The sequence below is a fragment of the Fundulus heteroclitus genome, chromosome 12 (assembly GCF_011125445.2).
Source record: "Fundulus heteroclitus isolate FHET01 chromosome 12, MU-UCD_Fhet_4.1, whole genome shotgun sequence".
NCBI lineage: Eukaryota > Metazoa > Chordata > Actinopteri > Cyprinodontiformes > Fundulidae > Fundulus > Fundulus heteroclitus.
Window position 1 is genome coordinate 20,628,125 of NC_046372.1, and position 206,119 is coordinate 20,834,243.

General features: G+C 43.0%; 10 protein-coding genes and 1 long non-coding RNA gene across 17 annotated transcripts; 8 read left to right on the top strand and 3 right to left on the bottom strand.

The window, feature by feature from the left end:
- Positions 1 to 12,207: 12,207 nt before the first annotated feature.
- LOC105916627 lies at positions 12,208 to 13,059 on the top strand. The gene is made up of 3 exons (XR_004932191.1): positions 12,208 to 12,425; positions 12,536 to 12,618; positions 12,945 to 13,059. It is a non-coding gene; the product is annotated as an uncharacterized LOC105916627 (long non-coding RNA).
- A 54,933-nt stretch (positions 13,060 to 67,992) lies between these two features.
- On the top strand, positions 67,993 to 72,239 carry LOC105923225. Its single transcript, XM_036143582.1, has 6 exons — positions 67,993 to 68,057; positions 68,160 to 68,252; positions 68,361 to 68,442; positions 68,828 to 68,864; positions 71,068 to 72,135; positions 72,204 to 72,239. Exons 2-6 carry the CDS (start codon positions 68,174 to 68,176, stop codon positions 72,237 to 72,239), a joined length of 1,302 nt encoding a protein of 433 aa, XP_035999475.1. The 5' UTR covers positions 67,993 to 68,057; positions 68,160 to 68,173.
- Positions 72,240 to 80,197: 7,958 nt separating this feature from the next.
- On the bottom strand, positions 80,198 to 91,001 carry LOC105920961. 2 transcript variants are annotated; one of them, XM_036144771.1, is made up of 5 exons: positions 90,163 to 91,001; positions 89,114 to 89,187; positions 88,487 to 88,601; positions 86,277 to 86,349; positions 80,198 to 82,187 (listed from the first exon to the last, which is right to left on the bottom strand). In XM_036144771.1, the coding sequence occupies exons 1-5, from the start codon at positions 90,180 to 90,182 to the stop codon at positions 80,334 to 80,336; spliced, it is 2,136 nt and encodes a 711-aa protein (XP_036000664.1). In that variant the 5' UTR covers positions 90,183 to 91,001; the 3' UTR covers positions 80,198 to 80,333. The 2 variants fall into 2 exon arrangements, with proteins under 2 accessions (XP_036000664.1, XP_036000665.1); XM_036144772.1 differs by having other exon boundaries at positions 80,672 to 80,758.
- Positions 91,002 to 103,971: 12,970 nt separating this feature from the next.
- On the top strand, positions 103,972 to 110,111 carry LOC105920960. Its single transcript, XM_036143583.1, has 7 exons — positions 103,972 to 104,162; positions 104,265 to 104,357; positions 104,466 to 104,547; positions 104,933 to 104,969; positions 106,438 to 106,608; positions 106,765 to 108,017; positions 110,036 to 110,111. The coding sequence occupies exons 2-7, from the start codon at positions 104,279 to 104,281 to the stop codon at positions 110,109 to 110,111; spliced, it is 1,698 nt and encodes a 565-aa protein (XP_035999476.1). The 5' UTR covers positions 103,972 to 104,162; positions 104,265 to 104,278.
- A 437-nt stretch (positions 110,112 to 110,548) lies between these two features.
- srp19 (signal recognition particle 19) lies at positions 110,549 to 117,037 on the bottom strand. Its single transcript, XM_012856619.3, has 5 exons — positions 116,836 to 117,037; positions 115,325 to 115,400; positions 114,439 to 114,510; positions 114,258 to 114,366; positions 110,549 to 110,968 (listed from the first exon to the last, which is right to left on the bottom strand). The coding sequence occupies exons 1-5, from the start codon at positions 116,871 to 116,873 to the stop codon at positions 110,838 to 110,840; spliced, it is 426 nt and encodes a 141-aa protein (XP_012712073.1). The 5' UTR covers positions 116,874 to 117,037; the 3' UTR covers positions 110,549 to 110,837.
- A 1,164-nt stretch (positions 117,038 to 118,201) lies between these two features.
- Positions 118,202 to 126,436, top strand: LOC105920955 (serine/threonine-protein phosphatase 2A catalytic subunit beta isoform). The gene is made up of 8 exons (XM_012856617.3): positions 118,202 to 118,593; positions 121,571 to 121,609; positions 124,036 to 124,206; positions 124,513 to 124,686; positions 124,767 to 124,856; positions 124,945 to 125,106; positions 125,339 to 125,457; positions 125,715 to 126,436. Exons 1-8 carry the CDS (start codon positions 118,492 to 118,494, stop codon positions 125,785 to 125,787), a joined length of 930 nt encoding a protein of 309 aa, XP_012712071.1. The 5' UTR covers positions 118,202 to 118,491; the 3' UTR covers positions 125,788 to 126,436.
- A 432-nt stretch (positions 126,437 to 126,868) lies between these two features.
- zgc:101664 (uncharacterized protein LOC450064 homolog) lies at positions 126,869 to 133,341 on the top strand. 2 transcript variants are annotated; one of them, XM_021312963.2, is made up of 3 exons: positions 126,869 to 127,312; positions 128,497 to 129,111; positions 130,859 to 133,341. In XM_021312963.2, exons 2-3 carry the CDS (start codon positions 128,566 to 128,568, stop codon positions 131,060 to 131,062), a joined length of 750 nt encoding a protein of 249 aa, XP_021168638.2. In that variant the 5' UTR covers positions 126,869 to 127,312; positions 128,497 to 128,565; the 3' UTR covers positions 131,063 to 133,341. The 2 variants fall into 2 exon arrangements, with proteins under 2 accessions (XP_021168638.2, XP_012712070.2); XM_012856616.3 differs by having other exon boundaries at positions 126,870 to 127,312; positions 128,478 to 129,111.
- A 3,754-nt stretch (positions 133,342 to 137,095) lies between these two features.
- On the top strand, positions 137,096 to 160,065 carry LOC105920951 (phosphatidylinositol 3-kinase regulatory subunit alpha). 2 transcript variants are annotated; one of them, XM_036144767.1, is made up of 17 exons: positions 137,096 to 137,214; positions 139,293 to 139,767; positions 143,516 to 143,645; positions 145,254 to 145,346; positions 145,620 to 145,691; positions 145,772 to 145,888; positions 146,079 to 146,277; positions 147,063 to 147,145; positions 151,455 to 151,557; positions 151,631 to 151,729; positions 154,105 to 154,285; positions 154,378 to 154,503; positions 154,592 to 154,734; positions 156,273 to 156,449; positions 156,533 to 156,607; positions 156,729 to 156,899; positions 158,221 to 160,062. In XM_036144767.1, the coding sequence occupies exons 2-17, from the start codon at positions 139,576 to 139,578 to the stop codon at positions 158,408 to 158,410; spliced, it is 2,151 nt and encodes a 716-aa protein (XP_036000660.1). In that variant the 5' UTR covers positions 137,096 to 137,214; positions 139,293 to 139,575; the 3' UTR covers positions 158,411 to 160,062. The 2 variants fall into 2 exon arrangements, with proteins under 2 accessions (XP_036000660.1, XP_036000661.1); XM_036144768.1 differs by lacking the exons at positions 137,096 to 137,214; positions 139,293 to 139,767; positions 143,516 to 143,645; ... (3 more) ...; positions 146,079 to 146,277; positions 147,063 to 147,145 and adding an exon at positions 149,267 to 149,514 and having other exon boundaries at positions 158,221 to 160,065.
- Positions 160,066 to 161,314: 1,249 nt separating this feature from the next.
- LOC118565099 lies at positions 161,315 to 164,173 on the top strand. 2 transcript variants are annotated; one of them, XM_036144765.1, is made up of 2 exons: positions 161,315 to 162,528; positions 162,658 to 164,173. In XM_036144765.1, exons 1-2 carry the CDS (start codon positions 161,374 to 161,376, stop codon positions 163,867 to 163,869), a joined length of 2,367 nt encoding a protein of 788 aa, XP_036000658.1. In that variant the 5' UTR covers positions 161,315 to 161,373; the 3' UTR covers positions 163,870 to 164,173. The 2 variants fall into 2 exon arrangements, with proteins under 2 accessions (XP_036000658.1, XP_036000659.1); XM_036144766.1 differs by having other exon boundaries at positions 161,315 to 162,399; positions 162,529 to 164,173.
- A 3,103-nt stretch (positions 164,174 to 167,276) lies between these two features.
- On the top strand, positions 167,277 to 190,307 carry LOC118565094 (coiled-coil domain-containing protein 180-like). 2 transcript variants are annotated; one of them, XM_036144737.1, is made up of 37 exons: positions 167,284 to 167,521; positions 170,386 to 170,477; positions 170,554 to 170,648; positions 177,984 to 178,093; positions 178,437 to 178,556; positions 178,719 to 178,829; positions 178,981 to 179,076; positions 179,156 to 179,319; positions 179,521 to 179,631; positions 179,719 to 179,798; positions 180,629 to 180,717; positions 180,891 to 181,010; positions 181,097 to 181,270; positions 181,347 to 181,462; positions 181,536 to 181,662; positions 181,740 to 181,800; positions 181,877 to 181,971; positions 182,050 to 182,234; positions 182,306 to 182,466; positions 183,254 to 183,479; positions 183,556 to 183,702; positions 183,778 to 183,922; positions 183,999 to 184,115; positions 184,198 to 184,275; positions 184,369 to 184,452; positions 185,555 to 185,664; positions 185,757 to 185,809; positions 187,379 to 187,433; positions 187,735 to 187,842; positions 188,099 to 188,165; positions 188,240 to 188,375; positions 188,951 to 189,111; positions 189,184 to 189,309; positions 189,378 to 189,474; positions 189,547 to 189,646; positions 189,735 to 189,879; positions 190,003 to 190,307. In XM_036144737.1, exons 1-37 carry the CDS (start codon positions 167,462 to 167,464, stop codon positions 190,162 to 190,164), a joined length of 4,284 nt encoding a protein of 1,427 aa, XP_036000630.1. In that variant the 5' UTR covers positions 167,284 to 167,461; the 3' UTR covers positions 190,165 to 190,307. The 2 variants fall into 2 exon arrangements, with proteins under 2 accessions (XP_036000631.1, XP_036000630.1); XM_036144738.1 differs by lacking the exon at positions 190,003 to 190,307 and having other exon boundaries at positions 167,277 to 167,521; positions 189,547 to 189,658; positions 189,735 to 189,861.
- A 79-nt stretch (positions 190,308 to 190,386) lies between these two features.
- On the bottom strand, positions 190,387 to 202,207 carry LOC105920958 (caspase recruitment domain family, member 9). 2 transcript variants are annotated; one of them, XM_036144774.1, is made up of 14 exons: positions 202,150 to 202,207; positions 200,913 to 201,035; positions 200,703 to 200,772; positions 199,025 to 199,162; positions 198,829 to 198,947; positions 197,727 to 197,933; positions 197,574 to 197,657; positions 194,773 to 195,018; positions 193,702 to 193,827; positions 193,429 to 193,617; positions 193,295 to 193,361; positions 191,255 to 191,385; positions 190,964 to 191,022; positions 190,387 to 190,885 (listed from the first exon to the last, which is right to left on the bottom strand). In XM_036144774.1, the coding sequence occupies exons 2-14, from the start codon at positions 201,024 to 201,026 to the stop codon at positions 190,792 to 190,794; spliced, it is 1,644 nt and encodes a 547-aa protein (XP_036000667.1). In that variant the 5' UTR covers positions 201,027 to 201,035; positions 202,150 to 202,207; the 3' UTR covers positions 190,387 to 190,791. The 2 variants fall into 2 exon arrangements, with proteins under 2 accessions (XP_036000667.1, XP_036000666.1); XM_036144773.1 differs by having other exon boundaries at positions 193,295 to 193,364.
- Positions 202,208 to 206,119: the final 3,912 nt, after the last annotated feature.

Here is a 206,119-nt window from a genome sequence, read left to right on the forward strand (position 1 = left end):
ACCCTGACCAGACATTATTGCCCTGTATTAGAGCAGCACGCCTCTAAGTGCGTAATTACGCCGAAGGCTGGGTTTGGAGTTATTCTCCGAGCAGAAACAATTCTTTTCAGTTCTGCACTGAATGCAAGAGATAAACATGATGGGGAAAATGCATAAGACTAGGGCTGGAAGATAATTCAATAACAATATATGTTACGATCTATTGAAAAAAAAAGGCTTAATAAAAAGTTCAATAGAAAAACAGCTTTCCTTCTTAATGCATTCTAGCCATGTAGGTTAATGTTACACCATCACATCCTCCCAGCCAATCACAAACAGACCCTGGAAAGTTCTGTCCCCTACAGAGAGTTCAGAGAGCACACGTTCATTTTACTTTTTTAAAACGTTTTCGTAAAAAGTTGGTTGAATAAAGGGTTGAGTTTGAATTCAGTGTTTGTGTGTCTCTGTATCTAAAAATAGCAAATCTCAGTAAATAAAAATAGCTTATTACAGTCCCATGACTGTTAGGAGGATTTCTCTCTGTGCAGCTGGTTTACTGGGAGCTAGAACATGAAGCTGCTGTTTTCATGTTTGGGACAAGCAGAATCTAAATATTATTCTGCTTCATTTTATGTTATGATGATTTTTATGATGAATTTAAGTGAAACCCCTTAAAAACTTTCAAAGGAAAGTCACCTCATTGGGTGGTCCCTGATACAAAGTGGGTGCCCACTCAGGCCCACCCATAGCTACGCCCCTGTTCTCTGGTCTCATGCAGAGCTTTTAAACTAAAAGTTGGTGCAGAGAAATTTCTAAAATTGCAGCGGAATAAATAAATAAATCAGATGTATAAATCTATGCATATACTGGTGACCACACACATTTCCTTTATACATCTTAATTTGTTCCCAACACAACTATAATGATGAGAATAATTATAATTAATATGAAAAGGATCATAGCATCATGGCTCTGATTACATTTGGAAACAAGCTCCTCACAGCAAATCAGAGCCCCAGTTCAGCGGACTTTTATTTTTCTGAACAACATGAATGAGGTCGTTCAACACCGAAGCCTTGAAACATCTCAGGGATGACCCGACCTTTCAATCAGCTCCCTCTTATAAACGCTCTGGTTACAAAGAACGAAGTGAAGTTTGAACCCGAAATGGCGCCAGTGACACGCATTTCCTCCCAGTGTTCTTCTCTGCTGGGTCCAGTTCAACAATAACAGCCCGGGGCAATCAGAACCTGCTAATAAGCCCCTCTTTATCATGTTCCAGCAGAATCTCTGAAAACACGCTCCAATCACGTTCTCAGCCATGTCCCTCCTCCGCCAATAAGAGGGGGCTTTGTGCACAATGGATGGTCATTTTTTTTTTTTGTTAGGTGGTGCGAGACAGAAGGACAGGAAAGAAAATAACATCACTGATGGACAACGTCTCCCCCTCCATCCATGGAGCTGCTGCAGAGCTGCAGAGCTCCTTCACTGACAGACTAATGCATCCCAGATGCTCTAAGCAAGGCAAGGCAAATTTATCTATATAGCACAATTCATTACAGGGACAATGCAAAGTGCTTTACATGATTAAAATATAGCAAATTAAAACAGAATAAAAGCAAGTAGGAATAAAATGTAGATAGAAATTAGAACAAAAAAGTGGTGATTCAGTTAACTAGAACAGGTAAAGGCAATCCTAAACAAATGTGTTTTTAATCTTGATTTAAAGGAACTCAGGCTTTCCGCACTTTTACAGTTTTCTGGAAGTTTGTTCCAGTTCATTGGAGCATAGGAACTAAATGCTGCTTCTCCATGTCTGGTTCTGGTTCTGCAGAGCAGGCTGGAGCCAGAAGACCTGAGTGGTCTGGAGGGTTGATGCCCTGATAACAAGTCTGTGATGGATTTAGGTGCTAATTCAGGGATTTATAGACTAACAGAAGGATTTTAAAGTCTATTCTCTGAGATCCAGGGAGCCATGGAAGGACTTTAGAACCGGGTCCATGTTCTGTACGTTCTTAGTCTTAGTGAGGACTTCAGAACCGGGTCCATGTTCTCTATGTTCTTAGTCTTAAGAAAGTAGAGCTGAAACGCTCTAAGCAGCGTTTCAGCAGATTGTTCCTCCCGGCTGCAGTCAGACTTTATAATCTTAGCTGCTCCCAACAAACGTAATAACTGTTTACATCACACTGATGGTTGCACTGGTTCTGATGCAGCCAGTAATTGTTTGCACTGTTCCCAGATGCAAAGGTAACTTGCACATGCCTCAGCTGGGATGCTGCTGCACTACCGTACACATTGTATAATGTTATTATAAGCTTCTTACGTTATGGAAAAATTTGCATACTCTGTTACGGTGTGTTGGGTAAATAGGCTGGATTTATTCCCACTATCCAATTTTTTTCTTCGTTAGGTCAATATTTACTCTGGTATTTAACATCACCTTTCAGTCTTTGTCAGGAACTGATCTAGTGAACCTGATTTCAGCCACGTTTAAGAGTTTTATTGAGAGGTGATGGGTTGTGGAGGATGAAAACCAGAGAGCTGTACCGGACTGGAGCAGGTAGATGATGACAGCAGGAGCAGCAGGACTGTGGGTGCTGCGCTGCGGAGCCGGGTAGGCGAAGGGAGCCAGGAAGCCTCCTGGGCAGGCGAGTGAGCGCTGGGGGGTCGCAGGGAAGTGGCAGCTCAGCAGTGAGAGTTCCCAGGCTGGCCATGAAGAGCGAGGCAGGCGTGAAGCGAGGGAGACGGCGAGGAAGGCGATGAGGGAAGAAGGATGTTCCGGCAGGGATGAGCAGACTGAGGAGGTTTTAAGTAGGCTGGTTGACAGATGGACTGAGTTTCACCTAATTAGAGGCGGCAGGTGGCAGTGAGCTGCAGAGGAGTGATGACTGGAGAAAACTGGGCTGGATGAGAGGTGGAAAAGTCTAGAAAATGTCCAAACAAAGGTGCACCATGAAACTCTTAGTGTTTCTATGGATCTAACTTTAGATTAGAGCGGTTTGTTCTTTTCTTCTACTCCGTTTTTTTCCCTTACTGCTAATAATTGTGCGTAACTGTCTGTGTGTTTGACACTGTCACATCTATATATGCATATTTGCATCGTTACAAAAATGTGTTGTTCTTTACGTTAATCAGTGTGAAGCTACAATCAGCTCAATGCAGCAGCCAGACCAATTTGTATATGAATGTTTAAACATTGTAGAACTCAAGGCTATAAGCAGACAAACTTTATTTTTAGCAAGTTTCTATAATGAATCGCTGATGTCACTCAATGCTGCTGCTTTGCTGTCTCTCTATTGCCATGGTTATTAGTCCATTTGGTGGCCTTCTGGGTATTTTTATTGGATGTTGTAGTAATCACAGTTTTTGACTTTGTTTTATTCTTTCCTGTCTCAGCTTTCTATACGGTGGCCCTGTTCTCTAATTACTGGCACCTGTTATTGGCGCTATTCAAGCTTGCCATCCTCAGCAAGCTGGTGCCAGCTTCTCAAAAGCCTCGTGTTAGTAGATCTTCATTTCCTAGCCTGCCTGTGTTCGACCTTTGAGTGTTTTCTGGATTCCTGCCTGTGCTGCCTTGTCCTTCTCGGTCTCTTCACCGGTTCTCAGTTTCTGGACAACAACCTGTGCCGGTCTCTCCACCCTGCCTCTCTGCTCTGTCCTCTCTGTACCTCTGCTTGTTGGAAATTGGATTTCGGACTCTGGAAACGGACTCGGACTGGATCTGTTGGATTTCTCCTGTTGTGCCTTCGCCCTCTCTCGATTCTCCATCCATGACTCTGGACTGCCTCTGTCTTTTCCCATATCACCTGCCCCCTTCAAGAGAAAGGACCCGGCTTTGGATTCAACGCCCTTTACGGATCCATTTAAGGTTAGTGGCTTTTCTTGTGTACCTTTAAGTTTCCCCTGCAAGCTCACAGCCACTAACCCGTCTCTCTTCTTTGCAGAGCAACCAATCCTGTTTCCTGAGGTTTGCCTTTTAAGCTACACCATTACTTTTAATAAAGTAATTTTAATGAACTCGAGGTGTTGTGTGAATTACTGAGTCCAGCTCCTAAGGTCCATTACAGATATATCAAGCCAATGTGTGTGGAGACGCATCTATGAACGTTTTTATACATCTGAAGGTTTTTGTGAGTCGCAAGTTTAAACTTTTATTATGAAAGCTGCAACTCTTTTATTCTTGAAGCCCCAGGCTGGTATTTCTGGTCTCTTTTGCAGAATCCCAGATTTTTTCCACCTATAAGAATTGATGGAAAAAGGCAGAATATTGTTATTGTGTGTGTCCACTTCAGATTTTGTAAATTGATAAAAAAAAAACAATTTATATTTTTGAAAGCATTCATAATTAGCAGCATTTTTCATACCTACCTAAAACTTTATATATTTACTGTATATATGGACTGAAATGCAACTTCTCTACATCATAGGCAGTATCTGTCATGCTCCTCATTCTTTTTCTAAATTGTGTTATATATTATATGTTTAATTTATCATGTTCCTGTCTGAATTCTTTTTTTACAAACATTTTGATCAGTTTGTGCTAAAAGTTTTAGAATTACTTGTTAATAACCACGTGATTTCTGGACCTGAGGAGGGAATCATTAAAGGTTTTCACTGAGGTTTTTCTTTTAAGCGTTTAGCCACCTGGAAATGAATAAAAATAAATTTTTATTTCATTTGTAGCAACATTTTGACCCTAGAAATAAAATTCAGAACTTAGTTTGTGTTGTGTTGGTTCTTACATTTGACAGAACTTCTTCATGAATCTGTTGAATTTTTAGAAAATTTGATTTCTAAAAATAGTTAAATGAAATTTCATGTTTGTGCAAAACCTAGACAACGTTAATGCATAAACTGAAGTTTAACAATAAATTGTATTGACACTAAACCTCATGTCCCACCTTTACCACCCTAACAGAAACTCTGAGGCTGCCATGGCCAGTTTATTGCTACAGTAAACAAACAACACAAAAAAGCTAAACACGAAACAAGTGAACTTCATTTCTGTGCTAAATTTATAAATATCAGTCAGGATATAATACAAAAAGAGTATTATTCCTTTTCATCTAGAGAATCTCTGGTGTTCCTTTTTGCAAAGAAAAAACAAGTAAAATCTCATATTTTTAGTTAAACTATGTGTAAGTTCTTATTACACACAGAGACAAGTTTGTATTTCTAAACTAAAATAAAATCCCACTGCTTATCCAAACAATTCGCATTAGGGCCAGGCTTTGGTCCCCATAAGGTCCATCGGTCCCCAGAAGTTAAAATACCAAAAAAGGTTGTTTTAAATACCTTTCGAGGACGCTTCCATTAATTTTCAACCCTTTTATGGCCTAAACTTGAGCCTTAATTTAAACCTAACCATTACTAGTATATAACTAACCCTAACCTAAACCTAATCCCTGCCCCCCCCCCCAATCAGTAAGGACCAAAAAAATTTCCTCACTTTATATTACCTCACTTTATATCAAAGTCCTCATTTTGGTGGTAAAATATGAGAACTGTGTTCTCATTCAGCTGCAAGTAGACGCGCACACACACACACACACACACACACACACACACACACACACACACACACACACACACACACACACACACACACACACACACACACACACACACACACACACACACATTCTCAGAAACCAGCCTCCTGCTCCAGAAGGTTATCTGTGACATAGGATCTCCACGTCAGGGGACCAACAGCAGCTGGTGTTCACTTCCTGGGGAAACTGGACCTCAGATATGGTCAGAACGTTGCACCACACCTTAGCGGTGCTTCTTTAGAAATGTTTTTATCTGATAGAGATAGTTGCGGGAGCAAATTTTGAGGTTTCACTGTGAAAAACAAAGGGACTCCACGCAGCTGGTCATAATGTTCTTGTTCTGCATCTGTTTTGGGTTTACTTATTTTTTTAAGAATAAAATGATGGAGTCTGACTCAGTCACACTCATACCGTATAACTGGGCCCAGGCTAGAAAAACTCATCGTCTTTCCCTACCCATCCTTGGAGTTTCATGGGGGGCTGGTGTCTTTCTCCAGCAGCCATTGGGTGAAAGGCAGGGTCCAACCTGGACAGGCCTCCAGTTCAACACAGGACAGAGAACCAAGCTTTCATCTATTCACACCTAGGACAAATTTAAAGTCATGGTTTTGGATCATAGACAGAATCCAGATAACCCAACCCAGAGAGGTTATTTCTGCAAAGCTGCACTAAGAACCACTTGCTCGTTCTGCAGCCATGTTTAAATGGTTCTGCCTGAAATGCACAAATAAGTCACAACATTATGACCACTGAGAAGTGGTGTGTTTTGGATCTGATTCTGTTTCCATCGTGCCACCTGGTGCTGGGTGGGACATATTGGACAGGTGAACATTTTTTCCTCAAAGGCGACGAAGCAGAAGCAGAAGCAGAAAAATGGTGAGTGTGAGGGTCTGAGTTTAACAACAGAGGCTTGGAAGAATGGAGAACAATCAGGTGAAGCAGAAAGTTCAACAGATTCAACTGTTTGGGACTTGCAATGAAGACGGACCAGCAGGGACTTGAAGGCAGTCAGTCTGACACAAAACAGTCTCCTTGTTATTGAATCTGGTGTCCTGATGGCCAGCCTTGGAGGATGGTTTGTCTCAAATTCTCCTGATTTTTATGCAAAGAAGACGCTCTAACCCCGCTCATGACACCTGTGACCTCAAACAGGGCCCTTCTTGAACTGCTGATAATATACCAATAATATACTAAGACTAAGGCTGGAGGGGAGTTATGGGAGAATCATGGGCTCATAATGACAAACAGACACGAACATGGGAATAAATACACCCCTCTGTTCCTCACCGTCTCTGTTGTTCCTGATTGTTTCCCCCCCGGGACAGGAACCTAGGTTGGATTCAAGCTTTGCGCTGCTCATTTGGGGTACAGGACTTGGATGCCCTCCATCCGAAAACCCTCTCACCTGAAGTGTGTCTGCTCTGTTTGCTTTTTGTGCTGAGGGTTTTTTGTTGCATTACTCCCACTGTCAGAGAGGCAGTGACAGTAATGCACTTTTTCCCCCTCAACCATCCTATTGTAACCCTTTCTGCACTCTGCAAGAAGGCGCCGCCTGGCAAGGCAGCGGCTGCAGTCTCCCATCTACGCATGTCTGTTGTTCTCTTGATGGGCTGTACTGAAATTAAATAAAATAGAATAAATAAACAAATAAAGAAATTCAAATTAATTCAATTCAATTTATTCAGATTGTTGTAAACAAACCTTGCCTGAGCGATTCTGGTGAATCTATAAATGTTCCTCCTGTCTTTGCTCAGGGCTTCATTACGTTTAGGGCGGGGGCTGCAACTGAGGTATAATATAATGATTCCAGGTGAGGGCGCTGAGATGATTTTAAAGTAAAGGTCACACTTGGTGACGTGTGACAGTTATATTAATGTTCTGTGTTTTGTTCTTTGGTCCTCTACTATTTAGCAACAAGTCAGATGATGTAAAACAAAGATGTTAAACAAGCAGATCCCACAGTCTTACTGTCTCACAGCTCTAACTCAACAAAGCTAGTAAATCACTTAGTTCATGAAAATGAGTTTAAAATTATTTAAGGTGATCATTTCTTTACTAAACAGAAACTTCTGTGTAAACCTACAGTTTTTCAGAATCAACTTGGTCATATTGCTAAAGACCTTGTTCAAGTTTATCATCAAAGTCAATCATCAACGTTTCACCATGAAGGACAAACAAGCTGTTTCTAATCAGAAAGATAGTCGTTGTGGTTTTTAGTAAAGGAGAACCAAAGATAGGTAGAAATGAGTGTTTTGAATATTCCCTGGAATAGATTAGAATATACTATAATGGTAATAGAATAAATAGTAGATATATAATTTTTCCCCACACTGGAGCAATTCAGCAGAACATGAAGAAAAGTGAAGTGCAAATTGAAGCCTGTGGATACCCACAGACACAGAGGTGAAAGCCGTTTTTTAACAACGACTTTCTTCTCGCCACTCTTTCATAAAGGCATTTGTGCAGAAGCACGACTGATAGTTGTGCTGTGGACAGATTTCTCCACCTGAGCTGTGGATCTCTGCAGTTCTTCCAGAGACACCATGGGCCTCTTGATCTCTGATTAACGTTCTCCTTGTTGGACTGTAAATTCTGGTGGACGGCCTCGTCCTGGTGGAGTTTACAGGTGTTTCTCTTTCCTTCTCCAGATGAAGGAGTGAGCAGTGATCTGGGAGATGTTCAAAGCTTGGGAAATAATTTTATAGCCTGAGCTGCTTTAAACTTCTCCACAACGTTATCCTGACCTTCTGCTGTGTTCCCTGGTCTTCGTGTATAAAGTTCTTTCTACTTCGCAATTGAAAAATTCTTTGTGTTGGTCTTTCAGATAAAAATCCAATAAAATATACTTCTATTTTTGTGGTTGTGACGTGACAAAATGCCGAAAAGTTCAAGGGGATTGAAGAATTTTGCAAGCCAGAGTACACAAGTTCACTCTCACCAACACCTACAGGTGATCCAGGTACTTACAGACTCACTTCTATCCATAAACCTCTGTTATAATCTTCAGCTGTCACTTTCGACATGTTGTGTTAATTAATCCTGTATATTCTTCAGTGATGGTATCAGGGTGTTGGTTGTTTGTACCTGTAATACTTTATCAGCTGCTTCTGCTGTTCTTTTTATATCCCTCTTTGCAGGTGTAGAAGCAGACTCAGAGGATGTTATATTGTTCTCTCCTTTTCCTCTCCTCTACTGTTTTACCTCTTCTTGTCTTATTTGTTTTTACTTGTTTTCTGTCTCTTCTACCTTTCCGTTTTTCTGCCCACTGAATTTGAAATGATCTCAAAATAAAATCTGATTAGGCTTTTTGGGTAAATATCAAGCACTACGGCAAAAGCAGTCAAGCTCCATTTGTGAAAGTAAAATCTGTTGAGCTCTTTTTTGGCATTAAGACAACAATTCTTATTGCTACCATGGAGAAATGCTGCATTAGTAACACGTGAAAGAAAACTTTGTCACAGGGCTGAACGTAAAACTTGACTTCACGTTTATTATGAAAATTAGAAAGAGGCTAATAAGCTATCACCCATCACTAAAACATGCAAGAGAAACGTTCATTGCTGAAATCATAAATAAAAACATCAACAATGCTTTGTTCGCCACAGTTGAAAAACTCATAAACCCTCCTGTTATTGTTCCACCAGAGCTCCACTCTACCAGGGCCTATATGAATTTGCCAACTTTATAGAAAAAATTAAACAAAATTAGAGAGTTAATCTGCACATCCACACCAAGTCCAGAACCAATATTATACTAAAACATAAATGCAGAAAAAATTACTATATTAGACTATAAAGATTAGGGTCAGCAGCAGATTCAGTTATTACAGCTACAAACTACAGATCAGGCCCGGAATCTGGGTTTAGTGATGGACTCAGAAACTGAGTGTAAGGGCCTGGTGGATGATACAAAACAACAAACAGAAGAGGTTTTATTGCTTTACAGTTTGGATGAGGGAAACTGAGGGTTAAATGTTCAACAGAACTGTAGTTATTAATTGGCCTGGGACTAATTAATAAATCAGACTGAAAGATGGTTGCTACTCCTCCTCCTCGTCCCACAGATCTGGGAATGTGGAAATTTAAATAATTGGGGGGAGTTGACTCATTTATACTAACGTAGTCCTCTTGTTGCCAGGCTACTGTGAGACAAAATAAATCAATCTGATTATTAGAAATCAATTCATTAACTAACAAAGTCTTTGGAGGGAGAGACCTTATATTTAATAAACCACATTTAATTTAGTTTTATTTTTTGTTCAACTGGAATCATATTCATTTTTGGAGAGTTTCATGATTTGCTGCTTTTAGATCAGCTTTGAATCTATTTGATTTTGTCTGTGTCGAGACATCGTCTCAATGGGGTGTCTGAGTGAGTTGGTCTGGTATTTTCCATCTATAGTTTCCTGTGTCACCAGCCTAAGAGCGGTCACAATGCCTGAGAATGCTCTCAGCTCTTCTCCTGCTGTGCTGCATGAAGACGGTCCCTGATGGACTACAGTGTAGCCTCAGCTTTGGGGTCCTCAGGATTTCATAAAGAGCTAGACAAATAAAGGCCATTTACCATTTGTTTCTTCACCACAATGGTCAGGACTCCTTTTTGACTCAGACATTTAAATCTATCGGACACTAAGGGCTATTTTCACGCTTTTAGCTACTCAGGAAGCGTCGTTGCATTCAACTATTTGAACATCATGTCTATTTTGTTTCTCTGTGTGAACTCTGAGCCGCTGTCCCACCAACATTTCATTATGGTTGCATAGCCACAATAAACATTGATTTCTTGTTAGAGACTGGATGTTGGAGAAGAATGTGTTAGGGGCAGCTAGTCATCCTCAGCTAGCCATCTGGTGAAATCTGCATTCAGCGCCTACCTGCTTTCCCTGCTGACGTATCAGCCTTCAGGCGCCAGGAGATCGGCCTGCTGAGGACTTCCCTCTAACGTGAAGCTTTGTGTCCGAATGTCTCCTGGTGCTCAGTTGTCCCAGTAGAAAAACAGTCTCTGTAATGCACCTGATGCTAATGCAGTGCTCATGAAAAGACAAAAATGAAACTAAACTAAAACAAAAACGAAGTAAATCATGACTCAGAGAGCTGCATCACTCACAGGGGAGCGCCTTCATGTTATAACTGTGGTCCTGGCATAATCCTCTCTGTCTATTAGTAAATCATCTTTAAACAGTGATGTCTGAGGTCAGAAAGCCCCCCCCCCCCGTTGTTAGTTTATTGATCCAAAGCTGAAAAGGTTAAGGAATAGTTTATTGCTAAATAAAGTATGTGTAAGGAACTCCACAGGGTTCTGTTCTTGGACCTCTCATTAACATGGTTTCATCCATGCATTTTCCGTCATGCTTATCCCTGCTGGGGTCACGAGGGGTGCTGGTGCTTATCTCCAGCTGTCAACAAGCGAGAGGCGGGGTAGAACGTGGACAGGTCGCCAGTCCGTCAACATGGTTTCTGTAATGAATCAGAGGCAGGGGACCCAGAATTCAGCCAGACCAGCAGAGGTTCAGATCAGGTTCTTTTATTAGCAAAAAGCAAAACAGGGAAAAAAACAAAAACACAGTCAAACCAAAAGACGGCACAAAAATAAACAGACTAACTGGGCAGGTAAGGCAGGAACAGACAGAACGGGACGGCTCAGGTTTCTGGAGACAAGGGGGTCAAAAATCCAAACGCAAACCATACAGAAACTTGCTGGAGGAGACTCACCCATGCTCAACAAGACGACCTGGCACTGATGTCTGGTGTCAACAGTTTATATGGAGGAGGAAGCAGGTGAAACCGGTCAGAGATGATTGCAACAGGGGTGGAGTAAGGCAGGTGTGCAGAGTGGGTAATTAGACCAGACATCAGTGCAGAGGATCAAAACAAGAAATAAATCAAAAACCAAAGCTAAAAAGCTGACAGGACAAGTGGACAGAAACTACACCAAACTTACTAAGAAACAAAATCACTCTAAAGTAAAAACCTAAAACAGAAAATAAAGCTTAGACTAAAACAAATGACAAAACCGGATAAACTAACAGTAAATAAAAACCCAGACAGGACAAAAACTCAAAGCAAGCAGAGAACCTAAAGCAGGAGAGGAAAATGACTCCAAAATAAAACCGACACCAGAATATTACAGGTTTCATCTTTTCCAACCAATGCAACTCAGCATAGAGGCTAAATAGGTAGATCTACAAATCTTATGGGGCCTTCAACCAATGAATTAACTAAACCAAATTACTTCTAACTGAACAACAATTATTGATTTTCAATTAAAAGAAAGAAGGTTAAATATTGTGTCTGGTGCTGTTTGTTTCTCCAGAGACATAAAAGTCTAGTTTAAACCAGGTTTTATTCAAAGGATGAATACAGATCTGATGACCCTAACCCTCCCTGAGCAAACCACCTCACGTTTGGTCAGAATAATTTTGGACTATGCTGAGGCAAAAAGTTAAAGTTTTCATCAGATGGAGACGTTGCACATTTGAATCTTGACTTTTCACCATGAAATGCAACTTTCTCCACTTGGTGCCAACCACCATGGTTAGAGTGACACAACATGGATCCCTATCTTCTAACGTCTTGCTTACAGATGCAAAACATCAGTGACATAACTGAATGTAATATAAGTAAGGACTTTAGAGGGTAAATATTAAAAATAGACCACAAAAGTCAGCATATTTCATTGAGAGTCATGGAGATTATTTGGGAAAGGTTTGGATAAGAACAGCTCTTCCTGTCTCCTAACATCATTTCTGGATCTTCTCTGATGACTCCACCTCCATGGGAGGATCTAATCTGTCTGATATAAACCAAACTCACAGCGAAGAGCTTCAGACACTTCACCTTCATCCTTCATCATCATCAGCTCCAGTCAAACTCTCACCAGGACAGTTTTTCTCAGGTTAGTAAAGTAAATAAATCAGCTCCTCTGTGTTTTATAGACATGTAACCTCCAGCGGGTGATCACTTTCTGTCCTGGTCTCTGAGTTCTTCACCATCTTGTCGTTGCAGCCTGATGGCAGCGTGGAGGCAGAGATGGAAACCTCTGCAGCTCCTCATCATCTTCAGCCTCCTCTTCCTCACAAACCAGTTCGGTACGAGACTTTTTAATGTAACTTTCTAACAGATCAGTGATTCACCAGGACTAAAAGTAGCCAGCAGGAATCAGAGCATGCTGCAGTTTACTCTGATGCAGAGTTCACTTAAGGAAAAGCTCAAAATCTGCCAACATCTTTATTTTAAAGACACTAGAAACAAAGGAGAAGCTGTCAGTTTCACACATGGACCAAATGATTTTACTTTGCAGCTTCCAGCTGTTCTCTTCTTGGTGTTTCACGCAGTTTGTGTCTCTAAACAATATAAGCAGGATAAAAAGTCCTGGAGCTCTAAATTGAGACTTTAACCTGTTTGAACGTTTCAGAGGTGAGAGGAGATGTTGTGGAGAAGCTGAGCTGGGACATGGCTGCAGAGCTTCATACCAGAGGAACGTCTGAGATTCAGGAACTGCTGAAGATCTCCTCCAGCAGGTAGATGATTCAAAGTTATTTTCTATTATTCATCCAGTCCAATATAAGCTAAACTCTTAGAAATAATCTCTATCAGAGTTATTTCAGTCTGACCAGGAGTCATTATCAGTCACGTTCTGTAAATCCTCTGACCCAAAAGGAAAGCAGAACCACAACCAACGGGAAGAGAGTGTTATATAAAACGTACAAAAAGATAGTTTATTGAAACTACTAATTTTTAATAAAATAGATAGTTTCTTGCTCCATTGTTTATATTGCTCTTAATATTTTAACTGCTCCAGGTTATATTTTCTTCATGAATTAACATCTTTTCACCTTTTCCTACTTTGGCACCTTCTTCTGACTTTTGAATATTGAGCCGATGGGACAAGTGAATTTCTCCAACATGAGATCAATAAAGCCTATCTCTTATCTTATGTGCAGCTGTATATCAGATGAGATTCTTTTCACAATATATTTTATGTCATGTGCATTTTATGCTACGTTATATGTAATGCAGCTAGGGCATTTTCATTTGACATGTGCTTTATTACATGACTTTAGATCATTGTAGAACAAAATTAGTCTAATTTATCTTTAACATTCTCTCACTGCTAAACTAGCTGCTCTATTACAAGGACACTTCCGGCTGGAAATATCAAAATAAAAGCACTTCCTGTTCTAGTCATTCAGAAGTTTAATACTCATCAATGTACTTTTTACACTTTGTCTCATTAATTATGTTGGAATTTATGCCTTGTATTTAAATATATTTACTATTTGTATGTGAAAAAGGTTTAAAATGTGACTTTAGAAAATTATTTCCAGATATTATTTCAACTTCTTCAGCTGAGAGTGAGGAGAAAAGCGTCTAAACCAGATTTAGTGCAACAACCATAACCAAAAATTCAGCATTAATTTTATACAATTTTGCTTGGAGCATAAAAGCTTATTTTGTTACATGTATTTGTAATGGGGTAAATTTTACATTTAAATTTTCAATCAATTTTCAAAACAATTTAAAGCAAAATTTGGCTCCCGAATTTAATGTTAAATAATTAAATGTTAACTGTTGATAATGATTACAATATTGAAAGATAATTATTAAATGTTAATGTATAGGTTTAGGCCAGAAGGCAAACAGTACAGGTGAGGATTCCTGTCTCCAATGATGCAGAGTTAGAGGTGACCTGGTTGTTGGGGGTTTGTGTGAGAAAATGTTCAAAGGTTTGACTTGAAAACATCTCTGGCTAAAACCTTCTGACCACAGACCTGCAAACCTTTTGTTATTAAATGTTAAATGTATAAATGTGAGATCAAAGATAGTTTTATAGTTTTCCATTCTAAAAGGCAGATATTCTTTTATTAGTTGTAATAATTTAATAATGAATGAATTATATTTATTTATTTTGTTTTATATTTTCCTTCCAGTTTGATCAACAAACATCTCCTGCTGCAAAACCAGAAGGTAAAGTCAATCAATCAATCAATCAATCAATCAATCAATCAATCAATCAATCAATCAATCAATCAATCAATCAATCAATCATTCAGACTTACTGCGCCGCTCAATTTTCATACACAGATTGATTAAAAACAAAATGTTTCCTAAATTGCAAAAAGAGAGAAACAGGAAAATAAAGTGATGATCCCAAAATAAAATAAAAAATCACTAAAAACAGAAATTAAAACGTATATTAAATAACAGTCTGGGAAATCTGAATTAATTATTTAATTTACCATTTTAAAGTCACACCAGAGGAAGTTTAGTTCTCATAAGAGTTTTTAAATCTAATACTACAGATTCATTCTCAGAGTTGGAAGTTAAAAAAACACAATAATAAAATAAAAATAGTCACACGACAGTAAAACAAGTTGATTTTAGAAATGATATTAACATATAGATAACATTTATATAATAAATATGAAAATACTATAAAGACCAGTTTCTTAAAACATCCACAGCTTCAGTAAATCAGGTGAACATGTTCTGGTCCGGTTCTGTTCTCCGGTCCCGGTCAGCAATTCTCAGATGAATTCAGTTCAGCTCTGCTGTTAACGAGCAGCTCCGCTCATTATGTTTGTGTTTCTGCATCAAACTGAGTAAAAGATGACAAACATCTTCAATGTTCTTCAGATAAAACTCACTGCAGGTTTATTATGCAGCCTCAATTCACAACAAATGTCATTTCAAGGACTTTAGGAAATAAAATACATTGTAACCATTCAGCCTGTGATATATTTTAACCTGCTGTAATCCTAATTTACTCCAGTTTAGTTCAGTAAAACATAGAGGTGGTAAAAGGACGGCTTGTGATGGACTGTCCAGGGCGACTCCATCGCTGTGAATATTTCTGCTGTTTCTCCTGATGATATTTAGAAAGTGACGGGACCTAAAACCGAGCCCTGGACTGTCAGGATGAAGAAGTTTAAAAGCTCATAAAAACTTTTCTGTCTGAACCTCAGAAAATGATACCAGTAAAAATTAATGATCAACCAGAAACACCAGAAATGTTGATGATTTTTTTCTCTCTAAACACCCTTAAAAAGCAGAAGACTGTTAAAAGCCTGAAGGTCTAAAAATCATTTTAAAAATGTCTGGGAGAATATTTAATTGATTTCCTTTAATAGAAAGAAAGAAAATCTATGGAAGAAATTGGTGATTTGTTATAATTATTAATTTATTATACTGTAAATATCAAATATTGCTTATTTAAACATATCTTTATTAATCTTCTCTTTAATTTAAATTCATTTTTAGATTTAGTTTCTTTTGCACTTTGCAGCATTTTAATCAATTGTTAACCGAGTTCTGAATGTTTGATTTTCTGCAGACATTTTTAATTGTCTGGTGGTTCTGGTCCACAGACGGAATAAAATTCATAATTTTCTATAATTTGAAGGGTCCAGTTTTAATTAAATCTGAAATTAATGAAATTAAAATAATCCTAATGAATCTGATTTAAATAAATGAAATGCTAAACCAAATAGCTGAGAAGCATTATGGTTTATCACAGCTAGAACTAAACCAGAACTTCTTTGTGTTCTGACCCAAGCTTCTCTTCTATTTTCAGGATCTTGACGCCTTCTTGGTTGATTTCAACAAAGAGACGATGGAGGATTGGTGGCAAAGTGTTTCAGAGATCTCTGCCAGCGTTAGACAGAAAGTTCTGGTTCTGACAGGCAGCACCGACCCATCAGAGGGGAAAATGAGGCAGGAAAACAGCTTAGATCCTCAGAAACGTGTCCCAGTCAGCCTGAAGTTCCTAAACAATCAGTCCTGTGTGTCAGAGTTAGACGGTATCACTGAAGGAGAAATACTGGTCCAGAACCGACAATCTGGATCTGGGGGTTCTGGTTCCCCACCTGAAAATCTGACCCTGATACTAGAACCTGAAGCAGCAGCAGATTTCTCTCTCCATGGAAACACAACCCTGAATTCTGGAGGTCACCTCCCCAAAGCTGCTTTGGTCCATGGTCCAGAAGAACCGAACCAAGAGAATCCTCCAGTTTATAAGGTAACCAATGAGTCTGACCCGGTTTGCAGCTCCAGAACCACTCAGAGAGCAGATGAGCCCATCGTAGAGTTTGACCAGCAGCAGATCCTGATGTTAGAAGATGATGAGGTGGTGAGAAGAGCTGCAGCTTCTCTTTATGACAAACATCCAACAGTTAGTTCAGTTCAGCTTGTTGGTCCCCAGCAGAGGCTTCAACAGGTCAAAGGTCAAGCCCTGGTTCTGTCAGAACACAGCAGCCTGGTTCTGGTGGGCCATGGAGCCAGAGACCATTCAGGGGAGATGAGAGTATCAGGCTACAGCTACCAAGATGTGGCCAGGATCATCCAAAGCATCTCCAGGACCAGTGAGAAGATCCAGACTACTACAGTTCTGGCCTGTGACGCCGGATCGGACCGCCGGTTCAGAGAAGCTCTGCTGAAGAAGCTCCATGAAGCCGGCATTGAGACGGAGTTACACCTGTGGACCGCTGTGGTCCAGGTCACAGAGACAGGAGAGGTCATCAGTCAGGACGTCTCTGTAGGTGGAGCCCAGTGGAGATCTGAAGATCAGACCAAGAAGGTGGTTCTGACTGTTGGCAGGAAGGGAGAGATACGGAGGAAGGAGTCGGACCGCACCGGACGCCAGGTTCTAACCAATCACACCAGATTCTTAGGTGGTTCTAATGACGACCCAAAACTCTACAGAAAACATTGGCCAACAGGACCAGCAACCTTCATTGATCCAGACGTTTATAAGAAAGTTGATCAAAACAACATTAAACAAGTAGAACAGGATTTCAGGATACTTGAAAGTCTGACTTGGGCACTATTTCATCAGGAACAACCAGAACCACGGAAATTTAGTGACCACGAACTAAGCAATCAAGACCTAGAAAACTATTTAATAGGAGTAAGAGATGAAAAAGGGATAATTAAATGGATAAAAGAACCAATCGATAATTCATTTAAAAAAAACGTTTTAAAAAATTGTCATGTGATTGAATACGGAAGAGACATCAGAAACATCATTCGTCACTATGGCAAGAATGGAGAAGATAAAGATTCATTCCTTCTGATCAATGAATGGATCTTCCAGGTTAAATTTAATGATCTGTATGTTTACCCAGTTGGAAAAAGGTTTAAAAATGGAGAAGACAAAAAAAACTTACAGGAATTCATAATGAACCTGATTAATGAACAACACCAACAAAATAATGAAATGTATCCCGAAATTACAAGGAATATTCAGGAGACTGAGAGAGAGATGTTTGTCAGTAATTTGAAAAACATTTTTCGGGGTGAAGATGTCTACTTAGAAATGAAACCTGCTCTGTTTACAACCTGGTATTTCACAGCTTCAGTTATCGCTGAATCTGCCAGAAATTTTCGTACTTTCCCTCTGACCCTCATGGCTCTGAGTATGAATGATAATAGATTCTGGTTTGATAAACAGTTCATTACCATGGCTGATGGAGGAAGCTGGATCAACAAACCTCTGCGAGGATTCAGCGGCGCTGTGATTGAGAAAGAAGAAAAGAAAAAAGAAAAGAAAGAAGAAAAGAAAGAAACGGATGCCTCTCAGGAATCCAAACTTGTTAGACTTCTCCAAAGAGAGAATCGTGTGTTTACAAATTGGAAAGATGGTGTAGGCCTACTGGAAAATATTTTTGAAATTGCCACTGATTATTGTGTGTTTGAGAAGTGCGGTTTTATAGCAGATTTCTCTGCATTCAAGAACGACGCAAAGTTTCAAAAAGTTTCAATCCCTGTTGAAGACGCTTCTACCAGCAAAAACAAGGGGGGTTAAGTTGGGCCAGGATCATCTTTACTTTCCAACAACGCTTCCATAACTCAAAGCAACATGCTTTGGGTCTGTTGTTTTCTGCTGTTGGATTTTTCTATTATGAAATAAAAGCTTTGATTCATTCAGAATGGTCTGTGTTGTGATGTTGGACCTTCAGGAATCTCTGTGCACATCTAGTTAGTTGCAGACGGCCTTCATCAGTAGACTGAAGGATGGAGGTCCTGAGGCAGTCAGACTATGGACTGTTGGGGACCGTCGTGTTAACGCCGTTAGTTTTCACCTCAATAAATATCAGAATCAGAATCAGAATCAGACATACTTTAATAATCCCAGAGGGAAATTGCTGTTTCAGTGCCATCACCATAACATAATTCAATTCAATTCAATTCAATTTTATTTATATAGCGCCAAATCATGAAACATGTCATCTCAAGGCACTTTACAAAGTCAAGTTCAATCATATTATACAGATTGGGTCAGATTATACAGATTGGTCAAAAATGTCCTATATAAGGAAACCAGTTGATTGCATCAAAGTCCCGACAAGCAGCATTCACTCCTGGGGAACCGTAGAGCCACAGGAAGAGTCATCTGCATTGTACATGGCTTTGCTGCAATCCCTCATACTGAGCAAGCATGAAGCGACAGTGGGAAGAAAAACCACCCATTAACGGGAAAAAAAACCTCCGGCAGAACCGGGCTCAGTATAAACGGTCATCTGCCTCGACCGACTGGGGTTACAGAAGACAGAACAGAGACACAACAAGAGAAACAAAAAGCACAGAAGCACACATTGATCTAGTAATCTGTTCTACATTAGATGGTAGTAGCGGGTGAGCCGTCTTCTCTGGATGATGTCACAGTTAACAGAACGCCAGACCAGGTGTACCTACTATGAAGAGAAAAGAGAGAGAACAGAAAGTTAAAGCAGAAATGACAACACATAATGCATAATTGAAGAACAGTAGAACTCAATATGGTGAGAAAATTAGATCCTGATATACTCCAGTAACCTAAGCCTATAGCAGTAAAACTATAAAGGTAGCTGAGAGTAACATGAGTCACTAGTTATAATTTTTGTCAAAAAGAAAAGTTTTAAGCCTAGTCTTAAAAGTAGACAGGGTGTCTGCCTCACGGACCAAAACTGGGAGTTGGTTCCACAGGAGAGGAGCCTGATAGCTAAAGGATCTGCCTCCCATTCTACTTTTAGAGACTCTAGGAACCACCAGCAGACCTGCGGTCTGAGAGCGAAGTGCTCTGTTAGGAACATACGGGGTAATCAGAGCTCTGATATATGATGGAGTTTGATTATGAAGGGCTTTATACGTTAGAAGAAGAATTTTAAATTCTATTCTTGATTTAACAGGAAGCCAATGAAGGGAAGCTAAAATTGGAGAAATATGATCCCTCTTGTTGATTTTCATCAGAACTCTTGCTGCAGCATTTTGGATCAGCTGAAGGCTTTGAACTGCATTTTGTGGAATTCCTGATAGTAAAGAATTACAATAGTCCAGCCTTGAAGTAACAAATGCATGGACCAGTTTTTCAGCATCACTCCTGGACAGAATGTTTCTAATTTTGGCGATATTCCGGAGGTGAAAAAAGGAAACTCTGGAAACCTGTTTAATATGGGATTTAAATGACATGTCTTGGTCAAAAATAACACCAAGATTTTTTACTTTATTACCAGAGGCCAGTTTAATGCCACCCAGATTAAGTGATTGGTTAAGAAGTTTATTTTTTGAGGACTCTGGCCCAAAGATTAAAACTTCGGTCTTGTCAGAATTTAGATGCAGGAAATTTAAAGTCATCCAGCTTTTGATGTCATCAAGACATGACTGCAGTCGAATTAATTGATTGGATTCATCAGGATTTATGGATAAATATAGCTGAGTATCATCAGCATAACAGTGGAAATTAATCCCATGCTGTCTGATAATTTTGCCTATCGGAAGCATATATAGTAAAGAGAATTGGTCCAAGGACTGAACCCTGTGGTACTCCACAGGTGACCCTAGAGTTTGAGGAAGATTTATTATTAACATGAACAAATTGGAATCTGTCTGACAGATAAGATTTAAACCAGCCTAATGCTTTCCCCTTAATCCCTACAGTATGTTCAAGTCTTTGTAGGAGAATATTGTGATCAACTGTATCAAACGCAGCACTGAGATCTAACAGGACAAGTATAGACACAAGTCCATTATCTGAGGCCATGAGAATATCATTAGTGACCTTCACCAGAGCTGTTTCAGTGCTATGATGAGCTCTGAAGCCTGACTGAAACTCCTCAAGTAGGTCATTACTTTGTAAATGTTCACAAAGTTGATTAGCAACTACTTTCTCAAGAATTTTTGATAAGAAAAGAAGATTAGATATAGGTCTGTAATTTACTAACTCATCTTGATCAAGAGAAGGTTTCTTAAGTAAAGGTTTAATAACAGCTACTTTCAAAACCTGTGGTACATATCCATTTACTAAGGATAGATTAATCATGTCTAAAATAGTGCCACTGATCAAAGGGAATATGTCCTTAAACAACTTGGTTGGGATTGGGTCTAACATACAGGTAGAAGGTTTAGATGAAGCTAAAATTTTAGATAGCTCAGAAAGCTCTACTGCTTCTAAACAGTTCAAACACTGCGCAGATTCTAAAGATTCCTCCAATGCTGCCTCACTTACTGAGGACGAGGTAATCATGTTTGGGAGGATGCCAATTATTTTATTTTTAATGGCATCAATTTTATTTATGAAGAATCCCATAAAATCATTACTACTGAGAGCTAAGGGAATGGATGGATCAACAGAGCTGTGGCTCTGGGTAAGTTTGGCAACTGTACTAAAGAGAAATCTAGGATTATTTTTATTCTCTTCAATTAATGATGAAAAATATGCTGCTCTAACTCTGCGGAGGGTCTTGTTATACAACAATAGTCTGTCCCTCCAGATTAAGTAGGATTCCTCTTGGTGTGTAGAGCGCCATTTTCTCTCCAGTTTCCTAACATTGCGCTTCAAGGAACGCAGCTCTGAATTAAACCAAGGAGCCAGCTTCCTGTGAATAATCACCTTCTTTTTCAAGGGAGCTACATTGTCTAATGCAGAACGCAATGAGGAAGTCACATTGTTAGCAAAGGTATCGATTTGTGAATGGGAAGAAACAGCAATGCTGCCATCTACAGGGCATTTCTGCAATACTGAGGATATTAAGAAGGGGACAGACTCTTTAAGTTTTGATACAGCATTATCCGATAAAAATCTACTATAATGGAACCCTCTTTTGGGGGTGGAGAATTCAGTTAGATTAAACTCAAATGTTATTAAAAAATGATCAGACAGGACAGGGTTGTGAGGAAATACTGTTAATTCTTCACAATCAATGCCATATGTCAGCACAAGGTCTAAAGTATGGAGCCGAGAGTGCGTCGGTTCATGCACATTTTGAGCAAAACCAATTGAATCTAGGATAGTTTTAAAGGCTACACTAAGGTTATCACATTCAGTGTCAACATGGATGTTAAAATCACCCACTATAATAACCTTATCAGTATTTAACACCAAATCAGATAACATCACAAACATTTCAGGGGGGAGACGGTTCACTGGGGCCGTGCAGCCAAGGACAAAAACTGTCCACAAGGCGCTGCCCTTATCTGTTGAAGGAAGATTACAACAACATCGGGGAAAAGGGGAGGGAGAAAAAAAAATATCAATGAACTCATCAGTTTTTCTAAGTCTTTCTAAGCAAAGAGCAGAAATGAAGCTTTTAATCTGGTTTCAGCGTCTGAGACCTTGAGGCGGACCTCTGCTTCCACCTGGTGATTTCTCAGCCAGGCTCGGCTCTGTTGTGAAAACGTGAAGCAGCTTTTGTCAAAGTAGAGTCTGTTTTCTAAACGTCCGTCTAGGAGGCGCAGTAACCTCTTTGAACACCTGATGGCGCTGTTCTCTCCCTCCCCTGAAACATAACGGAAAATGAATTACTTCTCTCTGCGACGTTCAGCTTTGCCTTCAACAGAAGAGCTGAAGGGTCTGGAGCATAGACATCATATACGTAGACGCGTCGTTGGGCGCAGGTTCGCACATCAGCATCACCGCCATATTGTATGTGGCAGAAAAAAGTTAAGTTCTGTTGTAGTGAACGTGGATCAGAGAAGATGCCTCATTCCTGTGCTGCATGGAAATGTATTCAGGCTGATTTTACTACTTTTATCTGACTTCTATAAACTAAGGCTGCACCATGTTGCAAAACTGGACACATTAAAGCTGCAGAGTGGCAACACTAGAAAAAAGCTGTGCAAGACCATTCTTTTTCAAGGTTTTTAGCTTGCATACAGTACAGACTATTGTAGACATAGATGTGCATATATAGATTTTCAAGTATTATAAATAAGCCAAATAAATAGCTGTGTGATTTTATATGTGAAACTATAGGAACAGACTTTTTGGGGGAGTATTAAAGAGGTAAAATTACTAATATGAGAAAAAGGACCTAGGACATTAAAGTAAAAAAAACCCCCAAAAAAACATAAAAGTGGCAATGTTATGAGAAAAACTTCATATTATGAGAATTAAGAGGGAACATTTCTAGAATAGTCACAGTTTGAAGAATTATTTCACTCCTGGTCCAGGAGTGTTGGCAGTTTCTATTAAGATGGATAAGGTCAATACAAGACATTCACAATTTTTGAAATCATATTATTTTGCTATATCATTTTGCCTGTTATGCCAATTAGACTGTGTATCTCTATGTATAACTTTGTAAGAGAGTCAAACAGTATGTCAAATGTTTTTCGAAAGCCACTCCCCAATATGAAAAGTGAGTTAGCACTCTGATTATTAGGCTAATTGTTGAATTACTGTTAGAAGAAATTACATAATTTTGTGTCAGTGTTATGCTAATACAGCTGTGTCTGTCAACCAGACAATCAAATAACTGTGGAACTGACTGCATCCTTATGTAAAAAAACAACAACAGTGACAACACGTTTTGTTGTGCCAGGTTAAGAAAGCATCCCAACAAGAGGAGAGTGGTAGTGTGGGAGAGGAGAGAGTTCACAAGAAAGAAGTCAGGGAGGGAGAGGAGAGAGTTGGCGAGACTGAGGAGAGACATGGCGAGAGAGATGAGGGCAGAGAGCAGGAGGAAATTGATTACTTTGCCCGTCCTGATCCTTGTCTGTTACAAAACTTTTTGAATCACTACCCACAACAAAGCACAAAAAATCCAGTTGTGCAAAAGGTTTTCACCACTAAAAATGCTACCAACAGGAGGTGGCTCACATATTGTGAGAAACATCATGCTTTATTTTGTTTTGTATGTATTGCATTTGGAAAGACTACTGACACAAGCTCATTTATTACTGGGATGTCTGATTGGAGGCATGTGCACCAGCGCACAGAAGAGCTTGAGAAGAGTAGCGCACATCGGATGTGTTCTGAGGCTTTGTTACTAAGGTGATCAGAAGCAGATATCAGCAGTAGGTTTGCTGGTCATCAGCTGTCCGCTAGCAGGGAACAGGTCAGAAAGAGACACTGGGTTTTAGAGCGCGTGGTGGATGTGGTCAAAGTGTTGGGGAAGAGGGGGGTGAGCTATAGGCATGAAGAGAATGAGTCGGCCTACACACTAGGTGATGACACCATTGACCATGGGAACTTTTTGGAGCTGATCATCCTTTTAGGAAAATATGATGTCTGCCTCAAAGAGAACATTGACCAATGTATTGAAAAAAGTAAGCAGCAACATCAATCCAGTGGAACAAGAGGTCGAGGGTCTCTCATCACACTTCTCTCTAAAACCACTGTGAATACAGTCATTGATACAATTGGCCACCTAATTCAAGATTGCATTTCAACAGATGTAGAGAAAGCTGGAATGTTCTTTATTCAGCTGGACACAACACAAGACATCGCCTCTCAGGATCAGTGTTCAATAATTTTAAGATACGTCACTGACGCCTTACTCACGCCTCACACCTCACTATTGCCCTAGTGAGGTGTGAGGTGTCCACAGGACAGTACTTTGTGAAGTTGGTATCCGATGTCTTGGACCATCTGAGGCTGAACAAAGACATGTGTATAGGAAATTCCATAGATGGGGCATCAAATATGCAAGGCACATACAAAGGATTTTCAGCACTGATGACATCTCAGTCACCAGCTCATGTCCATGTATGGTGCTATGCACATGTGCTCAATCTTGTGCTTTCTGACACTACGCAAACTGTCATTGAAAGTGGATCATTGTTCAGTCTGGACAGCTAGTAGGAAGTGGCTTTTGTTAAGCTGTTCATCCACCTTTGGTATTTTCAATTATTTTGGGCCCATTTTGAATTAGTTGTGCCTCCTAGTTTGGTTAAACACATAGCAATTTAATTTACATTAAGCACTGTTAAGATTATCAGACCTTTATTTTGTGTTAAACTGGGTTGTATTGTTTTGTGTTTGTTAAAACCCATTCTTTTTGTAATAAATCACCTTTTTATTATACTCATTTCTCTGGACACATTTTTATGTTGCCGCCCCTGAACCCCTAGACCTTGGGGGCGTAACATAAGTGGGGGCTCGTCCGGGATCAGCCTCGTTAAGAGGATCCCTTTGTCCAGAGTTAAAGGAGGAACATTTTGGGTTGTCTGTATCCAACAACCATGTCAGTTTCATTTAGTCTGGAGCACTTTGTAGCCGACCCCTCTCTTGAGCATATTGATAGCTGCCGCAAGAGTGACTTGCTGCAAATTGTGGAGCATTTTAAGATGCAGGTCCCAAAACAGGTCCTTAAAGGTGACCTAAGGGCTCTAGTAGTGGAGAAGTTGGTGGACATTGGTGTGATCAAAGAGCCTGATCTGCCTGAGGCTACTGTAGTGCCAGGCCAAAAGGCCTTGTCTGTGGAGGACCTCAAAGATGGTCCTAGTGTGGAGGCAGCAGTGAGTGACCGGGGGAAGACACCCCGCACACTCCCTTGCTATGACCCATTGTCTTCTGTGAGTTCTGAAGGACAAGATGGAGCTCGTTTGAAGGTGAGGCTGGCACGTCTACAGATGGAGGCTGAGGAAAAAGCCCAGGACAGAAGAGCTCAGCTGGAGCTTGAGATCAGGAGGCTGGAAATAGAGGCTGATAAAGCTGTAAAGCTGCGCAAACTTGAGCTGGAGGCCCAGACTTGAGCACCTTCTGCCTCTATTACACCTAGTTCCACCACCATGTCTGCTATGCCATTTGACGTCAGTAAGTGTATTTCTTTAGTACCTGTTTTCAAATAATCTGAAGTTGATTCATATTTTGCAGCATTTAAACACCTTGCTGGTGCTTTGAAATGGCCTAGAGAAACCTGGCCTAGTTTATTGCAATGCAAAGTTTTGTGATAAAGCTCAAGAGGGGTTGGCAGCTTCGTTTTAGAGCAGCTTGCCACGCTGCCAGGTGTGTTTTGTTTGTTGTGATGTTTTTTTGCTGTAACACTCTGTTAACCAGATAATGGCAGGTTGTGTCACTCGTTTGGTGTTTTGCCGTGACACTCGGTTTAAACCTAGCCATTGCTGGTTGTGTTACTCATTTTCTGTTTTCCGTAACACTCGATTAATCAGACAATATCAGGTTGTGTCACTCGTATGGTGTTTTGCCGTGGCACTCGGTTTAAACCTGTTCATTTCTGGTTGTGTTGTTTCCTGTTTTCCGTAACACTCGATTGAACCTGACAATTGCAGGATGTGTCACTAGTTTGTTGTCTTGCTATGACACTCGGTCTAAACCTGCCAATTGCTGGTTGTGTTACTCATTTTCTGTTTTGTGTGTGACAATGTATTTACAAAATTTTGTTTTGTAATTTAAGGGGGGGAGTGTTACGGCCCCTGGCCTCTTGAGGCTGTTCAGGCTCGTCTTTGTTTTTCGTCATGCAGGTTCAGCTGTGCCAGAACACCTTTACTGACTGGCAGCCGGGAGGCTGCAGGAGAGCAGCCACTCCATTGGACCAGCAAAGCCAATCAGACGCTGATGAGGCTCACCTGTGCCGTATAAAAGGCCTTAAAGTCATTCCTTCAGGGGGACAGCTAGTAGGAAGAGGTTCTGTAAAGCTGTTCCCCAATCTTTTGTTTGCTACTGCTTTGTGGTCCTTCTTGGAACTTTTGTGTGGTCTGCTAAAGCAGTTTGACTGTGTTTGTTTTTGCTAGCTCTAAGCTTGTGCTAGGGAGGTTTGGTGCTCCCTGTTGTCTTTTGATTTGGATTGATTTGAGTTACCTTCTGACTGACTTGCTTGAACTTTTGTAACTTAATTTGCACTGCACCTTCTTAAGTTTGTTAGTCATTTTCTTCCGTTTTAATTGGGTTAAGTTGTATTGTGTCTGGGTTCTGTGAAACCCCTCCCCCTTTTCCCTGTAATAAACCACCTTTTTAACGACCCCTTCTTCTCTGGACATTTTTTATGTTACCTCCCCTGGACCCCTAGACCTTGGGGGCGTAACTTGGGGGTTGAACGAAATTGCGGTCTTCATCAAGGACTCCTATCAAAGAGTCAATGTGTGGGAGAACCAAGCCCAAGACAGAACCCTTAGACGCCTCTCTCCAATTGGGGAGACAAGATGGTGGTCAAAACATAATGCTCTAAAAAAAGTGTTTGGACATTTTGGGAAACCCCAAAATTGTTTGTTTGCAGATGCAGTCCTGACTCTGGTATCCATAGAAAACATAGCTCACGAAAAAGCATCAGTACGAGCCAAAGCACGAGGGTTGAAAGAGAGCCTCTTGAAATACGAAACTATATTAACTGCTCAGATATTTCTGCGAATATTTGAACAAACAACACCCCTGTCTAAATACCTCCAGACAGAAGGCATGGATATCCTCTCAGCCCATCGTATGGTGATTACAACACAAGAGGCCCTGAAAAGCATTGCTAGAGATTTTTCAGGTATGAAAGCTGCAGCAGACACTTTTGTGCAATGGACAAATGAGAATATTGAAAAAAGAGAGGATGAAACAGACATTGAAATTGAAAGTGCATTGCCTCAGAAACGAGAAAAACTACAGCAGGAGAAATGGCTCAAGATGAGCCTCCAACTGATGCTGAGAAAGCATTTGAACTAAGGCTATGTTCACACTGCAGCCTGAAGTGACCCAATTCCGATTTTTTTTGCACATATGCGACCTGTATCTGATCTTTTTATGACAGTCTGAACAACACAGATCGGATTTTTTCAAATGCGACCCAGGTCGCTTGGTTATGTGGTCCTGAATCCGATACGTATCTGATCTTTTCAAATGCGACCTGTGTCTGTACGGCTGGGTCGCATTTATCCGACCTGTACGTTACCGATACTCGACAAACGTCACTATTCTGCGTCCTGCTATGCAGAAGCGGGAAGAAAGACGACACACATAGCGGACAAGAAAGAGGAGAGCAGTCAATGGAGGGAAAGCTCCGGTTAGAAAAGAAATTAAAGACCGCAAAATGCGCGCCAGCATTATAATCCATGTTTACTTCCGCAAACACTGAGGACGCTTGCTACATGTGACGTCATCGCATCCTCGAGTGTGCATGCGGGGCACTTAGGTTGAACGCATTCAGTTCACACAGGAGATCACATACAAGTCGCATTTATTTGGAAATGAAATATAAAAAATCAGAATTGAGCATTAAGACCTGCAGTGTGAATGTAGCTTAAATGTCCACAACAGAATTCTGGACACTGCTCTTGAGGCTATTCATAGAAGGTTTATGACACATGGCACCAGTGTTGGGCGCGTTACTTTGAAAAAGTAATTATAGTTACTAGTTACTTCTCCGAAAAAGTAACTGAGTTACTAACTGAGTTACTCCACTATAAAAGTAAGTAGTTACCAGTAAAAGTAACTATTGCGTTACTTTTTCGTTTCTGGCTTTTTTATTTATTTTTTTACAACTTTTTTGCTGCCATGTCCTTTCAATGCACCCCCCCCCCCCCCCCCACACACACACACACATACTCCCCCTTTTGTGTTGAACAGTGAAGTGTGGTGAAAACAGCTTTAATTCTCCATCACATAACTTTCATATCGCGCATGCATTGACTTTTTCAACAATTCTCTCTGGCGGTTTTCAGCAGCAACAGCGTTGTTTCTTATGGTTTAATATTGTCCATATGCCTTCTTTAAAGATTTCTAATTCTACTGGCAGGACATGCGCACTTCCCTGGCATTGCCATGGTGAATCACGTTATTTGCGTTCCAGTGATCGGGCTTTTTTTCATGTTCACGCTCAATGGTTGATCGAGCGCTGTGTTTAGTTACCTGACTGATATCATCTGTTCTGAAATCGGACATGCTGAGAATGACAAAGGGAGGAAGAACTACTCAGAGTAGCAGCTTTCTACTCAGTGTAGATCAGCCGTTTTTTCTGAAACAACGCTCAGAACAATGACGCACAGCGCAACCTGCCCAACCATAAAGGCGTCTGCCCAACCCATCAATCAGCGGTGCGCTCCGATCAGCACCTGGCGCTCATAGAGCCAGCCGTGGTACACCATCACACCAGAGTTGCAAAATGGTTAAAAAAAAACTTGGTTTATTATTATTTTGTTTACAGTTCAGCTTGGATTTTATTTACTGCACAGCATAGCTTTGCTGTGCGCGCTGAATCCAGATGCTGTGCGTGAATGCACACGCGCGCAGTTTAGAAGGAACATAAACAGTTTGGCGCGTCAGTCAGTTCGAAACAGTTCCTGTATCGGTCACGTAGCGCATACGCGCATTGACACAGGTTTTGCTCTACGAGCTCGACGCATGCACCGACGCATCGGTGTTGCCGGACCCATCACTACTGAGAGGTTATCTCAACCTCCCTTCTCTCATGACAACATGCGCACGAGTCCTATCATGAAGTGAAAAAAAAAAGTTCATTGTGCGACTTCAGTAACGTGCAGTAACGGGGTGTCAGCAATGATAACGGCGTTATAGTGACAGTCAAAGTAATTAGTTAGATTACTCGTTGCTGAAAAAAGTAACGGCGTTAGTAACGCCGTTTATTTCAACGCCGTTATTCCCATCACTGCATGGCACTCTTTTCGCCGATTTAGCATGGCTGGATCCCAGGAACTTTGAACAGCTCCGGACCACTACTCTGCCCAACAATGCTCTGGAAGTTTTGAGTAGATGTCTGATGAAATTCAGCACTAGTGCAACAGTGGACAATCTCCAATCAGAGCTGAAATGTTTAGCAGGACAGTGGGACAGACTGAAAGCATCCCATCTTGAAGATTACATGACTTGAACAGTAGAAGATGGAGCTGAAGGACAAGAAGAGGAAACGGATATAGTGGGTAAAACCTGTGCCTCCTGTAAAAATTGCCAACTGTGCTGCTACCAGATTCTACAGTGGCTTAACATGTTCTCAGATGCTTAACATCTCCTTGGGCTTGCTTATAAGTTCTTGCTGACCCTTTCCCTTACCCAAAAGGCCTGTGAAAGAACCTTCTCTACGCTCAAGTTCATCAAGTCCAGACTTAGGAGCAAGCTGTCTGCAAGCAAGCTGGAGGCATTTATGTTGATGGCCACTGAAAAAGACATCCTCATGGCACTGGACACAGACACAGTGATAGATAAGGTGGCTGAGAAGAGTGGGTTGCTGACAAAGCTGCTCTTGTAAATTAGTAAGTGTCAGGGTTTGTTTATCGATGAACTCAGGACGCACACACGGAACTAAAAGTTTGAGTCTTTATTGAAGGAAGTATGCTGGGTGGTGAGTGATGAAGACCGGAGGTTCAGGATTGCAGAAGGTCAGGGATGTAGATGATGGCAGGAGCTGACGACCCGAAGTGAAAGAGAGTCACGACTATCCAGGCAGCCGGGAATGCTCAGAACTGCTCGGCTAGCAGGCCCCGTAGCCACAGCAGGTTAGCAGTTCGTTGGAGACACCAGGGCACAGAGCTGAGCTTCTCCAGGGCGGCTAGTCAGGTTAGCAGAACTTGAGAGACACCAGGGCACAGAGCTGAGCCTTTCCAGGATGGCTAGTCCTGTTAGCAGTTCTCTGGAGACACCAGGACACAGAGCAGAACTTCTCCAGGGACAAACAGCAAAGTATGAGTCTATAGCAAACTGGCAGGACTAACCTTAAACAAGAAAAACAAAGCTTCCAAGGCAAAAACGGGGACTGGCATGGAGAGGTGTGGAATGATGACGGCCCAGTGCTGAACTGAAGGCAGAGGCAGGTTTAAATAGAACACTTCACAGGTGGAACCAGGGTCTGGCTAATTGACTGGTAAATGATTATCAGGTGTGACTGACTGCTGAGGAGGTGAAGTGAAAATTGACAGAAAATAACTGATGACTGAAAACTAACAATAAACCTAACCCAAAAGAGATGAAAAAATGAAAATAACAGAAAAACAAAGCCAAACCAAAACTCAACCATGACAGTAAGGTGAGAGGAACTTCTTAAATTTATTATTAATGATAATAATACTATTCTGTGCAACATTTGTCTAATCTTTATTCCTTCTCATCCTCTCTGACAGGATTTCTACACGTTTTAAATGGTTCATTTTGTCATTGGCATCCCTTTTTACACAGTGAGTGCACAGTAGTCCAATGTTACCCTACAATATCTGGAAGACTGAACAGATCTGATGAGCTACTTACAATAACTTCTTATGATGATGTAATGTGATAATATGTGTGATTGACTGAGACTTTCTCTCTCTCTCTCTCTCTCTCTCTCTCTCTCTCTCTCTCTCTCTCTCTCTCTCTCTCTCTCTCTCTCTCTCTCTCTCTCTCTCTCTCTCTCTCCCTGATCTAAGAATTGTTGCTGTTCTGTGGTGGAGTTTACATTTTACAGTGTTAATAAATTAAGATTTTGGAAGTATTTTAAGTGTCCACTGTCACTAATTACCATTAACCTGGCCTCAGGGTATTGCACAGTTGGTATTGCACAGTTGGTATACACATTAAGTACACAAAATAAATGTGGTGGGCCAGTCTTCCAAAATGCCAGGGCCGATTTTTTGTCCCAGTCCACCCCTGCTCCTGGAGTAATAGGGCCAGTTTAGATTATTTTAATTATTTTTATTCTTTACGAGAATAAATTCAGGAGAATGAAGCTAAAGGGATACGAAAATAAACTTGCAATATTACAAAAATAAAAGTATTACAAATACAAAGTATATTCTGAGATTAAAGTCCCTCTGATACTGTTTAAGTGACTGAGTAACTGCAGATTTGCCACATTTAAGATGGCGGACGCTCTGACGCATCGCAGCATTGGCAGAACCGACCCAACGACGCGTCTACGTATATGATATCTATGGTCTGGAGGCCTTTCTGGCTCATAAAGATGGAGGACCGGATCCGGCCCGCGAATTAATTACCTAAGACCCCCCTGGATGATATTTAATTACTAGTAGAACGGGCCCACAGGCCACGGCCGCCCGCTGGCGTTTTGCACTTGTGACCAATATGGCCCCATACTCGGTCTTTGACACAAGGGGGAGCAAGCAACTCAAACACCCAAACAGGGATCAAGTCCAAGATGTTTTATTTCAACAAAAGCTGCCGTAATAGTGGCACGATAAAACACTCCCTATCCCGATTTTTAAAAGTTCAAGGTTATTCCAATAATTCCAATTACAATTATTCCAACAATTGTCCTTAAAAGTCACCAATTAGAGACCAGAAGTTGGGCTCCACTTATTATGCTGCTTCTGGTGAAGGCGATCGGTCTACAGAGCACCCTCTTGCCGATCCAAGCTGATTCTGTGGCGCTCCAGCACTGTTCCATTCTTCTGCGTGCCACACCGCTTTTCAGACCAATCTAGCTAAAAGAAAGAAGCAGGAAAACTCCAGCATCCCCGGACCAAGACTCCGTCGGAATAGTATTTCCTGCCGATACTCTCTGATCGAGACGGAGCGCTATTTACAGGCGCCCTCGGTACTGGGCCGTCTGTTCACCTCCCGGTATTCTGTGTCTGGCGTGCGGATCCCACCTGCCCCTCGCTCGGTCGCGTGTCTGTCTCTGTCACCTGCAGGGTCAGCTCCCCTCTCCTTCCATCCAGGCTATTTTTTTTTATTTTGGCTTCAATCAGCCTCTGCTGACACCTGCGCGCAGCAGTTGCGGAGCGCAATAATTGCGCTCCGCCTCCTTAGACAATCGACTTCAGCCCGGTGTGCTTGGATTGTTAAAACAAAAACAATCCAAACATGCAAAGCACAACAAAAACGTTTCATCCCCGACACAAGGGACGTTCTAAAACGCTTAACGTGAGAAAAAGCTTAACGTGGCTTAAGGTAGGAAAACAACGAGGAATCATCACCAAATTTCGCATGGCCATATCTTGTCATGAAGACTTAAGCCTGTCAAAAAAAAAATAAACCAAAATCCAACGATTATAGAAGATATCTCACATTAACGTTTTCTTCTTCATTGGCGCCTATGGCGAGAAAAAGGCTTAACGTGGTTTAATGTACCTAATCAACGATCAATGATCACCAGATTTCTCTTTCATATTGCTCCTAATAAGCACATAAAACTGTCAAAATGTTAAGCGTTTTAGAATGTCCCCCGACACAATGCCCCAGTTGCGCATCCAAGCTGCTTGGACGCTCTCTCGGTTTGGCAGCACATACCTGTGTGAACAACTTTTCTCTAATCAAAACATCACACAGGAGCCGTCTTACTGATAATCACCTTCACTCATGCCTAATAGGTTGGAAATAAGGCGGAGTTACTTCGGTAAAGTTAGAAAGATATTCACAGATTCGGCTTTTCCGGATCAATAACTCATCGGCGGATGATTTATTCTACAAAACAGACACCTCTCTGTAACCACAGCAAGGCAGACAGTCAGCAACAACCGTAGTTTCCTCAAAACGAGTCTCCCACCGCGCTGGGAGAATTACATTGGTCTCTATGCAGAGCTCGCTCCTCCAGATACTATAGGGACCAAGTTGCTACCCCAGAAACATAATCATAGAAAAATATTCAACAGCGTCACCAAGGAGAGGTGGATTATTATCAAATTAATTTCATATGTTTCTGATCTCATGTATATCATACCACATTTATTAGATTTGAAAATAATACATTTTGTGAGGAATTTCCCAAAGCCTGAATGGCAAATGGCACCTATTTTATTATTAGACTAAGTATAAAATGAGCAATGATTACACCTTATATCATCGTAGTGCTACCAAACTTGTAAAATACATAGTTCACTTAATCTAGTTCATACTACAACTCTTACTTTGGGAAAATGTGCTTAACTTTATTTTTTGATATTTTATTATTGTTATTACAAACATATAATAGCCAATAAGTACAGTATAGATTATTGTAGTGCTACCAAACTCATCATACACATAGATAACCTCATATAGTTCATACTACAACTCTTACTTTGGGAAAATACGCTAAACTTTATTTTTTTGACATTTTGTATTGTTATTACATGTATATAACAGGCAATAAGTACAGTATAGATCATTGTAGTGCCACCAAACTTGTAGTATACATTGATAACCTCATCTAGTTCATACTACAACTCTTACTTTGGGAAGATGGGCCACAGATATTTCTAATATTCTCCATGTAACATTAAGGGCAGAAACTATTATCCATCCATCCGTCCATCCATTTTCTGACCCGCTTTATCCCTCATGGGGTCGTGGGGGGTGCTTGTGCCTGTCTCCAGCATTCACTGGGCGAGAGGCGGGGTACACCCTGGACAGGTCGCCAGTCTGTCGCAGATAAAGTATTACCATCATCCACAAAGTAACTTTTATAAGTTGTAGGGTGACAAAAATCACATCTACACCTTATCAGATTTATTTACACAGCAACACTTGGCTTGTGAATTTTGACTCTCAATTCTGAGGAATAATTTCACATAAAAAATAATACAAATCTTTCTCCATCATTTTTAGTAGCAGTACTCAGTTTGAACTGCAGGAATCTCGAAGCCAACACTCTTGCCCTGGAAACCATTTTCACCATTCTTTTTTCTTTACAGGTATAACATTAACTAAAAGTCAACATGGAGTCTAAAAACATGACATTTTCATGTGTTGTCATTGATTTTTACTTTATTTAAAAAATGTTTGAGGTTTGGTTAGTTATTTCATTTATTTGATTAAATGTGCTGGTATTGAGTTTTTACCTCATGGCTGCCTCATGGCCACTGCCGTGCAACCACACCACCAGACACAATCAGACCAATTAGATGCTTAGTGTAATGAAGTCCCAGCCAATCATGATCAGCCATCAATTAAGGTCAGTAGAGCAATAATCTTTTACAGTTTAGCGGAAAAAGAGATTATGAGGAAGTTGAAATATGAACAGAATATCCACGGTAAGTCAAACCATTTTTCTTTTCCTTGTCATTTTGATAGTTGTAATGAATGATACATGTTTAGATGCCAGGTTAAATTCAGTTTTGATTGTGAGCTGAAGCTTTTGACCTGATTCAATGCTACATTAATTTAACCTCTCTTTAGCTACATATGTAAATGTTGGCCATGTTAGACATTTTAGATTTAGACTTCAACAAGCTCGTTTTCGTTTCACTTGTATTTGGATAATATTTTTAGTAATATATATTTAGTAAAATATTTAAGTACTTTATAGTCTTTGATATCGTACAACGTTCTTGTAGGGCCTCAGCTTTGCATTTTACTTTCCTTATGTTACAAGCTTTTAAGACAATGGGTAGGTTAAAAAAAAGGTAAGACTGCTGTCAGGAAAAATTTATGTCTCTACAAATTTCTTTATGTCCAAAGTTTTACAGTGACACACATGTTTATCCCGATGCTGTAGATACAGTGTGAAACTTGTGGATGATGGTTCCACACTGAATGCACTGAAATGATACCCGCACAGATTCCAATCAAAGACACCCCTTGATACTGTGTGTTGTGCACCAACAAGAGAATCTCAGAGTAACTATTGCTGACTGTTACTGAGCGTGTTGTAGTGATGTGGACCTTGCAGCTCTGTTGACCTCACAGCAGGCAATTCCCACGGAAGTCTCCCTCAATATCATGCCGGAAACAAGACATAAAGCGATATTCAGTAAACTATGTATTCTACAAGTTTGGTGGTACTACAATGATCTATAGTGTACCTATTGGCTATTATATGCTTATAAGTAAATAGTAAGTATTCTCCCCAGCACCCGAGCCTTGGTTCTGTGTAAATATTATCCGGTTAAACTGGGTTCTCCAGTGGTTAACACCTCAGTGTGGGGACATGCTTGCACCAGTCGGAGAGCTGAAATCTGGGATTTTTGCTGTCTGAGCTCTAAGGGTCATGCATATGTCCGCCTGTTTTGGAGCAATTTATGTTTTATTACATATTTGATAAAAGCAGAAAATCCCTTCTGGCAGATGATTCCATACACTTTAGTGTGAATAATAATCTGCATGCTTTTCCACTAAAGCTACTTTGCAATAACATCCCAGACTTTAAGATGCCATTTTTTTAGTATGTTTGGTTTTTAATGACTAACATTTTGTTTCCATTTTGACAGTTGACTGGAGCAAAAAGCAAAACTTTTTAAATTATTGCATTAAAAAGCTCTCTGTCTCTCTCCGAGGTCGGTCGTGTCTTTTCTCTCCCTGCAGCTTTTACCCCCCCCCCCCCCATCCCCCTCTCCTGCTTCTGCTGCTATGTCTTGTCCTTCTGAGCACTTTCTTCAGATCAACCGAACTCTGAAAAACATGGATCTGGTAAGCTGGTCTCTCAATACTATTGATAAATTTTTTTCGACGGGTAGGCAATGGAAGGGGGGCCCGTCCGGTCCTGATTTGACTTATTTTGTGAGATACACCCTAAATTCCTGGAGGAAAACGGTGTGTCTTTCGACCTTGTCATTCCTGGACGTTTGAAATTTTCACATTGGATTAAGGATACTGGGATCTCTATTTATTGGTTTTTGTGGATTTTTGAAGTATCGGCAAATACAGCGGATGTCGGAGCCATTTGGCCTTGATCAGGCTGCCGGCTGCATGAAGCGCTCACTATGGCTGTGAACGGACAAACCTGGCAGGTGAATGGAGTGAAGCCGAAAAGCTGCCTGTGTTGGAACGCAGACTGACTTTGGTGGTTGAACTCAAGGGGAGATGGAATAAAATCTGGAAGTGAAGCGCGAAAAAGCCCAATAATTTGGAAAATTGGATTTACTGAAAATTGGAGCCAGCAAGTGCAGCTTGTCTCATAACAAATAACATATTTGGATTCCCTCCCTATCTCTACTCCTGGATTGTTATGGCGGAGAATGCTCAGAAAAATTCCCGGCTACCCCCCTCCCCCGCTGACACCTGTGGATGCTTCTCTGAACTGTGGGCCGGCTGATAACATCAAGGACAATGGCTTCTGGAGAGTGTTCACAGAGATAAAACACTTTCGCCCAAACACACACGCATAACTGATACTCATAAAACTGATGAATTACGCTAAGGTGACCAGATTTCTGAAATCAAATCTGGGGACATTTCTTGCTCGTACATAAAAAACAATACATCTCATCAAGACGAAATTAGGAAACGGGGACAGTAATGGTTTCATTTATTTTTACATATTTATTAATATTTAAACAACAAAAATCAAGTGTGAAAGCCAGGAATGTGCCTCTCCACACTTTTAGTATATCCTAAGATTAATAAAATTAATAAATAGTGTTAATAGAAAACTAGAACTGTGTCTTTGGGTTGGGGTGGGAGTGGAGGGGTCTAAGGTGGTTAGCAGGGTTTTTCAATTTTGTGTAGCCCAAAGAGCTCTGCCACCTCCTAAGGGGAGAGTGACATGAGGAAAAGAAAAACCAGAAAATACAAACATTTAGCCTGTGGCTCTCTGTGAAGACAGAGTTCCTCAACCTTTTAAAAAAGGTGCAACAAATACTTATTCTGCTCATGTCTACATACCTATGAGCAATAGGTTTTTTGCATTAACATAAAAAAGAAGTAGAGGTCAAGCCCGCACGTAAAGGGTGATACATGTTTCTTACTGTCACCTGGCCACAGCAGGGGCCTGTGCATCTCAAATAAGCAGATTAATTTCTTTCCATAATGGGCTATAAGCACAGCTCCACTACTTCCTGAACCTCAGCAGCTCTTTTGTTTCCTTTCTTTCTTTACTGGACAGACTGATTAATCCAGATGTGTCTGGCTGGTTACTGAAGTCAGACACACCTGGATTAATCAGGAGCTGCTGAGCTTCAGGAAGAAGTGGAGCTGTGCATAGAGCCCGTTTGGGACAAGAAAATGGGTTTTGGTGATGTGAGGTGAAACAAAGGCACAGACTTGGAGACCCCTTGGATCAGTGTGCAGCATGAGCATGTATAAACTTACACAAAGTGTGTATAACTACATTATGTGTATGGTAGTAGTTGATGTGCCAGTATATTGTTTGCTCCTATAAGGTGAGTTAACTCCGGTCAGTGAGTCAGATAACATGAGATCATCTCCGGTTTCTTCAAGGCGTTCTGTGTCTGAAGAGCCATCAGCCCCGGTATCCAGAGGTCTGGATAAAATAAGGAGAAGAGAATGTATTATGTGCAGAACTGACATTTTTAAGACACAAGAAAAAGATACAACTAATCTGCCTCTTCTTTCTGCCACAGCTAGGGAAGAGCAGTGAAACTCATGTTCAGTGCAGAGACTCAGGAAGAGGTTATATCCTCAGACAAGTAGGCTTCTCAACTCAAACCTGAGTCACTCTGTTTTACATAGCAAACTTCACACACTACATTACTCAATACGTTACTTTATCACTTAAATCATGTCAACGCTTTATCACTTGAACTTTAATAATAATCTAAGTAAAATTTTATCTCTTCTCATCAAGTGTTCTTTCCATCAGTGTTCCTATTTTCCTCCACCCATTTAATCTCCTTTCTGACTTCCTATCCTCTTCTTCTCTCCTATTGTATCAATCTTACATTATTCTAAAACAGACATATAATTAAAATTAGTTCCAAAAACATTAGAATGTACAACATGAAAACTTCCAATTATTGTTATTTTTATATCATCTAATTAAATACTACAAATCTAATGACCACAATATTTGGAGCTACAAGCAAAAACAACATAATAAATGGACATTAAACAGGTGGTTATCTCTTCCTCCATCATTCTCAGATCATGTAGATCTTTTCTCATTTAGTTCTCCTGTTACTGACTCCTATTTTTTCATAAGGAACTTTCATATATCCAAAGTGAGCAGTAGAAAAGCTAAACCTAAGCCTGGAAGTCTATGCTCATAAATCAGCAAAACATCTAGTAATAACTCTACTTCCAACTATCTGAAATATAAACTAAAGATTTCCAATCAGTTCTAAAACATCTTTAGAGGAACCCTTGTTGATCCCTGGAGAACCAGCGTACCAGTTTAGCGCCTTACAAGGAGTTTTCAATTATTCTGTTACATTTTATCCAAGTGTCTTTTACTGATGTGAGCAGCAACTCGTGGTCTTGTCTTACTTTTTATTGATAATTTTTAACCTGGACAAAAACCAAACATTTATCACAGGATCAGCCCGATCCAAATACTTACCATGACACAGGGCAGCTCCCCTTGTAACAACGAAGTTCCACTTCTTCTTCTTCTGTTTTAAAAGTGGTGCGTTCTTCTTCTTCTTCTTCTTCTTCTTCGTGTGGGAGGAGTGTGAGTGAAGGAGCGGAAGAGAGAGCGAGTGAAAAACTCTGTTTGAGTGGTTTTTCTTACTTTTTTCTGTCCTTTTTCACTGGGTGAGTGTAAATATTGTTTATATAGTTGTTTTACTTTGGTTTTTAGGTTTTTTTTGGTGGGGTTTGTGGGGTTTGGTGGCCGTCGGGTTTTGCCCGGCGGCAGGTCGGCGTCTTGAACGCCATGGTGGTGGGTGGTGGTTCTGGCGTCTTCTCCGCGCTGACACTGAGGAACGGCATCAAGGTGGGTGCCGGGTCTCCATGCAGCGTGGAGGACGTTTGTTTGGCGGTGGGTGAGGTGATTGGACATGGTTCCATCAAGTCTGCGGCTCGAATGAACGGAGCCGCGGTGTTGTTTGTTGAGCGGGTTGAGCAGGCGAACCTGTTGGTCGAGTCGGGCATTTCTGTGAACGGCTCGTTCCTTCAGGTGTCGCCGCTCACGCAGCCCGCTACCAGGGTGATTTTATCAAATGTCCCTCCCTTCATCAGCGACGAGTTCCTCGTTAAAGAGCTCTCTCGTCACGGAAAGGTGGTTTCCCCCGTTAAAAAGATTCTGTCGGGGTGTAAATCACCTCTGCTGAAGCATGTTGTCTCCCACCGGAGACAACTCTTCATGATCCTCAACAAACGTGACGAGGAGCTAAACCTGCGTTTCCGGGTGAGAGTGGACGAATTTGACTACGTCTTGTTCGCCACCTCATCCGGCATGAAGTGCTTCGGCTGTGGACAGGAGGGACATTTGATAAAATCGTGCCCAAACAGAGCCGGGGCGGCTCCGTCGAGCTCCGCGGAGCAGCAGCCTGCGGCAGCCGGGGAGCAGGTGGGTGTGTCCGGCGAGGCTGGAGCTCCTGCCGCGGTGGAGGAGTCTGGCGCTGCGGGGAACTCCAGCGTAACCGCGGAGGAAGCCGTGGCGTCGGCTCCGGTCGCTGGAGACCGGCAGGAGAGTTTAGTGGAGGAGAAAAATGTGGATGAAACATCTGATCCACAAAGGAGTGATTGTGTGGTGAGTGAGGGCAGCACGGTGGTGTGTGGTGGTGGGGAAACTTGTGTGACTGGTGAGGAAGTGGAGAATCAGGGTGAGATGGAGCAGGATGGCGTTTGTGAAGAGCAGGAGGGTGTGACTGGTGTGTGTGGAGAGCAGGGAGGGAAAGGTGAGGCGGTGGCAGGTGGAGGGGAGGTGAGTGTGGAGGAGTCTGTGGTGGCTCCTATGGTGGAGTCTGTGGTGGCTCCTGTGGGGGAGCCTGTGGTGGTTCCTGTGGAGGAGAAAGGCGAGGGGGCGCAGTTGATGGAGCAAGAGGTTCCAATGAATTTAAAAAGGCGCAGTAAAAGGAAAAATGTGATGACTGCTGTTCAGAGCAGTAAGCAGGTCAGCAAGCTGGCCACAGAGAGAAAAGATGTGTCAGACAGCAGCGACAGTGAGGGTGAGCTGTCTGACAGCAGTGAGGTGTCTCTGTCACAGGGTAGCAGTGCAGAGGCACGTTATCCAGTTGAATCTTTTAATCATTTTCTCCAGGAAACAAAAGGATTAAGAGGGATAAAAGTAGAAAAATATTTTCCCAATTTAAAAATATTTTATTTTTCTGCGAGATATTATATTAGAAGAAAAGAAGAGTCTGGGTTTTCTGATCAGGAGGTTTTTAGACTGAAAGAAAATTATGGGAAAAGTGAGAAAACAATTTTGAATAGAATGATGAGCACTAACTTCTTATTATTTTTATTGTGCAGTATTTTATTGTGGTGTTGTTTTTAGCCTTTTACCCAACATGGATAATTTTAAAATAGCTTCTTTAAACTGTTAACTGGAGCTAGGGAGGCTGTTAAACGCACCATGATTTATGAAATAGCAAAACAGAAAAGAATTAGTGTTTTATTTTTACAAGAGACGCACAGTGATCTTAACAATGAAGCAGACTGGCGCAAGGAATGGAAGGGAGAAGCTTTTTTTAGCCACGGCACCTCCCAGAGTTCTGGGGTGGGCCTCCTCTTTTCCTCAGCTTTCACCCCAAACTCTTTTAATGTAGAAAGTATCGTCCAGGGAAGGTGTCTTTTAGTAAAAGCTCAGTTTGATCATTTTAACGTAGTTTTTATCAATATTTATGCTCCTAACGTCGGTGCAGAGAGGAAGCGTTTTTTAGAGAAAATTGGGGAGAGGTTGGGAGATTGCGGGTTTGATGATTTATGTTTTTTTAGGTGGGGATTTTAATTGTACAGAAAACGAATTGTTAGACCGGAATCATAAAGAGCCTCACCAAGCTTCCCAGCAAGCCATGCAGAAGCTTGTCTCGTCTCACGGCCTGGTGGACGTGTGGAGGAGGATGCACACAGGCTCCAGACAGTACACTTGGTCCCACAGTAAAGAAAACCGCCTCTCGTTAGCACGTATTGACCGTTTTTATTGTTTTAAATATCATTTTAATGTGTTTAAAGCATGTCAGATTTTACCAGTAGCTTTTACAGACCACTCTTTGCTTTTAGGGAATGTTTTTATAACAAACATTTTACCTAAAAGCGCCTACTGGCATTTTAATCTGGCTTTAACTCATGATTGTAGTTTTAGAGAAGCTTTAAGTTATTTTTGGGACTGTTTTTAGACAAAGAAAGGGTGATTTTACTTGTCTAAGGCAGTGGTGGGACCATGGAAAAGTTCAAATAAAACAACTTTGTCAACAGCATACTCTTAATGTCACTCGTGACGTCACCAGATCTATCAGAGATCTGGAGATGAATATAGTGGAACTAGAACATTTAAGTGAGTCCACAGGAAATCGAGAGCATATTGAAGCTCTCAAATCCAAAAGGCTAGTCTTAGCCAACCTGCTGGAGTCTAAAGTCCAAGGCGTGTTGGTCAGGTCTCGGGTTCAGAACATCACAGAGATGGATGCTCCCTCTAGCTTCTTCTTCAGCTTGGAGAGGAAACGCGGGCAGAGGAAGATGATCCATTCCTTACTATCTGACACAGGGCAGCAGGTGAGTGAACCGGGCCAGATTAGGAGGAGGGCTGTTGAGTTTTACTCCTCTCTGTTTGAGAGTGAGTATAAGGAGAATGAGGAGCTGTTTGGGGAGTTCTGTGGTGGGCTGCCCCAGGTCTCTGAGGAGACCAATGTACAGCTGGAGCGCCCCCTGGGGGTACAAGAGCTCCATACAGCCCTCCTGAATATGCAGGGCCAGAAGGCCCCAGGCATCGATGGTCTTACAGTAGAGTTTTTCAAAGCCTACTGGGACATCCTGGCGGAAGACCTACTGGATGTCTATAATGAGAGTTTGGCCACTGGTTCACTCCCGCTTTCATGCCGCAGGGCAGTCATCACCCTCCTGCCCAAGAAAGGGAACCTGCAGGACATTAAGAACTGGCGCCCTGTGTCTCTCCTCTGCACCGACTACAAGATCCTCTCCAAAGCCTTGGCAACGCGGCTGAGAGAAGCTATGGAGCAGGTCATCCACCGGGACCAGACCTACTGCGTCCCCGGCAGGTCCATGGTAGATAACGTCTACCTAATTCGGGATGTTTTGGAGGTCTCCGGTTCATTGGGTTTAAGAACGGGCTTGATCGCATTAGATCAAGAAAAGGCGTTTGATCGCGTCGAACACGGCTTCCTGTGGAAAACTATGGAGAGGTTTGGGTTCGCCGCTGGTCTGATCGCCAAGATCAAGGTGATGTACAGTGGCATTGAGAGTATGCTAAAGATTAACGGTGGTCTGTGTGCTCCTTTTAGGGTGCGTAGAGGTGTTCGCCAAGGCTGCGCCATGTCCGGGATGCTCTACGCGCTCTCCCTGGAACCCCTGCTTCAAAAGATACGTTCTACTGTTCATGGTTTGGTTTTACCTGGTTTTAATAGTAGAGTGGTTTTATCTGCCTATGCTGATGACGTTGTTGTTTTTACTAAAAACCAGCAAGTTGTCGACGTACTGAACGAGATAACAACTAAGTTCTCTGTTTTATCTTCTGCTAGGGTGAACTGGGGAAAAAGTGAAGCCCTGGCAGTGGGCGAATGGCGTGAAGGGCTCCCGGTTCTCCCTCAGGGACTTTTATGGAAAAAAGATGGTTTTAAATATCTCGGTCTGTTTTTAAGCAATGAAAACATTGAAAAAAAGAACTGGGAAAACATGGAACAGAAAATAGAATGTAAATTAGAAAAGTGGAGATGGCTACACTTCCACATGTCATACAGGGGAAGGGTTTTGGTTTTAAATAACCTTGTAGCATCTCAGCTGTGGCACAAACTTTCCTGTTTAGACCCACCGTCTGGTTTGTTGGCCAACATACAAGCAAAAATGGTCAACTTTTTTTGGAACGGGTTTCATTGGGTGCCACAGTCTGTGTTGTCCAGAGAAGAGGGGGGCCAGGGCCTTGTCCACTTAGCCGGGAGAACAGTGGCTTTTAGATTACGTTTTGTACAGAAATACCTGGCAGGGCCCTCTGACTTAGTGTGGAGGGACGTGGCCAGCTGCATTTTTAGAGGTGTAAATAACCTGGGGCTGGATGCGGCTCTGTTTTTAACTGATTTAAATCTTTTAAAGTTAAGGGGATTACCGAGGTTTTATCAGGGTGTTTTTAAATCATGTACCCTGTTCAATTTAAAGCCATCCCAAACGACTAACTCTCTGCACTGGCTTTTACAGGAGCCTTTAATCTGTGGGTCCAGGCTGGACGTGTGTGACGGCGCTGGACCAGGGCTGTCGGAGGCGCTGCGCCGGTCAAAGATAACAACCGTGAAACAGCTGGTGGAGACTGCAGGACCGTCCCTCTCCAACGTCGAGGCCATGGGTTCCGTGATGGGGGTACGGTCTGCCAGGCTGGTGCGGCGCTTCCTGGACCTCCTGAGGGGAAAGATGTCGGCCAAGGAGAGGAGCCTCCTCCGTGCTTACTGTGAGAGACAGAGCCAGCCAGACCCGATGGACTCCTTTCCTGGCCTGATCCTGGATCCTGGGTTCCCGGAGAGAAGTGGACCTCTGCTCTCCAGCCTGGACCCACAGAAGATGGTTTTATTCACTATGGACCAGAAAACTGTTTATAGAGTCTGCTCCAAAGCGATAAATCGAAGACACTTCGAGAACCGCGCAGTCTGTGTATGGACTGATAGACTTGCTGGTAGAGCACCCCAGTGGAGGACTTTATATAAGCCTCCAATTAAAAAGAGAACTGGTGATCTCCAATGGAGGATTTTACACGGTGCAATCGCCACAAACTCTTTTTTATCCGTTATTAATTGGGCTGTTTTAAATGAGTGTCCTTTCTGCAGTCTGTCTGAGAACGTTTTTCATGTTTTTATGGACTGTAACAGACTAAAGACCATTTTTAGCCTTTTAACAAATGTTTTTAGTCTTTTTGGCACTGTTTTTACTACTTCTTTATTTATTGGAGGAGTGTGCCAAAATAAAAGTAATAAGGCAAAGGCCAGACTTTTAAACTTTTTAATCAGTGAGGCGAAGATGGCTATTTATTTGTCCCGTAGAGACAGACTGCAGGGAGGACCTCACCTTGATGCTGTGGCTCTGTGGAAGTGCAACGTTAAAGCCAGAATTAGGCTGGAGTTTCACTTCCACAGAGCCACGCAGAACATGGAGGATTTTATGCAGTTGTGGGGTTTTAAAAAGATTTTATGTGAAGTGTCTGAAGGAAAAGAACTTCAATTTAACAAGCTTCTTATGTAAGAATTTTATGTAAATGACACTTGGTTTTAACTCAATTGTTTAATTGTTTGGCCTTTTGTAATTAAAGTTTTGTTAAAAGTCAAAAAAAAGTCTTCTTCTTCTTCTTCTTCTTCTTCTTCGTGTTTTAATGGCATCTGACATCCAAAAGGATCATTACCGCCATCTAGTGGTGCGCTTAGCGCACCCAGTTACTGCAACACTTATTCCCCCTCTGTAAAATCAGGGACATTTCCGGGGACAGCTTTAGCCGGGGACAGGTGGTCCAAAACGGGGACAGTCCCCAGAAATCGGGGCATCTGGTCACCCTACCATATGCACAGTTTTCTTCTTTGCTTTTTTCACCCGCAGTTGTGTGCTAATGGCATGTTCTTATGTGTTTAATAGTTCTGTGCTTTTAACATGAGAGAGTTTGAGATTTGGGCTTGTTTTTTTCTTTTAAGCTGGGCAAGTTTTATGCTGGTTTGGGTTACTGGAAACTAACAGTGACATAGGGTAACCTGTAACGCTGTGTCTTCACTGAAAAGTCCAGCATAAGCTACACGCTAATAAACATAGCTCTCAACTCTCACGCATTGACCGTGTGACACACGCATTTCATCAATTGCACACGCTCACACGCATTACTTTGAAAATCTCAATCTTACAATGAAAATCTCACTCTTGAAACGCACGCGTACGGACGCTTCACGTAATGGCGGAACCAATTTGCGGTGCAATGGTTTCCGCACGTCCAGTAGTAGCGGTAACACAGCTGCAAGGACCGGCGCCGGGCAAACAAGGTTCCCTCATCCAAAGAGAAACACTTCTACGGTCCGTGTTGTGTGCTAATTAAATGGTAAGTCGGCATGTGTTATTAAAGTCCGTGTAAAATAGTGACCGTCTCGAATCGAACAACAGCACCCCCCCCCCCCCCCCCCGTTGGCCCGTCTTCAATCGAACAACAGCACCCCCCCCCCCCCCCCCCCCCCCCCCCCCCCGTCAACAATCTCACTCTCAACAATCGTCAAAAGTTGAGAGGTATGCTAATAAACATGAGCGCTGGTGTCAGGCTGAACACTGACTGAAGTAAAAATTCATACTAGCAGAGGTTCTGTAATTACAGCAGCTATGACAACAAGGAGCAGAACAAAGCAGAGTTCCCTTCTGCCTGAAATAACTCAGGTCTCTTCAGTTTGGCAGTTTTACTGCCTTGTTCTGTTCCTTGTGCTGCTAGCTGTCCTAGCTAACCCTCCTAGCTGTCCTAGCTAGGCCTCCTAGCTGTGTAGCTAACCCTGCTAGCGAGAATGTTTACTCCAGTTTAGACTTCAGTGCTGACATTTCAAACAGAAATTAATAGCGCTCCTTCCAGCTCGCTCTCTGCTTCGTTATCACTTCTTGTAATTGTTTGGTAATCAGACCAAATTTCCATCCCGCTCTACCGACACCAACGGTGACCACAGCCGAACCACGCCGGTGACTGAAGGCTATGACTCGGTGTCCCGCTCCACTCAAGCTGTGATTGGCTAGCATTTGCCTTCAGTCATTGATTTGATTGGTTAAATTGTTTGAGTGACACATCAAAGATAGTACTAAAAGGACGATGGCCACTCCGAGGTTAAAAAAAAAAAAAAAAAAAGACATCTTCCAGTCCAGGGCGGGCACGGCCCCCCAATGCCCGCCCATGCGGCCGCGTCTGGGAGAACCAGAGTCTCTACCACAACGGAACAGGTGGAAGGCGAATGCAGGAGCCGGAGGACTGGAGGTGCTGAAGGACCGGAGGACGCTGGAGTGCTGCAGGTGCTGTGTGCTGCCGGGACCGGGTAGCCTCCAGAGCAGGTGAGAGAGTTCTCGGGACACAGAGGCTGCAGTTGGACCAGGAATGCAGCGAGAGAGAGAGTTCAAGAAGCGCAGGGACTGCAGTAGATTCAGCAAAGAGCTAACTTGGAGCACTGGGGTAGCAGGGGATCCAGCAGAAGCAGGCCAGAAGTGGAAAAATGTCTGGCTGCAAAACTAGGGACCGTTGACTACGGACCGGCGGTGAGAAGCTGACAGGACTCAGGAGTGAGTTTATATAGGGAGGATTGCAGTTGGATGCCCTGCGACAGACTGGCGACCTGTCCAGGGTGTACCCCGCCTCTCGCCCAGTGAATGCTGGAGATAGGCACCAGCAACCCCCGTGACCCCATGAGGGATAAAGCGGTTTGGAAAATGGATGGATGGATGGATTGCAGGTGGAAGCAATTCAGGATGATTAGCGGCTGACAGGTGTGGATGATTAGGCTGAGTAGAGTCAGACAGGAGGAGGAAGGCGTTGGAAAGTTCCAGAGACAGGGATAGGGAGCATCTCCTAATCATTTCTGGGTCTTGACTGAAAATCTCCATGTATATGGGGGATCAAATCTGGGTCTCTGTCATGGGTTGTGGATTTGGTGGAGGACTGAAGCACAGATAGAAGCGTGGGAGGAACATAGTGAGGATTTATTGATAACAATGGAAAACCTAGAAGAGAGCACAAGGAGAACCAGACGAAGAACTAGAGCAGAGAAGACAGCTATGGAGACGAGCGTGGCAGCAGGAAGTTTACCTGGAGGATCCAGCTGAGAACATTGACCCACAGAGGATCAACCAGACAACTACAGCTGATCCAGAACGCTGCTGCTCGTTTTCTCACTAAAACCAGGAAGATAGAGAACATCAACCTTGTTCTAAAATCTTCCACTGGCTCCCTGTAACTCAGAGAATAGACTTTAAAATACTTCTGTTAGTCTATAAGTCTCTGAAGGGCTTAGTAATGTTGTGCAATCAAGACATGAGGAAAAATCAGACTAAAGAAATTTAGCATAGCGCTATTAGCTTCCCGGATAACATTAGTGCTACCACCGAGTCAATGCAACCACGGTTCATTTTAAACATAATGCTTTATTTAAAAGCTCCACCATCGTTCAATAGTGCTATGAGAGTTATTACAGCATTAATATGGAAGATTAATGTCTATTCAACTGTGCTTGTGTAACGTTAGGATTAAACTCAAGCTAAGGTAAACGTTGCCCACAGGAAGTTCCCCAACACGTCATTTCTGGTCGATGGCATTAACTTGGTTGTTTACCCCTGAATTAACTTAATGATTGCCCAGAGAAATATTTGCATCAATAAAACCAAGTGTCCTAAAGGCATTGATTTTCACTGAGCATTTTATTCTTTAAAATGTTAATTTCTCAAATAATGTTTTGTTTAACTCAGGATTTGCATTGTAAAACATATTAAATGTTGTTCTAAATTGGTTAAGCTAATTTGATCTAATGCCATGTTCTTTAAGTTGAACTTTCTGTCCTTTTTGTTTCTTTCACTGGGAGCCTCTGAAGAACACCTGAGACCACTGGGAACCTCTAACAGGACTCCAATGGTGAACCCCAGAAGACGCCTATGATCTGTCATACTGGGGTCCTCTGGGGCCAAGACAGGAGCCTCACAGAGCTTGGGTTCAGCAGCACTAGGCATGTCTACTTGGACATCCTTGTTGGAGAACTCGGGGCTTGGGACCTAAGGTGGTTGCAGTTTGAGGTGAGGAGGAGGCTCAGGGTAACCTGACTCCGTCAGATGGATTTGCTCCGCATATCCATCTGGAAACCTTCCGTTGAAGTAATTTTGGGAAGGGGCGAAAATACTGGTTAGCTGATTGGCCTATGTTGGTGATAGACAGGCCAAATAAACCAATTAGATCAACGAAGCATATGACGTATTCGTCAACATGCTTCGTCGTCGCTCGTAACAGAGCAACGACGAAAACACAACCACAAGCCAAGCTGCTCTTGCTGCTGCAGGTAAAGGCTCGTTAGCTCAGCAAAGAAATACTCTGTAATTCCGATAAAACTTGCTCGATAGCCACGCTAACGCTAGTTTCATCGGCTGAAGCCGCCATGTTCTTTAGACTGAACTGTCGCGCTTCTCGTTGCGTCACACCTCAACCCGCCTCAAAGCCAACGCTGATTGGACGTTCGTTTGGTGAACGGCTCCAAATTTTCTTTAACGGAGAGTAACCAGACTGATCTGCGAGTGAAACCTTGAAAGCTCGCGAGATCAGGATGGTCTCACGAGGCTAGGCTCAGGGGCCATCAGGCATCTCAGAGCCGAAATCACTGCCGTCGGGCTGCTTTGAGCAGCGGGAGCAGGGGTCGATGGCTGACGCTCGCCAAAAAGCGTACGCGGCATCAGCCCTGGTTGCCGAGGAATTTCTTCCCCTTCACTGGCCGCTGTGCCGGGACCTTCTGCCCTGCCGTGGTGGAGAAGAGCCATAACACCGGGGACCGGTACCAGGAATAGGGATGGCTAACATTGAGTCCCAACTTAACGATAACTACTCTTCCACCAAATCTGACTGGTGCATGTTCTTCTCAGCCTGCCGACTGAAGCAGGAGCAAAGCGGCAGCAAGAGGCCAGCAGAAAGATATGCATGAATGGAGGCAACTTTCTGAATACACTAACAGTAACCAAAATAGGGCACGAAAACAAGGGAAAACAGGACAACGCAAAGACAGAGGAACAAAAACTTAAATACAATGAGGAATCAACTAATAAAGTGCTCAACTTAGGTCAGAGATTAGCAAATAAACACAAACATCCCAGAATCATAACTGCACTTTTTAATTATTTGTTCCTTCATAATCTACATGAAAGTGATGATGTAACCATGCACTGCAAGGAAAATAACTTTTCCATGGAGGAGACGTGCAGATATGCTCAGTTTGTTTGGAACACTCATTTGCATTTAGACAAAAAAAAGCAACCTTAGAGTCCTAAACCTTCAAAGAGGAAACAAGCCAAAAAAAAAAAAAGCCCAGATTCAGTTCTCCAGTGATCCAGCAGACTGAAAGGGTGAAGACAGGCTGCCACCAAAGCCTAAGCAGCCCGATAAAAATTAACCTTATCACAATGTAAAACCAAAAGGTGACATTGGTAAAAGATGCAGTCATTCCCAAAGAATGATCACAAAGGAAAACTTTCGGTGTGTCTGCACAGATTTTCTTACTGAGTTTTCGCGTGTTTCACCAAATTAAACAGCGAGCTGATTGAATCCAAAAGCGATCCCTAAACTTATCACGCACCAGCTTATGATAAGGCTGGATATAATTTCTAACAGAGTTTATGTTTTAAACCTTTCTTATTGTTTTGGGACGCAAGAATGATGAAAGTTAAACAGTTTTACGATGGTGTTTAGAAATTTGGAGTTTGAACTTTTGTGTGCATGTCTATATACTTTGATTAGGGTCAGTTGTCTGCCAGACCTGCCTCAGTCCTACCAGAGGAACCTTCCAACTATAATGAATTCTTTCCAGAAAAAGTAAAAAACAAAGCAACTGGACTTGTTTTCCATAGTTGAAGACGTTTCGCTTCCTCTCCAGGACGCTTTCTCAATTCAAAAAGTCTGGAGTAATGATGAGTACCAAGCTATATACCCCTGCCCAAACAAAGACCTTGCAATGGCTTAGATAACATGCAAATTCAACAGAAACAGGTCCACCACTTAGTAATGGGCGGTTGTTAAAGCGAATAAGGCAGCAGATTGAACCGAAGCTGGTCCACTCCTCTGTAACGAGGAGTCGTTAGGGTTGATCACCCTCATTCGGGTGATCAAAACATTGTTCCTGCAAGCCAGGCCAATAACAACCCTAATGACTCCTCGTTGGTTATATTCTGCCAGCTAAAGGTGTGACTGGTCTGACTCTGCAGGAACCATCCATGAAGACAGTTGGAGAAAGCTGACAGTTTGTAGCTGATAGCAGAGGAGAATTTGCATGATGTTCTGACCTCTGCTTACAGAAGGTCTCATGGCTTCAGGGATCAGAAACCCATTTGCATCGTCATCCTCCTCCAGAACTCAGTATATCAGCAGTTCTTCGTTATCCAACATACTTTAGAATTTAACTGAATAATTCCTGCTGAGGCTTCACTGCAACTTCATGCAGTAAAACATAGTTTAAAACATAAGTTTTGTTTTTGTTTTGCTCCAACATCATTCAACAGTGCTATGAGCGCTAATACCGCATTAATATGGAAGATTAATGTCGATTTAATGATGTTTCTGTATAACTTTAGGATTAGCCCATTTAGTGACCGATCACTACAGTGACTCCTATAGCTTCCCAGAGGAAGCATTAATAAAATCAAGTGTCCTAAAGTTTCAGATTTTACTGAACAAATCATTCTTTAAAGTGTTGTTTCATCAAATAATGTTTTGTTTAACTCAGGATTTGCATTGTGAATGGGTTGTTTATGACACGGTTGCTGATGAACTTTGCAGCTTCTCTATCTGTGGACCTCTTTAACATGTCCATGGTTATATTCTGCCAGCTAAAGGTGTGACTGGTCTGACTCTGCAGGAACCATCCATGAAGACAGTTGGAGAAAGCTGACAGTTTGCAGCTGATAGCAGAGGAGGATTTCCATGATGTTCTGACCTCTGCTTACAGAAGGTCTCATGGCTTCAGGGATCAGAAACCCATTTGCATCGTGATCAGCCTCCATAACCCAGTATAACAGCCCTCTATCAGCAGTTCTTTATCTGACAGACTTTAGACTTTAACTGAATAATTCCTGCTGAGGCTTCACTGCAGCTTCATGCTGTAAAACATTGTTTAAAACAAGATGTTATCCTGATCCAGCCTGAGAGCAGCTCATTGTCTGAAGTTCTTGTTAATTGGTAAATAAACGGCCGTCCTTCATGTCTTCTCCAAACTGTGTAGAGTTCTGAGGGACAACCTGCACCAACCTCAGAAACATCTAAACATGCAGCATGTTACCTTCAGAGCCATGCAGCGTCTGCACAGGAAATCCTGCTGGCAGCAGCATGGAGACATCTTTTAGCTGGTAGCTGCATCTGGATGTGGTCCAGGAGGGTCCTGGCAGGTGGAAGCCCAGGGAGGGGAGCCATCATGGGGGAAGGGTGGAGCATCATGGTGGCTGGTGTTTAGTGATGGAGGAAAGCTCAGCAGGACCATGACTGTCTAAGTACTGACAGTTTATGTCTTCAAACCTGCTTCCATCTTCCAGATTCTAATTAGTTCTGATTCTCCTGCAGAGAAAACATGTCTTTTAGCTTAAAAGTCACTAATAGCATTTTATAAAACATCTTCCTGGCTTCAGTTTCCTTTGTAATAATGATGAATTTCTATCATTGTCAGTTAGAGAAGGTCTCTGGAACCAGCTGTAGTCGCACTCCGAATGCAAATTTAGGGAAATTAGCAGCTGTTTTTCCCATTGAACCGTAATTCTGGATGAAACAAAGAGAACTTTATCTGCTGCTCTAATTTTAAAATAAGATTATATTAAATTATTATAATATTCAAATAAGCTTATCTTCCAGCTGGGCTGGTAGTTAAACACCAGGATTTCACCGCTTGCTTCTCATTCTGCCATGGCTCTTCGAGACTCTGGGTGAGTTCAACAGTTTAAAGAGTATTTATTTTAATATCTTATATTGTTCTTTGCTGTTACATTTTTCTGTGTCTGTAATGCATGAAGTATTTAATTTCAAACCAACTGTCTAATAGAAAGTTGTTCTTCTGCACAGCTGATGACGAGTCAGCGTTAATCAGTCATTAAAACAGAATCTCAAATTAGTAAGACCTGAGAATCTTAGGCTAAACATCGACTTATATTTATATTTTTATATTTTTCTCTCTCCTGACAGATCTGTGAATGAGGTTTACAGATGATCAAACATATTTGTTTGAGGAGGAACTTTTCTCAGCCTTTTTTCAGGCGTCTAAAAACCGATGTTTGAATGAAAGATTATTGTGTTTTAAGAGGTTATAGGATCAGCCTGAAGCTTCTCAACATCAACAAGGTTTAAAATGATTGTCTTTTTGAAAATGCATCAAAGTAAAAGAATGATGCCTCTGATTCTGCAAATCAGAATGATTGCAGTGAAATCCTGCTGGATCAGAACCGTTTCACAGGAGTTTCCCACTGAAAGCTCGTTCCTCTGACCTTCATTCACATGTAGTCCTGGTCCGAGGTAGAGATGATCGATGCTCAGACAGAACGGCTTTTATTTCTCTTTCAAACATCAAGCTGGACTCGTAGCTGATGTTCATCACATAAACTGGTTACTTTAGCTTCATTAGAACTTCCTTTTATTTATCCGTTCATTTCTGACCTCATCTGAACTTATTTTTACCACATGTCCGTTTATTTGCATAGAAATACAATAAATAAATACTTTTTAAAACTCAAACACAAAAGTCCCTCCTCAGGTTCAGGTTAACCAAATTAATGGGAGAAAAACTGATGTACTGATAAGGAGAGAACGTCGTGTGAAACATATTTCTAGAGATTCAGTAAAAGCTGAACTGAGGTTTAATGTTGGAAAAGATGTTTTCTTGCTTAACACCCATCAGTTAGTCTGTTTCTGATCATTTCCAGGAGGAAGAAGGACAAAATGAAAACTCTGCAGCTGTTGATCATCTTCAGCCTCTTCATCCTCACCAAGGAGTTTGGTAAGAAATCATCTTTAAATCATAAAAACATTTTAACATGATGGTTCTGTTTGCAGTATCTCATTAAAAGGAAGAATAAATATAGAAAAAGGGCAAATATGTGAAAAAATTACTATCACTATAATGATTGTGTCATCAAAAGTTATGCTTCTTTTTAGATTTTATACTTTGATATCAGCTTGACTGTGTTTCAGGTTGGAAACCAGCTTCCTGCAGGCATCACTGCTGTGAAGAGCCATGACCTTTAGCAGCTAAATGAGTTTTTATCAAACGTGCCGATCTGAATTTTGAATAAAATGATAAACCTAAAACATGAGATGAGTCCTTTTAGAGACCTTCTGCAGTTATGATCACTGTTGGAGTCTGACAGAGTTCCAGCTGTGGTTTCTCCTCATGTCTGATTGGCATAAAATACCAGAAATAGCAGATTGTTCCTGTACCATCATCCATCCTTATGATCTTTATGTTATTCAGAGTAATCCCTGTGTGGTAAATGGCTTTTTTTCTTTGCAGAGGTGAAGACAGATTATCTGGAGAACTTGAGTCTAGATGTTGGTGGATTTCATCTGTTCAGAGGCTTGACTGATCTCCGCTCCAGTGAACATCTTCTCCTCTCCTCAGGAACCAGGTACCTCAGCTAGGGCTGCCAACCCGGCATCTATAGAATATGGCCGGGGTTCCCAAACTTTTCATCCTGCACCTCCCAAAATAACCAGAGACTGGAGAGCCCTTGCAGGGCTGGGAGTCTGTTTCTGTTTTTGCGTCAGAATCCTGTGTCGTCAGGACTTTGAAGCAATTGTCCAAACAACTGTCTGACTTTATTCTCATAATTTCCAGGAAGAAAATCAAATTTGGGTCTTTGTAGGTCAAAGAAAATAAATTATTGGCCAGGGAGGAGTAAATTTCTACAGAAACTCAAAACGATTTTTAGTTTAATTTCACGTGTCTGTGTGAAAAACTGACATTTTCTCTGATGTCAAAAATGTTACATTTCTGATGATAAAATCATAATTTTCACGCTAAGTCATACATTTGCTATATTACGAACAGGGAATTGTCTAACAATGCAAAGTTAGAAATCTGAAGGGCATTCCAGGGAATAAATCTTAATCCGTCAGAGACGCAAAGCTGGACTTTGTTTCGATGCGACTTCCTTCTGTAGGTCCAGGAAAGTAAAGGCGCCATCTAGTGTCAGTTTATACTAATTACAGGCTGCAGTCACAATGCGGACAAAGAGGGTCAGAGACGAGACACTTCAATGTGGCTCAAATGGTGGCGCCTCCAGAAATATTTTGTAGGGGTGGCCAGATGGAGCCACTTAAACTCTTGGGGTGGCACTGAAACTAAAAGCCATAATTTCAGGATTTTATTCTACTGCTGTGATAAAGCTGCCTGTAGAAAACTATCAGAAAGACTGATGTAAACGCCTATTAATATCTTTTGGTTTATAACGTTTCGTTTTGGATTATTAATGTTCCTAATGATCTAATGTGCATAGACTAATAACAGTACAGTTAACATTTTGAGTTGAACAACAGTTTCTTTTTATTGTGTAATTATATTTAGAGTAAGGCGCACATTTATTCATATATAGGAAAACAAAGCAGTTACTAGGGGAAAGTAGATACTGGCAGATACAAATAAAAGTGCGATAGAAGCTCAGGAAGAGTGACTGCCTACAATTTACACTGGCCAGTGGGGTGGCCAAGACATGGCATGGGGGGGGATGGCCACCACTGGCCACCCCCTGGTGGCGCCACTGGGCTCAAAGCTTCCCAGCTAAAACGGGACAGTTTGTGACCCTGAATAAATGTACAGGGGCAATAATCTGCAGGATCTGGACCTGAGCTTTGACCTGGTTCTGTTTCAGGTTCTGTAACAAGACTGGTTCTGTTCAGAAGAATGAGCTGAAGCTTTAGTTTGGAGCTGGACCTGTAGAGAGAGGCGGTTCTACAGAGTTCTGACTCAGGGGAGGAGAATACAAACGCACTGAACACTTTATTCTATCGACGTGACATGTTTGTGAAAAAAGATTAAAAAACAAGAAATATTTTCCTCATCAAAAAGTAGTTTTGACGTCTGTCTGGAGGAACGCTGCTGAGATGTTGGAGAGCAGGTCTCTAACGAAGGTCTATGGCCCCTTCATCAACTTTGGTGCTGCCTGTCAAGCATTGGTGACTAGTCCATCATCTGTCCACATCTCCCTCCTTCTCCAACGGATCATCTCCTTGGCTCATCTTCTCCCCGCTACGAGGGCTCACCCATGCTCTCTTAGGGAAATGGGTGAAGAGTCTCTTGGTCCCTCCCAGGATCTTACATTACGACTGCAATGATGCCAAAGTTTCTATCTGAAGGTACATTTGAGGTCTATATAGATCTGCATGGGTCTACAGCAGTAGCGGAGTTAGGGAGATCGTCCTGCAATTGATGGGTTGCCAGTTCGAGCCCTCGCTCTTACCCATCTGAGTAGTTGTGTCCTTGGGCAAGAGACTTCACCTGAACTGTCTGCTGGTGGTGGTCAGAGGGTCTGGTGGCACCGATGTCTGGCAGCCTCGCCTCTGTCGGTCTGCCAACATAGCTCACCACCGTCAGGGTGGGAATGACTGTAGTGTAAAGCACTTTGGGGTCGTCGGACTAGTTAAACCGCCGTACAAGCCATTTACCATTTACTTTAATTCAAGTGAGATTGATCCCTGCAGCATTGACCTCCCAGAAAAGCTTCCCTGGTGGAGGAAGAAGGTCAGGAGGAAAACACCTAGTTGTTTCTCCTCAACTTTCATCAGCCTTGTAAAAGTGGTTGTATTTTACTCACTGATCCTGACTCTGACCAAGTATCACGCTGACATTTGCTAAGGGTCTATACTGGACCGCCCTCGCTGTACACAAACCATTTACCCAGTCATCAGCAGCTTGAGTGAATCACATCCTCGTTTAAAATGTTAGACCTGCTTGACTAGATGTTCCAGAGCCAGACCGGACGCAGAACCTACCATCATGACCAGGAGACCGTCCCGTCTCTGCTGGGGTCCCTCTCCTCCACATCTTCATCTCCAGAAGTCTTTACCCTGTTTTCTGCTTTCTGGGAGGTTCTGGTCCAAAGCATAACAGCATCATTAATAATCCATATGTGGCCTGAAGATTGACCCTGTAGTTAATGTCAGAGCCCCCCCACAGTCACTGACTGATGACAGACACCTGAACTGACGACATTTTAAATTAGGGTGAACCTCATGACTACAATATGAACCCATTCATTGACAGTATTCTGCTAGATGACCTCACAAACATACACAACAGCTATTTTATTTTATTTAATGTTTTTCAGCAGATTTAACATTGTTCTTTACTCAGATAGTTATTAACTTACCACCTACGTCACTAATTTCATCAGACAACCACCATCCACACCTGGCAAACATGTTTATAATAAAATCTTGTCTCTCCATCAGTTTGGACCAGAATCCTTTGAGTTTACATGATGGGTGTGGAAACTTCTCTGCTTGGGTCACCAGCAATAAGCAGGTTGGTAAATTCTGTTTATAGACCCCCCCCCCCCCCCCCCGCTTGGCTCCATCTGGCTGCAGTTATGAAACAGTTATTTTATAGAGATGTTGTGCCAGTTCAGACGTGACGACTGCATTAATTCGGGACATGACAAACTCCGTTTCCCATGATGCAATGTGGTCAAAATGGCCACCAACTCCCATCATGCAACGCGGCCCAAAATGGCCGCCGTCCTAGCAACCGATAACGTTGCTAGGCAAAGTTGATAAAACTCGTTCACGCAGGACAATCCTTCTTCTTCCCTGGCGCGCTGCCAACCCGAGAAGACACACAGCTGTTTCACTTCGTTGGGGCAACCCCACGCCACGTGCTCGATAACTCTTTGCTGGTTCGAAGATTAACTATTCCCTGTGCGGACACAGGAGGTCGACTTAAAAAGGTACTCTTTAATTCCTCTGATCAAATACTGGAAGGCGCCTTATCTCCCAGAGATCGAAAGAGGGCTACGCTTTTGCTGGGCCGAGCAAAGCGACTGTGAGCCCAGAGGAAGAAACGAAGGAGCTTCTCCCCCCCGTCCCGCTGCAGCCTGCGGACAACTGCGTTCGCCAAGACGCATTGAGGACGCCGCGGCATTCGGAGCGCTCACGGACCCCGCCGGGACAGCCCTGATCCACTAGTAACGGGGTTCTCCCCTTTTATTTCTGTCTCACCAACAGGGTGTTTAGAAGTGCCTGGGCAGACGTAGGAACTTGTAGGTGTAGGTTAATGCTTTTTATTTCAAGGAGTTGTTTATTTTGCTGAATATTTTCCTTGTATGTGCATGCGTTTGTGAAAGCGATTTATTTGCTGTGTTGATTTGTGGTTTATCAATAACCCCGCCGTGGGTCACTGCTTCAGTTCTTTTCCATCTGCTTCCATGCTTTTCCCCCCTCTCTTTCGCTTCTTCTTATCAGTGAATTTGATCGCTTTGTTGAATCTTAGTTCGCGGTTTTTCTTTGAACCAGAGCGTAAACCACTCCCTCTCGGAGCGAGGTACCACCTCACATTAGCGTAACACGGTGACATCATTAGGACCTCCCCTCACGCATCACGCAAATTTGCAGAGCATACGTCATCATAGTCGCCATCTTGGGAGGGTGTCGGATGACTGGACTGTAGGTAGCTTAGCTGATAGCTTTGTAAGACATCAAAGCGTCCGGTGGGACTCTCAAAGCTGTTCTGTCTGTCAATGCTGCTACGTCAAATGCTGATGTTCTGAGTGTGGTTTAAACAACCGTGAGCTGAACTGAGATTTGCTACCTCTCATTTTAATCCATTTGTTTTTTTTTTGTTTTTGTTTGTTTTGTTTGTTCTTTTATTTCCACATATATTTTGCATGTTTATTTTTAGTAGCGAGTAAGATTTCCAAGGTGGTTGAATCAGAGAATTACTGTAACAGGGAATTGCTTTTGGTTCAATAAAAAAACAACTGCGGAATAGAAATTGTTTTGTGTTCAATCTAATTCACAGTTGCAGGGCTATTCAGAATTCAGAGCTAACCTCCTTTCAGACTTAACATTTGATATTAATACAGAGACATATCATTGGATGGTGATAAGGAATAAGGATTTAAACTCTAATTGCAGTTATATTGGGGTTCTCACAGTCTGCCGGATAAACCTCGTTGGTTAAAATCCGACCTGATCATTTATTCCAGCATAAATGAGTTCATAACAGCTAGTTAATTAATGCATTAGTAGTATAAATCATTACAAGCTTCTAGCTAACATCACCACCATTTGAACTATATTTGTTATAGCTAAATTTCGAGTTGAATGACTTATTATTTAAATTATAATACCAAATTATAATTAATTATAATAATAAGCATATTCAAACTGCTTCTGGCATAACAGAGATTAATGACAGTAAATATTTTAAGCTTTACTTCTTTCTAGTTTTGATGATTATGGCTACAGGTTAAGAAAACTCAACATTCAGTGTCTCAGAAAATTAGGCTATCCCTTTAGACGGATCAAAAAAAGATGTTTTAAGGACAGAGTTCTGGCTGCTGAACAGAAGGTCCATTTCTCTGCATGAATACCTGGTTGGTCTCATCTTGTACGGTCATTGGACCAGCTGGTGGTAGCTTTGGCAGTGTGTTTCTGCATGTTCTCCCTGTGCATCTGTGGGTTCTCTCTGGGAACTCCTGCTTCCTCTCACAGTCCTAAACCATGACTGCCAGGTTAATTGAGGTTAATGGATGTAAAGAACGAACGGAGCTCACATCATGTGTTTTATTTTTCAGAACTTCGTCACCTTCTGGGCCAAAATCAAGGAAAACCAGACAGACAATGGGCTGCTAACTTCTGCTGAGACCTTAGAGAGCTGCAGACAAAACTTTAGGATTTTGTCTGATAATGAAAGTAACAATGGAAGATTTGGGAAAAACAACCCGGTTTGCAGCTCCAGAACCTCTGAGAGAGCAGATGAGCCCATCGTAGAGTTTGACCAGCAGCAGATCCTGATGTTAGAAGATGATGAGGTGGTGAGAAGAGCTGCAGCTTCTCTTTATGACAAACATCCAACAGTTAGTTCAGTTCAGCTTGTTGGTCCCCAGCAGAGGCTTCAACAGGTCAAAGGTCAAGCCCTGGTTCTGTCAGAACACAGCAGCCTGGTTCTGGTGGGCCATGGAGCCAGAGACCATTCAGGAGAGATGAGAGTATCAGGCTACAGCTACCAAGATGTGGCCAGGATCATCCAAAGCATCTCCAGGACCAGTGAGAAGATCCAGACTACTACAGTTCTGGCCTGTGACGCCGGATCGGACCGCCGGTTCAGAGAAGCTCTGCTGAAGAAGCTCCATGAAGCCGGCATTGAGACGGAGTTACACCTGTGGACCGCTGTGGTCCAGGTCACAGAGACAGGAGAGGTCATCAGTCAGGACGTCTCTGCAGGTGGAGCCCAGTGGAGATCTGAAGATCAGACCAAGAAGGTGGTTCTGACTGTTGGCAGGAAGGGAGAGATACGGACGAAGGAGTCGGACCGCACCGGACGCCAGGTTCTAACCAATCACACCAGGTTCTTAGCTGGTAAAAAACATAATGAAAAAAGTTCAAAGAAATCTGCAGGTAAAGGAAATGATGAAATTGATCTGAACAAACTCTACAGGAAACATTGGCCAACAAAACCAACAACCTTCATTGATCCAGAGGTTTATAAGAAAGTTGATCAAAACCATGTTGAACAAGTAAAAGAAAATTTCAGGATACTTGAAAGTCTGACATGGGCACTGTTTCATCCACAACAACCAGAACCACTAAGGAGGATCAATGACCTAAACCCAACAAATTATTTAATCGTTAGACGAGAAGAAATGGATAACAATACGGATCCTCTGATAACGGAGATAAATGATGATAATGAGAAACAAGAAGTTCTACAGCGATGTTATGTGATTGAAAATGGAAGAGACGTCAGAAACATCATTCGTCACTATGGCAAGGATGGAGAAGATGAAGATTCATTCCTTCTGATCAACGAATGGATCTTCCTGGTTAAACCTGATAGTCTGTATGTTCACCCAGTTGGAAAAAGGCTTAAAGATGGGAATGACAGAGAAGGAGAAAAATTTCAGAAAAACATAATGGATCTGTTTAAAGTTCAAAACAAGCGAGTAAACGAACGGTATTCCAATATTAGAAGCAATATTCAGGAGGCTCAGAGAATTAGCTTTGTCCCTAATTTGATAAACATTTTTAAGGGTGAAGATGTCTACTTAGCCATGGAACCTTCTCTGTTTACAACCTGGTATTTCTCAGCTTCAGTTATCGCTGAATCTGCCAGAAATTTTCGTACTTTTCCTCTGACCCTCATGGCTCTGAAGATGAATGATAATAGGTTCTGGTTTGATGACAACTTCATCACCATGGCTGATGGAGGAAGCTGGTCAAACAAACCTCTGCGAGGATTCAAGGGCGCTGTGAGCGAGAGAAAGAAAGAAGAAAACAAAGAAACGAATGCCTCTCAGGAATCCAAACTTGTTAGAGTTCTCAAAAGAGAGAATCATGTGTTTGGTGAATGGAATGCAAACCGTGAAGGTGATGTACTGGAGGAAATGGTTAGAAATGCCACTGAGTATCGCGTGTTGAACCAAGATGAGAATAATGGTTTTAGAACAGATTATGATGCATTCATGGACAGCGCACAATTTGAAAAAGTTGAACTCTCCCTCAAAGAACCCTCTGCCAGCAAAGGAGCTTCTACCAGTGGAGGAGCTTCTACCAGCAAAAAGAACGGGGGTTAAGTCGGGCCAGGATCATCTTCACTTTCCAACAACGCTTCCATAACTCAAAGCAACATGTTCTGAGTCTGTTGTTTTCTGCTGTTGGATTTTTTCCATCATGAAATAAAAGCTTTGATTCATTCAGAGTCGTCTGTGTTGTGATGTTGGACCTTCAGGAATCTCTGTGCCCGTCTAGTTAGTTGCAGACGGCCTTCATCAGTAGACTGAAAGATGGAGGTCCTGAGGCGGTCAGACTATGGACTGTTGGGGACCGTCATGTTAACGCTGTTAGTTTTCACCTCTATAAATATCAATGAACTCATCAGTTTTTCTAAGTTTTTCTAAGCAAACAGCAGAAATTAATCTGGTTTCAGCGTCTGAGACCTTGAGGCGGACCTCTGCTTCCACCTGGTGATTTCTCACCCAGGCTCGGCTCTGTTGTGAAAACGGGAAGCAGCTTCTGTCAAAGTAGAGTCTGTTTTCTAAACGTCCGTCTAGGGAGGCGCAGTAACCTCTTTGAACACCTGATGGCGCTGTTTCTCCCCTGAAACATGACGATAAATGAATGACTTCTCTCTGTGACGTTCAGCTTTGCCTTCAGCAGAAGAGCTGAAGGGTCTGGAGGCCTTTCTGGCTCAGAGTAGATAAAGATGGAGGGAAAAGTCTCATTTACTCACATTTATGGAGATGTTTTTCTCACTGACAGAGACTTTAGCCCATAGAACCGTTCCTGCTAGGAGGACCTGAACGCAGCAGAGCAGTAATCAGGCTGTTGAAGAACGTCTCTGCTTTGGACTGAGACAGAAACAATCAGACTGGTGATAAAATAAATACTTTGATACATTTAAACGTCAGAAAAGAGCAAGAAGTTTGACCAGATCCCAAGAGTTTGTTGTCTCTGAGCTGAACTTCTGCCTCTGAAAGTCTGGAGCCAATAACTAAAACTTCTGTTTTAATGCAACATGAACCATGAAAAGAAGCTCCAGAGAAACTGGAGTCCTTCAGTATCTTATAAAACATGAATTTTAATCCAGCTGCTGCTTTTATTCTCCTTCTCTCTGTTCCTCCTGTTTTAAATCCTGATTACAAACATAAATCCTTCATTTAATGCAAATCTAATTTATTTCCCACATTTTTCATGACTCAGTTCTTAAAACATCTTTTTTAATTTCTGTCTATGTAGCATGATTAATTAAACTCCTAATTAGTGAATCTTTAAGGTTTAACAATAATTATTTTAGGTTTTAGCTCAGCTTAAAGTTTTTGTTCAGGTTTTTCCTGGGGTTAAAATTAATGGCAGAGACCGGCCCATTTTCTCAAAGATGAAGCTGATATTAATCATGTAATATTATGTAATAATATTTATTGTAGTACTGGAGATAATAATAAAAATAATAATGATTTGAATAAAGATTAGACGCGTCATAGGGCGCAGGTTCGCACGTCAACGTCACCGCCATATTGTGGCAGAAAAAAGTTCTGTTATTGTGAACGTGAATCAGAAAAGATGCCTCATTCCTGTGCTGCATGGAAATGTATTCTGACTGATTTCACTACTTGTATCTGCCTTCTATATATATATATATAGAGAAGGCAGATACAATAATATATATATATATATATATATATATATATATATATATATATATATATATATATATATATATATATATATATATATATATATTAGGGCTGGGCAAGTTAACGCGTTAATTTCGCGTTAATTCATTAGACTATTAACGGCGATATTTATTTTATCGCGCATTAACGCATGTTGCTCACATGCTTTCAGTCAGTGTCAGTCAGCAGGCGCATGGCAGCACTCTCCCACTCCCCCTCCCCTCTCGTACATGGCTCAGCGGCGCCAGCCAATCAGCACGCAGGCTCAGCCTGGCCCGCCCACTCAGCTCTCACACAAACTTAATACACAAACAGCTGAGAGAGACCGCAGCAGCGAAAAAACATGAACAGGGGAAGTAGCACCGTTCGGCTTATTTTAATACCGTAAATGAAATCAAGCTGTATGTTTTGTAAAAAGCCGGTTCATTTCAGTGGAAACACAACAAATTTATCTAAGCACGTGAAAAAACATGAAAACGTCGAGCCCCAGAAACGGAGAGAGGAGACGAAACTTCTCTCACTGCCCCGACAGACCCACAGACTGACGTCACTGACTGAGGCGTTTCAGTCCTCCATGGAACATCCAGGTAGATCAGTGGATGGATGGATGGATGGATGGATGGATGGATGTTACTGGAGCCCACACATAACATGTAATTAAGACCTTGAAAGAACCCAGTACATATATTAAAAAGTGTTATTTAAGATAAGATAACATTAGCTAATCCTTTTTTTATCCCACGACGGGGAAATTTATAGGATTAAAGCAACAGACAGGTGCACATAACACAGACAAAATTACATAAGGATTGAAATATATAAGAGGTGGATTAGCGAAAAAACACTGAACATAACATTATTATTATTATTATTATTATTATTATTATTATTATTATTATTATTTAATTGTAATAATAAAATAAAAACCACAAAACCCAAAATGTCAACAGTTTCATGATACATCAAGCTTAGGGACTGGCTAATATACAGCAGGTCAAAAAAGGCCATATTTTGGCTGCAGTGCTTGCTGTTCTCTTATGAAGAAAAGATCAACTAGTGCACTAAATTCAATAGATGGGTTGAAAATATCCAGTATAAAATAAGTGCTACAAATGTTACAACACTTTTGTTCATATGGCAGCAGAACATTAAAATAAAGTGCTCTTTACACTACTTTTGAATTCATTCTTGGAGTTTGTAAATACAATGCGATTAATCGCGATTAATCGCGATTAAATATTTTAATTGTTGCCCAGCCCTAATATATATATATATATATATATATATATATATATATATATATATATATATATATATATATATATATATATATATATGTATATATATATATATGTGTGTGTGTGTGTGTGTGTGTGTGTGTGTGTGTTATGAATATAAGGATCAATTTGTTAAATCTAAACATTGTGGTCTTCATTATTTCATAAAACCGTGTCACATGTGAACCTTTAGGAGCAGACTTTTTGGTAAAATTATTAATAAGAGAAAAAAAGTCCTAGGTCAATAAAGTAAAAAAAAAAAACACAAAAGTGATAATGTTATGAGAAAAACGTCATATTATGAGAATTAAGAGGGAACAGAATTTCCAGAATAGTCACAGTTTGCAGAATTATTTCACTCCTGGAGTAATAGGGCCAGGTTAGATTATGTTAAATATTTTTATTCCTTAGGAGAATAAATTCAGGAGAATGAAGCTAAAGGGATACGAAAATAAACTTGTAATATTGCAAAAACAAAAATACTACAAATACAAAGTATATTCAGAGATTATAGTCCCTCTGATACTGTTTAAGTGACTGAGTAACTGCAGATTTGCCACATTTAAGATGGCGGACGCTCTGACGCAAGGGTGTCAAACTCATTTCTATATGGGGCCACTTTGGCATCATGAAGTCATTAAAAGGGCCGGTTGCATGTGTAGAGACGATACTTTCCATTTCATAATTTCATTCTAGTTCACATAGTAGTATAAAAAATGCACAGTAACATAAAAGTAGCACCCTTAGGCACCATTTATATAGTTTATCTGCAAAAAAAAGTTGATATTGGGTGAGTTAGACTTACAGGAGGCACAGTTTTAGCCACTTTATACACTTTAAAAGGATATATACCTCTACTTTATGACATGATATGACTTTTTTTTTTGGCTTGAGGGCCGGATAATTTTTCTTGACGGGCCGGATTCGGCCCGCGGGCCTTGAGTTTGACACCTGTGCTCTGACGCATGGCAGCATAGGCAGGACCCGCCCAACGACGCGTCTACTCTTATATTATGTCTATGGAGCAGCAGCTGAGAAGAAGCAGCTGATAAACTGATCAGGAGGACCGGTTCTGACCCGAGACGTCCTCTGGACCCAGAGACAGAAGGACTGGAGGACAAATAACATCAGTGATGGATCCACGTGTTTACATCCAACCAGAACTTTTTTTACTTCTTGTAAATATTTTTTTTTTATTACAAGCAAAAATGCATGTAATGTTAGAAATATTTGCAGATTTCATTTGATCTGATGATGCTATTTAATAACTGTACAGTTCTCTCTCTGATTTTCTGTTTTTATATTTCTGCTGTCCTGAATATCACCACTGAGGGACATTAAAGAATATTTCTGCTCCGATATTTCTAACTCCAGAAATCATTGCTTGTCTCTATAAACTCAGTGAATGAGTCGGTGCTGTGCTGACAGCTTTCAGCAGAAAACTGGAGGAGTTCAATATTATCCACTGTCGCTTCATGCATGCTCAGTATGAGGGATTGCTGCAAAGTCAACATCTCAACACCAGCAACTGTCCTCTGTGGCTCCATGTTGCTCCAGGAGGAGTGAAAGCTGCAGGTTGATGACTGGATGCAACCTGCAGGGATCCTGAGAGAAACTCTGAACCAACCTGACTGGAGGATCTGATGGGACTGACTTTATAAAGAGCCTTTAAATGACGTGTTGACAATTAGTGCTTTATAAATAAATAATCTGATTTACGACAGGTCTCCTCTAGATTTTTCCTTTTTCTTTAAGACTTATTTTGGCTGCTTTTCACCATCTGCTGACCTAAACTAGGATAAACCAATTAAAGCCTCTTATCAGGACACAATGGTTGATGAAGAGAAAGTCTGGCAGCTCAGAACTTTTCTTCTTTATCTTATTCATTTTATCTCAGTAGATCTAAACCTCTTTGTATATAATTATCTTTCCCTGTATCTGGATTTAAAGCATAAAGAAAAAGATGTCTCCTCTGCACCAGCCTGTCTTTGAGGAGGAAGCTGGAGAACTTTCCTCCTGCAGTGACAGCAGGGAAGCTTTCCTCCAGCTGCTAGCAGCCCAGGCTGCAGCTGCTGCAGATGTTAGCTTCAAGCTTCAGCTTCCTGCTGGAGCCTGTTTCCTCTGCAGAGGTCTGGCTTCACGCTGGAGGAGCTCTTTGCTTCACTTCTCCATTTCATGGCCGCCTAACGTTTCTGCTGCTGTCACGATGGAAAAACCTCTGAGACCTCTGAGAACTCATCTGCTGCCGTGTTGACGCTCATCCTGAAGATCTGAACTTCTAGATGGTGTAATTTTGACTTTCCTGTCTGAACAGCTGCGCTCTTTCATTTTTTCAACAAATGTATATATTTAATTTCTAACAACTTTGTCTGCTTCTGGTTCTGGTTTATTTAGCTGCATTCAGGCCAATGTTCTCCAGAAACATCCTCATGTTGCAGATCCATGGTGGTCAGGCTCAGGAGAACCTGCAGTTGGACCCTGCTTGGAGAATCTCTGTGATGGAAAATGTTCTCCTCCGTTTTCTCAGGAATAATTTCCCCCTGACTTCATGATCAAAGCTTTAAAGTGAGTCTTAACGTCTCTGAGGAGCACAGAACTGAATGGAAGAACCTGAACTTTCTGACACCTAAGAATTATGGGATGGCCTCCTATGGTGATAGATGTGCTGCTGAAGCAGGTGGACCATAGATGCTGAGAGCAGGATGGTAAAGTCATAATGAAGGTGAAGATGTCCTGAACTTCCAAAACAAAAACCAGGAGAGGAAACGCCTGGAACGACCAGGGAGACACGGAGGGACAGCAGGAAGACCAGATCCACTGATCTCCTTCATGATGGATCCACTGTGAATCCAAGACGAGTCCATGAAGGTTCCTGTTGTCCTCCTCATCATCTGCAGGGCTTCTGAGAGGAAACGCCTCCAGTTTTATCCTGTTAACTGTCGTTTGTTGGTGAACACACAGAGATGGTTTTTGTCTGGCTTTTTGAAAATCACACATTTGATTCTTAAACAGAAGAGAAAGATCAACGTGTCGTTTCAGCCGCTTCAGCCAGACCTCCAGACGTGACCTGGAGTCAGGCGTCAGACTGCTGCCCTGATCACGTCTGTGACACAAGAAGCATTTGCAGAAGTAAAATGTGTCATTTCATGATGAAACAGAGAGCTGGTCCACGTTCACAGACTCTCAGACGCTCCCAGAATCACGTAAACGTCCATTTTCCTCTGCTGTCACGGTGAAAGCAGCAAAAGCAGGACAAGAAGATCGATCTGCTGATCATTTCCACATGGCTGATCTGATCATGGTGGAGTTTTGGTGGTGAAAGCGATGATTCAGCAGATCTGAACGGCTGAACTCTTATTTAATAGCTGTTATTTATGTAGATCTTGAATAAATAAAAATAAATTATGTTTCTTTTTCTTTGTTCTTCATCAGGTTTTACATCAATGACACTTTCTGTTGCTCCTCAGCTCTGCAGGTTTAAAGATGGCAGATATTTTCTTTCCATGGATAAACTCAGTTTTCCTGACAAAGCATCAGAGCTGCACAGTGTAGCATTAGAAATACCCTGGCCCTGTAGCCAGGAGGTTGTGGGTTTAAATCCTGGCCTGGCCTCTTTCTACTGGACTTTACACGTTCTCCCTGTGCAGCTGTGGGTTCTCCAGGTTCTCTCTGGGTTCCCCGTCTTCCTACTACAGTCCAAAACCACGACTTTTGGGTCGACTGGTCTTTCTCTAAATCACTCTTAGGTTCTGTCACAGTTGTTTGTCCTGTGATGGAGCAGCGAGACCAGGTGGACCCCCCCCCCCCCCATGCTGCAAGGATAAGTGGGTTTAGATGATGGATAGATGGGTTTATTTCTATGAACAAGCAGAAATATTTGTATTCCAAGTCTCTTATTTTGTGTCTCAAAAGTAGAAAACTTTACAAACCTTATTTTTTGGAGACAAGAACAAGCAAACATGGAGTTCTGCAGGGTTGAGGTCTTGGATCTCTTCTATTCAATGTCTCTGCATCTTTAGATTAAATCAATGATCAGTAATATACAGATCTGGTGGAGAGGTTCTCATGCAGAAATATTTATTGACAATAGTGGATTTTAAGGTTTTATTTGAAATGTTTCTTTTCTGGTAGGCTGGGGTTAACTCTTCATTCATCTTGATTTTTAAAGATTTTTTATTACAGGATCTAATCTCTGTAATAAAACCAAACTCACAGCAAAGTAGCTCATTCTGGACAGCATCTTCATCATCATCATCATCATCTTCATCATCGTCTGAGTGCAGCTTCTCTCTCAGAAACTGAAGGTTTTCAGGTGAGTCCAGCAAACAGCAGCTCTTTGGTCTGTGAACAAACATGATGTTCAGCAGGTTCACCTTTTATTCCAACATGGTTCCACCGTTCATGGTTTCATCAGGTTGTTGCAGAGTGATGGCAGGACGCAGGCAGAGATGGAAGCCTCTGCAGCTGCTGGTCATCTTCAGCCTCCTCATCTTCACCAACCACATCCGTACGCCACTTTATAACCTTTAATAAAGTCACAGACAGGATTTAAATCCTGGATTATTGACTCTTAGCCCATCGTGTCGAGGTTTTAACCTGTGCTGTAATGTTGCAGAGGTGAGAGGAGACGTCCAGGAGAAGCTGAGCCGTGACGTCGGTGCTGAACATCTCCTCCAAGGAGCGTCTGAATCCAGCAGGTAGCTGTTAGACCTTCTCACTACAGGCCTGCAGAGGTCCATGCAGATCCAGAGTCTGCAGAAGACTGCTTCTGTTTAACTGCAATATTCACATTTAGCTGGAATCAGATGAAAGAGTGAAACGGTCCAAACGGACCTGACAACCAGAAGAACCCTTGATTTGTTTTAAATGACAGAAAACTGCAGATCCTGAATTGTTGCTGAAATCTGACAATTTTAGTCAGATAGGAGGAAAAACTTTTTAAAACTTAAAATAGTTTAAACTTAGATCTGAGTTTCAGCAATAGCTCTACGATCTCTGTCATGTTCAGTTTGTAGTTTTCTGTTGATCATTTTCAGATAAAATGGAAATCCAGGTTCATTTTTGTTGTTTTTTTCCTTCCAGACTGATCCCAGATCAGCTGCTGCTGCACAATGACAAGGTAAAGATTTTATCCCTATATCACAAACACTATGAACATCATCATTTACTATAAATGGAGAGAAAGCAAAGCAAATAAAATCTGAGAATTAAATGTTTCTAAATCATTGATCCTTGGAATCATTTCACATAAAAAAAACAAAATATAAATAATATAACTACAGTAAGTAGTAAACAAAACTACTTCAAAGTCAAGTAAAAGTTGAGCTTAAACAGTAAATAAAGCAACAAATGGAAGAAATTTAAGATTACATGAGGTTTTAATGAGATTAATACCTAACATTATCAACAAAGATTAGAAAGATCAGTTTTTAAATTTTAAAGATTTTGAAACTGATTAAATCTATTTTTTATTATTTATATAGCCCAATTCACAACACACATCATCTCAAGGCTCTTTCCAAAGCCAATTAATGTAAATCCTCCAGACGGATTGATTAACAGTTTTCTCTCTAAGGAAACCCAGCAGGTTGTATCCAGTCATTGACCTGCAGCTTTCACTCCTCCTGGATCAGCCATTTACAAAAGTCCCGCCTTAAAGCAGCAAATCCCTGGACTAGTTTTTTAGCTTCACACCCAGACACAATAATTTCTGATTTTAGCAACATCACATTAAGTCATTGATTAGGAAGTTTCCTATTAAAGGACTCTGGTCCATAGATGACAACTTCTGTCATGTTGAGAGCTTTTCTATTACTAAGGATCAGAAGAAGAAAATTACATATATGTATGAGTTTTAATTATTACTATGGATGTTAAAACTACTTATTGTAAGTAATAAGTGTTTCTTAATGCTGCAAAGGTAAATTAGAGTCTCTGCAGCAGACTGGGATGGAATAATAGTAGAGAAAAGAAGAACACATCCTTGACATCAGACTAGATGAAGTTTAAATCCTAAACTGAGTCAAATATGAACCCAGAGTTTTCATTCTCAGTTGGTGTTTTACTCTGAGCTTCACTTGTGGAATTAAATGGCTGTTAGTTTTGTCCTGACTGAGCTGAAGAGAATTATTTTTAAGTTGTCCATAACGTCATGTATCAAATAGAGTTAAAAATATCCATCAGTGTCAGGAGCTAACACTGCAATGTAAAGCGGTGTGTCATCAGCATAGCAGTTAACTTTAATGTTCTGATCCTGTTTCTCTGAGGGCGAAGTTTAGGAATTAAAAAGTGTGAGGCCTAAATCTGAGCCTTGTTGAACACCAAATCTAAATTTCCACTGTTCAGATGAAAAGTTGAGTCCCTGTTGGTCTGATTCTGCAGGAAGTTGTATTTCCCTGCTCTCTGGTCCAGAAATAAGAGTAACTAACGTTGTTCAGATCCATACGGACGGCTGAGGACAAAAGAACCTTTGGTGCCGTCTTGGTTTGATGACTGGACCTAAAACTGCGTTTTTCAAAAATGAAAAAACAAAAATTAGTTTATTAAAAATTAGTTTTAAAAAGCTCTTTTTATCATTCTCTCCCTTTTATCTCCTCTTTCTTTCACCTCTTCTCTTTCTTTTTTTCTCTTCTTGTTCTTCCTTTACTCTCCTACTTTCCCATTGTAGTGTCCATATAATTTGAAATTCTCCTTGCAGGAATCACAATAAAGCTATTTACATGCATAAATCAAGCGGAGCACTTTGGCGAAAGCTGTTTGCTCCACTTGTGAAAGCAAAATCTGTCGAGCTCTATTTGGCATTAAGACATCAATTTTTATTGCCACATTGTTAGACAGGACACTGGGAAAAAAAAAAAAAAGCTCTTCTAGAAATTTCAACAAAAATGAGGGGCTCTTTTTTAAATATTAAAGGTATGATAAAAAGTTAATGAAATTTGTTCTTTTTAAAAAACCTGCTTGGATTTCATGAGGCCTAAACATTAACACTAATGGGCATAAGACATTAATTTACAGTAGGAACATAAAAATATGATTGTTACTCATATAAAAATGAATCAAAGTAATTACTGGACCCAGACTTTAGAAATAAATCTAAACTTGTTGAAGATAAAAACATTTTAATTTTTATATCATTCAACATTTCCTTTGGAATCAGATTAATTTTTTGTTTTTAGTCATGAAGGAAATCAAAAATACCAAAAACCGCTGCTTTGAGAATAATTGATCAGCAGGAGTATTAATAGGAACATTATGGTTTATCACAGCTAGAATAGAACCAGAACTTCTTTGTGTTCTGACCCAAGCTTGTCTTCTATTTTCAGGATCTTGATGTCTTCTTGGTTGATTTCAACAAAGAGATGATGGAGGATTGGTGGCAAAGTGTTTCAGAGATCTCTGCCAGCGTCAGACAGAAAGTTCTGGTTCTGACAGGCAGCACTGACCCATCAGAGGGGAAAATGAGGCAGGAAAACAGCTTAGATCCTCAGAAACGTGTCCCAGTCAGCCTGAAGTTCCTAAACAATCAGTCCTGTGTGTCAGAGTTAGACGGCATCACTGAAGGAGAAATACTGGTCCAGAACCGACAATCTGGATCTGGGGGTTCTGGTTCCCTACCTGAAAATCTGACCCTGAAACTAGAACCTGAAGCAGCAGCAGATTTCTCTCTCCATGGAAACACAACCCTGAATTCTGGAGGTCACCTCCCCAAAGCTGCTTTGGTCCATGGTCCAGAAGAACCGAACCAAGAGAATCCTCCAGTTTATCAGGTAACCAATGAGTCTGACCCGGTTTGCAGCTCCAGAACCTCTCAGAGAGCAGATGAGCCCATCGTAGAGTTTGACCAGCAGCAGATCCTGATGTTAGAAGATGATGAGGTGGTGAGAAGAGCTGCAGCTTCTCTTTATGACAAACATCCAACAGTTAGTTCAGTTCAGCTTGTTGGTCCCCAGCAGAGGCTTCAAAAGGTCAAAGGTCAAGCCCTGGTTCTGTCAGAACACAGCAGCCTGGTTCTGGTGGGCCATGGAGCCAGAGACCATTCAGGAGAGATGAGAGTATCAGGCTACAGCTACCAAGATGTGGCCAGGATCATCCAAAGCATCTCCAGGACCAGTGAGAAGATCCAGACTACTACAGTTCTGGCCTGTGACGCCGGATCGGACCGCCGGTTCAGAGAAGCTCTGCTGAAGAAGCTCCATGAAGCCGGCATTGAGACGGAGTTACACCTGTGGACCGCTGTGGTCCAGGTCACAGAGACAGGAGAGGTCATCAGTCAGGACGTCTCTGCAGGTGGAGCCCAGTGGAGATCTGAAGATCAGACCAAGAAGGTGGTTCTGACTGTTGGCAGGAAGGGAGAGATACGGAGGAAGGAGTCGGACCGCACCGGATACCAGGTTCTAACCAATCACACCAGGTTCTTAGCTGATGAAGATGATCCTAACGTCGACCCACATCTCTATAGGGAACATTGGCCAAAAGAAGCAAGAACCTTCATTGATCCAGAAGTTTATGAGAACGTTTTTTCATATCTAACTGGATCACAGAACGTTGATCAAAACAGAGTTGAACAAGTAAGACAAACTTTCAGGATACTTGAAAGTCTGACTTGGGGACTGTTTTATCCAGAACCAGCAGAACCACTAAGGAGGATCAATGACCCAAACCCAGCAGATTATTTAATAGGAACAAGACATGGACCAGGGAACCTTGAATGGATAAATGACAATAATCAAAAACAAAAAGTTTTAGAGCAATGTTATGTGATTGAAAATGGAGGAGACATCAGAAACATCATTCGTCACTATGGCAAGGATGGAGAAAAAGAAGATTCATACCTTCTGATCAATGAATGGATCTTCCTAGTTAAACCTGATAGTCTTTATCTTTACCCAGTTGGAAAAATGCTTAAAGATGGAGAAGACAGAGAAGGAGAAAAGTTACAGAAAGCCATAATGGATCTAATTAATGAACAAAACCTGGAAGGGAATGAAATGTATCCCCAAATTACAGGCCATATTCATGAGACTGAGAGAGACATGTTTGTCACTAATTTGATAAACATTTTTCAGGGTGAAGATGTCTGCTTACCAATAAATCCTGCGCTGTTTACAACCTGGTATTTCACAGCTTCAGTTATCGCTGAATCTTCCAGAAATTTCCGTACTTTTCCTCTGACCCTCATGTCTCTGCGTATAAATAATAATAGGTTCTGGTTTGATGCAGACTTCATCACTATGGCTGATGGAGGAAGCTGGTTGGCCAAACCACTGCGAGGATTCAGCGGCGCAGCAACAGGTTACATGACAAAGCTTGCAGCGCTTTTAGGAAGAGAATACAGAACGATGAGGGTGTGGCAGACGGCTGATGGTGATAAACGAAAGGAAAAGGAGGCTGGGTTTGCAGACATGGCTGAAACTGCGGTACTGTTCAACATTTTAGCGGAAGGGGAAAGACAGGGATTTATAGAAGTTTGCAACGATTTCTTCAACACCGCCTAGCCTAATGAGAAGATTAAACCAGCATCTGACACCCTTCAGCTCCATGCCTTAGCAGAGAGAAGGTCCAGGCGGACATTTTCTGCTTTTACGCTTCATCTGGTATTTGGTCAATTATTGGGTCTGTCATGGAAAAAGTGATTATCAAAATGGGTGAGATGCTGTTTCATTAAAGCATTAGAGAAAATCTGGTTTTGTCTCTTGGTTTATTTTGTCGGAAAGCAGCAGCAGCAACATTCTGAGACACATTCAGACCTAGAGCTTGTAGAATTTGTGGCCGGTAAGAAAACACAAAGGAGGAGCGTGTCATGGAGAAACAAACCTGTTAACGAATTGACCTTTAGCTGAAAAAAGTGGTGTTTCTATTGTAGACTTCTGTAGTAGGGCTGAACAATTAATCGCATTTTCAATATAATCATGATTTAAAAAAAACGCAATTTCCAAATCGCAGAGTCTGCAATTTTTGGCTATGTAACAATTAGGGAATTAGACACGTCTATTAGGTGTTGGTAAAATGTTTAAAGTGGGTTTGCCTCCACATGGAAGGGAAGACAGTTGCAGCAGTGAGATAATCTAATTTTATTACTTGTTGTTTTAGAGTTTATATAATCATACACAGCATTAAGTACAGGTCAATCAGTTTAATACATAGACTTGCTTGTTGGTTGCTCTTTATGTTCAACAAGGATTGATGTCCAAATCAACTAAAATGTCAGGATTTGGGTTTTGTTTCAGCTGTTTGTTAATTTTGATTTATTAGTTAACTCTCTGGTCTTTAAAATCAGTTTTGGTTTTGGGCTCTTTCTTGTTTGGTTTCTATTATAGCTTGTGTGTGTTGTGTTTAGTCTTAGGTTCTGTATTAGTTTTGGTTTATGGAATAGGTTAGATTTTATTGTAGTTTGATTTTATTTATGTTTCCAGTTCAGTTCTGTCTCTTCCCAGCAATCTGTTTATCTGTCACTCCCCAAACACCAGTTACCAGCCAATCAGATCTGCTCACCTGTCAACCTCCAGTCACTAGCCAATCAGTTCAGTTTCCACCTGTCACTTGTAATTAGTCTTCACTCCCGTTCACCTGCTCACTCCACTATATAGTTCTGCCTCGGTCTTCAGTTATCTGCCAGATCATTAACGAGCCACGGTGAGTTTAGTTCCAGCATTCTATATTCTGATTGACCTGTTGATGATAACCCGAGAGCCTTTTTGATTCTGAGCCAGCCTGTTCCCTGATCTGTTTTTCCTGCCCTGTCTGACTGATTTACCGGTTTACCGACTAGTTTCTGTCCCATGGTTATCCGAGCTTGCTTTGCCCCGTCTGTACCTCTGCCTATTTTGGACTGCTTTTTGTGTACCGGATTTTGGACTGCCCTTTTGACTATTGAGCCCGCCTGTCCCTGTTTTCATTATTAAAATCCTGTTTTTTGCCTTAACCTCACTTGTTTGGCTTGAATACTGGGTTTGCCTGATTCACGATCATAACATAAAAGCTGTTCTCTTGAATAATATTCTGATTAATAGAAACATTAAAAGTTCTTGTTTTAAATAGTCCTTGTTTACAAACGTCTTTATTTAGAGGCCATTTTTGTTGCTTGTAGTTAATGCGGAGAAAAGTCAAAATTGCAATTTTGGTTGAAATATATTGTAGGCAGAACGCAATCATTTCTGCTCTGAGTTTAGATGCTGTTGGTCTTTTAGCAACTAATCTGCACAGCGAGGAAACAAAATGATTTATTGTTTGTATATGTTTAAAAAGACATGATAAATTAAACTGGAAAAAAAATCGCTGTAAATTGCAATATTAAGAAAAAAAATCGCAATTAGATTATTTTCCAAAATTGTTCAGCCCTATTCTGTAGTAACAAAAAAAAAAAAACTCTTGAAACCACAACTATAGTTTACTATATTTAATCTAAAAGGCAGAGGGATGTTTACAGCTTCGGTACTGGACTCTCACACAACAACGCCACGGAAAGATTTCCAGATGCCAGAGAGCCCTGTTCATTCCTCACACAGACATTAAGTAGGACCCATTGTGTCCACCCATTAGGGGCGTGTCCAGCATGATATCAGTGTTCATCACATTGTTGGAGAAGATTGTACTATAATGGAGACGTGTCCTAGCTGACACATCTTCCCCCAATCAGTTATTCTGTCCAATCTAAGTATGTCAGGCTCTGTGCCTCTAGAGTCCGTTGTCTATCTGTAATATCTGACTTTGCAGTCCAGTCTCTGTAATCTCATAATCCTTAACACCAAGAAAAGCAGCAACAGAGAATGTGTTTTAAATGGGATTATGCGTTAGAAACCGAGAGATGTCATAGCAAAGAGATTTAAGATAAAATCGAGAGAGTCTAGAACACCAAACCACAATCCACACCGCAGCAACAGAAAACAGGAAGTGACAGAAAATGCGCCTTACTACAATCTCTGGAGCTCAACAGCGAATAAAAGCATGATTTAGAGTCTTCAGGTTGTAATTTAACCCCACAGCCGCTTGAATGATTTCTATGAGCTGATAACGATGGACCTCTGATGCTCTGGAAGCTAGAAATGAAATCAAATGAAACGTTACTTTAATGACCTGTGATGGAAAATATTCTTTCTGTGCTTCCAAGTTTAATCCTTGTGCGAAGCAATGGCCTGCAGCTAAACTGGGCTCCCTTCTTTGTGCTAAAATGTCAAAGCGTCCAAGCAGCATAAGGACATCACGCATGCAGTAACATGCTTCATAGTGATGGATATGCTGCTGTTGTCTGCAGTTAAAAAACCTGCCTTCAAACAATTACTCGCCACTCTTGATCCGCGATATAAAGTTCCAGGACATAAGTTTTTCTCCAACAGCGCTCCCTAAATTGTGCAACTAGTCAGCCTCTCAATTATGAAACCTGAGGAGTAACTAGTGTACTATTGTGGGGGGAGTCGTGGCTGAGTGGTTAGAGCAGTGTGCTTGCACTCAGAGAAGGATGGAAGTACCCGGTTCGATCCCCTGTCCTGGCACTCTGGGTCCCTGAGCAAGACCCTTAATGCCAGATTGCTCCCCAGGCGCCGCACATGGCAGCCCACTGCTCCCCAAGGGGATGGGTTAAGATGCAGAAGTGAATTTCTCCATTGTGAGATCAATAAAGTTCAATTATTATTATTATTATTCCCACCTAAATAGGCTATTTTATTCATTTATTTATTTGGTATTTTTATTTTGGTCATTGTACTGTTCACTTTAGTTTATTCTTTGTCATTATTTAATAACATAACTCAGGTCTCTTAAGTTATTTTTCTTTAAAAATATTCTGTTATGGTTTAAAAAAAGTTGGTTGAATAAAGATTTAATTGAGATTCTGTGTTTGTGTTCTTAATTAAAATTAAATCATTTAGCAATATCATAAAATGTCCAGGCAGAGCTGCACATAAAATATGGTTTTAAATATTTTCAATGATTATCGATAAGTATCGATCAATATGCCTTTTTTTTATCGATAAGCTTTTTTTCTATATGGTTCAGCCCTACTCCCTAGTCTTCTCATAAAGAAGATTAAAAGCCACTTATCCGATTATTAGACTGAATATATTAAATCTATTAAAAAGGAATAAAGGTCCAAGTGTCCGCGAGATGAAGGGATAAATCCTTACAGAGCCGAAGCATAAAACTGCTTGTAAGCTGAATTATTGACCGCCGTTCAGGATCATTACCCCCCCCCCCCCACTTGAAGTAAGTGATGCAACTAAGATATTAAAAAAAGATATATTAGGGCACTGACTGAGTTGAAACATTTCAAAAATGGAAGATCACAGATCTGTGTAAGAAGTAGTGAGGAAAAACAGGCCTGCAAGTGTTTTTGTCTTTGACTAAAACTCTGTTCGTCTTTGTGAAGTAATTAGGTTTAATGCCACCATTTGAAAAATGTTTATTTGTGTCAAGAGAACTGCAGCTCTGAATGCAAATACATTTAAGAGCTCCCCTGGCAAACATGCATGAAAGATTTAACTAAAAGTTTGAAAGAAGTAAAAAGATAAACACTTTCTAAAAAATGTAAAGTTTGGCATTAAACATTGAATGTCCAGCCCAAATTTAATAGATACATGAAAAGGTTAACATGGCTTGACCAAAAAATTATTCAGGTCAGTTGAAAAGAATAGGAACCGAGGATAAGCGATAAATTAAGGTTTGTTTGATATACTTTAAGACAAATTAAGCTCCTGCAGCATTGAGCCTGTATTCAGGTGCTCTATTATAAAATTGTATAGAGGTTATGATTGACAACGGATTGATGGCAGTTAACTGCAGAAATACCAGATTAGAGGCTCTTATATTATGATTATAGGATATTATTAGAATTTGAATAGCAAGCATCATGAAAGCAGAGATTCTATCACTTGTTTTAGCCCTTGATTAAATAGAAAATAACAGACAACAGGAAATGACTTTTAGCAATAATGATTGATCACAAACTGGTCCATTTAAAAGAAGGCTTAAAATAGAGTTTGTGAAGTTATATATGGGAGGAATATGAGAACATAAGAGCAAGGCTCGTGGTTTTTCATTTCAATAAATGTATAAAAGCCAGGTGGAAAAAATGTAATTAAATATGAATTGCTTTTCTAAGAGATACTTTTGACAGAACATTGATACAACTAAAAGAGGAAATTTGAGGGGCTTCAGGTTTTCAACAGGCCACATTAAACACGTTATCTATAATCTGATTCTGAAGAGGACCAGGTTTTGATTGCATGCCTTACCTAAATACTAACATTATTGTTTTTCTGAGTTATTGCTTTCCAGAAGCTGAGTGGAGATCCTGAAATGCCAACTTTCTTCCAACAGAAAACTGATAAGTGAGCTTTTGCAGGCGTACGATAAGAAGTCATAATCAATAGCGGACATGAAGGGATAAACGGGTATGATTGAATTATGCTAATTTTTAACTAACTTACACAAGGTAATTTGAGATCTTCCAGCAGAGAAAGTTGGTGGCGTTACTGACCAGCATTAATACTTCTATGCTGCTTTCTGCTCATTTCTTTGCAAAGAAACCTGGTGAATGTAATTGGAATGTGCCGACAGAGAGATTTTAGCCTCGTTTTAAATATTCTCAGATGCTGAATGAAGTACCAAACTGTGCAGCAATGACCTGAGAGGCTGATCCCGGGGACAAAGAGAAAAGGTGACGTCACTGACTTCTGCCTAATCCAGTTTTTGATTAAAATTTAAACAAATATCAGGATGTTTGCAAAGGCTGCAGAAGAGGTTTAATGTGGAAATGTGATGCTACAAGGTTTAAGAGAGTTTTATTCTTAAATGTATTTATATAAAAGAAGACAGAATCACTGGAAAAACTTGTCTTATGTTACGGGTCCGAGTTTGGGGTTTCTATGGGTTAAATACCAGTTTATTGCTTCGTGACACCGACTTATGGTTGCTGTGGCCGAAAGGAAAGAATAATCCAAACATGGTTATTTCCACACCTTATAAACAGTGCAGCGAGTCTTTGTCGTCCTTTCAGCACGCCATATTCATACTGTGCTATTAGGACATATAGTTTACATCTGAAGTATACAGTCACTTTATATTTTGGGTATAACACATTTTATTAATTAAAAAAAAACATAATGACACCCTCTACTGAAAGTACTAACTATCCTGACAACAACCAGCATTACTTCAGCCACCGTGGCATTAAAGGTTTTAACAGCCACTCTGACATCTTGGTGGCACCAAACAACTGTGCCAGCGTGTTTTCACGTGATGTCTTCATATCACCACATTAGTTTTTCTCATCACGAGTCTAACCACTCACGCAGTCACCTTATAACTTTTTTCTAAAGTTGTTTAAAAATATGAATTAATTGAAGTAAATTTAGCACATCATTGATAGAAATTAAATATAAAACAGGCATTAAATAACCCTAATGACAAACCGTTTGCCCATAAACAGCAATAGAAGTGCGGCAGGTGGACTGAAGTCGTTGTGACACCTCTTGGCAGGCGGCTGGAGAAAGTTCCACAAGATTTAATTGGAAATAATATAAATAGAACATGATTATTTGGAAGTAGTTATAGACTGACAGGCATTCATAACATAACCTGACTTCCGCCAGCTGTATGTTGCTCCGCCTAGCTTCACTCACATACATCTGGAAAATTACCAATATTTTTGTTCAGAAAGAGCGCCGCATGGACTTCATTTATAAGTAAAGCTAAGACAGCGATAATTATTCATGTTTTGTTTTTGTGATAAAATATGCATGATGTGGGTTATAGTTTTTAAATGTGTTATAAATGCAGAAATCCATCATAACTCATAAACTGTTACTAATCAAATGACAAATAATTTATTTTAGTTTTATTTTTTCATCCAAGAATCAAATTTTTTTCCATGTCTCTTGGTGAATTTATTTGGCTCAATCAGTCTCCTTCCGCACTTTGCAACGAGTCTACTCTGTAGAGCGTATATATTAGTATTATCTGACTCTGATGACGTCAGTGCCTCACCAGCTATGAACTCTACCGCACGTCACTGATTCAGACAGTGGGGCAACATTTTCCTATAAAGAAAAAATAATCTTAATACTAGATTTTCTCTCACTTTGCTGTAAATTACTGAGAAAGAAAGGTTTATAATGGTTGGTTTAAATTTTTTAAAGTAGTTGAAGTGAAAGATGAGGAGACGCAGAGTTAGCGAGCGCTTCCATCAATCATGATGAAACTTTTCAGCGGAGGACATAAAGACAGCTGTTGGGACATTTAGAAAAACAACCTGGGTTTTATCTCAAGCCGTCTGAGCCGTCAGAAGTTGTTCTTAAACTCAGAGAAACTGCTTTAAAGTTGATTTTCTTTAATCTATCTCAGCCAAATGGTCAGATCCTGACGACACCAACGAGGGCCACCAGAATCCCATGTTTGGCCGTTTTTGATGGAAGCAGCTAAAAGATCCCTGGAGGTCCAAATCACAACAGAGAGGAGAGAAAACTTCAAGCTTTTATTTCATGTTGGAAAGAGACAACGTCAGCAAATGATGCAGAACATCTGACATGGAGTTAGAGAGATATTTTAAAAGGATGAAGATGTTTCTGGACCGACTGAAGCCCTGAGACCCAACAGCTCATCCGCTTCCAGAGGCAGAAGGTTCAGCTCCAGAGGGGTTTTCAGGGTTCACCTGATTCATGAAATCTAAGCATTTACCTTGAAAATCCTCTAATACATGATAATGCATGGCAACCCTACTCATCTCCCTCAGTTTATTAGCTTCTCCAAGAGATTCCTCCCATTTCTTAAACACGAGATGTTCTAGTTTGAGTACTTCAACAATGTTGTCTCTCTGAGCTTTGGTCATTTCTCCATCAGAAGGCGTCGCTGCGCCGCTGAATCCTCGCCTGGTTTCATCAATCCAGCTTCCTCCTCTTGCCATCGAATGTTGATTAAACCAGAAATCTGGCCTCCCTTCAATGTACCTTTCCTCCATATCCATAGCCATGAGGACTAATGGAAATGTTCGGAAATTTCTGACTGATTCTATGATGTTTGAAGCTGTGAAATACCAAGCAGAGAAAAAGTTTTTAGTCCCCTGTTTTAATGCTACAGACTGTCCTAAAAATAAACTCCTGATAAAACGACCATAATTTTTCTTTAAGTCTGTTTTCTCAACTCCGCCTTGTATGTTACCGTAACTTTCTTTGTTAACCTTATTCTGGGAATCAATCAGCTTCTTTACGTTCTGGAGCTCTGCCTGGTCAATCAAACGTTTTCCAGCTGGGGTCACATACAACGTTTCAGGATTAATTTCAAATATCCAGTTAGCGACCATCAGGTATGTGGTCTCATCTTCTCCATCCTTTGCATAGTGACGGATGACGTTCCTGATTTGTCTTCCCGAGTTGATCACATAACACCTCTGAAGAACCTGTCTGATCTTCTCCTCCATGGTGTTTCCTTCAACACGACTAGTTGTTGCATCTCCAAAGACAAAATGATAAGGCAAGCCCTCATGGTTGTTGAATTCGCATCTCTTTAGTTCTGGATCTTGTTCTAAATGAAACAGACCCCAGGTCAAGGCCTCAAGAATCCTAAAATCCTTTTCTAAACCTTCAACATTGTTTTGGTCAACAGCCACAAAAATACTTGGGTTAATAAATAATTTTGGTTCATTTGGCCAGCTTTCTCTGTAGTTTTGTGGAGCGAGAAGATTTGTTTGATTGGTGAGAACCTGGTATCCGGTGCGGTCCGACTTCTTCCTCCGTATCTCTCCCTTCCTGCCAACAGTCAGAACCACCTTCTTGGTCTGATCTTCAGATCTCCACTGGGCTCCACCTGCAGAGACGTCCTGACTGATGACCTCTCCTGTCTCTGTGACCTGGACCACAGCGGTCCACAGGTGTAACTCCGTCTCAATGCCGGCTTCATGGAGCTTCTTCAGCAGAGCTTCTCTGAACCGGCGGTCCGATCCGGCGTCACAGGCCAGAACTGTAGTAGTCTGGATCTTGTCACTGGTCCTGGAGACGCTTTGGATGATCCTGGCCACATCTTGGTAGCTGTAGCCTGATACTCTCATCTCTCCTGAATGGTCTCTGGCTCCATGGCCCACCAGAACCAGGCTGCTGTGTTCTGACAGAACCAGGGCTTGACCTTTGACCTGTTGAAGCCTCTGCTGGGGACCAACAAGCTGAACTGAACTAACTGTTGGATGTTTGTCATAAAGAGAAGCTGCAGCTCTTCTCACCACCTCATCATCTTCTAACATCAGGATCTGCTGCTGGTCAAACTCTACGATGGGCTCATCTGCTCTCTGAGAGGTTCTGGAGCTGCAAACCGGGTTGTTTTTCCCAAATCTTCCATTGTTACTTTCATTATCAGACAAAATCCTAAAGTTTTGTCTGCAGCTCTCTAAGGTCTCAGCAGAAGTTAGCAGCCCATTTTCTGTCTGCCTTTCCTTGATTTTGGCCCAGAAGGTGACGAAGTTCTGAAAAATAAAACACATGATGTGAGCTCCGTTCGTTCTATACATCCATTAACCTCAATTAACCTGGCAGTCATGGTTTAGGACTGTGAGAGGAAGCAGGAGTTCCCAGAGAGAACCCACAGATGCACAGGGAGAACACGCAGAAAGACCAGGATTTGAACCCACAACCTTCTTGCTGTTTATCTACTTTATTCTCTTGCTTCACAACTAAACAAATCCTGGGTTAAAATAAAATCAGCTGAACAGGAAACTTTGTTAAAGTCAACACATTATTGTTTTGAATATATTGAATGTTAACTTCAGGAATTTTCTATCAATTAAAAACATGATATTTAGCATTTTTTATATTAGTTTTTGCAACTCAGCTAAATTTATCCATTTTTGTACCTTACAACAGTTACAAACCCACACAGGTGCCTCTAAAAAATAGAATATTGCATCAAAGTGCAATATTTTTGCCAGTCATCTCAGAAAGTGAAGGTCATACATAGAATCTTTGAACACAGTAAAATTTTCCATGCCTTTGTTTCTTGTAATTTTGATGATTATGGTTTGCAGAGGATGAAACCCAAAATTATGTCTTAGAAAATTGCATAAAACAGTGAAATAGTTAATTATTGCAACCTCCTGGTGTCACACCTTAATCAGCTAATTAACTAAAAACACCTGCAAAGGGCTGCAGTGGGTAGCGCTGTTGCCTTGCAGCAAGAAGGTCCTGGGTTCAAGTCAGTCCTGGGTCTTTCTGCATGGAGTTTGCATGTTCTCCCTGTGCATGCGTGGGTTCTCTCCGGGCACTCCGGCTCCCTCCCACAGACCAAAAACATGACTGTTAGGTTAATTGGTCTCTCTAAATTGTCCTTAGGTGTGTGTGAATGGTTGTTTCTCCTGTTTGTCTCTGTGTTCCCCTGTGATAGACTGGCGACATGTCCAGGGTGTACCCTGCCTCTCGCCCAGTTAATGCTGGAGATAGGCACCAGCAACCCATGTGACCCCATGAGGGATAAAGCGGATCAAAAAAAGGATGGATGAACCTGCAAAGGTTTCCTGACGCTTTAACCGGCCCCCTCCCTGGGCTGGCACCTTACCGTGGTGGAGGGGTTTGAGTGTCCCAATGACCCTAGGAGCTATGCTGTCAGGGGCTTTAACCCCCTAGTAGGGTCACCCAAGGCAGACAGGTCCTAGGTGAGGGACCAGACGAAGAGCAGCCCAAAAAGCCCCTTATGATTAATACAATAAATGGACGTTGTGTTCCCTCGCACAGACGCGAGTCACTGGGGCTCCACTCTGGAGCCAGACTTGGAAGTGGGGCACTTTGGCGAGTGCCTGGTGGTCTGGCTTTTAACCAAGTGGCCGGGCTCAGCCCGAAGAGGTGGCATGGGTCCCCCTTCCGATGGGCTCACCACCTATCGGAGGGGCCAAAGGGGTCGGGTGCGTTGTGTAATGGGTGGCAGTAGAGGGCAGGGGCCTTGGCGTTCCGATCCTCGTCTGCAGAAGCTGGCTCAGCTCTACACCCTCAGCAGGATCCTGGAGGGTGCATGGGAGTTTGCCCAACCAGTCTACATGTGCTTTGTGGATCTGGAGAAGGCATTCCACCGTGTCCCCCGAGGGATCCTGTGGGGGGTACTCTGGGAGTAAGGAGTACAGGGCCCTTTAATAAGGGCTGTCAGGTCTCTGTATGACCGGTGTCAGAGTCTGGTACGCATTGCCGATAGTAAGTTGGACTCGTTTCCGGTGAGATTTGGACTCCGCCAAGGTTGCCCTTTGTCACCGATTCTGTTCATAACTTTTGTGGACAGAATTTCTAGGCGCAGCCGAGGTGTTGAGGGGATCCGTTTTGGTGGCCTTAGGATTGCGTCTCTGCTATTCGCGGATGACGTCGTCCTATTGGCTTCATCAGGGCGTGATCTACAGCTCTCACTGGAGCGGTTCGCAGCCGAGTGCGAAGCGGCCGGGATGAGAATCAGTGCCTCCAAATCCGAGACCATGGTCTTGAGCCGGAAAAGGGTAGAGTGGCTCCTCCGGGTTGGGGAGGATGTGCTGCCCCTAGTGGAGGAGTTCAAGTATCTTGGGGTCTTGTTCACGAATGAGGGGAAGATGGAGCGAGAGATCGACAGGCGGATTGGTGCAGCGTCTGCTGTGAAGCGGGCGCTGTACCGATCCGTTGTGGTGAAGAGAGAGCTGAGCCAAAAGGCGAAGCTCTCGATTTACCGGTCGATCTACGTTCCTACCCTCATCTATGGTCACGAGCTTTGGGTCGTGACCGAAAGAATGAGATCCCGGATACAAGCGGCTGAAATGAGTTTTCTCCGTAGTGTGTCTGGGCTCTCCCTTAGAGATAGGGTGAGGAGCTCAGTCATCCGGGGAGGACTCAGAGTAGAGCCGCTGCTCCTCCACGTCGAGAGGAGCCAGTTGAGGTGGCTCGGGCATCTGGTCAGGATGCCTCCTGGACGCCTCCCTGGTGAGGTGTTCCGGGCACGTCCCACCGGGAAGAGGCCCAGGGGAAGACCCAGGACACGCTGGAGGGACTATGTCTCTCTGCTGGCCTGGGAACGCCTTGGGATTCCTCTGGAGGAGCTGGACCAAATGGCCGGGAAGAGGGACGTCTGGGCCTCCCTACTGAAGCTGCTACCCCCACGACCCGACCCAGGATAAGAGGAAGACAATGGATGGATGGATGGATGGATGGATGGATGGATGGATGACCCCGGGTCAGTAAAAGAGACGGCTGACTGGACAGAGGTCCAGAAGACAGTCACAGACAACCTTCACAAAGACACAGAAGGTCACTGCTGAAGAAGCTGGTTGTTCACAGAGTTCTGAATCAAAGCATGTTAACAGAAAATTGAGTGGAAGGTAGAAATGTGGCAGCAACAGTGATAACCGCAGCCTTGAAAGGATTGTAAAGTGAAATCCATTGAAGGACTTGGGGGAGCTCCATAAGGAGTGGACCGAGCCTGGAGTCGTTGCCTGAAGAGCCGCTACCCACAGATGATGCTAGACGTGAGCTACAAGCGTCGTGTTCCTCCCACTCCTGAAGCAGAGGCAACGTCAGACGTGACTTAGCTGGGCTCAGAAGAAGAGGACCAGCACTGCTGCTCAATGGTCCAGAGTTCTGCTTTCAGATGAAACCAAATTCTGCATCTAGATCAGAAATCAATGTTCCAGAGTCCGGAGGAAGAGAGGAGAGGTTCAGAACCCACGTTGCTTGAAGTCCAGAGTCAAGGTTCCACAGTGATGGTCTGGGTGCCATGCTGGTTCTGGTCCACTGGGTTTTCTGAGGTCCACAGTCAACGCAGACGTCTGCCAGTAAATTCTAGAGCACTAGATGCTGATTTTATTTTCCAGCAGGACTTGTTACTGGCCCACACTGCCAAAGGTACCACCAGCTGGTCCAATGAGCGTGCAAGATGAGGCCAACCAGGTGTTGATGCAGAGAAATGGACCTTCTGTTCAGCAGCCAGAACTTTGTCCTTAAAACATCATTTTTTGACCCGTCTAAGGGGTGTTAAAGATTGGGTTTACCGGCCTGCTGTTATATGTCTATTGAAAACCCATCTTATCCCGGTTCCAGGCTTGGCCACAAGAGAGAAAATATTAATCAAGAGGTAGAACAGTTTAAATGCATATTTAATTCATAGAAATTAAATATGGAGACAGAGTTTACATTACCAATCAAGATGATTTCACCTCACGGTCGAGAAGTCTGTCTAAAGTCAGTTTTACCAAGACATTCCTTTTATCAACTTCAAAACTCCTCCTGCAAGCTCAGGGGGAAGATGACTGACCCCCTCTTCTTCTGACCACCCCCCCACCCCCCACCCGGGGGCAATAAAACTACATGTTTATCTTACGCTGGAGCAGGGAGAGATAGACACCACTCTGCTTGACTAAGATATTTTCTTAACAGGGGATAGTCTAATTTTCTGAGACACTGAATGTTGGGTTCTCTTAACCTGTAGCCATAATCATCAAAACTAGAAAGACGTAAACCTTGAAATATTAACTGTCATGAATCTCTATAAAATAACTGTTTCATTACTGAAATGGCAAAAATATTACAGCAGATGTCTATAAACAGAATTTACCAACCTGCTTACTGCTGGTGACCCAAGCAGAGAAGTTTCCACACCCATCATGTAAACTCAAAGGATTCTGGTCCAAACTGATGGAGAGACAAGATTTTATTTTAAACATGTTTGCCAGGTGTGGATGGTGGCTGTCTGATGAAATTAGTGACGTAGGTGGTAAGTTATTAACTATCTGAGTAAAGAAACAATGTTAAATCTGCTGAAAAACATTAAATATAATAAAATAACTGTTGTGTATGTTTGTGAGGTCATCTAGCAGAATACTGTCAATGAATGGTTCATATTGTAGTCATGAGGTTCACCCTAATTTAAAATGTCGTCAGTTCAGGTGTCTGTCATCAGTCAGTGACTGCGGGGGGGCTCTGACATTAACTACAGGGTCAATCTTCAGGGCCACATATGGATTATTAATCCAGCTCTGACCCAGACCTACGCTCATTCTGGAAACGGGGAAAATGGCGACGCAGATGGTGAAGTGGTGAATCGCAGCCAAACTGCATCATGACTCCTTTCAAACTTCAATTTCACTCCGTATCAGACTTTAATCATAGATCGACTTCATCGTAATCTTTCACAGCTGCTGTGTTATTCATGCTGGTCCTGGTGATCCATGAAGAGCTTTAAAGTAAATGAGAAGATCTCCATAAATAAAAGTCTACGCAACATTTTATCGGGGTTCTCTACCATCACATCTCCCCGATGATAACCAGGTGTTCCACAGATTAACATATTATTCTGAAAAGGTAGGAAGGAATTACTTTAATTGCTGTTAGCAGTCAAACATTCGTGCATAATTCTGCGCGGTGGATTGGCAAGATCCTCTTAGCAGGAAACGCAGTTACAGGAATTAGATATTTCCTGACCAATCATAAGGAGAGGTCGATATGCTGCCTTAGACTGTTCTGCTATAACCTGCAGGGGAGACTGGCTACCTGTTTGCTCCCTGCTTTAAGGGCTCACAGGTTTGTTCTAAAATCAAATAACTTACCTAATGAGCCCTAATAGAAAATACCAGTGGCCAGTTTATATGATTTTTAATCAAGCAACAATCTTCATATCTTATTCTGACTGAAAACATTCAAATTTGCTCTGCAACATACAAAATAATCTTACATTGATGAAATTATGACTGTTACAGAAACAAAGGTGTTCACCTTTATTCAACACTTTCATATCCTGTCAAGTTAAAACCTCAAACATTAATAAATTATTAGAATTTAAGTGATAAACCAACATGCAGTTGGGCCTGATTTAGAAGCTGAAGGAAAATATTTCTTTTTCTTTTTTATTAATAATTTTTCTCAAGCATGTTAGATTCCTTTGTAGTTTACGTGGATAGAATAAAGTGTTCAGTGCGTTTGTATTCTCCTCCCCAGAGTCAGAACTCTGTAGAACCGCCTCTCTCTACAGGTCCAGCTCCAAACTAAAGCTTCAGCTCATTCTTCTGAACAGAACCAGTCTTGTTACAGAACCTGAAACAGAACCAGGTCAAAGCTCAGGTCCAGATCCTGCAGATTATTGCCCCTGTACATTTATTCAGGGTCACCAACTGTCCCGTTTTAGCCGGGACGCTTTGAGCCACGTTGAAGTGTCTCGTCTCTGACCCTCTTTGTCTGCATTGTGACTGCAGCCTGTAATTAATATAAACCAACACTAGATGGCGCCTTTACTTTCCTGGACCTACAGAAGGAAGTCGCATCGAAACAAAGTCCAGTTTTGCGTCTCTGACGGATTAAGATTTATTCCCTGGAATGCCCTTCAGATTTCTAACGTTGCTTTGTTAGACAATTCCCTGTTCTTAATATAGCAAATGTGTGACTTAACGTGAAAATTATGATTTTATCATCAGAAATGTTTTTGACATCAAAGCAAATGTCAGTTTTTCTCGCAGACAAAGAAGAAATTAAACCGAAAATCAATTTGAGTTTCTGTAGAAATTTACTCCTCCGTGGCCAAGAATTTATTTTCTTTGACCTACAAAGACCCAAATTTGTTTTTCTTTCTGGAAAATATGAGAATAAAGTCAGACAGTTGTTTGGACAATTGCTTCAAAGTCCTGACGACACAGGATTCTGACGCAAAAACAGAAACAGACTCCCAGCCCTGCAGGGGCTCTCCAGTCTCTGGTTATTTTGGGGGTTGCAGGATGAAAAGTTTGGGAACCCCGGCCATATTCTATAGATGCCGGGTTGGCAGCCCTAGCTGAGGTACCTGGTTCCTGAGGAGAGGAGAAGATGTTCACTGGAGCGGAGATCAGTCAAGCCTCTGAACAGATGAAATCCACCAACATCTAGACTCAAGTTCTCCAGATCATCTGTCTTCACCTCTGCAAAGAAAAAAGCCATTTACCACACATGGATTATTCTGAATAACATAAAGATCGTAAGGATGGATGATGGTACAGGAACAATCTGCTATTTCTGGTATTTTATGCCAATCAGACATGAGGAGAAACCACAGCTGGAACTCTGTCAGACTCCAACAGTGATCATAACTGCAGAAGGTCTCTAAAAGGACTCATCTCATGTTTTAGGTTTATCATTTTATTCAAAATTCAGATCGGCACGTTTGATAAAAACTCATTTAGCTGCTAAAGGTTGTGGATCTTCACAGCAGTGATGCCTGCAGGAAGCTGGTTTCCAACCTGAAACACAGTCAAGCTGGTATCAAAGTATAAAATCTAAAAAGAAGCATAACTTTTGATGACACAATCATTATGGTGATAGTAATTTTTTCACATATTTTCCCTTTTTCTATATTTATTCTTCCTTGTAATGAGATACTGCAAACAGAACCATCATGTTAAAATATTGTTATGATTCAAAGATGATTTCTTACCGAACTCCTTGGTGAGGATGAAGAGGCTGAAGATGATCAACAGCTGCAGAGTTTTCATTTTGTCCTCCTTCCTCCTGGAAATGATCAGAAACAGACTAACTGATGGGTGTTAAGCAAGAAAACATCTTTTCCAACATTAAACCTCAGTTCAGCTTTTACTGAATCTCTAGAAATATGTTTCACACGACGTTCTCTCCTTATCAGTACATCAGTTTTTCTCCCATTAATTTGGTTAACCTGAACCTGAGGAGGGACTTTTGTGTTTGAGTTTTAAAAAGTATTTATTTATTGTATTTCTAAGACATATAATGCAAATAAATGTGGTCAAAATAAGTTCAGATGAGGTCAGAAATGAACGGATAAATAAAAGGAAGTTCTAATGAAGCAAAAGTAACCAGTTTATGTGATGAACATCAGCTACGAGTCCAGCTTGATGTTTGAAAGAGAAAGAAAAGCCGTCGTGTCTGAGCATCGATCATCTCTACCTCGGACCAGGACTACATGTGAATGAAGGTCAGAGGAACGAGCTTTCAGTGGGAAACTCCTGTGAAACGGTTCTGATCCAGCAGGATTTCACTGCAATCATTCTGATTTGCAGAATCAGAGGCATCTTTATTTTACTTTGATGCATTTTCAGAAAGACAATCATTTTAAACCTTGTTGATTTTGAGATCCTTTAACCTCTTAAAACACAATAATCTTTCATTCAAACATCGGTTTTTAGACGCCTGAAAAAAGGCTGAGAAAAGTTCCTCTTCAAACAAATATGTTTGATCATCTGCAAACCTCATTCACAGATCTGTCAGGAGAGAGAAAAATATATAAATATAAATATAAGTCGATGTTTAGCCTAAAACTTTTGGGTCTTACAAGTTGAGAATCTGTTTTAATTACTGATCAATGCTGACTCATCACCGCCTGTGCAGAAGAACAACTTTCTATTAGACAGTTGGTTTGAAATTAAATCATTCATGGATAAAAGAAAGAAAAATGCAACAGCAAAGAACAATATAAGATATTAAAATAAATACTGCTTAAACTGAACTCACCCAGAGTCTCGAAGAGCCATGGCAGACTGAGAAGCAAGCGGTGAAATCCTGGTATTTAACTACCAGCGGAGCTGGAAGATAAGCTTATTTGAATATTATAGAAATGTAAAATAAGCTCATATTAAAATTAGAGCAACAGATGAAGTGAAGTTCTCTTTGTTTCACCCAGAATTACGGTTCAACGGGATCAACAGTTGCTAATTTCCCTAAATAAGCGTTCAGAGACGGTGCGACTACTGCTGGTTGCAGAGACCTTCTCTAACCGACGATGATAGAAATTCATCATTATTACAATGGAAACTGAAGCCAGGAAGATGTTTTATAAAATGCTATTAGTGACTTTTAAGCTAAAAGACACATTTTCTCTGCAGGAGAATCAGAACCAATCAGAATCTGGAAGATGGAAGCAGGTTTGAAGATATAAACTGTCAGTACTAAGACAGTCATGGTCCTGCTGAGCTTTCCTCCATCACTAAACACCAGCCACCATGATGCTCCACCCTTCCCCCATGATGGCTCCCCTCCCTGGGCTTCCACCTGCCAGGACCCTCCTGGACCACATCCAGATGCAGCTACCAGCTAAAAGATGTCTCCATGCTGCTGCCAGCAGGATTTCCTGTGCAGACGCTGCATGGCTCTGAAGGTAACATGCTGCATGTTTAGATGTTTCTGAGGTTGGTGCAGGTTGTCCCTCAGAACTCTACACAGTTTGGAGAAGACATGAAGGACGGCCGTTTATTTACCAATTAACAAGAACTTCAGACAATGAGCTGCTCTCAGGCTGGATCAGGATAGCATGATGTTTAAAACTTTGTTTTACAGCATGAAGCTGCAGTGAAGCCTCAGCAGGAATTATTCGGTTAAAGTCTAAAGTCTGTTGGATAATAAAGAACTGCTGATAGAGGGCTGTTATACTGAGTTCTGGAGGAGGATGACGATGCAAATGGGTTTCTGATCCCTGAAGCCATGAGACCTTCTGTAAGCAGAGGTCAGAACATCATGGAAATCCTCCTCTGCTATCAGCTGCAAACTGTCAGCTTTCTCCAACTGTCTTCATGGATGGTTCCTGCAGAGTCAGACCAGTCACACCTTTAGCTGGCAGAATATAACCATGGACATGTTAAAGAGGTCCACAGACAGAGAAGCTGCACAGTTCATCAGCAACCGTGTCATAAACAACCCATTCACAATGCAAATCCTGAGTTAAAAAAAACATCATTTGATGAAATAACATTTTAAAGAATGATTTGTTCAGTAAAATCTGAAACTTTAGGACACTTGATTTTATTAATGCTTCCTCTGGGAAGCTAGGAGTCACTGTAGTGATCGGTCACTAAATGGGCCAATCCTAAAGTTACACAAAAACATCATTAAATCAACATTAATCTTCCATATTAATGCGGTATTAACGCTCATAGCACTATCGAATGATGTTGGAGCGAAACGAAAACAAAACTTATGTTTTAAACTATGTTTTACAGCATGAAGCTGCAGTGAAGCCTCAGCAGGAATAATTCAGTTAAAGTCTAAAGTCTGAACTGCTGATATACTGAGTTCTGGAGGAGGATGACAATGCAAATGGGTTTCTGATCCCTGAAGCCATGAGACCTTCTGTAAGCAGAGGTCAGAACATCATGGAAATCCTCCTCTGCTATCAGCTGCAAACTGTCAGCTTTCTCCAACTGTCTTCATGGATGGTTCCTTCAGAGTCAGACCAGTCACACCTTTAGCTGGCAGAATATAACCATGGACATGTTAAAGAGGTCCACATATAGAGAAGCTGCACAGTTCATCAGCAACCGTGTCATAAACAACCCATTCACAATGCAAATCCTGAGTTAAACAAAACATCATTTGATGAAATAACATTTTAAAGAATGATTTGTTCAGTAAAATCTGAAACTTTAGGACACTTGATTTTATTAATGCTTCCTCTGGGAAGCTAGGAGTCACTGTAGTGATCGGTCACTAAATGGGCTAATCCTAAAGTTACACAAAAACATCATTAAATCAACATTAATCTTCCATATTATTGCGGTATTAATGCTCATAGCACTATCGAATGATGTTGGAGCGAAACGAAAACAAAACTTATGTTTTAAACTATGTTTTACAGCATGAAGCTGCAGTGAAGCCTCAGCAGGAATAATTCAGTTAAAGTCTAAAGTCTGAACTGCTGATATACTGAGTTCTGGAGGAGGATGACAATGCAAATGGGTTTCTGATCCCTGAAGCCATGAGACCTTCTGTAAGCAGAGGTCAGAACATCATGGAAATCCTCCTCTGCTATCAGCTGCAAACTGTCAGCTTTCTCCAACTGTCTTCATGGATGGTTCCTGCAGAGTCAGACCAGTCACACCTTTAGCTGGCAGAATATAACCATGGACATGTTAAAGAGGTCCACAGACAGAGAAGCTGCACAGTTCATCAGCAACCGTGTCATAAACAACCCATTCACAATGCAAATCCTGAGTTAAAAAAAACATCATTTGATGAAATAACATTTTAAAGAATGATTTGTTCAGTAAAATCTGAAACTTTAGGACACTTGATTTTATTAATGCTTCCTCTGGGAAGCTAGGAGTCACTGTAGTGATCGGTCACTAAATGGGCCAATCCTAAAGTTACACAAAAACATCATTAAATCAACATTAATCTTCCATATTATTGCGGTATTAATGCTCATAGCACTATCGAATGATGTTGGAGCGAAACGAAAACAAAACTTATGTTTTAAACTATGTTTTACAGCATGAAGCTGCAGTGAAGCCTCAGCAGGAATAATTCAGTTAAAGTCTAAAGTCTGAACTGCTGATATACTGAGTTCTGGAGGAGGATGACAATGCAAATGGGTTTCTGATCCCTGAAGCCATGAGACCTTCTGTAAGCAGAGGTCAGAACATCATGGAAATCCTCCTCTGCTATCAGCTGCAAACTGTCAGCTTTCTCCAACTGTCTTCATGGATGGTTCCTGCAGAGTCAGACCAGTCACACCTTTAGCTGGCAGAATATAACCATGGACATGTTAAAGAGGTCCACAGACAGAGAAGCTGCACAGTTCTCCAAACATCAGCAACCGTGTCATAAACAACCCATTCACAATGCAAATCCTGAGTTAAACAAAATATCATTTGATAAAATAACATTTTAAAGAATCATTTACTTAGTAAAATCTGTGACTAAACTAGGAGTCACTGTAGTAAATGGGTTAATCCTAAAGTTATACAACAACACGATTAAATGGACATTAATGATCCATATTAATGTGGTAATAACGCTCATAGCACTATCGAATGATGTTGGAGCGAAACGAAAACAAAACTTATGTTTAAAACAAACGATAGTGGTGCGCTGGTGGCGCAGCTGGTAATGCCACCCATGTACGGAGGCCTTAGTCCTCAACGCGGTCAATACAGGTTCAAATCTGACCTGCAGTCCTTTGCCGGATGTCTGTCCCCCTCTTCCACTCCCCTTTCTGTCAGCCTACTGTGATCTTTAGCGAGCCACTAGAGCCACGAGCCCAAAAATAAGTAAAAAAAAACAAAAACAACTGTAGTTTCGTATCCAGGAAGGACGAATGTTACCCGGAAGCTAATAGCAATGTGCTCGTGGACATTCGGCGCTACTTAAGCTTTAAGCTCTATTTTGGTTATAATGAGCGGACCAGAAAACACAACTATTAATATCGCATCAATGTGTAAAACCCTTATGAAAATAAAGTTTGTTATAACCGCAAAACAACTCATATTACACCAACAACACTTGCTTTCCAAATGCTAACGGGAGCTATGCCTGTTAGCTCAGTCAAGCTTTAAAAACACCCTGAAGACACATTAACATAGCTTTCAACTCTCACGCATTGACCGTGTGACACACGCATTTCACTAACTTCACACGCTCACACGCAAACATGGCATTTCTCACGCAAACATGGCATTTCTCACGCAAACATGGCATTTCAAACGCAAACATGGCATTTCTCACGCATAAAAATCACAAAGCCCATCTGGGCTGCGGACGACAAAACTCCGCCTTCTGCTGAGATGTTTCGGCTTCTTTCACAGCTTGTGGCCATCAGTAATTCCTGCTGCAGTTCGTGTTAACAGAGCAGCAGGAAGAGTGATCAGAGTTATGAATAATTTTAGTCTTAACCAGTGGTGAAAGTGAGCCGGTGTTATGCTCAAAAGTGCATGCCTGTCGAGATATGCATCCCCTGTCGTGGGAGCGCGCCTCGCTCTGTACAAATGAATATCGACAGAAAACGAATTAAAATACGACCAACGGAGCGACTTGTTCTTATATTAATTATATAAAAACGTTTAAATGTACTTCTAGTGTGAAAAAAACTGTGTGTATTTGGCAGATTCGTTTACAAAAGTATGGGTGTTATGAACAACATTAAATCCAAAGTTTTTATCCGAGGTACGGCTGATTTATTTGTTGTGGTCTCTTGTCATTCACACACAACAATAAACCGTGAGAGCCGACGTGAGTTTTGAAACTGAAAAGCTTTTTCTTAAGCGGAAGATCAAACGTGCAGACACAGTGTTCATATACCAGTGTGATGCATTCGTGAGCGTCAGAAAGCTATGTTGCCTTCAGGAGTATGGGACATTTCAAACTTACAAGGAAAGAGGCATAAAACGGAATAGAACTTAACTCATACAATAATCTATTTATCCAGAAACAGTGTGGGCTTTCTTACAATACTGAATGCTCTATAATTGTATTTCTGTTATGTTTTGATTCTGCACATCTGCTAGCTTTGTATTCTAAAAAATCTATAATATTACAGCAGCAAATTATCAAAGTTTTTCAAAAGCCTGTTTAAAAGCTCCAAATGGGGCTTCAGATCATAGAGCGACAATTGCGCTGTCATTGTTTTACAGGGCAGAATTTGCATTTGCTGACCCTTGTCCTTTAATTACAGATGGATATACAGGAATACAGTCATAAACGTGTCAACTCCTCTGAGATAGCAGGCGATGCGTTTTTTGGCAATGGGGCTGCCAAAAAACGCATCCCCCTATGTTTTTAATCAAAAAATTGTCCCACACACCTGAAATTCACACTAGTAGTTCAGAACACATGTGTAAACACGTAGAAAATGTTACATCAACTACAAGTGTATATTTCTATGAAACAGCAGGGGATGCGTTTTTTGGCAACGGGCTGGTTATAAACTGTAACAGTCTAGAAGTGCATTGAGCTGAAAAGAGGGAGACATCAGCAGCTGGATCGTGCATAAAGACGCAGCGGGAACCTCTGTGTGCTTCAGTGTTACTGCTGAGGGGAAAATGTTGATCATAAAGACTTGATGAAACTCAGCCTGATTCACCAATCAGGTTATAGATCTACAATGATAAACAAACCCATAGATTAATGTGTAACAGTGTAATAATTCTGTGAATAACTTAAAACTACTTAATTTTATTCAGTATTATTTGAACAATTGTGTGTTTTTATGTTTTAATCCATTAACTGAACAATAAGGTATTAATACGTCTCTTTCTCTTTTTAACAAAAGTAATACATGTCTAAATAAGATGGAGTTGAGACTCCACCGGCTCTTCCAGGGTCCAGTTAGCCCCACCCCAAACAAGTCCCGCCCCCAAAATTAGCATAATCTCACTCTTAACTTTTGATAAAAGTTGAGAGGTCTGCACATTAAGCAAACCATTTTAAACTTTCCCTGTTAATTTCTCTGCCAAACCCCTCCCGTTGTCTTTGGTCGTGGCGATTGGCGTCTGGCTGCCAATGATTTGCTCCTAGGGAAAGCTGGTTATCTCACCAACTAAAGCGGCTAGCTTGAAACGCGGCTGTGAGGAGGCGCTCCGGGGTCCTCCATGCAAGTCTCAGGTCTGTGAAGGCGGTCACAGCATGGGGTCTCTGCCCTCCTGCTGGATAGTGGCTCGGCTCCCAGGTCAGCTTTCTCCTGCACAGCTTAGTCAGACCACCACTGACTCTGTTATGATGTTAGTTTCACAGAAAGCAGACTTTACTCAGCTTGGTCGACCCTGCAGATGCTTGTGAGTTTCTGAGCCCCAATGCGGCCCCCATCGTGGCTGGTCTCCCCACCGTGGTTTCCTCTCTCCTTGAGGGTCCATAGGCAAAGAGCAAGATCAGTCTGCTTCTCCATGTTTGGTTCTGGTTCTGAGTCTGCAGAGTAGACCAGAACCAGGAGTCCTGGGTGGTCTGGAGAGTTGATAGAGCAAAAATACGCCTTTAATGTATTTTGTTGCTGTTTTTCATTCAAGGTTCAATTACATCAGAAGCTTGTCTCTGGGAGGAACTGACCCTAACTATAAAGAATTCATTATAGTTGGAAGGTTCCTCTGGTAGGACTGAGGCAGGTCTGGCAGACGGCTGACCCTAATCAAAGTATATAGACATGCACACAAAAGTTCAAACCCCAAATTTCTAAACACCATCGTAAAACTGTTTAACCTTCATCATTCTTGCGTCCCAAAACAATAAGAATGGGTTAAAACACAATAAACTCTGTTAGAAATTATATCCAACTGTATCATGATAAGTTTCAGAGTCGCTTTTGGATTCAATCAGCTCGCTGTTTAATTTGGTGGAACAAAACTCAAAACTCAGTGAGAAAATCTTTGCAAATACTTTGAAAGTTTTCCTTTGTGATCATTCTTTGGGAATGGCTCCATTTTTTACCAATGTTACCTTTTGGTTTTGCATTGTGATAAGGTTAATTTTTATCTGGCTGCTTAGGCTTTGGTGGCAGCCTGTCTCCACCCCTTTCAGTCTGCTGGATCACTGGAAAACTTTTTCTATGACCTGTTTCCTGTTTGAAGGTTTAAGACTCTAAGCTTTTTTTTTTCTTTTTTCTAAATGCAAACGAGTGTTCCAAACAAACTGAGCATATCTGCACGTCTCCTGCATGGAAGAGTTACTTTCCCTGCAGTGCATGGTTACATCATATAGTGCACTTTTGTGTAGATTATGAAGGAACAAAGAATTAAAAAGCACAATTAGGATTCTGGGATGTTTGTGTTCATTTGTTAATATGTCTCACCTAAGTTGAGCATTTTTTCAGTTGATTCCCCGTTATATTTAAGTTCTGGGTTTTTGTTCCTCTGTCTTTGCGTTGTCCTGTTTTCCCCTGTTTTCGTGCCGTTTTGGTTCCTTTTAGTGTAATCAGAAAGTTGCTTCTATTAAATATTATCATCTTCAGTATACGCCTGCCGTCCTCTCGCTGCCACTTTGCTCCTTCACCGCAAAACATGACAGAACGACGCAACCACTAAAAGGACAAGGCAGCAGGCGTGGAAGTCTTCACCCTGTTCGGGTATTTCCGACGGCAGGCGGAGAAGAACATGCGCCCGGCAGATTTGCAGGTAGAGCGGCGATCGGCAGGTTGGGGCTCGAAGTTAGCCATCCCTCTTCCTGGTACTGGTCCCCGGCGTTATGATTCTTCTCCACCACGGTATGGCAGAAGGTCCTGGCGTAGCAGCCAACGAAGGGGAAGAAGCGCCTCGCTAACCAGGGTTGATGCCCCGCACGGTTTTTGGGAGTGTCAGCCATCGACGCCTGCTTCCCACTGCTCAAAGCAGCCCAATGGCACTGCCTCCGGCTCCAAGACGCCGGATTGTGCCGACTACAGCTCCTAGATGCCTGACGGCCCCCAAGCCTCCTCCTCACCTCGAGCTGCAGCCAGTTTGGGTCCCAAGCCCCGAGGTCTCCGACAAGGATGTCTAGGTGGACGTGCCTTGTGCTGCAAAACCAGAGGTCTGTGAGTTGGTTTTGGTGGTCGTGGCTCCTGTCTTGGCCCTAGAGGACCCCAGTATAACAGATCCTAGGCGTCTTCTGGGGTTCACCATTGGAGTCCTGTTAGAGGTTCCCAGTGAAAGAAATGGTTGTTTGTCATCTTTGTGTTGTCCTGCGATAGACTCCCCAACGCAGTAGGATGGAGACTAGGTTTGACTCCATCATTTATGTTTCCATCATGTAATGATGTTGGAGTTAAACGCTGTCTGGATTCAGCGGTCCACAGCTCCTGACTGATGAGCCCATAAGAGGTCAAGGAGCAGGAGTTATAAACTGTAATCAGACGTATTCGGATGGAGCCTGGGTTAGTCCCTGGCTCAGCCTGGTGGAAACCTGCAGAGGAAGAAACCCGGAGGAGATAAAAACTACAGGACATTACTGCAGAGCAGCAGCTTATAAAACCAGACGTCTGTGTAGCATTAAGACGAGTCAAAGGCGCTGAAAAGCACATAAGAGGTGTGGCTGTGAAGTTAAATTAAGTTAGAAAACTGTTTTCTCTTTAACTTTGTCCTGGTAACAGACGCCTGCAGCTCCTCTTTTCTGACAGATCCAGTCCTTTTTAAAACCAAAGTTCAGGTTTAGCTTTCAGCTGTTTGGTGTTTAAGAGAGCCAGTCTCCATTTCACAGGATGAGGGTGGCCATTAAGTCAGCAGCCATAATGGGTCAGAACCACCGACCTTGGAGGAAGTCAGCTTAAAGCTGGTGGAACGGTTATGTTCTGTGTGTTTCCTATTTCCTCTCTGTTCTGACCCTCAATCATTCTCCCTCATTAGTCCTCTGCCACCATCGTTCTCAGTTCTCACTCTTTATCCATCTGATTATTTCCACCTCCTGCCTCATAGAAACACTCTGTTTCCTCCTACCTGTGGCTGCGGACCTTCATGGTTCTCTCTTCTTTGCTTCCTTGTTCCTCCAAGTCTCGGTTTAGTTCCTGGACAGCAACATTTTTCTAATTTTTCCTTGTTCTTAATTAAAACATTCCTACCAGAGGTGGGACCAAGTCACTGTTGTGCAAATCCTGAGTGAGTCTCAAGTCTTCATCCTCAAGCCCCGAGTCAAGACTCAAGTACGGCCCGCCAAGTCCGAATCAGGTCTGAAGTCATCGGGTACTTCTCAATCCCAAATCTGAAACTTTGAATTTCAAGTTGTGTCGAGTCTGTACTAATATTGAACTACATGTTAAATGTAAATAATAGAGCATGTGTCCTTTTTAAATCAGTATTTATCTCAAACCGTAATGAAACCAGTGCAACTGACCTCACAAAACAGTAAAAGTAAACTTGGCTTCAAGAACAGTTCTCCTTTGAACTTTATTTATCCAGAATATTCTGTGAAAAATCCAACAGCAGAACTTCATATTCAGACCCAATTACAGAAATTACTCTTGGTAGCATCTTTGTCCTTAACTTTTGTTTTTTCCTTTTTTAAAAAAATCTGGTTAATTATATTGGCTGTGCTGCATCTCACACAGACATATGGACGGAGCGTGGAGAGAGATGTTCTGCGTTTGTAGATAATGATTGAGTGAAATGAATTAACAGTGTGGACTTTTTAATTATAGATGTCTTAAGCTTCAGATTTTGGTAAAATTTCAAGTCTTTCAAGCAAACAGGTTCAACTCTGATTCAAGTCTTGAGTCATTGGTGTTAAAGTCAAGTCAGAAGTCTCTCAACACTTTTCAAGTCAAGTCTGACGTCATAAAATCAACAACTCGAGTTCCCACCTCTGATTCCACCTGCTTACTTAAATCTTTATTTAAAAGGGACTGTGCATATTCATAAACATTTAAATGTAAATATGCCAGAATTACCCTGAGGGCTACTTTGCATTAGCAGTCCCTGGCAAATCAGTAAGAAAAAAAAAACAAGAAAACCCCAAACAAACCGATACCAGACAGAAGACATCAATAACAAAACAATAGAATAAAAGACAGGAGAACATTAACAAGACTGCACAGGATGAGGATAATCTGACATTAGTGATCACAGATCTGGTTCTCTTTCAGCCATCTTTTACATTTGGTTTTAATGAACTGACTGTAGTAGAGTCTCTTATAACAGCTGGGATGTTGTTCCACATTTCTTCACCCCTCACTGAAAACACCTGTTGACTAAATGTTGTACATCTGTGAGGCTTTACACCTGTCACCTGTCACCTGTAATAGATGGTGGATTTCAGCTCAATAAACTCTCCCAGAGGTGGTGGAGCGAGTCCATTTAAAACCTTAAATATTTAACAGGCAATTTTTAATTTTCCAAAATTTTCAAAACTAAGAATAATGTATTTTTGGAGAATGAGAACATGGTGATAGGACAGGGGCGTTCTATTTAACACTTTTCAAGCCTTTTTGAAAAGTGATTCTGTTGTTTTTAATGACCTGTTTGTAAAAATCGTGCAGTGAAGAAACATTTTAACAGCATTTTCTGGCAATGATAACCTGATTTGTCTCAAGTTATGTATATTAAAATGAACAATAATAGATTTATTTTTTTACATGCTTTTTAAAGCTTAAAGTGGAGTCCAAGATAACTCCAAGATATTTAAATGTATGTAAAAAGTACTCTGCATCTGAGTTCTTCCACCATTGGATAATATGACAGATGAACTCATTTATGTAGCTCTTCTATCAATCTTTAGCTTGAATAGTTATATTGTATAAAGTTTTTTATAAAGTATTTATTTATTTTTCCAAGCAGTCGCCTTCACATCCACAGAGTTGTTTTTTTAGTATGTTTCTTACTCAATATTTTTACAGGACAGTTTTTTTTTTTTTTACCATAAAGCATCTTAGATGTCAAAAACTCCTCAAATGCCATATCAACATTATTTTTAAATGCTTCTAAGCACTTAACCCTCATGTCAATAGATCTATTGTCTTTGGTTTTTATGCTGTTACATTTATACAGTGTGAATACTGGGAAGCTGGTTGGTGATGTCATTTATTAATAATCTACTCACTAAATTATTCTCCACATCATTTGAGAAGCTACACACACACACACACACACACACACACACACACACACACACACACACACACATACATACATACATACATACATACATACATACATACATACATACATACATACATACATATATATATATATATATATATATATATATATATATATATATATATATATATATATATATATATATATATATATATATATATATATATAGGTCGCCAGTCTGTCGCAGGGCAAAACATAGACAGGACAAACAACCATTCACGCACACACTCACACCTAAGGACAATTTCGAGAAGCCAATTAACCTAACAGTCATGTTTTTGGACTGTGGGAGGAAGCAGGAGTACCCGGAGAGAACCCACACATGCAACCTCCATGCAGAAAGACCTAGGGTTGGATTTGAACCTTCTTGCTGCAAGGCAACAGTGCTACCCAGTTCATATCCAGGACGTTCAAAGTCCATGGCTTTCTCACAATTAATCCAGGTGTCACATATTAAGATTATTAAACTGATAAAAATAATAATTAATATTATGAAAATGTAAAGACTTCTGCTGTAGAAAGCAATGTTTGAATTTTGTGTCTAAATTGAACAGCTCAGATATATAATATTGAAATATTGTTGATGTGGCCTATAGTTAGTATGAATTGTAAATTGTTGAGTTGCAGATGATTGAGTGGAGCTAGACCTTGTAGTAAAAGGTCTGTTTTTGCATCTCTAATGGTTGCATTATGAGGCATTTAAAGAGTTGGAATTCAACATATCTTTGGTTGAGTAGCAGCCTCACTGTTGTGGTGAATTACTGCAAGGAATGGACTAGTTCATTGTGTCACAGGTAAGAAATATCTACTCTTCCTCTACCCAGAAGAGTAGCCATGTTTAAAGCAGCACGAATCCAGAAAAAGGACAGACGTATCGCCACAGATGCACCGTTAGTCCCACTTACATCAGGTAACCATCAGAAACATTAAATCAAATAGACTTAAAAACAGCTTCTGTCCCAAATCTGTGAAGGCTATCTCCCTCTGCTTAGTCCAGTTCATAGTCTGTCTCAGCACAAGCTGTGTTTTAAAGCTAGGGTTGGCGATTTTTCCCAAAGTTTCCCAAAGTCCTTTTATAAATAACAGTCTAACACTCTGGTCTTATTTCTTCCTACTGAGGCCTTCCTTTTCTTCTAATAAACATGAACGTGGTTTGCTCGATTTCAAAGCAACAGTGAATGGCTAACACCGAAGCTAACCCTAAGCCCCTCCAGTGCACCCCCCCCCCCCAAAAAAAAAGAAAGAATTCTGTTGCAGTTACATCAATTCAACCATCTTAACAAAAGTTGTGGGAATAAAATAAGAACATAATTTGAATTAAAATGCAATAAAGTTGCAACGTCCACAACAGAATCCTGACGATTTTGCAGGTGCATCAGTGGTTCACCCTAGAGCGAGAGAAAGAAAGAGACGCTCAGATCGGCCACACCTCCACAACCTGAAATGTGTCTGAAGCAAGGGATTAAACTGATGATCTACCTGTGTGTGTGTGTTCTCACTTTGTTTTTTGTGCACCAGCTTCTTAATCTGACTCACAATTTACGTCGCAAAATACGTAGAAAAAGAATTTTTAAAATAATCAGATTGTCATGTCAATACATTTTATTTATTTATTAAATTTGCTGTTTTGATTTTAGTTTCCACAAATGCAAATGTTTATTTACACGTCTCTATTTTGTGGGGAAAAAACACTGTCAAAGGGCCATTACAGATTTCAGCTCGCGCATCACCACAGTTTGGGAATCCCTGCCCTAAGCTAACTACTAACCTAGCCGCTAAGCTAACTGGATAACAGCCAGCAAGCAGAAACTAAGAAGGAACGAGCACGGTACGTAAACGCATCAGAATGATGGTGTGTGGGACAACCAGTAGATAAGGTGATACCTCCAGATCCTGAGGTTCAGACAAGGTGAGAGCAGGAACAGAACTCTGACCAATCCCTGCTCTTTGTGCAGAGCGGCAGGGATTGGTCAGAGTTTTTACAGACCTGCAGCTCCCACAGAGATCTAATCATTTAACCTCCTTTTTCTGAACACATAATGTATTGACTACTGTCAGGATGGAAGGAGAATTTTACCCAGTAGAACAAAAAGTGTTTCTGAACAGGAGTACCAACTATAGGTTTAAGGACCACATGCTACATTATCATGTACCTATGTTTTCTATCAATAATGTTTATATCTTTTTTTTATATTACAGATTTTGAAGATTTCCTATTTTCTCCTCAGGAGTATTGCCAAAGTTATCGCCATTGTAGCTGTTATGCAGCTGCCAATTTTGTGAAATCGACTCAAGGGTTCAGCCAGGATACCCGAAAAACCCCGGCTTGGTCTTTTATCTTGGTTTTGTCAAACTGCTCTGTGGACGCTCTCCTTTTGGGTCATTTCTGGGTTCTGATTGGTGGGTTTGCTATTATCGTCACAGTCCTGTTTCCACTAGATAAATGTAACAAAATAGAAACAGACATAGAATAGAATAAACTTTACATTAACATAACAGATGAACTGACGAGATGATGACTGATAGGAACAACACCAACATTGTTGGGATGTTTCTGAGCTGATAAGAGCGACACAACAGAGAGCTAAACACATCTACAAACTGGTTCTCCTTCGTTACTGGATCACCTGCTGAGGTGCAGCCAAACCTGAAAGTTTAAAAACTCTTCCTTGATCTCCAACTAGCAGTTGAGAAATAACTACAGATAACATATTTCACATTTTTTCTGCATTCATGAGGTGTGTCTGTCTGAACAAGCCTACTGTAAGACACACCAAGCAGCAGCTGTGTTTTCCTTTAAATTTCCTAACTTCTTGGTCATTAATGCTAAGTTTGAAGGATTTGTATGAAACGGTTCTTGCCAGGAACAACAAAACAAAAGTTTCTAAATAATACTTGCAGGCTCAAATATATACATACACCCCTCTAACATTTGGTTAAATGTTCTTTAGCGAGTTGCAGAGAAACCAAATAAGGTTTTTTTTTTTTTTTCTTGGCAATGTGTTCATTTCCTTCCCCGCCTCCAAGCATCGTTTCAGGGAGTCTTCAGAGAAACTCCTCCTCCACAGGAGGATCTAATCTCTGTAACAAAACCAAACTCACAGCAAAGAAGCTCATTCTGGACAGCATCTTCATCATCTTCATCATCATCATCGTCTGAGTGCAGCTTCTCTCTCAGAAACTGAAGGTTTTCAGGTGAGTCCAGCAAACAGCAGCTCTTTGGTCTGTGAACAAACATGATGTTCAGCAGGTTCACCTTTTATTCCAACATGGTTCTACCGTTCATGGTTTCATCAGGTTGTTGCAGAGTGATGGCAGGACGCAGGCAGAGATGGAAGCCTCTGCAGCTGCTGGTCATCTTCAGCCTCCTCATCTTCACCAACCACATCCGTACGCCACTTTATAACCTTTAATAAAGTCACAAACAGGATTTAAATCCTGGATTATTGACTCTTAGCCCATTGTGTCGAGGTTTTAACCTGTGCTGTAATGTTGCAGAGGTGAGAGGAGACGTCCAGGAGAAGCTGAGCCGTGACGTCGGTGCTGAACATCTCCTCCAAGGAGCGTCTGAATCCAGCAGGTAGCTGTTAGACCTTCTCACTACAGGCCTGCAGAGGTCCATGCAGATCCAGAGTCTGCAGAAGACTGCTTCTGTTTAACTGCAATATTCACATTTAGCTGGAATCAGATGAAAGAGTGAAACGGTCCAAACGGACCTGACAACCAGAAGAAGCCTTGATTCATTTTAAATGACAGAAAACTGCAGATCCTGAATTGTTGCTGAAATCTGACAATTTTAGTCAAATAGGAGGCAAAACTTTTTAAAACTTAAAATAGTTTAAACTTAGATCTGAGTTCCAGCAATAGCTCCATGATCTCTGCCATTTTCAGTTTGTAGATTTCTGTTGATCATTTTCAGATAAAATGGAAATCAAGGTAATTTTTGTTGTTTTTTTTCCTTTCAGACTGATCCCAGATCAGCTGCTGCTGCACAATGACAAGGTAAAGATTGTATCCCTATATCACAAACACTATGAACATTATCATGTCCTTTATATGGAGAAAGAAAATCAAACTTGGTTAAAAGGTTAAATCCTTACTTTGTCTGCTAAAAGGACCTTATGGAGAAACGGTTTAACAAGATGATCACGTAATTCTATGATTGCTGGCCTTTGTCGTGTTTTCTTGCTCCTAAAAGCAAAGACATTAGCTGAGCTTTGTTCTTTTTAGATTGACCAGATATATCGTGTTCTATTAATCTCGTACTCTTCTGTGACTTATCTGTGACTGATTTGTGGGGGCAGCAGATTCAGGGGGACGTCCTGACCTCCTCCTCCCCAGACACGCCTCCAGCTCCTCTGGGGAAAAGCTCAGATGTTCCCATGCATGAGAAAACTAGACAGGTCCAAACTGCAACGAACAATCAGATCTGCAGAGAGGACCATCAGGAAGGACCTTCCATGCATTCATGACCTATACAGGTCCAGGACCAGTAAAGGGGCAGCTAGCATAGCTGTCGACCCGACTCAGGTTATTCAGACTTCTGCCTACAGGGCGGCGCTACAGAGCGCTGATGGTTAAAATGAGCCGACACAGAACCGGGTTCTACCCCCAGACGGTGTTTCTGATAAACAGGGCAGCCAGCCAGGAACCAGAAAGCATAGCTGCACAAACTTGGTAGTTTTTATTACCTCTTGTATGTATATGTGTACAGATCTATATCTGTATAGATACACATATGCATACGTATATTTACATAAAACAAAACAAAAAAACTGCTCTTGTCTTTTCCTTGTGAAATTACTATTTTGTTTTAGGTTGCAGTTTTTTTTACAAAGTGAGCGTTAGAGGACAAAGTCCTTGTTTGTGTCCACAAACCTGGCAACCAGAGATTCTGATTTCCAGTAGCACCAACTCAGCACAGTTAGCTTGGTTTTTCAGCTTATCATTTAATAACTGTTACCATTTCTAGTGCCTGCATGCCTGCGGTTCCAGCCGCTCTGAGTCGCCATGAAAACGTGACGTCAGCAGACTGTCGGTCACTGATTGGTTAGGAGGGTTACATCACTAGACATCATATTTTAATTACTAATATCTTCAACGGTTAAATTATTTTACACTGGAACCACTAGCAGACTGAGAGCGAAGTGCTCTGTTAGGAACATACGGGGTAATCAGAGCTCTGATATATGATGGAGCTTGATTATTAAGGGCTTTATACGTTAGAATAAGAAATCTAAACTTGTTTAAGATAAAAACATTTTAATTTTTATGATATTTTTCAACATTTCTTTTGGAACCAGATGATTTTTTTGTCTTTAGTCATAAAGGAAACTAAAAATACCAAAAACCATTGGTATGAAAATAATTGATCAGCAGGAGTATTAATAGGAAGCATTATGGTTTATCACAGCTAGAACCAAATCAGAACTTCTTTGTGTTCTGACCCAAGCTTCTCTTCTATTTTCAGGATCTTGATGTCTTCTTGGTTGATTTCAACAAAGAGACGATGGAGGATTGGTGGCAAAGTGTTTCAGAGATCTCTGCCAGCGTCAGACAGAAAGTTCTGGTTCTGACAGGCAGCACCGACCCATCAGAGGGGAAAATGAGGCAGGAAAACAGCTTAGATCCTCAGAAACGTGTCCCAGTCAGCCTGAAGTTCCTAAACAATCAGTCCTGTGTGTCAGAGTTAGACGGCATCACTGAAGGAGAAATACTGGTCCAGAACCGACAATCTGGATCTGGGGGTTCTGGTTCCCTACCTGAAAATCTGACCCTGATACTAGAACCTGAAGCAGCAGCAGATTTCTCTCTCCATGGAAACACAACCCTGAATTCTGGAGGTCACCTCCCCAAAGCTGCTTTGGTCCATGGTCCAGAAGAACCGAACCAAGAGAATCCTCCAGTTTATAAGGTAACCAATGAGTCTGACCCGGTTTGCAGCTCCAGAACCGCTGAGAGAGCAGATGAGCCCATCGTAGAGTTTGACCAGCAGCAGATCCTGATGTTAGAAGATGATGAGGTGGTGAGAAGAGCTGCAGTTTCTCTTTATGACAAACATCCAGCAGTTAGTTCAGTTCAGCTTGTTGGTCCCCAGCAGAGGCTTCAACAGGTCAAAGGTCAAGCCCTGGTTCTGTCAGAACACAGCAGCCTGGTTCTGGTGGGCCATGGAGCCAGAGACCATTCAGGAGAGATGAGAGTATCAGGCTACAGCTACCAAGATGTGGCCAGGATCATCCAAAGCATCTCCAGGACCAGTGAGAAGATCCAGACTACTACAGTTCTGGCCTGTGACGCCGGATCGGACCGCCGGTTCAGAGAAGCTCTGCTGAAGAAGCTCCATGAAGCCGGCATTGAGACGGAGTTACACCTGTGGACCGCTGTGGTCCAGGTCACAGAGACAGGAGAGGTCATCAGTCAGGACGTCTCTGCAGGTGGAGCCCAGTGGAGATCTGAAGATCAGACCAAGAAGGTGGTTCTGACTGTTGGCAGGAAGGGAGAGATACGGAGGAAGGAGTCGGACCGCACCGGACGCCAGGTTCTCACCAATCACACCAGATTCTTAGGTGATGAAGATGATCCTAACGTCGACCCACATCTCTATAGGAAACATTGGCCAAAAAATGCAACAACCTTTATTGATCCAGAAGTTTATAAGGAATTTGATCAAAACAAAGTTAAACAAGTAAATAAAACTTTCAGGATACTTGAAAGTCTAACTTGGGGACTGTTTTATCCAGAACCAGCAGAACCACTAAGGAGGATCAATGACCCAAACCCAACAAATTATTTGATAGGAAAAAGATATGGACCAAGGAACCTTGAATGGATAACTGACAATAACCAAAAACAGCAAATTCTACAGCGATGTTATGTGATTGAAAATGGAAGATACGTCAGGAACATCATTCGTCACTATGGCAAGGATGGAGAAGATAATGATTCATTCCTTCTGATCAACAAATGGATATTCCTGGTTAAACCTGATGATCTGTATGTTTACCCAGTTGGAAAAATGCTTAAAGATGGAGAAGACAGAGAAGGAGAAAAGTTACAGACAGCCATAATGGGGCTAATTAATAAACAAAACCTGAAAGGGAATGAAATGTATACCCAAATTAAAAAGAATATTAAGGACCCTGAGACCCAGAGAGAGATGTTTGTCACTAATTTGATAACCATTTTTAAGGGGAAAGCTGTAGACTCAGCAATGGAACCTGCTCTGTTAACAACCTGGTATTTCACAGCTTCAGTTATCGCTGAATCTGCCAGAAATTTTCGTACTTTTCCTCTGACCCTCATGGCTCTGAAGATGAATGATAATAGGTTCTGGTTTGATGACAACTTCATCACCATGGCTGATGGAGGAACCTGGACAAACAAACCTCTGCGAGGATTCAGCGGCGCAGGAGGAGGAAACCTGGGCAAGCTGGCTAAACTCTTAGGAAGAGAATACAGAACGATCAGCGAGTGGCTGAAGACTTTAAAGACTAACGAGAATGTTGAGACAGAAGAAGCAGAAAAAGCGTTCAAAGCCATGGCTAAAGAGTTAAAATATGACGAAGAAACATTTAAAAAGAATTGTGAAACCTTCTTTAACACTGCTCGGCCTTATCAAAAGATTCAAGCAGCATCTGACGACCTCCAGCATGAAGACTACTTGGCGAGATGGTCCGGCAGGGCTTCAGCTGGTATTTGGTCGATTATTGGGTCATTAAAGGAATGTTTCGTTTGATTTAAAGGATCATTCTGACTTCCAGAGCATCACAGCTGCATCTTCACCAGCTCATAGAAACCATTTCAGCTGCTCTGGGCTTAAATTACAGCCTGAAGACTCTGAATCCTGCTTTCTTTCTCAGTAAAGAATCTTTTTCTCTAAATCTCCTTAATACCAGATGTTTGTCCCTGAAAACTCTGGACAAAATCTGATTTTTTGTCTTATATGGAGCAAAGGTCCTGCTGGCTTTACTGTGTTTTTCTCTGCATCATAATAAAAACTAATGAATAAATTGTTTCTTATCTAAACTGACATAAAGGTTTCCTCATGTCTCCTTCTTTCCATAGATTTTTTTTAATAATGGGAAACAATTTGCTAAATCCACATTTATACTAATTTGTACATAGTATCAATAGTTTTAAGTTTCTTGTTTAGGATTTGAAAATGACGTTGAAACGCTGAGCAGGATAAACCTTTAATTATAAATGTAGGTTTTACATGCAGAATTAGAGATTTTATTATTTCATGTGATTTTCTGCCATCAGTCACTGAGACCTCCTGGTCTGAAGCATCGTCTACATCCATGCAGATTAAACAGTTCTGTAACCAGACAGTTTAAAATCACTATTTAGTGTTTATTGTTTGCATAAGTGCGTAAGGTGATTAATTTGTGCAACAGTGATTTATATCGTTTGTAAAAGACTTTTTGAGAATCGGTTCTATGTTACAGGAAGCCTGTTGTCAGTGGAATCAGCTGATTTTATGGGAATAAACGGTGGAAACGTGTCGTGTGTTTTATATGTAATATGTTTTATTACAGTACAGTAACAGTAACCTACAGTAACCTCTGAGATCCTGATCTCAGAGGTTACTGTAGCTCTTATATGCACCTCAGAGTAAAACCACCAGCATCAGCTCAAATCTAGCCCTAAATTTGAACGAGGACCATCTTGGATATCAGAACCAACGTTATCATGTCTGCTTTCTAATTTACTGCATAGTTGAAGCGGATCTGCAGTCTTTCTGAGAACGACAGGCTCAGCTCCTCCAGAACCGGACGTTCCAGGTTCTTTTCAGAGACCGGTTTCCTCAGGCATCAGTTTCAACACGCAGCGCTGGAGGAAGCAAATATTAAAGCACATCTGGACCACACCCACACTATCCTGGGTTCAGAGATGTTGCTCAACAGTTTCAGCACCGCAGACACCAAACAGACCTCTATAAACTCTGACTCGGTCCTCCTGGGCTCAGAAAGTCCAGCCGTTTGGGTCAGAACTCATTCCTTTCATAGACGTCTCCTGTTCATCCTCCTGATCCTGCCGACTGTCTCTCCCTCCTGATGTCTCCAAAGGTTCCTGACGGCGTCTTTTGTGAGGAAACGGTTCTCTGGTACCATCTATTCAGCCGGCCCAGAGGTTCTGAAATGACCCATTGGACCTCTGGTTCTCAATGCAGTGGCCAGATCAGAACGGTCTAGTCAAAGTCCAGTAAATTGTTGTTAGTTTTCGATTGTAGCTCAGTTTCAGTTCTGGACAATTTAAAATATTCTGTTTTAATGTTATCAAACTGCTTCTAACAAGATTTTAGCTGTAATAATTCAAAGTTCTGCCTTTTCTCCAGTACCTCATCCAAGTCCAGCTGTTGCAGATTAATTATAGAAGCATCTCAGTAAATTAAAGCACCATCCAGAAGGATGATCATAGAGGACTCATTTCATCCACACATCTGAAAGCAGCAGATTTAAACGGTGCAGACTGAAGCCGTAAAGTTCAGTTTGTTCTCGTTTTTCTGCAGTGAACTAAAGAAAAGCCGCTGAGCTTCTTAAAACTGGTTTATTACTGACATAAATAACAGAAACAGCTGATTTTGGGCTGAAATGAAACTTTAATCTTTAGATGTGATGTAAAGAAAACTGGAAACAAAGGCAAAAGTTCAGTCATCTCTTCCTGGAATCTTAACTTTTTTATTTTTCTTCTCTCACTAAAGAACTGAGCTGCATGAAAACCGTAAAGTTTATAAAAAAAGTGGAACTCCTGATTTTTAACAGAAGATCTTCCAGGAGAAACGAATCCTGCATGAGGGAAACAGCTGAAGTTCTCCAGGATTTAGTCCAACTCTTGACTTTAAAAATGAAACTAAGGATGTGTGTGAGGTCACTTCTTCTTCTTCTTGCTCTTCTTCCCTCCCTCGCCCTGCTGGGAGCTGCTGTCGCTTCCTCCGCTCTTCTGAGTCCGAGTCTTTAGTTTGGGGATCATCTCGGCGACGTAGAACATCACATCCCTACCTGCAGAGAGAACATGAGAACATTGACTCTTTACCTCAGACCCTTCCTCCAGGGGGTGAAACCAGCAACCCTGCTCATAAACTGGAGGTTTAAATCAAGACGTTAGAGGAAACATTTCTATTTCCATGAAGTCATTTCTGCAGAGGTTCTCATGCTCTACTGCAGAAAATAAGTATTTTTCAGACCATAAGGCACATGAATTATTCTTCACAAGTGTGTAATATCACTCCGCACTGCAAAAGGAACTAAAAATAAGTAAAGTTTTGTTGAAATTTGTAATTTTTTCTAAATATACGAATTTCTAGCTAAATAATTGCCATTAAGATCTTTGCACTTAAGAACAGTTCATCTCCATCATCTTATTTTAACTACACTGCGTTTAATTATCTTATTTTAAGGGTATAAAAACATTCCTTTGGCAAATAGTCTTATTTAGCCTCTCAAATCAAGAAAAAAATACAAATTTCTAGAACATTTTACTTACTTTTAGTTCCAGCAAAGAGACATAAATCAGAGGCAAGCGGACCTTTGTTCAGTTCATTCTGAAAACGAGTCGACTCCTGGATATGTTTTCAGAAATTTATGTTGTTTTAACTGTTTTATACATAAATGCATTTTCACAAAATAATATGCAATCTGACTGTAACATCGGCTCATTGTTACACTAAATACTATTACTACACTTAATATAAATATTTAAGGATATTTGTTGCTGTGTCCTTATTAATTTAATTCAGTGTAAAAGTGGAACCGTTCGGTTTCTGTATCTGTTCTCAGACCTATAACCAGAACATTATTTCATATTTGGATGTGTTTGAAACTTCGATGAAACAGTCATTGGAAGAATGAGTCTCTCAAAAGAGGGTAATTTGTTTAACAGACTGAACTGCATTCATTTATCTAACATAGATCATTTCTGGCTCGTTTTTCCTCAGGTGACCCAGTTAACTGAGAATTTGCACAAGTATACTTTTATTGCAGTGCGTCTCATCACGTCCACATCTCTCTATCGTCTCTGTGAGGAGGACAGAGTAGCTGGACTACACTGTCCTGTTTCTGACATGAGGACAAAATAAACTTTTATATTGAATTAACTTACTAGGTTTATTGTTGTTAGCGCGTACTCCAGGCTGCCTTACATGAATACACTTCTAGTTAAGACATTACAGTCAGGCAGTCTTGTAGACAGCTCAGGGGTCCTCAGATAGTAACACAGTGTACCATAATGCTCCTAATATCCATTCAGCTTAGTTGCTAACCAAAGTCATACTTACACATTTTAACAGATTTATGAGCGCATTGTACCGCATAAAATCAGTCAGTAAGCACAATGATAATCATAGATAAGGCGCACCATCAATTAATGAGAAAATTTAAGGATTTTAAGTGCCTTATAGTCCAAAATATACGGTAAAAGTTAGAGCTTTGCATCCATTCCTGTATTTAAAGCCTAAATGATAAAAATGGGTCTAAAGAGAGAAATTAAGACAAAAGAATAAAATGATGCTGATTAAAGCATGTTTGCTCCCTTTCCAGGGTTTAGAGTTAATGGGGTACCGCGCGCGAGCTATTTTTAGAAACACAACGTCACGATGACGTCACATCACGTGGTACGCAGTGGGGCAAACTCCGGAAAGCCGCCGCTGTTTTGCTGTAAAAGAGACGTGCGTTAGCCTAGGTTTTACTCGGTAAACGACTGCTTTTTCCAAATCTAAGACCATGGTTTTTAAACATTGTTGCTACGGAACGTGCAACAGCGACTCGAGGTACGCTGATCGGCCGCATATGAAGGATGTTTTCTTCAAGACTGCCAAGGAGAAATGTGTACGCTTGGAACACCGGGGCGGTCGGCCTACACAACAGTTCAACCCGGAAAAAGTTACCAAATTCACGTACATATGTAGCAAGCATTTTGTCGGAGGAAAGGGCACAACCGAAGAACATCCTGACCCAATTCCAGCGACATCAAGTCAAGGTAAGAGTATTTTGGTGGCCGACATGTTAATAAAGTAGCGCCTGCTACCATGACAGCATATAGGCTATCATGGTAGCAGGCGCTAACATGATAGCCTGCTACCAGGATAGCTTACTCAAAAACATTTCAAATGAGAAACATTAAACATATACCCATTCCTGGACGGTGATTGCAAACAACAAACAAAAAAAAAAACGGCCGACGCTGCCATGATCGCCGCGCAGGAAAAAAAAAACAAAGCTTACCGTTCATCAACTCGCCCAGTTTTCCAGTCTTTTTAAGCCCTCGAACCTCAAGCCATCGTTTGAGCTGAAGGTTGGTGTGTTCTTCGACAGTGCGACCAGTAATCCGTGCGCCTGGGACATCGTCTTGGGAAAGTTTAACGGCTGTAAAGTCGGTCATATCGCTGGTTCTGTTGCGCTTGTAATAGCTGGGTTATCCGTGCTTTCTCTCCTGTATGCCCTACCTAAGCGGCAAAAGAGGCGTTGCTCTTGAGACGGTGACGTCACGTGCGCGGTACCGCATTAGCTGATTAAGGTGTGGCACCAGGAGTTTCCAATAATTCACCATTTCATAGTTTTTTAACTTTCTAAGACAATAAATTTTGGGTTTTCATATCCGTAGCTATAATCACCAAAATAAAAAGAAACAAAGGCTTGGAAAAAATCAATGTGTGATAATTCTATATAACGTAACGAGTTTCATCTTCTGAGATGACTGAGAAAACTGAACTTTAATGCAATGTTCTAATTTTTTAGCTGTACTGATAAATAACCTAAACATCCAGAGCACGGGTTCCTCTGAGAAGACTGAAGAGGATCTGCAGGTTCCACCGCCTGCAAAGCAGAACATCATGAAAGCATTTAAGGAATCCGGAGGAACACCTGGAAAAAAAACTTAAACTGGGCTGCAGGCGGTGAAACCCTCAGAGGGTTCTGCACCCAGAACCATCATCCGACACCAGCTGCTAGAACCTCAGGGAGCAGGGATTGTTCTGGAGAACCTTCCTCCAGCTCCACATCCAGAGTTCCCAGCCTTTACTGAGCAGAGAAGAACCTGATGTTCTCCTCAGAGAAGGTCCAGCTCCTCTGGGCCGGACCTTCACCCAGGCGGTTCCTTTCAGAGCGATTAGAGACTAGAAACAGGACCAAATGTTCTGCTGGTCCACACCTGAACATGAGACGTTCTTTTTAGTGTTGGGCGGAGGAATGAGAAGACTATGGAGTGAAATCCAAGGATGGATGACTTTCTAAGATGAAGCAGGAAATGTGTCGGGTTTGTGAGGAAGAACCTAAAGTTCTGATGGAAACTTACGGGATCTGAACTTGTCCAGACACAGATTCCCGTCGTTCTGCTTCAGCTGGACTCGGACCCGGCCTCTGAACTGGACGTCCCTGTTCCACTCCCTGGGGTGCATCTTGTTCTAAAGAACCAGAACCAGGATCAGCCGCTGGCTTTTAATCCAGAGAGTCCGTGGTACCTGCAAAGGTTCTACCTCCACGTAGACGTTCATCCCTGCAGCCGTCAACACGTCTCGGATCTCAGCGCAGGACGGGTTCTCCACCGCCTGAACACACAACATGATCAGCAGCCCTTCAGCGTCAGAACCAGGAACACATCAGAGTTAAAGCTGGAGCTGGGCGACACGCACCAAAAATAAGAGCTCCACATTTTCAGGCTGAACGCCGATATACGATATTTATCTCGACTTGATTTGCTTTTCATAAACTATAAAACTATAAACTATAAAAAGGTGTCTATCAATCAAAGCTTCACCCTGAATGTCTCACAGGTGCATTTGTAGAAAAAATATGCAGATATGAAAAACAGCTGAAAAATTATAACCAAGCAAAAACCATCTCGATAGAAACGATATGGCCTCTATATCTTTAAAAAAAATATTGATCTATTAACCAGCTCTAGTTAAAACCCAGATCTGACCAAGTGTCACAGAGTTCTGACCACTGGGATGTGGCCAAAGGTTCTTCTTGGGTTCTTCCAGCCCTGTGGCTCAGAATCTGTACATCCTGGTACCAAATGTCCAGCTTTTGGGAATTAAAGGACCCGAGCTGACCATCATCATCATCATGTCGTGGTACTTTCACTTAAACCAGATCTTCTCTGGAATCATGACTAACTTTCCAGGCCGGTTCCTGACCCGAACAGAGTTAACCATACCTGGTGGTTTAGTACTGGGACCAGCCTTTAAAAGCCCGTCTAAACGGGCTCCAGTCTGTGGGACTGCACCTTTAATCAACCTTTTTCTAACCTGAAACCACAGCCTGCCTTTACAGCAGCGGCTACAAGTTGCACTGGTGTTTTTTCTTCAGGCTCAGAAAAACCCAGAAAACAGCACAAAGACACCAGAACCAGAACCGGACCTTCTCCGCAGGGATCCTGCGTCCCTCAGCGAGCGTCTTCTTGCTGTTGATGTAGACGGGATAGACGCAGATGAACCTGAAAGACAGAAAGCCAGAACCATCACATCTGCAATTTTACTGCAATTTACAAAGCTGTATGCAACGAAATTTTGTTCTGTACGCACTCTGTGCATACAAAATGACAAAGTTCTCCAAGTCTGTCTAAGTCTAAGTCATCTGAGTGGCGCCAGTACTGGCTGCCCTTCACTGGTCCAACGTTTACTCTGGTCAGGAGAGTAAATCATCACGTCTCCCTGTGGGTCAAACACTGGGGAGGATTCTCAAAATGAAACCATTCATCAAATCTAGATCTGGTTTGAGCTGCTGAAATCTGACGGTTGTTGATTCGCACGGAAATGTTCAGCAGCAGCGCTGCTGAACGAGTTAGGGTTATGACTGAGCTACAACCAAACGGCTGAAGCTGATGTTTCATTGTTGTTTCTACTCTGATGCCAGATTAAATGAAGTCAAGCATTAGCATCCAGCTCTAGATATCCTTCTACAGCAGAGCTGCCCTGAACATGAAGACACTTTATCTGGGAAGCCTGAACTGCAGGAACAGAACACATGAAAAACAATTGAAGTGAAACCCGTTAATGATAAACTGACTCATTTAATCCACCATTGTGTTAAAAGTTACAAAAAACATTGTTTTTACGAACCAAGACATCCTCAGAGAGATAACTGATGAGTTTCCATCATTTTCCCTTCAAGTGATCTTCTAAATAGAATGATTTCAAAAGCCAGCAGTAAAATCCTCTGAGATTTAGATTAAAAACAAGCTGATTATTATTATTATTATTATTATTATTATTATTATTATTATTATTATTATTATTATTATTATTATTATTAACCCAGAAACGGCAGCAGGAAACAGAGAGAAACTGATTATTGAGGCGAATCCGTCCCAGTAACCCTTTAAACCAGACGGACACCAGCAGCTCTGGTTTAAACTTCTCAGATCAGCCTGGAGACTGAACCTTGACCTCTTTCCCAGATATTCACCTCTGAGATGAGATGTTAAACAGCTGGAATAAAATGGAGAGAAAACATTTAGTTGATGCCGCTGAGTTTAAAGTGTCTGCCTGAGGGAAACGGAATTACATTAAATTTCTAAAAAGCATCAGACATTTAAAAGAAGTTTGTATTTCAGGGTAATAATGGCAGCATGGGTGTGATTAAGAGCGTGAAAGGCAACATAACGAAGAAGAGATCATACACGTCATGCTTAGGAGAGCTCAGAGCGAACTTTGTGTAAAACTACCAATTTTGTATTATCTGTTTGTTAAAATCTGAAATAAAATAAGCCGAATTACAGACAGACGTTTAGATCAACCAGCTTCCAAAAATCACAGCTATTTGGTGACAAAGTCGATGAACTCCAGCGGTTTCAGTAAATCCATCAGTAACTCTAGGAAATGTCGGCTGAGAGAAGAGTTAGCCGTTAGCTTTAGCCTAGCTGTGCTCACCTCTCTTTATCAGCGGGGTTTTCCGTCAGGTGAGCCATAGCGGAAGCTAAAGCTGCCCTGAACGCAGGAACGGTGTGATTTCAGGAGTTAATTCACTAAAGTCACGTAAAAAAAATGATGTTTTACTCCATTTGCAGCTAGCTGCGGTACACACGCAGCGTATGGAATGCTAGCAGCTTCTTCTTTGTCCTTTAATACGGTCAGCAACACAACCTGTAAGGTTCACACTGCCCCCTGCCGGCGACACGGAGGTACAGACCGGATTCTTTGTACACTAAAGAAGTGGATTCATTCAGATAAAAAAAGAAAAGCATTGCATTTGATTTAAGGAACAATGGGAGCATAACAATTATGCTGTCCTTAATAAGGCAAAAGAAAATTGCATCTTTAACAATATCTTTTCAGGATTATGTCATGTTGTTAAAACATAATTTTTGGTTTTAAACAGTGACATCATGCTTTTACAATGTAAATATGAGTCACTTTATTACAATAAACTTGTAATGTCCAATAGTGATAATAATGTCATTATGTGATTATATATTGTTTTGCACAAACATTAAAATGTCATTGTTTGAAAAATTTTAATTATATTATTATGAAGTTGCTGAGCGGTATTTAAAACTTGCTAAGTATGTAACTTATGCTAATGTGGTATTTGTGGTGGTGTATATATATATATATATATATATATATATATATATATATATATATATATATATATATATATATATATATATTAAAAACGGGTTAATATTCTGTAAAAACCTCAGAAAACGACATTTTGAGTGCAATAACGTTTTACATCATACTGTTTTTCTTTTGTTAGGCGTCCTTAGAGTTTCTCATTGATAAAAAAAAAAAACTCAAAAGTCTAAATTTATCCCCACGTTAACGAAAATTTGTATTCGGTTCACATTACAAATAATGAGGGTAAAAAAAACTGACAAACAAACAGGCAATGAACAAGGGTTACATTTTTTAGCGTTCATTGGAGTCACAGATAACAGCTAATGCGGTAGTAATGTGCTTATTTAGCACATCATTATCATGATTTGAGGCGTTGTTTACAGCAATGTGCATTTAGATATTATGAGATGATAGTGTGTGCAAGTAGGCAGTCACATTAAGGTGATTGTAATTAGTTTCACATGAAGCATATATCTGAAAAGTACATAGATATTGAATTGCGTCTGGTTGATTAAAACCACAACAAGACATCCTGGATCATTAGTAGTAGAGTTGTTTGCGCAGTGGTGAACAAATTGCAGCTCTTTGGCGCCATCTAGCGTTTCCCTGCAGTTCATGCTCTCCCCACTGGGCGTCACTGGTGAGCGGAGTCTGCGCGATGCTAAAGTACCCGGATGTTATTGCAGCTAGCTCTTTTAGCCTCAGCGACGCCGCTCTGTTCTGCCGCAGCGGGGACTTTCGATCTTTTTCGCTCCCGCAGCTCTCAGGAACTGTTTTTAATGTCGGGAAGTTAACATACCTGGTTTATAATGACAGAAGTGATCTGAAGGCGTCGACATTTTTCGGTGTAATCGTTGATTTTTTACGCTGTTTGGCGGGACTGGGTTAGGCGTAACAATACGCGGAGCTGAAGCCAGGGGCTGAAACGCAGATCGGTTCGGTTTTTTTTTTACCACAGCTGCCGTCATGGAGGATAAGAATTTTACTAAAGATCTAGACCAGTGGATCGAACAACTCAACGAGTGCAAGCAGCTGACAGAGAACCAAGTGAGGACGCTCTGTGAGAAGGTAGGCTCTCCCGTCTGATTCCGCTGACCTCCATTTCACAGTAGGCCCCGGCGGCTCCGTCTAATTCCCGGACAGGTGGTAACGTTTCAGGAGGGTTTCTGGCCCAGTTTGACGCCTTTCACTCGGAGCTCAGTGGTGTTTGTGTGCCATGTTGGATATAAATATCATCCAGCCTTTGTGTTTTAGACAAATGTGTATCAGTTAGGATATTTATAAGATTATAATCGTTTTTGAAAACGGACGGGCCCGAAAATACGCACCCTGTTAACCCATTAAATAGACGCAGCCCTTCAAGCCATCCATTAATGAAAGTAACTGGATTTCCCGTTCCGCATCAGCTGATATGTTTTTATTCGGATCATGTGCTGGTTCTGGAAGCCGAGGACCGGGCGGATGGGTCGGTGTTCCTCTGGTTAGCGAGGCGCACCGCGCCCTGTCCGGATCGATCAGCGGGTTTATGTCATAAACCTGTCCGGCCTTCCAGGCTTTAGACGGCACCGCAGGTCGGCTCGGTTCGGATCCGTCGCTGTTTATTAATCCCGTAATAAAGCTTCACAGGGAGGGAGGCCGTTCAGAAACAATGCGCTGGCTGGAAGGAGGAGGAGGAGGCCGGAGATCAGCTGCTCCACGGAGCTTTATGGCCGGAAAAGTCCAAAATTCCGCCTTTTATCTGAAATATCTGCTGTGTGGGACTAAAAGCGGCGGTTCCTCCGCAGCTTTATGGGCCCAGATGTGTTCAGAGACACGCAGGCTTCCTCCAGGAATCCATGGTGTCAACACAGCCCGTGGTTTTCATGCGTTACGTCACCTGATGATGGATCTGGCTCATTAAAGCAGGAACCTGAACTCTTAGCTGGAGTTTTTACGTGTTCTAACCTGCATAGTCTGAAAGAGATCAGCATGATGACGTAGTGGGTTTAGTTGTTTAATTCAGCCGAGCATGAGATCCTGAATGAAGGTGTGAAAGTCAGCGGTAAAAATATGTTTGTCTTCTATTAACAGGAAAACAGGACTGATTCTGTTACCTGATGAGATGTTTTATTTACCGGGATAAATAGCTTTAGGCTGCAGGAAAGGAAACGAAAGGTTTATAGATTTAATTTAATTAGACATCACATTCACAGCAGCCGAGTTGAAAAGATGAGAAAGTGTAAAATCGCTGTTTAGCGATTAAACCTCCCAGGTTTAATCAATGCTGGGGACATAAATAAATGGATTTTTATGAAAATAATCGAACTTTTCCATCCCAGCCTTACATGGCCAGCTCCTCAGTACAGCTGGTTTAAAATATCCATTAATCAACACATGGATATATTTAATTACTAATTCAGTGTTGACTTAGAGAATCCTCTGAACCGAACCATCAGCACCGCAGCGGCTTTCATACGGACCACCAGGATCCGGCTCACCACTCCTCGCCAGGAGGCCTCAGACGGATCGGATCAGTGGACCTGCTGACATGACCCGGCAGGGGGGGGGGGGGGGGGGGGCTGCTGAGGTCATAAAAATATCCCCACCATCTTCCAGCCTCGGTCTGGTCCTCACGTGGAGCCGCTCTGGGCCAAACTGGGAACGACACGAAGCAAAGAGCCGCCGCTTCAGATTGACAGAACTGAATCGGATCATCCTTAATGACCCGATTCTTTAATGTTTCATAAAATAAAAGCATTTTGGCAGAATAAAGAAAACATCCCACAGTGATGGATGATGAAGGTGCTTCGTTAACAGCCTGCCCTACCACCAGTTTACCACCATGAATATTGTAGTGATAAACTATAATATTGTCATGTGACCTTTTCCCACTGATAATAAAACAGCATAATAACATGAGACCGTTGGGTCTGAACCTGCATGAACATTAAGTGATTCCTGTAGGATTGTCTCCTTTCACTCCACTGACGGGTTTTACGATTTGTTAAATTACGTTTATTCAGACGTATCCGTGGAAACCAGAAGTGGTTCTGTAATTTCCCTCTGGGATGATTAAAGTATTTCTGGTTCTGGTTCAGCCGACGCCGGAGTTGATCTTTTTGAAATAAACCATTTGTGGTTTAAATGTCTGATTTCATCCAGCATAACTTTGGTTATTATGTGTTCATCTGATTTACTGTGAGGGTCTAAACTTGTGGTTAATTGATGGATATCAGATACTAAATATTGATGACGTGTCAAATAATGAATAAACAGTTAGTACAACCAGAACTGGTTTATATTATTCATAACAGCAGATTGACTGTTTTGGTGACCTAGCTGTGAAAATTAGTGGATTAATTATATTAATAAACTCTTCGCGCTCCATGGTTCTGCACACCTCCCACAATCCACCACGCCTACCGCCATGATAGACCATTTTTGGGGAAACCCTGAAGAGGTTTAACTCCTACCTCGAGGAAACGGGGGGGTTGAGCAGACCCGTCTCAGAGAGAGGAGGGAAATGTAAATTAATTAATCACCTGACTAAAATTTATGGTGCTTTTAATTGATTTCTTGTTTATTGGCGTAGCTGCAAGGTTCTATTAATGATGAAGTAACGTAGATGAAAACAGAAATGATGCTCCTTTCCTCTTAAACAAAGAAGTTCTGGTTCTGGAGAGACACGTTGATTTGGAGCATTATTTAAAACGGACCTCGTCTCATTGATCTGTCATGTTCTGTTTTATGGTTCTACAGGATTTATCATGGAGCCTCAGAGCTGCTCAGTAAAAGTCGCCGTTAGTCTAGATTTATATTTCTACTAAAGTCAGAGAAAGGACTGGCTGCATTTGGACTTAAAGGTTCTCTAGAGATTTATTTCTGCTCTGTATCTTAACAATCCGGACCTCCGTGGACAGACAGCGGGGGGGGGGGGGGGTTCTGTGGAAAAAGCTCGGTTCTTATCCTGGAGCTGAAGGAACTGAGTGAAACGGGTCGATCGCGTGTTCTTACTGTAAAGATCAGAGTTCTATGCTGACCTCATGAATCTGTTTGTTCCTTTCAGGCAAAGGAGATTCTGACCAAGGAGTCCAACGTTCAGGAGGTGAGTTTATTAAGATTTCATGTTTTTAATTAAAAGTCCAGATCAGAAATGTGAGAAAAAAGAGACCTCAGTCTGAAAAAGACACGACTGAAGGTGAAACGGCTCAGAACTGCTACAATTATTTAGTTTTTATTTTAAAATGGGCCGTTTGTCAGCCCATTAGGTCAATGTGAGGACATAAAGACATGCAGTATTATTATTATTATTATTATTATTATTATTATTATTATTATTATTATTATTTACTGCCCAAACCTTTGAGTCCATCAGAGTTCATCAAACATGGCGACCTAAGGCGGTGCTCTGAGCTGCTCCGCCTCCTTTGCTCCAGTAATGATGTTGCAGGTGGTTTCCCAACGCGGGGGTTCTGGCTTACTGTGTCTGTAAATGGTTCTATAAATGGTTCTGGATGGATCCGAGTGGTTCCTGTCGAGACGGAAAGTGAAAAGTCGTTTACAGGAAATAGTTCTAAATGTTCAGGCTAACACAAACGTTTCAGCTGCAGCATGTCAGAGTAAATGTGGACGAGGCGCCTCACTCCCTCTGACTGCGGTACTGACGTCTGCTCACAGATCGGGTCCGTCTGAATAAGTTCTACGATCTCTGAGTCATTTAACCCAAAAAGTCCCGTTTGGTAAAAAGATTCATGACACGGTGACAATATTTCTGTTACCTTTGATGGTTCTGACCCGGACCGAATAAATCCCAACATTTAGTCTGGCTGGAAAATGCATTCGTTCTCTCTTTTTTTTTATTTTTTTTTATTACACGTTCCCAGCGATCATCAGTCTGCAGGTCCGCTTTGTTCCTCTCACTCTGCTCCTGCCTTTCCAAATGAAACCCAAACGGTTTGTTCTGAACCTCTGAGCAACAGCCCGGCCCTGGTCTCCTAAGCCCGGGTAGAACTCTGCTAATGGCTAATGCTAACGCTGGCTAATGGCTAACGCTAGCGAATAGCTAATGCTAACGTTGGCTAATGCCAACGCTAACTGATGCTACGCTAGCTTGCTATAATGGTGCTCATTAACAATAAGCTGTAAAATGATTTATCGGATTAAAATTTGCGGTAATGACAGACCAATTTAACCAATCGGTGACCGGCTGCCTTCTGACATCACGTTTTCAGCGCAGCTCGGAACCGCTGCCAAGCCGGTACTGAAGATAGAGACGGTTCGGTCCGTAACGAACGGCTCTGAGTCGGTACTGGTGGAGAAGTTGGAGCCTAAATTCTGGAGGTTCTGACTGCGGCTGCTATCCGCATGTTGTGACTCCCTGAACGAGCTTTAGTTCTACCAAGGCTGCGGTTCTGCCACAGTTCATCCTTCCACTCAGTTTTCCTCTGATCCGGTTGGATGCAGCATCCCGAACAGCCTGGTTCTGCTAGCAGGGGTCTGTTCTGGGACAGGCGCCAGGGATTCTGTAGAACCTCTGTATTAAAACCCATTTTTATTGGTCTGGTGTGATTTTTGGTCCTGAGAGTGAATTTTGGGGTCCGGACGCGGTCAATAAACCATTTAGCCTCCGGTTCTGGGTCCGTTAAATGTTCTGGTAGAGCTGGACCTCTCTGTGCCGTTGACCTACATCTGTGGGTTAGTTGCATCTGGCATTTGTTGTCTTCACAGAACCGACGAGTTCTGTTGGTCCTGATCCGAGTCAGTTGCTGCGGGTTGGTTTGTAACGCTCTGCCCTAAACTGACTCATTTAATAACTTTTATTTCTACATCAGTTCATTAAAACGTCAGATAAATGTTCAGAACTTTTCCTAAATGACAGAAAAGATCCAAAAAGGGTTGAAATAATACAACTAATCACATTTTCCTGCATCAAAGGTCCGATTGGTTGAAGCTTTGCAATAAAACAACCCTTTTTTGTAGTAATAATAATAATAATAATAATAAAAATAATAATCATTTTTATTGTCATTGCAACATACATTCCATTGAAAGTTGTTCTCTGCATTTAATCCGTTCCCCTTGGGGCCTCTGGGCGGCGCCCAGGGAGCAGGGGTTCCCAGGGTTCTGTAGAAACTCGTTTCTGGTTCTGAAAGTCCAAACCGTTGAAGAACAGCTGAAAATTCAAACGTTATGGGCCCGGGTTCAAATCAGAACCTTTTCTGCTTCGTTTTTGGGCATCAGCTAGTTTGTAAAGTTAGAAACAGAGATGGAGAAAAGTGATCTGATCCACACAGAACATAAAGATAAAGGTTCTGGACTCCTAGAACCTCCAAGTTTTTTTAGAACTTATTAAGCATGTGGACCAGCGCTGGGTTTTGGTTTCTTTACATGTTAAAAACAGCCAGAGACTCTCAGCCTGTTAAAGATATTCAGTTTGTTGAGTTTGTCCTGCGGAGCTGGACGTGGTGGACGGCCCCCAGGCGCCCGGTCTCGCGGCGGCCATGTTTAACGGTGCGGCGCCTCTCCCTCCAGGTCCGATGCCCGGTGACGGTGTGCGGCGACGTCCACGGTCAGTTCCACGACCTCATGGAGCTGTTCAAGATCGGAGGAAAGTCCCCCGACACAAACTACCTGTTCATGGGAGACTACGTGGACAGAGGCTACTACTCCGTGGAGACGGTCACTCTGCTGGTCACGTTAAAGGTAAGCGCCGACGCCCAGAACCGCGCCGGGTTCTCCCAGCCTGTAGCTGCAGCAGAACGTTCAGCTGGAGCTGATTCATTCCTCCGGTGTGAATCAGCTGATTCTGGGCCCAGAAAACGCCGAGTCATGCTGCCAGTTCTTTTCAACTCAGACCAGGTTTTGTTTGGAGACCAGAGCAGTTGGAGGTTTTAGTTTAGAACAGGAACGTCAGATTTTTCCAGTTCTCCCGCTGCTGGTCTCTGATTGGCTGAAGGATCCCTGCGTCTCGTGACTTTATGCTGACGTAAAGCCGTCTCCCTCCTCCAGGTCCGCTTCCCGGAGCGCATCACCATCCTGCGGGGGAACCACGAGTCCCGGCAGATCACGCAGGTCTACGGCTTCTACGACGAGTGCCTGAGGAAATACGGCAACGCCAACGTGTGGAAGTACTTCACAGACCTGTTCGACTACCTGCCGCTCACCGCGCTGGTCGACGGACAGGTGAGTCCAGCAGGGGGCGCCGCCTCCTTCTCAGAACCTCGCTGCCTGAACCCGACGGCCTGAACTCTGTCTGCTTTCAGATCTTCTGTCTCCACGGAGGCCTGTCTCCGTCCATAGACACCCTGGATCACATACGCGCCCTGGACCGCTTGCAAGAAGTCCCACATGAGGTACGAGCAGATTTTACCTGAGGGGAACGGGTTCTGGGTCGTTCCTCTGGCTGCGGGACGTAAAGCGGTTCTCTTTGCTCTCCACCAGGGCCCCATGTGCGACCTGCTGTGGTCCGACCCAGACGACCGCGGCGGGTGGGGCATCTCCCCCCGAGGCGCCGGCTACACCTTCGGACAGGACATCTCTGAAACCTTCAACCACGCCAACGGCCTCACGCTGGTGTCCCGCGCCCATCAGCTGGTCATGGAGGTAAACCTGGAAGAACCGAGCGGATCTGTGGATTATTTCTGGGTTCAGCAGTAAAAGTTGATGCTTAAAATTGTCGGGTGTCTCCAGGTTGATGCTTAGATGTGTTAAATTGTTCTGGTTCTGAAAGTTAAGCAGCTTCCCGGTTTATTGGTTAGAAGTATCGTTGTTTAGATGATTGTAAACGGCAGCAGAATCTGCTCTAACCGGACCGACCTCTGGTTCTGCTCCTCAGGGCTACAACTGGGGCCACGACAAGAACGTGGTGACCATCTTTAGTGCTCCCAACTACTGCTATCGCTGTGGAAACCAGGCAGCCATCATGGAACTGGACGACACTCTGAAATACTCTTTGTAAGTGGAGCCGGCGCCCGATTAACGGAACTGCTGCTGTGATGGCGCCGGTCCGGTTCTGGACTTGTTAGCCTCTGATTTGACGCTCAACTCTGATTAAACCCGACAGACTTTCCTTTATTGTGAATTTTGTTCATAATGCTGATTCATATTTGTTATATAGAGCCTTTTCTGGTGAGAAAATGAGATTTTCTGTGGTTCTCATAATGAATAATGCTAAATTGTTCTAAGTGGACCATCTTCTTCTCTGTCCACAGCCTCCAGTTTGACCCCGCCCCTCGCCGCGGCGAGCCTCACGTGACCAGACGCACCCCTGACTACTTCCTGTGAATGTCCCGCCCTCTTCCTGTCCATCATCCACGAACGAAGCCCCCCCACACACACCTTTCTCACCTCCCCCTCCTCATTTTGGATGGAAAGAAGATATTAATATTTCTGATGATGATGATGATGTTTCTGTACCAAGGAGAAAAACGATTGGCTGATAAATTCAACATTAAGCAAACGGAAGCGACCTCCTCTCTGCAGCCGTGTTGTCGATATGCTGTCATTAATGCTGTGCTTCTGGGAGAAAAACAACGTAAACTATGCTCTCTTTCAGTTCTTTTCTTTCCGTTTCTTACATGTCTGAGAAAAACGAGATAATAAAACGACCGACGTGGACCAAATGTGCCATATTCAGATCCTTTTACAACATGTTCAACTCGCAGGTTTCTCATCTTTCATTTCCTTCTTTTTTACACCTCTCTATAACCCGACCTGACGTCACCACACATCTGATGGCAAATGTGCTTTTTTTTTTTTTTTTTCTGTTGCAACATCATTTTAAGATTAAAAAGATATAGGAACAAAAAAAAGTTTGCTTCAAGTAGTCCAGCTGTCAGTTTTAGCTGTCCAGGCTGCAGCCGGCGGTCATCTCAGCAACTATATTACTGTAAGACAACAGACGTCTGAAATAAAATGTCTTATTGACAAACTACTGGGGCGCGCCGTCTTTTTTCCTTCAGCTTCACAGCTTCTTATCTCCCTGATTTAGTTGGAAGCAGCAGATTGTGGTTCAGGGTTTATTACAAGTTTACTCGTTTTAACTGGACCAGTTCCTCACTAAATGGTGGTTTTACCAGCTTGGGCCAAAGACTAAAGAGGATAAAGATGTTTTCCACAGCGGTGAATTTCTCTCTTAATGTGTAAAATGAACAATAAAAGCCCTGCTGGTTTAAATGAACTGTGGATTTCCTTTTTGGGATGCCAGTAAATATGTTCTGAAAAGGCTGGAGAGGAAACTGATAATTAACTGCTAATTAATGAGCCTGCTTTGAATGCTGTATTTGGTAGGATTGCAGTCCTTCCAGGTCTGCCCTGGTGATGTTTTAATTTTAGTCATCTTAATTGTAATAATCAATCTTAATTAATTGACCAGAGATGATGTGGCTTTTATAACAGCTCGACTCCAAATGACAGATCTTCAGTAGTAAAATGTCGCTTCCAGAGACCTGCACCCTGTTTTCGTTTGGTTGCTCATGAAAAGGGAAGAACAGAGCCAGTATTTACATATTTTTTATTTTATTGTAAAATACAGGTAATCGCTTCTGAAGCTTGGAATTGACTTAAAACATTAAGCTCTGAAAATGCGCTAAATAAGTTTAAAAGTAAAATAATGTTTTAATCCCTTTAAACTAGCTAACCGTTAACTGCGATTATTTGACAACGGTCTGTCCAAAGCTGTCCTTTTGGGCTTCCGTAGAAGTTCTCGGGGTTACGAAAGCTCGCGAGATTCCCTTATCTCGTGAAGAGCCGGTAGTAACTTTCTACCTTGATGGCGTCGGTTTTCTGTTAAAGTCTGGCTCAGGCGGAGGTCTGTATGAAACATTATTGATCTGTTTCTGTTAGATGACAGAATAATGTTTTATTTTTGGTTGTTTTTTCAGCTCATTTGATTGTTTTGTGTGTTTTAGATTCTGTTAGCTGTTAGCTAAAAACATTAGCTCCCACGGTCAGAGGCTCTTTGCTGCTGCTGTTGTTTATTTATGAATATTGTATCTGAAAACATATTCCAGCAATGGAAATATTAAAGTCTGGGAATCAATCTGCTGACGTTGGCTTCAGATTTAACTCCTTCTGTCCTGCAGGACATTTCGCGCCTTGGCCTTTTCATACCTTCGTTGTTTCGTACCGGACTTCGGTGCCGGTGTTGTGCTGCTGGTTCGGCCTTAGAGTGGACCCGGCCTGCTAGAGTGTCGGTGTCCAAAATGCACAATATAGGTTAAAATGTATAGTCAATTTCCAATGAGATCCAGTTGCCTAAATTAACTAGAGGGTTAGATTTCATTGGTCTTCTATGACACAGATAGAAAACTGTGTTTTTCTCATTTGATTACTTTGATTATAACTTATTTACTGACCATGAAAGTGTTGCCTAATGTGACTCTTTCACTCTGAAGAATCATATTTTACAGTTTTGACTGAAGTCACACGATGTAAAAAAGAACTTAAATTACCTAAAAACAGTGCTTTCTCTGCCAAAGATGGACTATTCGCTAATTATTGCCCAATTAAACAGAATTTGCCAGATTCCAGTATGTATGTATATATATATTAGTCTACGCTCAGTTATGTTGCAGCCTTATTCTAAATGATATTAAGTGAATCCCTTATCATTTACACAATAACCCGTTATGACAATTTATAAAAAAAAGTTTGAGATTGCTGCTTTTTTTAATAGTTTTTTATAAATAGAAACTTTTCTGGAAGTTTTCACAGCCATTCGCTGCTCTGTGGCGTTTTGCTTTTATTTATTCATCAACAGCAAAATAATTGAAAAATAAACCCAGAAATTCAATCAATAAAATATTACAGAATTAAAATGTGCTTAAAATATAAAATCCATTAAAGGTGTCATTTATAGTAGATATGAAAGATAAAACCCTGTGAACTTTATAAGAAACAGAGAACAAGTTTTCCTTTTTTCTGTTTCAGAACCTTTTGGGTTTCATTTAAAATGTCAGCGTCTGTTTCCACAGCCGGTCTGCTTCCCCACAGGCTGCTGTCATGAGGAAGAGGAGGAAGAGGACGTTGGTCCCCTCGGTCCTGTGACTCCCGTCCGTCTGGATGGACGATGTGGTTCTGCACTACCGGCCTGGACCAGCTGTCGGGTTCTCCCGCCTGTTGGAGCAGACAGAGAAGCTCCTGGAGCCTTTTCCCTGCCGGCCTCCCCCCGTCTTCAGCCCCTGGTTCCCCTCCGCCGCGGACCGCCAACTGCCCATCAGACCGGCCAGACCGGCTCCCCGGATCTCCCCAGCAGGGGGCGTCCTCACAGAACAGAGATCTCAAGCAGGAAACCGGGTCGTCTCAGTAGCGGCGCCACCTGAGCACGCAGAAAGGACAGAAGATGCTCTCTGCATCTCAGAAACTCCAGACCATCTCCTCCCAGGTGGACGCGCCACGCCACCGTCGCCTCGACAGCATCCGGGGTCAGAAAGAGTCGGCTGCCCGCGGCGCCGGTCCTGGAGCGTCTTCACGCAGAGAGGAGTTCTGCTGCAGAGCTCCCAGCGCCTGTCCACACGCTTCCACCGCCTGGTGTCGGTCCACAGGCTCCAGCTCCGCCAGCGGGCCAAGTGGGTGATCACAGAGCAGAACTGTGGAGACGTGGAGCAGGTGAGTGGGTCGCTGTGGGAGCTCAGAGGAGCTGAGGGTTCTGGTGCATGGATTCTCTGCGTCCCCACGGGGAACCTGTAGAACCTGTGAAGACAGTAGGTCCTATCCTGCAGTACCAGAATCACTGATCCGCTGCTGCGGCTTACGGTTAGAGAACAAAACCCTGTGTTGGTCAGAGGAGCTTTAATGGTCCGTTAGAAGTTACTAAGATTCAAAGTTTGTCCGGCCAGAACCCAGACTGACCTGCTGCTTGTTCTCCAGCAGATGCTGCCTGGTGGCATCTTCTTAGTCCAGAGTGGATTCCCTCTCAAAGAAACCCAGGTTTATAAAAACGGTCCAGGCGCCGTTTAATCCCAGTTAATGTGTGATTCAGCGCACAGGGACGCCAGGATGACACGCCCTCCTTTAAACGTATGTAGAAACTCTCGGCAGGATCCAGAATCATCTCTGGATGCGGGAAGAAGAGGAACTTCACAGAATGTGAGCTGGAGAGGCTCCTTTAAGAGGCAGCGGTGTGAAACTCAGACAGGAGGGTATTTTATGTAAAAAAAATCAGAATCTTATCCATTAATGATTTACATCATTAATGTTTTACACTCACATGGGTCCCAGCGGTTAAGGCAGAGCCAGGAGGAACTTCAGTACGACGTTTAATTTATGCTGATGATGCAGTTGTTTGTGTTCCTGCTAAAAAATAAACACCAAGCAGCTCCAGAAGTCACTTTCCATGAGAAAAGCATCAGACTGGTTGGAAAATGAAAACTTCCTCCACAAAATATCAGAAAGTTTCAAATCCAGCTGTGATAACCGTAGACACGAGGCTGATCTCCAGCAGCCAGTGGCTCCGTCACAGGTTACCGCGCTCATCCCTACAGACCAATACCCCCCCAACAGTCCTGCTGGTCAGACTGGGAGGAAGCCGGAGTACCCAGAGAAAAGCCGTCCCTGCACAGGGAGAACATGGAAGACCCCAGGCTGGGATTTGAACCCGGGACCTTCTTGCTGTGAGGCATCGGTGCTTCCACCAGTTCAGCCCATAATTACAGCAATAAAGTGATGCTAAAGCTGTTTGCTCCCCTACTGCATGTTTTAGCTACTTCCACATCAGCAACACTTCCCGGCTCGCCCTCTGGGTGTCGCCAGTGAGCCGATAGCGCTGAATGTCCCGGTTCTGAAGGTGTTCTGGGCCTTCGGACTCCTGAACTGGTGCTGGATCCACCTACAGATGGGAAGGTTCTGACCTTTCTAATCCCACGCCATGGTTTAGTCCCCAGGAGCGTCCACAGTCAGCAGGTTCAGGTGGGAAAGGACAGCAGAACCAGCAGAGCTGAACCAGAACCTGACTTCACGGGTTTGGGTTTCTGCTGGGATTGTGGATCTTTATCTGCGCCTCCATCCCTCAGGTTGATGTTTTTTCCGCTGTCTTCAGCGAGTTTGACGCCAGCGTCCACTCAGCAAAACGCTGTCAGGCGCCTATCTGTGCTTTCTGCAGCTGACCCAGTAAACTGAGTGGTGATGCTGGATGCTTTGTGTCATGAGACATTTACAAACGTGACTAAAAAGAAACTAAAAACTCTCCAGGATTTAATCATTGCAGCAGATGTTTTGCTGTTTTTGGGTTAAAACGGGCAGAATTTACTAGTTTAATATATTCTCTGCTGCGATGCTCAGATGATGATCAGATCTTCCCGTGAAGAGGCGAACCTGACGCTGAGGAACCTGTTCTGTGTTTCCTCTGCCGCTGCAGGTGTGGCGCTGCCTGAGCCGCTCCGTCCGCAGCTCCAGGTTGCCCACGTGCAACGCCAACATCCAGCGGGACCGGGCGGAGATCTGGGTGTTCTGCGACCTGCTGTACTCGGAGCAGGTGGGACGCCTCCTGAAGGACGAGCTGCAGCTGTCCGGCAGCATCCAGCTGTCCGTGCACAAGCTGGGAACCATCTTCAGCATGTAGGCAGAGTCACCCAGAACCCATGGAGAGAAGATCCTAAAGACGACTCTCTGGTTTTTATGATGGTTGCTGTGATTCTACAGTGTCTGCACAGAGCGATGTGGCCTCCAGGGGGCAGTATGAGCGACACAGACACTTTATCTATGCGTCATCGCTTCAATCTGGGCTTAAAGCTGCAGTCGGTCACTTTTGTAAAACTGTATTTTTTTTACACGTTTGCTAAAACTTTCACTGTTTCCTGACAGTAAAATACGACACAGATGATCTGTGGAAAAAAAATCGGCTCCTCTGGTTCCTCCCAGTGGACCTGCTGCCATCTGCAGGAATCCTCCGCTCCCGGTCAGAAAGAGCCAATCACAGCCAGGAGCAGTGTCTGCCTCTGATTGGTTGTCATTAGTCTCTGCGTACATGCTGCGCTCCCCTCCCCCGCACGGCGCTGCCGTTTTTAGAGCTTCAGATCGTCGGCGGGCTGCAGAAACGAGCAGCTTTACAGGAAAATGGCCGAATCTGGAGAGGCTTCTGCTCAGGAAACACAAGACGGGTGAACAAGACGACCGATGATGGACAGCTTAAACCTGAAATAAAACGAGGAGCATGGCTGGAAGGTGTTCTGGTTCACACTTTCAGGCCTAGACCCCCTGCTCAGAGGACCTGCAGTGTTGGTCTGTGGGTTTTGAACCGGGCACTTCTCAGTAAGCCAGTGCTCTGCTCTAATCACCAGACCACCACTTTAATTAGCGGGTTTATCTGCGATGAGCCTGAATCAGCATGAACACGTCTCTCCGCCTGGTTATTAGGGTTCGGGTCGGTTCTGAACCTCTGAGCTGCACGGACCGGTTTTAGTGAGTTCTGCTGGAACTGAAAGCAGGACCTGAGATGAAGGTGTGTGAACCGGTTCGGTCAGATTTCTCGTTACGTGGAGGCAGCTGCGGTTCAGACGTCACCAACCGATGCCGGATTCCTGCGAGAGACGGCCTCAGATCGGACCGGAGCGTGACGTCAGCGATGGTCTCCCTCACCAAAAGACAAACATCTCAAGTACATGTCGTCACGTATACTTGGTTATCTTGAAGTATATTTCTAAAGTTTCCCAAGTACAGTGAGACAAGTATACTTTCTAACAAGTGTACTTCTTGGCTCACATTTATGTTGGGGCAGGATATCCTGAGGGTCTATTTTCCAATAAATGCATAGTTTATAAGACATTTTTCAACCTGTATGACGCCTAAACTGCTAATCTAGTTATCAACTAACATAAAAGTCTAGGAGGATGATGTGGATGTGAAGATAAATGAGATTTAAATGGCCAAAAAATATTTTTTTCTCTCTACAAAAACATTTGATTACATGCAAAGGTTCTTACATTTGCTGTAAAGAAGGAAATAAAGACAATTAATTGTAACTACATCATCTCGGCTACATCTGTAGCCAGTTTGGCGTCCACACAACAAGCAATGGAGAAGTTATAAATGATTAGATTGAACAATATCCAGGCGCACCCCTGTTGTTCTGTGCCGTTTAGCACAATTTTTTTAAATTTGGAATTTATTCTTGAAACTGAAAACATGGGATGCTATTATATAATTAGTAGATACTTTTGTAGGGTCTCAGATGAAGATCTGGACATATAAGTGGATATCGGTCTCGGTTAGTCAGCTGCAGGCGCGTTACTGAATGGGGGCTCGCAAGCTTAAAGTCATCTTCCGAATATGCTGTTAGTTTACGCATAATAAACTTTGCCTACTCTTAGTTTGTGAAACTGACGCTGTAACGTAGTGTTTCTCCATACTGCCTCCTGGGGGGCGCTGCGACTGTTTAGGGGGCATTACCTTAAAGGTGAAGTTTTCACCAAAGATGGACAATAATACAGTTTAAACTTTAAACTGCTAAGGCAGAGGCAGCATGGATTCTTCTTCTTTTCAGTGTTCCTGTCAGCTTCTGGCTCCGTGCTGCCTTCAGGAGAACGGGACGTCAGAGTATCGTCTATAAAGTTGAACCCACATGCCGTTTACTGTGTAAACTCTGGAAAATGAGCGCTAGTATCACCCATGGAAGAGTTTCTTTCTCTTATAGAGGTTAAAGTCTCTGAGGGAGACGCGGTGAGCGCATTGTTCTTATCGCTCTGGCTGCACGTTTACAAGAGAGGTATAACGTTGTCGGACGTCCCCTGAAAGCAGCGAGACGCACATGTAAACACTTTTCAATGCAATACAGTACGGCTGTACGCACCGTGTGATCCTGGAGATTTTACTTTAATAAAAATAAAACTGTTTGACTTTTAAGAGTTTTTTTATTCTTTATTGCCAAAACAGAACAAAATCAAATAAATTGTCATGCAGCGTATGTTATATGCAGAAGTGAATTTCTCCATTGTTAGATCAATAAAGTTCAATTATTATGTTCCATAGAAACTCGTCCTCTGCATTTAACCCGCCCCTCAGGGAGCAGTGGGCTGCTACTGGACCTTACCCAGAGAAGGGAGTCTGTGGGATTCAAACCAGGAACCTTGCACCTCTCTCACCACTATTTCCCCTAACAGGTATTGGTAAAATCAAAGCAGATGAGCTTAAAACAGCCACAGGTTCAGTGGCCTGATATAATAATTGTGAAATGTGTTGCTGTGGAAACGGGTGATATACCGTCACTTTTGCCAAATCCATCAGTCACACTTCCATGTAAATATCTCTTTTGCCATTTTACCTATTTTTATAAATCACTTAAAAGAGCACATTTATTATAGTGATATAAATACCAGTGGAATCAAGTCTTAGAAGCTGTTAGATTAATGTGTGTTAATAATGCTGGACGTTACTGATCAGGTTCAACTACTGCAGGAGAGTCAAACTCATTTCTATATTGTTCCACTTTGGCATCATGAAGTCATTAAAAGGGCCGGTTGACCCTGTATAGACGATATCTTTGATTTAAGAATTTCATTCCGGTTCAGAACTAGCACCTTAGGCTCATTTGAGCAGTTTACCTGTAGAAAAAGTTGATATTGGGGTGAGTTACACTTTAAACTCTTTATTCTGCATCACTTTTTCTCTTCTTGGACATCTCTGGGTTGTTTTAATGTGGTGTGAGAAAACTCTTGTGTCAGGATGCTGTTACTACACAGTTTTAAGTTAAAGGATGCCTCTACTTTATGACATGATATGCCTTTTTTGCCTAAAGGGCCGGATAAATTGACTTAGCGTGCCGGATTCAGCCCACGGGCCATGAGTTTGACACGTGATCTAAACTATTCAGACCGAAGTTGACCTGCTAAAAACTTACAAGATAGGATTTAAAAAGTGGACAGGATGGGACATTAGTGGAATACCACAAAGAAACTACTGTGTGTGAACATACATTAAATATAACTATAATAATATACTTTATTATATAGTATGCTTTTTATTATATTATAAGTATATAGTATAGTTATATGTAGGATAAGTATAGGTAACATGTCTTGTGTCTGAATGTTGTGTAATTATAAGCCTCATCAATGCCTTCATTATCGTAACAATGAAAAGTAGGAATAAACTTAATGTTTACCCTAAAGTTTTAGGTTTAGGGTAAACTTTGCATCTAGTACTTGTTGGTAGGGCTGGGGTGTGTTAAGTTTATCAGAACGGGGCAGGACGTCTGAAGCGGGACGTAGGGAAACATTTGTTGCTGTACTTCCAGAGTCTGGCTGTCCTGTCGCTTCTTTACTCTGTAAATGTTTAGGGCTGTTGCTGGAATCTGTTAAAATATCAGGGCTGAGGTTTTATTAGATAAGGATCAGACGCACTGGATCGGTCCAGTCCGAGGTCGCGGTTCAGGACAGAGTTAGAACCGTGACCCAGTCTGACCATAATCCTCCACACTGAAGGTCTTCTACCATCCTCTGCTCAGCTGCCGGTTCTCCACAGAGCTCAGGTTCTGGACTACAATGACGATGGAGGATTGACCCATTGACATGTTCATCATCATTCTCCTGCTCAAAGGCACAATGGTGGTCGTTTATTAAAGTTCCTGGTATTTCAAGCTGTTTATGAAGCGATCATTTCTAGGTGTCCAGGACCTTATGGAGGAGAATCAGGCCCACAGCACCACAGGCCCTTCACCGTGCCTAAAAGCAGCAGCGCTCCGACTGCATGTTGCTCAGAGCGAGCCGCCAGATCTGACAAAGACTCCTGGATAGACGTGGAAGCGTTTTCGGTCGTCTCTGATTTAAGCCTGATTGCTGAACCCTCTGCAGATGTCCTCCTCTCTGCACCCAGAACCAAACGGCCATCATGTGGGTCACGGCGGAAAGAACGATCCTTTGTACGAGCGGCTGAAAATGGCGTTCTCTGTAGCAGGCATGTCCAAAGTGGCCATTTGTGGCCCCTGTACTGATTTTGGAACAATTCCAAATGTTCTATGCAACATGAAGCAGTCATCTTTTAATAACCACATTTTTTTTTACATTCTTTAAATAGTAAATAGAAACACATCTTTCCACTGACTTTTACTCAGACGCAGGCTTTTGGTGCATTAAAATCTGCTTTAAATATATTTATCAAAACTGACTAAATAAAGCAAGTGTTTTCATAGAAATACTGACCCAAATCCTGTTCTTATATTGCTAGACCAAAAATAATTAACTTTATTTTTTTTCATCCATCCATCCATTTTCTGACCCGTTTAATCCTTCATGGGGTCGCGGGGTAGTTTTTTTCAGTGGAGCTCAAAATAATTAGAAAACTGGACGACCAATTTAATATTTTCTGCTTAATGAGGCGAATGACATTTGGATCTTCAATGATTTACACATTTCTTTTCTACAGAACATCTGACTAATTTGTTTATTTAAACATTTTGTAGAACAGGTATATAAATTACAACATAAGTATTCTCCTTTTGTTTTGGTTGTTCGTTTATTCTTCAGCCCTTGAGTCCTTTTGCCTTGACAATTTCATCCCCAATGCTGGATCACTCTCCTTCAGATGAGAACATGGATTTATTAGATCAGCTGACACCATCATCTGATTTCAGTTTGCTCTGCTGATCCACCTTTCTAAGCCAAATTAGTCATGCTGGATTAGAGTTTACTCTTTATTTTAAAAACATGGTCTGTGGGCTGTCTTTGTTTCCTCGCGTATAAATATTTAAATGAGAATCTGTTTCACTATTAATCAGCTGAGATGGGGGTTGAACCCTTTGACCGATTTGACATTTTCCTGCTTAACTGCATGATTTGGTGTTTTTATCACTAAAAATCAGCTGCTGCTGGTTCCCTGTGTGTGTCCGGAGTAAACAGACCGTCTAGTTTCGCGTTAAAAGCCCCTGCGGCGGCATGTGACGTGCAGACGGTTTGTTCTGGAAAATCTGCAGCAGCGTCACGTGGTGCAGGAGTCTCCAGTTTTCCCCTGACACAGAAAACACGCCCACGCAGCACAGGCCGTGGAGCCGAGCTGATGAATGAGGGCAGCACGAACACAGCAACCCCCCACTCCGCCTTTGTCTGACAGCCCTGCACGCTGCATAGAGATCTGGGTTAGCGGATATGACGTAGGGACCCTGCCCCCCGTGTCCAGCTGTAATCCGTCTATAATCCACCCGTGTCTCGTTTCGACGCGACAAATGCAAGATAAACAGTGGAAAATATATATTATATGGGATTATTATTATTACTAGGGCTAACATTTAAGTTAACGCGCAGTTTGATCGTGGTCCTGAGTTTTTTTCCAGCATAAACTCTCCCTTGTGTGCTTTTATTTTGAAGTTCCCGACAGAACCGTTTGGTTCTGCTCGAGTCTCTGAAGGCAAAATTAATGATCGAATGAGGCTTCATGTTAAATCTGTGATCTAATTCTACCCTTCAACCACTGGACAACAGGTTTCCTGTCAGAAAACAGCCATATTTAAAAGATTTAACGGTGCGATCCGTCTGGCTGCTTTTATGTTGAAAGTCTCCACCGGAAGAAGGTGCGCGCCACGGAGCTTGACGTGAGTCTGTGCTGCCGAGAACCTGCCTGGACGAGGTCCCCGTCCGATCTGCTAGCGACTCCATCCTGAGGATATTCGCTAAACTACCGAACCAGTTCGGTTCTGGAGAACCAGTGGAGCTACTATCCGTCATGGTGTTCTGGGTTCTGTCTGCTGGAGGCTTCTGTTGGTGAAAAAAGTTATCAAATTAACGGGTAAGAGCCGTTTTTCTCTTAGCTAGCCCGGTTTAGCCTGCTGGTTTCCTGTTTCCTGGAGCGGTTCTGGTCGGGCTCCTGTTTCTGCCGAACTGCGCTGGTTCTGCTGCATCATGCAGCAGCTTCTGCTTTCAGATCGGCTGTAGGATCATTCCGCCGTGCATAAAAACAAAAAGTTCAGAAAATTTGCCTCAGATCCCCGTAAAGTGCCTTTAAATACCGCCTGCTTTGCTTTTCTTTGGGTCATCACAGCAGATTCGGTCCAAACCAAATATATACATTTTTTTTTTTACCATTAAAACGTTTTAATTAAGAAATTAACTGTAATGCTGCTTTTACACGGCCTTTAGTGTCTATATCTTCTCACATTTGTCTGTAAACGTGGCTCTGTTGCGTTAGTCAGGGCTTCCAGGTCGCCTGTCTAAAAAAAAAAAAAAAGCAACTAATTTACACAAAAGCGCCTCTTAATATTAGTCTAAGAAATATAATCTTTTTGTTCCTTTTTATGAATACATTTAAACCAATATTCATAATGTTTTGGAAATGTTAACACCTTAAAAGTCTAACTTACAATTTTTAATTATTAGTAGTGAAATTATTAGAAATATTACAAAACAGAAGAAATTAGATTTGTTTTTATTGAAGTATTTGTTTCCCAAATTTTATTTTAAGTACAGGAATGTCTAACATAAAGAACATGAGATTTTTAAGGGATTTCAAATCGAACTGATCAAAATAATATTAAAATGGGAAATTAATGAATTAATTTAAATAGGTGTTTTGTATTGGAGTCGCTGGCTCCAGTAATAGATGGATCTATTTACACCAACAGGTGAAGTTGTGGAAAAATAAAAATTAAAAATGTCCAAGTGTTAAATACTCTGGTACAGGATTTTCTAGTTCTTTGTAGATAATACAGACCTGATTGTTGCATAAATCAACAGAATTAAATATTTAGATTTGTTTCAATGTTTTTTGCTTCTTTTCAAGTTCTTTTCAAATAAAGGCCAATTATTATTATTATTATTATTATTATTGTTATTGTTATTTTCTGAATTTCTTCTGTGGTTGTAATTCATGAAATGTTTGAAATAAAGTCTTGAACATTGTAGTTACAGAAAAAGTTACGCATTTTATTATAAAAGTAAATCACAAGAAGCTTAGTCAGGGTCAGCTGGTCTCCTGCTGCTAAATAAAACCGGACAGGAACTGAAAGAGGAAAACCTCAAGAATATATTCCTGATGTAGTTTAAGTATTTTATTTAGAACTTAAAGAATCAAAATCAATAATTATTTATACATGACAGAACAAATATAAAACGGCAGAATTTTACATTAAGTTTCAGGTAAATTAACTGTAAAAATAATTTTTCTAGCATATTTTATTAAACAGATACTTTAATTTTTCTGAATTTCCTGTTTTAGAACATAAGCACTCCCATTTCCAGCGGTAAAGCGTTTTAATCCCTTATTCTTTTAAATATCTAGTTTAAATGTGATAAATAGTTTTAATTTTTTCAGCTGAATGTTTCTGTAAAGTTCTCTTTAACTGTATCGTCTCCACTGATTTAATGAGACCTCTCAGAGTTTCCTCTAAATAAATTAGCAGCAGTTCCTCTAAAACAACGATTTAGTGGTAAAAGTAGCGCCGATATGTTCTGTCTTGACTCAGCAAGGAGGATGACTTATTAAAAAAAACTTCCCAGTCAGCCAGCCGAGCTTTTAAAACGGTCCGTTTGGATCAGAACCAGACGCTGTGGTGTCTAAAAAAATAAAGGAGAACAAAGCGGCTCATTGGGTTTTCATGAGTCACATTTATTAATTTATTAACTGTTTTACGTTTGTTGGGCGATCCAAAGATGAGTGGACGCGTTTGATCGCTTATTGCTGCAGCTGACGGCGTCCTGGGGAAGCCCCCCCCCCGCCCCGCATGAGCCTACGGCTGCAGAAGCGCTGCGTGTAGCGACAGGAAACCGTTTCTCTGATATCAGACATGAACGTAGAGCGTCTCTGATCAGCAGGCCGGAGAAGCCAGCAGCCTCCCCCGCTCAGCCCTAACATCTGCTCTCCTCGCTCAGGTCCGGCCGAGGGCTCCACAGATGTGGCCCCTACCTGCACTGGGTCTGCGCTTCATGAAGGACGCCGCCGCCGCTGTGACCGAGCGCCTGTGGGTCGGCCTGGAGGGATGACAAGACGTTAGCAGACATGGAGACAGGAGAGACGCGCCGCCAGCCGGAAACGCCACATCTGCACAGCGCTCTGCTTTAGACCCCCTCAGGAACACGGCCGCTATTTTTCTAAGATTTTCTACCCAGAGCTGATTTTTGATAGAAACCCGAAGCCATACTGGAGCAGATCAGGATGGGCTCAGAGGGCTTTCAGTACCGCGCGCTCTACGACTACAAGAAGGAGAGGGAGGAGGACATCGACCTGCACGTCGGGGACATGCTGCTCGTCACCAAAGGAGCGCTGCTGGCGCTCGGCTGCAGCAACGGAGACGAGGAGCGGCCCGCCGAGATCGGCTGGCTGCCGGGCTTCAACGAGACCACACAGGTACGCCGCCGCTGCGCCTCACCTGCACGGGGTCCTCCCAGGGGGTTCTGGGTAAACGCAGCTGCCGATCCAGGAACCGCTGACAGCCTGAGAACCTTTTTAAAGAACTCTTTGTTGATTTGAGTTCATCAGCAGATTCTGTAAAACAGATTTTTATACGGGAGGCAAAGATTTGAATCAAGCAGAATTATAATCCGCTCCGTTTTCAGCCCTGCATTCAAAATCCTTTTTATTTTCATTTGTTCTTTTAATTTAAACACGAAAACATGAGATGCTCTCTGTAGCCGGGCTTCCTCCAGGTTTTAGAAACCGTGGAGTTTTTTTTTGGTGGTGTGGATGACGTCATTGTCTATTTAGCATATTTCTTCTTACATTTGGGGCCCAGGCTGCAAGAGAGTTTTTGTCAAGTCAACAAAAGTTATTAAAAGTAGTGATTAAATGTGTTTGGAACTAAAAATTACATTTATAAAAAGATTTCTGAATTTTAATTAATATTCTGAATCCACACTACGTAAAACAAACGGATATCAGAGGCCACAGAGTGAACGAGGTGAATGACTGAAGCTGCGTGTGAGTCAAATTCAGGGAATTACTTCAGTGCAATAGTTTCAGAGACTTTAAAAGTTTTTTACGTGTGTTTGTGAGACAACGCTGAGGGTGCAGGAACGCTCATAGCAGCTCTCATTGCTCCAGTGACTCCAGCACAGCGCTGCTTTCATTAAAGCCGCCTTTAAAACAAAAACAGTCGCTAGTTGCTTTTTAAAGGAAAATTGCTAGACGGGTCTGAAAAGTGGCTAAAAATGGCAACAAAGAGCTAAAAGGGCAACACTGGACCGTCCTCACTAGTTTTCCTTCCCTTGGTGCTGCTGCTAGCAACTTTGCAGCCAGACAGGAAGAAGCAGGCGGTGTTAGTTTTTCAAAATAAAGTACGTTTGAACTTTTCATGATACTTAAATTCATTTCAAACTTGGATTATGGTTAATATAAGTGCGCACATATAGGCTGTATATTATATAGGGTAAATATAGGTCATTTACTTTATACTGTTTTAACATGTGTTTAAAAAAAACTTCATTCTGAAGTTGTAGCAGCTTTTATTTTGTCACTGCCGTGCGTCTCGTTCAGTAGAAACCCTGTGTAGTAATAATAATGTTGTATTAATAGAGGAAAGTAAAGAATTACAGATCATTTACTTGTAATTAACTTTTCCTCAGCTAAACTCAGAACCCAAATATTATATTTTATAAACAGTTTGAGCTCATAAACCCAATAAGAAGTTCGTCCCAGTGAAACCTAATGTCCGTTCCTGGTAGAGTCTCCAGTTCTGTAAAGATCTTCTGCCACAAAGTATTTATTTTAGGACCGACCCACAGCTGGCGGTAAAAACTGGTTTCCAGGGAACGCCGCCGCCTCCAGCAGCCGGAGGAACCTGAATGGTGGCTCTGAGGCGGCGTGATAAAACACAGAGAGACGTTTCCACCCATGATCCCCTCCGCTGACCCGTCCTCCAGGTGAAAGGTGCACCTTGGTGTCCCAGTTTAGTTCTGCAGGACGCTGCGGTCCATTTACCTCTGAGGTCAGAACCGGGACGTCAGAGATCCTCTGAGTTTTGGCGTGTCGGTTTCCCTCTTTTCTGACGGTGGAAAAAAAATATGGCCGCTCTGGTTAAATGGGATCCAGCCACCGCGGGTCTCAGAATGCGTCTAAACTCACAGTTGTTGTAAAATCTTTGTCCTTTTTAGGTCGTGCTGAATTATTGAAACATGAAGCGTCAGCATGAAGCGATTCTTCATCACGGGCTTAGCCTCCGTGGCTAGCAGGGCTAAAGCTAGACGGACTAAATGTGACAGAAATAATAGAGAACTGCTGCAAACAGATTATTTTACTCAGTGTGGCTGCAGGCGGCGGCCATCTTGAATTGTCTGCTGTAACTGGGATCAGTCCGGATCAGAACCACCATCTCTGGATCTTTGCTTCTCCCCCCCCCCCACTGTCCTATCATCCTTTAGTCTCTCCTTGTTTTAGCCAATTGAAGAGCTGAATCAAAGCTCTGACCAATCACTGCCGTTCGGACCGACCAGCAGTGATTGGTCAGTTTTTGCAGGCCTGCAGCTCCACAGAGAACGATTTTAACCTCTTTCCTCTGAACACATAATAGTTTTACTACCATCAGGATGGAAGGATGATTTCACCCAGTAGAACAAAACGTGTTTCTGAACATGATTACCGACTAAAGCTTTAAAGACTTATTTGGTTCCTCTCACTTTGGGGAATATCTGGAAATGTGGTGCTGCTCTTACTTGAGCATTTATTTATTTTTTACTTTTATTTTATTCTAATAAGCTCATCATCTGCTGCTTTAGAACTTTAGATCAACTTATTTTTATCTCACTCCTGTAAACTGTGTAGCTCTTTATCTAAAAGTGTTGATTTGTGCAGTCAGAACCAAATCAGCTGCAACTTTCCTGCTTTGGACGTTCTGCTGGGTTTCTGTGGAGAACCGCAGCACAGAGACGTGGATCAGCGCCGGTCCGTGTCGGACCTTTTAATTCAAATATGACATGAGCAGGAAAAAAAGCCGAATCTTTGAATATTTTAGCCTCATTTGTTGACCTGCAACCAGCCTGATGACGTGTTGCTCTGACTGGTTCTGTCATGGCGGCTTGTGCTGCTTTTCTGTGAAAGACAAACCGTGATGCCAAGATGGCTGCCGCGCTGGAGGCCAGAATTATTCACACCCCGGTGGATTACAGTCAGATTATTTTTATTCAACCAAGAAGTTTTTGTTTCTGATATAAAATGAGCTGAAAATCTCTGAAAAGTTAAAAAATGAACAAAAGGAGTAAATAGATGAAAATGATCTGATTTCCCTGCAGCTGCAGCCGCCACCAGCAGGGCGGCGCTGTTGTCTGGTGGTCAGAACGCCAGCAGAACCACCAGTTCAGCGCCTGGTAGTCCGGTACCGTGAGGTCCGACAGGCTCAGTGTCTGGGTGCTGCTTGGAGGAAGAGCGGACCTGATGGTACCGAGGCTACCAGCTGCAGAACCGGACCCTTTAGCTCCACCAGAACCAGGATCAGTGACCAGCAGGGAGCTCAGTTCATTCTCTCTAAATGAAACAGACTGGACTCTCTGGTTCTGATTCTGTTGGGTTTCTGTGACCCGGACGTAAAGCGGTTCTGGTGCTGCTGCCATCAGTTTGTCCTGGTCCTGGTGTCTGGGTGGATAAAGCTCAGCAGTGGGTCAGAACCAGAACTGTCAGGGCATTTGACCCAGAAGCTGACTGTGGGGAACCGAACCGCTGCGGTCGGGTCGGACTCTGTTTCCTCTGCGTTTCTGTGGGTCATTCAGAACCACGGATCGCTTGGTGGTTCTGAGGTGACGGCAGCAGGAGTCCGGTTCTGCGGGGATGAGATCAGCTGAAACCCGACGCCCGGCTGTAAACCCAAACCGCCCCGTCAGCACCGGGCTCGGCGCCGTGGCAGAACCGGGCCGCAGCGGCTTTCCACTTTGCTCCTGGGCTCAAGCAGCTTTAAATGGGCCGTCCAGAACCAGGGAACATTCTGCTCTTTTCTTCTGATGCTCTCATTTTAATGTGCAGGTTCTGGTTCTGCTGACGGGGTCCGATACGTAGAAAGAGAATGAAATGTTTCCACCTGTACATCTGGGTGTTGTTTGGTTGTGGGACGGATCAGAACCTGTGAAGTGGACCGGCCCGGCGCCTCTAACCCCGTCTGTGTCCCCGACAGGAGAAAGGAGACTTCCCCGGGACGTACGTGGAGTTCATCGGCAGGAAGAAGATGTCCCCGCCCACGCCCAAGCCCCGCCCACCCAGACCGCCGTCAGCGGCGTCTGTGAGGACCGACTCGGAGTCGGAGGGTAAGTCGGCTTCACGGGGTCCGTTATCTGGAGCCGCTGGACCGGAACCGCAGAGCTGCTGATGGCTGTAGGTCCTGCGCGTGTCTGAGGAAGCGGCGGTCCTCCGCCTCACAGCTGCTTCCTTCAGCTGCTTCCTGCCGTTCTACTCTCACAAACAACAGTTCAGCCTCGCCTCCCAGAACCGGCTCCATGGTTCCAGGTCCAACTGGACCCGGACCAGACGAGCCGGGTCATTTTTGTCAAACAAAACGATCATCCACATAGTTTCTGCTTCAGTTGCTGATCCAAGCGATTCCCTAAGAACACCAAACATCTGCCGCTTTCACAAGATGAGGCGCAACAACAACAGCAGCTCGTTAGCAGCAGCTCGTTAGCAGCAGCTCGTTAGCAGCAGCTCGTTAGCTAGTTAACCGGTGTAGGTACCAGATCGTCTCGGGCGCTACCCGATGACGTCTATACATGGCAACTCAACTCAAACAAACTACATTACGCCCGCGGTCTCCATTTGTTACAAATCAATTTTATTTTGTTAATTTACGATTATTTTCCTGTAAATTAGTCGAGGCATGAAAACTTTTAACATCATTTTGGAATACTTGTGTGGTAGTCTGACAATTTAATCGGTAATTTTGCAGGATCAAAGTTACAACTTTAGAGAAATTTAATTCCTCCAATGTTTTTTTAAGTTGTGAAGGGAAACTAAACTATAAACTCATTTCATTTTTAATAAAAGTCAGCAGCCAAATTTAATTTTATCATTCATCACTTTAAAATCAATAACGTTCATTCCTCCTTTTTGTACTGATGTTGTTCTTTCTGATCACATGTTTTTTTTATTATTCCAGATGAAATTGTGATGAATTTGATTATTTTTTTATTGTGGTATTTGGTACATTTAAGATATATGCTGGATAAATTAGTCTGGCTAGCCCTTCCATTTTTGTTAACAATATTCTTCCAAACATTGAGCCAATAATATATATATATATATATTTTTTTTTTTGTTTTGTAAAATGCCTTGAATATTTGTTCAAGCTTTTGAGAAAAAAGAAACCGCTAAATTAACTTAATAAAATTGATTCATTACAAATGCAGACCACAGGCTCTATGTAGTTTGTTTGAGTGGCACTGCCATAATGTGATGTCATCAGGAGGCGCAGATTGTCCGTTTACAAACCGCAATCCCGCTCTAGAATAAAACCTACACCCCGCTATAATTACTTTAGTAAGTTGTCCAGACCAATCACAATGTTTTACGTTATTGTGCAAACGTTAAACCGACCATGTATAGTGATGTCATCAGAAGGAACACAGAACTGGGCTTCCAGAACCAGGCTTGCAGGCACCGCTCCACAGAAGCCCTCAGGTTTGATGGTCAAGGCTCTCTGTTGGAAAAAAGCATGTGGACCAATAAATGAGAGGCAGAACCGGACCGACCTCCAAAGGGTCCATTTCAACAGTTTTCAGGAACAAACGGCAGAAGTTTGTCTGGAAATATTCGGTTATCGTCGTTTCAGCCGCTGACATTAAGCTGTCGGTCCAGATGTTAACGGTACCAAACGGCGCTGCTCGGGTCCAGTTCTGACTCCTGCTCTGTTTGCTCCTCAGGCTTCGTGCTACCGGACCTCCCTGAGCAGTTCGGACCTCCGGACACAGCCCCGCCTCTCCTCGGCAGACTGATGGAGCTCATAGAAACCAAAGGTAGCGGTCCCGGTCCGATTTCTCCTGATTCTGCCAGAACACGGGCTGTTCAGTGCCGATGGGTTTTATCCTGCTGTGGAAGCTCGTCTCTCTGGTTCTGCTGCTTTTGTTCGCTTTAAACCCGCAAACATCAGCGGAAAGTGTTCAGAACCGCTGAAAGCCCGGCATTACCGGGCCTTTTCTTCAGAACAGTTCAGTTTCTGGATGTTCTGGTTCCGGTTGGAGCAGCTGAGACGTTCCTCTTAACCTCCTGATGTTCTGTTGTTCCTGCAGGATTCGACAGTCCGGTTCTGTACCGCAGCATGAGCGGAGGGGTTCTGGACTCCCGGCAGCTGGCCGACACCGGTGAGCAACCCGAACGCACCCTAAAGTCCCACCGCTATCTCCACCCGCCCCGTGTCACACTGAGGTGCGTTTGTTTTCAGACCTGGAGCAGCTGGACGTGCCGTCTCTGTGTGACGGGGTGGTCCGGTTCCTGCTGGACCTTCCCGGACCCGTCCTGCCCCCCTCACTGCAGGCCGACATGAGCGAAGCGGTCCAAGGTGAGCAGAACCCAGAACCCGGGGTTCTACGCCTCAGTAATCATAAAGCCTTAGAACCTTAGAACAGGGAGCCACTGCAGAGTTCTGGTAGAACCTGGAGCTTTGCTACTCGGCTGGTAAACGGGTCCTGCTGGTTCCCAGGCGGTGACCGGGTCCGGTCCTGCATTAATGTTCTGGTTTCTGTCTGCAGATGTCCAGGACCCGGAGGAGTGTGCTCAGGTGCTGCGGGGCATGGCCGGTTCCCCCGCCTGCCCGCCGCAGCACGGCCTGACGCTGCTCAGCGTGGTCCGCCACCTGGCCCGGCTCTGTCTGCACGGTACCAGGAACCAGCTGAGCCCCGGCGTCCTGGCCCAGAACTTCAGCCCGCTGCTGTTCCGGCAGCCCGCCGGGTCAGTCGTAGAAACGGTCCAGATAAAAACCAGGGTTCCTGCGGATCCTTAAAAAGTCTTAAAAGGCATTGAATTCTGTAATATAAAACTAAGGCCTTAATTGGCATTAAAATGTCTTAAATCAGTCTTTCTTAGGTCTTAAAATTGTTACCAGGTCATAAATAGGATTTTATTTTTGTAATCCTTACCAAACAGTCAAATAATTGATACAATTATATTTTTTTTAAATTTACCGAACGGCTCAATGTAACCATTATTGGTTCCGTCCCGATAGCGGAACCAATAAAAACTGTTGCGGCCGGACCATAGCTGCGAAAAAGAGTTGGCACTGATTTATAGTTTATTTTAGTAGGGAACAAAACAAAGTTTGTGAATTCAGTTCAGTAGTTGTTAAAAATAAGTCTGTAATTTGTGTGTTTTTTAGCTTTCTTCCTATATGGAATGTTTTTCACAATCTTTAACATGTCTACTGAGCCAGAAAGTAATGGTTTATGTTAAAATAAACATTTGGGTAAAGTTGTCGCATCCAGGTTTATCTTGTTTATCGTGAAGTTGGTCTTAACTTTTTATTTCAAGTGGCATTAAAAAGTCTTCAATTTAACTTGCCGTGTGCTGTAGGAACCCTGAAAAACACGCCGTCAGAACCTTTGGAGAACTACTGAACCGGACCTCTTTAAGAGAACTTTTGGTTCAGAGGAAAAAAATCAAAGTGTTGATGAAATTCTTAATAAATCAGACGGACGCGGTGCCGCTGGATCTCACTGACCCTCCGTTGTTCTGCTCAGGTCGGATTCTGCTCTGGATCCCCTGGTCCAGGTTCTGGAGGTTCTGATAACCAGCGAGCTCAACATGAACCAAGCTGCACCAGGTAAGACTGACGGTTCCCGCCGAGTTTGAGTTTGAACGGATCACCAGCTGACGCAGCGCTCTGGCGCTTTTATTTGGTTCTCAACATCTGCTTCCTGATGGATGAGCTCAGTCTTTAAAGTGATCAGCTGCTGGAGTGGGACCGGGTCAGAGGAGGACCGGGTCAGAGGAGGTCCGGTTGGGTTGTGAAGCCCAGCAGCACGGCGCCGTGCAGCAGGAGCAGCGACAGGAAACACTGAGCTGGTTTATTAAAGCAGCTGCTTCCTGGTAACGGAGTCCGTTGTTCACCTGAACAGGTGATGAAGGAAAGCGGGTCCATGATCAGCCGTGGTTCTGCTGTCTTCATCCTGTAGATTATTAACTGGAATAATCTGATCCAGACAAACTCAGGGACAAAACATAATTCATTTGTAAGCTATAAACAGGATCTTTGAATGAAAATTTGCCATTAAAATGCTCAAATTAATAAAATAATAAATCTTTATAGATTTATGAAACTCTGGAAAGTGAAGCCTGGAATTAAGTTATTGCAACTTCAGACTCTGTCGTTGTTGCTGAAGCTTTTTTATTGAAAGAATAATTATTTAGTACTTTTCAAGGATCTTCCTGGTTGCTTGGGTTTAGTTTTGGGTTTGTTTGGTTAGTTCAGCAGAGGCTGAGGTGGTCATGTGACCAACATGTGACCAATATGTGATGTTGGTCACATGTTGGTCACATGACTGAGCTGTTTCTGCCATAGATGTTATATACATAGACGCCTCTAGGACCGGTGCTGGCTATCAGAGCCAACGTGTCAGTGCAGCCGCCATCTTGGATGGGTCTTTGTTGACGCTGCCATCTTTAATGGCTGAAAATGCTGAGTCGTGACAAAGGGAAAAACAGCACAGCTTTCAGTTTCGTTTGGCCTGAGTGCAGTGCTTACCAGAGCAGCCTGTGGCTTTTTATTAGCACATGGCGCCCACCTGTGTAAGGCTCCACCCACAACAGGAAGTCAAAAATAAGATTCAACAGTCTTCCTCGTGCTCTGGTGCTTTTAGTTGTACTGAGGAAGCCGTGTGTCCAACTAGAACAATCAGAACTCTCTAAATCTTTTCCTGATTTTTTGGTTTGCTACAAACAGCAGAGATGTGATTATGATGTCACTCATAAGAAATACATTTTACCTTTTATCTTTAATAAAGAGACAAGTTTGATCGTTTAAATGAATTTCTCTCCTGAGCCTTCTGTACACCAACAACAATCATTTCTTCATATATTTGCTGCGCATGCAGACAGTTATTCCAGGTTGTTCCAGTACCTGCCTGCTACTGGGGCAGAGCCTCAGAACCTTGGAAAAAGAACCGTTCTGCACGGAGAAAACGGTGGTTCTCAATCCTTCAGAACCGCTCATATAATGTCTGGTTCCTGGTGCCGCAGCAATATGGCCAGAGTTCTGGCTCTTAACAAGCCCAGTACCATCTGAGCTCGGTGTCCAGCAGTGCCAGCGGGGCTGCAGCGCCACCTGTTGATCATTCCGCTCACATCGCATTCAATCCACGCCTGCTGCCTGCAGACTGTTGCACCTTAACGTTCCTGCACTGCAAAAACAGAACTAAAAATAAGTCCAATATTCTTGAAATTATTGTATTTGTACTCTATTTGAACAGATAAATATAATTATCTGCCAGTGGAATAAGATTTATGCACTTAAAAAAGGACCAACTCATCTCCGTGGTCTTATTTAAAGTGAATATATCTAATTATCTTATTTTAGGGGTAAAAATACTCCTTCCATAGGCAGACCATCTTATTTACCTGCTCAGATCAAGGACAAATACACTAAATTAAAGAAAATATGACTTATTTTTAGTTCAGTTTTTGCAGTGTTGGGCCTCAGATCGTCGGCCGGTGAAAGGTGTGAGCAGACCTGCAGTCAGGAGGCATGGGGGGGGGGGGTTCTTTCCGCCGCTGGTTCTGAGTCAGCCGGTCAGCTTGAGCAGCAGCTGAACCGGTGACATCATCCATCCTCACAGCCAGAGATGCTGCGGAGGAGGAGAGGGGGCGTTGCCTTGGTGATATCTCTGCTGCTCGTGTGATTGGCCCAGGCCAGCGGTGATGTCACACATCTCCAAGCTGCTCTCCCGAGCTTTGAACTGAAGCAGAGCTGGAGGCGGACGGACGGAGGAGAAGCTGTGAGGCTCTGAGCCGCTGGTCCTGCGGTCGCAGCTTCTCAGCAGCTGGATGTGAGCCGATCAGGCGCCTCATTTCAGCCGAGAGACGCCGGAGACGGGCCAGAGGCCGGCATGGAGCGGGAGGACCGAGGCAGAGCCCAGTCGGAGCCGGTGATGGGACGAGAGAAGGTCCTGTGCTACATTAACATGCAGAGTCCAGGTAGGAGGCCGCTGTGACTCTGAGGCTCGGGTTTAATCTCAGCGGGAGTCGGATGGCAGCAGATCAGCTGTAAAGCTGAGCTCACGCAGGAAGTAGGACGGTTCTGGTAGAAAGGAGGCGCCTCGTCGTCTGCTCCTCCGTTCCCTCTGCTGCGTGTCTTCATGTTCATAAGGCAGAAATATGACAACTTTTTACTGAAAAATCACCATTTATCACCATTCCCTACATAAGACAGCGCTGGCTAAACCTGACCTTTGACCTGTGCCGGTCTTGGATGGAGGGCAGGTCAGCCTGATGATCGTCTCTGATTGGTCGATGCCGTCTGGGCCGGTTCTGCTCTGTGGATGATCGATTTATTACGTTGGCGTATTTATTAAAGTGCAGCATGTCTGAACTATTAAAATATTAACGCTGCTACGCAGTTAAAGGCTCCACCAGATGAAACATCTTTATTCCTAGACCTGGCAAATAAATCTGATTGTTATCTGAAAAGCTTTAAACATTAATTTATTTAAAGTTCAGCTTGAATGTTGACATTTTTGTCCCAGATGTTCAGCTCCAGCCTTTAAAGTAAACTTTTATTTTTAGCAGATAAATCGGGTCTACTTTAATGCTACTTTTGGTGTTTTCCAGTTTCATGTGAACCTGTTTATTTCTGCAATATTTGTCTCAAAGCCGTCTCAGTGCTGCTTCTTAAGGTTAAACGCAGTTTTTCTAGTGGTTTAAAAGATGCTTTTATCACCACAGCCCCACGTTCAGGTATCTATAGCGCTTTAGCGCAGGACATTAACCTTTTTGGTTTGGTTAACGTCCGGTTTAAGGCTTGGTTAACGTCCGGTTTAAGGCTTGAGTAAAGTCTGGTTTAAGGCTTGAGTAAAGTCTGGTTTAAGACTTGGGTAAAGTCTGGTTTAAATCTTGGGTAAAGTCCGGATTAAGGCTTGGGTAAAGTCCGGATTAAGGCTTGGGTAAAGTCCGGATTAAGGCTTGGGTAAAGTCCGGATTAAGGCTCGTTTAAAGTCCGGTTTAAGGCTCGTTTAAAGTCCGGTTTAAGGCTCGGTCAAAGTCCGGTTTAAGGCTCGGTCAAAGTCCGGTTTAAGGCTCGGTCAAAGTCCGGTTTAAGCTTCGGTCAAAGTCCGGTTTAAGCTGCCAGAGATGCAGAACAAGCTGCAGCAGCTCTGAAGTGAGGTTTAAACGATCCACTAAAGCAGACTCATATGTACCTCTGATTCAGGTTTAGAAACTTCATTTTAAGGTTTTCCTTCTTACTGGAAGTAACATCAGTGTGTTAGGGGTCCTGAAGCTAAAGATTAGGGTTATGGTCAGGAGCTCCTCCCCCCAGGAAGCTTCTCCACTGTTGGAACATTAACGTTTTTATTAAAATGTAAAGAAATAAATCATCCTGATTCCATTTTTTTATTATTCACAAACCAACATCAGGTTTAGTTCTGAACCTGCCAGGAGTTCTGGTTTAGTTTAGTGAACCAGACTTTTCCATGCAGCTCTGGTTCTGTCTGGACCAATCACAGTCAATATAAAATAAGAAGCTAGCATCGGTTTTCTGATCCAGCGGTGCAGAAAAGCCCAGAAAGTTCTCTGTTTTAAAGCCAATGAAACTCATGGAGCTCATGCTCTCAGTAGAAGGTTCTGGGCTTTCTGTTCCAGGACCAGAACATCTCGTCTAAAGGCAGGAAGTCCTGACGCTGAGCTTAGTCTGCACACCAACATCCTGTCAGCTGGTGTGAGCTTTAATTTCCAGGAACCGCTGCTGTTTTAGTGGAACCTGTTAAAGGTCTCCTGGTTTTCATGGTGACGTTTAAAACGTTTTTACCTCCTGATCTTCATGTTCTCCTCCATTAAAGATGCAGGTCCTGTGGTGAAGGGGCTTCTGCTCTTCTTCTCCTCCTCAGAGGCTCAACCGTTTCTCTCTCTCTCTCTTTCAGCTTTGCCTCCCAAACCTGCCAAGCCTGCGGCTCCTGCTGCCTTCAGGTACCTGGGCAACGTGTCTCTGCAGGACGCCGAGTGGTACTGGGGGGACATCTCCAGGTAAGACCCCGTCCCTGGGGAGGGGGGGGCAGGAGGAGGCAGCAGGAGGTCACAGCCAGCTTTGTGTCTGCAGGGAGGAGGTCAACGAGAAGCTGAGGGACACGGCCGACGGTACCTTCCTGGTGCGGGACGCCTCCACCAAGATGCACGGAGATTACACGCTGACGCTCAGGTACCGACCCGCAGCGCTGAGGACGCTTTAGAACTAGTGTGGCGCCGGTGCCATTTTTTAGCCCCGATAACGATACCATGTTTAAAATTGATGTTTGTTTGTTATGGCTGAACGGTTTTGGAAAATAATGTAATTGCAATTTTTTTTTTATTTTTTTTTTTTAATATTGCGATTTAATGCGATATTATTATTATTATTATTATTAATTTTTTTTTTTTTTTTTCAGTTTAATTTATCATGTGTTTTAAAATGTATACAAACAACAAATCAATCTGTTTCCTCGCTGTGCAGATTAGTTGCTAAAAGACCCACAGCATCTAAACTCGGAGCAGAAATGATTGCGTTCTGCCTACGATATATTTCAACCAAAATTGCAATTTTGACTTTTCTCTGCATTAACCACAAGCAACAAAAATGGCGTCTAAATAAAGATGTTTGTCAACAAGGACTATTTAAAACAAGAACTTTTAATGTTTCTATTAATCAGAATATTGTTCAAGAGAACAGCTTTTAGTTGATTTGGACATCAATCCTTGTTGAACATAAAGTGCAACCAACAAGCAAGTCTATGTATTAAACTGATTAACCTGTACTTAATGCTGTGTATGATTATATAAACTCTAAAACAAGTAATAAAATTAGATTATCTCTCTGCTGCAACTGTCTTCCCTTCCATGTGGAGGCAAACCCACTTTAAACATTTTACCATCACCTAATGGACGTGTCTAATTCACTAATTGTTACATAGCCAAAAATTGCAGACCTCTGCGATTTGGAAATTGCGTTTTTTGAAATCACGATTATATTGAAAATGCGATTAATTGTTCAGCCCTAGTGTGTATATATCAAGAACTGCATACTACTTAGGGTAATACAACTTTTTATTGCCTACCTGGAATGGGTGACAATAGTTGAATAAACTTTTGCCTCTCAAAGGCCAAAATAGTGCAACATTGGTGAAATTATAACATGTATAATAGTAGTGCAATAGTAAGACAGTAAAATTACATTAACAATTGAATATTCTCTTTTAAACCCTGAGTTTTGGTAACCTGACTCTAGCCAGATGAATTTCGCTCCGCTTAGCTCCGCCTCCCATAGAGAGTGATTTCTTCAACCAATTTTATGGTCTGGCCAATCAGGACGCAGGGCTGGAGTTTCATAGATGTGACGTAGTGGAGAAGCGACCGTGAAAAAAAACAATGGCGGCTCGCATCGAGGAAGCAAGTGTTAACATTGATGCTATTTCTTCCGTGTTGTCTAATCTACCTAATATTGTTTCATTAAAAGAACATCAGAGAACGGCTCTGAAGGCTTTTGTTGGCTGTTCTGTTTTGTTTTTTCCTGCGTCGCTCTCATCAGCGTCACGGGTTAGCTTCGGTGTGAGTGGTTGAAATAGCACGTCGATAAAGATGACAGACAAGTGGCTTATCCAATCATATGCAAGAATTTTTGATAAGGCCCAGCCTTCAAAAAAGGCAATTCCTATGGAGAGATCCCAGATGGATGAGTGGAGCTAGGCGGAGCGAAATTCATTTGGCTAGAGTCAGGTTAGAGTTTTGGCTCTCAAAAACCAAAATAGTGCAACTTTCATTAACTTATATAACATGTATAATAAAAGTCAGGATAGAGAAGGCTGCGTTCAAGTGACATACAAACATCAAAATGGTATCGGTGCCGATTTGTTGGTACTCGCCGATACCGTTACCACCATTTTAGTGCTGGATCGGGGCCCGTCCCATAAAGGTATCGGTGCAGCACTACTTAGAACCGAGTCAGAAACAACGACCCAGTCCAGCTTCATGTGTCATGGTGGCTGTTTGTTGGCCTTCATTCATAGTTTTCAGACTAAAAGACCGTATTCCTCAGTTTTAACTGTGGTGGTCTGGTTCTGATGGGCGGGCGGATCCGTTTTCCTGGGTCACATGACTGTTTCAGGGCAGACTGCGTGTTCTGCTGAACCTTTGGGTGTTTGAACCGAGAGGAGAAGCTCCGCTCTGTGTGGAGCTGCTGATGGAAACCGAGAACATAAGCTGTTGGATCAGAACCAAGGTCCGCTTTTAGTTTTCAGTGAAGCTTCAGAACCCAGAGTCAGGCGCTTCGTCTCTGATGAAGCGGATGTTGAGTTTCAGACGTTTGAAGTCGGTGGCGTTGAAAACGAGAAGCTGCCGGAAGCTTCAGAGCAAGAAAACGCTGAGATGTTTCTGAGAGGCGTGAGCCGGAACCGCGGCGCCTCAGATCTGATAAAACCGCCGCTGCTGACACCGACATCCTGACTGATACCGTCACATGGTGGAAAGTCAAGCTGCTGCTGCTGTGGTCTGAGCTTTGAGCTCAAACTGCTCCTCTCTGAGCTTCTGCTTCTCTGCCCGCAGGAAAGGAGGCAACAACAAGCTCATCAAGATCTTCCACCGTGAGGGGAAGTTCGGCTTCTCCGACCCGCTGACCTTCGGCTCGGTGGTGGAGCTCATCAACCACTACAGACACGAGTCTCTGGCTCAGTACAACCCCAAGCTGGACGTCAAGCTGCTCTACCCGGTCTCCAAGCACCAGCAGGTAGGCCGGACGAGCCGGCGCCGCCCGTCCACTTCCCCCCCAGCGCCGCGCCGCCTCCTCTGATTGGTCGCTTTGTTGTTGTCGTTGTTCAGGATCAGGTGGTGAAGGAGGACAGCGTTGAGGCCGTGGGCAAGAAGCTGCACGAGTACCACCTGCAGTACCAGGAGAAGAACCGCGAGTACGACCGGCTGTACGAGGAGTACACCAGAACCTCCCAGGTCCGACGAGACGGCAGGACGGTACGGGTCAGAGACGGCGGGACGTTAAAACTAAAATCTCCCCCTGTCCCCCCCCCCCCCCCTCCAGGAGATCCAGATGAAGCGGACGGCCATCGAGGCGTTCAACGAGACCATCAAGATCTTCGAGGAGCAGTGCCAGACCCAGGAGCGCTTCAGCAAGGAGTACGTGGAGAAGTTCCGCCGGGAGGGCAACGACAAGGAGATCCAGAGGTAGGCCGTTACCGCGGCAACGCCGGCATGCCGGGTTGCCGTGGCAGCAGAGTCGGCAGGAAGGAAAAGTTAGATCTGCTCGGCCAACCGGAGCGCCGCGTTCAGACTGAGAGGCTTCGTTAGAGAAACCCAGCGGCAGCGTCAGGGTCCGACATGGAACCGTTTATGGTTCTGGTACCGGGCCGCGCAAAAGTATTCACACCCCTAAAACTTCTCACCCGTTATAAAAAGACAGACTTCTGGTTATGTGACAGAGCAACACAAATAAACATCTCACACCCCCTTCTCTCTGGTTCCCCTAAATAAAGTCATTTACCTTCTGAAATCCCCTGATCTGTGTTCAGTCTGACTGCAGCTCTCCTGGTTCTGGACTCAGAGCTTCTCTGAAGAACCCAGGGAACCCAGCAGAGTCAGGGAAGAGGTTCTGGTCCAGTTTACAGCAGGTCAGGTTCTACAGAACCTCCCAGAGTTCTGATAATCATGTGGACCTGGAGAGAGGATGGACCACCTGCAGACCTACCAGGACATGAACGTCCACCTGGACTGACAGGCTGGACCAGGAGAGCATTGATCAGAGAAGCAGGAGGACCATGGTGGCTCTGGAGGAGCTGCAGAGACCCACAGCTCAGGTGTTGGTCCACGAGACAAATATCAGCCGTGGCCTCAACCAGTGTTGTAGTACTCGAGTCCGAGACTCGAACTCGAGTCCGAGTCATTAGCTAAATTTAGAGACTCGTGACTTGACTCGGACTCCTACATTCAGATCATTCTGACTCGGAAATTGAGAAAAAGACTCGACTTTTTTTATATCATTAGGCTATAATTTTAATATGTCATTAGAATATTATTTGGTGTATGATTTTAATATCTAAATTATTAGTGCAATGTGGTGGAGTGTGAATTTTTTTTTTTTAGTTTAAAAACATGTAGGCTATGCTTACTTTAGTGCGGAACATGGACTCAACTTGGATCAATAGTGATTCGACTCGGACTCGACTCGGATTTTTTTTTAATGACTCGGACTTGAACACTGGAGACTCGAACCTGGACTCGGACTCGAGGCATAGTGACTTGACTACAACACTGGCCTCAACAAATGTCACCTTTTATGGAAAAGAAGGTTGATGTAGAAGCAAAGGAACATGTAGAAGGAAGTGGTCTGATGTCAGAGGAGAGCAGAGAACGTTTAAGTTCTACATGTGAGAAGTTCTGGACACGGAGGAGGCAGCATCATGCTGCGGGAAGGAGCTGGACCAGGACTATCCTGGAACCTTCCAGCAGGACAACCACCCTGACCATGCAGCCAGAGATATTATGGGATAGGATGGCCTAGTCAAAGTCCTGCCAGAGCTGGAGATGTTTTAGAGAGGAGCAACTTCAGCTGGAGACGTCTGCAGGTTTTCACATTCAGCCTCGTTAAGCAGAGCGGCGTAGAAAAGTTCTGGGGTGTGAATACTTCACCAGGCGCCGTGCACGTTGGTTCTGGCTCCGCAGCAGAACCGGCTGCGAGGTTCTGACCCGTGTCCCCGTCTCTCCAGGATCATGGAGAACTACGACAAGCTGAAGTCCCGGATCAGCGAGATCGTGGACAGCAAGCGGCACCTGGAGGTGGACCTGAAGAAGCAGGCCGACGACAACCGGGAGATCGACAAGAAGATGAACAGCATCAAGCCCGACCTGATCCAGCTGCGCAAGACCCGGGACCAGTACCTGATGTAGGTCCAGCCCGGCGAGGCGGAGCGGTGCCGGCGGAGCGGGGCGTGCGGGTCTAACGGCGCCGTGTGTGTGTTCTGTGCAGGTGGCTGACCCAGAAAGGAGTCCGGCAGCGCAAACTGAACGAGTGGCTGGGCCTGAAGAACGAAACCACGGAGGAGTGAGTCTGACCGTCAGGACTAGAGCTAACCGGGTCCGGCTGCGGCGGTTCTGGAGGCAGAACCGCCGCAGCCGGACCTCCAGCCGCGTCGATGTGAAACCTGAACCTGTTTGTGTCTCAGCGAGTACAGCATGGTGGAGGATGAGGAGGACCTTCCTCACCACGACGAGCGGCTGTGGCGTCTGGGGAACATCAACCGGAACCAGGCGGAGGCCATGCTGCGCGGCAAGCGGGACGGAACCTTCCTGATCCGGGACAGCAGCAAACCGGGCTGCTACGCCTGCTCCGTGGTGTAAGCTTTTAACTTTTTGCTCTCTCTCTTTATTCTTCATAGTAGGTACACCTGGTCTGACGTTCTGTTAACTGTGACATCATCCAGAGAAGACGGCTCACCCGCTACTACCATCTAATGTAGAACAGATTACTAGATCAAAAGGCCCGTTTACACTACACTTTTTTAACCGAGCCGAGACCAGTCCGAGCTCGGTAACCGAGATAACTCTTGTGTGTAAACGGTCAGCAGACTGAACCAGACCGCGCTAAATGCAGACCAGTTCCCCACCAGGTCTCGGACTGGTTTTTTTTATCCCGGTTCCCTTAGAACGAGGAGCGCATGAGCAGACCGCGTCATGCCCTTACAGTCAGCTGACTGTCAGCGGGTTTCCCGGCGTGTCTGGCTGCACGTCCCGATTCACACTCCATTCAGACAAATTTCAGACATTCATAATAATACTAGCTTCCTTACCGTGCCACACAGTTTCCAGAGATGACTCTGCTTATGAACCTCAGCGTCTGTTGTTGTTTCCTGCGTCTGTAAATCCTTATTAGACGTTCATTTGTCTTATCCACGTCCCAAAAGCCGACTCTATGTCTAACAATAACATCCTGAATATTACGGGTGCCGCCATTTTGATTTGCTCTGTCCCGCCTTCAATCCCAAAGAGCGGTAGTACCGCAGATCGCCACTAGGGGGCGAGGAGCAACCAAGGAACAAATAACCGAGATAACTCTTGTGTGTAAACGGCTGCATTTATCTCAGTTAACTGGACCAAGCTCGGACCGGTCTCGGCATGGCTCGGTTTTTAGGTGTAGTGTAAACGGGCCTAATGTGTGCTTCTGTGCTTTTTTGTTTCTCTTGTTGTGTCTCTGTTCTGTCTTCTGTAACCCCAGTCGGTCGAGGCAGATGACCGTTCATACTGAGCCCGGTTCTGCTGGAGGTTTTTCCTTCCCGTTAATGGGTGGTTTTTCTTCCCACTGTCGCTTCATGCTTGCTCAGTATGAGGGATTGCAGCAAAGCCATGTACAATGCAGATGACTCTTCCTGTGGCTCTACGCTTCTCCAGGAGTGAATGCTGCTTGTCGGGACTTTGATGCAATCAACTGGTTTCCTTATATAGGACATTTTTGACCAATCTGTATAATCTGACCCAATCTGTATAATATGATTGAACTTGACTTTGTAAAGTGCCTTGAGATGACATGTTTCATGATTTGGCGCTATATAAATAAAATTGAATTGAATTGAATTAAGCCCCGCCCCCTGACCCGGCTTACCCGTTAGGGATCGCGGGTCCGTCGGTTCTGAACCTTTTCTCTTCTCGTTCCCAACGCAGGGTGGAAGGCGAGGTGAAGCACTGCGTCATCAACAAGACCAGCACCGGGTTCGGGTTCGCCGAGCCCTACAACCTGTACGGGTCGCTGCGGGAGCTGGTTCTGCACTACCAGCACACCTCGCTGGTCCAGCACAACGACTCGCTCAACGTCACGCTGGCCTTCCCCATCTACAGCCTGCAGCGCCGGTGACCGGGCCGCCCAGAACCGGAACCGCCTTCCCAGCTCAGCGCGTCCAAAGTGTTTTACTGTGAAAGCTTCCACTTCCTGTCTGGATGAAGGAACCAGAACCAGAGACCAGAACCTCTCTCTGCTGGCCGGATCACATGGCAACGTTGGATTTGGTGGTTCTGAGGTTCTCCTCGCCGCAGCGCCTCAAATCGGACCTTTTTACGCAGTTTGGTCCCGGTTCTACAAACAGGATGTTACCAGCCTGTCAGAACCATCAGAGGTTCTGAGAAAATAAATGTAACCAAATCTAATAAAAAAACAAACAGTAAGACTTAAAATGATCAATACACTGCTCCGGTTCTGATCCGGTTCTGTTGTGAGCAGTTACCGGGGCGCATCACTGCTAGAACCAGAACTCCTCCGGTTCCGGGTCTTCATGGGTCTCTGGTTCCTTTACTTAACCTCTGACACATGACGACACCTGCGGTTCCGACCCGAAACGCTTCACCTGACCCGCTTCCCCACGGGTTCCTGTCAGTAGAGGCGAAGCGGGTTCTAAGTCCAAACGTGTCCCATGTGATCCGGCCTGCGGAGAATCCCGGTTCTGATCCGGAAACCTTCCCCTCCGCCTCATGAATCCAGACCAGGACGTGTTGGATCAGCAGAACCTTACAGCTTAGACGATGTCAGACGAGAGGACGGGCCGTCCAGAACTTTAACAGAACACTGTGAGCGCTTCAGAACGAGGTTCTGTGGTCCGGAACCAAAGTGGGAGAAATCAGGGAACCAAGCGGCGGAACCTCTGGAACTCGTGTTCGGACTCTCAGGCCGAGTCCAGAGGATTTTCAGACTTTTCTTTTTCAGAGGAGAACCAGGTACCGAAGCCTCCGGCGGGTCGGCGCCGGCCCGTCAGAACTTCATGTTCCCAGGATGATGGCTGCAGTTCTGCCCCTCTGAGGATTAAACTGTGAACAGAACCAGCAGATCTTCAGCTTAAGGCGTTACATCCCATAATGAGCTGTAGGAACCGGGTCGGCAGCGTGTTCTGGACCGCTGGCCCACGTTTAGTGAGGCGTGGTGCCGCCGCAGGGAAACCCGACCCTCCAGAACTTCCTAACGCCGTCGTTCCGGTTCTTTTTCTGGAGTTCAGTTCACGTCTCCATGATTCCAGCAGGAGAGATCGGGCGGTTCTGTTCTGACCCGATCCGCTCAGCATCTTTTTGTTCCAGGATCAAGTCAAATCTGGCAGCTGTTTTTTTTTTTTTTTTTTTTTTTTTTTAGAGAAAATGAAAAAAAAAATGAAAAAAGAGGACGACGCTGATAATGAAGGTCCACTGGACCGGTCAGAACCAGGCAGAATCTGGACTAATAGCAAAAGATTGACATGAAAAGTCTTGTTTGCGTTTGTTCTTGTATCATGTAGCACCTCTGTCTCATATTTATTCTGTTTATGTCCAATAATCTCCTACATTTCTATTCATGTCTCCTATTTCAGTTTTTCCTTTGAGGCAAACAGAACCAGTGTTGTAACAGATGTTGGACCGGTTCTGGTTGAGTTGATCATTGTTTCAGGACGGTCCTCCTGTCAACGCTGGACTTTCTGTTTCAGAAATTCGCTTTCTTTCCTCCGTTTTCCTCGTTAACGTTCTCACCAATAAAGCAGCAGAACTCTCTGGTCTCTCTGGGTTTTCACTGAGGTTCTGATCAGAGACGTCCAACCGGGTCGGCCTGACCTCCCAGTTGGACTGAAGATCCCTGACTGGTGCTCTGTAGATTAGGGTGATGGTTAGAGTCCCTCCAGGACTTCAGCGCCGCTTTAAAACCAGAAACTGTTTCCTCCATATTCACACGTGACCTCAGACCTACAGGTGAGTGTTTACCTGGAGAAGTGACCCACATGGCAGCAGCTGCAGATTCCAGCATCCCACCTCCTCCCTGCATGAAAATGTGAACTCCCAGGGTGGCTTTCTACAACTTTGATCAGTTACTGCACTAATGTTATAGATTCTAATAAAAAGATTGCAGAAAAATAAACGTCAGGGGAAAAGAATGAATATATTTCCTCACCTGATCGGACACTTCTGGAGGATTCTGTATCTTCTGCTTAATTAACCTCCAGGTTAGTGTCTTAAAATCCAAACTGATGATTAAAACGTTTCTCCGTCAAAGCCCACCTGTATAGATGCGATAATGTGCTTCATTTACCTGCTGGGAGAGTTATAAAGTCAGACAGCAGGACAGGAACCAGGCTCTGCACCTGCATCAACAGGTAAATGAACTCTCGCTTCCATTGGCTCCTACCTGCGGACAGGTGTATGAGCGATCACTTTACAGGTGGCGGTGCTTTAAATGTTCTGGAGGCAGGAAAGGTTCTGAAGCGGAACCAACGGCGGACTGCAGATGTTTAACGCTTTGGATTTAATGTTCACAAAATCCATAATTTAGTTAATTAATCTGCCAAACAACGAGTTTTTCCAGCGGTTTTGGTAAAATAAAGGAGTTAATATCAGGAATCTGGTCATATTTTAATCAGCTGTCCAGAGGGAAGAGAAGCGTTTCACTTTTTCCAGGACAAACTGCGAACTTTTACTCTTTCTGCCGCTAATCTGACGCAGAAGCAGCGGATTTTTCACTAGTTTAGGAGGAAAAGCGGCGAAACGGTCCGGACCTCAACCCGATCATACCTCTGTCGTCACTTCCGCAATCTGCTGCAATTTAAAGCGTTAGAAATGTGGCTGTAGTCGGATTTTTCCGCCGATTGTATCCAAACTATTTCTTAATTAAAAAAAACAACAGAGACTGGACATGCGCAGGTGGATTCTAAGGTCCCGCCCACGGAGTTGGCCCGTCTTTGCGTGGGCGGGGCGGAGCCGAATGAACCCCTGTGACGTCTGTGACGTGTGAACAGACGTCACAGAGGTCAGAGGCTTTAGTTCTTTAGTTGGTTCTGTTGAAGCTCACTTTGCACTTGTTGGACTCTAGCGATGCTTCCTGAGAATCTCAGCCAGCCTGAACCAATGAGCGCAGCAGCAGCCATGACCCAAACGAGCCGTCCCCAGTCCCAGCAGAGCGACGTCGTCTCCTTAGACACCCTCAGACCAGCTGTCGACTTCTTCTTCACCAACCTCTCACGCCAGCAGTGGCTACACTTGGCCACGGGAAACCCTGACCCCGACACCAGCTGCGTCCTGGTGGAGCTCCTCGGAGACATCATGGAGCTCTTCTCGTCTGCCGTTCTGGACAAACTCCAGAACCCAGACTTCACAGGCCGGGTGGTCAAGGCGGTCGTGGGCAACATTGTGCCCGAAGCCTTCGCACGAGCCCTTGACTTGGAAGAAGACATCCGCTCCAAGAGCACGGCAAATTTAAACAAGCTGATCGTCCAACACGTGGCGGCGTGCGTCCAACGCCACTTCTACTCCGACGACGAGGATCCGGCAGCGACTTACGTCCAGCAGGTGACCGACATGTACCGGATCAACGCGGTGGTACACGAAGCCACCGTCGTGATAAAGGAGCTGATTTTCCGGGTGTTTGTGCCTCAAATGGAAACCAAGCAGGAAGCGCCGGTCAGCCCGCCGCCAGAGGACCCGGAGGAGGCGAGTGACGGGACGGCGTCCCCAGACAGCCACTCAGAGACGAGTCCTCAGGCAGACCGAGGCGATCAAAGCGCCTCCTTCCACACCGAGGAGCTTACAGACGGCGGCCAGACCGCTTCTCCATCCGCCAGGCCAGAGTCTGTGGTCAACCGTCTGAAGAGGAAGATCAGGAGGTTCTTCACCAAGTATCATCGCAGACATTCAGCCAAGGTGTTCCCTTTAAACTCACCAGAAGGCCCAGAAATCTGCGGCGCTACGGCGAACCCAGCACCGGTCCACCAGGCCAAGCCCCCGCAAAGGTCTGGAGATGTTCCTCCAGAACATTTTGCTCCTGATGGAAGATCTTCTCCTTCGGACGATGATGAAAGTGTCACGTATGTAGAGGAGTTTATAGCTGAGGAAGATTCAGAGGTCTCATCTTTACCAGATTCTGGACCAGAGAGCCCGTCAACCGAAGTCACCCAGAACTTAGAGTCTGAGCCAAAGTTCGACGAAATCACACCAGTGGAGGCCTTCGTCCCTGAAGACGAGGCTTCAGAGGTCTCATCTTTACCAGATTCTGGACCAGAGAACCCGTCAACCGAAGTCACCCAGAACTTAGAGTCTGAGCCAAAGTTTGACGAAATCACACCAGTGGAGGCCTTCGTTCCTATAGACGAGGCTTCAGAGGTCCCATCCGTAGAAGACGTTCCTGCAGACAGTCAGGCGTCCGCCGCCGTGGGGGAGGAAGAGGAGCTGACAGATTTAAGGCAGCCTGAAGTTTGTCCTGCGGTCGCTGAGCCCACCGTGCCGCGGGCCACGGCTCCATCGGCTGGAGAAGCAGAGGAACAGGCAGCAGGTGGAGAAGATGACACCAAAGCTTCAGTGAGCGTGTTGGTCCACTGGCTGATGGCTCGGGCCATTAAAGCTTCCAGCATCCGTTGCTCCCCTGAGGTCCTTCAGGGCGTCCATGGACGCCTCTTAGGGAAGATCTGGGCTGAAGTTAAGCTGCAAGGAATCCATGTTGACCTAGAAAATGTCTTGATTCATGGCCAGAAGATTTATGACGGCATCAGTAAAAAGCTGAGGTGTCCCGCTGAGGTCGCGGGGACTTTGCTGCTTTTAGAAGACCCAGTATTTGACAAAGCAGTCGTGACGTCGTTCTGCAAACATCTCAGGAAACCTGTGGAGGAACCTTCCCTGCTGGCTCGGTTCTTCTCTTTCCTGGGCAAAACCACACGTGAGCCTGAGAAACAAGCAGAGCCTCAACGTCCAACGTCCGCGGCGTCCTCGGCTGGAAGTGTGGCGTCTGAAAGGTCAGAGCTGGAGGACAACAGCAGCGGAGACTATGCAGCGGACGATGAAGCTTCATCAGACTCTGACTGTGGCTCCATGGATGCTTTTAAAAGCGACTCCTCAGCAGAAACCCCAGAGGACACGGCTGTCCAACCGGGACAGAGACAGAGACAAAGTGAGAAGGTGGACCAAAGAAAGATGGCGGTGAAAACGCTGATCAGCGACGTCATCTGGCAGCTTGTTGAAAAATCGGGACAGAGCAACGCCAAAGAACGATCTCGCGTCATCTGTGAGCGTCTCTTCCAGAAACTCTGGGCCGGGGTCAAAGGTCAACTGGACAGCATGTCCTCAGAGAAGATCAAAGGCCTGAGCAAGGCCGTCCTCAAGGACCTGTATAAGATGTGGCCCGAGAACTTCCTGGTCTACGTGGACTTTGGCCGGCCGCTATTCGACAAGACGATTGTGTCGTCAATCGAGAAGCGTCTCTTGAAATCATCGACCTTTAAGAAAATCCTCGACACGACATCATCGAACGTTAAGAAAATCTTTGACGCGATCCAAGAAACCCTGAAAGACAGCGCGCCGCGGTTTTACATGGTGCTGTAGATGAACTACAGCCGTTTTCCTTTGTCCCTTAAAACACGAGAGACACACAAACACACAAACACACACACACACACACACACACACACAAACGGGTTTTCTCCGGGCGCTCCGGTTTCCCCATAAAAAAAAAACCTACAGATAAATAAAAGTCCATTTGTGCCGGGTTCATCGCTGCTGGTCGCATCAGCGCCAACACACGGAGGTGGAGGTACGATTGAAGCAGCGTGAATCTGAGCACTAACAACCACCCTGAATATAAATATTTGCAACATCTTCTCAGTGTTTTAAACAACCGATAAAATACCGTCGTCGCTAACATACGGTGGCGGCGTGGTTCCCGCCATCTTTAACGTTCTCTGATGTCAGGCCTCATTCGCTCTGGGCACCGTTAGACAATCCAGTTTCAACGTGGTGGAACAGCCAAGTGTGAGTGCTGCCCCGCTTTTAGAGTAGAGCCTCAGATACGATTTCCTGCTGTGCTCAGAAACAGTCCGTGCCCTATCTTTGACATTTGACCTCAGGAAATAAACACTTGTAACTCAAAACGTTTAGCGTCCAGAGACGTTTCAGGAAGTTATTGCTTTTTATTCAAAATAAAAGCTTGTTAGAAGTGGAAGCAGGATTTATTAGTATTATTAGTATTACTGTTGTTTATTATTCATTATTTATTATTACTACTATTATTATTGTTGTTGTTGCTGTTGTTTTGTTGTTATTTATTATAGCTATTTATTATTATTATTATTATTATTATTATTATTATTATTATTATTATTATTATTGTTGTTGTTGTTTTGTTATTTATTATTATTATTATTATTTATTTGGGCCGTTTTAGGCACTGTTTACACAAAGCTATTCCTAATAGCAGAAAAAGTGTGAACTGTGCTAAATTTCTGCATTTAAAAACAGACTTTATCGGTTTTCTGCACAGATTCTCAGTTCAATGTGCAGAGCTTCAGATTTCTAAATATCTTATGAAACTTTTTATATAAATGCCAAAATTCTGAAATTTTAAGAGCTACGGTGGTTAGTCTGTAATATCGGCACCGTAATGCAGCCTCAAAGCAGGCACAGAGTTCTGTGACCCGTTTGGGCCGGTCCCAAGCCCGGATAAATGCAGAGGGTCGTGTCAGGAAGGCCGTCCGGGGAAACTCTTCCACATTTATTCACACGACTCAGATCGGTCCCAGCCCAGGTTAACGACGACGGGCTGCCGCTGACCGACAGGTACCAGGGAACTGGACCACCGTCGGTCAGTAAAGAGGAAGAGGAGGAGTAGGAAGACGGGTCCGTAGGCAGAAGGAGGAGGAAGGGCAGGAGTCTAGGACTGACGGTGACAGGAAAGGAAATATTGGATCCTGGAGCCAGCGATGAAACAACTCTTAAAGCTGACGGAAAAGGTGCTTCAGCTTGTTCTCATAACAAATTGTGTATTTTAATCAGGCATTCCCACTATCTAAAAACTCCCCTGGATGTTATGGCGAGATGGCCCAGAACTACTCCCCCCGCTCCCTCCTCCCCCGCGAACACCTGTGGATGCGTTAATCTGTGGCACGAGTGATAGAAACTTTCCAACGTATCAAGGACACTGCCTGCTGGACAGCGTTCATCGACACAAACCTCCAAACAACAACACACACTACTGATGCTCACTTATCTCATGAACTTACACGCGACTAGTCTCAAATGTTAACCTCTGCTTATATGTGTCTCGTCATATTTGTGCTTTTTGTGCGGAGGTTTTTGATATCTCAAACTGTATCCTTTTAATGGGATAAAGTGTGATATATGTGTTTTTCCCTCCCCCTTCCTAGTGTGGCTCCTATCTTTCCACAGAGTAATGGCAGCGCCCTGTGGGCACCATGTAAGCGGTGTCCTTGTCAGCATGGCCTCAGTAAATCGTCTCCCCCTGAAATGTTTGTGATGTATGTGATGGTGGTTGTACTGAAACAGTAATTTTCCTTGTGATTATTAAAGTATTTCTGATTCTGATTCTGAAAGGCTGGAGAGATGGCTGCCATGATGCAGAGGAGTAAGGTGGAGATTGTGGGTGTTATGGAGGTGAAGAGGCAGCGAGGCTGAAAATAAACAATAAAGAATTGTTTATTTTCTGATCTTAGTTTGTATGGATCAATGTGTGCTTCTGTGCTTTTTGTCTCTCTTATTGTGTCTCTGCTCTGTCTTCTGTAACCCCCAGTCGGTCGAGGCAGATGACCGTTCATACTGAGCCTGGTTCTGGTTCTGCTGGAGGTTTTTCCTTCCCGCTAATGGGTGGTTTTTCTTTCCACTGTCACTTCATGCTTGCTCAGTATGAGGGATTGGGCAAAGCCATCAACAATGCAGACGACTCTCCCTGTAGCTCTACGCTTCTCCAGGAGTGAATGCTGCTTGTCGGGACTTTGAAGCAATCAACTGGTTGCCTTATAGGAAATTTTTGACCAATCTGTATAATATGATTGATTTTTACTTTGTAAAGTGCCTTGAGATGACATGTTTCATGAATTGGCGCTATACAAATCAAATTTAATTGTATAAGTGTTGGTCAAAAGGTTTATTTTCCATTTCATATGGAATCCCAAAATTAAAACCCAAAAACATAAATTGGTAAAATGACCAATATTAATATTTCCATAAGCAATACTAAATAAAACTTTCCATTATGCCCATCTAATCTCTGTGCAGATTAAAAGTTAACAATTTAGGTGTCTTTAAAAAAAACCTCATCCATAGAATAGAAATCCCTCCAAGACCACAGGAAAAATATGCATATTTCACCGTATTCATAATCCTTTAAAGACTTAAAAATCTGCCTGACGTCCCAGTCCTCTCCATATTAACATTAAACCTTCCATATTTGGACGGTTCTTCTTCGTTGAAACCTTTCGTCTCTTCTCCAGGAGACATCTTCAGTGTGAGGAGGTCCAGGTAAACTCAGCCTTCCCAGCAGAACCTTCAGTGGATCAACAAGTTAAACGGTGACAATCAGAACCGGTTTTCACGTGTCTTTACAGCAGTGTGAGGAGCTCATTTAATTTGATGTGTTCATCTTAAAAAGAAACAAGTTTTTGCTTAAAGACAACTCCAGACTTCATCTGTGCCTGCTGGCTTCAAAGCTGCAACCCATCAGCAGGGTGAGTTGGATCTTGTATCATTAATACAGGACCTGCCGTTGTGAGAATAATGAAGGTGAATTATTTACCTGACAAATGTGTGCCACATACAATAAATCTGAATTACTTCACTGTACTTTCCATTAATCTATGAACCACCTGGAAAAGTTGATCATGTTCAGGATTTGGACCGAAACAACCTCAACACGTGTTCCGGTTCTGACCCGGTTGAGCAGACAGTTTCCTTTCATTGTAAAGTTACAGAGATATCCAGCAGAAAATGAGAATATTCATAATTTCCGATCATAACAACCGCGGCCAATGTGAACGACTCTCCCTGCGGTCCGTGAACGCCGCGCGTTGCCGTGGCGACGGAGAAACGCTCTTAGCCGTTAAACGGAACCGGACCGACAGACGGAACCGACACCGAGACGCCGGTTAGCAGCTTACCTTCCGCGCGGTGCTGACCCGGCGCCGGGATGGGGGAAAGCAGAACGGTTCCCAGCGGGGACGTTTACCGGCAGCTGTTCGACGCGCAGGTGAGTCGAACCGGATCAGAACTACAGGTGATCTGAGTCAGTAGTTCACTGCTGCTCACTGGTTCTGGGTTCAGTTCGGATGTTTTAGGCCCAGCAGAAATCCGCCTGTGAAGGAAGCTGTGAAGGTAACTTTGAGGGACAAATGTGACTTTTTTTATTATTATGAATTAGTTTATTATCTTATCGGCAACACTTTAAATCTTCATCTATTCGGTCTTTAAGAAAAGAAACTTTAAATACGCGACACGTTTATTTATTTGATCATGCATTTGTTACATTTTACAGTTGCATACATTTAGGCTATACATGAACAGACGGAGCAGAAGGAAGATAATTCTGTTTTTAAAAAGTATCATGTAATCTAAAACAAATATAAAACATTGAATCCATCACTAACATGTAACTGGAGGAGGTTGGTTGTCACAGACTCCAAATGGAGAAATTTTTACCACAGTAACACGCAGACAATAATGAATGTTTGAAATCTCGCCCCTAGAGGGCGCTGCTGCAGCGTGACTGCTGCACGTTTCTTAATAGTTTCACAGATTGGCTAAATTAATTTCAGCAGTTTGATGGCATCCAGATGAGAGAATTTAGTGTTTTTTTTAAACAAAAACACAACTTTAAAAAAAAAAATGTTTTATTTTCTCACAATGGATTTATAATTCAACCCTTATTACCGTTTAAAGTACAAAAAGAGAGCTATTATAAGAATATGATTCCCTTTAATGTCCCACAATGGGGATATTTGGATGTGACCGTGGCAAACAAACATAATTATTAGTGATCACAAAAAGAAAAAAAAAAGGAATACAACAAAAGTAAACTGTCTAAAGTTAGCTCTAAAGGAAAACACCAAGAAAATAATTTAATGGTTAATATCAGAGTAAATATTGACCAAAGGTAAAAAGTTATTTGATAGTGGAAAAAATAACTCCAGCCTACTTATCTAAAACTTAATAGAATATGCAATATTTCCATTCATACAATAACACACCAAGCTTATACAACATGCACTATGTATCATAGTCCAGCAGCAGCACAGCTAAGGTGTGTGCAGGTTAGCTTAGCATGTGGCTACGGTGTAAACAGTTATCTTAGTGTCTGAGAACAGTAGAAACAATTATTGGTTGAATCATGACCTGTGCAACAATTTGTATGATTTAACAGATATTATGTCTGTTGGGAACAGCAGCCAGGAAGAACGATCAACAGAAACGCTACTTAGAGCATCTGGGATGCAGTAGTCTGTCACTAAAAGGGCTCTCCAGTTGGGATAGTTTATTGTTATTTCTGCTGTAAAAAAGTAGTCTAACTGCTTGAAAAAATCTATCTATCTCTTATAGCAGTGCCTTGGTCTCATTGGTTCTAGTAATAGTAATATCATCTTTATTGTCATTGAAACATACATTACAGCGAAATTTGTTTTCTGCTTTTAACCCATCCCCTTGGGGAGCAGTGGGCTGCCATGTGCGGTGCCCAGGGAGCAATCTGGGGTTAAGGGTCTTGCTCAGGGACCCAGAGTGCAGGCGCTGGGGATCGAACCAGGTACTTGCATCCTTCTCTGAGTGCAAGCGCACTGCTCTAACCACTAGGCCACAACCCCCATCTGTGACGTAGCTGAAATATACTGACAAACCATTATTCCAGCGCAATGTAACACTGTACTGCAAAAAACTGGTTTTAGAGTAGCTACAGTTTAACATACAGCATTTAAACTGGAGAAGATACTGACGGAGGTGGAGCAGAAGGGTTGAACTAAATATATCGCATTCAGATTTTTGCCCTCTCCATGTTTTCTTCACTTCCATCTGCAGGAGTCTTCAAAGAAAACCTGTCCAATTTAATCTGCTGCATCCTTCCTTTCAGAGATTCTCTGAAATGATTTGGGGTGACTGTTGTCAAAAAGGTGCTCAGTTGCAACTTCCACTAGGGTTTTATCCTCCCTATGTTGTGCAATTGCACACTGTATTAAAGTTATTTAATGTTTAATAAATAACTCTCTGTCTGTTAGCTATTGTCCCGATATCAGTTTAAGAACTGATATCAGGACAATAGTTGAAAGGGATGAATTCAAGTACTGGCAATCTGTTATCAGCAAAACCTGCACACACAGAATAAAGGAGTGACAATGACTTTTCAAGTTCAAGAATTTATTACAGGAATAAAATGAACATCCAGAGAACATCACTGTATAATGTTGTGTATCTGAATTAGAACAATATTTCAATCAACAAATCCTCTATAAAAGGCTAGGAAAACTTAACTACTAAGCAAAATTAAGATACAAAGAAGCTAAGCTAAAGAACTATGTACATGCAAAAAGAAACAAAAGACAAAACAAAGTGGTTGATCATCATCATCATCATAATGATTCAGTGAATCCTGGTTCACTGCAGATATGAGTTAAAGAACCAAAGTTCATCTTAAATAATGTCAATTAAGGTTAAATCAGCTTAACTATCTCAGAACAACATTTTGTATGTGTTTCAACCCATTCACAATGCAAATCCTGAGTTAAAAAAAACATTATTTGATAAAATAACATTTTAAAGAAGGATTTTTTTCAGTAAACATCAGTAACTTCTAGAACCCTTGATTTTATTAATGCGATTATACCTCCGAGAGGCTAGGGGTCGCTGTAGCGATCGGTCGCTAAAATCGGGCTAATCTAAAGTTATACAAAACACCTTTAAATCAACATTAATATTCCATGTTAATTATTGAATTAGTTATACCCAATGGTTTCTGGAGATTTGATTTGCTTATTGTTTAGTATTAGCAATGGCGGGCATTGAAGTATAAAACATTAGCAATACTTTAGCGAGGGCAGATCAAGACAGTCGGTGTCTCTCATATTTCAGGCTCGGCTTTCCAGATCTCTGCTGGCAGGACCCAGAGTCCTGAGGACAGCCTCTCTGTCCCTGGTGGACAGCAGGACACCCGACAGCAGCAGGTGGACACACAGAAGCACCATGTCCTCAGAGACACACCCTGTCTCCTCATAACTGACCTGTCCAGGTGTCTCTCAGGGTCTGTTCCTCCACCAGCAGGGGGCAGCAGAGGGATGATGAAGATGCTGAAGAGGACGGCTCTGCTGACGTCATCAGGCTTCCTGACTCAGTGGGTCGGTATCAGCGGCTAATGGGACGATACTTAGTCAGATAACCAGAATAAATCCAGTTCATTTAAGTTTTTATTAACAGGGAACATGTCAGAGATGAAGGAACGAAAAAAAAGAAAACCACGATATTTAAGATTTTATCACTTTGTTACAGATTTGTGAGCTATTCTTTTAGAGTTTTTAGTCTTCACATAAGTTCATAGTTTTAGATTATATTAATAAAACACCAACATCAAGGTTTTTGGAGTCTTTGTGGATCCTGATTGTTCCCAAAATGACAAGTGACAAGATTGGGTTTTACCGGGCTGCTGTTACATGTCTATTAAAAACCCATTTTTCCCAGTTCTGGATTTGGCTGCAAGTGAAAAGACATTAATCGAGAGGTAGAACAGTTTAAATGCATAGTTAATTCATAGAAATTAAATATGGAGACAGAGTATACATTACCATACAAGATGATTTTTCACCACGCGGTGGAGAAGTCTGTCTGAATTAAGTTTGGAAGAACATCCTTTTTACTACAGTGTCTGCCCTCCTCTAAGTTAGGGAGGAAGGGGTAATCTGGTCCGAACAAAGAAACTCTTCTGGCCTGACCACCTCCCTCGGGGCCCATAAAACTCTATGTTTATCTTATGCTGGAGCAGGGGGAGACAGACACCACTCTGCTTTCCTCAGTAACCCCAACTAAGATATAACTTATTTTTTAATTCTTAACAACCCCCTCTGTTTTGATCATCAGATCAAGCCAATAACTAGGCTAAACTAAGGTTATGTCTTGAAACCCTTAAACAAAATGTAAATGGTAATATGTAATATTGTAACCCACTGACCCCTCTGTTGGCGACTTATGAAATCAAATTAAGTTCAAATGTTCCCCTTAAATGTAAAGTAACCCAAGTATAAGCTAAAAAGCTACTAAACCTATCTGAATCTCTAACCTACTAGAATTAGGAAAAGTAAGCAACTTTATCCGAGAGGTGCAAGGCTAAGATAAATGTGCAACTACCAGAAACTATTATATGATCTAAATATGACTTTAAGAGCCCTAACCTAGATTAACAGGATGTCTTTTTAGAAATTAAGATAACCTGTGAAACCACTACACTCAGATCAAACCACAGAATAAAAAAACAAATTTTCATGCAATGCAAAACCAAGATTCTAACGATACTAATATTGAACACCTTATGAATATGGAACTTATAAGACATATGCAGTGATTACAAACTTCTTTTTTCTTTTTTTTTTTACACAATGCATTCAATTGTTGTCATGATGTCTTGCGTCTCAGAGATGTCTTCTCATTGCCCTTAAAGAAGATGGTTTAAAGAGTCAGTGTTCCAACTGCGGTCTCCATACAACTGTATGTTAATCTTTATTAAAAATAAAAACAAAATAAACTTCCAGCTGCCCCTCCGTGGGTGGCTCTGCGCGTCAAATTGTTCCGGTGATCTTTCCTTGAACCCTCTGTTTGGCTGGTACACACGGCTCTGGAATCAGATGGGCCCCTGACCTCTGGCCCACCACATCTGTCTGTTGATGACCTTAGCGCGCATCCTTCGAGGTTGGGGGTCTGTGGACTCCCTTCACATTTCTCCTAATTTTATGTCTCCAATACAACCTGAAACTTACACAACAATCTTTTAGATATCAAATGTCGTGTGCTACCTGTAATTCCGGAGGTTGATTTCGGTCCCGAAAAGCTCCTTTCAGTCATATGGAATCATATCCTGTAATGAAATTAACTCAACATTCCCACAAGAAACACACTTCACAGCTGTTTCACCCCATTTCCAATTTAGTCTGTGCACAGAATTTTAGCCAATTGTGTTTAGAATTCTCCCCATAAAGCCTTACCACCTGTCCATTGTTCCATCTCCAGCCTATGGGAAACCTATTTTATAAATGTAATAGTAAATGAGACATTTTATCGCAATTTCACTTTCCCCGTCCTTACGCTGTCCTGTAAGAAAATACAGCGATCACACAAATACGTTAATCTCTGGTGAAGATCCCCCTGTCTGTAAAATCAAAGATTCGGTAATGCAGTTTTGACAACAGATACTACAACAGATATATGTGGCTTTGAATCCTATTTTAACAGGGTGTTTAATAAAATTAATTTAGTTATACATCAAGTTACCCTCTGTTTTTCTTTGTTTGTCTATTTTATCCAGTTTTTCTTAATATATACATTTGTTTATTTCATTTAACATACACTTTATTGTTCTGCTAAAACTGTGGGCCTAAAACCTCCTCGTAAAATCCTTCTAGAATCTTCCTTCAGCAGAGCAACAGGCTTTTCCGACACCTTAAATCTAATTTACGGTCCTGGGCTGTTTTGGGAGTCACTTGAACCAACATTGGAGAGCCATGGGAGAGTTCCTTTGTGGGGGGTTTTCTTTTTGTTTAAACAACCGTTATCTGATTTACAACGCAGTTACATACCTCCGTGGGGTCCTGCACAAGAACCCTTCATCCAAATTACTTGTGCCAAGGGTTGATATAAAGTTTAAGATCTATATAACTTTACGATACAGTGTTATCATATAAATGTTTATGTCATATCCCTCTGCTTGGAACAAAATTAATTTTGTTACAAAACATTAACAAAGAATAGTATTAGTCATCACAGGGAATCAATTAACTGCAAATAATTATCTGAATTGAAGTATGAAAAACACTGCCCTATATCCTGGATTCAGATCAAAACATAATGCAATTTCATAATCCCACAGATCTACAAGAAGTCCATCAAAAGTTGTGATCAGTGTACCCATTGAAATGATGACTGTTAAACTAATTTGTTCACAGCAAGTTGATGTTATGTGAATGCTGAATGTTCCAAGGTACTTACATACTGATAAAATATTGGCTTTTTCCTGAATAAAACACCTGGTAACAGCAAATTCTGGTGAAAATCTGGTATAGTGTAGCAGGCAACTGTGAGATGTACAAATAGAAAAATCTCAATACTTGTGAGCTATTAAGAAATAACCTAACACAGCCGTGTAACCTAACATGTGTCCCTGGTATCTTGTGTAAACACAGGATGTAGACACCAGGGCCCCCACTCTGCATTCCAGAAAAACACTATAAACCTGTTTCCTCAGGACGTTCGCATACCCCCTTGCAGAAATTTATGACATGCAGTTGTTAACCAGAATTCACAGAAACCTAAATGTGAACATATCACCTAAAAATATTCGTACCCCAGTGAATTTGCTGCCCATAATTGTGATCGTAAAGTACACCAGCTGCTGTTTAATGGTGATCTACACGGTTAAAACTCATGTTTAAAAGGACCTATCAGTTATATAACAGAAAAGTAAATAGATAGCACTATATTTTCAAAACCGCAAACCTGTGTGCTGGGGTATGCTCAAGCGGCTGCCTTTAGAAAGTGTTAACCAGCTCCAGATCGTTTGCCTAGGAGCTCAAACATAAAAAATATGAGAACACATGTCATCCAACATCACATGCCATTAAAATTGTTCAGTAGTATATGGGTAAAAATAATTGTCTGAATTACCTTAGAAAATGTTTGATACCAGGCTGCGGCACCTGAGATGGACTCGGATTGATATGCAACAGATCAGGCTAACATGAGATCGGAGTCAAGACTTCATATTCAAAGGCTTCCATGCGTGGAACTGTACATCTCTTCCCCCAGTGTGGCAGTAGGTCGCTGCAATGTCTCTGCAAGCACCTCAGTGACAAAGTCTCAGTCCACGACTCAGAAACTTGATGAAGTATGCAGCTTCAAGGTGTGCAGAAAGTCCATACAGTCATGTTTCTTGACAGCTTGTGATCAGCACTGTTCATGGGCATTGGCCATTTTTCCATGGTGTTTAAACATAGTTCATGGGAGCGTTATCCCCATGTTGGGGTACTGACCTTCTGGATGTGAGCCCATGCCAGAATTTCATGCCAGGCCGACTTGTTGGTGATGTGAAACAGTCTCTGGCCCAGGGTCCAACGTAAGCAGCTGTAGGTATTCAAAAAGTTCTGACATGTCCACCTTGTCCTTTCGGTCCCTTGCCCCTACCCCCATGTCTGCACTGATCCGACACAATGCGATCCGCGTCCATGCTGCAGAATCCACAGACCTGCAACAAAATGAATGACACAAAGAAAAACGGGGGAGACTGCTCCCCCTCCTTTAATTAGATTATAGACATTGCTTGGTGCAATCTGCCGCTTATTGTTACTCCCTTCCTACTATGTTTTCCAATAACTGTAATTTTAACAACTTTTAGTAATTTACAAACTCAAGCGTTGTGGGTCACCCTTTCTTTGAGTCACAGGCAAATGGTGTATCAAATATTGTCTCAGCGAGCGTATCAAGATTTAAATTCATCAGCTGAGATATTGAAGAGGACACATTTTTTTTTGTAACACTATTCCTTTAAATAATTCCCCTAAATTGGACTGATTTATTTAGGATCCACACCTGTGTGTTTGATCCATCCTACTGATTTTATTCAGAAGATATCGAGAGTCCCAGTCAAACTCAGGAACCTTCTGCTAAAGTGTATAAAGAAGATGCTATGTAACTACATCTATCAAGGAAGAAAGTATAAAAACACCAAAGTTACATTTTAAAACAGCTCCAAAATCAATTATGTGCCTTTGTTTGGTAAATTTTTAAGTCAAATTCTGCCGGCCACGAACAATCACCAGCAACTGATGTTGAAATGTTTATTCATCAGAATTTGCACATGAACAAAGACATGAACAAAGAAAAAAGATTCCTCGGCGTCTAAATTACTGTGTAACAAGGACATCTGCATTTTGTGGGACCATGAAAATGAGATTACATATAATGAATAATTTGGGGACCGTCCTGCGATGATCCCGTAATATTTTCCATTTCTACTAGGTTTTGGCCTACTGCAATATCAGTATGTATAAGAAAATTATGCAAGCCATTAACATGTGTCATAGATTCCTCAATTCCAGCTGCTTCATATGAGGATAACTTCAAGACTGACTCATGACTAAATGCAGGGTAACAAAATCTGTCAAATCAACCGCAATATCCGTTTGAACACACTATTAAGGTACAGTTTAACCCAACTTTTAACTCTGTTTAGTTCTGCTTACTGTGGTTTCCCCAGGCCTGCAAATGAGCAAAAGCTGATAGGATTTACTACTCTCTATTAAACAGCTAGATTGAAGTCTGATGGATTATATCTTATTTATTTATTTATTATAACTAAGGCTATCAAACAATGAAAACCTTTTAATCACTATTTAATCGCAAATTATATATTATGTCTGAAAGTATATACATTCATTAGGCATTTTAAAATGCTATTTTGCAATAGATAATGCTAGTTAAAATTACGCTCTAACAGAAGGCATATTCCCTTTTTTGTTTTTTCCCAATTTATAATGCCTCAACCACTTACTAACTTTTAGGCTACGGTTTAAAATAAAATCTTGCTCCAAAACTCACCAAGATGCAGCCGGCTGTGTGCTTTCCAATGCAACTCACCCAATTAGCTTGCAACCAATACCTCAAATCGCTTGTCTGCATTGAAACTTGTCCTGCACTTCAACAAACATCATTAATGCATCAACCTTTTTTCCAATGATTTCCAAATTCCCCTTTAGTTTTTTACCCATATTTTTACCCATCACTTTTTACTTAACAAAATTAAATCTGCTCCACAGTCACTGCTCTTATCTTGAGGCCCACGCACGTGGAGAAATTCACACCATCCTGGAGACACACACACACACAGAAATACACACACAGACACTCACACTATGCAGAGCTGCAGGGCCCAACCAATCTCTTCTTTGCTCAAACCATGGATCCCATTCAGAACCGAGACATTCAAAATATTAGACAAAATGTAAAAAACATAACATTTAAGACAGACAGCCTGGCACGTCACAGAGAGACCCTTGTCCCTTCCGTAGTCGACGGAACGTACCCTTATTTTAAAATCTCCTCGTTTGACCGTTGTGTATCAGAACCCAGTTCTGATACTAGAAAACAATTTAATTGTTCTCCTGGGGCCCCTTTTTAATCTCTTTTCTTTCTTTCTCTATTACAAACCTATCCCCTGGTTCTTTATGAGCGTCCCAAGTTCTCAAGAGGTAACGCAACACATCAGCCCTAAAATTATCAGTTTGTCAGTCTGGTTTTCGTTTGGCCAATTCTTCCGAACATATCTTTTTTTGTCTATGTTTTTATCTTTTTTATTTCGTTTTATTTTATTTTTCGCTTCACCATTTCAAGGCTTCTTGGCATTTAAGTTAGTATCCAATTTTACGTTTTTCTGACGTGAACAAACACATAAATTCAATCATTTCTTGGTTTCAACATAAATTCCATTCAACCCTCTCACACTAGTTGCTCTGTTCACCCTCTGATATGTTGAGAAGAGAGAAACTTAAACCACAGCACCACAGAAATTTGGCCTAAACAGCTAACATTCTGCCAATGGAGAAAAATCTCCTTACATTTTTCCGGTCGACCGGTGATGCTGCAGAATTAGTCCTCTTTTCGTGTCCAATTTTCAAACAGACTCTCACTCACAGCCAAAATCCGAGGGTTTCGGCACCATGACAAGATTGGGTTTTACCGGGCTGCTGTTACATGTCTATTATAAACCCATCTTTCCCAGTTCCGGAATTGGCCGCAAGTGAAAAGACATTAATCGAGAGGTAGAACAGTTTAAATGCATATTTAATTCATAGAAATTAAATATGGAGACAGAGTATACATTACCATACAAGATGATTTTTCACCGCACGGTGGAGAAGTCTGTCTGAATTAAGTTTGGAAGAACATCCTTTTTACTACAGTGTCTGCCCTCCTCTAAGTTAGGGAGGGAGGGGTAATCTGGTTGGAACAAAGAAACTCTTCTGGCCTGACCACCTCCCTCGGGAGCCATAAAACTCTATGATATATTTTTTAATTCTTAACACAAGTTAGCATATATTAGACTTAGACAACTTTATTTGTCATTTTGTATGCACAGAGTGCGTACAGAACGAAATGTCATTGCATACAGCTTGTAAATTGCAGTAAAAATTAAATTACAGTATAAGGTGCAGCAGTGATTTAAAAGTAAACAATTTAAAAGGAAGACAATGCATTAGAAGTCACAGTGTACAGGTGAGTATTTTAAAATACATTTGTATGTACAGAATTTGATTGTGCAAGAATGCATTTAAAAACTAAGAGTTCGGCAGCATTTGTAATGCTAGATGGAGATGCAATGATGCAAAATAATGGTGATGCAAAATAAAATAATAATATCTCAGCTGTTTATTCTGATTAAAATTATTTAGCTTATATGTCCTCCTCCTGCTCCTCAGTGGTCCATCATCCGGGTTCTGGGATCATTGAGAAACTGAGGAAGAGGAGAGGTCAGAGACACGATGAAGCTGTACGGCAGCTGGAGTCTGAGATGATCCACCTGTCGCAGGTATCATCCTCCTGAAGAGCAGAAACAAGGCGGCTCTGTGTGTCTCTGGCTGCGTTATTTAACACACAGGGGGGGGGGGGGGGGTCAGAACATGTCCAACCATGTAGGAGCACCTGGGTTCAGGCCCCTGGCCCCAGGGTCCTCCCACATGGAGGTTACATGGTTTCCCTGTGGATGTGTGGGCTCTCTCTGGGTACTCCCTTCTACAAAACAGGAGGACTCCTGTGGATGGAGCCCTCAGACAGAAGATCCATGATGGATGGATGGATGGATGATGGATGGTTGATGGATGATAGATGTTGAATGGATGATGGATGGATGGATGATGGTATCTCCCTGTCAGGTGTGTGAGGTGGAGGTGAGGACCATCTGTGAGGAGGTGCTGTCCTCTCTGAGGGAGGTGGACCTTAGACTGGAGGTCCTGAAGGCCAGAAGTGGACAGCAGGAGCCCATCAGTCTGCAGGTCCACACTAACACTCTGAGTCTGGAGTTTTCCTCCTGGCTTAAAACATCTCGGCTGTTATTTCTCTCTGTTTCACCTTTAAGTGTCTGAAGATTCTCTGCATACTGTGGTGTGATCAGAGCACAGGAGCAGGTAACGATCTGCTCCTATGGTGTGTTTCAGGCCTTTCAGGGTCTCTGGCAGGAGGTGGAAGAGGAGGGCAGGCAGAAGAAGATCCGGATCTCAGAACTGGACAAGAAGCTGAGCGACTGTGAAAAGCGCAGAAGCCTGCAGGTGAGAGTTTGTTTTTGACTGCAAGTGAGGTCACCTCCACCTGGGAAACACGCCAGGATACGGAATCAGACCGATGGTCTTGGATGGAAGAAGTCTTTGAGTCGGTGAAGCAGGTTTGAAACGAATGAACCGTCTGAACGTTCTGACCCAGATCAAAGCGGCTCTGAGGAAACACTGCCACCTGCTGGAGCAGATCAGCTTCCTGTCTCCACCTGATGTCCACAGACTGCTCCATCATCAGGCCATGGTAACTCCTGTCCCTTTCCACTCCTCCAACACCTCTCACTCCTGTCCTGGTCTCACTCCTCCTCCTCCTCCTGGTCCAGATGCTGAATCAGTCCCTGCTGGCCAACCGGCGCAGCATCGCCCGCCTGGTTCTGCTCCTGCAGGAGGAGAACCTGCAGCAGGAGGCCCTCCTGCGTCTGCACTGGGAGGACCGCCTGGACAGATGGAGGAGCAGCAGGGTGGAGGAGGTGGTGGAGCGGCTGAGGTGGGTGGAGAACCCAGGATGGCCAGAACCAGAGCTGGGGAGGTTCTGATCACCTGGTTTGTGGACACTGGTTAGAACAGGCGTAGGTTCTGGTTCTGGTTCTGGTCTGTGTCCAGCTGATGGAGACACAGGTCATAGGTCAGTCATGAAGCGAGTCTTTGTTTCTGCAAACTGGTTCTGGATCAGCAGTCTGTGTTCCAGGAGTCTCTGCAGCAGCCGGGATGAGGAACCGGAACTGATGTTGGATCAGAACCTGAAACAAACCCAAGAAGACCTGAAAAAACAGCGCTGTGACGTCATCTATAAGATCTGGTAGCAAAACCCCAGCTTCCCCTGGCAGTCCATAGGCTCCGCCCCTTGTCCTGTCTGTCCAATCACCTTCTCCTCTCTGTGTTTCAGCTCTCTGGCCCCGCCCACCGGCTCCTTGGACCTGGTTTCTGATTGGTTCGAGGAGCTGACAGCAGTCAATCAGCAGATCGGTAACTGTAACACTGGGGTGTCCAAAGTTTTCGGTACAGGGGCCAAAACTGTCAAAGGAACTTGAGGGCCAAAAAATTAACACTATTTATTTTTTAAACTAAAAAATTATGTCTACAAGATGTGATCATTTTAAATAAATGAAATTAGTCAAATTGTTTTGTATGAAATTAATGTGTAAAATCATTGTAGTTTCGCACATTTGTCGTATTAAAAGATGGTCATCCAGTTTGCAAATTAATTTGAATAATTTAATTTGACTCTGTAACAATAATAAACTGAACTTTTTGGTCCAGCCATATAAGAACAGTGTTTGGGTCGGTTGCTGTAATTAGCCAACTTTAACCACTGAATCAAAGCAGATTTTAATGCATCAAATTCTGAATTTCAGTAATTAAAAGTCACCGGATAGATGGATATGAAATTAAAGAGAATGTCAAAAGTGCGTTTATTAAAAGATGAATACTTTGTGTTGTGCTTAACGTTTTCAATTGTAGGATTTTAAGTTTTCTGTAATAATTTTGCCCTAATTAAAAACTAAAAGCTTCCACCAGCATCAGCCACCTGTGCTGCTGGACCTTTCTTGAAATGCAGTTGGGGGGGGGGGGGGGGGCACAAATGGCCTCGGGCCTCACTTTGGACACGCATGGTCCAACAGAAAGGTAACGCTGAGGCTGGGGCTGATCCAGGGTCAGCTAATCTGGTGTCTGGAACGTCTCAGTGATGGATCTGGATCACAGGAAGTCATCAGATCCTGAATCTGTGGGACCGCCATGTCTGTCCTCAGTCCTCCATAAGATAGGAACGTCTCTGTGTGTCTCTGTGTCTTCAGATGCTCTTCATGCCGACCTCCTCCAGCAGCTGCGAGGTTTCTACGAACACACCTGGCAGCGTCACCTGACTGAGGTGGAGAGCTGTAAGGTAAGCCCTGACTGCAGATCAGTGCAGATGCTAAATGAACATCTGGACCCAGAGCTGAACTTGTTTAAGGGACTTAGAGGTACCGTCCCAGAACCTTTGAGACGTTCCCCAGTAGCAAAGACCAGCTGGAATCTTTGGACCGAGCCGCTAAACCTGTGTCTGTCTTCCTGAAGGAGGCGCTCTCAGCCCTGCAGCTAACGGACCAGCAGGTGGAGGAGATCGTCGCCTCTCAGCTCCTCCCTCTGATTGGACAACGGCAGGGACAGGACGAAGAGCGATTGGCTGCTTTAGATGTCCGCCACGCACACCTCGCTGAGAGTTTCTCAGTCCTGTTAACCTGTCGGCTCACCTGTCGGCTCACCTGTCTCTCTGTCCGCAGGTGTGCAGCGACTCTCTGGGCTGCCACGCCCTCCAGGTCAGTGGGAGCGTGTTTGAGGTGATGCGGGCCTCAGCGTTGCTGTGGGAGACGCACTGCTGCAGGTCAGAGAGGAGAGAAGAAGAACTGAAGAGACAGCTGGAGGTCCCCAGAAAGTCTCACCAGCAACACGTCCAGGTGACATGCTCTGACCAGGGAGGGCGGGGCGGCTCCAGCAGCAGGTGGTGCCCTGATACTTACCTGTGTTCTGCAGAAGATGATGCTGCAGGTGGATGTCCTGATGGGGGCGCTCCGCCAGGAGAGCAGCGAGGACGCTTTGAAGGCGTGTCTGGATAAAACAGTGGGGCAGCTGCAGAAAATGGAGGACAGGTAGGACATGGAGGACAGGTAAGACAGGTCAGGGTAACGTCCAGTTCTCATCTCAAACTGTTTGCATGTGCAGCTGCCGGCAGAGCGTCCGTGCTCAGTGGGAGCTCCTGGATCAGCTCCCTGCTCTCCTCATGGAGGACCTCCTCTCCTACAGCAGCAGCATCGCCTCCTTCTTCAGACTAAGCCCCGCCTACAGACCGGTAACCATGGAGACACGCCTCTTTGGCCTCTGGTAGCTTTTCCACACTGAAACTGTTCCGTTTCCATGTCTCCTCAGAGCCCAGCAGACCAGCAGGACCTCCCAGCGTCGTCGATCAGAACCTCCAGACTGGTCCTGGGTCAGTTTAGCTGATTCTGAGGGGGAGACTTTAACTGGACCGGTTCCGTCTGATCTGCTCGTCTGTCTCCCTGCAGAAGCGCCTTCCAGGACAGAAACACTACAGCCAGAGCAAAACAGGCCAATAAGCAGCCAGAGCAGAACAGCCCACACCCAGAAATGGCTGACAGAGGTGAAGCTGCTCAGTGATTGGTTATCTGAGTAACACCTGGTTCACCTGGTTCACACCTGTAAGGTGTTTGTGTTGCAGGGGGCGTCCTCTCTGCTGCGGCTCTGCGACATCAGCAGCAGCGTCGCCTTCACGTCGACAGGGGGCGTGGCTTACACAGGCCCCGCCTTCAGCAGGTGCCCCGCCCCCGACCTGCCAGACTCCGTGCAGCCGGAGACTCACCTGAGCCTGTTTCCTGCAGAGCTGCTCATGCACACCCTGAGCAGGTGAGCGTCCACCTCCGTCTGCCCGCAGCTCCTCACAGGTACAGCCGTCTCACACCTGCACGTCTGTCCAGGACCCGGGTTCTGGTTCTGGACCACGTCGAGCAGAGCTTCAAACAGCTTCTGGGCTCGGCTGCTGCCATGGTGACGGAGAGGAAGAAGGCGGTGAGACTGGAGCAGGAGCTGCAGCTGAAGCCAGAACACATCCGGACCCACGTATACGAGCCCCGGCTCGGTAAAACACACACACACACACACACACACACACACACACACACACGCACACACACACACACACACACACACACACACACACCTAATATTAAAGCATGAGGAAGTGGGATAGACACAGTGAGGAAGTTCAGGTGTGGCAGTGCCTAAAATCAAAACCACACACAAGAAGATTAAATAACATGAAAAGAACAAAAAGTGTAAACGTTAAGTTGTAAAGCAGAGAAATCAGAACGGAAAATAAAAGCTTTGCAATAATAAGATTAAAATGTTGAAGGTAAACAGAAAAGACAAACAGCAGCTGATGATAAAAACACGCAGGTTTGCAGAAACAATCGGTGAGCGAACAGCAGAACCAACCAGAACCCCATGACTGAGGGAACGTTCCTCTTGCTGCTTTAAAGCAGACTGCAGTGACTGAACCGGTTCTGACCGTCACAGGTCCAGTTATACACCTTTACAGGTTCTGTGCTGGTTCTGACTCTGGAAACAGACTTTAGTCAAACAGAACAAGTCAGATGTCAGAGGTTCTGCTGCAGCCTGAAGAGAACCTTCAGGGAGAAATGTCCTCATCCTGTAATGAACCCAAACACAATGCTGAGGAACCGACGTCTCCTCAGCTGGAAGACCCAGAGGAACCAGAGGAACCAGAGGATGGAGATAAACCCGAGCTGGAGATGATGAGCTTCTGACAGCTCTAAGTTGGAGGGTTGAACTATGGAGGTGACTCCAGATCCTTCAGGGGAGTTACCATCTATGTCCTGCGTCTCTCTGTGTGTCCCTGTGTGTAGCTGAGCTGCAGCGCCACCAGCAGGTGGTGGACAACCACTGTCAGGACCTGTCGGACGTTGTGACCTCCTGCAGGAAAGAGTTTCAGGATCTTCAGACCTCCGTCCAGAGGAAGAACCTGCAGCTGTTTGATGTTCTGAGCTCCTGCAGGACGGAGCTGATGGAGCTGCAGACCTCCATCCAGAAGAACCAGGACGGCCTCCAGGTGGCGCTGAGCAGCAGCAGACGGTGAGAAAGGACCAATGATCAGCTGACCTTCTGCAGCTTCATGAGTCTGAGGCGTCTCTGACCTCCTCTGTGTCAGTCTGGAGACGTTTGGCTCCAGCCTGCAGGAGCGCCTGGACCAGCACGACAGAGACACCCGGAGCTGCCTGTCCAGCTTCAAACGGGCGGTGAGGAGCAGGCTGGAGGAGGCCAGGAGGAGAACATCAGAGCTCCTGAAGTCCTTCAGGTATCTCCACCTACAGCTCGGGCAGCAGGAGATAAAAAGATCTTCGTCCTCAGATGTTTCTTCCTCCTCCTGCAGGATGTTCAGCGAAGGAGGAGACTTTGCTCCTCAGGAGGTGAAGATGTTCCAGAGGAGACTGACGGAGGAGACCCAGCGGATCAGCGCCACCGAGGAGTCCATCTACTCTGAGCTGGAGTTGTTTGAGTCCAAGAGTTTGCAGCAGGTGTGCTGATCATCTGGAGGATGGAGACACGTCTCTCAGCATGGAGTAACATGTCCACATGTCCCTCCTGCTGCAGGTGAGGAAGGCGGCGGCTCCCCTGAAGGAGAAGCTCTCCTCTCTGCAGGCTGAGGTGAAATTCACTGATGAGGTCCAGAAAATCCTCAGCAGAACACAGATCCAGATCAAGGCTGAGGTACCGTTCCCCCCCGTCCTCCTGTCCTCCTGTCCTCCTGTCAGAAGGTCTCTGGCCTCCTCTAATGCTTCCACTCCTGCAGGCGGCCAGCAGCAACCAGCAGCAGTCTGAGCTCAGCAGCAGGCTGGAGGACCTGAGGAGGACCACGGAGAACCTGCAGGTCTGCAGAACCTGACCAGACGACAGGACAAAGGTTCTGTCCAGTTCACAGATCTGTTCCTGGTTCTGATTCTGACCAACTGTCTCCCTCCAGGTGGCACCAGATCAGATTTGTTCGTTCTTTTCATCGACTAACGAGGAACTGAAGACGCGCTGCCGCTACCTGGACTGTGATCTGGTAACTCCCTTCCTGTTGCTTCCCCTACTCTAGCTTCCCCAGGGACCTGAAACATGACGTTGCTTCTCAGACGCTCAGATCTTTTGTTTTCCTCCGCCGTCAGCGTCTAGTCCGTCTCTGAGGACCGACGGGACGAAAGGATAGCTTCTGGAAGGTGTGCGTCCCAAAACATCTGGAGACAAACTAGCAACTTTCCTTCCTTCAGTCCACCACGGCGGTGGCGGTGTGAAGGTCTGAAGCTGCTGCAGGACCTGGACGACTCGCTGGGATCGATGCAACTACGAGTTCTGGTCTCCCTCCTTTAAAAGATTGAAAAAAACGTTTCAAGTGGCCTAGTCAAAGTCTCGATTTGATCGGATTGACATGGTGTTAATCTGCTTAATCTGGGAAACTCTCCATCGTGGCTGAACTGAGATATTTCAGCCAAGCAGAGTGGGTCCACATTTCAACCCCGGTGACGTCAGAGACTCAGAACCAGTTTGGATCCAGAAGGCGGGAGATCCAGGAGGGAACACGGGTCCATCCAGAACCTGCTAGACCAATGATCTGAAACGTTAAAGTCCAGGAAGAACCAAACCATCAGCAGCAGTGTTCTGTAGCTAAAACCCTTCTAGCTGCCCTGAGCGATGCCTGTATACAGTCCTGCACCACGTTGGAGCTTCAGGAACCTCGCTCTTAGATCCTGAGATGGAGAAGAACCTTCATCTCTTCCATCTGGACAACATCTTAACTTGTGTCCAGTCAGAAGAAGCTGCAGGGCTTCCAGTGAACACAGCAAGGATTACGACCATTTGGTCTCCTTCCACCTCTCGTCCTCTCGTTTTAGAGCTAAGATGGTTCCATCAGATGGTTCTGGTGGAACCCAGCAGGCAGATGTTTTACAGCTGTGGTATCCAGGTTCTTGGAAATGTTGCCTCCTTTGGTTCTGTTGGTTCTTGCAGATAAAGGCTTTTATTTAACGTGTTAAATCTCTGGGTTCTGTCTAAATTGATTTATTCATCGGGTTCTTCCCCTTCTTTCACCCAACGGTTCTTTCCACATTTAGCTTCTGTGAAGCTGAGAAGCTCCTCAGGAACAAAGCTTCCTGTGTTGTTGTGTTCAGGGCTCTGTGGTGCAGGAGATTCTCGCCCTGTCGGCTCCTCCTGGATCCAGGACGCAGCTGAGGAGGACCGGCGTGGACCTCCATGAGGAGCCAGCTGTTGGTGCCGTCAGGTCTGTGGAGCAGCTACAGCATAATTTCTGCAGTCATGTTAGCAGACACAGGTTACAGCTGCTTCTTTATCTCGATGACCCAAACCCGGCAGGTTCTCTTCAGTCCTGGATTCAAAAAACCAGAACCGAGGAAGAAAAGCTGCAGGTTAGTAACAAACGTTCCACCTGATGGATCTCCCAGCTTTCACTCCGAGGTTTGTGGCGCGTTTAGATGTTAAAAGTCTGGATTTATTGTTCATACTAAGTTTTTTATTCACTGTAAAGCTGTTAAATGTCCATTTTGATGATTTAAATAAGTTTATTTTAGCCATAACAGCAACTAAATGTTGAAATGTGCCCTAAATTAAGAGTTTGGGTTTCATTGTGGCGGTTCTCTGGTTGATGAACATTCATTGTCTGGGTTGTTGCAGAAGACGAATAAACATGTGTGTCCGTTCTTAAAGTGACAGGAACGTCCCGGTGATTCCACCAGAAACACGGTGCTGAAAACACGGAGACAATTAGCATCAAAATACAAACTCATAACCTAGATGTTACTTTACGCTTTTTCTAAAATAAAAAGTGGTGAGCTTCAAAGGAGCCAAAGAAGGAGAAAATGTCATCCGCAGTGGATTAGAAGAGTAAAACCAACAAAACAGAAGACAAAACTTTTACTTCTACTCTTCTGAGTTTAATAAGAAAATATCACAGCTGACAGTTTATCATCATTCTACCGTTTTTTGTATCGGTGATGATGCTTCCCCCGGTCCTCTGAGATAATAATGATAATACTGTTTAATTTCTGGGTGGTGCAGCAGGTTAATTTTAAGGCTTGTTTTTTAGTTTTATGGAGCAGAACTAAACCCCAGAGAGATGAAGCATGCAGCCCGACTGCTGTTCCCGCCCAACCAAAGGATGAAATACTTTGAGGTTCTTAGTCTTGAATCAGAAATCCCGCAAAGTGTTTTCAGATTGTTGCAGAAGGAATTTAAGATGAAATTTTGATTCTAAAACAGTCCAATGGTGTTTAAAACCAGATTACCTCTCAGAGGGAACCTTTGTGGTTCTTCATCCTGCTGCTGGTGCCTCAGTTCAGTCCAACATGGGACGTTGGTACCAGTTCAGAATCAGCTTCTATCACCAAGTCTAGACTCAAACAACGAGGAATTTGATCGTCCACTTTACTCTCCAAGAAGACCTTTGGTACAGTTATACAAAAAAGGAAAATATACAAATTTTTGTAAATAGTCATTAATACATGACTCAACAAAAACGGAAGACCTGCTTGGTTTAGTTCCAGTAAGCCCGGTACCGACCTGGTCCAAGGAACCAGGTCGGCACTGTCTGCTGTTGGTTACAGTTTGGACCGGTCCAGGACAGACTGAATGAGTAAAGGATGACCAGCAGCTCCGGTCGTCTCTGTCTGGCTCCTAGGAACCAGAAGGACTCTGCAGCAGACAGTGTTGTTGAGGACGGTGAGGGAAGGTAGCAGGTTGCATTGAGTCCTTCTATTGGGAGGAATATGCCACAGAACCAGAACCAGGCTCTGATCCTGCAGAACCGGACCTGGGATGGAGAGAACAGAGCAGACACAGGAAATAGAATCTGACCAGGAGTACTTTCTACATAAATAAATCACAGCGTTAGTGGCGCTAGAGCCACACCCTCCTGACTGAAGAGTCTGAGTCCAACCCGACCTCAGAGACCTAAACCGGGTTTCTGTGTCTGTCTGCAGATCCGAGCTCCACCCAACGTCAGCAGAGAAGTGCCGACTCCATCAGCACATCGAGGTACGCAGACCCAACAGCGACCAGCTGCTCCAGGGCCGGGTTGAAGTGGACCGGGTCGATGTTTGTACTGCTTAGAACCAGCTTAGGCAACCAGAACCACCACACTGGCTGTCTAAGCTGCAGGGACAGAGGACGGGAAAGAAGGGAACCAGAACCAGAACCAGAGTTTAGAACAGCTATAACAATGAAGATTTATTTAGACTCCAGCCTCACAAACCTTAACATCAGCAGCAGAGAAACGTGATGGTACCAGTCAGAAAGTTCTGTCTGCTTCAGACTGATGTTCTTCTTTGTGTCTCAGTCTGCGGAGGAGCTCCAGGTCCATCAGAGCAGAAAACAACACCGACATCACGACCAAGAGGAAGTTCCAGATTTTTGGACCCAAGCAGGAAGTGGAGCTGAGCTCACAGTAGGTCCAGTTTCCAGGATTCTGGCGGTCCAAACGCCTCCTATCTCCTCCTCTGTCTGCTTCTCTGTTTGAACCCTTCAGTCAGAAACTGAGAACTCCCACTTCCATTAAACGCCACATGTAGCAGGCCCCATTAAAGCCTTCCAGCCGGCTGATTTCTGCCTCCTGCAGCCAACAGCGCCATAACGACCCAGTAGAACCCCGGCACAGAAACACTAAATGGTTCTGAATGTTCTCATGTTGTTGACCTTCTCAGCTCCTTGGGCTCCTGCCTGACTTCCATCCTGTGGAGAACCAACAACGTCCTCCTGCAGCTCGCCGAGGTAAGTCCTGCAGAACATCCCACCAGCGGCTCGGTGTGGACCGTCGGGCTAACGGTTCTCCTGTGGTCCATCAGAACTTCTACTGCAGCAAACATCTCTGCAGCATCAACCTGCTCCCAGAATCGGCGGACCAATGGGCTGTGAGCATGCAGCAAAGGCTGCTGGGATACCAGGAGCAGGGGAAGAGTTTCCTGAGCGCGAGCAAAGATGGTAGATGATGTTGACTTCTGTAGTCGGTCAGCCCCGCCCTGTCCGGGTCTCACCTAGCCTCGTGAGACCATCCTGATCTCGCGAGCTTTCAAGGTTTCACTCGCAGATCAGTCTGGATACTCTCCGTTAAAGAAAATTTGGAGCCGTTCACCAAACGAACGTCCAATCAGCGTTGGCTTTGAGGCGGGTTGAGGTGTGACGCAACGGGAAGCGCGACAGTTCAGTCTAAAGAACATGGCGGTTTCAGCCGATGAAACTAGCGTTAGCGTGGCTATCGAGCAAGTTTTATCGGCATTACAGAGTATTTCTTTGCTGAGCTAACGAGCCTTTACCTGCAGCAGCAAGAGTAGCTTGGCTTGTGGTTGTGTTTTCGTCGTCGCTCGTAACAGAGCGACGAGGAATCTGATTGGTTTATTTGGCCCGTCTATCACCAACATAGGCCAATCAGCTAACCAGTATTTTCACCCCTTCCCAAAATTACTTCAACGGAAGGTTTCCAGATGGATATGCGGAGCAAATCTATCTGGCGGCGTCAGGTTAGGTCTCACCTGTCCTCCTGTGTCCTCCTGTCTCAGAGCTGCTGAAGCAGGTGTCTGTGTTCAGGGAGCTGCTCGGCCGCTTACCTGATGTTTCAGTCCAAAACCACGAGGGACGGCACAGGCTGCAGCTCACACAGGAAGTGGCCACGGTCCGCAGGAAGCTGGAGGAGGAGCTGGCGGCCAGCGAGGAGGAGAAGGTGTGAAGCTGAGAATCAGAGTCTCTGATGGACGCAGAGGACGCTGAAGCTGAGGCTGCTTTCTGTTCTCAGAGCGCCAACGTCCGCCAGCTGCGGGTGTCCCTCACAGAGGACGAGCTGCAGGCGCTGAACAGCAGGGAGGAGCTCCGGCAGCAGCGGGCGCACAGCGCCATCCTCAGCGCACACCTGGAGCTGCAGGTAGGAAGGGGCGGGGCCAGGTTCTGTTGCACCTGCAGCCTCTCGCTGACCCTGTGTGTGTGATGCAGGCGTGCGTCAGAGGGAGAGCGCAGGAGTTTGTGACGTCGCTGTCCTCCCTGACGGAGAAGCTGCTGCGTCTGCTGGACCAGCTGCTGACCGCTGCAGGTAAACTCACCTGGAGGAGCCCGGTTCTGGTCCAGGCGGCATTACAGGCGTTTCGTGGTTCTCTTCCTGCAGAAACTGAGCCGGCCGAACCGCCCAGAGCTGTTACCATGAAGACAGGAGCTGAAACAGGAAGTAGGCTGAGCAGAGGAAGTAGGCTCAACAGAGGAAGCAGGTAACGCTACAGGTAACGCTCCTGTTCAGAGTACGCTCAGACAGAACGGCGCTTCTACTGACGCTCTCTGTGTCCGTGTGTGTTTTAGGACATGGCCCGGCATCACTTACCTGTTCCCGCCCACCGATGACTCAGCAGACTCACCTGTCCTCATGACGTCACCATCAATGACCACAGCCAGGAGCAGCCTGAGACACGAGGCGGTGATCGAGCACAGGGACGCTGCGTTGAAGGTTCTGTCTCTGTCTGTCTGTCTCTCTGTCTGTCTGTCTGTCTGTCTGTCTGTCTGTCTGTCTGTCTGTCTGTCTGTCTCTCTCTCTCTCATGTGTGAACACCGTGCGCTTCATGTGTCTCAGGGACTGGACCAGCTGATCCGGTCCGAGGCGTCCCGTTCTGACTTGGACAAGCGGAACCAGCTGAGCGAACAGCAGAGCTGGAGCTCCCACTGGAGGCAACAGATCGTCGCTCTGAGACGCATACGGAGGACGGAGGACGTCACCCTGAGCGGCAGCAGCTGATTGGCTGTTCGGCTCCTGCTGTTACACGTTTCATCCAGCAGGTGGAGGACGACGCTGAGAACTCTGTTAGGCTCAGAGGAGCCGCTTGTTTGGTTGCTCTGACGTCCATCTGCTGTAATTAAACATTTAATGCTTCAGCTTCACTGGTTGTTTCCTTCGTTACGAGTTCAGTTTGTTTGCACTTTAAGAAACACGGTCTTTTTACAACTTTAACTGATGGAACTGTTTATTTCTTATTAACTGGCTTTAGCATCATTTTCTGTTACAGTCAACTTGTACATTTCCCTAAACATGTCATTTAAACCCCCAGAGAAGGTTCTGATCTGCTAGTTTAATGAAGAGGTTCAGTTTTTTCTTAGGAAAAAAAACTTTATTTATCTGATAGAAAGGAAATGAAACATTGTTCAAACAGAAAAAGAATCAGCAGCAGTAAACGAAGCAGAAATCTAAAAAAAATTCAGAGCAGAAAACAGAAGATGCGTGTTTAGGGAACCGTCTGATCAAACCAAATCTGCTGCTAAACCTGAGGTTCTCTATATCTGAACCGGAGCAAAGACTTCTGGGACGTTGGCCACTGGAGCTCCGGTTCCCTCGGCGGAGCTCAGAACCTGCAGCTAAAACATTCTCTCAGTCTGATTCGGTGATCTCGCTGCAGCTGCTGTCCTCCAGGTTACAGGCTGCTGACTCTCCGTTGGTGAACTTTGACCTCAGGGCTCGTTTCCTGTTGTCGTGGAAACAACACAAGTCTGAGGAAGGCGGTCCCTGCAGGTTTGTGAAATGAGAACAAGGTGATGCTCACCTGCGGTAGAAGAAGTTTGGACGACTTAAAGAGGCGAGAAAGCCGTCGGTCCCCTCGTCCTGCAGAGAGAAGAGACGGAGAATCTCCTTTATTTGAGTTTAAATGCATTTAAACTCCATTTACTCACTGAAAGCAATGCAGTAGAGTAAAACTGCACCTCACTTCTGAACCTCCTGATCGGTTCTGTTCCTAAACCTCCTCGGGTCACCTTGGCGTCTCTTTCTACCAACATTTGGTCCGACTGTCTGCTGTTTTTCTAAATGCATGTGTGGTACTGGTGTGGAACATTACCCATGATGCAGCATTGTTAGCTCTATGCTCCATCTCTCTGGCGCCTCCTACAGGAGAACCTTGCTCCTGCGGCTGAGCTGGCACCTCCTCGTTCTCCCCTGAAGTCCCGCTGGGAACCTCCTCACTGCTCGCTGAAGGACAGCAGAACAGAACGCGTCACAGAGAGCAACTCAACGTCAGGTCCTCTAGATGATTAGAGGTCCTTCAAGGAGGAATAAATACACAAATATGACTTTATAACCATCACTGCTTCCCTGCTGTTATTGCACAGGTTTTTATTTTATTCTGTAATGATTTATGCATAAATATTCATAAACATCTATTCTAGCCTCCAGCAACTTTTATTAACCAAATACAAACAGGGTCTTCATCCTTGGTCCTGGTCTCTAATCATTGGACTCTGCACTTCCAACTGCTCATGAAGAAGGCCACCAAACATCTCTGGGTTCCTGAAGACGTTTTTACCTCTCATCCAAAAAGCCTCTTCCGTTTAGAACCGAGCTGAGAACCGATACCAGCGTGTCTCCAGTTTTGTACGAATCTCTGAGTTGCTACTTGTTGCTTTGACTCCTCACAACCACTATGGAGCATTTTTCACATGGATAAACCTCACAGACACCAGTTCACTCTCACCAACACCTACAGGTGGATCCAGGAACTTCTATCCATAAACCTGTTATTATCTTCAGCTGTCACTTTCTACATGTCATATTAATTAATCCTGTATATTCTTCAGTGATGGTATCAAGGTGTTGGTTGTTTGTACCTGTAATACTTTATCAGTTGGTTCTGCTGTTCTTTATATATCTCTTTGCAGGAGTAGAAGCAGACTCAGAGGATGTTATATTGCTCTCTCCATTTCCTCTCTATTTTTGTCACCTTTTCTACCTTTTTGCATTTAGTCTCATGTGTTACTCTCCTAACTTCTCGTTTCTGTTTCCATTGGACTTGAAATAATATCTTATTTTTGCATATAGGCATGAGGCTCCACTTGTGAAAGTAAAATCTGTTGGGCATTAAGACAGTTCTGAAAGACACACTGCTGGACAGGACACAAAAAATTAAGATTAATTGTAATTCTACAATTATGAGACGTGTGTAAATCGTTGGAGTTAGACCAGCAATGGGCCAGGTGTTACTGTTTTGTGAGGCGAGTAGCAGGTAGCCCAGCTAACACCGTTAGCGTAGTTTAATGCAGCACGGCGGGCTCTGAGCTGCCCACCCTGATCCTCACGTACGTTCAGGGCATTCTCTTTTTGACAAAAAACGTAAACTGAAGCGGATAATTAGATCTTGGAGTTAGAGAGAGACTTGTCACATGTCGTTTTGGTCTGCAGACGGTGCTCAACAGCTAGTGGTGAAATGTCACGTATTGCTTCTTTAAAGTCCTTCCACTGGCTCCCTGTTGCTCAGAGAATAGACTTTAAAATATTTCTGTTAGTTTATAAATCACTGAATGGCTTAGCACCAAAATAAAGACCTGTTATTGTTGTTGTATCAACCCTCCAGACCACTTGTTCTGTTTCTGATCTACTCTGCAGAACCAGAACCAGACATGGAGAAGCAGCATTTAGTTCCTATGCTTCACTGATCTGGAACAAACTTCCAGAAAACTGCAAATCACCAGAAACTCTGAGTTCCTTTAATTCAGACTGAAAACCTCCAGTTCAGCGCTGCTTTCAGTCGTAATAACAGGAACACTGACTGACATATTGATGTTTATTGAAGTTTTCACCGGATATAATGTTTAATGTTTATTACTGGCCTCACAACCAGGGCCTGTTTCCATGTGCTTTTTTTTTTTTACGTTTATTCAAGATGTAATTCACTTTGATCTGCCTTGCTGCTGAAAAAAGGTGCCATACAAATAAACTTAACTTGATGTTAATTAAGTTCTCCCTGTCGGCTCCACACTGCCCCCAGTGGCTGCCTATCTTCTCAACATCTAAACTTCACAGTGATTGTCAGAACCAGCCGTAGAGTTATGACCCATCATCTCCATCCCACAAACACGCGTCATGTAAATAATTGGTCTCTGACCTTTAGCGGCGCTGTTGTTGGGCTCCTCTTCCTCCTCCTCTTCCTCGCTGCTCACACTCCTCTGAAACTGCTGAGGAAACGTTTTCATCAGGACATCATCATTACCAGAGCTACGCTGCTTTTCGCCTCCTCACCTGTTGAGAGTTGAAGGTCATCCTGCGGAGGCGTGTCCTCAGCTGGAGCTCCTCCCCCTGCGACCTCAGCAGCAGGAGCTCCAGCTTGTCGGACTTCTCTGTGAGCTGCCTGACGCGCTCCCTGTACTGATCCTTCTCCTGAAGGTGCATTCGTGCCTCGTCCTGCTGCTGCGTCTGTGACAGCAGGGCCTGAACCAGCAACCCCAGTTAGTCACATCCTCCTCCTCCACCTCCTCCTCCACTCCCCTTCATCCTGCTCCTCCTCCTCCTCACCTTGTCCCGCTCTCTCATCACCTCCTCCAGCTGCCGCACAGTTTGCTTGTTCTGCTGCCGGTACATCTTGACGTCTCCTTTCAGCTGAGAGCAGCGCAGAGTCAGCTCCTCCTTCTCCTCCACGCTCTGAAAACAAACAAACGGACTCGTCTGTCTGAATGCATCACAAATGGAGAAAAAAACGACATTTGCATGTGTCCCTGAATGCACCAGCCACCAAAATATTGAAAATCTGCGCTTGCCTCAAGTTCACACCTGCCAAACATTTTAACATTACACCTGGATATAAATGCAACAAAAAGTCCAGATGTACCTGAAAGCATCCCAACGGTTCCCTGAACGCATCTTGCTTACAAGGTTGTACAATTAAATTTGCCCCTGGGCTGATTTATTGTGAAGAAGGCTAAAATTCATTAAATTTAAGTTGCATTACAATAGAAAGCTTTGAAAGTAGAGCTGGACAATAATTCAATAACGATATTTATCGATCGATAGAAAAAAGGTAATTAAAAAGTTCAACAGAATAAGAGTTTTCCTTTCTTTTTGCATTTTAACCATGTAAGTTAATATTACATCATTACACCTTCCCAGCCAATCACAACACAGACCCAGGAACTAAGCTCCGCCCCCTTCACTGAGTTCAAAGAGCACACGTTCTTTTTTCTTTTTTTAAAACTTGCAGTTTTGGTAAAAAGTTGGTTGAACAAAATTTCAATTCAGTGTTTTTGTGATATTTATTTAAATATAGGTCGCTAAGCAACAGAATAAAATGGTCAGGGCTGCAAGTAAAATATATGTTTTGAATTTGTTGTTAATTATCGATATCAATCAATATGATTTCTATTTCATCGATACGCCTTTTTTTCTATACCGCCCAGCCCTATTTGAAAGTAACTGAGACCTGAATGCATCACCAGTCAAACTTCCTGAAACTGAAAATGTGCCTGAACACAACGTGTTGCTGCTGAAAAATCCAGCTTTTCTGCAGGTTTTAGCAGAAACAGCCCGGAGAGGCACAGAGAATCCAGCTCCTGTGGACCTCCTCCACGCTGACCTCCTCCTGCTCCTCACCTTGGCTCTCTGCTCCTCAGCTTTGTGGAGCTCCCTCCTCAGTCTGAACACCGTTGTGAGGAGGTTCATCTGCGGAGTAGCTCGACAGCCAAGCCGCTGCTGCCCCTCCTTCTGGGTTTCCTCCTTCTTCTCCGGCTTTTTCTCCTCCTGCGCCTCCTCCTGCTTCTCCTGTGTCAGCTTCTCCTTCTGCTCCTCCTGGACGTTGGGTTGGAGGAAGGCGTCTGAGGGCAGAGTCAGGTTCCGGCTCTGAAAGATGTGCTCGCATGTTAATATGAGCTGCAGTTTTAGGATGTAAATCAACAGCAAATAAGACTTTAAATTATTGTTTTTTTTTTAGAAGAAAACTCTTAAATGTCAGAAATTAAATTAACCATTTTAGCAATAAAATAAATTAAAAATAAATAAAAGAAATTACCCAATATTTTATAATATAAAAAACTGATTAACAGTTTCCTATCTCAATAAACAGCCATGCTGTGAGTAACTGGAGGAGCTGCACAGGTGCACAGCTCAGGTGGAAGAATCTGTCCTTTATCCTGTAGGTACATTCACCCTGTCACGCTCACAAATACACATTCAGTCATCAGTTAGCAGGTCAGTAGGCAACCTGGGATTAGGTGCCTTGCCCAGGGGCACAGTGACTTGTGGTGCGGGGAAGCTGGAATTGAACCTTCAACTTTTTGATTGTGAGGCATCCACAGATCATCACAGAAGGTGAGCTGCCCTGATCGGACCAAAAACTGAACATTTCGTTTTATGTTGTAAAAACTACGTGTGTCAAAAATCTGACGTTGTTCATGAGCCTGAACACATCGTCCGTGTGGTGAAACATGGTGGTAGCAGCATCATGCTACTTCTCACGAGAAGATGGAGGGAGATAAATCCAGGACAGGAAAACCTGCTAGAGGCTGCAAAAGACCCGAGGTGTGTTTATTTAAATCAGGCAGCAGGGAAACACCTAAAAACATACAGAACAGTGGGCCTCTAGAACCAGGGCTGAGATAACCTGGCCTCCATCTGGATACCTTTATAGAGACAGGACTCTTTAGCCAAAGTGGAAGCGTGTCAGCGGTCACCTGTCGCTGTCTGAATAGTGCAGCCAGTGAGGAAGGAAGGAGGAAGAAAAGCCTGAATGCTTCCTCCCACCGCTAGTTTAGCCTAGGAACCTCACAACGTCCCTTACCGGCGCTAAGAAGTCTTTAGGTATCCCACAATCCTTTGAGGGAGATGACGGATAAGCACAGCCCACCTCATGGAAACCTTCCTATAAATACCTGCTCCTCGGAGTCAGGAGCTGCCAGACTGTCTTTAAGCCTCAGTGTGAGTTACTGTCGAGTGTTTAGTGTGGATCAACGGTTCTGATCAAGTTTCTGGATTCCCTGTTAGCCTGGTCATCGCTGGACACGATCTTGGACTGATCTCGACCGTGATTCCTGCCCTGCCCTCTAGATCCATGTAGCCTCCAGCCAGAGTTCATTTCTCCTGCTGTCTGGACTAAGGCGAGTCAGACAACGGTAGTCTCTTAACGCCATTAAATATTGCCATTCTGTGTTCAAACATGGGCTGCGCAGTGGATGAGTGAGTAGCACTGTTGCGTTGAAGCAAGAAGGTCCTGGGTCTTGTTATGGAAATATAATCATGTATATATATATATATATATATATATATATATATATATATATATATATATATATATATATATATATATATATATATATATATAATAGTGTAGCTTAAAGTAATACAGATGTTAACTTTAACCCAGTAACATAAATAAATGGATGTGTTTAAAAAGAAAGGGTGCATTCAAACTTCAGTAAGCCTGTACCAGGAACAGGATGCACCAAGGCCATATGACAGTCTTGTGAGCAGATAACGCTGTTAAAAAATGGTTGCATGAGGGTGTATATTGTTTTAGCCAACTCCCAGGAACCAAGCTAGGAGATAGATTACATTTAAAGGTCAAAGGTTAGGAAACAGATGTTTTCAGCAGTCTGAATGTCTCAAGTTGGTCCAGCCCCCGCTTGGACTATGTAAGATTTAAAAAGGGAGGAACGACGTGTAAGTTTTGAGACATGCTTCAGACACAGGCAAAGAACTTAAGGTATCCGATCCTGTGATAAATTTGTAAGAGTCTCCCACTTTGGAATTCCAAATTGTAATAAATATATGTTTAACTGTTGTTTTTGCCTCTGAATTCACTGCCTTTTTCTCTTTGTGCCAAATCCTCGACCGGGTGAAACGAGACGGGCCGTTAGGTGAACGGGCCCCACATGAGTCTCGTCAGTCTGCATGTTCTCCCTGTTCATGCTTTAGCTCCCTCCAGGTTCTCCCGCTTCCTCCCACAGACCAAAGATGTGACTGTCAGGTTAACTGGTCTCTCTAAATCAGGTGTGAGTGTGTGCATAGCTGTTTGTCCCGTGTGTCTATGGTGGACCTCACCTCTGGAAACAGGGACCCAGGACCCTGCATGGATTAGCAGGTATAAATGATGGATGTGTTCAAACATCTGAAACTTGGTCCCAGGAACAACTTCAGTTTTTTGGAGAAATATTTGATGGATTTCATCCAGAACTCACCATTTTTTTTCCACAGACGGTCCCAGAACATGTACCAGTTTACTCTGGTCATGCCATGGGAAACCATCCCAGCAGACGTTAGCTGCAGTTTGGTAAGACATGATGCTTTGCTTTGTTGTTCTTGCACAAGGAGCCGTGTTTTAATGCTAAACCTGTGAAACTACAGTGAATTGTTTAGCTCTCCATCATCCCTCAGCTAAGCTGCATTAGATGCATCGGTACCTGCTGCAGTGGCCTCATGGTCCGTCGTCTCAGCAGTCGAGTCTCGCTCTCAGCTCGCAAGACCGTGTGCTTCAGACGCTCCACCTGCACACAGAGGTCAGAGGTCAGCTGTGGGTTTAGCTGCGTCTGGGCTAAGATCAGGGGTCAGCTGACCTCTATCTGCAGGTCCCTGTTGGCCAGCAGGGCGTTGCTCTTCTCCTGGTTCAAGGTGTTGATGTCGGCCATCAGGCTGTAGTTGTGGTCTCGCAGCTGCTTCAGCTCCTCGTTCAGCTTCTCCCGCTCCTCCCGCAGCTTCTGCACGCGCTCCGTCAGCTTCTTCAGCTCCCGGTCCTTCAGCTTCTGCTGGCGGGTCCACGCCTCCTGAGGAGCGCACAGAAAGCGTGTTTAATGCCCCACAGACATCACATACGTAGACGCGTCAGAGGGCGCAGGTTCGCACGTAAACGTCACCGCCATATTGTATGTGTCAGAAAAAAGTTGAGTTCTGTTATTGTGAACGTGGATCAGAGAAGATGCCTCATTCCTGTGCTGCAATAAATACACACACACACACACACACACACATATATATATATATATATATATATATATATATATATATATATATATATATATATATATATATATATATATATATATATATATATTTGTGTGTGTGTGTGTGTGTGTTATGAATATAAGGATCAATTTGTTAAATCTAAACATTGTGGTCTTCATTATTTCATAAAACCGTGTCACATGTGAACCTTTAGGAACAGACTTTTTGGGGGAGTATTAAAGACCTAAAATGACTAATATGAGAAAAGAAAGTCCTAGGTCAATAAAGTAAAAATAAACAAACAAACACAAAAGTGATAATGTTATGATAAAAACGTCATATTATGAGAATTAAGGGGGAACATTTCCAGAATAATCACAGTTTGCAGAATTATTTCACTCCTGGAGTAATAGGGCCAGGTTAGATTATTTTAGAATAATCTAAATTCAGGAGAATGAAGCTAAAGGAAACGAAAATAAACTTGTAATATTACAAAAAATAAATACTACGAATACAAAGTATATTCAGAGATTAAAGTCCCTCTGATACTGTTTAAGTGACTGAGTAACTGCAGATTTGCCACATTTAAGATGGCGGACGCTCTGACGCATCGCAGCATAGGCAGAACCCGCCCAATGACGCGTCTACTCTTATATTATGTCTATGTAATGCCCCCAATCTTCGGTTGGTTCTTAGCGAGCCGGTTGCCACGCCGACCTGTTCCTTGGCGACGGAGCAGGCCTGCTGGCGTCTCCTCCTCTCGTCCTGCAGCACCCTCTGCAGACGGCTCAGCTCGGACATCAGGAACTGGGTCAGACCCGATTCCCCCGCTGTGTCTGAACAAGACAGAACGGAGGCGTCAGGGAGCGGACCCGATCCGGCCTGACGAACACATTCTGAACATATGACCAACCGATGAGGATGCTGAAGGTCTTGTTGGGCTCCTTCCCTGTGATGCGGCTGTACAGCTGAGGGTAGTCCAGCTCCAGGCTCTCCAGGAAGGCGGTGTAGCCTTTCATGCCGGTCCTCTGCAGCATGTCCAGCAGAGCTCCTGCAACACAGACCAAAGCTGACTGAATAGTTTGGAGTCTTTGAAACCTCAGAAATGTGATTTCATGTAGTCCGCCTGTTGTCTCTGGGCCAGGAGACATCGATTTACAGCAAAGGGCTTCAGCTCAACCAACATTTTACACGGACCATCTTCTGCCAAGTCACCGACACCGCAGTTCTGCTTTGAGCAGAGCACGCTTCACTGGACCTGGACCCGGAGCTCGTTCCAGTTTTCACTTCCTGTTACTGTAACCTCCAGATCTACTGAAAAAGGTCGCGCCAAACAAGCCAATGCCGTGAATTATATCATATATCCGACCTAAAGGCTCGCCCTGTCGGAATCAGTGGGTCCAACTCTTAGAGTGGTTTGGTTGGATGTCGGCTTTTAGAACAAGACCTTCTTTTTATTGCCTTCGAATGTTCAAGTTAAACTGTTTTACTGTTTTTAAATATTCTTTTTTTGTTTCTACATTCTATCCCTACTTACTTTTATTCCTATATTTTAATCATGTAAAGCACTTTGCATTGTCTCTGTACTGAATTGTGCTATATAAATAAATTTGCCTTGCCTTGCCTTGCCTAATTCGTAATATGGATTAAAACATTGATTTCATGTTTTTAACAGCACCTTGGTTTAACATGAATGGACCTGCTGCTCTTATTGAAGCTTCATCCCTAGATCTTGACGTATTTATTGACTCCAGACAACGAATTGAGGATAATTTTTCTTAGCGACGAGCCCAAACACGGCCAAAAATAAAACCTTAAAAAGGGATCTCCTTTAACTTCTGTCATCTGTAGTTTTTATTGCTTCCATGTTGTGGTTTTACGGTACCCATGAAATCTATGTGAATATCTAAGCTTCAAGATTAGATATTAGATATAAGCTTAACACACGATAAAGGCGGATTAATTTAAACACAATAAAGGCAGATTAATTTAAACACAATAAAGGCGGGTTAATAGAAGTCTGGCTTGTTTTCTGTAATATCCTTGAAATGAGGAAAGTTCCCTTTTCTCCGACTCGGTGGTGCAACACCGTCGTGTCTGACTCTTGAGCTCGCTGCACAACACCGGCGGTCCCCTCAACGGCATTCAGAGGAAGAAACAGCGCCAGACCAGCTCCTGAAACCCTGTCGCTACGTCACACAGTGGAAAGCTCCAGGATCCACAGGTCCTGCTGGTGAGCCGGGTTTAATGTCCAGGAGACGGAGAAGAAGTGAAAGTAAACCAGGAAGCGGCTTCTGCCGTGCGAGTGGAGTTACATAAGAGCGGTGAGTTATACTTTCACAACTTCCACATTCATCCCCTCATGACAATGAAACAAATTAGTGAAGTAACCGGGATCATCTGGTTGGTGTACGATCATCTGACATTTACTGACGATGGTCGAACATGTGGCGTTACATAAGGTTCTGGACCCGTCAGCCTGCTCTCAGCATCCTCACGCTCTGTGACCCAATCAGGTTTAGGTTTAGAACAAAAGATGCTTTAAAAGGTTCTGCAACAGGAGCTGCATCAGGAGTTTGTTTCACACATACCAACTTTTCTCCTCCGGAGGACCAGGTTGGGGTCACTGAAGAGCTGCTCCTCATCCTCGGCGCTGATCACCTGTCAGCAACGACAGAAAAACGTCCATCATCGCCTGGCAGAGCCGCCGAAGATGAAGAACCCAAAGCAGACGAGACAGAGCGCAGGCACAGGTTGGGGGGGGGGGGGGGGGGGTTCCGAGAGGAGATCAGGAGGAGTACCTGACACTGGCGGAGGTAAGGAGTGATTCTGGACGCGTCGATGTTCTTAATCAGCAACATCCTGAAGTCATCGAGCTGCAGCCAGCAGAGGTCATCCTCACTCACCCCCTCCATCCTGCTGTCCTAGTCAAAGTACCACCACCACAGAGTACCAGCATTAGACACAGAGTACTAGCATTATACACAGAGTACTAGCATTATACACAGTGTACTAGTATTATACACAGAATACTATCATTATACACAGAGTACTAGTATTATACACAGAATACTATCATTATACACAGAGTACTAGCACTATACACAGAGTACTAGCATTATGCACAGAGTACAAGCATTAGACACAGAGTACTAGTATTATACACAGAATACTATCATTATACACAGAGTACAAGCATTAGACACAGAATACTAGATTGATACAAAGAGTACTAGCATTATACACAGAATACTATCATTATACACAGAGTACTAGCATTAGACACAGAGTACTAGCATTAGACACAGAGTACTAGCATTATACACAGAGTACTAGCATTATACACAGAGTACTATCATTATACACAGAGTACTAGCATTAGACATAGAGTATTAGCATTATACACAGAATACTAGCATTATACACAGAGTACTAGCATTTTATACACAGAATACTATCATTATACACAGAGTACTAGCATTATACACAGAGTACTAGCATTTTATACACAGAATACTATCATTATACACAGAGTACTATCACTATACACAGAGTACTATCATTATACACAGAGTACTAGCATTAGAGACAGAGTACTAGCATTAGACACAGAGTACTATCATTAGACACAGAGTACTAGCATTATACACAGAGTACTAGCATTATACACAGAATACTATCATTATACACAGAGTACTATCACTATACACAGAGTACTATCATTATACACAGAGTACTAGCATTAGAGACAGAGTACTAGCATTAGACACAGAGTACTATCATTAGACACAGAGTACTAGCATTATACACAGAGTACTAGCATTATACACAGAATACTATCATTATACACAGAACACTATCATACATGGTACACCCAGATTACACCCTAAGTACGCATAGAGTACCCCCAGATTATACATAAAGTACACCCAGATTACACCTTAAGTATGCATAGAGTAAACCCAGAGTATACATAGAGTACACCCAGAGTGTACTCTATGTATACTCTGAAGTAGGCTCAGACGGTCCATCAGTTACCTGCTGAGGTGCAGCACAGCTCTCCGTCTCTGTGACTCTTGGCTTCTGACAGAGATCATGTTGCTGTTACTTTTCTCTGTGAGGCTCCGCCCATCTCTGCCTGAGAGCAACGTGATTGGTTTAAATTCACAGAATCCTCCAATCACAGCACACGGAAGCTTGAGGCCTTTGGAAAGAGTTTATTATAATACTTACATCACAGGTGTCAAACTCAAGGCCCGCGGGCCGAGTCCGGCCCGTCAAGGTAAATTATCCGGCCCTCAAGAGCCAAAAAAAAGGCATATCATGTCATAAAGTAGAGGCATATATCCTTTTAAAGTGTATAAAGTGGCTAAAACTGTGCCTCCTGTAAGTGTAACTCACCCCAATATCAACTTTTTTTGCAGATAAAGTGTATAAACTTGGCCTGAGGTTGCTACTTTTATGTTACTGTGCATTTTTTATACTTCTATGTGAACTAGAATGAAATTATGAAATGAAAAGTATCGTCTATATACGTGCAACCGGCCCTTTTAATGACTTCATGATGCCAAAGTGGCCCCATATAGAAATGAGTTTGACACCCCTGACTTACATGATGACTTTCTTTTTTACTATTTATTCAAATTCTCACTTAGATATTCTACTTACTCTAAAATAAATAAATTTAACTGTTTATTTGTGTTTGACTGGAAACAGAAAAACTGTAAGTTTGATCTGAGTTTATTCTAATAGAAAGAGACCGATAGAGGAAGACGTGATGGATTAGAGAAGTCATAAAAGGAATCCGCTGTGGCCAACAGGAAGTGCTGTCAGACAGATTCAGGAAGTCATTTCACGGCTCAGTCCTGAATGTTATGACAACAGAAATCACAAAAATCACCGCGTCTCTGCAACAACGTTTCCTGGAAGAAACTACAGGCTTTGTGGTAAACAGCAAGCAGCGACATGCAGTCAGAGGAAGCCCCACCTCACCTGATGATGAAAAACCTAGGATTTGTTAAATCATACGTTGTTTATAAATCTAAGAAACAGTTAAATTTGATAAAACAACAACAAGTTGCTAAAACTACTGATCAAAATAAACTGTTACACTTGATTGCCCAATTTTTTTATTTTATTTCTGTGTCATTTCAAAATTGTTATGGTCAAAATCCATGAATTTATTCATCACCTGTTCAAATACACGGAAGAAGAGTGTGGGGAGATGTTTATAATTTTATTATTGACAACATTAACAAGGATTTAGTTTTACATTGTAAGAATTTGGTTCTTGTTTTGTTTTTCACAATTACCTAAAAAAAGAAGAAAACCTGTCTTTTTTAATCAATCCGATTTTATTCTTTGTCAAATATGACATTCATAAATATAGATTCAGCAAGAAAGCTCCTTGGTTAATCTTGATATCCTGTATGCTGATCACTGAATACTTGTTCTGTCTTAATTTATCCCAATAAAAACAAAGACACTCATTTTATTTTGTTCCTAAATGGAAGATATTGGTATCACTAAAAACTTTTGGAGCTGCAGGATTGGCACTGACTGACGCATCGGCGTCCGCGATGCAAAGCTGAGGAAGATTTTAAAACTTGATTAATGAAACCTGTTTCCATGGCCTTTGTATAACAATAAGAGTGAAATCAGAAATGACTGCAAATTTTAATAAAAAAAGATAACATTTAAATAAAGAAATAAAACTGTAATTTAACTTTATAAGAAATTCTGTTTTATTTTTCTTGCTATCACATTTCAGAACATTATGAATTTTTTTTAAAAGCACAATTAAAAGCTTTTGAAAAAACTGTTACTTTAGAATCAAAGTTCAAAACCAAGCGCATTTTAAAGTTCATACTGTGTAGATCCGGCTCCAGAGGCGCCTCACCTTTCTGCACCTCATTGATGGCAAGCCAACTGAGCCACTATTGACACTACAATACTTTTCATTTTTGTGTGATGAAATGTGCATTTTTCCCTCGGTAATAATTACCAGTTGGAGCAGGAAAAACAACACGAAAAGCATTTTTTTAATCCAAGAGGAGAAGTTCTACTCAGAGCTTCCCTTGGATCAAGGAGCTGCTCACCTTATTTCTAATGTTAAACTGCTTTATTTTTAATTTATCAGAAAGGTCATTAACTGTTTTATAGGTTTAATAGGATGTGAAGAACCTCAAAGTTCAGTTTAATTATTTTCTTTTCAATTGGACATAATTTAATGCTTTTATTGTGAGCTATTTTGCAAAGAAACTGCATGTTATTATGTGTTTGGTGTCCTGAAGATGCATCTTGAACAGTCTGTAAATTGTTGCTTCATTTGTTTTTGGAGTATTTGCACTTTTGGGCTAATGAACTCAGTTTGTTTAATGTAATTAATGTCATTGGCATTAATTACTGATTTTAGGTCAACCAAAGAACTTTAAAAAAGGTCAAATTTAAAGTCTGAAGAAAATTTAATTCTGTTGGTTCAGATAATGCCATTGTATAAATAAGAGTATCATCTGCATAATGGTGAATCACAGCTGTATCTGAACCCAAGTTAATTTAGTTTAATACAAATTAAAACTAAATTTATACAAACAGAATAAAAGGATTTGTTGCCAGATTGATTCTAATTCCTGTTTGTGCCTCTAAAGCTTCTGTGTTTTTCCTTTTTTCTCAACACAGAGACACACAGTCAATAGTTTCAGACTTTGTCAGAAAACTTATTCTACATCGATCTACCAAATGATCAGCACTGATTTTATCTGTTGCAGGTATTCATCATCACAGCGGTGGCTTCCCCTAAAGCTTGACCATGTGTAGCTTAATATGTCAGTTATACATAAAATTTTAATATAACGTTTATATAAGGTATGTTTAAAGAGCATTTTTATTTAAAACATTGCCCCCTAAAGGACCATCGGACAGAACTTGGCCATCCGTATCAGAGCTGGAGCTTCCCTTTTGTATTCATTCTGTTTTTTTGTGATACCTGGACGGAGCAGATGATGAATGGAAATCAGCAACATTTTAGAAAGGTCAGTGGCTGTTAAAAGTGACACTACTTTAAAGTTTTAGAGGAAGCACGAGAAGCAGGAATGCAGCACAGTTAGCTTCTGCTTCGCTTTACTTTACTGCTGTTTAATGAAATGCCGCTGGGTTAAAATTGTTTTGGATTATTTATGCATTTCAATGATTATCAGTTTACTCAATCTTCTATAAACAGATGAAATAACAGATGCAACATCCAGATAAACTATTCAGAGCAACCAACGTTCAGTCAGGATAGAGGTTGCTGTGCATAGATAGATCTGGAAGCTTCCACCACTAAATATCAGCCTTGAAGGGAGAGCAGAACTTCGCGTTTCTCAGAGAAACATGTCTTATAGAAACGTTATGCTGCTGCTCACCCTGTAGCCGGTTGACGTTAAAAGTGGCTCCACCTGATGCCGCTTTTAACGACTTAGTCTGCTTGTAGAGGTGTTCAGTAAATGAATAGTAATAAATCTGATTGGTATAATGCTCTGTTTTATTGCTTTTCAGGGATCAACAGAAACTCAACCAGTTCCCATATATTAAGACCAGACTAACCCCCCATCCCCCAACATGTAGATTTCATTGGTGAGGAATGATGAGAGGACCGACTGGAGCTTTGTCTGCTGTACTGAAGGTGTGGCTCTGCTCTGTGGTGGTGAAGAAGGAGCTGAGATGGAGGTCTGGATTTTCTGCTCTGTCTGCGTTCTAACTCTACGGTTCTGAGATGTGGATCTTCACTGATAGAACCGGATCATGGATGCAAGCAGCTGAATGAGTCTCCACCGTTGTGGGCTGGGCTCTGGGTGAGGAAGTAACATTTTATTTCTTTCACAGACGTAAACTTCCCAAAGTGTTGGACAAAGAACAAAGTATTTAAAGCAGCAAAGACATCAAGCAGAGGCCTGTGTGAATAAAAGTGGCAGGTTAAACAATGAATGTAACAATCCTATGGCTACTTTTAGCTTTCGGAGTTTCTAAC

Excerpts from the sequence above, each read along its gene's own strand:
- LOC105920960 (XM_036143583.1), top strand. The coding sequence starts at position 104,279 with ATGGCAGGACGCAGGCAGAGATGGAAGCCTCTGCAGCTGCTGGTCATC. Across the intron at positions 104,548-104,932 it reads GGAGCGTCTGAATCCAGCAG|ACTGATCCCAGATCAGCTGC; the intron begins GTAGCTGTTAGA and ends TTTTCCTTTCAG. Across the intron at positions 106,609-106,764 it reads GCTTAGATCCTCAGAAACGT|GCAGCAGATTTCTCTCTCCA; the intron begins GTCCCAGTCAGC and ends GAACCTGAAGCA.
- LOC118565094 (XM_036144737.1), top strand. The coding sequence starts at position 167,462 with ATGGGGGAAAGCAGAACGGTTCCCAGCGGGGACGTTTACCGGCAGCTG. Across the intron at positions 180,718-180,890 it reads CTGAGGTGGAGAGCTGTAAG|GAGGCGCTCTCAGCCCTGCA; the intron begins GTAAGCCCTGAC and ends GTCTTCCTGAAG. Across the intron at positions 184,116-184,197 it reads AGATCCAGATCAAGGCTGAG|GCGGCCAGCAGCAACCAGCA; the intron begins GTACCGTTCCCC and ends CCACTCCTGCAG.
- srp19 (XM_012856619.3), bottom strand. The coding sequence starts at position 116,873 with ATGGCTCACCTGACGGAAAACCCCGCTGATAAAGAGAG. Across the intron at positions 114,511-115,324 it reads GCAGGATCCCTGCGGAGAAG|GCGGTGGAGAACCCGTCCTG; the intron begins GTCCGGTTCTGG and ends TTGTGTGTTCAG. Across the intron at positions 110,969-114,257 it reads TCTGGACAAGTTCAGATCCC|GTAGGGATGTGATGTTCTAC; the intron begins GTAAGTTTCCAT and ends TTCTCTCTGCAG.
- LOC105920961 (XM_036144771.1), bottom strand. The coding sequence starts at position 90,182 with ATGGCTCTTCGAGACTCTGG. Across the intron at positions 89,188-90,162 it reads ATGGCTCTTCGAGACTCTGG|GAGGAAGGAGGACAAAATGA; the intron begins GTGAGTTCAGTT and ends GATCATTTCCAG. Across the intron at positions 82,188-86,276 it reads GGGTCACCAGCAGTAAGCAG|AACTTCGTCACCTTCTGGGC; the intron begins GTTGGTAAATTC and ends TTTATTTTTCAG.
- LOC118565099 (XM_036144765.1), top strand. The coding sequence starts at position 161,374 with ATGCTTCCTGAGAATCTCAGCCAGCCTGAACCAATGAGCGCAGCAGCA. Across the intron at positions 162,529-162,657 it reads CTGAAGACGAGGCTTCAGAG|GTCCCATCCGTAGAAGACGT; the intron begins GTCTCATCTTTA and ends GAGGCTTCAGAG.
- LOC105923225 (XM_036143582.1), top strand. The coding sequence starts at position 68,174 with ATGGCAGGACGCAGGCAGAGATGGAAGCCTCTGCAGCTGCTGGTCATC. Across the intron at positions 68,865-71,067 it reads TGCTGCTGCACAATGACAAG|GATCTTGATGTCTTCTTGGT; the intron begins GTAAAGATTTTA and ends TTCTATTTTCAG. Across the intron at positions 72,136-72,203 it reads CGGACCGCACCGGATACCAG|GGAACATTGGCCAAAAGAAG; the intron begins GTTCTAACCAAT and ends ACATCTCTATAG.
- LOC105920951 (XM_036144767.1), top strand. The coding sequence starts at position 139,576 with ATGGGCTCAGAGGGCTTTCAGTACCGCGCGCTCTACGACTACAAGAAG. Across the intron at positions 145,692-145,771 it reads CCGGCAGCTGGCCGACACCG|ACCTGGAGCAGCTGGACGTG; the intron begins GTGAGCAACCCG and ends GTTTGTTTTCAG. Across the intron at positions 154,504-154,591 it reads AGTACACCAGAACCTCCCAG|GAGATCCAGATGAAGCGGAC; the intron begins GTCCGACGAGAC and ends CCCCCCCTCCAG.
- LOC105920958 (XM_036144773.1), bottom strand. The coding sequence starts at position 201,026 with ATGGAGGGGGTGAGTGAGGATGACCTCTGCTGGCTGCAGCTCGATGAC. Across the intron at positions 198,948-199,024 it reads GACCTTCAGCATCCTCATCG|ACACAGCGGGGGAATCGGGT; the intron begins GTTGGTCATATG and ends TGTCTTGTTCAG. Across the intron at positions 191,023-191,254 it reads CTAACAATGCTGCATCATGG|GACGAGGGGACCGACGGCTT; the intron begins GTAATGTTCCAC and ends TTCTCTCTGCAG.
- zgc:101664 (XM_021312963.2), top strand. The coding sequence starts at position 128,566 with ATGGACGATGTGGTTCTGCACTACCGGCCTGGACCAGCTGTCGGGTTC. Across the intron at positions 129,112-130,858 it reads ACTGTGGAGACGTGGAGCAG|GTGTGGCGCTGCCTGAGCCG; the intron begins GTGAGTGGGTCG and ends CTGCCGCTGCAG.
- LOC105920955 (XM_012856617.3), top strand. The coding sequence starts at position 118,492 with ATGGAGGATAAGAATTTTACTAAAGATCTAGACCAGTGGATCGAACAA. Across the intron at positions 124,687-124,766 it reads CCGCGCTGGTCGACGGACAG|ATCTTCTGTCTCCACGGAGG; the intron begins GTGAGTCCAGCA and ends GTCTGCTTTCAG. Across the intron at positions 124,857-124,944 it reads TGCAAGAAGTCCCACATGAG|GGCCCCATGTGCGACCTGCT; the intron begins GTACGAGCAGAT and ends GCTCTCCACCAG.